General features: G+C 37.8%; 4 protein-coding genes and 2 pseudogenes across 13 annotated transcripts; 5 read left to right on the top strand and 1 right to left on the bottom strand.

The window, feature by feature from the left end:
• Positions 1–45,547: 45,547 nt before the first annotated feature.
• Positions 45,548–47,902, top strand: FOXD3 (forkhead box D3). Its single transcript, XM_019449040.2, has one exon. It carries the CDS (start codon positions 46,338–46,340, stop codon positions 47,781–47,783), a length of 1,446 nt encoding a protein of 481 aa, XP_019304585.1. The 5' UTR covers positions 45,548–46,337; the 3' UTR covers positions 47,784–47,902.
• Positions 47,903–56,848: 8,946 nt separating this feature from the next.
• On the top strand, positions 56,849–57,670 carry LOC109266631 (60S ribosomal protein L17-like; annotated as a pseudogene).
• Positions 57,671–86,175: 28,505 nt separating this feature from the next.
• Positions 86,176–151,771, top strand: ALG6 (ALG6 alpha-1,3-glucosyltransferase). Of its 6 annotated transcripts, none has more exons than XM_019449034.2 (16): positions 86,176–86,294; positions 87,167–87,306; positions 90,970–91,239; positions 105,744–105,828; positions 117,866–117,955; positions 119,293–119,381; positions 121,420–121,502; positions 122,335–122,399; positions 125,851–126,036; positions 126,615–126,750; positions 129,479–129,564; positions 131,664–131,748; positions 135,423–135,493; positions 143,282–143,350; positions 143,480–143,678; positions 150,577–151,771. In XM_019449034.2, exons 3-16 carry the CDS (start codon positions 91,158–91,160, stop codon positions 150,772–150,774), a joined length of 1,524 nt encoding a protein of 507 aa, XP_019304579.2. In that variant the 5' UTR covers positions 86,176–86,294; positions 87,167–87,306; positions 90,970–91,157; the 3' UTR covers positions 150,775–151,771. The 6 variants fall into 6 exon arrangements, with proteins under 6 accessions (XP_019304579.2, XP_019304582.2, XP_019304580.2 ...); XM_019449035.2 differs by having other exon boundaries at positions 86,182–86,294; positions 87,208–87,306; XM_019449037.2 differs by lacking the exon at positions 87,167–87,306 and having other exon boundaries at positions 91,143–91,239.
• Positions 151,772–151,778: 7 nt separating this feature from the next.
• ITGB3BP (integrin subunit beta 3 binding protein) lies at positions 151,779–224,137 on the bottom strand. Of its 4 annotated transcripts, XR_008419365.1 has the most exons (11): positions 223,846–224,137; positions 202,356–202,398; positions 191,667–191,802; positions 181,842–181,911; positions 167,953–168,031; positions 167,414–167,510; positions 166,903–166,962; positions 160,576–160,626; positions 159,874–159,893; positions 154,727–154,854; positions 151,779–152,237 (listed from the first exon to the last, which is right to left on the bottom strand). XR_008419365.1 is itself a non-coding variant. In XM_053894489.1 (10 exons), the coding sequence occupies exons 1-8, from the start codon at positions 223,848–223,850 to the stop codon at positions 160,577–160,579; spliced, it is 540 nt and encodes a 179-aa protein (XP_053750464.1). In that variant the 5' UTR covers positions 223,851–224,137; the 3' UTR covers positions 153,446–154,854; positions 159,874–159,893; position 160,576. The 4 variants fall into 4 exon arrangements, 3 of the variants coding, with proteins under 3 accessions (XP_053750464.1, XP_053750468.1, XP_053750470.1); XM_053894489.1 differs by lacking the exon at positions 151,779–152,237 and having other exon boundaries at positions 153,446–154,854; XM_053894493.1 differs by lacking the exons at positions 151,779–152,237; positions 159,874–159,893 and having other exon boundaries at positions 153,446–154,854.
• A 107-nt stretch (positions 224,138–224,244) lies between these two features.
• Positions 224,245–271,679, top strand: EFCAB7 (EF-hand calcium binding domain 7). 2 transcript variants are annotated; one of them, XM_019449031.2, is made up of 14 exons: positions 224,245–224,364; positions 226,379–226,566; positions 230,904–231,115; positions 231,759–231,845; positions 232,409–232,604; positions 233,055–233,176; positions 249,204–249,345; positions 253,988–254,097; positions 256,405–256,562; positions 257,212–257,345; positions 261,785–261,933; positions 267,866–268,075; positions 270,319–270,426; positions 271,400–271,679. In XM_019449031.2, exons 2-14 carry the CDS (start codon positions 226,380–226,382, stop codon positions 271,472–271,474), a joined length of 1,890 nt encoding a protein of 629 aa, XP_019304576.2. In that variant the 5' UTR covers positions 224,245–224,364; position 226,379; the 3' UTR covers positions 271,475–271,679. The 2 variants fall into 2 exon arrangements, with proteins under 2 accessions (XP_019304576.2, XP_019304577.2); XM_019449032.2 differs by lacking the exons at positions 249,204–249,345; positions 253,988–254,097.
• Positions 271,680–271,986: 307 nt separating this feature from the next.
• On the top strand, positions 271,987–274,786 carry LOC109266746 (glycerophosphodiester phosphodiesterase 1-like; annotated as a pseudogene).
• The last annotated feature ends 13,572 nt before the right edge of the window (positions 274,787–288,358 follow it).

The raw sequence follows: 288,358 nt of genomic DNA, 5'->3' as shown, positions 1-288,358 counted from the left end.
CTCTGCTCCTACCCCACCCCCCTGCTCTCTGTCAAAAATAAATAAACATTAGAAAAAATAACCTAGCAAAAACCATTTTCTTCTATCACCAAATCTGCATTTCTGGGACACAATGTACCTTAAATCTTCTGTCAAAGAACCCTCTTGATTCAATGGGGAGATGTTTACTGATAAGTATAACTCTTTGAAGCTAGAGCAACTGACAAAAGGATCAAAAAACAAAAAGCAGTAGTAGCATCATTACATTTATGTAGCCTAAATAGTTTTTAAAGTATGATCAAGTACATTACATAATTTTATCTTTCCAATAAATTTGTAAGGCAGTTATGTTATTAGTATTAAGTCACTTATCTTGTGTGAACTTCAGAGTCCTCATCTTTAAATGGGGATATATTTCACAGGGTTGCTGTGAAGCTAAAACAAAATAACATATGTAACGTACTTGGTACAAAGTACTCAATAAATGGTAGCCTGGATTTTTTTTTAAATTATTATTATCCCTACAAATAGAGGAAACATTGCTTAGAGAAAGTAACCAGCCCAAGGGCATTCAATGGAATTGACTTCATTGAGTACCTGCATAGGGCTGTGAATATAAAAAAATTCATGAAATCCCATCTCTATCTCTACCTACAAACTCATACTCTCAGTAAGAAAGCAAACAAGTTCTAAACCAAATGTTCTTTTCATTCCGTTCTGGGCACCTGAGTGGCTCAGTCGGTTAAACTTCTGATTTCAGCTCAGGTCATGATCTCATGGTTCGTGAGTTTGAGCCCCACATCTGCTGTCCGTGTACAGCTCACTTTGGATCCTTTATCTCCCTCTCTCTCTCTGCACCTCCCCTGTGCTCTTGCTCTCTCTCAAAAATAAGCGTGTTTTTTTTTTAATTTTTTTTTTAACGTTTATTTATTTTTGAGACAGAGAGAGACACAGCATGGACGGGGGAGGGGCAGAGAGAGAGGGAGACACAGAATTGGAAGCAAGCTCCAGGCTCTGAGCCATCAGCCCAGAGCCCGACGCGGGGCTCGAACTCGCGGACCGCGAGATCGTGACCTGAGCTGAAGTCGGACGCTTAACCGACTGAGCCACCCAGGCGCCCAAAAAATAAGCGTGTTTTAAATTAAAAAAAAAAAAAAACAAACAAAAAAAACCCCAACAACACAACTTTCTCCTTATGCAGGTTTTTTTGACTGTGGTGAAGAGTAGTCTAACCCAATGTGCCCTCCCTAACGTGACTCCCCTCCATAATCAGGAAATCCTGAATAGTGGGAATTTCCTCCTTTGAATAGAAAACTTTTGCTTTTGTGTAACACTGTACAGTTGACTAAAAACACTTTCACCTATACTAAGTAATTTAATCTAACTAAATAACTTAATTTCCCCCAAGCCCTGTGAAGTATGAATTAGTAAAATCATTTTAGAGTAGAAGAAATTGAGACACAGCTATAGGTGTCAAAATCCAGACTAGAACTAGATCAATAGCCTCATGCTAGTTTAATTACTAGTTTAGAGCTTCCCCACTAAACTCCACTAAATCTATGTTAAAATATTTTTGCACTCTCACCTAGATTTCCTTCTATTTTCTCTGAACCTCTCTCTGTGACACACTCTAATTCTCCTAGGGGTCCAATACCGAAACTTGTATTTGAGGACTTCCCCCAGGCAATATGTTTATTCAATAATCCATGCAACATAATATAATATCACCTTTTCAAGTAAGGCTATGACTTTTACATAGGCTACATCCATAAAGAGAGATGGAGAATGATACTTTGCATTTGTTTAGCAGTCTTTCAAAGTGCTTTCATATATATTATTCAGAGAGGGAGAATGAAATTTGAATTTAAGAGTAGAAAGGATGTTAGAGATTCTCAAATCCAGTGTTTCTTAACCTTCTTTGGGTCACTTGCCAATTTGAGAATCTGACAAAAGCTACAGACCTCATGCTCAGAAAGATGTACAAATGAACATATACATGGGGAAATCTGCAAAATTTCTGCAAAATTTCATGGGGATTCTTGGACTGCCCCGATTAAGAATTGCTCTAATTTACAACTCTCAATTTACAAAGGAGGAAGCTACTATTTTAATCGTGACAGCATTCTTATGAGGAGACAGAGTAAGGATTATCATTAACATTTTCCAGATCTGGAAACTAAGGTCCAGTAAGGTTTCAAGACTTGCCCAAAGTCTTACAGCTAGTTCACAGAAAGCAGTAGCAGAACCCAGGACTCTGCAGAGTCTAGTTCTTATTCTTCTAGATCACATCACCCTCCCACTGGAACTTCACCAGAAGAAAGCCTCTTTCTATAGCCAACAGTTTATCTGACACTTCATAACACACATAATTCTTGGCCTCCGGTGATAAAGTTCCAAATAAAAAAATTGTTCTCTTCTCAATAGTAACTCATTTCTTAGAGATTTCCAAAAAGTTTTAGTCACTGCTAACACATTAAATATTAGAATCTACAAATTAGAATTGTAAACAACTCTGTGATTTCTACATTGGTGGTTAAATACGAATCTGGTCAACCTCTCCGTTTAGCAGCAAACATACCTGAATGCAGGCAAAGAAGGCGAATATGTTAGCACTCCTTTTGGAAGGGTGCGGGAAAGTAGTATTAGCATGTTAGAATTCTATCTAGCACACAGAATGCTTACTAAATATTTGTTGAATGAATAAATTAATTTACGCATAAATATCATTGAGTTTTTCAATATTTTGTTTCCACTTTCAAAAATTATATATAAACTAAGAATACACTCAAATACAGTACTTTGTGGTTAAGGTCTAAGTTAAACCTTCGACAGTATATTTAATACTAAACTATACATAAAAACAAATATACTTTTTTAAATGTTTACTCGGGTTTGATCAAAACAGTCTCTTTATTAAGATAGTGTTCTGATTAATTTTATTATAATTTGTTCATTCATTCTTTCATAACAAAAAACATATGTAAAATATTTATTGGGAAGAAAATATCTCAGATACATATAAAATATTTAGATATGCCAAAGATACTATAACATTTATGATGAATGTTAAATTTTTGCAAGAATATAGTTATTGTTAACATTTAATTTAACTTCACTTAATAGCAGGCTATCTTGCTACTCTCAAGATTTCCATATGTGAAGAGTAGTCTTTATTTGTAAAGCCAAAAGCTTCCAGAATATGTGCTAGGGTGCTGAGCATTTTGGTATTTAAGAAGAATGAAAGAAGCTGTGTTTTAGCTTTGCTTACTTGTGCTAGCTTTAGTAGACTTTGAGTCCGAATTTTAATGTTTCATCAGCATAGTTTTTGTGATAACTGGATAGGTTAAAATTTTTCTACAAAACAAATGCTTAATAACGCAATAAACCTGTTGAAAGAATAAATTAGCAGGCAGGTTATGCTTTTAGGATATCTATACTACAGAAAAGGTATTGTACCCACTCTACCTAGTGATTAGGTTTATATTGCAATGTGACTCATAAGACTCACTGCACTGAATAAAAATTTAGGCAATTAGTGATCTTATTTCTTAGGAAGAACTGCTTGCTATCGTATATTAACACAGATCTCGCTCAATTAAAATTGCTCACAGTCAGCAAAAATAATTTCTGCACTGTAATGAAATAATGAAATAATTATATGCAAGGGAGGACTTGTGATCTTTTTAATTATTCTATTCTTCATTTTTAAAAGGGCTATTTGAAAACGTACTCTTATAATTGATTGCTATAAATCAGTCAAACGCATTCTAAGGATCATAAATATTCTAACTTTTAAAAGACAAAGAAATGCTAAATATTCAATGGAATACTTCAATATTCAGAAAATTTAATCTGGGGGGAAAGGATAGACTGCTCTTTGGAAAATAAAAAAGTAAATTTGTTGTCCCGTGAAAAATGAAATATCTTGAATGTCAGTAACAGAAATGGAATTAACAAGAGATCTTTTTATTGTTTTTTAAGGTCATTAGGCTGTGAATTCTATAATTATGGAAATTGTCAGTCCAGTTCTGTAAGAATGTTTGCTCCCATCCATAAGGTAGTGGAATGTTCAATCAGTCTCTCTCGTGGGAAAGTTAGGTCATAACTGTAAGTGTACCAGCAAAATTGAATTAAGCAAAGAGATTTCATTAGTATTTATAGCCAGAAGGCATCTGTAAAAGTACAGGGCAAAGAAGTTATGTGGAAGTCAAAGGAGAAAAAAAAATGGGTTTCCAGTGACAAAGGCGAATCTGAAAGAGATATAAGTGTATAATGAATAAGAGCTATTGAACGCTACTGCAAAGAGGGAGTTGCAAAGATGTCAAATATTGATTTTCTTGTGTATGCCTTTGGACTACATATGTAATTGTTTGGATTTGCTGTCTTCATGGTACAACAATATTTGTTGTCGAAGGTTAAAAAGCATGATGTGAAATAAACTAAAAACTAAGAAACATGTTGGAGAATTATAATAATCCTCCACCCAGTATCTCATTGAAAGGTTTCTATATTTTCTTGCAAAAGCACATTTTTAATGAAGAAAAATGTTCTATAGTTTTCAAACAGAACACAAGATCCTTATTATTAATTATGTTAATTGATAATTATTTGATTGACTTTCAGCATCATTTTAAATTGAACCAGGTTATCTGCTTCCTTATTTTATTGAATGGATATTCTTAAAACATCTATCTAATTTTGAAAGTAGTTAAACCATACTTTATTTATGCAGTATATTACAATTAATCCAGTTAAAGCTAAATTGATAATAAAAATCTCATGTCACCACTTTAAAAGAAATACTTTCTGTAGTGTTTTCCTTTTCATTACGGAAACTCCAGAAAGAGAACTTTTGCATTTTAAAGTCTACATAAGCATATATATTTTAATAACAAATTGCAAACTCAAATGAAGAATCGAGTTCATACAGTCACTAGATAAACAAATACTACTTTCTATCATTTTCAGGGGTTATTTTCTGTCTAATTATTCATGTCTGAACAAAGAATTTTAACAATCATAATGCTCTTTTTAAATACAGACAAACTTGTTTCTTTTATCTTATTTTATTATTGTTAGGACCTTGAGTAATATTTACCAATATTACCTTGTTGTCTTTCCTACCTCAGGAAGTTAAAACAGCAAAACTCTCCAGGTGGATTTTATTGCACTTAAAACCACAATGACCACAAACTGAAAAGAAAAAGAAAAAAAAAAGTATGAGATGTTTTAAGCATTAGAGGCGACAGGGTACAAATAAAGGCACAGTATAATATATGGCAGAAGCCTATCATTTTACCAGTGTAGAAAATATTAGAAAGGAAAAAACCTGCAGAGAAGACAATTTCTGCAGCACAAACAAGTTTCACATTTTATTTTCAATGTCTCACTTTTAACGTTACTAAATATTTAATAGCCAAGTAAAACAGAGTGAGAGCATTTAGTCTAGGTGAAATCCAAAATATTTTTTTCCCAGAGCTTTGGAAGCATGTAGGACGCGAAGGAGGTAATCTGGCAGTAATGGCAGCTTCTCTCCGAGGTAAATACTTGTCAGGAACAAAACATAATTCAGTTTCACTCTTCTTTTCTGTAAAGGTTGCTTGTGGAATATCCATCATAAAGTCATTTCTATTTCTTAAGAGCTATTAGTGCCTGGCCCCTTGGCTTCATTAAGACACTCTTTTTCAATATATTCTTTTATTTTAGACTTCATCCCAGTTTTCAGCTACACAGTGCACATTGCAATTTCCCGGCCACCAAGGGAGCTGTCAGCCACGCCCCCCAATGACTGACATGCAAGGACAAGGTAGCAACGGAGAGGAAGGCGGATTTGTTGGCACTAAGTCCGAAACATTTCTTAAACCCTAGAGGTTAAAAGGGAGTTTGGCCAAGCCTCTGAGCCAGAGTGCTATATCATTTAGCTGACACTAACATTACCATACTTCCCATTAGGAGGGCATCAGTCTCCCGGCCCGTTAATCTCACCCAATGTTCTGGTGGAGCTAAAGAAGCTAGAAGTTTTGAGAGTCCCTGCCACCAGACCTCAATGTTGCCTAAGCAAGCATTAAGAGATTATGGTAATAATAGGTGTGCTTACACCAAATAAAAGGTTTCATTAATCAAGCCATATTGAGATAAACCTGTCACTGGACGAAGGAGACCAGAAATCAAATACTGTGAAAGTTCTGACAGATTGTTAAATAGAAACCCTTTAAAATAGAATTTAATTTACTGTGATATTATAGATATTTATGCATCAATAGGCAAGTGCAGATTGAGTTCAGAGGTCGGCTCTGGTATTTGAAAAATAAAAGCACAGGATGAAACAAAAGGTGACAGTTACCTTTGTCTGAAATTAGGGTTCATTAGACTAAATGGGAAGATTCTAACTGATTCATGTAGGGAACTGAAGCACAGCATGCGATGTGGTGTGCAATATTGGATAACAGGCAAATCCAATTAAGGGATCTCCATTCTGTTAAAGACTTGTCTACAAACTTAAAAAAAAAAAAAAATCCCAAAGCCAGCCATGGAGCAGTCCAGGTGACCCTCTCTCACACCACAGTAGATGAATATTATTTCCTTCCCAGCATTATGGTTAGGAGTGCTAGATTTGGGAGTCAGACAGACCCGAGTTGAAATCACAGCTATGCTACTTACTACTTACTTACTGGTATGACTCTTGCAAATGACCTTCTTTTGGCCTTAATATCCTAATCAGTGAAACAGGTACGTACTACCAGTAACTACCTGATAGGGCTGTTGTGAGGACTGAGATCAGTTCTGCAAAGTACTTAGTACAGTGGCTAGCAGTGCACAACAAACCATAGTTATTAATTCTTCTTTTTCCTTCTCCTTTCTTTCTCTCCCTCTTCACTTCTTCTACTCTCCTTCATTTTATCTTTTGCCCCCCTCATCCCTTCTTCTTTTACCCCATCTATCCCACAGCACCAGCAGCAAGCGCCTCCAGGCACTGTGCAGCCTCTCTGGATCGAAGAGCCCGCTGACTTGTGGTTTGCAGGCAGAGTTCAAAATGAAGATATGAAAGGCCTGTTCATTCATACTGCCTCATTCATGAAACAATGTTGGAAGTTCCTTTGGCTCTCTAATGTCTGAAATTTGCTTGCTCATACTGACAGAAGTTCCAGATTCCACCAAATTGATCCACAGGTGCAATCTTTCCTTTAAAGCCAAATCAGGACTTTGACACAAATTTCTTACTGACTGGTGGCTAAAAATATGTATGACAAATAGCTAAGAAGATTTGTTTAACAAAATTTTTTAAAGAATCCTACACCCTGTATGTTTTCTAAGAATACAGGTTGACATTGTATGTTTCAATCTAATTCATATTTACAACACTTCTCTTTACTGGGTTTTGTTTTGCATTTTAAGGTTTCTTTTTCTTAATGTCTCTATCCTGTTCCATTTAGTCTGGTTGAAAGAAAAAGGAAGTCCTTTAAAAAAAAAAGTTTGGATAATATATCAATGAATAATGGTCTCCGTAGAAAAACAGAGAGCACCTTACCCATATGTGAAAGTTAATGGGCAGGCAGCATACAATCTTGTTACTATACCGCCCAGGTGTCTAGAAAACAGCCAAGACAGATTCAAAATGCTACAAAAAATAGCTGTTCCCCTTTGAGAAAGTCTTTGTCTTCCCTGAACTCCCAGGCTGGGTTAAGTGCACTCCTCCAAATCTACCTGTTCCCTGTGAATCCTGTATCAGAACTCTTCCGCACTATTGCATTATATTCCCCACCACTAACCTATAAGCTATTCATAAGCACAGATATCTTATTTATTTTTGTATCTCCTGACCAGCAGTGGTGTTCTTGACAAATGTTTGCTGAATTGATAATATGTGTGTGTGTATATATATATATATATATATATATATATATATAAGAACCATATATATATATATTTTTTTTTTTAATATATATATATTTAAAATGTATATATATTTAAAAGAACCATAGTTCAGGGTGCCTAGGTGGCTCAGTCAGTTAAGTATCTGACTTGATTTCAGCTCACATCATGCATGATCTCACAGTTCATGAGATTGAGCCCAGAATCATGTTCTGCCCTAACAAGGCTGAGCCTGCTAGGGATTCCCTCTCTCTCTCTCTCTGCCCCTCCTCCACCCATACTAGCTCACTGTCTTTCTCAAAATCAATAAATAAACTTAAAAAAAATTAGAAAAAAATAGAACCATAGTTCAAAGAGAAGTAGAAAAAAATTTTTTAAAGTATGTTTCAATTTTTAGCTACCACCACTCCCTCCAATATAAATCATTTGACTTTTCTATTCCTGTTACCAGTTTAATAAAATGAAAATACTGATACAGGCCAAGTATAGATACTGCATTTATTTCTAAGGGTCAAACATCTGTATTTATTGTTATTATAATTGCTTTTAAATTGAGAATGTTCAACTTTTGTCTTGTGAATTGTATTAGCTATCTACTGCTGTGTAACATATGATCCCTAAAATAAAACAACTTAAAATAGCAAGCATTTATTATTTACACAGTTTGGGGGGTCAGGAATCTGAGTATGACTAAGCTAAGCGGCTCTGGTGCAGGATCTCTCATGCACTCCAACAATCAGCTAGTACTGAAGTTATCTGAAACTTTGACCAGAGTTAGAGGATCCACTCCCAAGATGGCTCACTCACATGGCTATTAGCAGAAAGCTGGTTTTCCTCACCAGCTGTTGAGTAGAAGGTCTCAGTTCCTTGCCATGTGGACCTTTCACAAAGCTATATGAGTGTCCTCATGAGCTGGCACCTGTCTCCCCCAGAGTGAAGGAATGAAGACAGTACAAGGCAGAAGGAAGCCACAATGTCTTCCATGAGGTAACCTCAGAAGTGACATATCATTATTTCTATCATATTCTATTGGTCACACAGACCAATGCTGATACAATGTTGGGAGGGGACTATACAAGGCCGTGATTACCAGTAGGCAAGAGATCATTGGGGGCCATCTTGGAGCCTGGCTACCACACCAATAAAAATTAATATCCACATCAATGGAGCAGAGAAGAAATGATTCTTAGTTGATTAGGGGGTGGAAGGCCACAGTCAAAATGACTTCCAGAACTGAGATTCAAGTGTACTAAGCCACCTCAAATAACAATTAATTAAGTAGATGAACTTGGAGTTCTGACTCCTTGTTCCTATGGTTTTTATATCCAGAACTCTTCTTTGTATCACTTATTCCCTGAAATGACCAAAAGCAAATTTATCTTCTCCAACTTTACCTATAACTGCAACACTTGGGGTTAGGGAAAAATCATATTTCTCCTAAGCAATAAACAACATCAATAGCCAAGACATAAAATACACCCACATCTATGGATACAGGAGCTAAAAGACACAGACTGAATATTCATAGGGGGCATTTTATTATACTAGTTCTTTTCAGCATCTCAGGTGGTTGTACAGGATCATATGCAACTAGATTCTCTGATTCTCAGCTGAACAGTATGAAAGTCTGAATCCCAGTGGGTTTGACAAATACTTTTCCATTAAATGATAACTCACCACCAAAAGGTAATTTTCCCTATATCCTACTTCCTATATCCTGCCAGGTGAGAAGAAAAATGGGAATTGAGGGGCACCTGACTGGCTCAGTTGGTAGAGCATGCGACTCTTGATCTTGGTGTTGTATGTCCGAGCTCCATGTTGGGTGTGGAGATTACTTAAAATTAAAATCATTAGAGGCACCTGGGTGGCTGAGTTGGTTAAGCACCCGACTTCTGTTCAGGTCGTGATTTCATGATTCATAAGTTTGAGTACCACATCGGGCTTTCTCCTGTCAGTGCAGAACCTGCCTCGGATCCTCTGTCTCCCTCTCTCTCTCTGCCCCATCAACCCCTCTCTCTCAAAAATAAACATTTAAAATAAAATAAAATAAAATAAAATAAAATAAAATAAAATAAATCTTTAAGGGGCACCTGGGTGGCTCAGTCAGTTAAGCATCCGACTCTTGATTTCAGCCCAAGTCATGATCTAACATGATCCATGCACAGCATGGAGCCTACTTAAGATTCTCTCTCTCCCTCTCCCTCTGCCTCTCTCTCTCTCTCTCTCAAAAAATCAAATTAAATCTAATCTAATCTAAAAAAAAAAAAAAAGAAAAATGGGAATTGAGATATGAGTTCTAGCCCCAGCTCTCATTAATTGACTGTATGATTTCTAACATATCACATTTCTGCTCTTCAACTTAAAATTTTTTTTTAATTTTTTAAACATTTATTTATTTATTGAGAGAGAGAGTGACAGAGTGTGAGCAGAGGAGGGGCAGAGAGAGAGAGAGAGACAGAATCCAAAGCAGGCTCCGGGCTCTGAGCTGTCAGCACAAAGCCTGACGCAGGGCTCGAACTCAAGAACTGTGAGATCATGACCTGAGCCGATACCAAGAGTTGAAGTCTTAACCAACTGAGCCACCCAGGTGCCCCTCTACTTTTCAACTTTAAAGAGCCAAAAGGATCAAAAGAACTCCTCTAAGACAATTTTAATCCCATAATTCTAATTCATCTGTGCTTTCAGATAAACCCAGCTTGCTTATCCTTATCTACTGTCATTTGTGACCCTGATTACATTGATTTCTTACTACATTGTGTCAGAAAGCAATAGGACAATGGCCATATCTGAATTTATATTAGGCTTTTGTCTATCACCACCCCTCTTTCCCAAAAATACTGCTGGAAAATACCCTGTAATCATCACTGAGGAAAGTTCAGCAGAAATGAAAATACTCAGCCAGCAAGGTAAAACTATTCTGCGACCAATGGAACCAAATTGGAGATAAATTTAGGTACATAAATATAAAAACCAATTTTTTAAAAATGGTTTTAACAAAAAATGATTGCTTGTAGACAGAGACAGGAAGATGTCTTTCCCCAAAGGATTCACTCTTCACAAAGTTTGGCAGCATGATGAAAGGCAGAGGAGTATGATTCCATGGCAGTAGAGGAAATGATACTCTCATCAGCTGGCAACCAATTTTCCTCAGAGGAGATACAGACACAGCTAAGTCAGGCCAAAAGTTATGAATGTCCCTGAATTCCCACGGGAAAAGACTATAGTGCAAAGAAAGGAGTTTCATCTATTGAGCCTAGACAAGCTTGAACAAAAACGGAAAGCCCTTTAGCAATTTCCTGATAAAGAAAGAAAGAAAAGCAAGAAAATGAGGGAAAGAAATAAAGGTAAGGAAGAGAAAGAGTACAGAAAGAAAACAGTAGGAAAATACAAGAATGAAAGAAAAGAGAAGGAAAAAGTTGTCCAGAACTAGAAACTCATCAAGGAAGCCCGTATTGTCTTGTTCAATAAGGTACCCCTACCACCTACCACAGTGCCTGGTATAAAACAAGTGTTTGGTGTATTAATTTAAAAATGGAGATAAAGAAATAACGAAAAAGTTTTGAAAAAGGCAGGAAATTCATTTACTTCCAGCTGAGTAATTTCAACTGCAGACAAAAATCTCACAACTGAACTATAGATGTGACTGAAGGAGAGGAAGTAGATGGATCATTACAAATCTATTACCCCTCTAGAAAAAAAGGAACAAAAATACATGTCCTACTGCTACATATCTTATCACTTTTTCAAATTTTCTGCTATATATTAATAATCTGTATCAGTTACACACCTCATAAATATTTTAGGATCATTTTTTTAAAAAGAAAGCCAATAACATTTTTTACATACCAGTTCAAAAAATTGTTGATGTTTCTAAAAAAAGGAAAATAGCCCTTTATTTGAACATAGAAACCACATAGTCATCTATGTCATTTCTTAGAGTTCTACCAATATTTCAGTATTAAAATAAAATTGTCAAGAAAAAGCAGTTATGTAAAAAAACAGCATTTAAAGGATTTCTAGGATTTTAATCCTTCTGAAGAATAAGTTATTTGTTTATAAATTTGGTTGTTCAGGTTAAACAGTGACACAAGATCAAACTGTATTACAGTTCACTCAGCTCGTACAGCTCAGTTCATTCCCCTTCTACAGATTATTTTAGATCTTGGTCTAACACAACTATCCCTTTAGGACCAGTCAGATTGCCATAGTAATTGCTCAGTGACCACAGTTGTTGCAACTTTGACACAGGAATGACCATGGTTCTAGGTCAGCTTTCATTTCACGGAGAAATGAAGACACATTAACAAAAGTGGGACTACACACACACACACACACACACACACACACACACACACAGACTGAATCACAAACACAATGTCTGTTACAAAGAGGAAGCAAAAAGAATGGCAGCACCTTCAATTTCACATAAAAACTCAGATCAAAAATACTATTTTTTACCTCCATCATGCCACTTTTTTGAGAACATAAAAGAGATCACTTCTACACAGCATTTTAATCAGATATGCCTTTGTTTAAATGAATTATATTCCTAAGTGGAAATAATAGAACCAGATAGCCTGCTAATAATCCATGCAATGTTTTTCAAAGTTCATGTCTGCTGGTAAATAAATATTTTAGAACAAGACTGAGAGATTGATTTTTTCTTAATAAAATGAATTTCAAGTTATCTAATTTTATGTACATTATAAAGAATTGAATTGAAATTTATCTGTAAAATGAAAAAAAGGCACATTCCAATTGAATTGGGCATCAAATATCTGTAAATACTGTTCCATGCCCACCCACATTCTAAGCAGAGTAGGATCAAAGTAACATAAGACACTCAAAGATGTAAAATACAAGATAGTAGATACTCAAATGGTAAATTTTGTATATCTTCACATTTTATCAAAAAAGGAGCTAAGTTTTAGATGGGCCAATATTACATTCTAAAAGGAGGCCAAAATATTAATTTTTAAATTCATTTTAGTAATTTTCTTTATGCAGATTTGGATTCTTATCTAGAGCTTGTCAATCAGAATTAATTACTAATTGTTACTGGAGTGGCTGGCTGGCTCAGTCAGTACAGCATGCAAATCTTGATCTGGGGGTAGTGAGTTCAAGCCCCAACACTGAACATAGAGCTTACTTAAAAAAAATATTATTATAACTAACATTTATTGAGCACTTACGTATCAGGTACTATGCTAAGTACTTTTATTACATTTTCTCAATTAATCCTAAAAATTGTATGAGGTAAATAAATTACTTTCCTCTATTACTGGCAAGGAAACTGGGACTTTTGACAATACAATGGTCTAAGATAACAAAAACAAACTGCCCACTACAGACCTAGAAATGCTGGAAGAAATAAAATAAACATTATTTTAAACATATGACAGGGGCACCTGGGTGGCTCAGTCGGTTAAGCGTCTGACTTCGGCTCAGGGCATGATCTCACCGTTAGTGAGTTTGAGCCCCGCGTCAGGCTCTGTGTGACAGCTCAGAGCCTGCAGCCTGCTTCGGATTCTGTGTCTCCCTCTCTTTCTGCCCCTCCCATGCTCATGCTCTGTTTCTCTCTGCCTCTCAACAGTAAATAAATGTTAAAAAAAAAAAAAATTTTAACATATGACAAAGAAAAATAAACAAATAAAAGTATAAGTGAGGAAGAACACGCAACTCTTGATCTCAGGGTTGTGAGTTTGAGCCCCACGCTGGGTGTAGAGATTACGTAAAATAAATAAATAAATAAATCTTTAAAAAACATAAAAATAAATAAAAGTATGACTAAGAAAAAAAGCAGGAAGAAAGGAAATCAGTCAATCCTAAGTGCCAAAAATGAAAAGATCACTGAACCATAAGGTAGAATGGATCCTCAATTGGCTTGAGGAAGAATTGGTCCCAGTAACCTAAAGACTTAAGTTTTAATATTCACATAAAAAACCATAAGGCTTTGGGTGTGTATGAGGAACTAAGAATCCTTGGATAAAGCCAAGACTCCCAAATGTCTACTCTTTCTGAGAAGAGATAAACTAAAAAAGAAACATGTTTACCAGGACAAGATGACAAAGAAACTTATCTGTCTCTTTTGGGATTTAAGTTGGAGGGGGGAAAAAACTTCCCCCAAATTCACAACCTCAAGCCTGTGCCACCCATAAATTTGGGGCTAAAGTGAATATAATACGCATGGTTTAGGAGGCCTCAAATTGAGAAGTTAACACAACAAGCTATGGTTGGTGAACTCTCTGAAACAACTGGTGGAAGCAAAAGCTAAAAAGCCTCAATAAAGATAATTTCACAACAAAACATATGAGGAAACAATCCACAATGATCAAGAGTCTGTGTGTAAGAGCTTTAAATAAAAGAACACTCTGCAAAGCAATACTGAGAAAGGAATGAAGCCATAAAAAAGGGGGTACTATGATAAAAATAAATTGATTATGGAGAAAAAGATAATATAAAATTTTTAAAAATTCAGCACTTTCAGCAGTAAAATATTAAACTCTTGAGGGGCACCTGAGTGGCTTAGTCAGTTAAGCATCTGACTCTTGATTTCAGCTCAGGTCATGAGCTCACAGTCGTGAGATCAAGCCCTTCATCAGGCTCTGTGCAGGGTATGGAGCCTGCTTAAGACTTTCTCTCTTTCTCCCTCTCTCTCTACCTTCCTCTTCCCTCTACCCTGTCCCCAGATCACAAGCTCAAGCATGTACTGTCTCTCTCTCTCTCTCTGTGTCTCTCTGTGTCTCTGTCTCTGTCTCTCTCTCTCTCTGTCTTCCCAAAAAGAAAAAAGAAAAAAAGTTAAACTCTTGAAATTTAAAACTCTGGGTGCCTGGCTGGCTCAGTTGGTAGAGCATATAACTCTTTTCTTTTTTTTAATTTTCTTTTTTAATTTACATCTAAATTAGTTAGCATATAGTGCAACAATGATTTCAGGAGTAGATTCCTTAATGCCCCTTACCTATTTAGCCCATCCCCCTCCCACAACCCCTCCAGTAACCCTCTGTTTGTTCTCCATATTTGAGAGTCTCTTATGTTTTGTTCCCGTCCCTGTGTTTATATTATTTTTGCTTCGCTTCCCTTATGTTCATCTGTTTTGTCTCTTAAAGTCCTCATATGAGTGAACTCGTATGATATTTGTCTTTCTCTGACTGACTAATTTCACTTAGCATAATACACTCCAGTTCCATCCACATAGTTGCAAATGGCAAGACTTCATTCTTTTTGATTGCTGAGTAATACTCCACTGCATATATACACCTTCTTTATCCATTCATCCATCGATTGACATTTGGGCTCTTTCCATATTTTGGCTATTGTTGATAGTGCTGCCATAAACATTGGGGTGCATGTGTCCCTTCAAAACAGCACACCTGTATCCCTTGGATAAATACCTAGTAGTGCAATTGCTGAGTCATAGGGTAGTTCTACTTTTAATATTTTTTTTTTAATGTTTATTTATTTTTGAGACAGAGAGAGACAGAGCATGAACGGGGGAGGGTCAGAGAGAGGGAGACACAGACTCTGAAACAGGCTCCAGGCTCTGAGCTGTCAACACAGAGCCCGATGCGGGGCTCGAACTCACAGACCGCGAGATCATGACCTGAGCCGAAGTCGGCCGCTTAACCGACTGAGCCACCCAGGCGCCCCTCTACTTTTAATTTTTTGAGGAACCTCCATACTGTTTCCCAGAGTGGTGAATATATAACTCTTGACCTTCAGGTCATGAATTCCAGCCCCATGTTGGGTGTAGAAATTATAAAAAAAAAAAAAATTAAGGGGCACCTGGGTGGCTCAGTCAGTTGAGAATCCAACTCTTGATTTCAGCTCAGGTCATGATTCCAGGGTCATGGAATTGAGCCCTGTGTCAGGCTCCACTCTCAGTTTAAGATTCTCTCTCTCTCGACCCATAAATACAGAGAACAAACTGAGGGTTGATGGGTGGGTGGGGGAAAGGGGAAAGTGGGTGATGGGCATTGAGTAGGGCACTTGTTGGGATAAGCACTGGGTGTTGTATGAAAGCCAATTTGACAATAAATTATATTTATTTTTTTTTAATGTTTACTTATTGAGAGACAGACACAGAGTGTGAGCAGGGGAGGGGTAGAGAGAGGGGGAGACACAGAATCCGAAGCAGGCTGCAGGCTCTGAGCTGTCAGCACAGAGCCCAGCGTGGTGCTCGAACTCACCAACCATGAGATCATGACCTGAGCCAAAGTCAGTTGCTTAACCAACTGAGCCACCCTGGCGCCCCAATAAATTATATTTTTTTTTTAATTTTTTTTCAACGTTTTTTATTTATTTTTGGGACAGAGAGAGACAGAGCATGAACGGGGGAGGAGCAGAGAGAGAGGGAGACACAGAATCGGAAACAGGCTCCAGGCTCCGAGCCATCAGCCCAGAGCCTGACGCGGGGCTCGAACTCACGGACCGCGAGATCGTGACCTGGCTGAAGTCGGACGCTTAACCGACTGCGCCACCCAGGCGCCCCCCAATAAATTATATTTAAAAAAAAAGATTCTCTCTCTCCCTCTGCCCCTCTCCTCCACTCACACTCTCTCTCTCTCTAAAATTAAAAAAAAAAAAGTTAAAACTCAAGGAATGGGTTGAATAGAAGATTAAGCACAGCTGGAAAAAAATTAATGAACTGAAACATAGATCTGAGGAATGACACACCAAGAGCCAAAAAAAATGGGAAATTTTAAAGAGAAGTAAAGAGACATGGAGGATAGAATCAAAAACTCCACCTTATCTCTGATAAGAAAAGAATGGGTAGATTAGGGGAAATGCAATATTGAAGAAATAATAGCTACAGAAATTGTATAGCCACTTTGGGAAACAGTTTGGCAGTTCTTCAGAATGTTGAACATAGTTACCGTATGACTCAGTGATATATTCTAAGTATATGTATAAGAGAATTGAAAATACATTTCCACACAAAATATTATACATGGATATTAATAGCAGCATTAGTCATTATAGTCAAAAAGCAGAAAACAACTGAAATGCCTATCAACTGAGAAATGAACAAAATATGGTATATCCATACATAGGAATATTATTTGTCCACAAAAAAGTGAAGTTCTGATACATGTTACAACATGGGTGAACTCTGAGAACATTAAAGTAAAAGAAGTCAAACACAAAATGCTACTTATTTATGTTTAAGGGTATGCCAGAATGAGGAGAAAATCAATCAACCAAAACCAACCTAGAACTAACATAGATGTTAGGATTATTAGATAAGAACATTAAAAGAATTATTACAGGGGTGCCTGGGTGGCTCACTTGGTTAAGCAGCCATCTCTTGATTTCAGCTTAGGTCATGATGTCATAGTTCATGGGATCAAGCCCCATGTTCATTCATATTGAAAGTCTAGAACATGGAAATCTATAGAGACAGAAAGTAATGTAATGCTTTCTTAGGGTTTGCGGATAAGAGAGACGGGGACAGGGAGTGATAGCTAAGTAATATGAGGTTTCTTCCTTGAGTGATGAAAATATTCTAAAATTAACTATGGTAATAGTTGCACATAACTGTGAACATACTAAAAACTGTTGAATTGTACACCTTAACTAAGTGAATTGTATTGATGTGAATTATAACTTAATAAAGCTGTTTTTTAAAAATGAAGATGAAATAAAGACTTTTTCAAACATACAAAAGCTGAAAGAATTCATCATCAGAAAACTTGTACTACTAGACCTATTTTTTTATTAATGTTTATTTTTGAGAGAGAGAAAGACAGAGTGCAAGCAGAGAAGGGCCAGAGAGAGAGGAAGAGGGACAGAATCTGAAGCAGACTCCAGGCACTGAGCTGTCAGCACAGAGCTGAATGCAAGGCTCAAACCCATGAACCGTGAGATCAGGACCTGAGCCAAAGTCGGATGCTTAACTGACTGAGCCACCCAGATACCCTTCTATTTTCCTTTATAGAATTTATTTTTTTAAGTAATCTCCCCACCCAACATGGGGCTCAAACCCACAACCCCAAGATCAAGAGCCACATACTCCACTGACAGAGCCAGCCAGGTGCCTAGTGCTCTACAAAAAGTATTAAGGAATGTCTTTTTGGGAGAAGGAAAATGACACCGGATAAAAATATGGGCCTATTCAAAAAAGTAAAGTGCACTAGAAATGGTAACTATGTGAGTAAACACATGAATTTTTGTCTAAATATCATTAAAATGTAAACAAAAATAACAACAGTGTGGTATGGGATGTATATTTTGTAAAAGTAAAATGTATGACAATAACACAAAGGCTGAGAAGAGAGAAATAGAAATATACTACTATAAGGTGCTTATACTGTATATGTAATACAATATCACTTGAATATGAACTGTGATAAAGATGAATACTATAAATTCTACATCAAACACTAAAATAATAATAAGAGTTATAACTAAAAGGCAAATAAAGCAGATATGATAAAATCATAAAAATATTCAATCCAAAAGAAGGCAGAAAAGGGGAAAAGGGAGAACAAAGAAAGATTACACAAATGACAAATAGCAAATTTAAACCTAATGATTATCAATAATCACATTAAATGTAAATGGAGTAATAACGCCCCAATTAAAAGGCAGAGGTTATCAAATTGGGTAAAGAAGCAAGACCCAACTATATGCTACTTATAAGAAACCCACTATGAATACAAAGGTACACATAGATTAAAAATAGAAGGATGGGAAAAGTTATACTATGCTAATAATATACTATGCTAATAATCAAAAGAAAGCTGGAGGGGTTATATAAATACCAAAGCAAATTTCAGAACAAAGACCATTACCAGGGATAAAGATGGTCATTTCTTAAAAATAAAGGAGTCAATTCATTAGGAGAGCATAACAATCCTAAACACTAATAAACCTAATAACTATAGGTTTAAAACACATAAAGAAAAATCTGACTGAACTGCAAGAAGTAAATACATCCACAATTAGATTCAGCGATTTCAATATTCCTGTATTAAAATTGATAGAATAACTAGACAGAAAGTCAGCAAATATACATAAGAATTTAAAAACACTGTCCATTGGGGAGCCTGGCTGTCTCAGTTGGAAGAGCATGCAACTCGATGTTGAGGTCATGAGTGGTCATGTTGGGTGTAGAGATTACTTAAATAAATAAATAAATACTTAAAAAAAGAAAGCACAATCAGTCTGACCTAATTGATATCTATAAAACACTCTAACCAACAATAGCAGAAAACACATTGTTTTCAAGTGTACACAGAACATTTACTATGATAAACCATATTCTGAGCAGTAAAATAAGTCTCAGTATATTGAAAAGTATTCAAGTCACACCAAGTGACAATGGAATTAAATTAGAAATCAGTAACAAAAGGGCATATAGAAAATCCCCAAGTATTAGGGAACTGAACTTCTAAATAACCCATGGGTCAAAGGAGAAATCAAAAGAAAAATTAGGTGGGGCATGTGGGTGGTTCAGTCGGTTAAGCTATCTGACTCTTGGTTTCAGCTCAGATGGTGATCTCATGGTTCATGAGTTCCAGCCCCATATGGGGCTCTGCACTGGTGGTGGGGAGCCTGCTTGGGATTCTCTCTCTCTCCATCTCTCTCTGCCCCTCCTCTGCTCATGCTCACCTCTCTCTCTCTCTCTCAAAGTAAATTTAAAAACTTAACAAAAGAGAAATTAGGAGGTATTTTTAACCTATATAAAAATGATAATACAACATATCAAAATTTGTGTGATGCTGCTAAACCCATATTCAGAGGGAAATTTATAGCAGCAAAAACATCTATACTAGAAAAGAAAAAAGATTTCAAAGCAATGACCTCAGCTGTCCAAAGGTAGTGAGTTATCTCAATTGACTGTTCATAGTCAGATGCACATCAAATTCGTTCCACCCTTCCCTCTTCTTACCACTGCACTGACTGGTCTTAAAAAAAAAGAAGAAAAGCATATTAAACCCCAAATAAGTAAAAATGAAGTAATAAAGACCAGAGCAAAAATGAACTACGTGGAAAATATGACAGAAAATTAATGAAACCAAAAGATGGTTTTTGAGAAGATCAGGAAAATTGATAAAAATTCTAGCCAAATTGATCAAGAAATTTTAGGAGTATAAAATGAATGAATTAAAAGTGTATATATCAACAGACAAATCTTAGAAATAAATCTCATAATAGAGGGAAGAAAAAGCAAGTTGCAAAAGAATACAGACTATATGATTCTACTAAAGTTCAAAAACATGTAAAATGTGTGTGTGTATGTATGTAATATTCATAATAAAAGTATAAAGAAGAGCAAGGGAAATATGAGTTTTAAAATTCAGGGTTATAATTATCTCTGGTAAGAATGGTAAGAAATGGTTCACTGAAGGCTTCAATCGAGTTGGTGACATTATTTTTAAGTTGTGGGTTGGTTAGACAAGTGTTCACTCTATTATTTTTTATACTTATGTGTACATTATACATGTTATTTTGTCCAGATAAAATATTTCATTAATTTTTATTTTTTTAATGTTTACTTATTTTTGAGAGAGAGACAGACAGAGCACAAGTAGGGGAGGGACAGAGAGTGAGGGAGACACAGAATCCTAAGCAGGCTCCAGGCTCTGAGCTGTCAGCACAGAGCCCAACGTGGGGTTCGAGCCCACCAACCATGAGATCATGACCTGAGCTGAAGTCAGACGCTCATCCAACTGAGCCACCCAGGTGCCCCCCATATAAAATATTTCATAATAAAAATTTCAATAAAATATATAGGTAACCACTAAAAGGACAGAATCAAATGTATAATTTCCAAAGCAATAGTAAAGGAAAGAAGAAAGGAATACAGAAAACTTAATGAATAGAATACAGGAAAAGATTAAGGCAAGGAGAAGGAACAAAGAAAAGCTTAAGTAACTAGAAAGCGTGAAATGAGGTGACAATAAATAACAACTAAAATTAATATAAATCAACTAAATTTGCCAATTAAAAAATATTCATAGTGAATTAATAAAGCAAAAGTTTGTATGGTATACTATTTACAAGAAAGAAAAACACCTAAAACATAAGAACATGTCATTAAAAAGTTGAAAGTAAATGAATGGAAAAGGTTATTCCATTCAAAGTCTTATCAAAAGAAAGTTGATGTAGACTATTAATATCAATTAAGATAAGCCTTAAGGCAGATATGCATAGGTACAAAGAGAATCTCTACATAATGACAAAAAGAAAAATTCACCAGGAAGCTCTAACAATTCTAAATTTGTATACACCTAGAACTAAGGCTTCAAAATACAGAAAGCAAAAACACACAGAATGAGTAACTGTCAAATCAACCATTATGATGTGAGATTCTAACTCACTTCTCTCAGCAATGATAGATCAGTATAAGAGATAGATGTATATGAATACAAATGTTTTGAACAACAAAATTTAGATGTCATTTTAGCTAATAACAGAACTCTGAATTCAACTGTTAGAAAATACACTTTTTTCAAGCACACAGGAACATTTAACTAAAACAACAACAGGTATTAGATTACAAAGCAAATTCTAATAAATGTAATCAGTACCTAGCCCAAGTAGCTATTTAATAAATGTTAGTTTTCCTTTCTTCCATATAGCTATTCAAACTAGTACATAGTATGGGCCCAGCATTTTTATATTATCTTCAATAACTATAAATAAACCCCAATTTAAAGAATATATAGCATGCAAATATCTCAGGAGGACTGTATACAAAGTATATACTTCCTTCAAGTATTCTCAGATGTCACCTTTCAGTCCTACCTTGACAACACTATTTAAAATTGCATCAACTGTCCCATTCCCAGCACTCCTGATTGCTTTACCCTGTTTCTCCTTTTTCTTTCTTTTTTTTTTCTTTTTTTTTACCTTGAACATTTACTGCCTTCTAAGGTAATGTATAAAGTTGTTACATCTTTTGTTGCCTTGATAGAAAGTAAGTTCCACTGGGGCACCTGGGTGGCTCAGTGGGTTAAGTGTCCAGCTTCGGCTCAGGTCATGATCTTGCAGTTCATGGGTTCGAGTCCATTGTCAGGCTCCATGCTGACAGCTTGGAGCCTGGAGCCTGCTTTGGATTCTGTGTCTCCCTTCCTCTCTGTCCCTTCCTTGCTGCTACTGTTTCTCTCTCTGTCTCTCAAAAATGAATAAATGTTAAAAAAAAATTTTTTTAAAAGAAAGTAAGCTCCACTAAAATAAGAATCTTTATCTGTTTCGCTGATTTACCCCCAACACCTAGAACAGTGCCTGACTTATGACAAGTGCCCTACAAAGATTTGTTCAATTATTTATCTCAAAGCATACTACACACTTAAGATCAAGTTTATCATTAACAAGGGTAGATATAAATTCATTTTTCAAAAACTTTTTCTTGATAATTTAAAGTTTTTTGGCCAGGGGCACCTGGGTGGCGCAGTTGGTTAAGCAACAGACTTGATTTCAGCTCAGGTCATGATCTCACAGTTTGTGAGTTCAAGTCCCACGTCCTGCTCCACACTTACAGTGCAGAGCCTGCTTTGGATTCTCTCTCTCCCTCTCTCTCTCTCTCTCCTCCTCCCATCTCTCTCTCTCTCTCTCTCTCTCTGTCAAAATGAATAAATAAACTTTAAAAAAATAAAGTTTTTTGGCCAATTTCTTGTCAGCTCTAATTAGATCATTGTTGCAGTTTTTATTTTGTGATGTGCTAGAGAAAAGTTCTAATTAGATCATCATTATTTTTATCTTCTAATGTGACTAAGGAAGACATCTACTAGTAGGAGAGAAATGTGGGCTCTACCATTTTATCATTAGTAAATCTTCAAACTGAAGTTTTCTTTTCAGGAACTTTTTCAAGCTTTTGTTATATGTACAAGTTGTAAGGTTATTTTAATTTACTATATAATATAATCTACAAATTCACTTAACCCAGTAAATCCTAATTGCAATAACCTCACAGAAAGTTGGAAGCAAACAAACAAACAAAAAAACAACAACAAAGGTCCCCATTAACCCTCCGTATTGTACAATTCCTATTCTCTCAGAAAGCTTCATCCACCTTAGTGATACCCTTCTTCCACTTAGGAGACTACAATTTTAAGTAACCAAAGCAAAACAAAGAACAAATTATAATTTTTCTCCTTAATTTGGGGAAAAAAGCAAATCTGTGTACCTTCCCCACACCATATCACAGACTATTATTAGGTTTTTATGCCAGAGTAAAGGTTAATTACATGAATATCCTGTTTAGTACTGGTAAGGGGGGCGGGTTGCATTCCTGAAATAGGTGTGCAAACTAAATCAGTCTATACGTAGTTGTTTTAGCATAGCCCCTGTGGAGTTGCTTTGTCAGTCAACAATTGTTCTCTTCAAATCCCCTGAAGTCACCACATCCCTTAGGTAACAGCAGTTATCTTCTGCTACCTTTCCTACAACTATCTGTCAATCCTGAAAGATTTTAGTGATGTTTATAAGGCTCTTCATAATGTCAAAAACTCCACCAATCCCCAAAGTCCTCCTGGCTGTTCCTCTTTTTTCTCCACCCTTCACTTGAAGACACCTCAAACTGCCTTAAAATGCATTTTTAACAGCCAGTATGACACTCTTCCTTTGTTACTTCATAACCCAGTACTGTTCATGTGCATGTTTTATCAGCCATTATGTATTTGCTGGAACACAGGATAAACGGCAGAGACAGACCACTACAGAATACACCCATTGCAAAATGCAACCAACTCAGGACAGTAGGATAAAGAGCTCCCATAATGAGAGCAGATGGCCAGAGTTCAGATATTCTAAGAAGCCAAAAGTGTACAACAGTTCATAGAATGCAAGGATAAAGGGAGAGCAGGATATATACTTAAATTTTGGTAACATGTATTATATTTATCTGGAAAATATTTCAGAGACAGAAATCTAGAAAAGCAGTGTTCTTAAAGATATTCTCTTTCCAGATGAATGTTGTTTTTCTTTTTTTTTAATTAAAAAAAAGTTTCTGTTGTTTTGTTTAATGTTTATTTATTTATTTTGAGAGAGAATACCAAGCAGGCTCTGTGCTGTTAGCACAGAGCCCCACTTGGGGCTTGAATTCACGAATTATGAGATCATGACCTGAGCCAAAATCAAGAGTTGGACACTTAACCAACTGAGCCACCCAGGCACACCTTTTTAAAATTTTTTAAATGTTTATTTATTTTTGAGATAGAGACAGTGCATGAGTGCGCAAGCAGGGCAGAGGCACAGAGAAAGGGAGACAGAGAATCTGAAGCAGGCCCTGTACTCTCAGCACAAAGTCCAACGTGGGGCTTGAACCCATGAACCATGAGATTATGACCTGAGCTGAAGTCTGACACTCAACCAGCTGAGCCACCCAGGCACCCCTGAATGTTGTTTTTCTGAAAGATCATTTTGGAAGATTATATATTTATTTTCAAATGCTCAAAACATTTTTAGAACCCTGTTTGGAAAGGCCTTTGCAGAGTAAAGCACATTCTTTTGGTCATCCCTAAGGATGAGAAATGTCAGCATTTGAAGCTGGCTTTTTTTTTTAGATAATAACCTCCAAAAGTGGGTTATAGAAAAGGGAATAATCAAGCCAGTACTTATTAGGAGTCAAAAGTTAGATGTGAGTGTAAAGTAATTGGACTGGTTGTCTATAACATATCTCATTAATTGTATATTAATACTGCATAATCATTTTGGAGTATTTCATAGAAGAGAACTTGGAAATGATACATAAAACCATGAATAAAGGGTAGAGGAAAAAGAAAAAAAAAAGGACTTAAATGACAATATTCATCATTTACAATGATCAAAAAACCATTACCAATAGCTCTTTATTATCAGCTATTATTGTACCCGTTTTAAGGATCTATTTGTTTGACCCAAAATAAGTAAAATTTAATATATGTATATGTACATACTCATTCATACACATATATAGAATAATGAAAGCTTTGTTATTCCTTACAGAAATATATGTAAGTTTTGAAAACATTTATATAATTGATAACGTTAATGTTCTATCTTATAGCTGGCCTACTTAAGTATTTAAGTATAATTCTTCTACTTTCAAATTTATTTTTTAATGTTTATTTATTTTTGAGAGAGAGACAGAGTACGAGTGTGGGAAGGGCAAAGAGAGGGGGGAGGGGGACACAGAATCCAAAGCAGGCTCCAGGCTCCACGCTGTCAGCACAGAGCTGGATGTGGGGCTTGAACCCACAAACTGTGAGATCATTACCTGAGCTTGGACGCTTAACTGACTGAGCCACCCAGGTGTCCCTTAAGTATAATTCTGTTATGTAAAGTCTAGCCCTCTTTTTGGTATGCCATTTCTAAAAAAGTTTATTTTCCCACTCCCATAACACCAGTCCACATTCAACCTGGTTTGATATTGATCAATGTTAAAACTTTGGTATAAAAGACAAAAGAGAAGTATTTTCAATATATCTTTGTTTAAACCTCTCTAAATATTTTACATACTAGAACATAACCCTTAGAAATCCTAGTTTGGGAATAGGGTTTACTTATCAATTGTTATGTAAAAGTCAAGATTCCATTCAAAATACTTTCTTTGAAAAAGATGTCTTAAGTCAGTTAGTAATATATAAAACTAATATATATTTGATGGTATAGCTGTGAATTTATAAGGTTAAAATGATTAAGAGGGGTTTTTTTTAGTTCTCTAGGCAATAGCTTTATTAATTAACTAAAAGTACTAGTTTTTTGTCTTCCCAGTGTTTAAAACCAGAATCTTCAAATTAAGATCAGAAAGAATAATCTTCAGATAGCAATCAGATTATTTTAAATATATTAAGCTTCAGAGAACTGGGACATTGGTGGATGTGGCAAATGCTTCACCACAACGTACTTTACCATGCTTCAAATTAAGATTTTTTTTTCAAGCTATATCATACAGTAAAGGTACTCAGAATAAAATACACCAATATTGCACCTTAGCTTTCTAAGAAACCCTCTTTTCTAAGAAATCTGTCTTTACAACATCCTGAACCTCTTTCCAAATATTTTTTTTATGTTTTAACTATAAATTACATAAGTGCATCCTGAAGTTACTGTGAATGCTACTTTTTAAATTGGGTAGATTTTAGCTTTTCACTTCCAGATTTTAACAAAGGACACCATCACCACCCACCCACCCCGGTCCTCCCCATCCAGTTAATAAGGACAGGCAGTCTTATAAACTGCCTGCTTACACTGCCTTCTGAATTGACCACATTCAACCACAAATTTAAATACCTGTAATCATCTTTTAACTTCCAAATCTTGTTTAAAAAAATAAAGGGAAGGAATTTCCAGTACCTCATGGTTCTATACAAAGCTTTCTGCCTAAAAGAGTTTCAACAACATCATTTTGCATAATAGTGTTTTCTTAATTGTTGTTTTTATTGTTTTATTTATGCAGTGTCTTTCTTTTGAGCTTTTTCAACACAGCTCATAGTCATCTATGCCTGAATAGGTAGGGGATAGGGGATAGAAATATTATTTTCCCCTTTACAAACAAATAGTTTTAGAAACAAGATCACTCATTAAGATAACAAGAGAACAAGACTAGATTCTCTGTCCCCATGCAATGCTCTTTTAAAACTACCTCTCTAATTCTTTAGTTCTCCATATTATTTGTTAATAAATTTAAGCAGCTGAGAAAGTCAAGACAAATAGCCCTGGGTAGAAGTACACATAATTTCTGTACAGAGTACAATGAACTTCAATCCTACGGCATAATACATTCAAACAATTTTAGTCCTGGATGTTTCCCAAGGGTCTGGTGACAATCATATCAAAGTGAGGATCCGCAATGCAGTAAGGACCATGCTAAACACACATGCACGCATTTATACTTGGAATTAATCAGATTTTTTGCCCTTTTCTCTACTTTCTAATGTTTAAATCCTACTTATCCTTTCAAAACCGTGAGCAAATGCTACCTCCTTCAGGAAGTCTCTTAATCCTCCTCCTCTCCTTCCCCTTAATCCCCCAGGGCTGAAAGGAATCTCTTTCTCTTCTGAATTCCCAGGAATATTTTATTGATATCTTTTATCCCATTTAACACATTTTACTTTATAATGTAATATTTTATGTATCTTAACTCTGCTATTAGTCTGCTAGTTCATCAGGATAAGATCCATAGTAGTTAGTAAGACTTCAATACATGCTTTCTAAAAGCCAATTGATATATACAGGAGTAGACAATATAGGAATAAAAGTAAAATGTTGGGCATTTCCAAATGGGAAATTACCAAAGAAAATATATGCACTCTTGAAAAGGTACTGGAGGGCTAGATAATAGTAAAGGGATACACAGTAGTTACTGTAATACATGCTAATTAATTAGATATTGAAATTTCATTTGATGCAATGAGTTTATCAAGCATTCTAATTAAAAACCTCTCATTGGCAGTGTTATCCAAAGGACTGATCTGAGAATGGCTATTCCTGTGCATATGTAGCAAAATCCAAACTCCTTTCCAAGGCTGACAAGACCTTGTATGATGTGGCCCCAGCCCAACCTCTCCAACCACATTTCTTGTTCCTCTGGTGCACAAAGCTCCTGTCCACCTACCCAAGCTCTTTTTTGCCTCAGAGGTTTTCCCTTGAGCCATTCTGCTACCTGGAACACAGTGTTGTCACCCTCTGTACCACTTAACAACTACCTCCTGCTCTTAGAAAGACTGATTCCCCATCCTCCAAATCTTAGCTTAAAAGATCCATTAGGCAATTCTATCTTAAAAAAATTTTTTTAACGTTTTTATTTATTTTGGGGACAGAGAGAGACAGAGCATGAACAGGGGAGGGGCAGAGAGAGAGGGAGACACAGAATCGGAAGCAGGCTTCAGGCTCTGAACCATCAGCCCAGAGCCCGACGCAGGGCTCGAACTCACGAACTGTGAGATCATGACCTGAGCTAAAGTTGGACGCTTAACCAACTGAGCCACTCAGGTGCCCCATAGGCAATTCTATCTTAAAAAAAGACACCCTAGACTTCCCAGCTATTATTCTGTATTGTAACACTCTACTTCTTCCTTTATCACATTTTGTTGATAAACACTTCTTGTTTGTTTATTTCTTATCTATTACCTGTCTGCTCCATCAGATCCTATGTCTTGAGAGCAGAGACTACACCTACGCAGTTAACACTGTTGACCTAATACCTAGTTTATAGTAGGGTCTCAACTCATTTGTTTAAATGAATGGAGGCTTGGTAGGTTAAGCATCGACTTTGGCTCTGGTCATGATCTCCTGGTTTGTGGGTTCAAGCCCTGCTTCGGGCTCTGTGCTGACAGCTCAGAGCCTGGAGCCTGCTTCAGATTCTGTGTCTCCCTCTCTCTCTGCCCCTCCCCCACTGGTGTTCCGTCTCTCTCTCTCTCCCTCAAAAATAAACTTTTAAAATTTAATAAGTAAATGAATAATGAAAAAATGACAAATATGAATTTAAAACTGAAGTGTATAAGTTGACTTTAGTGTCTTAATAAGCTTTAACCTCATCTACTATAAACTTAAAACAGTAGACCTGGGTTCAAATTCCAGTTTAACTGCTTATTACCTATGCAGGTTTGAGTAATTTACTTAAGCCCCATAAATCTAAATTTCTTAAAAAAAAAAAAAAGGACTAAAAGTAGTATCTACTTGTCAGAAATGTGAGAACTGAATAACAGAGAATTGAATATTTCTCCCTTCCTACCTAGCTATTAAGCATTCATAAATGCTTGATATTATCATGCATATTAGAATTTCTTTTGTCTCCCTTTGGTTATTTGTTCTTTCCTGGCATCATTGGCCTCTCTTAAAGCAACAATTTTACATTAATGAGGTTATTTTTTGTTTTGTTTAGTTTTGTAAACAGCTTTAATAAGGTATAAATGATGTGCATAAACTGCATTGAGGTTATTTTTTGTCTTTCTTTTTTTTTTCTTTTAAAGGAGGCTCCATGCCCAATGTGGGGCTTAAACTTATGACTCTAAGATTAAGAGTCCCTTGCTGTACTGACTGAGCCAGCCAGGTGCCCCGATGTTACTTTTTAGTGTGATCTTGGCCCAAAGGGTCTTCTAGAAAATGTGATAAGGAATGATGACCGGCAAGATTGTGTACAACTGTCCATGCTATGTGAATACAGGTGTGCTCCAATTGGGGAATTCTTTAGGAAATAACTATGTTTAGATTGGGCACCAACTTGTATCAGGCAGTGTTCTAGGGATTAGGGATATATTAGTGAAAAAATGGACAAAAATCTTTGCTTTCCTAGAGTTGATATTCTAGTATTTGCTGTAGAACAGAAGGATTTATGAATTTTAGGAAATTTGTGAATTTTTTCAAAAAGAGATTCATTTAAACAGCCATACACAGTGCTTTAAAAGCAAGGCTATAGACTCATCTTTCACAAGAAGTGAGTACATCTCTAATAAAGGCCTCCTCTACAATAGGTTTAAAGTGTGCCCAGCAGGATCTGATAGTCATACCCTAGTTACAGCTGTTTCATTCCTTTGCAGGTTATTCTGTGAGACACTTCTTAGCTGCAACTTCTCTACTTCTGAAGCTAGTGGTGACAAAAATCAGCTTTCCACCTTCCAAATCTGTTAAGTCCCAGGTCTGAATATAACGTGAGGAAACAAATGCATAGGGAAAAACATGAAAGATGGTATAAAGGAAGGAGGAGAGGTTTCACCTGGCTTCAGAATTTCAGCAAGTCAAAAAGAACGTGCTTGTTCAATTCTGTTATTTCTCTAGAGTCTGGATAGTGTTTTATCAAACTGTTGGTTGCAACTCATTAGTGGGCCATGAAATCAATTTTATGGGTCGTGACTAGCATTTTTTTTCCCTCCAGAATAGGAAAAAAAAAATCATAGTACAACACACAGTGTGAATCTTGTTCTATGAAATATGTTCCATATATGTATGTGTTTAGTTACATGTATTTATATACTGAATCATGAATTTCTAATCATGAGTCTAAGATATAAATACTATAGAACCTTCCTATGTCCAGGAGGAGTCAGGGGGTGGGTCACTCATAGGTGCAAAAGAGAAAATAAGCTGAGTTTTACAAATCAAATAAAGTTCAACATTAAAACTTCTCCAAAATTGGAATTGGCTTATAGATTTTTATTTTAATCATTTGAGGAGAGTGTAAGGAGGATTATGACCAGATACCTCACTTTTAATTCACAAAATTGATGATCATTTAAAACAAACCTTTTTTTTTTTTTTAATCTCTCTGTAAGACATAAAATGTTGTATTCAGAAATAAAACTAAGGATATGCTGAATTTATCTTTAGGTTCAACTCCTATCTTTAATGTGCTGTAAAGATAAGATTGTAAGATTTAGCAATCCAAGATCCTCTGTCCCCTCCCTGAGAGTGTTGATCCTTTCTTCCTTTGTGAAACAACATGTGAATACCTAGGGCAAGGATTAGCCTTATGGTAGAACAAAAACCACAAAACAAAAAAAAAATGTTCCTACTAACAGTTGGTAAATTCTGGTTTCCCAACTGCAGGTTTTAATTCTTGGCTGAAAATTATTTGTAGTGCCATATAAATATTATTTGAAATAGGAGCCCTTATATCAGGAAAGTCATTTCTTAGGATATTAATTCACATCCTTTGAATGTTATTTATTTACATGGCTTTAAAAGCAATTAAGACATTTAGGGAACACATTAAACCACAGATTAATGTGCATTTTTCTCTTGGACTATCTATCATTCAAAGGCTTACCCCTACCCTTTTCCACCCAGGGAGATAAATGTTTCAGAACCAGAGAGGCATATTTCCTTTCTGTCTGTTTCCTTAGAATTCATTTAAACATGCTTATTGAAATTTCCTGTCATGCAATATTTTAGAAAGATTCTCCAAATATATACAGCTTGCAGACTGTAAATACTAAATGACAAGATTGCTACCAAGTTTTCTTCCTTAGGCAAACAGTATCACTGTCAGAATCCCCTATATAAACAATTCCAGTCGGTATGTAAATTAGATTAACATAATAAAAGAGTAAGTATAGCTGTTTTCCTCTAAGTCTTTTAAATAAATAGGAGTGAATATTCAAAAACTGTGAATGCCCTGGAGGCATCAGGGCTATTTGTCAGTTATCAATACTGATCTATAAGGGGACAAGAGGACTGTCATTCTCCAAACTAAATATCACTTTCTCTAAACAACACCCAAATCAGAGCACAAAGAAAAGATTTTCCTCTCTAAGGCACAGTATTCAAAAAAAAATTGAATTCCTAAGTAGTCCCAACTAGTTACAGACTGATAAGACTACCAGAGACAGAAGATTTCATCATTTTTTGATACCAATTTCCTATTCCTAAAAAGGAAAGATACATGGTCAAAACTAAATATGACTCTCTAAACAACTGCAAAATTGGACCACTAAAAGTAAAGTTTTCTAAATTAATACACAAAGATTCATTTCCTTAGGTTTCAGAGAACTCTCTCTAGGTCATGATTTGTTATAAAATATCCTAGAAAAAAAGATAAATATCAGATGTGGTTGGCACCCTTTTAGCATCCTCATATACGGGGGGGTGGGTGAGAGGGTCTGGGACTGAAATTTTCCTCTTTTTAGCTACCTAAGTTGTGGCAATCAAGTCTTCAGGGAACCAGCTAACTTAATAGGGTAAAACTAGTTAGAAAAATTACAATCTTGGTCTTGTTTTAAACTTTCAAGGTTTTATCTTGTTTTAAAGAATAATAAACACTTAAATATTAATTATTTTAAAGTTACAGTATTGGCTCCCATAAGAACTAGAGGCCTTAATCACAGTTTTCTGTTCATATATCTATATAAGATATATCTACTAGAACTCCACTAGTTTAACAGTGAGAGCTAGCAAATTTTCTTTTACAAGAGTTCCTTTCACTCCTGCATAGTGGTTAAAGCACAGACTCTGGAATCATATAGACTTGAGCTGAATGCTTGTTTGGCTACTTTTTAGCTGTATGACCATGAACAAGTTGTTTAGTCTAATCTATCAACTAAAAAATGGGAATATTAATCAGTATATACTAGACAGGGCTGTTATGGGTATTGAATAAAACAATGCATAAAAATAAATGGTAGCTCAAAGAAGACAGAGAAGTTACCTATACAGGAGGAAGAAAGGGGAAGGAAAAATAGGATGAGGAAAAATGAATGGGCAAGAACAGAAAAAAGAGATAAGGGCACAGGAAAGGGGGGAGGGGAGAGGAAAGTAGAAAGAGGGAGATTCATACTTGTAATAAATTTCTTTGTAAAGTATACCTACTGTACTTGGTAAACACATAAGCACATAACCCTCCTTGTATCACATTATCCACTATTTTTCTCCAGCCTTCACCTGAGCAATCAGCCCAAACAAACAAACAAATAAATAAACAAAACAAACAGGCAGTCATGCTGACTGGGTGTCACTTTAAATTCATGACTACAGAGCACCTGGCTGGCTCAGTAGGAAGAACAAGCAATTCTTGATCTTGGGGTTGTGAGCGTGCACCCCATGTTAGGTGTAGAGATTAATTAAATAAATAAGTATTTAAAAACTTAAAGAAAATTTGCTTTTCTGGCATTGATTAATTCAGTTGCTCAATTACATAATGAAGAATCTAAGTGCTTTCCAGCCTTTTCTTCTGCTAGCCTCAAAGCCAAAAGATGACAACTGCAAGTATGATATGCAGACCTAACAATGTCTATAGCAGAAGAGGAACTCTATCTTCCCTAGAGATATTTGTCACCAAAGAAAACCTTTCCTAGAAACCCTTGAACAACCTTCCCCTTTCTTTCTCACTGGACAAAATGGTATCACATCACCATGTCTTAATCAATCTCTGGCAAGGTGAATGAAATCATCATAGCTAGATTAAATCAATCAAGTTTCACACCCTCTGGAGCTGGAATGGGGTTCATTTTCATCAATATATATGACTGTAAGGATGACAGGAGACACCTGTAGAAGTATATTGGCAGAAGAGAATTCCATTGGCAGAAACATCTCCAGACTGGACAAAAAGGGACATACACACAGAAAAATTAAAAGAGGTGTTTGGACCTTCCAAACTTCCACAAGCAAGAAACAGGCCAAAAAAAAAAAAAAAAAAAATTAATCAGCCGCAAACGTGTGCTATCTTTCATGAAAAAGCAAGGGTGATTTGGAGAATGGAAATAACCCAGAAGGTGGAGAGACAAGATCGTGGGGAATTATTCTCAGGCACAGAGACCTAATCAAGGAAATATCACCCTGTGCCTAACTGGATTTCAGAATTGCTATGAACCAGTTACTCTTGTGTGACTCCCCTATTCCCCCTTTTTGAATAAGAGTGTCTTTATAGCAATTATTCTATGCTTATCTTACCATTGTATGTTGGGTGTGTGTGAAGGAAGGTAATTTGTCTCTTTAGTTAGGTCTTCAGATCAAGAAGAACTGTACTCAAGGAGCTGTCTATACCTGAACTTGATTTATATGATGAGATTCTGAACTTTGAGATAATGAAATGAGACTTTTAGGAACCTTGAGAATAAGTGAATACATTTTGTATGCAGGAGCAACATGAGTCATAGGGGATCAAAGAGTAGATTGTGGTAGCCAGCCCCCCAAGATGGCCACTGATGATCACTTTCTGGTATTCGTATCCTTATTTGGTGCACTCCTACACCGTATTGGGTTGTTCTGTGTGACCAATAGACTCAGCAGAAGTGATAGCATGTGATGAGGCTAAGTTATAAAAGATATTGTGGCTTCTCTCTTGCTCTCTCTCTTGCTCTGAGGAGCTACCTGTTATGTCATAAGGATATTTAAGTACTCCTATGGAGACGCCTACATGGCAATGAACTGAGCCCTCCTGTAAGCAGCCATGTGACGGAGTCCTAATCAAATCTTCAGACGAATGTAGCCCCCGTCAACAGCTTGTCTGCAGGTTCATGGGAGATACTGAGCAAGAACCACCAAGGTGGCTTAGTCGATTAAGCATGGGGCACCTGAGTGCCTGATGTCTACATCTGGTTCTGTGCTGACAGTATGAAGCCTGCTTGAGATTCTCTCTCTCCCTCTCTCTCTGCCCCTCCCCTGCTTGCACTCTCTCTCTCTCAAAAATAAATTAAAAAAAATTAATAAAAACATAAATAAATCTTTTCCTCTAAAAAAAAGTGTTATGGATCCTTTTAAAAGAAAATAACACAAAATGGTTGACACAAATCTTCTCTTCCCATAAAAGAGCAAAATATCAAAGTAATGACTAGACAATAAAGGTCTCTGTTCTTGGTTCATCTTCCATCATTCAAATAATTAATATTAAAAGTGTAGAAGCATTTAATCAATATGTCATACTGAAATATTTAACTCAGTTGTGAGTGCCAGTGAGAAAGTTGTTGGGGATGAGGAAGGAATGGAAGGGGCAGGTGAAGAGAAAGATGATATTACAGAACAGTATAATGTAGTGGTTAAGAGCATGGGCTCTGAAACCACACTGCACAGGTTCAAACACTGGCTAACTAACCTTACTCATTTGTAAAATGGGAATAATTATAGCCCCTCCCTCATGAGATTGTAGTAAAAATTAAATACATGTAAATTGCATATGAAAGCATGTAGCACAAAGCAAGTGCTTAATAAATCACTTTCATTATCCTGGGAATGTGGATAGGATGAGAATGTACAGATGTACTCACAAAGATTCAGTCACAGTCTTACTTGGCAGGTTATGCTGCTTCAACTCCCTTCAGAACACTTGAGGAGAGTCCAAAGAGAAGCCCTGATCTAACTGGGAGGCAATTAAAACTATAGTAATTGGCACCTATGTGTGTTTCAAGCACTTTCCTTTCTTTCTTTCCTTCCTTCCTTCCTTCCTTCCTTCCTTCCTTCCTTCCTTCCTTCCTTCCTTTCTTTCTACTTTTCTATCCGTTAGTAGAAAACCTGAAGGGCAGTTTGACTATGTTCCAGGTGTCGAAAATTATGTTTACCATGTATGGGGTGACCAAATAATTTATTATCCAAACTGGGACGACTCTGAGAACAAAACAGGCCCTAGATATACTTATACTTGAAAAGTAGACTTAAACAGTTCCGGACAAGTAGCAATAGTTTGGTCACTGTGACTGGCACAAGTTCATAGAAAGAGGCAATACACATGCTTTAATTAAATCAAACAATGACATTTTGTGACTATGCACAAAATGAAGAAATGATATCTTGATAACTGTCTTGCCAGAATTTGAATAACTAACCTACTTATAGTTAAATAATTCCTATCAGAGATGGCAAAACCCTTATAATAATATCTATATAACAATTACACATAAGAATATATCTCAAAAACACTTGATCTTATTGACTACACTTATCTTCTCAAAAGTCCCTCTTGCTTCCTTTACATGATGGTATTCCTCCCAATTTATGCTCTATTTTCTCACTCTCCTTTATGGGCCCTTTCTCTTTCACTTATCTCTGATATTCCCATGGCCTTTTCCTCATCCCACACATTCCCATTTGCTGAGCTTATGGCTTTCAGATTCTTCTTTTTTTTTAAGAGGGAGAATGCAAGAGTGGGGAGAGGGGCAGAGGGGGAGAGAAAGAGAGGTAAGGAGAGGGAGGGAGGGAGGGAGGGAGGGAGGGAGGGAGAGAGAGAGAGAGAGAGAGAGAGAGAATCTTAATTATGCTGAGCATGGAGCCTGATTCAGGGCTCCATCCCACAACCCTGGGATTATGACCTGATCTGAAATCAAGAGTTGAATGCTCAAGGAACTGAGCCACCCAGGCACCCCAGAGCTTACTCATTGCTTGAACTATTACACTTGAATGCTGATGACTCTCAAATCTTTATTTGTAGTCCTGGCTTCTCTCTTAAGTTCTAGACCTGAGATGTTCAATACTATAGACATTAGCCACATGTGGCTGTGGAGCACTTGCAATGTGGCCACTTCAAACTAGGATGGCTATAAGGATAAAATACACACCATATTTCAAAGACTTAGAAAAAATGAATGGGAAATATCTCAAAAATTTTCATACACATGTTGAAATGACAACACTTTTAGGAATAAAAGTGTTTAGGCAAATAAAATGTATCATTAAAATCAATTGACCTATTTCTGTTTACTTTTTAAAATGTAGTTATTAAACATTTAAAAGGACATGCACGGCTCACATTTGTAGTTCACATTATACATCCATTAGACAGCACTACTCTAAACTCTTATTTCCTACTAAGTATTTCTACTTAGAAATTTTACCAGTGCCTCCAACTCAGTATGTGGAAAACTAAACTCATCTCTTTTCAGTCCGTTCTCCACACTGATGAGAGTGATATTGCTAAAACACATATCCAGTAATATCACTCCCCTGCTCAAAATTCTACAATAGTCACTTTCAGGATAAAGATAATAATAATCTAAGATTGAGAAATCTCTATCTTCAAGGGCTTACAATGTCTGCCTCTCTTACTCTTACAACTAAACTGAAAATTCCTAGAAAGCTGAGACTATGCCTCTCAATCAAAAAGCAAAGCAAAACAAAACAAAACAAAACAAAACAAAACAGGAAAAGGCATTTCAAAGATATAACTCATTAAAGAAATTTTAAGTATGTGTCAAACCCTGCTCTAAGCGTGTTGGGTTATTTAATCCCTACAATAACCACATAAGGAAGGTATCATTATCCTCATTTTACACATGAGGAAATATGGTACAGAAAGTCTATGAATGTGCTCAAAGTCACACCGCCTGGTATATAAAGGAGTTCATGGTGTGTCCTGAGAATAGCATATATCCCATGGAGCTAGTGCATTGGGTACAAGTGACACTAGAAGTTAAGCTGGAGCCAGATCATGGCACACCTAAATTACTTTCTTAAAGAGTTGGATTTTCTTCTATAAATAATGAGGTTTTTGATCAGAAAGTGACTGTCATGCTCTAATATTTAAGGAGATAACATGGGTAGTCATGGGGATGACTGAGGAGAAAGGGACTAGAGAATGTTCCTCCATCTGTATTTTCCCAACATTGCCTCCAGACACCCAAATTTCTTATCTGGGAGTTACCATGAACTCCTTCTCTTTTATTAATTAGACACTTACTCCTACCAATTTTACCTCCTACATCCTTCTCCAATTCATCCTCTCTCTCCAGTCCCATTGCCAATAATTTGAGCCACAATTCCATCACTTTTGAGGTAACTGAAGTTGCCTGTTTACTATTTCCAGTTTTACTCCATCTAATTCATTCTTCACGTGCCCTTAAAAGACTGTTCCAACATTTTACTCTGATCATGCCAATCATAAAGTTGAAATCCATCCGTGACTCTTTACCATTTTCAGGCCCTTGAGCACATATTCAGGAATCTTCATGATTTCACCCTTGTCTAGCTCTCTGCTATCAACTCCAGCCACTCCCTGCCTCCTATTTTTGTCATATTAGACTATACACTTCTCCTCACATCTCCTATACCTCTGTGTCTTTGCTCATGCTGTGTTCTCTGCCTAGAACTCTGTTCCTCTCTTCATCCATCTAACAGCAGTTATCATTATTCAAGACAGTTCAAGCATTATTTCCTTTGGGAAACCTTCCTATGTAGTCCTTGTCTTTTCCCGGAAGACTTACGTATGTCTACTCTGCACTCCTATAATATTCTAAGTATTTACAATTCATCACACTACATTTTAGCTATAGATTTCTTGAATAAGTCACCCATCAGAGTGGGGCTGTGTCTTACTGATGCCTTCATTTAATCAGTATTTATTGAGCATGACTCCCCTTCCCCATGTTTAGTGCCACCACCCCCCCCCCAACTTTCACCTACTCCCCACCCAGGCAATGTTTAGCTGGAGGCCAGGGATACAATAGTGAACAAAGCAGATGAAAATACGTAACCTTGTGGAGTTAATATTATAAAAGTGGAGTCTACCTTATTAACTCCTGTAGTTCCAGTGCCTGGCCCTCGATGAACTAATATGATAAGGTTAGAAAAGGAGATGGGCCTACTAGCCAGTCTTTTCAGTAGTCTCTCCCTGTCAGGCTCTTCCATAAAATCTTTTCCTTTCATCTATGTTCCCGTTTAAATCTCTCCCATGTGTTAGTCAAAGCACTTGCATGTCATCTAAAATGGGTCATACTGGACCTAGACCAAATTTCTAAGCAAAGTTCTATTTTTATACTATACCTTCTCCCTTCTTCCTATTCTCATCTGTTTCCTTGTCACACTCTATTCCCCATTTCCCTTGAGACCAAGTACCCAGTGGCCTATCTAGAAGGACACTCAGTCATCTTAGTACTTTGTTTTCCCAAAGTACCCCAGGTTCTAATTTACTTCTCCCTGATTTTTTCCCAATGCCCCCTGAGTTAGAGCTAGCTGGTCAGTATTATCTTCTGTATTGGAAAGCTTCACATTTTCTCATTTCCCACCCACTGAGCCCTCCCAAATGCGCTGTTTACCTCTACCACAGTACTTATCACCCTGGAATCCTGAATTTAATTCTTTTCCTCCCTAGCCTTTTCCAGAGTTTAGAATTGTTCAAAGTATTAATAAATGAGTAAATGAATATATATGCATTTATTTATACAGTTAACCCTTGAACAATGCTGAGGTTAGGGGCACCGACAATGCAGTCAAAAATTTGGGTATAACTTTTAACTCCCCCAAAACTTAACTACTAATAGTCTAGTGTTGACAGGAAGCCTTGCCAATAACATAAACAGTCAACACATATTTTGTATATTATATGTATTATATACTATACTCTTACAGTAAAGTAAGCTAGAAAAAAAGAAAATGTTATTAAGAAAATCATAAGGAAGAGAAAATGCATTTATAGTACTGTACTGTATGGAAAAAAAAAACCCTTCTTGGGAGCCTGGCTGGTTCAATTAATAGAGGGAGTGACTCCTGGTCTTGGGGTTGTGAGTTCGAGCCCCCCACACTGGGTGTAGAGATTGCTTAAAAATAAAAGTCTTAAAAAACAACACAAAACAAATAAAACCCTGCCTATAAATGGACCTGTGCATTTCAAACCACATTGTTCAAGGGTCAACTGTATATCCCCTCCCACTGAATTCAGCTGTATGACTTCCATCCTTCTCCTATACATTGCAGGGAGATCTACAAAAAGAGGCAGCCAGAAATATACGCTTTGGACCAAAGATTAAGAAAGTTCTTTCTTTAAAAGTATTAGAAGGAAGGGCACTTGGGTGCCTCAGTCCAATGAGCATGATGAGCATGGCACTCTTGATTTCCACTGGGGTCATGATCCCAGAGTCCTGGGATCCCGATATGGCTGGGCTCTGAGTGTACAGCCTGCTTAAGATTCTCTCTCTCTCTCTCTCTCTCTAATAATAATAATAATAAATAAATACATACATAAAAGTGTCAGAAGGAGAATTTAAGTTTTAAGAGTGTGTTTCCATGTCCCAGCTCTGTATGTGTACCTTTAGAATGTGGCTTTTGCATTGTTAGTAAACTCACTTTGAGCTGAGTGAATTAAGTATGTTAGAATGGCGTTTCTACATGTGATCTAAGTGGGTCCTTTCCCCAGGATGTGACTGAGTCCATGGCATGGTCTTCTTGAGATTCTGTCAAGGGAAGACTGGGCTGGAACCGGAAAGCCAACATGCCAGTCAAATTTAAGTACCCTGTTGAGTTTGTGTTTGGGAGTGGGGAGAAGGGGGGACTTCCGAAGGAATAGAAAATCATAAACCTTCTGAAGGTCAGAGTTGTAAGAGGTCTTCCAGTTCACCTGGATGGATACTCTGGGCCATGCATAAGAAGGAAGTGGACCCGACACCCCCCCCCCCCCCCCCGCAGAGCACCCTCCCTGGGGACTGACTCCTTGGCCTACTCCCCTTCCCCCCACCCAAGACTGCACCTCCACGCAGAGTGCATGCAGGCGCGCTAGCGACAGCTCCTAGAACCAGCCCTCCCAAGCTCTCTTCTCCCAGCCAAACTCCAGAGATGTCAAAGATTCTTAAGCAGGGGTTTTCCAATCTGCCCCTGAGGGACCGCCCCTGAGGCGAGGCGGGCCGGCCTAGGCTGCGATGTAGAGAATTCGATGTCCGAGCGACCTCCTCGGAGGAGTGGATCGAGTTAAATATAACCGCGCGAATGGAATGGCGCTAAAAATAAGGCAACAGCTGGCCGGTCCACAGCTCTGTCCCGGGAAGGGCGGGGGCCTGAGTGGTCCTGCTCCCGAAGACCGCTCCCGATCCAGGGACCCGGAGGCAGTGGCGTCCGCGGGCCTGGGCCGGAAGGCCAGCGACGTGGGCGCGAGCTGCTCGTGGGCCCGAGAGGCCTCAACCTGCGAGCGTCCGGGGACTGGACTCAGGGCCGCTCGGTGTCCTGAAGGAAAACTTTGCTAAGGAATCAGAGACCCGGGCGAACTTGCCTGGACGTGACAAGGTGCAAAGGCTGGCGCTGAGCTCCTGCCCGCCCCGCCGCCAGAGGGAGCTGAGTACGAGAGGAGGAAGCCGGACGGACCCTCGAGGACGCCGGGGCATCGCCCGAGATGGAGGCGCAGGAGCACCTGTGGTGGGCGGCCCCGCGCGCGCACACACACGAGACTCCCGCGGCAAGTGGCGTTCGGCCTTTGCGCTCCGCACTTTCCCACAAGCCCTTTCCGGCGCGCGCCCCTCGGCCCTGCGCGCCAGCCCGCGTCGCCCAACCATCAAGGCAACAATTGAAACGTTTCCAAAACGGGCTATTTATTTGCTCCCAATAAATCGATCGGCAGTGATTAAAAAATCGATGTGGCCTGGGTGGGCGAGTCGTTCGCCAGGAGGGAAAGGTGCTACCGGCCTGCGCCTGAGGGGAGGCCGCAGGCGGGCGCGGGCCTGGGAGAGGCGTGTCCCGCCCGGGCCACACCCGAGGGCTGGTCACCTGGGCGCGCGGGCCCCGGCCGGCCGCGTTCCCTTGGGCGGCGAGGGGCGCGCGCCCGCCGCCTGTTTCCTCGGGCCCTGTTGCCTTTCTGTCTGGGGCTCAGGGCAGGCGGTGGCCGCCAGCGGCCGCAGCGCCGCTCCGAGGCTTTTGTTGCTCCTCGGCGGGCTGAATGGGGTTTTGTAAAGCGGGACAGATAAAAATGAGCAGCATCATATTGTTTGACAGAATGAACCCGTATGATGAAGTGTCGGCTCCGAAGGGGGTGAAAATGGTGAATTCCTAAAAACCCAGCCCTCGGCTCCTCCGCGAGCTGCCGGTAGCCTGGAGGGACCCAGCGGACAGCCGGGCCCGGCCGCATCGCTCCAAACCGTGTCGGAAAGACACGAGCTTTCAATGCCAAGTCATTTTTAAGCTGCGATATTGCCCAGGACCTTTCTCCTCGTGGATGAAAAGAACAATTTTCGAGAGAAAGGCTCGTTTTGATTAAATCTGACATGCTGCTGATAACTCCATGCTAATGTGAAATAATTAACATAATAGCCATAATTAAAAGCACGCTAACAATGCCATAAATTTATCACACAATTTTACTAGCTTTCTGCCCCTAACTGCTCTCTCATCGTTAATTAAACGTGTTGCCTTTTACAGAATGGATGTTTATACATTTCCAATATAAATAAATTCGAAACCATCCTCTCTCTCCCTCTCTCTCTTTCTCCTCCTTTCCTTTTGGTCTTTCGCCATTTATAGGTACTTCTTGGCATGGGCCCTGAGTGGCGGACACCTTGAAAATAAATGAAGTTTTGAGATGGAAATCCAAACAAGAACGTTAAATTAGCTTTTTTTTTTTCCCCCACCCCAAAGAGATCTGGAGACACACACAAGGTTGGTGGGAAATGAGTTGAAAATCCCACCCACTTGGAAATAGAAATAATCTGGGTGGGTTGGGGACCTGAGTGTCATCTCAGCCCGTCCCACCTTGCCCGGTGGTGGCCATCCAAACAGAGGCTGATAATAGTTTAACATATCTATGAAGATTGTCAAGAAGAAGCCGACTTTGTTTCTTGGGACGAGGGTGGGGGGCGGGAGTGGAGGGAAAGGAGGGGTATTTTCCAAATGGGCTCCACCCACGTTTCCTTCCCTCTGCTATAGAGGGCGGCTGCTCTCGGTGGGGGAGGCACCCCTTACTGCCCAGAAACTGGTCACATCTCCCCGGATTATAAGAAAAAGTGCACCAGCGCACGGGCGTGATGATTCTATCTCACTTCGGACCAACGATTTATTCAAGCCGTTGGCATAGACCCTGACTTAAAGGAGGAGGAAGAGGGCACTTGGGTTCGCTTGGGCCTGGCGAGGGGTAGGTGGGCCATTCCTGCCTCCCGCACACTCTTACCGTGCCTCTCCTCCAGTGTTGACCACTTAGGAACCCAAATTAAGTTGTAATTAACTTCCTCTTCTCCGTCATAAATTGTTCCATCTATTCCTCCCCCACCCCCATTTCACCCCCCAGAACACACTAAATCTCCCCTCCCCGGAGACGTCTCAATTTCCTTCTTATCGATCCAGACTCCACTTTTCTTGTTTCCTGTTGCTAGAACCTCGGTCCCCTCCACCACCGCCACGACCTCGCCCTCGAAGGATCCCGTTCAGGTGGCTTCCCTAGCTGGGTACCACGGACTCTACGGGCCCCAGGAGAAACGCAGGGAGCCTCATTCCCTTCTCCTTTGGCTGAAACGTTTCAAACATTTGAACAGGTGAGACAGCTGGGTGCCATCTTCTTTAAATTCCTCTTGGGAAGTTTGTTTGTTGCGACCCAAGTAGATACTCTCACTCATAATAATTGTGTGTGTGTACTCGTTCTCCTTCTATCTTCCCCAGTAGCCCTCTGCGACCCAGACAATATTAATCCACATTTCTCCTCCCCCACCCCCAAATATTTCTGGTCCCTCTATCATATTTTTCTTTCCGCGACTAATGTGTCACTTTCTCTCTGTAGCTGTCTCGCTTCTTCAGTCTCTCTCTGTCCTGAAGTCTGGCAGTAACTGACGATTTGTGGGCTCTTAGCTGCAAACTGCAATTACTAGGCAAACAGGATTTACTTAGCCCAGAATCTAGTCGGCGAAAGGCAGGTCCCTGCACAGCTATGGGCTCCAGCCCTTCCGCCCCGGCTGCATCCCGCAGCGAGGACTGCGGGAACCTTCCGGCCTCCCACCTGGGCCGCTGCTTTGCCTCCTTCCGGCCCCGGGAGGTTGCGCTGGTGCTACAGTCAGCCCGGAAGGGGGAAACCCGTGGCGGGTTCCCCAGTCCAGGGTGGTCGCGGGAAAATCCGCTGCCTTGGCTGGAAATCGATATTAAGCGGTTGGGCCGGCACAGGCGACGGACGTCGGGGCCGCAGCCAGTAGGTCCTGCATGTCTCATCATTTAGCTAATCGAGTCGAAAAGTTTCTGTAAGGGCCAGACCCGGCATCAGATGGTAACACTGATTGAACAAGAGATTAGCACAATAGATCTCTAACCGAGGGGAAGCGTTGCTTTTCACGCTACGCGCCGTAATTAATGGTATGAATCAATTAATTTGACTTTTATTGTGTCGAATGAAAAAAGCGCAACAAATGGAACTGGCGGCTGGGAGTTGTTCACCCCCCACCCCTTCCTCCAGGGAGGTTCCAATGAGACACCAGGGAATGGACGGATCAGGCCAGGTCTTGGCCGAGGGAGGGTGAGGCAGCGACCAACCGCGCCGAGGAGTCCTGAGAGCCAGCCCTGGCGGACAGCAGAATCGAAATTAGGCTCATTTGGAGGCTACTTTAAGAAGGCTGCCGAGGGCAGCCCCCGGAGCCGCTACACTCCCACTCCCATGCTCACGCGCTCTCTCTCTCTCAAACACACACACACACACACACACACACACACACACACACACACACACACACACGGCACGCGTCCAGGAAGAGCCCAGCTTCTTGGGCTGTAATGGGGCTTGGGGCCGACGCCTGGCATTGGAGCTGGACAACTGAAGCTATGTAAAAGTAATTTCTGAATTTCAGATTTCGGATTTCTTTCTTTTTTCTTTTTTGTCCTTCCGACCTTCCTTTTGTAATTATTGCGTTGCTCGGACAGTTGCAGCCGGGTGCAGGGGGCAGCCAGCTCGCGCCACTCCCGTCGGTTTCACGGAAGGCTGTCTAGATGGCATTGTAAACGGTTCGCACCTGCGGGGCCACAAAGAGGTGCAGCTGCGGAAATCAACTCAGAGATACATTTTAGGGTCAGGTACAAAGGGGAATCGGGAGGATCATTTAAACACACAAAAAAAAACTTTGGAGTTCCGCGGCTGTCTCTGGATGGAGTAACTGCCCCCCCCCCCCAATCCCCAGTACAAACCAGGAACGTCCTGCGAAATGGAGATCCAATGGACTAGTGTTATAGCCAGGAAATTATCTAATGGAGATGAAAGGCAATCTATGTGTCTCACTGCCTATAATGAAGTAAGTTTACGGATTTTTTTTCTAGGCCAAGGATTGAGAGCGTCGTAGGTGAGAGACACAGACTGAGGGAATCAGAAGCACCACTGTCCACCAGGAATTAAATCGGTTTCCCAGCGTCTTCTGTAAATATTTCACCAACTATTTCCTCTCGGACCGCTCGCTCCCCTTGTGCTCCTTCCTCTGGTGAGGCCAAAATTCTCCTCCCAGGACTTAGCGGACAGACAGGACTTGGGTTTCAAGGAGCCCGCCACAGCCGGCCCGCTCTTGCAGCTCGCTGTGTGGCGGCCTAAAACTTCGGAAGGAGAGGTGGCGCATCGCGGACTCAGCAGGTCAGGAGCACTATCCCGAGGTGCGAGGTCCAAGCGCACGCGCTGGCAATGCCACGCACCGGTGGTGGTTTTGCGAGCCTCCACCCTCAACCCCAGTTAAATCCCCACAGCCTTTCCTACCATCGATTTTCCTTGCCAAGGAAACTCGGCGTGTACCAGCCGCATCCTCGCCTCCTCCACCCGCTCTGCTACCGGTTTCCGCGGGAAGTCAAACCTTGGAGGATTTACCTAAGCCTTAAGAGGAAAGAATCCACGTGAGTTAGCAGCAACTGAGAGCCTAGCCCACCCGCATGCTCGAGGCCGCCCCCCATTCCCAAGAGGCTGGGCCCCGCCGCCCGGTAAAGTCACACCGCCAGCTCCCGGCGTCCTAGTCCGAGCACGGCGCCCAAACTGGAGGCCCGGAATCCTCTACTTCGCTCCACTCGACTTACCCAGGCCGCTGCCAGTCCCGGCTCCTTCCCCAGCGCCTCATTTCCGACTTTTTCACTTGCTAAGTCGTTTAACAACTCCCAGCTGCTAGTTACAGCCTCTTTATTTATAGGTTCCCTGTTATTTTACGTCGTTTTTATTTCTCTCGGCAACTATTCTAATAGATTAATCAATAACTATTTTCTGACCTTCGGGAACCCCAGCTGATGCTGTTGTGGCTGCGCGGGGAAAAAATTTATATATATATATATATATATATATATATATATATATATATATATATAAAAGCACGCTCACATCTAGCGGGGAAAGCAAAGGCAGGACCCAGGTGGTTTGGCTTTGAGGGGAAAGGGAACGCGTCACCTCAGTAATTGTCTCCGCCGAAAGAGCACCGAGACAGGAGGGGATCTGAAGTCTAATTAGCAACACGGAGCCGGATGCGCAGCCCTTACTCAAGAGCTAAAAAGAATCAAACCCCAAAAACAAAACGGAGGCTACTAAGTTTTTCCTTTAAAAAAAAGGGGGGGGGGGATGAGAATCTCGTTCGGTGTTGCCCAGTCCCAGCCTAAGGAGTGTTGGCAAAGTGGGGAAGGGGGAAGGGAGAGGGGGCAGGGAGGGCAGGGCAGCGAGAGCCGCAGGGTCCCGCGGACGCTCCCAGGCCCACGCCCTCACGCGCTCACAACCACCCTCCAGCACTCACACCCACAGGCTCCCTCGACCCCTGAGCAAGGCTCCAGCCTAGGCTGGGGTCCAGAGTGGGCCAGGACACCCTCGGAGCCCTCGGGATGCTGGCGCACCGTGCGGCGCTGAGTTGCGCGTCCCTCGTCCCTTTGTTGACAATTCCCTGAACCAACTTGAGTTTGGCCGGCTCCACCGCGGCCCTGACGTCACGCGCGGTCACGTGGCCCCGCCTCCCGCTGGATCTTTAAGTAGAAAGTAATCTATCAGGCCAGTCCTTAAAACGGGACTTTCGACTACGGGGGCTCGGCGTCCCTGACACCCCCCTCCCCCTGTTGCCCCTGTCCGCGCCCTCCCGAGCTGTTGGGCGCCCGGCGTCCCGCGCCCGCCTGCGCCGCTCTTGCTCTCCACGCCCGGGCCAGAGGCCGAGGAAGGCGGGCGAAGTGAGGGGGCGCGGCGTGGAGAAGCCGCCGTGGCCCGGAGCGGCATCGAGCACCTAGTACCGAGAGCCAGGGACAGCAGGAGTTTGAAGAGCACGGCCGCGGGGGGCGGACGGCAGCGCCCGCGCCGCGCGATGCCGGGCTGCTAAGTGTGAGCCAAGCCGGGAGGGCCCCGAACCACCTACGTCCCCCTCCCCTCTCCCATCTTTCCGGAGCACCCAAGCCCCCTTCCCCTGAGCTCGGCGGCAGCCCCTGACGACTCCCATCGCCCGCCGCTCCTTCCCCGCCGCCGCCACCAACCCCGAGGAGGGATGACCCTCTCCGGCGGCGGCAGCGCCAGCGACATGTCCGGCCAGACGGTGCTGACGGCCGAGGACGTGGACATCGATGTGGTGGGCGAGGGCGACGACGGGCTCGAGGAGAAGGACAGCGACGCGGGCTGCGATAGCCCCGTGGGGCCGCCGGAGCTGCGCCTGGACGAGGCGGACGAGGTGACGCCAGCGGTACCCCACCACGGGCAGCCTCAGCCTCCGCACCAGCAGCCCCTGGCATTGCCAAAAGAGGCGACTGGAACCGGGGCTGGGCCAGGGGGCGAGGCGGGCGCTTCCGAAGCTGACGGCTGCAAGGGCGGCGTTGGCAGCGAGGAGGGCGGCGGGAGCGGCGGCGGGCCCGGCTCGGGCAGCGGTGCGGCGGGAGGCCTGGCCCCCAGCAAGCCCAAGAACAGCCTGGTGAAGCCGCCCTACTCGTACATCGCGCTCATCACTATGGCTATCCTGCAGAGTCCGCAGAAGAAGCTGACCCTGAGCGGCATCTGCGAGTTCATTAGCAACCGCTTCCCTTACTACCGGGAGAAGTTCCCCGCTTGGCAGAACAGTATCCGCCACAACCTCTCGCTCAACGACTGCTTTGTCAAGATCCCCCGCGAGCCGGGCAACCCGGGCAAGGGCAACTACTGGACCCTGGACCCGCAGTCCGAGGACATGTTCGACAACGGCAGCTTCCTGCGGCGCCGGAAACGCTTCAAGCGCCACCAGCAGGAGCACCTGCGCGAGCAGACGGCGCTCATGATGCAGAGCTTCGGCGCTTATAGCCTGGCGGCGGCAGCAGGAGCCGCGGGGCCCTACGGCCGCCCCTACGGCCTGCACCCCGCGGCCGCGGCTGGCGCCTACTCTCACCCGGCTGCTGCGGCGGCAGCGGCAGCGGCCGCGGCGCTCCAGTACCCATACGCGTTGCCGCCAGTGGCACCCGTGCTGCCGCCTGCCGTGCCGCTGCTGCCCTCGGGCGAGCTGGGCCGCAAAGCGGCTGCCTTCGGCTCGCAGCTCGGCCCGGGCCTGCAGCTGCAGCTCAACAGCCTGGGCGCTGCGGCGGCAGCCGCGGGCACGGCGGGCGCTGCGGGCACCACGGCGTCACTGATCAAGTCCGAGCCGAGCGCGCGGCCGTCGTTCAGCATCGAAAACATCATTGGCGGGGGCCCGGCGGCGCCCGGGGGCTCGGCGGCGGGCGCTGGGGGCGCCGGGGTAACTGGGGGCACTGGGGGCGGTGGGGGCGGCAGCGCAGCACAGTCCTTCCTGAGGCCGCCCGGGACCGTGCAGTCCGCGGCGCTCATGGCCACGCACCAGCCGCTGTCGCTGAGCCGGACGACGGCCACCATCGCACCCATCCTGAGCGTGCCGCTCTCTGGACAGTTCCTGCAGCCAGCAGCCTCGGCCGCGGCTGCTGCCGCAGCTGCAGCGCAAGCCAAATGGCCCGCTCAATAGGGACGTGCCGGTGGCTGGGACCGAGGGCCGGGCGGCTGCCCGGGGCGGTGGCTGCACTTCTAGTCTGCGCGCCCCGCCCCGGGCCCGGCCCCCCTGCCCAATCCCGGACTCTGCCTCTCTTCCATTTCCTCCCCCCGACCCCTCAACACCGACCTTCGGCGGCCTCCACCCCCTTGCGCACACCTAGGCTGGCGGAGCAAACTCACACCGCACGCCCGCCGGGAATAGCTTTCTGTACAGGTAAAACCGAAAAACCGAATTTTCCGAAAATGTACCCCGACGGCTCCTGCTCTCAGTACCGTGGGGGTGGGAGGGAAATTCTTTGTACATATTTGTATAAAAATTATTGACTTTCCTTTTGGGGTTCTTATTTTTTTAAGAAAAAAAATTCAGTAGATTTAGAGCTCTGAACTTTCATTTTTTTTGAAGGTTCACTCTCCGCAGTTTTATGTGAGAAGAAAATGTATAGAGACGTTGGGAGATTTTAAATATAAAAAAAATTTTCAAAAGGCGAAAAGTGTCATTCTATTATAAAAGTCTGTTTATATATGAATGAATATATATGGTATTCTAAATGTTATTCCATCGTGTTGTACACAACTTTGTAAATAAATTTTTAAAATGCTTACCCTAGTGTTTTATTTAGAGGTCTGAGGTAAACGACAATATTTTAAAATTGTATTTACATTTTATCTTTCCCAAAAATTTGAGGAGTTTCAAGTAATGACCCTTTCAAACTTAGCTATGCGTAATTTGAGTGTAGGAAAAATTTAATTGGAGAAGGGAAAGAATATGCCTAATTTAAATCGTATTAATATTTTTCTTTTAGTTTTTACATGGAATGTGGGTGAGGATCTTGTTCATAGTAACCCATTAAGTATGAATGACCAGATATTTCTATAGACAAAAATAAGCTGCCGTTAAAAAAAAAAAATAACCTAAGTCTAAACAACAGCACAATCTTTTTTTTTTTTTAATACCAGACTTCTGTCTTCCATAATGAGAGTCCTTGGTTATTTCAATTATTCTTTCAAAAAACATAAATTACAAACATCCCCCCATTTTAGCGTTTAAGTCTTAAATTTTTGAAAGTATTTATTTTCATTCCCCTAGTGGAAGTGGTAAATAAACTCCAGTTTTTTGTTTAAATGTATGTTATGGCAGTTTAGTTTTTGCAGTGGAATTGTATTATCTATATTAACCTGATCGATAATACATAGTTGTCCTATTCTTTCATAATATTTTTAAATAATATACCTCTTTTGTATGGCAGTAATAAATCCAGAACATAATTTTGATTTCTGAAGGATTTCTGTGCATGCCTCCTCTCCCTCCAACCCGCAGTGTTCCAAAGGCCAAGGAATAGTGGCCTTAACACCCTTTTAAAAATAGGTGCACATCATTCCTTCCTCCTCCCCCCTTTTTTAAAAGTCTGGTTTTTTTTAAATAAACTTAGGCTAGGTTAGTGTGAAATGAGAGATCATAGGGCAGGAATGGGGAGATGTCCTCCTATATTATTTTTAATGTGCATTTCAGCTGTCGTAACCTTAAAAGTACTAAGGTAGAAAGAAAACATCTAGAGCGGGAAGCCGTTTCCCATCACCACCAACATATCCTCAAACGGCATCAATTCTAATTATTTTGTAATTAATTTAGCTGTTACAATTACTTATGCGAAATCGCTTTTTAAAACTGGAACGGGTAGCAGTGCTGTCAGCTCGGCCCCATGCGCGTCCTGCTTGCAAAACACAGCCAGTCCCTGTCGGTGGCGTCCACCTCGCCTCTTCGTGGTGGAGATGTCTCCCGGCTTCAGATCCGAGCCTTATTTCTCTACTATAGGCGTGGGCTACGGAGTCGCTTTGAAAGACGTGTCCTGGAAAATACCGAATCTGTTTTCCTGGTAAACAGTAAACATTATTGTGTCCTGAGTAAACATTCCTCCTGGATCAGGGTCCTAAAATAAAACAAGCTGCCGGGGGTGAGATAGTTTAACCTGATAAACAAGAACCTGATAATCAACTGCGGCCGAAAGAAGCAACAGTAACCTTCACGGAGAAGAGATTATGGACCACACAGTCTCCGGGCGGGTCCCCTCTAATCTCCTTTTACAAGGAAAACTAAACGGATCTAAATTTGTTTGTGTGTTGCAGCTATAAAAGTAACAAGTTGTTTCACAGTTGTGTCTGGCTAATCGGTTTTTACACAAACAGCAAATGGTACATGATTTGTGCAAACACATAGAGGTTATTTCTAATTTTAGCTGACACCCCTGGGAAAAGGGAAAGGCAGGGCTTCTTGAATTCACTTTTAGCCTCAAGAAGCTGCTGATCCAAGGCTTCTAAATGACATTGGATAACAGAGGCCTCATTCCATCCCTGATCCTTTGTTACTTATAAAATTACTCGCTCATATTTCCACGCATAGCAGCAATACCGGCCGAGCCTGAGCCCGCAGCTTGACACTCCGCCACAAGCCGACGCTTGAGATCCGCAGGGCTTTTTCCAGCGATGCATTAGGCGGCAGGGAGAAGAGGAGCAAAGATCCGCCGGAAACTTTCCTTCTAGCTACTTCTCAACCTTGAACTAGAGCCTGGAGATGGACCCCTTCCTTTATTTCTTGGAGAATAGGAAACTCTCAGATCCAGACCCCAAGCTGGCCCAGCGGCTGTTTAAAGTGCTGGCAGATGTCTGGGAGATAGACCTGGCTGTACCCCTTTGGAAAGCTCTTTTTGGTTTAAGCTTGTTAAACCACGAAGGTTTAGAGCAGAAGGGAAAATGCAAATATATATAATGAACGTAAGCATTTGGTGGGGGGAGGGTTGAAACTCACATTTGGTTTGAACGCTGGCACCAGCGACGAAAGGCACTGAAATCCCCCTTTACATTGAGATTTAAAGGCAACACGACTGATATCCACTTTTTATTCCACTTAGGCAGGTTTATTTGTAATAAAAAAGGAAAAAGGAAGGGGGTTGATTTTTTTATGGGAGAGAATTTTAGCTTTCGGCTAAACGAATTTAAACTGGTTTCCATTCCTCCAGCACTCATTTCCAGAATGTCAATCCAGTTTCGAGGCCTGTAGTCCTTAGAACTTATCCAGAGCAGAGTCCCTGAGTGGAGCCCTCGCACGCAGTCCCTCCGGGAATGGAGGGTGAATCCGGAGGTCCAGGGAAATACGAACCTAGCTAGAGCAAAATACTTGCACGGGCTAGGATGGGCTCGCGCTGCGATGGCGGATGCAGCCTGTAGGGGGCGACGAGCAGATGGAAAACTTACCCGTTTTGTCTCCCAGAGTCCAGCCCCAGCCCTCGGAGGCTTCTCCTTGCCTCGCAGCCTCGGAGCACCCTGACACCCTTGTTCATCTTCCGGGTCTGGGACATCCAGGTAGAATCTCGGAGAAGCTGCTTCTCTCAGCCTGTCTCCTGAAAGGGACAGAGTCCCGAGGGAAGTTTATCTTAAAGATTGGGAAGCAATAAAGTTTAGTGATGAGGAAACATCGACTTGGAAGCAATTAAGAGTTATATTTGAGGTTATTTATTTTACATGGTTTATAGGAAGAGCCTTGGCAGTGAGGAAAACATGAATGGCCAATGGCTGAAGGGAGGGGGGTGTTTAATGTGGGTTCCTTGAAGAACGGTCCAGAAGAAAATGTGATCTGAAAGCCCGTTCCAAAGCCATGTGCCCATTGGACTCCACCTGTGTCTGTGATGGTGGCAAACTGCATCCTGAATTAGTTAATATTCTCCTTTCTGGGGTGGGGAGGGGTTGTAAGAACATTCTCTGGGTGCCCAGGCCCTAATCATGGGGGGGGGGGGGGATAACAGGAAGGAATGGAAATGAGAGAGGCCTTGCAGAGGGGGGTTTCAAGCAGGGATTAGGCATTTTGTGACTGTGACCTTGAACAAGCTGCTTGGTTTCTTTGAGTCTCTCCATTTCCTTACCTCTACCGTGAGAATGAGGAGTCTACCTGATGCTTTGGCTTACAGGATTAGGTGAACTGTTGCCAGTGAAAAATATTTTATAAACTGTAAGGAGCTAGGGAGATGTAAGAAGTTTGCTTGGTATTTTTTAATGGCTTCTGGACAAAGAAACAACTCTGTTCCAAACACCAGCAGTATTTGGCTTGGTTTTGAAAAGCTCGGTTTTTGGTGTGAAAAGTGGGTTTTTCTAAGAAGGGTGGTAGAACCTATTCCAGCTCCTGTCTACCTGGAAGGAAAAGTGGCTGGTGAGAAGGGGCTTTTAAAAGGTGGAGTCTCCTCCTGGTCTTAAGTCCTACCATGCCTTGAGCCTGAGGAGAAGCCCTCATTGCCAGCTCTAGAGGCCTGGCTATTTCTTTCTGGCTGAGCAGTCCACTTTGCTGTTTGCCCCTTTGTTTCCACTCTCTGCAGCAAGTGGAGAAACAGGAGCCCTCCGCTGACAGACGCCCATTAGCGGACGACATGGGCTCCGGGGGGAATTAAAGGTAACCAGATCTTAAACATGTGTGAAAGACCACCATCCCTTTGCTTTGCCCCAACAGTTGGCAGAGTTATACCTAGCGCCAACTTCTCTCTTATCACCACCCCCTCCCCTTGCCTTCTTAGAAATGTACAGGTCATTCTTTGCTTGCCAGGAGCAAGATCAGCCAAGGAGGGCAGTTGCACAGAATAAAATTTGAAAATAAATCCTGCAAAATCAGCCATAAAGTCCTAAGAAAGCATTGTCATCTTATTTTTATTTCCCGAGGGGGTGTCTTACATCAGAATTTCTCAAAATAAGAATTAATCCCCTCCCCCATTTTAATATAAAGCTCGTACTCAAAGACCTTCTTTTCCAGATGACATTGTGCTGATGGGCACAGCTTTGTCCTGTCAGTGGCAAGGTGGGGAGGAGGAGGAAACGCCTTCGTTCCCTGGTCTGAGTCCTCCCGGGCTGAATTTCGGAAGTATCTTCTGAAAAAACAGTCCTACAGAACATCCTCCCCTCTTTTTACATAGGCCCAGAAGGTGCTGTGACTTCTCCAAGGTCACTCAGCAGCCCAAGTGTAAGCTATAGAAACAGAGGAGGAAAAAGTCTTCTCTACCTAGGAAGGATGTTCGACTTGAGGAAAGGAAAAAACTGAACCCTGGGGCAAAGAAGGTTGGGAAGCGCAGAGAAAAGGAAACAAACAAACAAACAAACACCAAACAACAAACACGGAGAAGCGCTGGGCCGAGCGGGATTCGGCTCCAGGAAGACCGAAGTCCTAGACCCTGGGGTGGTTCCGAGGCCTGGCAGGCTGCTCCGCCCCAACTAGCTGGTGCGCCCCTAGCCCAGCACTGGGCGGTTCTGCCTGGACCGAGGGTTAGAGTTCTTTCTTGCCTCGTAATTTGGGAGGGGAAGAAAGAAGGCGGGAACTCCAGGCCCGCACCTCCCTTCACCCCACAGGTCAGCGGCCCATCCACAGCGCTCTGGGGTCGGCAGTCGCCCCCGCCCTTCCACCTTTGCGCAAGCCAGGAGGGCTCGGCCTGTGGGACTCCAGCTCCCCCTGTCTGAAGGGAGGGAAGAAGAGAATTTGAATTAATTAGGGAGAAAACCCATCGGTAGAAGGTGCCTGCTGCAGGGGTGGGGGCAGCGGAGGGCGCGGTGGGGACTCTCCTCCCCACCCTCCCCCGCGGCGCCCCACTTGCAAGCGCTTAAGAGAGCTCGCGACGCGAAACAAGTCCCGGCCGGGCGGCCTGGAAGCCCCAGCCTGGGATCTCTGGGAAACCAAGAGCAAGTTTACTGCGTTCTAGTTAGGCCACAGCCCTGGCGAGTCTTAAAAGGACGGTCGTGAGGACTCTGGAGACCTGGCTGGGTGGCGGACAGACCCAAGTGTCACCAACCCGGTCCTGTTTGCCTGGCCGTCAATGCGCGGCAAGTTCTCTCGGCCATCCCGGCCCTGGCCTCTCCCTCTTCCGCGGATTCGGGCATTTGGAATGCTCCTTCCTGGGATGGATCTGGCAACAGGGGCTGCAGTGCACGCCTTATTGAAGAGGGGAGCTTTGCTTCTTTTCCTCACTCCATCCTTTCCACTCTCTCCTCTCGACAAATGGTAAGCGCGACTCAGTTTTCTCCAGAGGTCGACAACACATTTTGCCCGTTACCCTGTTCTGTAGGGGGCGTGTATGCCTGGTATCGCAGGGAGCTTTGCTGTCAGTGCCGGAGCAACCCCCAAAGCTTGATGTTGTCTTTGCTCTCAAACTCCAACTGGGAGGCAGCGCCTCCTCCGGGAAGCCCTAGGGAACTTCCTAGCTCAGGTTTGTTGAGCCTCGTTGGAGCCCACTGTGCCAACGAATGAAGCGTTGTCACTGATGCCCTGTGAGTTTCTTACTGTCTAACATTGCTGAGCACAAAAGAAACAACTAAAATTATTTGTCTAGCGAATGACAAGAGTGGACCATGGGGATGACGATGAGGAAGGCTGTTAATTGATCAAATCAAGTCTTTCTCAAGAGTTTGGGGACCGTTTTTCTTCCCATTCCTTTTCTTCAGTCCCCTTCTTTATGATAATGCTTTTATAAGCACCATGTTAACATTTTAAATGAAGGAATTTTAAAAACATTTATTAGAGATCTAAGAGGTATAAGACATGTCACGTTCATAGTGTGATTAGATTTTCTGGAATGTTTTCTCTGCCTTCTCCTACCTGGAATACATACCATCAGAAGTCCCACCTTCCTAATGAGGAAACCCCCTCTACGGTACTTCAGTTTTTAGCCAGCTTCTGCTTCAATTATTCCAGTAGAGGAGGAATCAAACCTTGCCAAACGTTAGGGGCATCTTTATTTGTTACACTGTCTTTCTTTTATAGAACCCTTTTGTTTCTTATAGAGGATTGAAGAGTCATTTGCTTAGATTTTAATATTAAAGATGACCTTATAAGATGATCATATTATCATGTGTTGGGTTTCTTTATCTAGAAACAACAAAGAATTCACTGTGGTTTGGCTTTTACATTAAAACTATTGTTTGTGGGAGGAAGTGAGCAAAAGCTAAAGCTTTGAGACAGCATCAGGGTTCTATCTTCAGTATACATGTTTCAGGGCTGTCCAGGGGCCTTGTTCTCAGACCCACTTGGAGAGCCCTAGCTACCACCTCCCCTAGGATTGAATTCAAGCAATACTGGCAGTAAAAGTCTTGTGGGATGGTTGGTTGTTAGAATTTCATGTTCTTTATTTTAACCATAAAAAAGTATTTTTTAATGTTTATTTATTTTTGAGAAAAGGAGAGAGAGTATGGGGGAAAGGGCAGAGATAGAGGGAGAGAGAGAATCCCAAGCAGGATCCAAGCTGTCAGCACACAGATGGACTTGGGCCTCAATCTCACCAAACATGAGATCATGACCTGAGCTGAAGTCCAGTGCTTAACTGAGCCACCCAGGTGCCCCCCTCAAAAGCATTTTTAAAAAGCTAAATCGGGGGCGCCTGGGTGGCTTAGTCGATTAAGCGGCCGACTTTGGCTCAGGTCATGATCTCGCGGTCCGTGGGTTCGAGCCCCGCATCGGGCTCTGTGCTGACAGCTCAGAGCCTGGAGCCTGTTTCAGATTCTGTGTCTCCCTCTCTCTGACCCTCCCCCGTTCATGCTCTGTCTCTCTCTGTCTCAAAAATAAATAAACGTTAAAAAAAATTTTTTTAAAAATTTAAAAAGCTAAATCGTTTAATTTATTTTTCATTACTGTAACCATTGGCATAATAGTCACCTCTTACCTGCAGTCATCCCAACCATATGAAACTAGATGTCTTCTCTGAAAAAATATTCATGTGGATTCTACTGTTTAATATAAACAAAAAAGAAATCACAGATTATTTGGCTATTGCCCTCCAACTAGGATCAAGATAACATGCTTTTTAGCCTTATACACTTAATACAACTTTTTTTTTTTTTTTTACAAATTTATATCTAGTTTATGTGGTCTCTGTTGATTTAGTCTTTATAGAGCCCAGTTAGCCTCTTCCTCTGCCATTGTTACAGATTATACCAGTAAGCCATCTCTCAAATTCTACCATCTTGCAAATGTAAATGTTGGTTACAAGAGCAAGGTGGTACCAAGATCAGCACAAATTAATCACAACCACTATGAAACATCTTCTTTATTGATGGTACTTCAACAGTATCACCTTTCCACATACATCAGGAATTATGACTTTATGATAAAGTTGCTCTTGTTGCTGGAGGGAATCGAGTGCAAGTATTAATAGATTGGATTTAAAGACAAGACTAATTCTTAGTCCTAGTCTTGACATTGAACTTGGAAGTATTTGGTGGACTCTGTATTTGCCCACGTAAAGATTACTATTGAAAATTTAGCTGAGAGAGAAGAATTATAGTATTATAACTATCATTTCAGATTTTTAGCCAACAGATCTTTTTGAGTAACTGTTTAAAAATTTAGAGATATTTTTAAAACTTAATTTCACTTTTGTCTTAAGATATCTACTTTTCCAAGACATCTGTCATTCAAACCTCCAGCAGTTTGATGACTCCTTTACTCTGATATTGATAGTGTATATTGTAGTTTAGGGTAGGGGACTGAATCACCCCCTCTCTACCACCATCATCCATGAGGCCCCATGAATAAATTGAAGCTCCCCCCTACAGGATACTGTGAGTGAATCCACCCTCCACTTTGGGAACCATCATTTCATTCTAGTACAGTATATTCAATATACATACTTAATGGGTTACGTGTTTTGCTTTTAAATATTCTTACATAATTGAGATGAAGTGTGAGGAAAAACTTCATTAAATTTTGAGAGCTAAAAACTTACTGTGTAAGAGATAGCTATACTGTATTTTCAAAATTGATTCCCTTGCTAAGGAGGGTTTATTATTTGAGGTGCAGAATGATATTCTGGAAGGAGTATGGGCTTTGGATGTGATAGTTGATTCTGGCTCTGCCAATTCCTAAATATAATTTTCATAAGTTATTTAGTCTCTCTGAATCTCAGTTTTCTGATCTATAAAATGGGGATCATACTGTGAAGATTTACTATGACAATGTATTTGGAGTGCTCAAAAATGGTGGTTATTGCTCTTCCCCTAAGTGGCCTGAGATGATCTCTGAAAATGGTTCGCTTTTCACTTGACCCAGAAAACCCTATGAAATCATGCAAATCAAGAGGCTCAAGGGGCGCCTGGGTGGATCAGTCAGTTAAGCATCCGACTTTGGCTCAGGTCATGATCTCACAGTTCGTGGGTTTGAGCCCCGCGTCGGGCTCTGTGCTGACAGCTCAGAGCCTGGAGCCTGCTTTGGATTCTATGTCTCCGGCTCCCTTTCTACCCCTCCCCCACCTCTCTCTTTCTCACTCTCAAAAATAAATAAACATTAAAAAAATAATAATAAAAAAAAGAGGTTCAAGTCTTCACATTCACTTTTAGGAACACATGTGAAACTGTCCATGCCATCAAGAGTATGCATATCCAAAAAGCCACCAAGAATCTGGAAGATGTCACTTTTCAGAAGCAATGTATGCCATTCTGTGGCTATAATGGTAGAGTTGGGAGGTGTGCCCAGGCCAAACAGTGGGGCTGGACACAGGCTCAGTGGCCCAAAAAGAGTGCTGAATTTTTACTGCACATGCTTAAAAATGCAGAGAGTAATGATGAACTTCAGGGTTTAGATGTAGATTCTCTCGTCATTGAGCACATCCAGGTGAACAAAGCCCTCAAGATGTGGCATAGAACTTCTAGGGCTCATGGTAGGATTAACCCACATGGGAGCTCTCCCTGCCACATTGAGATGATCCTTACTGAAAAAGAGCAGATTGTTCCTAAACCAGAAGAGGAGGTTGCACAGAAGAAAAAGATATCCCAGAAGAAACTGAAGAAACAAAAACTTACGGCCCAAGAGTAAATTCTGTATAAAATAAATGCAAATAAAAGTAAAAAAAAATGATGGTTATTATTACTTTACAGTTTTGCTGATTTTATGGCGGTCATATTTTCATGAGGCTACCTTTATTTTTTTCTTTGATATCATACACCAATAGTTGTCACATCTCATATTTAAAAATGAAGTTGCTGATACCACCGTCCCTTCCATCTGTTTGAGCGAGGTATCATTTTTGTGTTCTCACAACTTAACAAATGTGAAACAATTTACTCTGTAGTGCCACTTGGTAAATCACTTTTTCACTTTCAGGGTATTTTTCAGTCTTGTGGATGAGAGGTCTTGACAATAGTCATTAAAGATGTGATAGCACTTTCACAAGAACAAGGACATGTGCCTTATGTCTTTGCTGAGCTCTGGTCTAGGTAGACTAATTTTAACATTTTTCTACATCTGCACTAAGATTTCACTGGGAGAAGTCACTGCCTAGATGGGATCTGATCAGGCAAATGCCTAATTTTGAGCTTGTAAAGATCTCCTCAGTTGTACTATCTGGCTAATGGGAGGATGTGATATCGTATAGTTAAAGGAAGATGTGACAGAAATCAGATTGATTAGGGTTTGCTGCCTCATGATTTTGACTAAATCACTTGAAACCTCAAGTCATGATGATTTAGTTGAGACATATGTCTATTTAGCTTATTCAGATTAAAGCAAACATTACTTAAAAAGTATGAGAAAGGATGAGTGGAAAACCATTTAAATGTGAAGCTGCCATTAATTCTATTCAATGGGCATGGGACACAGGGATATATGTAAGGGTGCCATGAAGTTGCTGTTTCCACAGTTAGTTTCAGTTCCCTTATGTATCTTATAATGTGAGCATCTTGTACAGAAAATGGGATGAGATCTCAGTGTTTAAATATACTGCTCTTATCTTTTTGTACAACATGGCCCCTAAATGCAAGCTAGTTATTATATGTAGAATTAAACCAAAGACACATCAGACAATGGAGGAGAAAACTATTAGATTAATGGAGAGACTATATGCTTGTCTATTATAAGGGCAACTTTTAAGGGATTTTGTGACTAATTTTTTATTATATTTGATTTTTTACCTTACATGTTACTTTGTAATCTAACTCCTGCACAAAATGCAATTTCCATTATAATATCTGCCTTACCAGGGTTGTTCTGGGAATCAAATGAGATAATATATGTTAAAGTGCTCTGCAAAATTCACGGTGCTATAAAATATAAAATGTGTCTGTACTCTGGACAAGACTTGGTCAGCCATTTAAGTGTTTTACTCTGTGTTTTCACACAAAAAGTGAATTGTAGCTGTGTACAGAACAACAACACAATAATAATAATAATAATAATAATAATAATAATAATAAAGATAGAAGCTAAGAAGATTGATTTAATCGCCTACTTAGAACAAACCAGGAAATGTGTTTAGTGCTTTAAGTGGATTATCTCAACTAGATACTGCTTTGGGAAAAGTTCTTCTACTTAGTTTTCTATACTCCAGGCTCTTCTAAGGGTACCTCAGTTTCCAATATTATATGCACTTTCTGGGAAGCCTCCACATTACTTGTGTGGGTGTGTAGCCAGTATGTTTTCTTCTAATACAGATGAATTTAATAACTAAGAAGTGCTGGGTGAGAAGATACTTATTTCCTACTATTTCCATGGGGAGGAATTTTCATCGGAGGACACATGAACCTGTACCTCTTATTCATTCCTCTCTGAGGGAGGAAGGAGGACTTACCTGATTAATCGGTATTTTTTAATGCAAATTTTATTTATTTATTTATTTATTTATTTATTTATTTATTTATATATTTATATTTAGGGAGAGCACAAGTAGGGAAGGAGCAGAGAGAGAGAATCCCAGGCAGGCTCTGAACCACCAGTGTAGAGCAGTGTAGAGCCCGATTCACAGCTCAAACTCATGAGCCACGAAATCATGACCTGAGCTGAAGTTGGATGCTTAACTGACGGAGCCACCCAGGCGCCCCTGTTTTTTTTATTTTTGAGAAGGGGGAGGGGCAAAAAGAGGGAGAGAGAGCAAAGGAGACCAAGACCCCAAAGCAGGCTCTGTGCTGTCAGCACAGAGCCCTATGCGGGGCTCAAACTCACGAACTGTGAGATCATGACCTGAGCCAAAATCAAGAGTCTGATGCTTAACTGAGTGAGTCACCTAGGTGCCCCTGATTAGTCAGTTTAGAAGAAGGAAATGAGCATTTGTGGATCAGCAACTCCTGCACAGTTTGGATTTGCCTGTTCTCAGAAAGGATGCATTATGGTTTTCAGCCTCTGTCATGCCATGACCTTAGCAAAACGTGATCTTACTTGTGGTTGAGATCTACAGCTGTTTTGTGCTCCCAATGACTAGATAGGTAAATCTAACTAATTCAGCCACTATTAGCCAGTTCACTTGGTTGCACATCACTTAATGTAGATTTCGTTAGAAGTAAAAATAACATTTGTTATCTGTGACTCCTGTGTCTACTTCTCAACTGGTTCTAAAAGTAGGTGGGAAAGAGAAAAATTATGAAGCAGTTCTGCTTAAAATCCTAACAAAAGACAGTGTAAGGGAGTGGTTAAGAGCACAGGGATGGAGGGGCGCCTGGGTGGCTCAGTTGGTTAAGCATCCAACTTCGGCTCAGGTCATGATCTCATAGTTTGTGAGTTCGAGCCCCGCGTCGGGCTCTGTGCTGACAGCTCAGAGCCTGGAGCCTGCTTCAGATTCTGTGTCTCCCTTTCTCTGGGCCCCTCCCCTGCTCATGCTCTGTCTCTCTGTCTTAAAAATAAATAAAACATTAAAAAAAATTTAAAAAAAAGAGCACAGGGATGGAAATAAATTTGCCTAATTTCAAATTTGGGCTCCATCACTTTTCAGCTGTGTTATTTTATGCAAGTTATTTAAACTCTCTGTGCCTTAGTTATCTTATCTGTAAAATAGGAATAATAATAGAACCTACTCTCATAGTGAGAGGATTAAATGAATTAATACATGTAAAATGCTTAGAATAGTCCTGAGTGTATCAGCATTCAATAGATGTTAGCTTTTCTTACTATTAAATTAACATTGATAGCCCAAGGATACAATCTAAATATTTGCACATAATTTGCATTCAGCTTCTAACTTCCCTCCTTAAAAAATGTTGATTCATGGGGCATCTGGGTTAAGCACTGGACTCTGGATTTCTGCTTAGGTCATGATCTCATGGTTTGTGAGTTTGAGCCCCATGTCTGACTCTGCACTGATAGCGAGGATCCTGCTTGGGGTTCTCTCTCTCTGGCCCTTACCTGCTCATGCTCACATTCTCCCACTCTTTCAAAATAAATAAATAAACTTAAAAAAAAAATGTTGATTCCTTGATTATCAGCACTGGGGCCTTCTACTGATTCATTCTCCGTGTTCAGTATGGTATATTTAGTCCTTTTCTTCTCCTTTTCTTTACTTGCCACAATCCATAGAAATGGGACTCACAGTGACATACCTTTTAAATTTCTGTGAGGTCTTCAGACTAATCCACTGTGCTTGCTCTTATTTCAGAGCCCCATAGCACTTTGCCTATCCTATACAATTTAGCTATTAAATGTGTGTTATCATATGGGATGCAAAATAGGACAGTTTTTTTTTTCTTTTAAAGAAAACTACCTCAGTGTCTCTTCTTAAGGTGCAAATATGTTGCAGTAATATTTGGGGAAGTATGTTCAACATTTTATTATGGAGAATTTCAAACATACAGAAAAGTTGAAAGAATTTTTTTTAAGATTTTCTAAATTTTTTTAGTAATCTCTATATCCAACGTGGGGCTTGAACACACAACCCTGAGGTCACATGCTCCACCAGTTGAGCCAGCCAAGTGCCCTACAAAGTTAAAAGAATTTTGCAACAAGCACCACTATTCTACTATTCTACCATTAACATTTTAATACACTTGTTCTATCACAGAGTTTCCAGCATTCATCCTTTGATCTATTCATCATCCCATTTTAGTTTTTTGGTGCCTTTCAAAGTAGAATGTTGCAGCACTATTTTAAAATGCTAACCTTTGGGAGGGAGGGGAGAGTGGGTGATGGGCATTTGAGGAGGGCACCTGTTGGGATGAGCACTGGGTGTTGTATGGAAACCAATTTGACAGTAAATTTCATATTAAAAAAATAAAATAAAAAGTAAAATGCTAAACTTTACCACCTACAACTCCTCTATTTCCTATCCGAGGCAGAAGCAGTGTGGCAGAGTGAAGGCTTTGGAGCCTGGCAGCCTGGGCTTGTAATCTAGCTTTGCCACTTACTAGCTATGTGACCCATATAACATTACTGTTACTTAGTGTCTTTGCCTGCAAAAGAGGATAATAGTAGTACCTACCTCATGAGGTTGTGAAAGTGCATGTAAAATGCTTATTAATAGTGCTTGACCAGCAAAACACTTGTAGAGTACTAACTTATGTTGGGCAATTTATACATATTAACATATTTAATTCTCACCAAAACTCTGTGAGATAGTACCATTATTATAAAATATAATGTGTATTAGCTATTATTATTTTTTATAGCAGAAATACATAGAGAAAAAGTCTCTCCTTAGGTTTGTTGTTGTTGTTGTTGTTGTTGTTGTTGTTGTTGTTTTTTAAGATTTTATTTTTAAGGGCACCTGGGTGGCTCAGTTGGTTAAACATCTGACTTCAGCTCAGGTCATGATCTCAGGGTTCCTGAATTCGAATCCCACACCAGGTGAGCTTGAGCCCCACCTCAGGTGAGTTTATGGCCCACTATGGGTAAACATGAGCCCTGCCTTGGGTGAGCCCCGCTTCTCTCTGTCTCTCTCCCCCTCTCTCTCTGCCCTTTCTTCACTTGCACCCTCTCTCTCTCTAAAGAAAAAAAAAAGATTTTATTGTTAAATAGTCTCTACACCCAAGGTGAGGCTCGAAATCACAACCTCAAGATCAAGAGTCAGACATTCTACCCACTTTGCCAGTCAGGTGCCCCTCTGTTTAGTTCTTGCGTTTTAAATATATATATATTATTTATATAAATATTTATATATATAAATATATACACTTAAATAATATATATATTATTTATATAAATATATATATATATAAATATATATAAATAATATATAAATATGTATATTTATATATTATTTAAATATATGTACTTATTGAGAAAGACAGCATGAGTTGGGGGTAGGGGGAAGAGGGAGAGAGAGAGAATATTAAGCAGGCTCCACATTCATCACAGAGCCTGAAGCGGGGCTCGATCATGTGACCCTGGGATTGGGACCTGAGCCAAAATCAAAAGTAGGACACTCAACCAATTGAGCCACCCAGGCACCCCAAGTCCTTAAGTTTTAAAACAGACATTTTGGAGTTCATGGCAAAAATAATGCCATGGGTTCTTCATTGGCCCAGAGCAGGAGTGTAACATCCTCAGCCCTGCATCCCTATGTCTTGCGTGTTTCTGAATTTATATTCTTTTTTAAATTTTTTTATTATTTTTTTTTACATTTATTTTTGAGACAGAGAGAGACAGAGCATGAATGGGGGAGGGTCAGAGAGAGAGGGAGACACAGAATCTGAAACAGGCTCCAGGCTCTGAGCAGTCAGCACAGAGCCTGACGCGGGGCTCGAACTCACATACCGCAAGATCGTGACCTGAGCCGAAGTCAGACGCTTAACCGACTGAGCCACCCAGGCGCCCCTGAACTTACATTCTTAACCAGTGGGGCTAGAAGGGGACTCTGCCATCTTCTGGTGGATGTGTGTGAGATCCCTCTGTCCATACCTCCTGGAGGAAGGGCTGTTGCTATCTGGCTGTGTGTGAGTCACATTCGGGTGGGTCCACACCAGGCATAGGTGGGAGCTTGGAACTTTCTGTTGTTTATTCAGTGCCATGGATTTCAAATGGACTTCTTCTTGCCATGAGCATCCAGAGTCCCATGAAGGGTCTGTGAGCAAGAAATACTGGAAGCGTCACCCCAGAATTATGGTGAGCCTTATTCCCTGTCACCTCCAAGTGGAAGTTAAGTTTCAGAACAAGCAAAGAGCTCTATTTTTAGAAGAAATGTGTTAAACTCAGAAATGATGAAATCAAAACTTTTATTATTTTTCTTTATTTTTTTAATGTTTTTATTTATTTTTGAAGGAGAGAGAGACAGAGCATGAGCAAGGGAAGCGCAGAGAGAGAGAGGCAGACACAGAATTCGAAGCAGGCTCCAGGCTCTGAGCTGTCAGCACAGAGCCCAACGCAGGACTCGAACTCACAGATCATGACCCGAGCAGAAGTCAGATGCTCAACCAGCTGAGCCACCCAGGCGCCCCAAAACAAAACTTATATTAAAAGGCAAAGATGCTAAGAAAAAAAAAATAATGCCATGATAAGGAAGCTTTGTGAAAGAGACTGGGCTCTTTTCCTGTCGAAAGCCTATGTACTCAGGGAAAAAGTTTAGTCATTGACAATTCATTTTGGAACAGATAAAAGAGTCTCACCTGACCAAACTATGTAACATTTCCTAGCCTTGGGGAGAAGAGAGAAGAAACAACTAGGGTGAAGCTTATTAGGATATTTGGAGACCTGTACCAAGCCAGGCTAATTTCTAGAGTTGGGAAAATTATAGCCCTCTGGATATGGATTTGTGGATTTGACAGCAGGGAAGAATTGTGTTTCCTACGAATAAGTTTTGGACTCTTGTGATGCAAGTTTTTACTTATTCATTGATTTTATTATTTTATTTTTTATTTTACTTTGTTTGGTGAGAACATTTAAGATTTACTCTTTCAGCAAGTTTGTAGTATACAATACAGTATTAACTATAATCACCATACTGCAGGTTAGATCCCCAGCATGTATTCATCTTATAACTGGAAGTTTGTACCTTTACCAACATTTCTCCATTTCCTCCCACTCTCCTCCAGTCTTGGCAATCATTTTACTCTCTGCTTCTATTATTATTTTGAGTTTTTTAGATTCCACATATATACAGAATCATACAATACTTCTCTTTCTATCTCTGGTTCATTTCACTTAGCATAATGTCCTTTAGTATGATACCATGATTTATAATAAGAAATATATGTTTTGGCCTTTTCTTTTTTTATCCCGTCCCTCTCACCATTCCCAACTAGAACATCATCTACTGCCTCAGGAAAAGGAAACCATAAGAAACAAAGTAAGTTGAATTTTTGGCTTTTGAACACTAAAAACCAAAGACATGGCAAAAATAAATAAGTAAGTAAGTAAGTAAGTAAGTAAATAAATAAATAACATGCTTGGATGAGTACAGTTATTTCTGGTTCCAGAGAAGATACAAATTTTATGGACTGGAAGAGAGGGATAGTCCCAGACAAACTGGGACAGTTGGTAACCCTAGTTTAGCAGAGAGGTTGTTTTGTTTCCAAGTATACTTGGTACTTACAAAATAAATTGTATTGTTAGGATATATTAAGGACCTCTAATTCATTATTCTAATAAAGGCAAGTGGCAATATTTCAGTGTTCCCATTATACAGAATATAAGTAGGTAGCTGGAATTCTCCAAAGGTTTAGGAAGGATGCTTTCCTCATGCATTACTGACTTGAGTTGGCAATAATGCTCAATTGCTTCCATTTTTTTAAAGTTTATTTATTTATTTTGAGAGAGAGGGAGGGGTGTGGGGGGAGAATCCCAAGTGGGTTCCATGACATCAGCGCAGAGCCTGACACGGGCCTCAAACCCATGAACTGGGAGATCATGACCTGAGCTGGAATCAAAAGTCAGATGCTTAACCAACTGAGCCACCCAGGTGCCCCATGCTTCCATCCTTTTAAAGTTTTAATTTATTTATTCATTTGAGTAATCTCTACACCCAATGTGGGGCTTGAACTCATGACCCTGAGATTAAGAGCTGTATGCTCTTCCAACTGAGGCAGCCGGTGCCCCAAATTGCTTCTATTTTTGTATTAAAAATTTTTTTAAGTTTATTTATTTTGAGAGAGACAGAGATAGTGTGAGCAGGGGAGGGGCAGAGAGAGAGGGAGAGAGAATCCTAAGCAACCTCCAAGCTATCAGTGCAGAGCCAGATGTGGGGCTTGATCTCACGAAACTGTGAGATCATGACCTGAGCTGAAGCCAAGAGTCAGATGCTCAAGCAACTGAGCCACCCAGGCACCCCTATTTTTTTTCATTTTAATTTAAAATAATTATTGTAAGCAGTTTACATGAATAAGCTATATAAATATATATATTATTTTCCAATTTTATTTGTTTTATATAACCCTGTTTATTTGCCACAGGAAATTGGAAATAACTATAATAAGTATAAGCAATATGGAGGTGAGGTTAAGAGCACGGTCTCTAGAGCCAGACCATCTGGGTTCAAATCATAGCCTTGTCTCTTACTAGTTGTGTGATATTGGACAGGTTCCATTTCTTTATTTACAAAATGGGAATTAAAATAGTATCTATCTATTAAGGTGGTGTGAGGATGAAATGAGTTAATACACATAAGGTGCTTATAATGGTGCATAGTAGGCACTCAAGAATTATTAGGTGATTTGCAAGTTCCTTTGCTGTACTAATGAAAACTTGAGTTTATCCATAGTTCATTATTTTCATAATTGAATATTCAAAAAGAGTTGGGGGGGGTAGGTTAAAATGTTTTCTCAGGGCACCTGGGTGGCTCAGTTGGTTAAGCGTCCTACTTATGCTCAGGCCATGATTTCGTGGTTTGTAAGTTCAAGCCCCACATCAGGCTCTGTGCTGACAGCTCAGAGCCTGGAGCCTGCTTCGGATTCTCCGTCTCCCCCTCTCTCTGCCCCTCTCATGCTCATGCTCTGTCTTTCTCTGTCTCTCAATAATAAATAAACGTTAAAAAAATTTTTTTTATGTTTTCTGAAATGACACAATGTTTTCCTCTCCCTGCCCCTCCATTCATATGTTGAAGTCCTAACCCACAATGTGACTGTATTTGGACATAGAGCCTTTATTTATTTGTTTGTTTATTTATTTATTAATACGAAATTTATTGTCAAATTGGTTTCCATACAACACCCAGTGCTTATCCCAACAGGTGCCCTCCTCAATGCCCATCACCCACTTTCCCCTCCCTACCACCCCCCATCAAGCCTCAGTTTATTCTCAGTTTTTAAGAGTCTCTTATGGTTTGCCTCCCTCCCTCTCTTTTTTTTTCTTTTCTTTTCCCACCCCCATGGTCTTCTGTTGAGTTTCTCAGGGTCCACATAAGAGTGAAAACATATGGTAGCTGTCTTTCTCTGTATGACTTATTTCACTTAGCATAACACTCTCCAGTTCCATCCACGTTGCTACAAAAGGCCATATTTCATCCTTTCTCATAGCCAAGTAATATTCTATCGTATATATAAACCACAACTTCTTTATCTATTCATCAGTTGGTGGACATTTAGGCTCTTTCCATAATTGGGCTATTGTTGAAAGTGCTGCCAGAAACATTGGGGTACAAGTGCCCCTATGCATCAGCACTCCTGTATCCCTTGGGTAAATTCCTAGCAGTGCTATTGCTGGGTCATAGGGTAGATCTATTTTTAATTTTTTGAGGAAACTCCACACTGTTTTCCACAGTGGCTGCATCAGTTTGCATTTCCACCAATATTGCAAGAGGGTTCCTGTTTCTCCACATCCTCTCCAGCATCTATATTCTCCTGATTTGTTCATTTTAGCCACTCTGACTGGCATGAGGTGATATCTGAGTGTGGTTTTGATTTGTATTTCCCTGATGAGGAGTGACGTTGAGCATCTTTTCATGTGCCTGTTGGCCATCTGGATGTCTTTGGACATAGAGTCTTTAGGAGATAAAGTTAAATGAGGAGATAAGGGTTGGGCACTAATCAAATAGGACTGGTGACCTTGTAAGAAGAGCAGAGATTCACTCTGTGTCTCCTACACACACACACACACACACACACACACACACACACACACACACAGACACCTGATAGCAGAGATTCACTCTGTGTCTCCTACAAGCGCGTACACACACACACACACACACACACACACACACACACACACACACACCTGAGGAGAGGTTATTTGAGGAGACAGAAGGTAGCCATCTATAAGCCAGGAAGAAAGTTCTCACCAGGAATCTCCCCTGCCAGACCTTGATCTGGGACTTCTAGCCTCCAGTGTTGTGAGAAAACAAATTTATGTCGTTTAAGCTGCCCAGCCCATGATATTTTGTTATAGCAACTCAAGCACGCTAAGACAGATTGTTAATTAATGAGCACTGAAGACTGAGGAAAACCCTTAGAGTTGCATTTATTTGCAAAGACTGGGCAACATCAGTTGCTCAGACTGCTCAGTTTTCTTACCCCAGCCTGCCCTACACAAAGGTGCCTGATGACTGAGCAGAATGATGAAGTAGAAGGAAGACCACTTCATTGGCACAACCCTGCCCCTCATCAACTGAGTGATTTAACCAAGTCTTTTAACCTCTTCATGACTCAGTTTTTTCCTCAGCATAAAACAAAGTGTCAGATATACACATATATAGATAAATATATATTTATATTTTCATATAATTAGGTTGAACTACATGTTTGAATCAATGACACGTTTGAAGCAATGAGATGAAGGGGGAGCAAGAATACGGAGTAGAGACTAAGAACATAGAAGACCAACTTGTTAGAGCCAGAAGCAACTGCCATGAGAATAAGTCCTTAGGTCTTTCCAGAGATGTTGGGAAAGGCACTGGAGGTGAAGCAGAAGTTTGAGTCAATTTTTCTAGGTCTTAATAGGCAAGGAGAACTTGGCTGCCATCTGGGTTATGAAGAGGTTTTAACTAGATGCTCTCTAAATCATCTTCTGGGGTGCCTGGGTGGCTCAGTCAGTTAAGCATCTGACTTTGGCTCAGGTCATGACCTCATGGTTTGTGAGTTCAAGCCCCATATTGGGCTCTCTGCGGTCAGCAAAAGAGCCCCTTTGGATCTTCTGTCCCCCCCCCCCAACGCCTCCCCCACTTGTTCTCTCTCTCTCTCTCTCTCTCTCAATAAATACATAAATAAATAAACTTTATTTAGTTTTTAAATTTTTTTTAATGTTTATTTATTTTTGAGAGAGACGGAGTGTGAGCAGGGGTGGGAGGGGGGTGGGCAGAGAGAGATGGAGACACAGAATCTAAAGCAGGTTCCAGGCTCTGAGCTGTCAGCACAGAGTCCGATGCGGGGCTTGAACCTACGAACTCTGAGTTGAAGTCAGATGCTCAACCGACTGAGCCACCCAGGCACTCCAAAATTAATAAACTTAAAATCAATCAATCAATCAATCAGTCATCTTACAGCTCTTGTGTTCTATAACTTAATGATTGTAGGGGCTGAGGAAAGGAGCAAAGAGGGAAGATGAGGACTCATTTAATGCTAAAAATGAAATAAAATATTAATTGGTTCCCCAATTCCCCTTCATTTCTGCAAATTATAGGAGTCTGTCTTCCTTCTTTTGCATGTATTTCACTACCTGTCCTTAATATTCATTTTAACTTGATTAGAGTGTCTTGTCCTCAGCATTCCCTGGGATAGCCCTGGCCCTGTAGGCCACTAAGGGCAATGCTGTCGCCTCTTACTTCATCTCTCATCCATACTTGCAGGGTGTGTATTAGATTAGGGCTAGACCTCTCAGATCAACCTTAAATTCCAGCTCTGCCACTCACTACCATGAAGCTTTGAACAAGTTACTTAAGCACTCTATGCTACATGTCATTTTATGTTTTAATCTGTTAGGTAGGGATAAATAAAACACACACATCACATAGTTGTTGAAAGGATTAAATGAGATAATACTGGCAAACTCCCTTCAAATTTTAAATACTGTGGGAACAGGGACAATATCTTTCTCCTTATCATGCCTAGCATTTAGTAGGTGCTCAGTAAATATTTTTTGAATGAATAAAAATAACTCAGCCTGGTGTCTGGAACATAGTAGGTGCTCAAGAAAAGAACATTATACATATCACCTTCCCTAGTTGTCTTCAGTTGGTTTTGCCTGTCCAGCATCTATTTGCTCATTTTCTAGTAGCAAAGCCTCAGTTTCCCTTTGTGAAAGTTCCCCTCCCTCATTCTCAGTTTTTGTGGTTCTGGTGGGGCTGACCCCATATCTCTGCTCCCCAAGTTGGTATGTGGCCCAGCCCTGGCCCAATTTAGGACAATGAGAGTCAGGCCAGGTCTTTTTCTGGACCTAACGTGAGAGGGGCTCTCTTTCCATCTAGGTTGCCAAGTTGGTAAAAGGTAAGGCTAAAGCAACTGGAGGCCATCTTGTTCCATTTGGGAAGAATCTGCTGAGGAATAAAGCCACGAAGAGCAGACCTGAGGGGTAAAGGGAAACTGATACCTCATGATATTCTTTAGCATCTAGATCCAGCCACAAGTAAGATAGGCACAGGTCTCTGTCTTTGAGGAGCCTGTAATAGGAAGGAAAACAGTATGATTGGAGAGGGTCAGGCTGCCTAGGGTCAGGATACCTAGCGAGAACTTCAGTGAGCAGAAGTAGGTTGGGGGAAGACTTCTGGGTAGGCAGGGACATCTAAGGAGAGATCAGAATGATGAGTATGAGTTAGCCAGGTGAACAGGGTGATATAGGGTTGGTACACATCACAGAGGATAGAAAGGAAAAAGAGTATAAGAAGGGACAACAAACAGTATGGTGCTTTCAGGGAATTCAGTATGACCAAAGCATACAAAACACTTTCTCAAACACAATCTCATTTAATCCAACATGTTAAATCTTTCACAGTGAAAGGAATATACCATTTAGAATGTGCTCAGTTGCAAGGAAACGAACACATGACTAATGGTGATGTAAACAATGAAGACATTGCTGGTACTGCAATTCAATAATGTCATCAAGCATCTGGGCTCTTCCCATCTTTCTGTTTCACCATCCTGAGCTTTGGGTCATCATGCCTATTACTTTTGGTAGAAAGAATAAAGCCCCCTTGAAGATGTCCATATGTGAGTACTTAGAACCTATGAATATATTAAGTTCTATTGCAAAAGGGACTTTGTTGATTATAATCAGTTAGGAATCTTGAGATGGGGAGGGTACCCTGGTTTACCCAGGTGGGACTAATGTAATCACAGATCCTTATAAGAGGGAGGGAGGCAGGAGAGTTAGAGTTAGAGAAAGAAATGTGTTGATGGAAGCAGAGGTCTGAGGAACAGATTTGAAGATACTGTGCTAATCGTCTTGAAGATGGAGGAAGAACTCATGAATCAAGAATGAAGGCTGGCTTTAAGAGCTGGAGAAGTTTTGACCTCCAGAACTGTAATATAATGAATATGGTTTTTAAAAAATGTTCATTTATTTATTTTTGAGAGAGAGAGAGAGTGTGTGTGTGCACGCACGCACACACACACACGCAAGTGGGGAGAGGGCAGAGAGAGAGGGAGACAGAAAATCCCAAGCAGGCTCTGAGCTGTCAGTACAGAGCCTGATCCTGGGCTCAAACTCAGAAACTGTGAGATCATGACCTGAGCTGAAATGAAGAGTTGATGCTTAACTGACTGAGCCACCCAGGTGCCTCATGAATTTGTTTTTAAGCCATTAAGTTTGTGGTAATTAGGCAATAGAAAAATGAATACATCACTCATGGTTGTAAGATGGCTGTCAGAGCTCTAGGTATTACTTTCATATTTAATGCAGGAAGAAAGGGTAGGAGATAAAAGGGCAGAGTATGCTGCATCTATCCCTTTTGTCAGGAAAGGAAAAACTTTCACAAGCACCCTACCTGCTGACTTCCTCTGTACACATCATTGATCAGAACTTGGACACAATGGCCAATTCTAGCTGCAAGGGAGGGTAAGAAGGTATCTCACTTCCAGTCTCATTTGTTTTGTATATGGTTTCAGCATTTACCTGTTTGGTAACTCTCTTGTCAGGAGGGAGGCTTCTCTCAGTGAGAGGCCATGATGAGATTGGTGATCATAGTTAGAGAGCTTGGGTAGACTCCTTGGCATAGCATAGATATCCGGGCAAAGGATATGACAATTATAGCTTTTGGTAAAAGTTCCTAAGCCCGCTTTAGTGTACCAAGAGGAACACACAGCACTGAGAACAACAAAGAGTGACTTTGGCAGGGAGACAAAAGCTAAACACAAACTAAGCTGCCTTCAGTAGGGATCACCCTATTAGCATTGACTGGACCATAGGATTCCCTTGCTAGTTCTGGCTGTTGGGTAGAAGTTTGTTGGAGTGGACTCTCCACATATGTGAATGGGGGAACACCATTCTTGATCCCTGTGCCCACCTCCTATAGATACATTCACATGCATCTGTAGATGTATATATACAAAGATGATCATTGTATCAATCTTTATAAGTAAAAAAGCAGAAACAGTCTAAATGACCATTTGAAGAAACCTGCTTAAAAAATTTATGCTATATCCATATAATGGAATGCTCTACAGGCATTTACATGGCTGATGTAGAGTAAATTATATATTCTATTAAAGGAATCAATCAAGACTCAGAGCAGTGGATAGACTATGCCCCTAGTGTGATGCCTGTTGTCTCTGCAGATGGGGACTGAGGCTTTGAGGGGATGGAAGACATATTTTTGCTTGTTCTGAAAAATAATTTTTTTTTTTTTTTACCAGATGTATTATGCCAGTTATCTACTGCTGTATAACAAATCACCTCAAAACATAGTGGCTAAACAGCTATTTTATTTGGTTATAATTCTCAGGGTCAGCAATTAGGGCTGGACTCAGCTGGGCAGTTCTCCTGGTGTTCTCTTGGTCATGTGGTTGCAGCCCTCTGGTGCCTGGACGAGAGCTGGATGATTTAAGATAAACTCACTTACGTGTCTGGCAACTAATTCTGGCTGTCTTCAGAAACATCTGTCTCCATCAGGTTAGCCTCCGCTTCTTGACACAATGCCTCAAAGAGAGCAGGAGCTGAAGCTGCAAGGCTTCTAGAGGCCCAGACTCCCAGAGGAACTCACACAACACTTGCGCTGCATTTCGTTAGTCAAAGGAAGTCACATGGCCAGCCCCGGTTGGTGGACTGAAGAAGCAGACTCCATCTCTTACTGGTAGGAGCTGCAAAGAATTTGTGGCTATTTTTAGTTCACCACATTCCCACATTCCGTTTTCGAATAAAAGTTTACTTAAATAATGCTATTTGTAATAAATTCAGAGGATTTTAAGAATTGGGTGACACCTTGGAGATTATGTAATATAAAACCCTCTCATTTTATAGGAGGGAAACAGGTCAGAAAGGTAAAGTGTTTTGGATAAAGTAACTCAGTGATAACATCAAGATTGGAACCAGGTCTTCTGGGTGTGCTCTTAATTCCACAGTAAGATTTCCTTTTGCCAACAAAGCTTATTAGTGATCTTTGATCAAGAGAACTTGACACCTTTGAGGGTGCCTGGGTGGCTCAGTGGGTGGAGTGTCCAACTCTTGGTTTAGGCTCAGGTCATAATCCCAGGGTCATAGGATTGGCCCCCACATTGGGCTCCATGCTGAGTGTGGTGCCTGGTTGAGATTCTCACTCTCTCTCTCTCTCTCTCTCTCTCTCTCTTTCTCCCTCTGCCTCTCTCCCCTACTTGTGTATTCTCTTTCTCTCTAAAATAAAAAAAATAAAAAATAAAAAAAACAGGAGCTTGACAACTTTAGGGGCACCTGTCTGGCTCAGTCGGTGGAGCCTGACTCTTGATCTCAGGGTTGTGAGTTCAAGCTCCACGTTGGGTATGGAGATCACTTAATAGAATTACTTAATAGAATCTTAAACAAAGAAAACAAGAAGAGACAACTTGACAACTTTGTAGCCCTATTGCTCTTATAGTTAAGAATGTTAAAGGTTTTGTCTTATCCAAGTGAAGGAAAAGACTAAAGAAACAATCCAAGCAATTCTGAGAAAAGTAAAATGGGAATTTGAATTATCTAAGTTGTCTAGTCTTAGTGCTTCTTTTTCTTAGTTTTTATTTCTTTTAAGAAACTTAGCCTTGGAGTATCTGTGGAATAAATAGTTTACCAAGTCATAAATACCTTGGTCAAAATTGCTTTATAAAATATTCAAATGGGGCACCTGGGTGGCGCAGTCGGTTAAGCGTCCGACTTCAGCCAGGTCACGATCTCGCGGTCCGTGAGTTCGAGCCCCGCATCAGGCTCTGGGCTGATGGCTCGGAGCCTGGAGCCTGTTTCCGATTCTGTGTCTCCCTCTCTCTCTGCCCCTCCCCCGTTCATGCTCTGTCTCTCTCTGTCCCAAAAATAAATAAAAAACGTTGAAAAAAAAATAAAAAATAAAATATTCAAATGGATCTAGATGATTTTATTTTGGGCTATTTTTTAAATGAAATATACTATTAAGTATATTCCTATTATTTTGTTGGTCCTACTAGGAATTTTGGAGTGCTTAGTCTGCTTAGTCTTTAACAGTTCTGCTTAGTCTTTAATTAATATAATATTTATTATTAATTGGTTGGTTAATTAATATTTAAGTTAAGCCAGCAAATGTTTACTGTGACCTCACAAGTCCAAAGTATTGTGCTGAAAATTGTAAAGAGTATAGAAAACAATAAGGCATTCCACTTTCCTAAGAAGCTTAACAGCTAGTTGCAGGCAAAACCTATATATAACAGTACAAGGAGAAATGAATTAAATGCTATGAGGGAGGTACTAGCAAAGTGGAATGAAAGTATAGAAGAACGATTACAGCCATGCCAGCTGGGCAGTCTATCATTATTTGTGGCAGAAAGGAAGAAGAATCAGAAGAGACTTCTTCTATATTAGAAGTATTTAGCAGGATTTCTTCACAGAAAGTTAAAGTTGGGGAATTTAAATGGCTTAAATGCTTAGGATATGTGTCTGGGTTATTGGGAACCCTCAGGACAGATAGTCTTTTTCCTGTAAAGGGGGTCTTTTTGGTACATAAAGTTTTAAATTGAAGAATCCCTTTAATTACCACTATGCATGGATATATGGATTAGTTGGACTCTACCAAACAATTAAAATCAAAGTTCTGTTCTTGCCAAGTAAGCAAAAACACATAAGTAGCCATTCTAACACAATTACCTTTTACACTTACTTCTTTTTGGGTTTGCTAACACAGTACAATAGATTATAAACTCTGATGAAGAGAGAGAGATACAGGGAGATAATTTCTTAATTTATATACCTTTAATTTTTAAATTAAAGATTTTATTTCATGTTCATTCATTGACATTTTCTTTTATGTTCAAAAATCACCTAAATAGGGGTGCCTCAGTGGCTCAGTCAGTTAAGTGTCTGACTCTTGATTTCGGCTCAGGTCATGATCTCCTGGTTTAGTGAGTTCGAGCCCCATGTCCACCTCTGCTCTGACAGCATAGATTCTCTCTCTTTCCCTCCCTCCCTGCCCCTCCCCTGCTCATGCTCTCTCTCTCTCTCTCTCAAAAATAAATGAACATTTAAAAAAATCATCTAAATAAACAGGTGAGCAGTGAGTCAGAGGTTGCCTAAACAACAACAAAATGCTGAAGTTGGTCCATATTGTGAGAATGAATGGTAAAATATCTATTCTGTTCATTAGAATATAAGCCCATAAACCACTCCTTTCAGAGCCTGGAAACCCTGAGAACAAGTTGAGTTGATGTGAGGATGGAGTTTTAACCAGCTATTGTTGCTTTTTTTGGTTTAAACAAGACTTTTAATCCCATTTTATGGGCACCTATGTTATTTTTCAACATCTGGTCACCTTATGATAAGCAGGTGCTAATGAAGCACAGGATATATCATTGGATAAATATGAGCATTGTATTTTTCTTGAGGGACAACACATATTCTTGGGACTTTTATCAAGTTACATTTTACTAGTCCTAAAATATTTAGAGTTATGTACTTAAAAGATACAGAGCATAGGTATTACATCCACAGAAAGTATTTTAGTCAGTGAATGTTCAATGTAGCAGGTAGAGATGAACTTAACACATCTTGTAGACTGAACTGGGAACAGACTCTTCAGCCATAAAATGCACTTAACAGTCTATTTAATAGTGGCGAGGTCCTTGAAAATGCAATATCCATGCTAATCTCGCCTTTTTCTAAATCACAGATGAAAAATAGGTCAGTTAGGTAGAGCCTTCTCTTTCTATTTAAAGTGTGACATTTAATCTATTTAAACAACTACCAAAACTTTATTAATTCAATGTAAGATAAGCGTGCTGAGAAAGTAGAAAACATTATTAAGGACACAAGGTTTTCCAAAATTTGATCTGATGTCTTAGATCTCAGGACCCAATATAGTCTCAACTTGGGGATTTCAATCAAATCAGTAACACCAAGGAAGGACCAGAAAAAAAAGCAACCCAGAATGTAATGAAATTTCACATTTAAAGGAAATGGCTTAAAGAAACTGAGTATTTTACAAAAGAGGCAAAAATTAGAAAAGGAACCTCTAGAAAAACGTTTTTCACTTCCTTGATGCCTTTAGGGAAAATTCATTTGGAAAGAGGAGTATACACAGACAGAAAGCTTCCAGCAGATAACAAACTAAAGAGTCGAATTAGGGCTTAATGTGACTAGGTACCGGCTTTGGTGCATTTCTTTTAAACTACGATGTTCTGCAGAATTCTTCGGAGAGGAAGATGCAGGGTATGTGATAAATTGTAATTGCATTTCACTGGGGTCTATTTTGGAGAATGTTCACACTTTTCTCCTCTAGCCCCTCTCCTTTATTTGAATAGGATTTAGTATTCTCTGGCCCCACCCTCCCAATCAACCCAAATGTATACCTAGGATAATGCAATAGTTCCAATCGTTCCCAAGAACAATTATAAAGAATAAAAGCTCCTGTATTTGGAGTGTAAACACAATGATACTCGACTACAGTTTCGGGTTGGGGCTTTAGAAAAAACCTTTTTTGTTGTTTTAAATTTTTTCTTGGGTATTGCATTCTCGGGTATTGCAAATTTGGGTGCCATAATTTAAGGGAGAAGATGTTTTCCTCCTCCTAGCTCCCTTCTCCAGATCTTGAAAGAAACCCTGGAGGAGAAAGGGCACCTAGAGGTTATTTCTCCTGCTTAATGGACTACTGTGGATTCAACAACAGTTTAGTTCTGTTCAGTTCAGCTCTTATTCCAGAAAACTAACTCCATCAATTATAGAAAATAACTTTTTATAGAGTTTTTTCCAAACCTGTCTTCACTGCATATCCAGGAAGGATTAGTTTCCTTCACACCATCAAAGCACCTAGGTTCTTTCCTTTATTTTATGAGAATCATTCAGGTGATATGTAGTAGCTACTATTATTGGGCACATGTGGTATCTCATTTAGATTTTTAAATCCATGTTCTCAGGGGCAGAGTGCTGCTATTGACAATATCCGCTATCTCCCTCCTCATTAAAACCAACCCCCAAACCCACTGTAAAACAAAACGGTGATAAAAAAATCACACCTTACATATTTTGTGTCCTGCCCCTCTCCTCAGTGCTCTTTTTTAGTTTGGCAATCTTTTTAAAAAATTGGTGAGTCAAAGCAAAAAAAAATCGAGTAGGAAGAAAAGACTTTATTTGTGACTTACTCTGTGTCTCTGGTATGACTTTACTATAAATAAAAATTTATTTAAAAATCTGACTTTAAATCTTGATGTATTTATTGTGAAATTTACAAGTTGGAACCTCCTACCATCTTGATTTATTTGATTTTAAAATGGAGTTCTTACCATTTCCCTCGGGGAGACTTTTTGGTTTGAATAGTTCTTACTGGCAGGTTGCCTTCTTTATATTTAGCCCAAATTTTCATTTTCAAAGACCGTTTAGATAAGTACCATGATAGCTCTAGCCAATGGATCTGTGTGTCACATAATAGAGTGTGACAATCCACTCAGTTGTGAAAGACACTGGAGATAAAATAATAAAGTAGCATTTGTGTTATCACATTGGCTTTACAAATCTAGTTAAACACTGACCCAACAGTGTTACTCATTATTGGAAATTATAGATGTTTATAATTCTCCAAAATATGTTGAGTTAAGTTATAGTGTATATCATATATTTAAATTTAAATTCAAAATCCTGGGCTGAGAGAGATGTAGATTTGTGACACTCCTTGGAGATTTGGGGACCATGAACCAACGAATACATTACATTGCCACATTAAAGAACTCTTTTTATCTGTAAAGATGTAAGCACCATTCTCCATTTTAATAACTTTTAAAAACAGGGTTTTAAAATCTTATGATTTTAATGAACTTAGACTTCTGCACCAAACTATATCTGTGGACCTTTAGATTTATATTTCTTCTGTTTTATTTATATCTCAATATAAATATATAAAAATATGAACTCCCTAGAATTGTTCCTAGATTCTGTTACAATAACAATGTTTGAACTATGTGGTTGGAACATGCATTATTTCTTTTATGGTCCATATCAACAAAATTATTTTTATATGTGTGATTATGTATACACACTTGAAAAATCTGTATTTGTAAGAGAATAATTCCAAGTGGCTTCTGAAATTGACAGTAAAAATAACAATGACTTATATCTCCTGCACTATTTATATAATACTGGTCTACAAACTTCTTAAGTTTGTAGGGCAAACTATTTATTATTATTTATTATTATATATATATGTTATTTATTATTATTAAGGGCAGGCTATTTATTCAGTAAATATTGGTTGAGGGGTGTCTGGCTGGTTCAGTCTGAGCATGTGACTCTTGATCTTGGGGTCATGAGTTCAAGCCCCATGTTGGGGGGGGGTAGTTTATACTTAAAATAAAAAGAAACTTAAAAAAATATATTTGTTGAGTAAATGAGTACATCCATAAGTAATTATAAATTAACTTCATTAGCTTCATTTAAGCAATAAAGACATTTAAATGACTCCATTCACAGATAAGGATGCAGTTTAGGTTGATTCCACTTTGGTTCCATTCAAATATAAGGTAAGTTTCTTGGGTTTTTTTAAGTTTTTTTTTTTTTTAAATGTTTATTTATTTTTGAGAGAGAGACAGAGACAGAGTGCAAGCAGGGGAGGAGCAGAGAGAGAGGGAGACACAGAATCCAAAGCAGGCTCCAGGCTCCAAGCTGTGAGCTCGGAGCCTGATGTGGAGCATGATGTGGAGATCATTACCTGAGCCGAGGTCGGACGCTTAACTGAGCCACCCAGGTGCCCCAGGTAGGTTTCTGAAGTCCCAAAAGCTATTAGTCTCATCTATAAGGCTGTTTGGTAGTTTGAAACCAAGGTGATTCGTGTGTGTGGTGTGTGTGTGTGTAAAAACTATTTGGCTATCCAGTGGAATAATTTGTAGAACAAAGGCAGAATAACTGATTCTTTTTTTTAAATTTTCTTAATGTTTTATTTATTCTTGACAGAGAGAGAGAGAAACAGTGAGTGGGGGAGGGGTAGAGAGAGAGCAACACACAGAATCTGAAAGCAGGCTCCAGGCTCAGAGCTGTCAGCACAGAGCCTGATGTGGGGCTCAAATTCACCAACCCTGACACCATGACCTGAGCCCAAGTTGGATGCTTGGGCTGAGCCACCCAGGTGACCCTGATTCTTTTTTTTCATTTACCAGCTTTCAAAATTATAAATGGTTTACTAGCTTCCTTCATTGATGAATTTTTATTTATAGCATTATGAGCTCATGGAGAATGGGACAATTCCACAGATAATTCAAATTTGATGTGTTTCAATTCATTGTACTTACTATGCTTCGTGATGATCAATGTGTCCCATATATGGCTAGCCAGAGTCTCTTCAGTTTGGCTCCTGAGACTTTCTGACATTGACCCTAGTAGTTTTATTTTTGATTTTTTTAAATGTTTATTTTTGACAGAGAGAGAGAGAGAGAAAGAGAGAGAGAGAGAGAGAGAGAGAGAGAGAGAGCATGGGGGAGGGGCAAGGAGAGAGGGAGACAGAGGAACACAATCAGGCTCTGCACTGACAGCAGACAGCCCGATGTGGGTCTCGAACTCATGGACCATGAAATCATGACCTGAGCCAAATTGGTTGCTTAACAGACTAAGCCATCCAGGTGCCCCAACCCTAGTAGTTTTTAATAGTTTCCTTGATATCTACTATAACAAAATGTTCCAGATCTATTTTTGTATATTTCTTTTCCAGGCTATTTTTCCAAGAATCCCTCGTTCCTTTTAATAGGGCCATAAGTATTTTAAGACAGTCTTTGTGCTAAGGATGCTCATTATTACTGAGTTGGTTTTTATGTCCTTTCAGCAAAAAAAGCTAGGTGATATGTTTTCTTTTTATTCCCTCCCTCTCTCCCTCTTTTCCTGTCTTCATCCTTTACCCCCTTCCATCTTACACCTTTAACTCATTTTTCACATTAAGAATCCTGATATCAAAACACCAGCATGATAAAATTTGAATATCACATAACTCTTCATTTTCTGTATCCCACACATACAGTAGAGGACAACACTAATCTAAACACCAACAACATAATTACTAATAACCATTATTTTATTTTATTTTTATTTATTTTTAAAAAAAATTATTTATTTTTGAGAGAGAGAGAAAGAGAGAGTGAGAGAGCATAGTAGGGGCAGAGAGAGAGGGAGAGAGAGAGAGAATCCCAAGCAGGTTCTGCACAGTCAGTGCAGAGCCTGATGCGAGGCTCGAACTCATGAACTATGAGATCATGACCTGGGTTGAAGTCGGATGCTTAACCAACTGAGCCACCCAGGTGCCCTTATTTTATTTTTTTAAACAGATCTTTTTCCTTAGGGTATACTGCAGTCAGGGGTTTACTATCAAATTACCAAGTTTTAAATTCACTTGGAAGAGTTATTTTCTGTGTAGTTCAGCTACCAACTGGGTACACATTTCAATTTTTTTGTTTCATTTTAATTCTGGTTTTTAGGGATTTCTTTTTTCCATTTAGTTTTGTTCTGTAATTAACTTTCAAAGTTCACAGTCTTAATAAGGATAGTCTTCATGTCAATATTTTGGCATTTTTTTTGTGTGCAATCTCTGTACTCCTGAGCTTCTTTTATATAGAACTGAAAAGGAATCAAAATAACTAAGACCCATGTTTATTTTATTATACTTTTTTTAATGTTTATTTATTTATTTATTTATTTTTAACGTTTATTTATTTTTGAGACAGAGAGAGACAGAGCGTGAACAGGGGAGGGGCAGAGAGAGACGGAGACACAGAATCTGAAACAGGCTCCAGGCTCTGAGCTGTCAGCACAGAGCCTGACGCGGGGCTCGAACTCACAGACCGTGAGATCATGACCTGAGCCGAAGTCGGCCGCTTAACCCACTGAGCCACCCAGGCACCCCTAATGTTTATTTATTTTTAAGAGAGAGTGCGAGCAGGGCAGGAGCAGAGAGAGACACACACACAATCTGGAGCAGGTTCCAGGTTCTGAGCTGTCAGCAAAGAGCCTGATGCAGGGCTTAAACTCATGAACCGTGAAGATCATGACCTGAGCCGAAGTCTGACGTGTAACCAACTGAGCCACCCAGGCGCCCCCATGTTTATTTTTTAAAAACATTTATATATTTATTTTTGAGATCGAGAGAGAGAGAGAGAGAGAGAGAGAGAGAGAGAGAGGACAAGCTCGAGCAAGGGAGGGGCAGAGAGAGAGGGAGACAAAGAATCCCAAGCAGGCTTCACACCATCATTGCAGAGCCTGACGTGGGGCTCGAACTCACAAACCAGGAGATTATGACCTGAGCTGAAACTAAGAGTCAGATGCTCAACCGACTGAGCTCCCCAGATACCTCTTATGGTTCAGTCATGGTTCTGACATTTATTTGCTGTATCTCTTATAGAAATTATACAATGTCTCAAACCAGCATTTCCAACTGTGTTTCATGGACCACCCTGTAAGATGGGAAGTGGGAGGTGGGGTGGGGTGTGGGGATAGGATTCCATGGTCAAATAAGTCTGAAAATTCCATATTCTCTTGGAGAATCATGATGTACTTAACACATAAAAGACTCTGAAAAGACCTGAAGTAAGGAATCCTTTTTAGATTAGTATAACCCACTGTTTTCAAACTTATTTATCTCAGCATCAAGAGACAGTCTTCATACCTTTTTTTTTTTTTTTTTGACAACACTTATTTCACTGAATGAGAGTTCTATGAAACATACTTTGGGAAATGTTGCTCTCAAGTTTTCTTGTATGTCAGAAAGGGATAATAATACCTGTTCTACCATTCTCTCAGAGTTACTGTATGGATCAAGTGAATTGGATATAAAAGATTTTTAGTATATAAAAGAGGCTACTATTTTGGAGATGGCAGAATAATGGAAAATGACATACAAGGGTCAAATTAGGAAGATGTACAGGCAGGAAAGAGGAACCTATTTCAAAGAGCAGCTATGATCAGGTGAATGATTTTCAGTGGGACTCAGGAAAGCCCTAGACTCAAGACAGAAAAGTGCTTGTTTTCTTCGTGGGTGGAAGTAATCTAGAAAAGGAACTACCAACTACCACAAAAGAATGATTTATGTGAAGAAGTTTGCCTAGTGCATTGAGTATCGACAGTATAAGGTATGTATCCGTTTATTAGGGCTGCCATACAGAATACCACAGACTGGATGGTTTAAAAGACAAAAATTATTTTCTCACCCTTCTGGAGGCCAGAAGTCCAAGATAAAGGTGTCAGGAGGGTTGGTTTTTTTGAGACCTCTTTCTTTGGATGTAGATGGCCATCTTCTCCCTGTGTCTTCACATGGTCTCTCCTGTGTATGGGCACATGTGTGACCAAATTTCCTTTTCTTACAAGGATACCAGTCAGATTGCATTAGGGGTTACCCTGATGACCTCATTCAAAATGCATTTACTGAGCATCTGTTATGTACAGGTACTGGGCTTTCAGAGATGATAGTATCTACTAGAGGCAAAGAGCAGGAGTAGGATGTAGATGCAGTGGGGAGGAAGTTCAGCCATGAAATAGAGGCTTAGATGTCCCTTCTACTGTTTATTCAATGAACATTTTAAGTACCAGCTGTGTGCTTGTTTTTAACTTTACTTATTTTTTTTATTTAAAAAAATTTTTTTATGTTTATTTCGGAGACAGAGAGACAGAGTATGAGTGGGGGAGGGGCAGAGACAGAGGGAGACACAGAATCAGAAGCAGGCTCCAGGCTCTGAGCTGTCAGCACAGAGCCTGACACAAGGGCTCGAACTCATAAACCGTGAGATCATGACCTGAGCAATGTCAGTCGCTCAACTGACTGAGCTACCTAGGTGCCCCTACTTTTTTTTTTTTTTTGAATTTTTAACATTTCTTTATTTATATTTTGAGAGACAGACCGAGCATGCGTGGGGGAGGGGCAGAGAGACAGGGAGTCACAGAATCCAAAGCAGGTTCCAGGGTCTGAACTGTCAGCACAGAGCCTGACATGGGGCTCAAACCCATAGGCTGTTAGGTCATGACTGAGCTGGAATTGGATGCTTAACCGGCTGAGCCACCCACTCATCCCTATTTTACTTACTTTGAGAGGGAGTGGGAGACAGTGCACAGGAGGGGCAGAGGAAGAGAGAGAGAGAGAGAGAGAGAGAGAGAGAGAGAGAGAGATTAAGAAAGAATCCCAAGCAGGTTCTGCATTGTCAGTGTGGAGCCCAGTGTGGGTCTAGAACTCACTAACCGTGATCATGACCTTAGCCAAAATCAAGAGTCAGACACTTGGGGCTCAGGTCATGATCTCTGGGTTCATGAGTTAGAGCCCCGACATGGGGTTCATGAGTTAGAGCCCAGACATAGAGCACATGTCTGTGCTGACAGCTCAGAGCCTGGAGCCTGCTTCAGATTCTGTGTCTCCCTCGCTCTCTCCCCCTCCCCCACTCATGCTCTGTCTCTGTCTCTCAAAAATAAATAAACATTAAAAAAAAAAAAAAAAGAGTCAAACGCTTAAACCAACTGAGCCATCCAGGTGCCCGCTGGCTGTGTTTGCTATTAATGCTGTGCCAGAAGCTAGGCAGTAAGGAGAGGCTTATACCAATTTCATCATTTGGAGATGTATATTTCTCACATATTAATATTTCTGCAATCGTGTTTTATAGTCATAACTAGTTTAAATGGTAACCTTATTTCTTAGTTGAACATAAAATAATGGTGCTTCTGGGGCACCTGGGTGACTTAGTCGGTTGAGTGTCAGGCTTTGGCTCAGGTTATGATCTTGTTTGTGAGTTAGACCTCTGCATAGGGCTCGCTGCTGTCAGCTCAGAACTTGCTTCACATCTTCTGTCCCCCTCTCTCTCTGCCCCTCCCCCACTATGCTCTCTTTCTCTCAAAAATAAACAAATTTAAAAAAATGGTGCTTCTTATAATTGATGGAGCCAATTAGATTCAATAAAACATGATTTTTAGTTTGTCAAACATGGTTCTTATCCACAAGATGCTTACTACTTATGATCTTGCAAGGTACTGGATTTCCCCCTATGCTTGTAATGATGTAATATCTTTCATCAGTTTGTCTTTTTCTTCTTGGCCTTAAATATATGTTTACTGAAGTATGGTTGTCTATTTTCCCACTGTACTGTCTTGTCTCTCTCATTCTTCAAATGAGAGACTTTCATATCTCTACCTTCAACCCCAATTGTTTGTCTAGGCTCTGATTCATAACTGGTACCTGAAGATTACTACTTTGTCTGGTTGTCACCTCAAACTCAAAATGCAACACCTTTTCCTCCAAGTCAGCTTCTCCCTAGACTTCCCCAGATCTTTCAGATTTTCTAGTAATTCAGACTTGAAACCTTGGGGAGCCATCCTTGATTTTACCCTCTTTGTTTCGCTTCTTCTACATGTCTACTGTGTTATGAGGATCTGTACATTCTTCCTCTTGCATTGATCTCTTTTCCAAGTCCACTATTACCATCTCAGTCCAGGCCCTTGTCTAATCGTGCATAGGCTACTATAATGATTTCTACCTCTTCCTCTGATTCATCTTATCCATTATCACTTTAAATTTTCACTAACACTGTAGTGTACACTTGACTCCCTGCTAAAGGTCATTTAATGGCCCCTTACTGATCATTGAATAAATTCCAAACACCACAGCCTGGTATTCAAGGCTCTCCACAGTTATCCCTTTCCAGCTTCATCACCCACCACCTAAACTAGAGGAAATGTTCTGCACTTTTCAGCTGCTACAACTTTGGCTTGAGCCATTTCCTTTGCCTGGAGTCCTACTCCTATCCTCCAGGCTTGCCTTCAAAGCTCAGCTGACTGTCCAGGGAAAGCATTTCCTGACAGTTTGTAATTTACAGTGAATCCTCTTCTCTGAACTCCTATAGTACTTAATGCATATATTAATAATCTGACATTTTTTAATTTTTTTATTTATTTTTGAGACAGAGAGAGCATGAACGGGGGAGGGGCAGAGAGAGAGGGAGACACAGAATCGGAAGCAGGCTCCAGGCTCTGAGCCGTCAGCCCAGAGCCCGAAGCGGGGCTCGAACCCACGGACCACGAGATCGTGACCTGAGCCGAAGTCGGCCGCTTAACCGACTGAGCCACCCAGGCGCCCCAATAATCTGACATTTAGCGTGTGCTCCCTTCTATTGCTTTCTGTCCTTTTATGCATAAAAATGTCTTGCCAATGAGAAGTCTCTTGAGGGCAGGGACTTGGCCACATTTCTCCATGTTTCTAGTATTGACAGTCTTTTAATTTTTTTTTTTTTTTAACATTTTATTTATTTTTGAGACAGAGAGAGACAGAGCATGAACGGGGGAGGGTCAGAGAGAGAGGGAGACACAGAATCGGAAGCAGGCTCCAGGCTCTGAGCCATCAGCCCAGAGCCCGACGCGGGGCTTGAACTCACGGACCGCGAGATCGTGACCTGAGCCTAAGTCGGACGCTTAACCGACTGAGCCACCCAGGCGCCCCGACAGTCTTTTAAATATTGAATAAAGTTTTAGAGTTGGAAGTTTACCTGGACCCTCTGACTCATTTCACAGGTGAAGAAAGTAGATCCAGAGAGCTGTGCAGACCGACTGAATAGAAAGCCATAGTTAAATATTTGCTGTTACTTATGGCTTATATAGGATGGCAGGATTCAGCAGTGAGGAATGAGTGCATTCTCTAAACAGAGGAGGGAATGTAGTTATTTTGGGCAAGTTTGGGGATAAGTGATCCAAGCTACCTGATGGGGAAGGTGTAGTGGCTACCTGAGGGCAGCGCTGTTTCTTTGTATAGCCCACAGGCTCTCGAAAATAGGTAGACGTTTAATGTTTCTTACACGGAGTAACCTACCAGCTTAATACATTCTTCATCAGGGGCATGTAGCTTGAAAGTGAAGCAGGTTGGCTTTCTGACTCCTTGAGGGCACAGGCACAGAGAAAGACCCACTGCCCGGTGGTGAGGACTAGCCAAGGGCTCTTCACTCCGTGGAGGGAGCCAAGACGCGCCCCTGACAGGAATCTGTGGACTAAGCAGCCGCTCGGGCCTTGGCCACCAGCCCGGGAAAGAAGAGCAAGGGGCTTTCCACCTGCCCTAAGCCTAACCCGGGCCGGGAGGCCTCTCAGGTTCCGCCATCCGGTGCCCCGCCTCCTAAGCCGGCCACCTCCTCTCCGCGCCTTTTCCCCGCCCCTCCCCTCACGCTCGACGGGCTCGCCCCCGCGCCCGGCGCGCGCGTTCCCGGAGGCGGAAGACCGGAGAGGCGCTCTGCCGTGGGTGCGAGCGCGCAGGCACCTCCTTGGGATAGCTGCGGGCGCGAATCCTAATGCTCTACGGGCTGCGGGGTAAGAGGCCGGGACCCTAGGGTGTCTGGGCTGCTGGGTCAATGTGGGGAGGGGCGGGGGACTCGCGAAGCGCTGCGATCCGGTCGGCTGCTAGCAGCCCGGATCCCCAGCCTGGCTCCCGGTCCAGCCCCACTCAGAGGGGAGGCTGGCGAGGCCTCCCTACCTCAACCTGCAGTCTTGCTTGGAAGTCGGGTGACTGGACGTGGGGATGGTGGTGGGACCCCTTGATTGCAGCGGCCTCGGCGCCCTTGTTCCTGCGGTCTTGAGGGTCTGGACCGCTGGAGAAAGGGAGGAGAAATGTTAGGACGGTCCCTTTCGCCAGACGTGCTCCTCTGGGATAGGCTCACACTCTAGGTGTTGTGTCCACGTTGGGGGAAGGACCTTTCAGAAAAAAGGAACAAATTCGGCCCTGGGGTGTGAACGACTGAGGTTTTTGCTTGTTTTTGTTTTTGGTCGAAATGTACTCTGAGGAAAGTAGGACGGACACTTCTCTGCCACCTGCGTGAAAACTTCTTGACGTGTGGATGGGTTAAACAGTTAACTGTACTTTGCTTTGCAGAGCCCTTTTTACTGTAAAGGAGAAGAGATCCGTTAAAAGTGTCATAATGTTTTTAGGCACAAGGGACTCAGTAAAAGTGGTACCTCCCCTCTTCATACACAGGAAGATCTCCATTCAGCAAATGTTTTATGAGTACTTGCTTTTTGCCAACATTGTTCTAAGTGCAGGGAACAGAGCCAACAGCTAAGAAAAGAGGATCTTTGCTTGCAGGGAGCTTATGTTCTGGTTGTCAAATAAATGTAATTTCCTTTTATGTTTTTTTTTTACTGGAATGTAACATATGTACTATAAAATACTCTACACCAATCCTAAGTTGTAACTTGCTGATTATGGTAAAGAAAATGCATCTTTTAGCCACCACTCGGATCAAGAAGCAGAACAGTCACAGCTGCTTCTGAGAAGACCTCCCTGGAAGACCTCTCCCAATCACCATCCTCTCTTTTCTCCGTAAAGGTAACCTCTTTAATGATTTCTAATACCACAGATTAGTTTTGTTATGAGCCTTTCATAAATGGAACCATATTATATGTACTCTTTAGTATGGAGCTTTTTTTTTTAAGATTTTATTTTTAAGTAATCTGTACACCAAGTGTGGGCTTGAACTCACAATTCCGAGATCAAGAGTCACAAACTCCACCAGCTGAGCCAGCCTGGTGTCCCTAATATCTAGCATTTTTTACCCATTATGTTTGTGAGATTATTCTATGTTGTGTTAAGAATACAATTTCTGATAGTGAAAAGAATTAGGAAGAAAATTAAAGAAGGTAATTGTACAAACAGTAAGAGGTGGAAACTTTAGTAAGGTGGTCAAGGATGAGCTTTCCCAGGGGATGACTTGAGACACAATATGAATGACAAAAGGTTAGCCAGTGAGCTGGGTAAAAGCATTCCACGCAGAGGAGAGGAACAGAGGGTAATAAATGAAACTGACAGGTTTTAGGAAGAGAGGGAAGACCTTGTAGGAAAGTGGGAGGAGATGAAATCTGAGAGGCAGGCAGGGGTCAGATGATAGAGGGTCTTATGTCTGGAGTATTTGCATTTTGTTCTAAGTGTAAAAAGATGTGCGGAAAAGATGTTTTTGATGCCCTTTAGTTTTAGCATGAGCCATTTGTGAAGGATCGGAAGTCCTGTACATTTTATTCATCAGAGAAACCCCACAAAACTGGGTAACTGTTGGGAATTAGGGGAAACATTAACATGTTTGTTGGGAGACCAAATCTTTTGTATTGTCAGGATTTATATTAATTCAGACACATAATATGTTTCCAAAATCGGATTTAGTATACACTTTAGAAATTAGTCATCTATTCTACACTCTAAAAATATTCTTTCAAGTAGTTGTTCAGCTTCTGTTAGAACCTGTTAAAGAGGAACTCCCTTTTTAAGAAGCAAATCATTTCATTTTTGAACAGCTTTAATCTTTAGAAAAGCTTTCCTAATACACACACACACACACACACACTTTATTTATTTTTACTTAAACTACTTATGGGCTGCCTGGCTGCCTGGCTCAGTTGGAAGAGCATGTGACTCTTGATTTCAGGGTTGTGAATTCGAGCCTCACATCGGGTGTAGAGATTACTAAAAACAATAAGTAAATTTAAACTAGTTAAATTTTTTACTTTCATTTTTTATTTTTATTTGTTTTTGAATTTTTTACTTTGAAATCAAGATTTCACTGATTCTGGGTCCCTACAAAACTGACAGTTATCACCTGTTACTTGTTGTCTCCCTTTTAGTACTCAAGCAGTTGATTTTTGTACATTTGTTTTTTCACCTTTAAGTTCAGGGCTTTGAATTTATTTGAATTTATTCCTGTCATGATCTTTGGAGTTAGAGTTAGTCCATCATAGATGTTCACATTTTCTTGGATGTGATTCTTTCATCCATCAGTTCTCCCTTCCACCACTCTGCTCTTGGCAGACTTGATGAGCATCATATTAGTTAAGCATTATATTCTTTTTAAGTTCATTAAGATTATTTAGTGTTATTGGCAGTCTTATTTTTTGTTACTTAAGGTTCCTGGGGCAGTTCTTACATAGGATTTTCTGGAATTGTGGATAATTGACTTAACTTGGTCATACTAGTGATTTAAATTTCCTAGATGCAGTATTAGTTAAGCTATATTTTTATTTATTTTTATTTATTTTTTATTTTTTAAAAATGTTTATGTATTTTTTTGAGAGAGAGAGAGACAGAGGGTGAGCGGGAGAGGAGCAGAGAGAGAGGAAGACACAGAATCCTAAGCAGGCTCCAGACTCTGAGCCTGCAGCACAGAGCCTGATGCGGGGCTTGAACTCACAAACTGAGATCATGACCTGAGCCGAAGTCAGACGCTTAACCGACTGAGCCACCCAGGCGCCCCAATTTTTAAGTTTACTTATTTATTTTTGAGAGAGAGCAAGCCAGAGAGATAGAATACGAGTGAAGGAGTGGGCGCAGTGCAAAGAGAGGGAGAGAGAGAATTCCAAGCAGGCTCGTGCTGTCTGCATGGAGCCTGATATGGGATTCGGAACTCACAAACCATGAGATCATGACCTGAGCCAAAATCAAGAGTGGGATGCTTACCCAACTGAGCCACCCAGGCACCCCAGTAAAGCTGTAGTTTTAAATTGAGGAATTAACATTTGTAAAATCAATTTTAAACATGATATCTTGGTAAAGTAAATTGTTGTATTGCAGTTCTGGAATGTATAGTGCAGCGTATTGATAAAAAGGGCTTTTTGTGTTGGTCTAAAAAAGAATTTTGGGGCATCTGAGTGGCTCAGTCAATTAACCATCCGTTTCTTGGTTTTGGCTTGGGTCATGATCTCATGGTTCATGGATTCAAGCCCCACGGTGCGCTCTCAGCTGACAGTGCAGTGCCTGCTTAGGATTCTCTCTTTCCCTCTCTGCCTCTCTCCTACCTCTCAAAATAAATAAATAAACTTAAAATTTTTTTGAATAGTTTATAATGGCCTGTAACTTGTGTGAAATGCAGAGTCAACACTGGAAAGTGATTGAATTTTAATTTTTCTGCTTGCTTTGCTTCTGTGATAGAAGTTCTAGTGAACAGTAAAACAATTAAAAATGAATGCAGTAGGAGGGAGGAAAGAGAAAGGAAATTTATATAATCCAAATTTGAATAATATATTTCCATAGCCTTATTTACCGCTTTGAGTCATTCTTCCTGATTGAGCTAGACTTCATTAGTTCTAGGGTTGACTTTGCTATATTTAAATAAGAGAATAACTTTTGTCACTATATTGTATATCTGAAACTGATATAACACTGTATATTAAGTCCACTGGAATTAAAATAAAAAACTTAATAAAAAAATAAATAAGACTAATGTTTTATTACATTCTTAATTCCCCCCCCCCCGTGGGTGGAATGTGCCAATTTTCCCCTAGTTTTTTCAGTTGACTTATTGTATTTTTCTGGTTATATTTAAAGTATATCCTGTGGTTAAAATGGCCCATGATTTTTCAAAGCTTTTTTTACTTTTAAACCATTCAACCCAAGGAGAAAACTGAAGGGGAAAAAAAAAAAAACCATGGAAATGGTTAATTGCATTTTACTGCTTTTGTATTTTCTTTTAAGAGTTGGGGTTATTATTTATTCTTGTAAAGGTTCATTCTTTAAGGTAGAAAAATGGTGTGGTTAGTGAATGTATAGTTTGGAAGAAAAGAAGTAAAAATCAAACTACATGAATTACTTTAGTGGAACATTTTCTCAAACTAAGTAGAAAGATAAAATTTCTCTCTCTCTCTGTACCAAAAATAAAACATCCCTAAATTTACTTTTGTAGTCTTATTTTTACCTGTAGATAAACATGCTTTAGATGGAATTAACTCTTCCACTCTCTTGTTTTTCTTCACTCAGAAATATTCCCTCATAAGGACAGATCTTTACCATATCTTTAGATTTATTAAGTCCCATTTAACAGGGAGAGCTATCTTTTGAGGTGTATTTCCCAACTAGAAGACTAGGAAATAAGGAACTTTAAAACTACCCACTTTCCTCCTTGCCCCCACCTCCAATTCTGTGTGTTTCTACTTGGTTTAATGGATTTTTTGTTAGACTATGCTCAGCTAAATCTTGGTCTCTATCTCTCTCTCTCTTTTTCTCTTCTAGGCTACTTCATAGACATAAAGATCAATATTTAACTGGAAAGGAAGCATCACTTAAAATTCTCTCAAACTCCTAATTCCAGGGAATTGATAACATTTCTCTGATGAAGAAAAGAAGTGCTACTGACTGCGTGTTAAAAGTATTCTGGCACTGGTCCTGTTTTTTCCCCTCCCTAGATTTGAAGAAAAATTATGGAGAAATGGCACTTGATGACAATTGTGGTCTTAATAGGACTAACAGTACGGTGGACAGTTTCTCTTAATTCTTATTCAGGTAACACATTTTTACTGTTTAAAAGATGGGTAAATATTCCTTGACTAGTTTCTTCTTCATCTTCATCTTTGTCTTTGTTTGGTAATAGTTTATAGTTACCTGATTGGGACAGAGAAGAATTTGAGGCTTTATTGGTATGGTCAAGAAAATACATTTAAACATTAAATTCTAATATAAAGAATATGTATAAGAGCTTAATAGAAGCATAGGCTTTGTGACATGAGAAAACAAAAATGTATTCTAATGAGGAAGATGACAAGTTGAGAAATGATTACATATTAGGCATCGAAGAGAGAACTGAACTAAGTACATCAGGGTGGGAGTGGAATCAAAGGAAGCTTTTTTTGTTTAGGGTAGAGAAGCCATGTTGCTAGACTGAAGGGAAGAGATCAGTGGAGAATAAGATTGGGAATGATGTGAGAGAAAGAGAGGGAGGAGAATTGCTGGTGTGTGGTCCTGGATAGGGAATAAGCTTTGACTTAACCCTGTGAGTATTTATTTAGCACTGCTCATGTTCCAGGCACTGTGCTAGATGCTAGAAATACAAGGTGAATATCCAGTACTGAAGGGGGTCCGTATTTTAGTAGGTAAGCAGTCATGGTACCATGTGTTAATTATGACTAGAAGTATTTGTGAGGTACAGAGGTTAACAGAGAAGTGCATGATGACGGTGCATTAGTGAAGACTTTTCAGAGAAGACGTTTGAGTTGAAGGTTTGAAAGATGACTTGGAATTTGCTAGGCAAATGAAATGGGGAACATGTGCAAAAACATGGTAGAAAGTAGTCAGTATTGGAGTAGCATCAGAAGAAGGAACAAAAAGGATGGGGAGGGAGTGGCTCGAGATTAAGCTATGCAATTAGGTTGGCAAATTACTTGTATTTTAAAGAAATAGCTTTCATTGTAAGGAAAAAGGATTGTAGGAAGCAGGTTGGAGGTAAAGAGACAAATGACACAATCATAATAATAGAAGAATACTATTTTTTAAGTATTTACCATATGCTAGACACTGAGCATTTTGTTGTGCTTACCACAACCACTGAAGATAAGTAGTAGTACCTGTGATCTACAAATGGAAAATGTGACAACTGATAAATGACAATGAGGATTCAAATATAGTTGTATTTTATTCCAAAATCAATATATGACACTGCTCTGTGGCTTCTGAGAAAGAAGTCCTGAAGTAAGCCAGTTAAAAAGATGCATAAATGAATTTGAGGAATATTGAAGTAAAATCACTTGGATGCAGCAGTAGACTTGGGTTCAAATCTTAGATCTTCCACCCTCACCTGTTAGTGCCTGATCTTGGGGAAGTTACTTAATCTCCACGAACCTCTTACAAAGGTACCTCTACTATAAAGTGGGAATATTAATATGTATTTTAACAAGATTGTGGGGATTACTTGAGATACTATGCATGAAATGTATTTTCTTTTTTAATAGTGTAGGAATATAATCAGCATATTGATGGTTCACAACTATTATCTTGTTTGATCCTTACATTAGATCATTTAACCCCAGAATGTTTATTGTCTGCTGTGCAGCAAAAATATGTCTTACTGGTGATCAAGTCTTTAGGTCTGACTTTTAGGGTGACAAGAATAATAAATGGTATCTTCCTATGATACTGTGATTTATAAAAAAAAAATATATGTTTGGTCTTTGTCCTCCTTCTGGCACAGAGCCCCTAAAAATCCCTTGGAATTTTCTAAGTGAAAGTGAAAAATTGTCTTTTGTTATGGTAATGTTGACTTTTGGACCCACCTAAGGATGGAGGCTGGTTTCCAGGAAAACCAAATCTTGTGATTAGAGGGTTGGAACTTTCAGTCCCACCCTCTGATTTCCAGGGAGGGGAGAGGGGCTTGAATCAGTCACCAATAATAAAGCTTTCATAACCCAAAAGGAGGATGGCGTTTGGAGAGCTTCCAGGTTGATGAGCACATGGAGATTCAGGGGGAACGGAAGCTCAGCACCTTTGCCCACACCTTGCTCTATGCATCTCTTCCATCTGCTGTTTTGAGTTATATCCATTTATAATAAACTGGTAATCTAGTAACTAAATGTTTCTCTGAGTTCTGAGAGATGCTCTAGCAAATTAATTGGACCAAAGGAGAAGGTTGTGGGAGCATCTGATATATAGCCAGTCTGTCAGAAGCTCAAGTAATAGCCTAGACTTGTGATTGGCATCCAGAGTTGGAGGGGCTCGTTGGAACCTCCAGTCTATAGCTAGTGTGTCAGAATCTGGGCTGGTGACTGGCATCAGACGTGGAGGGAGGGGGCAGGCTTACAGTACTGAACCCATAACCTGTGGAATCTGATGCTATCTCTGTAGATAGTGTCAGAATTGAGTTGAATTGTAGGACATGGAGTTGGTGTCTGAGAATTGTTTGTTGGATGTGTGGGGGAACCCCCCCCGTAACCCACATTGTAATTGGGTCCCTGAATCACCCTATCACTTCCCTAGAGAAGTTCGCAGTCAAGTGGGCAGGGTGGACTTGAAAATACGTTCTACGTTAAAATAAACGAGGTAGACTGGGAACACAGGAGACTTGTAATTCAGACAAGAAAGGCTTAGAGTATAACATTAAGGATAACAAACATTAAGTTTGTTCTGAAAGCGAGGGAAGGATTTACTAGGCAGAAAAGGAATCCTTTTTTCTTGGTTAGAACCAAAATAGGCAGGTCCTATTTCGTTCAGTTTCTCTGTAAGCTTAACACTCAACCTGAGATTTTGCAAATAAAGTGTAAGAGATGAACCAGAAAACATTTGTGCCAGTTCCTAGAGCAAATTTTATCTTGGTCATGCTTTCTAAGCTTTTTTAGTATTGAGGCAGTTCCCTAGTGGGAGGGTCCCTATTACCCTATATACTTCACAAGTTTTGAATTTTTGTCAGTCCAGAGTGTGTTAAATGATATTTTGTTGTGGTTTTAATTTGAATTTCCTTCATTACTAAAAGATTGAGCATATTTTCATGTTTACTGGCCATTTATATTTCCTTTTCTGGGATACTTGCTGTGCCATTTGTACATTTCTATTAGATTCTTTTTTCTAACATAGTCTGTATTTTTTTGTTTGTTTTGTTTTTTCTCATGAATTCTATATTCTGGAAGCTAACTTTTGTATAACTTGTAAATATCTTTTCCAAGTTTATGGATTATCTTTTCACATCTTAAGGTGTCTTGATGAACAGGATAAAATAATGGAATTAATCTTTTTCCTTTATGATTTGTGCTTTTTGTATCTTTAAGAAACCCTTCCCTACTCCAGTGACAAAGGTATTTTCCTAAAATTTTCTTCTAAAAGTTTTAAGATTTGTCTTTTCTATTTAAGTCCTTATCTCCTGAAAATTGAATTTTGTGTATAACATGTCATCTAGGGATTTATTTTTAATTTTTTTCACATTGATAATTAGTTGTTTTAACCCATTTATTGAGAAGTGTATTCTTCCCCACTAATCTGCATTACCAGCTCTATCTCAGGTTTTTATATATGCATGGGTCTGTTTCTGACTCTTCATTCTGATAAATTGGTCCAGTACCGCAGTGTCTTATTACTATAATTTTACAGTACATCTTGATATGAGTCAAATTCTCCCACCTGATAGTTCCACTTCAGGAGGGTCTTAGCTATTGTGGGCTTTGCTCTTTCATATTGCAGTAGGCAGAATTTCGAAAACGGCCTCCCAAAGATGTCCTGCCCCATTCCCCAGAACTATGAAAATGAGATCCCACTTTTTTTGCTCAGTATATCTTTTTCTTTCCTTTTTTTTTCCAGTATATCTTTTTCTGCCCTTTTACCCTTCACCTCTAAATCCCTGTGATTTAGACTTGACTAACCAGTTCCCCTCCTTAATTCCACTTTCTCTTGCTAGTTTGCAAGTTGTACTTTTATTTTGTTCTTTCAAGGTGTGGTGTGGAGATTTTCACATATATATTTAACTAAAGAAAGTCTAAAATTAAATTTTTTTTAATGTTTATTTATTTATTTTGAGAGAGATCTAGAGAGTGAGCAGGGGAGGGTCAGAGAGAGAGGGGGACAGAATCTCAAGCAGGCTCCACACCATCAGCATGAAGCTTGATTGGGGGCTTGAACCCATGGATCATGAGATCATAACCTAAGCTGAAATCAAGAGTTGGGCGCTTAACTGACTGAGCCATCCAGGTACCCCAACAAAGTTTAAAATTAATATATTTCTGTCTTCTTTCTGAGCAAGGTAAGGACCACAAAATGCTTTTTTTAAATGCTTTTATTTATTTTTGAGAGAGAGAGAGAGATCCCGTGCGGGCACCTGCTAGTGTGGGGGAGGGACAGAGAGAGGGAGAAAGAATCTGAAGCAGGCTCCAAGGCTCCAAGCTGTAAGCACAGAGCCCGACGCAGGCTCAAACTCATGAACCATGAGATCATGTCCTGAACCACGGTTGGACACTTAACCAAGTGAGCCACTGAGGCACCCCAAGAACCATAAAATGCTTCAACTCTAGTTACAAGTCCACCCCCACCATTAAAATGTTATTATTGCCTAGAATTTTAGACATTAATTACTGTTAGCTTCTGTAACAATTCATATTTATTTATGTTTATCCTCTATGTTTATCATTTTCTGTGCTCACCCTTTTTACAATTGCATCTTCTTTTGAGATAATTTTCTTTCTTTTTGAAGTACATCTTTGGGAGATTTTAAAAATTAAATTTTTTTTTAATGTTTATTTTTTGAGAGGAAGAGAGAGAGAGAGAGAGAGAGAGCGCAAGTGCATGCATGAGCTGGGGAGGGGCAGAGAGAGAAAGAGACAGAGGATTCGGAACAGGCTCTGCGCTGACAGCAGAGAGCTTGATGCGGGGCCCAAACCCACAAACCATGAGATCATGACCTGAGCTGAACTCAGATGCTTAACCAACTAAGCCACTCAGGTGCCCCAGAGATTTTAGTTTTTAAGCAGTCTCTACACTCAGTGTGGGGCTTGAACTCACAACCCTGAAGTCGAGAGTCAGTGCTCCATCAACTGAGCCAGACAGTCATCCCCTAAGAAAATTTCTTTTAACTAGGCTCAGTGCCCAGTGTAGGGCTTGAACTCACAACCCTAAGATCGAGTCATATGCTCTACCCATTGAGCTAACCAACCAGGCCCCCTGGGAGGTATTTTTCTTTTCTTTTTTTTAAGTAAGAGCCTGTTGGCTTTTTATCTGAAAATGCCTTTATTTTGCACCCTAACATTTTATTCTGGGTATGGAATTCTGCATTGGCAATTATTTTCTCATAATATTTTGAAAATCTCATTCGGGGCGTCTGGGTGGCCCAGTCGGTTAAGCATCCGACTTCGGCTCAGGTCATGATCTCGTGGTCTGTGAGTTCGAGCCCCGTGTCAGGCTCTGTGCTGACAGCTCAGAGCCTGGAGCCTGTTTCAGATTCTGTGTCTCCCTCTCTCTCTGACCCTCCCCAGTTCATGCTGTCTCTCCCTGTCTCAAAAAAATAAATAAACAAACATTAAAAAAAAAATTAAACAAAAATCTCATTCATTGTCTTTTAGTTTCTATTGCTATGTTCAGATATCAGCTGTCATTTCAGTTGTTATCTTTGTAGGTGATTTGTCTTTTCTGTCACTGAAATTTCACTATGATGTATCTAAGTGTGAATATTAAAAACTTTATCCTCAGGATTTTCTGGGATTTCTGACTCTAATAAATGGTAACCTTCTGTTTCTTCTCATTCCATTTTCTCCTTGTAAAACTCTAGTTAGATATATTAGATCTTTGGTTATTTATTTATTTAAATGTTTATTTATTTGAGAGAGAGAATGAGAATGAGCAGGGGAGGGGCAGAGAGAGAGGGGGAGACAATCTGAAGCAGGCTCCAGCCTCTGAGCTGTCAGCACAGAACCTGACGCGGGGGTTGAACTCAGACCTTGAGATCATGACCTGGATCAAAGTTGTATGCTTAACCAACTGAGCCACCCAGCCACCCCTGATCTTTGGTCTTTTATTAATTCAGCACATATGTGTAGGGCACTTGTGCCAAAGCAGGTAAGATAGCAGAAAATAAAAGACAACAATCTCTGTCTCATCGAGTTTATATTTTCAGTTCTCTCTTCAAATATTGCATCTCCCTCATTTCTGTTTTCCCTGTGCAACTCTTTTTTCTTAATGTTTATTTTTTAAATGTTTATTGATTTATTTTGACAGAGAACACGAGCAGGGGAGGGGCAGAGAGAGAGGGAGAGAGAATCCCAAGCAGGCTCTGTGCTGACAGCCCCCGACGCAGGACTTGATCCCATGAACTGTGAGATCATGACCTGAGCCAAAATCAAGAGTTTGGATGCTTAACTGAGTGACCCAGGCGCCCCACTTGTGCAGCTCTTATTAGATATGTTGGATTCCTTCATCCTATCCTCTATGTCTCATAATCTCCTATATTTTTCATATCATGGTTTCACCCTATTGCTTTTTTAATAATCATCAGATCTGTCTTCCTGTTCATTACTTTCCTTTTTAATTGTGTTTAATCTATTTTAACTATCCACTGAGTTTTATAATTTTATTTTATTTTTTATTTTTTTTAACATTTTTTATTTATTTTTGGGACAGAGAGAGACAGAGCATGAACGGGGGAGGGGCAGAGAGAGAGGGAGACACAGAATTGGAAGCAGGCTCCAGGCTCTGAGCCATCAACCCAGAGCCCGACGCGGGGCTCGAACTCACAGACCGCGAGATCGTGACCTGGCTGAAGTTGGACGCTTAACCGACTGCGCCACCCAGGCGCCCCGAGTTTTATAATTTTAATTATTGTTTTATTTCCTAAAGTTCTACTTGTTTCCTTTTCTTTTTAATTAATTAATTAATTTTTTACATTTATTTATTTTTGAGAGACAGGCAGAACACAAGTAGGGGAGGGGCAGAGAGAGAATGAGACACAGAATCCGAAGCAGGTTCCTGGCTCTGAGCTGTCAGCACAGAGCCTGAACCAGGGCTGAAACTCACAAACCATGAGATCATGACCTGAGTCAGACCCTTAACTGACTGAGCCACCCAGGTGGCCCTGTTTGTTTCCTTTTCAAATCATCTTCGTCATTTCTGATTATCTCTTGTTCCTTCAGCATATTCTAGTGTCTTCTTTTATATCTTTAAACATAGTAGCCATACTTATTTTATATTCCCTATCAGAAAATTCTAGTATCTGCAGTCTTATTTCCTGGTTTGTTGTTTTTGTAGATTCTAGCTCATGGTATTTTGTTTCTTTGTGAGTTTAGTGATTTTTTAAAAAAACTGTGAGCTCATGTTACCTCGAACTTTTATCTGTGAGAATTCTTTGAGGCCCGGGTTCACTATGTATTTTTCCACAGAGGATTTATGTTGCCTCTTGCTAGGCACTTTGGGCACTATTAACAAAAGTTAAACCAAATTCTCCATCTTAAGGTTTCTTTGGCTCTATACTTGGTGTGAATTCAGGCCTCACACTGGGTGAATGCAGGATAATGTTATTTTCAGGAGACTTTTTTCTTGTACTATAGGAGCCAAGGCAGAGGTAAATACTATCTTCACCATCTCCCACAAAGCATTTTTTTTAATATCCTTGTAGATGGTTCTCTGACATTGAAGTTTTTACCTGTTCAAGTACTAGGCTTTGCCTCCTTAATTCATTGCTTAGAGCTTCTCAGTAGCCAGTCTATAGGCCATAAAAGATGATTGGATATCCTCAGGACAAATGTTTACTTGTCTGGATCTTATACTTTTTTTGTTGTTTCCGGCCCCTGAGGAATTCTCTTGTTTTGATGTTAATTCAGCCATACCCCACCCTGTATTGGAAGTGTTTTCCTTATCTTCTAAGTCTGCCTGGTTGCTGGAAACTGGTCTCATCTGCATTTTTAAAAGCTCCACAAGCTGCTCTGATCTTTATAAAATGTTGATACAGATGATGGTTAAAGCCACAGGGTTGGGAGTATTTATACTGCAAGAAAAAAACACATTTAACCACTAATCTCCTTCACAGAGAAGGGGAATGATTAAAGGAGGTTGAGAAGAAACCATGAGGGAGGATTAGAGTCTGGAAGCCAGGAAATCAGAGAATTATAAGAAGTAAAGACTGGCCTTCAGTGTCAAGTTCTAGACATGTCAAGTAGGGTGAAAATTAAAAACAGACAAAAGATCTCTAGGAGGCCAATGTGAGCCTTCTTATTGTCAGACTATAATAAATTGAGGGCTAAATGGTAGTTACCAAGTGTACATAATGGATTTTAGGAAGTTTGTGAATGCAAGGAGGAAGCTAGAATGGGGTAAGGAGGTCAGAGGAAAAGCCCAGTTAAAAGTTGTTATGTAAAATATATAGTTTATGTTACCTTTGCTTTCAGCCCATAACTGGCACATTGGACGGTCATCTCCTTTTCTTCCTTCAGCACTATTTTATTCCTGATCATTATTTAGTTTGTAATCCTAATTATAATTTACCTTTAGTCTTCTGATTTTGACAGATATATTATTTTCTTTGAACTTTTCTTGTTGAGGTAAAGTTGAAAAAACTAAGGGTATAGAGTAGAATAATTTAAGAAATCACACTATTTCAGTATTACTGGCATATATAATCAGATGCTTAATGGGAATTGAATAGAGGACATCAAGCATATATAATACTTTTCTATCTTTGTGACTTACATACATTATTTATTCTAACATTTCTCTCCTAAACTCTGACCTTACTCAGTTACTCCCCTTATCTGAAAAACAGGACTCTTGGGGCACCGGGGTGGCTCAGTCGGTTAAGCATCTGACTCTGCTTCAGCTCAGGTCATGATCTCATGGTTTTGTGAGTTCAAGCCCTGCCTCAGGCTCTGTGCTGGCAATGAGGAGCCTGCTTGGGATTTTCTCTCTCTCTCTCTCTCTCTCTCTCTCTCTCTCTCTCTCTCTCACTCTCACTCAATCCCCCGCCCCGCTCTCCCTCTCTCTCTCTCTGCCCCTCCTCTACTTATGCTGTCTCTGTCTCTCTCAAAAATAAATAAATAAACTTAAAAAAAAAAACACCAGGACTCCTGCTTATTTTAAACTTTGCTTTAATTAATTAATTAAATTTTTAAGTAGGCTCCACTCTCAGAGTGGAGCCCAGTGTGGTGTTCGAACTCACAACCCTGAGATCAAGACCTGAGCTGAGATCAAGAGTTGGACACTTAACTGAATGAGCCACCCAGGTGCCCCTAAACTTCACTCTTAAGTTGTCCCGTAAGAAAGTCAGCATAATAAAATTACTTTTGGATTACTGTATAGGAAAAGTATTGTTATTGTACAGTAGTAGAATATTTGTAGGCTCTTTCTTAGGTGGTTGTATGTTTCTGTCATTTTTTAGATGAGAAGAATAAAATGCTAAGCACTAAGAAAAATTGTGATTTTGAGTTATTAACCCCATCATAAAGAATATAACATTTTTAGCACTCATGTGTGAAGAACTGTTATGTCATAGGAGGCTGGGAGAATTAAAGAATTAAGTATGACATCTGTGATTCTGCTAGGATTTTTTTCTCTCAATTAGAATACTTTTTTATCATAATTTCTTTTTAACATGCTTATTCTCATTTGCATTTCATTTATCTTTTAAGATTGTAATTAGGAAGCACTCAAGTAAGGAAGCTCAGGTTAGCTTGCTTAGTATTAGTCCATTGTTTCTCCTTTGAAAATGCATATATTGTATAGCCAAACTACTTATGTGTATTGTAATTTAAATTTTTCTAGAATGTGTACTTACATATTTACATTATACTCCTTACTTGAGTGCTGCTTATGTAGTTAGTTTTTACAGACCTAGAAATAATGAGTAAAGATTTTTTAAAAAAGATTTTATTTTTATGTAATCTCTATACCCAATGTGGGGCTTGAATTTACCTTGAAATCAAGAGTTGCATGCTCTACTGACTGAGCCAGCCAGGCACCCCAAAATATTGAATAAATCTTGCCTTGTTACTTTTTTTTTTTTTTTTAACGTTTATTTATTTTTGAGACAGAGACACAGCATGAACGGGGGAGGGTCAGAGAGAGGGAGACACAGAATCGGAAGCAGGCTCCAGGCTCTGAGCTGTCAGCACAGAGCCCGACGCGGGGCTCGAACTCACGGACTGCGAGATCATGACCTGGGCCGAAGTTGGACGCTCAACCGACTGAGCCACCCAGGCGCCCTGCCTTGTTACTTTTAAACAAGCTTTGGGGAGGAAACAAATTCTTTTTATTTATTTATTTATTTTTGTTTAAAGTTTATGTTTTAGTACTCTGCACCCATTGTGGGACTAGAACTTATGACCCTGAGATCAAGTGTTAGCATGCGTCACTGACTGAACCAGCCAGGAGCCTGGGGAGGAAACAAATTCTGATTTTAGTGTGTTTCTTATTTCTTGTAGAGATTCACAGTTCTCTGTACTTGGTCCAAACTGTTACTGATGTTTTTTGAGCAAATAGCAACACTTGAATGAAGGAAAGTTATTTTATTCTAATACCCCTTTTCCCCTAAGTTGTATTGGTTATTTAGGAGGAATAGGCCATTGAGAATCTTTTTTTTTTTCTTTTTTTTCCCCCAACATATCAATCATTGTTAAAGTATGATTGTGCTCTATTTAATTGGTTAGCTTCTCTCAACTTCCCCATTGCTATATATAATGTTTCTTGTTACTCACCAAGAACGTATCAAAAGAGGATTTTGTTCTGGAAAATTTTAGCCAAATTCTTTTCTCTTAGAATGTTTAAAATGTAAATGTAAAGGCAGTTAGAATGTATTGTTATCAAAGAAACTACTTTTAAAATTATAACATAATTCTGAATAGTTCAATAATTTATAAAATGAACTTTTAAGTGGTGTTTAAGCCCATTTCCCTGAGAACAAGACAAAACTGAAACTCTGTAGGTACATATTAGTGTGTTTTCTTTATGTAATTCTGATTCTCCTGTAAATGAATTTGTAGAATTAATCACTGTGGAAGGAATCCTTTTTGTCCTTCCCAGGTGAAGCTCCCATAGGTACAGTTGGGTTGTCCTTCTGGGTTGCTTTAAGGGCACTTTAGCAGTTTTAAAAACTTAAGTACTAATTTCATAGCCAGTGTCAGCTGGATTTATTGAAGTAGGTCAGACTCTGGATAGAAACTTGTTTCTCAACCCTAAAGAGAGTCATTATCCATTCTTCTATTTGTTAGAGAATGGTAATAAATTCTTCCACATTGACCACAAGTCTAGAGCAATTTCAGAAAATCTAGATAGTTGGATTTTTTCAGGTATAGAAAATTACCTAAGATCCTCTCTGACTTTTATTATCCCCATGGAGCTAAACAAAAAATAAAGGCAAATAAACAAAAAATAGAAATCAGTTCCAACCCCCCCTCCCCCCCAAAAGAAGCCATAGACCATGGTTGTATTCTTTAAAATAGAAACAAATAGGGGCGCTTGGGTGGCTCAGTCGGTTAAGCATCTGACTTCAGCTCAGGTCATGAACTTACGGTTTGTGGGTTCTAGCCCTGCATCGGGCTCTGTGCTGACGGCTTGGAGCCTGGAGCCTGCTTTGGATTCTGTGTCTTCCTTGATCTCTGTCCCTCCCCTCCTTATTCTCTTTCTCTCTCTCTCTCTCTCTCTCTCTCTCTCTCTCTCTCCCTCCCTCCTAAAAATGAATAAATATTAAAAAAGAAATGAAACACATGCATTTCTATCCTGTAAAATAGACATACAAAAGTTGCAGTTAATTCATTGGGGATATATTTTTCCTTTTTAAAAAAAAATTACAGGTCAATTTAATTAAGCTTTTTTTAAAGTTTATTTAGGTTGAAAGAGCGAGTGCAAGTGGGTGAGGGGCAGAGAGAGAATCCCAAGCAGGCTGCATTCCCTCAGCGTGGGGCCCAACCCAGGGCTTGAACTCATGAACCATGAGATGATGACCTGAACCAAAATCTAAAGTCTGACACTTAGCACCCAGGTGTCCCGATTAAATACATTTTTAATGAAAGTATGCACTATATGCTTAGCAATATGTTTCCTTTGAACTCTGGAAAATCACATTCTCTTGTGTTCATAGAAACGAAAATTCTTACTTGGGTAGCAGTTAGGAAATTGTATAGTCATGTGACAAAATATGTGATACTGAAAATACATTATAAGAAGTCAATAATCAGTGAACAATGTGTGTGTGTGTGTGTGTGTGTGTGTGTGTGTGTGTGTTTAATTTATTTAGAGAGAGAGAGTGAGTACAGGAGGGGCAGAGAGAGGGAGAGAGACAATCCCAAGCAGGCTCTGTGCTGTCCTCCACGTGGGGCTTGAATTTACAAACCGTGAGATCATGACTTGAGTCGAAACCAAGAGTCAGACGCTTAATATGCTGAGCCACCCAGGTGCTTCAGTGAACAATGTGTTTTTAATTTATAAGGGAAGGTTTCATGGAGGATTCGGAATTTGAGATGGTTCTTGGAAGTTGGATATGAGTTGTTGTAAGGGGTATATAAATAGGGAGTAAGTAGCATGAACAGAGGCTTGGAATTTCAAAGTGTCAGACAATAACTTAAAAATGTTTTGGGCAAGAACCAATAGATGGGCACTGTGTTAAAATAGTTGGCATAATTACTTGGTTTGCCATCACAGATGGCACAGTTGCACATCTGGTTAAGTGGAAAATTGGACTCAAAATTTCAAATCTCTTCAACTTGAAGTCCTTGCTATATCACACAGGTTGTCTCAACATCTATGCTTCAACATCATTTACTGAGAATCTAGTAGGTGCCATTGCATCTGAGAATACAAAAATGAACAAGATATGGTACTTTTTTTTGAGAGAGAGACAGGAGTGTGTGTGTGTACATATGTCTGTGTACTGTGGGTAATTCCTTGTGACAGTCACTCTTTATATATGCTTTGGAGATGTTAATCTGCTTTTCCCATGATTATCTCAACAGTGGGGTTATCTCCTCGGGTGGAGATGCTAGCCATTTAAGAATATTGGTATAGTATAGCCATTAAATGCACAAAACCCTATTTAACATAGTTTCCAAAGCTGGAGAAAATATGCTTTGGATTTGAGTGAACTTTAGTACATCATTCTCCAGTGTGAAATTAATTATTCCCGGTGGAGTAATGAGTATATTTGATTGTATGTGATTTTCAATTGCAGATTTAAAAACCTATGACTCTAGGTGTCTGGGTTTCTGACAATTTTTTAGTCACCTGCTAGTTAAATAGTGGATGTTCACAATTTTCGAATGGAATTACCTTTATGTCATTTAACATGACTTAAGGTTAATAACCCACTCACACACGTTGCCAACAATATAAAACTGGATTATGGAGCCAGTTTGCCTGGGTTGAAATCCAGACCCTGCTACTTAATACCTGGGTGACCATTGCCTCTCTTTTCACCTGTAAAGTAGGGATACTAATAATACTTCATTGTTGTATCTGGCACATATTAAGTGCTATCAATTGCTAAAGATCTATTATTCCGTATTTGCTATTTTGAAATAAAAAAAGCTGAAACTGATAGTTTTTATGTCACTTATTTGACAGCAAAGCCTGACCTAACTAATGTCTTTTTCTTTTTTTAAAATTTGTTTTAATGTTTATTCATTTCTGAGAGACAGAGAAAGAGTGTGAGCGGGGGAGGGGCAGAAAGAGGGAGACACAGAATCTGAAGCAGCTCCAGGCTCTGAGCTGTCAGCACAGACCCCGGATGAGGGACTGGAACTCATGAATGATGAGATCATGACCTGAGCCGAAGTCAGACGCTTAACCCTCTGAGCCACCCAGGTGCCTCTACTAATGTCTTTATAACATATAGTATGTTTTGGTTCTGTACTGAACCTTGTTATTTGTATTTAGTTTGCAAAAGACCTTTGTAAAGTATAGATACTCATTTTTATTGTTTTATGATACTTAGTGGACAGTCTTTCTCGTGAAGTAAAAATAAACTTGGATATTTTAAAATTAGTATTATTAACTAATTAGTGTTAATAATATCTTGTATTTATTGAATGTTTACTGTGTGCCACATCCTTTACTGGGTATTTTATATCATTATCTTACATATTCCAGTAGTTCTGCAGGTAGTTCTTGTTTTTAATGGGTTGAGGTTTAGGGAGGTTAAGTAATTTGTCCAAGATCACTCAGTCACTCTGTGTGCTAACAGTGATAGGATTCAGACCTCATCTCTGCTGTTTTTGGTAATGTCTGTGATTCTTTTCTTTAACCTATACTGCCTCTATAATTTAGAAAATTTTCGGTGCGACTGGGTGGCTCAGTCAGGTGTCCGACTCTTGATCTCAGCTCAGGTCATGATCTCACGGTTCGTGAGTCTAAGCCCCGCATCGGGCTCTGTGCTGACAGCATGGAGCCTGCTTAGGATACCCACTCTCTCTTTATTTCTCTGTTCCTCCTCAACTTATGCTCTCACTCTCTCTCTCAAAATAAATAAATAAGTTAAAAAAATTTTTTTTTTAATTTTTCATGAGGAATTAAAATCATTGGTATATTAAAGTATATTGTTGTCTGGCTGTTTTTACCTTTCATATTAGGTGCTGGAAAACCCCCTATGTTTGGTGATTATGAAGCTCAGAGACACTGGCAAGAAATTACTTTTAATTTACCCATCAAACAATGGTATGGATAATTTTAACTTGATTTTATTGTTTGTCATAGTTAATACAGGTTATTTGAAGATACGTAGGAAAATGTATATAAAAGGAATATATATTCAAGGAAAATATGCTATTCCTCTTCAGCATACTCATTTTCCTGTATACTGATACCACTTATTACCTTGTATATTATAGGCTCATATTTAAAGTTTCATACTCCTGAAAGTTACCCATGTACTCAGCAGCTAAAATATGATGAGAACTTTGAGGAAAGAACACTGTATGCTTTAGAAGCTTCTCTGGACATAAACTAAAGAACCATCCTGGGCTAACAATATTTTTTCTGGTGGTTTCACAAACTGTCTTTGTTAGGAATGAATGAGATATGAAAGAGCAGTAGCTTAGCGGTGAGGAGTGTAGGTGCTCAAATTAGACTGCCTGAGTTCAGATCCTTGTCTACTGTCTACTAGCTGTAGCTGTGTGACCTTTGGCAAAATTACTTAACATTTCTGCCACGGTTTTTTCACTTGTAGAGTGGAAATGATAGAATACATATTTCACTGGGTTATTGTGAGTATTGAATAAAACGATACATGTAAAACACTTAGACTAGTGTTTGCAACAAGATGAGCTCTCAGGAAATGTTAGCTGTGGTTATATCTTTACTGAAATTTGTGCCTGTGTCATCTTTATCAAATATATTCCAATAACAATTGATAACATTGCTTATTGATTTATTGGATGCCTAATAGATTATTTTATTAGACTGGCTGTACAAACTGTTTACATTGTTCTGTTGATTGCTTTGATCACTGCTTTTTTTTTTTTTTTTTCCTTATATACTGATACATTTATTCGAGTCTTTAGAATCCAAATGAACCATTTCATGTGATTTTATGTGAGGAAAGTATATGATACCTTTTTTTCCAGAGCTAAAATACATTTATTATTATTTTTAAATTAAAGTGTAATTGACATACAAAACCTGTTCCAGGTGTACATCATAGTGATTTGATATTTTTATACCTTACTCAGTGATCCCCATGATAAGTCTAATCACTTTCACCATACAAATTTATTACAATATTATTGACTATGTTCCCTGTGTTGTACATTACATCCCCATGACTTATTTTATAACTAGTTTGTACCTTTTAATCCCCTTCACCTATTTTGTCCACCTTCCAACCCCTTCCCACTCTGATAACCAACAGTTTCCTGTCCATATGACTCTGTTTCTGTTTTATTTGCTCATTTGTTTTCTAGATTGCATACATAAGTGAAATCATACAGTATTTGTCTTTCTCTGACTTTTTTCACTTAACAATACTTTCTAGGTCCATCCATGTTGTTGCAAATGGCAAGATTTTGTTCTTTTTTGTGGCTGAGTAATATTCCACTGCATATATTCAGTTGATCCTTGAACAACACAGATTTGAACAAACTACAGAGGTCTACTTATATGTGGATTAAAAAAAAATTTTTTTTTAATGTTTATTTTTGAGAGAGAGAGCAAGAGAGAGAGAGCATGAGCAGGGAGGGACAGAGAGAGAGGGAGACACAGAATCTGAAGCAGGCTCCAGGCTCTGAGCTGTCAGCCCAGAGCCTGATGCAGGGCTCGAACTCATGGACCGTGAGATCGTGACATGAGCTGAAGTCGGATGCTAAACTGACTAAGCCACCCAGGTGCCCCAAGGATTTTTAAAATAAGTATAGTACAGTGCTATAAATATATTTTCTCTTCCTTATGATTTTAATAGCATTTCCTTCTTGCTAGCTTACTTATTGTAAGAATACAGTATGTAATACGTATAATATACAAGATAAATGTTAATCAACTGTTATGTTATTGGTAAGGCTTTCAGTCAGCAGGCTATTGGTAGTTGAGTTTGGGAAATCAGGAGTTATACATGGATTTTCACTATGTTGGGGGTTTGGGGCAACTAACTTCTGCATTATTCAAGATTTATTTGTATATAACATTTTCTTTATCCATTGATCTAGCAATGGATACTTAGGTTATCTTGGCTATTGTAAATAATGCTATAATGAACATAGGGGTACATGTATCTTTTCAAATTGGTGTTTTCATTTTCTTTGGATAAATACCCAGAAGTGGAATTGCTAGATCATATGCTAGTACTATTTCTGATTTTTGAGGAACGTTTGTACTGTTTTCCATAGTGGTTGGACCAAGTTACATTCCCAGCATTTCACGAGTTCCCTTTTCTCTACATCCTCTCCAACACTTGTTTCTTGTCTTTGTGATCTTAGCCAACCAATCTGACTGGTGTGAGGAGATGATACCTTATTGTGGTTTGGATTTGTATTTTTCTGATTATTAGTGATGTTGATTATCTTTTCATGTGACTGTTGGCTGTCTTTATGTCTTTGGAAAAATGGCTATTCAAGAATGTGCTCTGTCCATTTTTTAATTGGGTTGTTTGTTTTTTTATTAAGTTTTGTAAGTTCTTTATGTATTTTGGACATTAACTACTTAGTGGATGTGTGATTTGCAAATACAGTAGGTTGCCTTTTTTTTTTAAATTTTATTTTTAAGTAATCTTGCTATACCCAACATGGGGCTCAAACTCCCAACCCCAAGATAAAGAGTTGCACACCCTACCAATTGAGCCAGCCAGGTGCCTGCCTTTTTGTTTTGTTATTTTCCTTCACTGGAAAAGAACTGCTTTTTAGTTTGATGTAATCCCATTTTTTTTTTTTTTTTAATTTTTTTTTTTTTAGCTTTTGTTGTCCTTGCCTTAAGATACTGTTCCAAAAATATAGTGCTCAGACTGATGTCAAAGAACTTATGCTTATGTTTTCTTCTAGTAGTTTTATAGTTTTAGTTCTTTTTTTTTTTTTAACGTTTATTTATTTTTGAGACAGAGAGAGACACAGCATGAACGGGGGAGGGTCAGAGAGAGGGAGACACAGAATCTGAAACAGTCTCCAGGCCCTGAGCTGTCAGCACAGAGCCCGACGCGAGGCTCGAATTCACCGACCGCGAGATCATGACCTGAGCTGAAGTCGGCTGCTTAACCGACTGAGCCACCCAGGCGCCCCAATATAGTTTTAGTTCTTATATTCAAATCTTTAATCCATTCTAAAGTTATCTTTGTGTATGGTATAAGATAGTGGTCCAGTTTCATTCTTTTGCATGTAGCTGTCCAGTTTTCCCAACACCATTTATTGAAGAGACTGTTATTTCCCCATTGTATATTCTTGCCTCTTTTGTCATAGATTAATTGACCATATATTCATAGGTTTATTTTTGGGTTCTCTTCTGTTCCATTGATCTCTGTGTCTGTTTCATGCCAGTACCATACTGTTTTTTTTTTTTTTTTTTATAAGAATAACATTTTATTGGAAATATATTTTTATTTAAATAGATTTTTATGGGGCGCCTGGGTGGCTCAGTCGGTTAAGCGTCTGACTTCAGCTCAGGTCACGATCTCACCGTCTGTGGGTTCGAGCCCCGCATCGGGCTCTGGGCTGATGGCTCAGAGCCTGGAGCCTGCTTCCGATTCTGTGTCTCCCTCTCTCTCTGCCCCTCTCCCGTTCATGCTCTGTCTCTCTCTGTCTCAAAAATAAAAAAAAACGTTAAAAAAAAAATTAAATAGATTTTTATTTTACTTCATATACCCTTATATGAATTTGCTTAGCAATTGAATTCAGCACTAATTCTTTTTTTTTTTTTTTAATGTTTATTTTTGAGAGAGAGAGAGAGAGACAGAGACAGAGAGACAGAGTATGAGCGTGGGAGGGGCAGAGTATGAGCGTGGGAGGAGACAGACATAGAATTCGAGGCAGGCTCCAGGCTCTGAGCTGTCAGCACAGAGCCTGATTCTTTTTTTTTTTTTCTTAAAGTTTATTTATTTTGAGAGAGAACGACTGGAGGAGGGGCGGGCGGGGGGGAGAGACAGAATCCCAAGCAGGCTCTGCAATATCAGTGCAGAGCCAATGTGGGGCTCTAACTCACGAACTGTGAGATCATGACCTGAGCTGAGATCAAGAGTTGGATGCTTGACCGACTGAACCAGCCAGGGGCCCTCATACTGTTTTGATTACTATAGCTTTGATAGTTTGAAATCAGGGAGTGTGATACTTCCAGCCTTGTTCTTTCTCAAGATTGTTTTGGCTTTTGGGGTCTTTGGTGGTTGCATAAATATTTTTGTATTCTTTGTTTTTGGTCACTGCTTATATATAATTCATTTAAGAGAGAGTTTCATACATGAACGTCATATTGAACTTCCTATTAATAGGTTGGCTCTACCCTAGTCAAAGAGCATTTAAAATTGAGATGAGCTAAATGTTTGACATTATGCATTGTACTATTTTGAGCATCTTCCATACCTTTATACAGTGATTTTTTTAAAAAGTTTATTTAGTTTGAGAGAGAAAGAGAGAGAGAGAGAAAGCAGGGGAGGGGCAGAGAGAGAGAGAGAGAGAGAGAGAGAAAGAGAATCCCAAGCAGTCTCTGCACTGTCAGCGTGGAGCCCGACGTGGAGCTCCAACTACCGAACTAGTGGGACCATGACTTGAGCCAAAACCAAGAGCCAGCTGCTAAACCAACTGAGCCATCCAGGCGCCCCTCCTCATATAGTGACTTAACCAATGAGTATCACTCTTCCAATTATTAATACATTTTTAATGTGTTTTTCTCTTGCTTGATTGATAGAATAAGGTAATGTTTGTTGAGGGAAACCAGCCCATTGCTTTTGAGTTTTGTAATTCTTTTTTATTCCTTTGTAAAAATTACACAGATAAGACAATTATTGTATTTTTGGCTGTTCTCTTGTTAAGTACTTCTTAACAGATTTTGATATAAAAGTAATTGTGATATTTTGTATTGAAAGATTAAGGTGATAAATTGCAGCTTTTGGCTTTAATGGTAGGTGGTGAAAACATTGATTCCAGGAGTGAGAATATCATCTTTTTTTTTTTTTGAGAATATAATCTTAATTCAGTATGGAGAGTGGATTATTCTGATCTATCTCAGTTTTGAGTTTTCTGCACCAATTGTCTCCTACTTTAACCCAGATAATCAGGAGTTGACTGTATGTATACATTTTCATTCTGTTTTCTTTGTTAAAAACCAGACTGTATACCTCAGATATAATTATATGATCCAGTTTTAACCATGATCTGTGAGCCTGAAATATTATGAAATGGCTAATCTCGGTAGTAAATTTTAATAGTTTTGAAATCTTTATTAAGGAGTGGGTACCATGAGAATCCTGAATGGTAGACTTAGAAACAGAGACATATGGTATAAAGAAACATGATTTATCATTAGTTGATTATGCAATACTTCATGATGTTCATAAGAAATTTAAGAAATATGATTTAGTATAATAAATGTCAGAAATTTTCTCTTTATGAGTGGATAGACTAGAAAACCAAAAATGTGCACCTGGAAATTCTAAGAGAAACTGATCTGTTTCAGATTCATGTTTAAATGGTGTGATTTCTTATTTTTTTTACTTCAGTTTTCCAATAGTGAAGTCTTTCTCTTTTTAGAGAGTTAGCTCTAGAGAGTTAGCTATAGGTAACTATAGCTAACTTGTCAAAACTCTTTGCAAGTGAAATAGTCATTTAAAATATATCAGGAGGGGTGCCTGAGTGGTTCAGTGAGTTGTGTCCAACTTTTGATCTTAGCTTAGGTCTTGATCTTAGGGTTGTGAGTTCAAGCTCTGCATTGGGCTCCACTGTGGGTGTGGAGCCTACTTAAAAAAAGAAAAAGATATCAGGATTGGTCATGTTAACTTTAGAAGTGTTAGTTTTAATAATTAAATAATATTAAATTAAAAGAAAACTTTTTATTATTTATTCATTGTGTATTACTGTAATAAAATAGAACTAAATTTGTAATAAACTTTATAATGCACATTCCTTATATGTGGGATCAGGAACACTTTTGGCATCAAGTAATAGAAAACCTGAGTAATAGTAGCTTAAGCAGTAATCTTTTTATAATTTTTTTTCTGATATTTATTTTTGAGATAGAGTGAGAGACAGAGTACAAGTGGGGGAGGCACAGAGAGAGAGGGAGACACAGAGTAAGAAGCAGGCTCCAGGCTCTGAGCTGTCAGAACAGAGCCCGACACAGTGCTCGAATTCACAAACCGTTAGATCCTGACCTGAGCTGAAGTCGGACACTTAACCGACTAAGCCACTCAGGTGCCTCAATAAAATAATTATATTATCTCAAGAAGTAGGTCATTGTAATGCTAGTAAAGTGGCTCAGCAATAGCAATCAGGGACTCAGGCTTTACCCATTCTTCCTCTCTGCTGTTCTTTCTTCTTGGAATGTTAGCTTTTCATCCTGAGTCTGTCCACTCCATAGTCTGTAGATGACTGCTCAGGCTACAAGTGTTGTAACTTTATACAACCATGCTCAAGGCAGGAATAATAGGAATGCCTTCTTATTACCTCTCTTTTTGTCATGGAGCAAAATCTTTCCCAACTTTAAAGCAATCGTTAATAAAAGAAATGCTTGACTCAGTGCAGGTATGGTTTATACCTGGGGCTAACGGAAGAGTCCACTTACCCTGAGCTTGTTTTCTAAACAAAACCACAGTTTTATAAATCAAGAGGATTGGTGGGCATGGCTGTTTATTTCAGCATTGTTTATTTCAGCATTGTTTATAGTAATGAGAAATCTGACACACTCTAAATTTTCTCTTATAGGGGGATGATTAAATAAACTATATTTTCTCTGTTCACATGGTTTTTTCTGGATAGATTGTTAGAAGTGGAATCTCTGAAGTAGACAGTTTTAATGGATACCAACACAAGAATATCTTCTTTCTACACACATTTATCAACACTTAATAACCCCAGACTTTTAAAATTTCCATTTCCTTGAGTACTTGTGACATTTAACATTTTTTAATATATTTGCTGATCAATGTATTTCTTCTAAAAATTGCATATTTATATCTTTTTTCCATGTTTTTGGTGGATTGCAGGTCTTTTTTGTAATAATTTGTATGAATTTATTTATATTATTTTTAATTATTTATATTTTAAATTTATTTATTTATTTTGAGAGTGAGAGACCCTGTGAGCAGGGGAAGGGCAGAGAGAGGGGGAGAGAGAGAATCCTAAGCAGCCTCCATGCTGACAGTGCAGAGAGCCCAATATGGGGCTCGATCTTACCAATTGTGAGATCGTGATCTGAGCCGACCAAGAGTTGAGCCACCCAGGCCCCTCTGTTTATTTACCTTTAAATGTTTATTTATTTATTTTGACAGAGAGAGGGAGTGCAAGTGGGGGAGGGTACAGAGAAGGAGAGAGAGAGTCCCAAACAGGCTGCATGCTGTCAACACAGAGCCCAATGTTGGGCTCAATCTCACAAACTGTGAGATCATGTCCTGAGCGGATGCTTAACCAATTGAGCCACCCAGGTGCTCTTAATTTGTATGGTTTTAAAATAAAGTTACAGGGGCGCCTGGGTGGCTTAGTTGGTTAAGCATCCAACTTCAGCTCAGGTCATGATTTCATGGTTCATGAGTTCGAGCTCCACATCAGGTTCTGTGCTGACAGCTCAGAGCCTGGAGCCTGCTTCGGATTCTGTGTCTCCCTCTCTCTCTGCTCCTCCCCTGGTTGCTCTCTCTCTCTTTTTCTCAAGAATAAGTGTTAAAAATAAATTAAAAATAAAATAAAGTTACAGTAGTCCGTTACTATCCATGGGGCATAAGTTCCAATACACCCAGTGTATGCCTGAAACTATGGATAGCACCAAACCCTATAGGCTATGTTTTTTCCTATACATGCATACCAACAATAAAGTTTAATTCATAAATTAGTACAGTAAGAGATTAATAATGATAACTAATAATAAAATATAACAACTATAACCATGTACTGTAATAAAAGTTATGGGAATTTGTTTCTCTCAAAATATCTTATTGGACTGTACTCACCTTTCTTCTTGTGATGATGTAAGATAATAAAATGCCTATATCCTGAGATGAAGTGCAGTGAATGACATAGGCATTGTGATGTAGCATTAAGCTACTGTTGACCTTCTGAGGATACGTCAGGAGGACAGCCTGCTTCCAGACTGCAGTTAACCACTGGTCACTGCAATCGCAGAAAGTGAAACTGTGGGTAAGGGAGGACTACTGTATATTAATTTTCTATTCTATGTTAACAAATGACCACAAATGGTAATTACTTAAAGACACATTTTTTTTTTCAATTTTTTAAAATCTTTATTTCTTTTTGAGAGAGAGAGAGACAGAGTGAGAGCAGGGGAGGAACAGAGAGAGAGGGAGACTCAGAATCTGAAGCAGGGCACTGTTTGTTTTCCTTTTTTTTGTTTTTTGTTTTGTTTTTTAATTTTTTTTAATGTTTACTTATTTTTGAGGGAATGAGAGACAGAGCATGAGCAGAGGAGGGGCAGAGAGAGAGGGAGACACAGAATCTGAAACAGGCTCCAGGCTCTGAGCTGTCAGCACAAAGCCCGACGCGGGGCTCGAACCCACGAACCATGAGATCATGACCTGAGCTGAAGTCGGTCGCTTAACCGACTGAGCCACCCAGGTGCCCCTTAAAGACACATTTTTTATCACACAGCTTTTTTTTTTTTTAGGTCAGAAGTCTGGGCATGGCTTATCTTGATATTCTGCTCAGGGCCTCTAGGAGGCTGCATGCAATCCAGTTGTCATCTGGGGCTCTAGTCTTACCGGAGTTTGAACTGGGGGAGGAACCATTTCCAAGGTACCTCAGGTTGTTGGCAGAATTAATTTCCTTGCGTCTGCAAGACTGAGGACTTCAGTTTCTTGTTGGATGCTACCCTCAGCTCCTAGAGTCTACTTGCAGTTTCTTGCCATGTGGCTTCTCCAGTATGGTCACTTATTAAAACACGACAGCTTCCCTCTTCAAAGTCCGTGAAAGGGAGTCTTTCTGGCACACTTACTAGCAAGACAGAATCTTACATATATACAAAACATAAGCACAAGAGTGACATCTATGACCTTTGTCATGTTCTCTTGGTTACAAGCAAGTCACAGGTCTTGCACACTTAAGGGGATTGTACACATTCAGGGGCATGAACAATAAGAGATGGGATTTATGGGGATGATCTTAAAGTCTGTCTGCTATAACAGTATTCTACGTTTTAATCATTTTTCTTAATGTGTATGTGTGTATAAAATAAACATCTTCCTGTTTTTCTTGTCTTTAGACTTTTCTTAAGGTGTCTTGTCATATAAAAATTTTACATTTTGATGTGCAGAAATTCTTTGAACTATTGTTGAAACTCTTCTGTGAATTTGAAACTATTTCACTTCAAAATATGTTTTTTGGGGGCACCTGGGTGGCTTAGTGGTTAAATGTCCAACTCGTGATTTTGGCTCAGGTCACGATCTCACGGTTTGTGAGATCAAGGCCCACGTCAGTGCAGAGCCTGCTTGATATTCTCTCTCCCTCTCTCTCTCTCTCCCTCCCCAGTTCGAGTGGCCCATATGCCCACTCTCTCTCAAAAATAAATAAACTTAAAAAATATATATGTATTTTTTTAAAAAGTAAAAATACCCATGACTCTGGGTTGTGTATTAGAAAAAAACTGTATCATGGGATGCCTGGGTGGCTCAGTCAGTTAAGCGTCGGACCTTGGCTCAGGTCATGATCTCATGGCTCCTGAGGTTGAGCCCCACGTTGGGCTCTGTGCTGACAGCTCAGAGCCTGAAGCCTGCTTCAGATCTGTCTTGGTCTCTCTCTGCCCCTCCCCTGCTCATGTTCTCTCTCTCTCTCTCTCTCTCCCTCTCCCCCTCCCTCTCCCTCTCTCTCTCTCAAAAGTAAAAAAAAAAAAAAAATAATAAAAAAATCTAAAAAAAAAAAAAGAAAAATTGTATCTTGAAGTTAATGATAACACTCTTGAATGTAATTTCATAATTCGCATGGTAGCCAGATTTTTTCTGACAAAACATTTAACCGAGATTATTTGGGAATTCATTGGCAAAGTACATTTCAACATATAAATAGCATGTGCACAACTTTTCAGATATATCTAAAATATATAAGGCAGAGAATTAACTAGTTGCTTTGTTTCTACTAGTAGATTTTGAAGCTTTACTGGAAACATTTGAAAGCTACTTTTTCCGTAAATTCCGCTCTTATTTGTCCACTTCCATAAGAATAGGGAACAAGGTGGTTAGCCCTGTCATTCCTTTTTCTCAAGTCCAACCAGTGACTTTACTGTTAGTATCTATCTTTGCATGCTTACACTTTACTGTCATTGCCTCTTTTACTTATCTCCAGAGGATCCCAAGGTTGGAGTAAACAAAAAATAGCTTTTGTTTCATAAGAAGCAGAAAACTAAATGAAATTGTATTGGTCAAAATGGTTTTCCATTGCTAGATACATCCCGTTAGTTTTGTGGCTAATAACACAGTTAGAACTACTATTGTGTATTTGCTGTGTGTCAGGCAGTGATTTAACAGCTTTACATATTTAACCCAATCATTCAACAACTCTGTGAGGGAAGTACAATAAAATTTTATGCCAATGTGCCTGGAAGTGAGGTGAATTTGGAAATAACACAATTGGTGCCTGTCTTCAGAGGGCACCAGAGAAGTGAGTCCTCTGGTCTCCACTATTGGCCTGGCTGAGTTTCTCAGATTTAAGCTGTCAAAAGGAGTTCTAGCTAAGCTGGAAATTCTTGGGTTCACTGCCTCTTGGCTTCAAGTTTCAGCTAGATATAGGACCTAGGATGGTTCACATGGATGTTGCTGCTGGAGCAGACAACTGCCTCCAGCTGGTACATGCTGTAGTACCCTATGCCTAGATCTCTCGGCTGTCTAGTGTGCCTTGATCATTTTATTAGTTCCCATCTCTTCCATATCAACCAACATTTCATGTGGCTAACACTAAGTAAAACAGACCTTCTGAAGATGAACAATAGACTATTTAATGGGATTGAATGTTAATTTAAAAGAAAATTGTAATCCCAAAGTAGGAGATTGTAACACTTAAGGAATTTGACCCATTTAAAGTATATAATTAAGAAGTCTGTTTATGTAAACTTAGTTTTCACTTCTTTAGCCATAGTAGTTCTATATAGTGCCTTTCCATTCTGGCAAACTGCAGGAGCCTATTAATTTATGAGTGTTAGACCTAGTTTTCTTCCCCAGTGCACAGAATCTTGCATATAATAGGCTTTCATTGTAAGTTGGTTGAATTGTTTTCAAAGTCTTACTAAAAGTATACCTGTTCCATAAGGTATTTCTCTTTCCATAAACCAAATCTTTGTGTATTCTTTGATACTGATTTTTTTGCCTTTCTTTTTTTTTTAATTTTATTTTTTAATTTTAAATATATATTTATTTTGGGAGAGCACAAGTGGGGAAAGAGCAGAGAGAGGGGGACAGAGGATCTGAAGCGGGCTCTGTGCTGACAGGCTGACATCAGCAAGCCCTATGTGGAGCTCCAACTCAAAAACCATGAGATCATGACCTGAGCCAAAGTCGGATGCTCAACCGACTGAACCACCCAAATGCCCTGAGTTTTTAACTTTTGAAAGTAATCTGTACACCCAACATAAAGCTCAAACTCAGAACCCCAAGATCAAGAGGTACATGCTCCACGGAATGAGGCAGCCAGGTGCTCCTGACTTTTTTACTTTTTTTAAATTGTTATTTTGTATTGTTTCTTTGTTTAGGTTATCAGAAGTAAATTGTCTTTTTTGCATGTTATTTTGTTGTATACATGTTAATCATTGACTTAGACGATTAACAGAGTGACAATAAGTTCTGGTTTGCCTGGGACAATCTTGGTTTGCATTTCTTGTTAGGTCTTAATTATTAATAATTTCCTCTTTTACTCAAGAGTAAGCCAAGAGTGTCTTGGTTTAGATAATAAATAACTACTCAAAAACTTTTAATTGTGATTTCACAAAATTTAACTGAAAGGGAAAAGACAAAGTTTAGATGAATTTTTTTTACCTTGTATAACATTTTTTCATTTTAATTAAATGAGATGTTAAATTATAAGTCTGTTTCTTGAATATTGATTAATGGAATGTTGCTTTCTTTTTTTTTTTTTTCTAGGTATTTTAACAGTAGTGATAACAATTTACAATATTGGGGATTGGATTATCCACCTCTTACAGCCTATCATAGTCTTTTATGTGCATATGTGTAAGTTTTTTGTCTTTAATGTAACTCTAAATGTTTGTGCGCTTAACAGGTTTAGTAAGAAACTGTGTGATCTGGCTTTGTTGAGTAGAGGACAGATTGTTTGTACCTACTTTTGTATTGTGGTTTGTAAAGCATTATACCTTTGCAGTCAGGTTGTAAGTTAACTATCAAAGTTTGAACATTTCCATAATTTCTTTGGAGGATAGGCTAGAAAGTAATGTAAAAATCTACCTTTGTTTTGAAGCACAGATACTAGTAATTACTCATGGACTACTGACAAATACATCTAATATGGCTAGTTGTGTATGCTTTTTTTTATGGAATGGTCCACAGTGAATGAAAAAGACAGAGGTCCAAATGGTATTCTGACTAACATGTCAAGTTAGAAACTCTAATTACTATAGTGTCTCACTTAGGATTTAAGATCAAGGTTGGAATTCCTTCTCTTTTAAAGAAGTAGAATGGTTTATAGAAGATTATGAAACTTCTGTTTGGTGGAGACTCAGTTTTGCTCTTTTTAAAAAAAATGTTTGTTTATTTTGAGAGATAGCATGAGTGGGGGAGGGGCAGAGAGAAAGGGACAGAAAGAATCTCAAGTAGGCTCTGTGCTGTGTGGGGCTCGGTCTTATGAACCGTGAGATCATGACCTGAGCCGAAATCAAGAGTAAGATATTTGACTGAGCCACCCAGGCACCCCCAGTTTTGCTCTTTAATAGTATCCCATTTCAGACTTGAAGTGTGCTAGCAAAAATTTGAGGAACTTATTCATATTACTTTCCAAGCTCAAATCTTATTTGGTTTTTATTTTTCCTTTATTCATAGTTTGTGAAAATTAGCTTCCTGGATTAAAAATAAGTCCCTAGAGTTTATGATAATCAGATATACTTTGTAGTGCTCAGAGTAACATAATATGGTTGAAAATTTAATTTATCTTTAAAAATTATGTTTACTTTTATGCAATGATTTATAATTAGTAGCTATTGCTGATTGTTATGATAACTGAGAAGATTATAAACTATAAAACATAATCCTTTGGTCAATACTAGCATATTGTCCTTTACAAAGTATGTGTTTAATAAATGAAACATGACACATCAGATTGTTTTTATACTGAAAGAATTGTGAAGGTAGGGATTTTTGTGACATGTTACATGGTTTTGTTGGAAGGTGAGTGAGGTAGACCCTGTGTTACAGCTTAAGTCAGTTTCACAAGATTAAATAAGAGTGAAGCGTAAGAGCAATGGCCACTTCTTGAAATAGATTCATATGTCTTCAGATGTTCTTTGGCTAAAAGAGATGAGTAATACTGTATGTGTATATATGCTTTGATTTTTCAGGGCAAAGTTTATAAATCCAGACTGGATTGCTCTCCATACATCACGTGGATATGAAAGTCAGGCACATAAGCTCTTTATGCGTACCACAGGTAAGAGAGCAAAGGAGTTGATTCTCAAAACAAATTTTGATTTTTAAAAAAATTGTGAACAAACTGATAGAAAATTCTATTACTCTTATTGACTTTTAATATTGTGTAACTCTATGTATACATATGTATAATACATGATCAAATGTATATGTAAGGTGAAAAACAAGAGAATAGGAATAATTCCGGGTGCTTTACATTTATTATTATCTCAATTCTTTCAATACCCAAATGAGCTAAATACTGTTACTATCTTTACTTTAATCTAAGGGGGTGGAAGCACAGTTGAGTGATGCTAATAGCTTACCTGAGGTCAGATAGGCATAAATTGAAGTTTTAGTTGTTTACTGCTGCATTAATATCTTTATTCCAAATTCCTTTCACCTTTTTTTTTTTTAATGTTTATTTTTGAGAGAGAGAGAGGAAGAAATAGAGTGAGAAGGGGCAGAGAGAGAGAGAGAGAGAGAGAGAGAAAGAGTCCCAAGCAGGCTCTGTGCTGTCAGCGCAGAGCCTGACACGGGGCTCAAACTCACAAGTCAGGAGATCATGACTTGAGCTGAAATCAAGAGTTGGACTGACGCTTAACCGACTGAGCCACCCAGATGCCCCTCACCTTTTTCTTAAAGTAAACCTTGTGGTTATATCTTATACATTGTATTGCTGTGCATTTTTGCTAAATTAAATAATCCATTCAACAGGTATATATTGAGCATGTATTATGTGCTGTTCTAAGAGATTGAAAGTAAGATTAGATTTCTTTAAAATGTGATTTAGACGTGATTTAGACTTTAATGCTCTGTCTTGGCCTTTTCCTTCATTAGTCTGAATTTAGTTGGAGTTTGTTCTCTTCATCATTCATCCAGTCATGAAATCTGAGGCCCAAGAGATAATCTGTCTTGCCTGTCTTTCCCTCTGCCATACCATTTTCCTTTCCCCACAGAGCTTTAATCCTCTCTGAACTGCATACTCACTGGAGGATTATTTAGCTTCTGAACTAATACCTGTATCTGGGAACTCACAACCTTTAGAAACAGTCTGTTGTATTTTCAGAGGGCCCCAGTCACTCAACATTTCCTTTTTATGTTGAACCTCCACTTGTCACTTTAGCTTCTGTTTCCTTAGGCTACATAGAACAAGTCTGATCCTTTGTATACCTAATACCCTACAGACATTTGAGGTCACCTCTTCTCCAGGTTAAATATTTTTAGATACGTTAGCTATTTCTTAGATGGCCAGCTTGTTGAATGTGATTATGGTTTGAGGCCTCTGGTTGTGCTCCTTTGAATATGTTCCATTTTGTCAGTGTCATCTTAAATGTGGCATCTGGAGGTGAAAATAGATTGCATGCTTCTAAAACTGACAGTTTACTGTCATTTACCTTATTCTGGACACTGTAGTTAGCCTGGAACAACAACAAAAAAAAAATAGTCTCATTGGGTAGCTATGTTGTACTGTTGAAGAACTTAATGTATTTGTATTTCTTTGTTCTAAAAGAACTGAACATTCCAAATTATGAATTGGTTTTTTTTTTTAACTGTTTTTTTTCAGTTTCCTCCTTACCTGGGTCTGTCAAGCTCTTTATATGCATTAATTAGCAAAAGTTTATGTAGTTTTATAAATATTAACATTTAAAAAGGATTCTTACATGAATTGCATCATTTGAGGTATACTTCATACCAGAAAATTTGGAATATACAGATGCTGGCAAAAAGTGTTGTTTTCCTTTGCTTTGAGTATCCTTAAGTCTAAGTCAGAACAAAGAGGGAATCAATTTTGGATACATCTAATTGATTTAATGTGTGAATTTGTTAGAGAAAATTACGAGACTCTTAATTAGAGTTATAGCACCATAACAATTGAAATTAGGCACAGGTGAAGGGAACGGACAGGGTGAACTGTATAAAGGCTTTGTCCAGAGTGGGTGAGAGCCTCCTGTTAACAGAATTTTCACTCAGGATTAGAGTGGGGGGAGGATGGCTTTTCATATGTTATTGAAAATCCCAGCAGACCCATGTTTAAAATGATTTGGTTGCTTTTTCAGTGTTAATTGCTGACTTGCTGATTTATATACCAGCAGTAGTTTTATACTGTTGTTGTTTAAAAGAAATCTCAACTAAGAAAAAGGTAAGTTTTAAAGTTAACCTGACATTTCATCTCTGAAATGTTTTATTAAAGCCTATTAAAGTATAGAGCTTACAGAAGCCATGCTTTGGGGAATAGGCTATTGTAGAACAGTGATTCTTTTGTCAATTAAACTTACCTTAGACTAATAATTGCAGTGTTCAACTGTAGTAATAAGATGCCTGGGATTTAGATGTTATGTACTGCTGGATTACATAGCATACCGAATTTATGACTTTACTGATAAATCTGAATGGTTTGTGGGAAGGAAGGCATTTTGAAGAGTCGGTGTATATTGTCTTATTCCCACTTAACATATTCCTTCGGGTCATTTTATACAGGTTAATCATTAGATTGACTTCTTTGATTTGTATATCTACACGTGCTTTCTCTGACAAATACCTGTTAGTGATTTTTTTTCCTTATTACTGAGGTATCTTATGTCACCTCCATGAAAACTTCAGTGTTTGGAGAAATATTTTATAAAAATATTTTGTAAAAATTTTGATAAATTACAAGGTGAGAGGGAACATTTGCTGTGTTGAATCAAACAGTAGTCTTACTCTGATTTGAGTAACATGACTTTGTAAAAAATTTTTTTTAATCTTTATTTATTTTGAGAGAAAGAGAGAAAGTGGAGGAGGGGCAGAGAGGAAAGAGAGAATCCCAAGTAGGCCTGGCACTGTCAGCATAGAGCCTGACGTGGGGCTTGAACCCACGAAACTGTGAGATCGTGACCTGAGCTGAGATCAAGAGTTGGATGCTTAACTGACTGAGCCACCCAGATGCCCCTGAGTAACGTGACTTTCTTATTTCACAATGTTTTTCTTTACAGGTTGCTAATGCATTATGCATATTGCTGTATCCAGGCCTTATTCTTATCGACTATGGACATTTTCAGTATCCTTTACTAATTTAAAAATGAAGTCAGATGCATATTTTGAGATCTAGGCTCAGGGTGTATAATGTTGTCATCCGGTAATGTCTTATTTGCTAGGGTACTTGCTTATTTAAACTGTTTTTCACAATAATATGATAGAATGTTTTCACCAAGCTTTTACTTTAAGAGTAAAGTACGGATTTATTGAAAGTAGAATTGCTTTTCTTATACCCTTTTGGCTTGGGAACAAAATGTTGGTCACTGAAGCTCTTCTGGAGACCTGGAAAAAGAGTGCCAAGTATGCTTATTCTCTTCTAACTCTAAAGAGGTGTAACAGATCTTCTATCTTTTGTAAATGTCATCTGACATTGACAGAAAGGAAATAGTCATCGAGTTTTTCAAGTTTTAAACCAAGATGTTTCTCTAACAGATAGTGGTAACTGGAAGCTTCAGAGAACTAAAACTGAATAATTAAAAGCTATGTGGATTTTATGTCTGTAATTTTTTGATATGTAAAGTAAGGAACATTCAAACAAATCTTAGAGGAAAGTTGATGAAATTTGGACATGACCGTCCATTTTATCTTCTGATGTATTAACTATTACTGTCTGTCCCCATCTGTCCCACAGCAACATGATCGATTGATAGCTTTTCCTTTTGATGCCAGTCTGTTTTAGTTATAACAAAATTAATATGTGTATTTGTCAAAGGATTTACAAAAGATTAAATCAGAGTTTTTATTCTGTCCACTTTCCTAGTTGCCTTTTTTATTTTTTTGCATTCTGGGATCATGGCCATCTGATACTCTGATAATATCAGGAACGCTGAAATAAAGAAAAAAAAGAACAACAACAAAAAAAGTTGTTTACAAGATTTTAAGAACTGTATTTACTTTGAAATGTAACACTCTTACAGAAAAGTGCACAAAATGTAAATGTGTGTCTCAGTGCATTGACAAACGATTACCGATTACCGGGAGTCAAAAAATAGAATGTTGCCAGGATCCAAAATCTGCACTTGTACAGCTCCTAAGTACTTCTCTCTCCTCCTTTCCCAAAGATAGCCACATACCAACTGATAACACTATAGTTTAGTTTTCCCTCTTTTCTGGACTTAATATAAAAGACAACACAACAGGTATTCCTTTGTGTTTGGTGTTTTTGGTTCCACATTTTGTTTGTGAGTTTTTTTGTAGTTGTGTGTAGCTGTGGTTTGTTCACTTACGTTGCTCTATGTTCTATTGAAAGAATACACATAATTTTGTTACTCATAGACATTTGGATTGTTTCCAGGTTTTGGCTATGATGATATGTTGCTAAGTCTCTTTGTACACATATAAATATATTTCTTATGAGAGAAATTGCAGAGTTATAGGGTATGTACATGTTTAATTTTAGATATTCCTGAGTGGTTTTTAAGCATGGTCTACCACTTAACATTCTTGTTAGAAATGATGTTAGTGTTCCATATACTCATCTTCATCAGTAGTTGGCCATTTTCGTTTTAAACATTCTGATGAATTTGTATCTCTTCTGTGATTAAAATCAAACTCTTGAAGCTTTTGGGATTATGTAATTTGGTGGGGACACATTTTTTAACTACTATGTATTTTATTTTCCTCATTTATTAAATGGGGATAATAATTACCCTTACTTTGTATGCTTTTTTTTTTTTAAGTTTGTTTGTTTGTTTAAATAATGCCTACACCCAACATGGAGCTGGAACTCATGACCCTGATCTCATCAGGAGTTGCATGCTCTTCTAACTGAGCCAGACAGGCACTACATTTTGTGTGCTTGTTTTGAGAATTAAATGGATTTTATTATTTATAGCATTTAAAACAGTACCTGGGAGATACTAAGCTCTATATGAGTATTTATTGCTATTATTATCTGTTGTTCTTGCTGCTGCTGCGGCTGCTCTTAACTATTTTTTACTTTTTTGGGCTCTGAAATGATTTGTTCAGGCATAGGTATTTGTGACAATTATTTTGAATACTCTATGTGTCATTTATTTTGAAGACTCATGTTCTTGAGTTCTGGGAAATTCTCGGGTTTGATGATTTTCTCACTTTACTCTTTCTTGAGCTTATTAGACAGATGTTAGAGCTTTCATCTCTGTGTTGAGCATCTCTTTGTCTTTTGTTTTATGGTTTACAAGATTATCTTGACTTTATCTCTAATGCTTCTGTTAAGTTTCATTTGTTTTGTTAATCCTATCTTAAATATGAATTTATTCTTTTTTCTATGATTCCCTGAATTATGTCCATTCTTCTAGGGTGACTTTTTCTCCCCCTTTTCCTTTTGGTTCTTTCTCTTGTCATAGGTTTTTCTTAAATGTGTGTGTCATCCTAGTGTATCTGTGCTTATTTAAGAGTAAGACAAAAGAAAGCTGCATGTGAGTTCTCTGTATTTGGCCCACTATTAGGTAAGTGGGCAAGGGGCTGGCCAGTACACTTGGGGGTCCTTAAGTGTCAGAATGTGGAGGTTTGGCACTGTAATGTTAACTTCTACACTGGCTGCCCTAGTGTATTTAGTGTATATAGTTTATTACACTTCTTTGGAGAAATATTCCTTCTGTTCCCTGGGGGTAGGGGATGGGGTAGTGTGGTAAATATTTGGTTGCCAGATAATCTCTACACGAGTAAGATGGGATTTGACTTCTCCATCTAGGCATCTTCACTTAATCCTCCTGTTTTCTTTTCAACATGTAACTCAAGCACCCTAACCTTCATGGTGTTTCCTTAGTGTTCTAAGGGCTTGCAGAGTAGATTGGCTTCGTCGTTGCTTGGGCCTCCTGTATGCATTTTCTAAGCTCTGGTTTCTTCCATCCTATTTTATTTGTTACTGCTTCTGTGTCCTTTCTGTCTTCTAGAAGTGTGTTGAAATCTTTATCTGTTGTAACCCATCTTCCTATTCTTTTTTACAGCTGTGAATATTTACTTTTAAAAATTCCCTATCATTTTAATGGGGTCTTGGGAAGGAGAGGAGGGCAAACATGAGTACGTAGCTACCATTTGAGCTGAAAAATCTAATTGTAATGTTTTGCTATAATAAGGTTATTAGTTTCTGATCAACTTATAGCTTACTATATTGATTCATATTATAGAGGAGGTATAGTGATATCAGTATGTGTGTGTTTTACTTTGGAGCATTGTTTTCTTGTCTAGATTTTGGTATGTTATTATAGTAATAGTGTGAAATAGTCTAGCAGAAACAACGCTACGTGTTAACTACTTAGTGGTCTTTAAACCTGGAACAAATCTGTTGCTCTATTTAGCAGTCTGATTTAATATATTTGAGGCCATTATATACAATTTCAAATTAGTTTATGACTTCAATACTTTAAATTTCTGTTTAGAAATAGCTTTCATTGTATATATTGTTTTAAAATCACATAAGAAATATGTTCTATAAAATGCAAGATCTATTTCTTTTAATTATTGAGATAATTTCCTTGACACAGGAACATATATAATTCTGTGAGTCTTGGCTTTGCTTTGTGGGGTGTTCTTGGAGTATCTTGTGACTGGGACCTGCTAGGCTCGTTGGCATTTTGCTTAGCTATAAATTATAAACAGATGGAACTTTACCACTCTTTGCCATTTTTTTGCTTTTTACTCGGCAAGTGTTTTAAAAAAGGCCTGAAAGGAAAGGGGTGAGTGGCTTTTACACTACAGAATTTTAAAAATTACTTCAGAGAATTTATTTGGCATACTTACCAGGGAGAAGGTGGTCTTTCATTTTGCCTTTAGGTGACTTCTTATTAATGTGTTGGCTCTGAGGTGAGTTGGAAGAGAGATTGTCATGTTCTGTATTATTTTAAATCTTCCAAACTAGAGAAATATTTTGATCTATGTAAATTTACTGGAGGTAATGTGGATTGGCTCTTGTTAAGAGTATTGCTATAAGATTTCATCCATTTAGAGCATATTATATTTTATACTTATTAGAAATACATCCCAGTTTGATAGTTTTTTTCATGGCTGATTGGAAAGGCATCTAAGTTAAATGTTAATTAAGATGGTGATAGTCTTTTTGTTAGAGAGGTGTACATCTTAATGATTGTGAATTGCTTAACTCTGATTTGACCACACTGCCATATTAAACCTTTTTTAGTAGCATAGATTTATTATTGCTGTATATTTGTATTTATCATCTTTAGTGAGACTGAGACTCATTTCTTAGAATTATTAACCTTTCCTTGTCTACTGGTCACCTTTGTTTTTGTTCTAGGTTTGTATTGTTAATTAAGCTAGCTTGTACAGTTGTAGCTTCCTTCATTCTCTGCTGGCTGCCATTCTGTACAGAAAGGGAGCAAACACTGCAAGTTCTAAGAAGACTCTTCCCAGTTGATCGTGGATTGTTTGAGGTATGTTTGAAAACTTTCTTCTTAGGGCACCTGGGTGGCTTAGCCGGTTGAGCTCAGTTGGTTGAACCCAACTCTTTACTTCGGCTCAGGTCATGATCTCAAGGTTCATGAGTTCGAACCCTATGTTGGGCTTGATGCTATGCAGAGCCTGCTTGGGATTCTCTCTGCCCCTCCTCCTCTCTCTCTCTCAAAGTAAATAAACATTTAAACAAACAAAACAACTTCTTTCTCATTGGGGCACCTGGGTGGCTCAGTCAGTTGAGTGTCTGACTTCGGCTCAGGTCATGATCTTGTGGTTCGTAAGTTTGAACTCTGCATCAGTCTCTCTGCTGTCAGTGCAGAACCCACTTTGGATCTTCTGTCTCCCTCTCTGCCCCTCTATCACTCCCCCCAATAAATAAATATTAAAAAAGAAACCCCTTAATTTTCTTCTCACTCTTTTCTTGTTATACTACCTGTGCTGTGAGTCCTGGGATTTCATGTAGAAGACACACAAGGAATGTAACTTCAGCTACACTCCTTCCAGTCATTCCTTGCCAGTTATTTAATCCAGTATATAATCTAGCTCAGCTGTCATTTTCTAGTGCATTAAATGAATAGATAATATTTATGCCATCATGAAAGCCATAATTCAATTATACATTTTTATAATGAAATAGGATCCATAGTGAAAGACAGCATGAGAAGTTGTAGCTACAAAGTTAACAGCTTTGTAATTTTTTGGTTTATATTCTCTTTTTAGTCTTAGGAAATTATTTATTAAACTAATAATCATGTTTGCTTCAGGAAGATCTCATAATTCCTTATATAACCTTCATCCATAGTAATTTTTAATGAGAATCTTTCATTTCATTTCATTTAATGCTAGCTTAATCACTCTTGTTAAACTTTTATTACATGGATAATTTGATGATTTAGATTTAGTAATTAAATTAAACAAACCATTTTTCTGAAACAAAAAGGCCTTTTAATAAAGTTAGAGACAACATATTTAGAGATAATTTGCTTTTGATAAACATTTCTTTTAAAAAGAATTAGAAAAGTATATCTTTCTAATTTTTGAATATATAAATTGCTCTAGATTATCTTTTGGTGGATCTATAGGAGGATGGAACCAGCATTTTGAAAGAGATAAGAAAAGAGTTTGGTGCTGTGATGGAAGAGGAATGTGTGACTTGTATGTTGATGGGGATACTGCTGCTACTGATATTGATAATCACAAATAATCACTATTATTGTCACCACTCTTACTTACTAGGTGCCACATACTTCACATGTGGTTTTATTTGATTTTTACGATAGCTCTGACTGAGGTATCTATTGTATCCAGTTTATAGATTAGAAAACTGAGGTCACATGGGGCGCCTGGGTGGCTCAGTTGGCTAAGCATCTGACTTTGGCTCAGGTCATGATCTCGTGGCCCGTAAGTTTCAAGCCCCACGTCAGGCTCTATGCTGACAGCTTGGAGCCTGGAGCCTGTTTCAGATTCTGTGTCTCCCTCTCTCTGTGACCCTCCCCTGCTCATGGTCTGTCTCTGTCTCTCTGTCTCTCTGTCTCTGTCTCTCTCTCTCAAAAATAAAGATTAGAAAAAATTTTAGAAAACTCAGGTCAGAGATTCATGTAGCTTGTACATGGCAGAGCTGTGGTTTGAATTTTGAAAATTGTGTTCCTAACTTCTTTATATTTCCTCTAACCTTAAAGCCTATTTAAAGAAAAGTTTAATTCTCCATCTAAACTGCTTGGTTATTTGCCTCGTTTCTATTTCAGAAATAGTATTTATCATGATAATTATAAAAATGAGTATCATAATGTTTGATGGGGTTGCTGGTCACCTCCATTCACTTGTCCTCAAAATCTGAAGAGTATTTTCTTTGATCTGACAGAGGGAAGGAGGGTGGTACAGTTGTCAGTGATGGTTACTTTCTTGATGTTATGCTTACACAGCTGTGAGTTAAGCAGCTGTGTAGAGGATGGGTTTCACGAGCAGAGAGCTGTAGTTACAAATTTAATTTTGAAAGTGATCCTACCACAACTGCTAATGTCTTTAAATGCCTTGATTTATTAGCAATTAACTCTTGTCATTGTTAGTTGCTAGTAAGTTATACTTGAGATAATTTTAGGTATGTGATAAAATGGGTCAAAAATGTATGTTCTGTAAATTAGGAAAAAAATAAGATTTCCTAGAAAAATTTCCAAAGATGAATAAACTTCAGTATCTAGGGATCGTGTACTGCTGTTTGAAATGAACATTTCTTGGGAATGTCTGGATTATGGTTGGCTAGTGATATAGGTCAGTTTGCATTGCAAAAAATGAAGAATTTTTGTGTGTATGTGTGCGTGTGTGTGTGTGTGTGTTCCATGGAGAGTTTAATCAACTTAGTTATAAAATTGTGAACAAGAGCTTCATGTCTCAAAAGTTTAGAGATTATGGGCTGTACCTCGTAGAGTTTAATATTTCTTTCAGTAATATCAGAATGTAAAAATTTTTTTTTTAAATATTTATTTATTTTTGAGACAGGGAGAGACAGCATGAACGGGGGAGGGTCAGAGAGAGAGGGAGACACAGAATCTGAAACCGTCTCCAGGCTCTGAGCTGTCAGCACAGAGCCTGACACGGGGCTCGAACTCACAGACCGTGAGATCATGACCTGAGCCGAAGTCGGATGCTTAACCAACTGAGCTACCCAGGCACCCCTCAGAATGTAGAATTTAACAAATCTCTTTTCAGGATAAAGTAGCCAATATTTGGTGCAGCTTCAGTATCTTTCTGAAGATCAAGGAAATTTTGCCACACCACTTCCAGATAATAATCAGGTAAGAGATACAAAGTTTGTATATAATGTTATATAAGCTTCTCTCTAAAAGTGTTATGAAAATAACTCATTTATCTGACATCATTAGGGAATGAGATGTTTTTCATTAGTGAATTTTCCACATAACATAAACCTATCACTCTACACAACAAAACTTTTATTTGCAATATTTTATGTGATAATCTTTCTGGATTGTTACCTACTTCCCTCCCCCTTAAACAAAGTCTACTAAATAGGATTAAACACTGTCTTGAAGAGTCATGATTTTCATTGGTGTATATCAATCTGGGTTCAACCAGAGAAGAATCAGTAGGAGGTGTGTGGGTGCATGTGAATTTATTACAAGGCTTTGGTTTATACAGTTGCGGGGTCTGACTGAAGAGCGTGGAAGTCCACAAGGCAGGCATTCGGGAAGGAGTATCTAAAAGGGAAGGAAAAGCAATTCACATCCAGTTGCTCTTTGGAATCTGAGTTTAGGGAAGCCCCAAGCCCTCTTTTCTTTTTAATTTTTTAAAATTAGCATTAATTTAATCAACATTTTAAATTAACAGTAATTAACATTAATTAACATTAATAAAAAATGTTAATTTATTTATTTTTGAAAGAGAGCGCACAAGCAGGGGAGGGGCAGAGAGACAGAGGGAGGCTCCAGGCTCTGAGCTGTCAGTACAGAGCCTAGTGTGGGGCTTGAACCCACGAACCGTGAGATCATGGCCTGAGCTGAAGTCTGTTGTTTAACTGAACCACCAAGTGTCCCCAGGCGTAAGCCCTCTTTTAAAAGTCTTCTAGCGGCACCTGGGTGGCTCAGTTGGTTAAGCATCTGACTCTTGATTTTGGCTCAGTTTGTGATCTCACAGTTGTGAGATCAAGCCCCATGTGTGGAGTCTGCTTGGGATTCTCTCTCTCTCCTTCTCAAAATAAATAAACATTAAAAACACAAGTAAAAGTCTTCCAACTGATTAAGTCAGGCTGCTCAAGAATCTTAATTTTGATTAAGTTAAAAATCAGCTGAATAGGGACTTTGATTACATCTGCAAAATCTCTTCCCAGCAACACCAGGATTAGTGTTTGAATAACTGGGAGAATGTGTATGTGTGCATGCTACAGAATGGGTGCTGCCTCCTTCTGTCCTCTAGTTCTTTTGAGAATATCCTGTGTAGCCCACTGTAGGAGGAAGCATACTAGAGAGAGAATTCAGGGAACTGTGGTTCAGCTAATCCGGGTTAACAATGCCACAAAGCCACCAATGGTGGGAAAATCAATTATTGTATTGTGTTGTAATACTCGTCTTCAGGGCTTGCAAAAGCCGTTTGCCATGGTACTTAATGGCTCCAGATGGCTCTACCTTTTGAGTTCCTTTTCCTCCTTGCTCATCAGCCATTAGTAGGAGAGGCTCTAGCAGTGGCCCACTCCCTTTCTAACTTGTTCTTTCTGATTTATCATGGGCTTGAAAATCAGGTAATTAACTTTTGTGAGAAGAGGGCCAGAGAGATTCTCTTGCGAGTAAATGTTATGATTGTTTGTATTATATATTGTCCCTTTTATACCTGGTTGTGTTTTCTTAATTTTGAGTGATAATTGACTTTTAGGTATCTGTTTTTTGATTCTTTTCTATAAATAAGTATTGTAATGTTGTTCTCTGTATTATGTAATCATGTATATATTAAAGTGGGTAAATATTTCAGTGCATGGATTTTATTTAAATGTTATTTGGTTTTAAATTTAAATTTTAATAAATAAAAATAGGAGTGCCTGGGTGGCTTAGTCGGTTGTGTCCAACTTCAGCTCAGGTCATGATCTCGTGGTTGATGAGCTCGAGCCCCGCATCGGGCTCTGTGCTGACAGCTCAGAGCCTGGAGCCTGCTTCTGATTCTGTGTCTCTCTCCCTCTCTGCCCTGCGCCCAGTCATGCTCAGTCTCTCTCTGTCTAAAAATAAAATACACATTAAAAATTTTTTTAATTTTAATAAATAAAATATAACTTTAATTTTAAATCAACCTAAGTTGGTAAGTAATGTGATCCTTATACTAAAAAAATATTTCCTTGTTTTAGATACTGCTACCAAGAAAACAAATGTTTTATTTTTATTCGTTTTTTTAGCTTTTGTTTTACATTTTTGAGCCTGCTTCCTGCATGTGTAAAATTAACACTTCAGCCCTCTTCCAAAGGATTCAGATTTACTCTGGTAAGTTTCTTATTACTTTAAATACTTAATTCTTGCTGCAACTGGTAATTATATTCTTGCTCTGAATGGGACTTACTGGACTGAGAAATAATACATTCATTTATTTGGTGAGCATGTATTGAGTGTCTAACATACTTAGGTGCTAGGCTGAATAATCAGAATCTTTCAGTTTAACTCAACAATTATTTAACTTCTGCTTTGTATTAGTCAGTGAGAGAATACAAAGAAGAAAAGAGTGGTGACAGACATGTTTAAATAATTATACTATAAAGCAGATGGTATTAAGGTCTATTACACATTTAGTGTTGTAATAGTGTGGGAAAGGGAGATACTACTTTGGGGTCAGATTAAGAAAATTTTTTTTTAAGTTTATTTATTTATTTTGAGTGAGAAAGAGAGAGAGAGAGAATATCCCAAGCAGGCTCTGTGCTGTCAGCTCAGAGCCCAATACGGGGCTTGCTCTCACAAACTGAGATCACGACCTGAGTCGAAACCAAGAGTTGGATGCTTAACTGACTGAGCCATTCACATGCCCCTGGGGGCAGATTTTAGACAGCTTCTTAGAATAAGTGGGATTGGAGCCAAATTTTGAAAGCTGGGCAAGATTTGAAATAGGAGGGGGTTATATAGCAGAAGAGAATGCAAGGCAGGAGGAAGAGCTTGCAGATACAGAGGCGGGAAAGGATAGGGGATGTTAATAATGGTTATTAAACAATGAAAGGTGTGTGTGTGTGTTGAGGTTAGGAGAGGGTATAGTGAGAGATAAGAGTCAAAAAGGATCAAACTGGGTAAGACTTTGAATGTTGGATTCAAAAAGTTGGAGTTTGATTTGTGTGCCAGAGGAGCCAAAAGACATCTTTGAGGAGAGTGGACAGATATCTGTTTTAGGAAGGTGACTTGTGTTAGTTTGAGGATGAATTGGTTATATTTCCTACAACTTAGGATGTCTCTGAATAGGTTCACAATATCCTCCTTGGCTGTGTTTCTGTAGTGTTTAAAATTTTGTTCCTTTGTGCCTTGATCAATAAAATGACATTTTATTTATTTACTATTTTTTAAAGTTTATTTATTGATTTTGAGAGAGAGAGAGAGAGAGAGAGAGAGAGAGAGAGAGAGAGGGAGAGAGACAGCATGAGCAGGGGCGGGGCAGAGAGAGAGGGAGAGAGAAAGTCCCAAGCAGGTTCTGCACTGTCAGTGCAGAGCCTGTCACTGGACTCAGTCTCACCAACTGAGATCATGACCTGAGCCAAAGTCAGACACTTAACTGACTGAGCTACCCAGGCACCCCTATAAAATGACATTTTAAAAATATCTTTTTAAAATACCAAGAAAATTTAGTTTATGAAAACAAAAGTCTTAGTGGACTTAAAAGGAGACAACAATTTAGAAATTATGGTTTCAGTTTGGGGACTGCCACTTATTTACATTGCATTTTGAAAACAAGCCAGAACATAACGGTAAATTCTGCAAAAGTATGTATGAGTACCACAGTGTGAAAAGGATGGTTTCATTTCCTCTTTGCTTTTTTATTACCGTTTCATTGACAGCTTCTCTTGTTTCATTCTGAGAGTGAACTCAGCATTGTAAGTCATCGACAGTTAATATTCTATAGGATTTTTAGAACAGAAGGAATCTGGTTAGTAATGCTCTGATGTCTTCAGTAGGCTTAACTTGAAATATTTGCAGGCTTACATGAGATTATGCTATTTTTCTAAGAAATAACATACTAATAAAGGTAGATTTCACAGATAAGCAAATGAAATTTCAGAACTTAAGTAACCATAGCAGTGTTAGAGGTAATTACTTCTAGGATTATAAGCCAGGAAAAACATTTTTTCCTGTATTTTCCTAATTTTTTCTTATTTTCCTAATTCCTATTTCCTAATTTTTCTTATTTTCCTATTTCTGTTTGCTATTTTTTTAAGTTTATTTATTTATTTTGAGAGAGAGAGAGAGGGAGGGAGGGAGAAAACATGATTGGGGGAGGGGGAGAGAGACAATCCACTTGGGATTCTGACAGGCTCTGCACTGTCAGCTCAGAGCCTGATGCGGGGCTCAAGCTCACGAACCGTGAGATCATGACCTGAACCTAAATCGGGAGTCGAATGCTTAACCGACTGATCTACCCAGGTGCCGCTGTTTGCTATGTTTTAATACAAGCCACTATGTTTAAAAAACTAAAAAAGATTTATATTAATGACTTCTGTAATTTTATTTGTGTTGATGTTTTGAATTTTTACTGATTACTTCTGAGAACTTTGAAATCATTTCCCATTATAATTATTTTCAAGTGTATTCCTTTCAGTAAAGATTGAATTATTTCTCAACATAAGTCTGTAATTGAGGTAATTGATAGTGTGAACACTAATATATCTATAGCAGCAAAGTGATTGTCTTTAATTTATTCAAGTAGTATTTTTCGAATGCCCTCTAATGTGCGAGGAGGTCCTTTTCTAGGTACTGGTGTGTAAGTGAATGACAGGTAACCTCCCTGTTCTCTTAATTGGGGTTTTTCATGCTAGTGGCAGGAAAGGATAAGCAACAAAATCGATCTGTTAACCAGGAAATATCTGGGAGTGATTAGGGTTATTAAGAAAATAGCATTAGGCGAAAAGAGTGCTGATGGATTTGGTTAGATTGAGGTAAGTGACATTTGAGCCTAGAACTGAATGGCCAGAAGGAGCCATTCACAAGATCTGTGCTCTGATTTGATAAAATGTTTTTCTTTAAAGCATGAACACATTGGCATATTTGGCACATAGACAGGTATGAAATGGCTGGTATGAAGTGAGTGAGGGAGGCAGTAAGAAATAGGCTGGAACAGGAAGGCAGGACCCATATAGGAGTTTGGATTTCATTCTTAGTGTTCATGGGAAGCTACCTGAGGACCTTAAATAGGGAAATTTACATGATCTGGTGTGGTGGCTGAGTGCACAGTGGACTGTAGGAGGCAAGAGTGTAGTTACCAATTAGGAGGCTGTGGCAGGAGTCCAAGAGAAAGATGAGTGTGGCTTAGACCACTCCTGTGCCACCATCAGCAGAGGGCAGTGGAAAGAAGTAGGTAGATAATGTATTTAGAAGGTGGTGTAGATAGGATTTGCCCTGGGTTGGATTTGTGTAGATAGATGTCCAATATGCAGATCATAACCTTCTGAAAATAGATCTAAATAATTCTGATTTAAAACCCCAAATAACAAATGATTACTTTATAAAATATTCAATATATTTTATTGAAATGTACATTTTAAAAACACTAAAATAGATTTGTCTTGCTAGTTTTAGATTTTGAACTTCTTGTCCTTCCTTCAATGCTTTTTAATTAATTTAATTTAATTTAATTTAATTTAATTTAATTGTTAGAGATTCCAAGGGAGGATGAAGGTATGATTGTTGTGTCTGAAGTATATAGTAGTTTTGTTTATTCATAACTGAGTCTGAATGAACTTGTTTTTGATGGTTAAGTATAGCTATATAATCATTGTTTTTTTAATAAATGTTTTACTAAATTTGAATAAAATTATGCATATTAGTGTTGTGTGGGTATTTTCTTTCTAGATAGAAGCTACATTAAGCTTTAAAATTTTACTTAAAATGACTTTATTTAGATTCATATTTAAACTGCTGTTATGATTGACAAGCTGTTATATCTCATTCTTCCCCCTTTTTCCTTAAAGGTTAGCTGTGCACTATCATTCTTTTTATTTTCTTTCCAAGTACATGAAAAGTCCATTCTCTTGGTATCATTGTAAGTAAAAATGTTTCAAGTATGTGTTTTATTTATTTATTATTATATGTTTATAATATATACATAAACTTGTTACCTAATATAATCACCTAAGTGACAAATGTTATGTAGTTGGATAAAATTATTCATAACATTGTATTTTTCCAGAATGATTTCTTACAATTTTACTTCTTTATAAAATATAATATTTTAAATTGAAAAGGCTTCATAGAATTATTACTGACACACTTATTTCTGTCTGTTTCTTCATATATATTTTTTATATGCTAATAAAAATATGTCTTCTAAAGAGCTTTTCCTCAGATTGGAGGCTGTTTATCATCTTTGCCTTTTTCATTTCATTCATTTCCACATCTATTCAGTAGCTTTGTTCTCTGTTCTTTCAACTCTTGAGGGGCTTTCATATGGTGGCTCCGTTCTGTTTCTTTTGTCAAAATCTTTGTTTAGACACAATTGGCCATTCTTAATCAGACTGCTTTGTTTTAAGAGCATTAAAATTTTTTCCTGGTCATCATAGTTCATCATAGATATTGGGTGACAGTGGAGGTATATTATCCCAACATTAAAATAGTGTTTACCCAGAACACATTGGAACACTTGAATCCTGCCCTAGATCAATCCTAGCCTGTGACTCTTCCATGCCTTATCCTGTGTTCGCTAGGTTCCTGTGGAAGAGCCATGGACAGAATAACCAATGACAAATGGAAAAAGTATTGCTTTTGTTAGGTGGAGCTTTGGACTAAGATCTCAGTGCAGAGCTTGCTCTGAGCTGGGCTGGCCTATGTGGAAGGCTTCTTTGCTTGAAACAAAACTGTCTCACATCATTGCAGACTAGGAGGACAGTTTAGTTTCATCCTCCAAAGTCTAAACCTGAGTTAGTTCCTACCACTATTAAGTGAGGCTTGGCTGACCCTCCACAAATTCCTGGTGCCAGGTGATGGAACTATGGAAAGGTTTGCTTTCAAATTCCCCAGAATTTCTACCCCATACAAAGGCAGCCCATTCAGTGATCTGTAATCTGACCATACATAGTAGCTCTTGGGCCCTGAATTTCTTTTTTTTTTTAACATTTATTTTTGAGAGAGAGGGAGAGAGAGAGAGAGAGAGAGAGAGCGAGCATGAGTGGGGGAGGGGCAGAGAGAGAGGGAGACACAGAGTCCGAAGCAGTCTCAGGCTCTGAGCTGTCAGCACAGAGCCTGATGCAGGGCTCGAACTCACAGACTGTGAGATCATGACCTGAGCTGAAGTCGGACGCTCAACCGACTAAGCCACCCAGGTGCCCCGGGCCCTGAATTGCTTGGAGTTCCTGCTCTACAACTGTACTTATGTCATTTATAACAGTGCATGGCTTTAATATAATTTTGATAAAATATTTTAAAGTTAGCATTGAAAGTTTTTCTTGACCTGGTCCTAGCTAATCTATCGCTAAACAGATATATCATTCAATAAATGTTCAGTGAGTGCCTACTGGTTGTCAGGTACTGTTCTGCACACTTGGTATGTATCCATGAACAAAACAGACAAAAATTCCTACGTTCTTAGCTTTTATTCTCAAGGACAGACACTAATAAATAAAAATAAGAAATTAAACAGTGTGTGAGAAGGTAATAAAGGCCATGAGGGAGAAATAAAACAGGATAAGGGAAGTTGGGAGTATTGGAGGTGGGGTTACAGGAGAAGTACAGGTTGTAATCTCAATACAGATAGGTAGGCCTCATTGAGGAGATATTTGAGAGGACTGGAGATGATGAGGAAATTAGCTGTGTGGATATTTGGGATAATAACATTCTAGATGAAGAGAACAGCCTGTGTGAAGGTCCTAAGATGGGAGTATGCCTGGTATGTTTAGTGAACAACAGAATGGCCAATGTGGCCAGAATGGGGTGGTCAAGGTAGGGGGTAATAGAAGGTGAAGTTAAAGAGGTAACAGAGGTATAAATTCTACAGGACCTTGTAGGCCACATTAGGAACTTTGGCTTTTATTCTAAAGAAAGTGGGGAGCCTTGGAAGGGTGTTGGGGAATAAGCATGATCTGACTTGATGTTTTATTTATTTTTATTTTTAAAATATTTTTTAATGTTTATTTATTTTTGAAAGAGAGACAGAATGAGAGCAGGGGAGGGGCAGAGAGAGAGAGGGAGACACAGAGTCTGAAGCAGGCTCCAGGCTCTGAGCTGTCAGCACAGAGCCTGATGTGGGGCTCGAACTCACACATCGCGAGATCTTGACCTGAGCCAAAATCGGATGCTTAACTGACTGAGCCATCCAGGCACCCCTGACTTGATGTTTTAAAAGGATCCACTCTGCTTGTCAAATTATACACATTAAATAAATATGTGCGATTCTTTGTGTATCAATTATACCTCAATGAAGTTTAAAAAAAAAAAATAAAAGCATTCTGGCTACAGGTCGAGAATAGATTATATGGAGCAAGAAAACACAGAAACCACTTAGAAGGCTGTTACCATAATCCAGGTGAGAAGTGGTGGTGATTGGGATCAAGGTAGTAATAGTGGAAGAAGTGAGAAGTGGCCATTGTGAATATATAAATAGAGCCAGAAGGGTTTCTGATGATTTGTATGTAGCATGTGAGAGAAAAAGAAAAGTCAAAGGTGTGTCAATGGGTTTTGGCTTGGAACTAGGATAGAATAGTGATTGACTGAAGTCGGGAAGAATGCCATTGAAACAGGATCAGGCTAGGTGTACACCTGGTGAGACCAAGTTCAGTGTTGGACAGATCTTTGGATATCGAAACAGAGATATTGGGTTAGCATTTAGATTTAAGTCTAGGTTGGATATATGAGAGGGGTTTGAGCTAAAGATAGAAATTTAGTAGTTTGTCAGTAGAGAGGACAAAGTCATGAGACTGGATGACATAATCAAAGGAGCGAGTATATATAGGGACAGGAACCAGGGACTGAGTCCTGGGCCACACAATGTTAAGAGGTCTTAGGAGAAGAGGCAAATAGGAATGGTTAGTGATGTAGGATGAAAAACCACAAGGTTGATATCCTGGAAGCTGACTAAAGAAGATATTTAAGGTCATGGGTCACCTATCTTACACCATTCGCAAAAATTAACTTGAAATGGAGTAGAGACTTAAATGTGGGGTGCCTGGATGGCTCAGTCGGTTGAGCATCTGACTCCTGATTTAGGCTCAGGTCATGATTCCAGGATCATGGGATAGAGCCCTGTGTTGGTCTCCATGCTGAGTGTGGTGTCTGCTTGAGATTTTCTCTCCCTCTGCCCCCTGCCCCCAATAATAAAAAAAGACTTAAATGCAAGACCTGAAACCATAAAACTCCTAAAAGAAAAAGCTCCTTGACATTGGTCTTGGCATGATCTTTTGGATATGACACCAAAAACACAAAGAACAAAAGCAAAAATAAATAAGCGGGATGACATCAAACTAAGAAGCTTCTGTATAACAAAGGAAATGAGTAACAAAATGAAAAGGCAGTCTGTGGAATGGGAGAAAATATTTGCAAACCATATACCTGATCAGGAATTAACACCCAAAATATATAAGGAATTCATACAACTCATTAGTAAAAAAAAAAACAATTTTTTTGAAAATGGTCAAAGGACCTTAATAGATACTTTCCCAAAGAAGATATACAACAGGTACATGAAAAGGTGTTCAACATCATTAATCATCTGGAAAATGCAAATCAAAACCATAATGAGATATCACTTCACACATGTCAGAATGGTTCTTATCAAACAGACAAGAGAGAACAAGTGCTGGTAAGGATGTGGAGGAAAGGGAACTCTACATTCTTGTTGGGAATGTAAATTGGTATAGCCACCATGGAAAACACTGTAGAAGTTCCTCAAAAAATTAAAATATTACTATATATTTTGTATATTTCATATAATTTGAATCATACAATATGTGGCTTTTTGTGCCTGATTTCTTTTATGTAATATTTTCAAGGTTAATCCATGTTGTAGCAGGTATCAATACTCATTTTTATGCCTGAATAATACTGCATCGTATGGATTTACTACATTTTGTTCATCCATGCATCAATTGGTGAACGTTTGAGTTTTCACCTTTTGGTTATTGTGAGTAGTGCCACTATGAACATTCTTGCATATTCGTTTGAACATTTGTTTTTAGTACTCTTTTTTTTTTTCAAGTTTATTTATTTTGGCAGAGAGAGAGAGAGAGAGAGCATGTGCGCACAGGAGGGGTGGGGCAGAGAGAGAGGGAGAGAGAATCCCAAGTAAGCTCTTTGTTGTCAGCACAGAGAGCCTGATGCAGGGCTCAGTCCCAGGAACCATGAGATCATGACCTGAGTGGAAATCAAGAGTTGGATGCTTAACTGACTGACCCACCCAGGTGCCCCAGTACTCTTGAGTCTATACCCAGGAGTGAGATTTCTGGGTCATATAGTAATTCTATATTCAACTGACTGAGGAACCATGAAACTTTTCCACAACAGCTATACCATTTTGCATTCCTACCAGTAATGTAATGTATGAGGTTTCCGGTTTCTCTACATCCTTTCCAGCTCTTGTTATTTTCCTTTTTTTCCCCATCCTAATTGTATGAAGTGGTATTTCATTGTGGTTCTGATTTGCATTTCCCTAATAACTGGTGCTTTTGAGCATTTTTTTTAAAGTTTTAAAATCTTTTAAAAGTTTTCTATTTTGATGAAGTTCAATTTATCTATTACTTCTTTTGTTGCTTAGGCTTTGGTGTCAGATCTAACAAACTATTGCCAAATCCAACATAATAAAGAGTTAGTCTCATGTTATTGCTAAGAATTTTATGAATTTAGATCTTATATTTAGATTTTTGATCCATTTTGAATTAATTTTTGTATATGGTATGAGATGGGTTCTTTAGGTGAGTTTTGCTGAAAAGGGGAGAAAAAATAAGAGCAACAGTTGTTAGAGAAAGTAGAGTCAAGTGAGGTTTTTTTTTTTTTAATGTTTATTTTTGTGAGAGAGACAGAGTGAGTGGGGGAGGGGCAGAGAGAGGGAGGGAGAGAGAGAATCCCAAGCAGGCGCTGCACTGTCAGCACAAAGCCCAATTCAGGGCTCGAACCCACAAACTGTGAGATCATGACCTGATCTCAAAAGAGTCAGATGCTCAACTGACTGAGCCACTCATGTACCCGTTTGTTTTAAGATAGGAGAAATCATGGTGTGGGAATGGTCAGTAGAGAGGGAACATTGATGATAGAGGAGGGAGGTAGGAGTTGTTGGAGCAAATTCCTTGGAAAGGGAGGTAGGATAGGACCTAGAGCACAAATGGAACTGGCATTGGACAGATGCATGAGTTTTCATTTTAATAAATAGAGGGAATAGGGTAGATAGGTACAGATGCTGGGGAGAGAGTAGATGTGATGGTGGCATCTGTGAAAGTTCTTTTAATTGCTTCAGTTTTCTCAGTGAAGTGGAAGGCAAGGCCATTGGGCAAGAATGTGTCGGAGCTTTGGGGATTATGAGGAGAGAGAAGGTGTGAATTATTCTAAGGAGACACAGAATGTGAACAGACTAGAGAAATAAATAGTAGGTGTTGGACACACTCGAATATCATGATCATATATTTAAAGTGAAAATAGTGTGGGTAAATGGTTTTCTCAAGAGCAGTTCCTCACTATGGTTGGAATAAGTACAAGTGGAGAGTTGGGTCTTTCCAGGTTTATGGTTTTGTCTAGTGAGGATAATGGGCTTGCTCGGGGCTTACAAGTGAATGCAGGGTGGTATTATAATGATTGACCTTAGAATTTAAACTGCTTGGTTAAGAAGGGGGAAAGACTTCAAAGGAGTGAGGCAAAGTGAAAAGGTGGTAGGAATAATGGATTGAAAGTCTTGATGGGATAAAAGATTGTTTGGAGTTTGGAGTGCTGAAAATGTAGGAGATAGTGGTCAGGATGCAGTTGATGGGTTGTGATTATGGAGGGTTTGCAGTCCTGAGTATGACCCTAAGGTGTAGGGATGAAGATGTGATCACCAGAAGAGAGGAGCTCCAGCAAATGAGAAGTCAGGATGTTGGAAGATCACTTATGTCTATGTAAAAATTGCCAGGAATTAAGATGAGTAGGGTTGTAGAGAGTGACAGTAAGGAGTTGAAATGATTGAGTAATGAGGGAAGTGACCTTGTGGTTGGTGGATGGTAACAAAGATGAGGACTAATAGGGATGAAGCCCGATGACATGAGATTCAAAGGTGGAGATTGGTCGGGCGGAGAGAGGGAGAACTGGTGTGGAAGAAGTGATAAAGACCAAGGATGCTATCTCCCTCTGGGTCCATTTGTTTGAAGGCTGTGGAAACAACAAAACAGGCACAGTTGAGAGGGCAGAGGGACAGCATTTTCCTCAGCGGGAGGGAGCCAAGGTTTGTTTTGAACAAGGTGATAAAGGGAAAGATTCAAAGAGGTTGAGGATGCAGAGGATTTTGGTACTTGATTATAAATATTAAGTACCTTGAGGTCAAGGGCTGAGTTATGTTCCTCTTTGTATTCCTTTCAGAGTAGTGCTTATACGTAATAAGTTTTCCACAAATGCTTATATTCAGTAAATGAATATTGAATGAATAAATGGGAGTTTTGACCCAGAAAGAGAAATAATGTTTATTGAGCACCTACTATGTGTATATTTTTAACATAAATACATTCTGATTTAAAAAGCATCAAGCAGTGAAACTGAAAGTTCTAGTATTTTCTTTTAGTGCAGCAGTTTTCAATTGGTTTGTAACCCCACACTTTACATCTCATATGCTAGTTGATATGGGGGAAAGTCATCCTTCTAAAAAGGAGAATGCTCAAAGCTTCTAAAATAAGGAGACCCAAAACAACTATAACAACAAGTATTGTACATAAGTAACGTACCACAATCAGTAGTAAACGTTAGAAACACAGAAATAATCATGTTAAAAAATTAGGTAATACTAGTAAAAGAGTTCTTTCAACTACTTAACAATACAAGTATTATTATTTCCATTTATACATAAGAAAAAAAGGCAAAATTAATCATTTGTTCAAAGTCATACAGTAATAAGTGGCAGAGATGGGACTAAGACTCAGGTCCTCTTCTACTTGAACATTGCCACAGTAGAATCCAGAAGGTAATGAGACCAGGGTGGGTGGTAAGGTCACAGAGTTGGGACCCATAATCCTAAACTCTATAATAAAGTTCCTTTTATTGGCATTATGCTTCCTCTTCCTATACTATTGTTCTTTTCCTGTAGCTGCTTCTTACTTTTTTTCCCCTCTTTTCTTTTATTCTACCAATATCAGCTTGTTTCCTCTTGTAAGTTTTATCTCTGTTGTTCTTGCTTCAGTGGCAGAAGATGATCTTGTCTGTTACAACTTTAATTTTTAACTTATATTAGTAATATGTATCATGGAGGATCATACAAAAGAAGTTTGAATACCACTATACTGGAAATTGACTTATTTTTCCCAAGTAGGATGAAACACGAAAAAACTCTATCTCTGAATGTTTGGATCTGTTTATCAGATCCTTTCTTTAAGCTGCTGTTTGTAGGCTAGAAAAAAAATGTTCCATTAATGGAATATTGAAAGAAGCAGTTTTTCAGTTATTATGAGGAGTAGATACCTTCTCTATGTTTAGACTCACTTAGTTTGGATTGATAGGTATTAAAAAAAATGAATCAGTGATCTATATGGAGACCTTACTGGCTGTTTTTTATTTGTTTGTTTGTTTGTTTGTTTAGCTACCCCGAAGATCAGACAGATAAAATGTATTTATATTTTTCACAAGAATTGAAATTCTGTCAGATTAAAATATTTTTTTTTCTTTATCATTTTAGACCAGTCTGCTTAGTTTTAAGTGAAATTCCTTTTATGTCTACCTGGTTTTTACTTGTGTCAACATTTAGGTGAGTCAAACCAATATTCATATAGTATTTTCAGTATACTTCTTATAAACTCATTTAAAACTTTTTTCAGAGTGATGTGGTTTGAACTGGCAATTCTCTTTTGATGTTTTTTCTGTTTTTCCCTTACAGTATGCTACCTCTTCTACTGAAGGATGAACTCCTAATGCCCTTAGTTGTGACAACGATCGCATTTTTTATAGCTTGTGCAACTTCCTTTTCAATATTTGAAAAGACTTCTGAAGAAGAACTTCAGTTGAAATCCTTTTCCCTTTCTGTTAGGAAATATCTTCCATGTTTTACATTTCTTTCCAGAATTATACAATATTTGGTAAGTTGTTCAGATTTTAAGGAATGGTACTTAGCATGGCACTATTTAAAAAAAAAATGTAATACCTTTTTTCTTTTATAGCTTTTTTGAGATATAACTCACATAAATTCACCCATAAAGTCCACCCATTTAAAGTATGCAATTCACTGGTTTTAAGTATGTACGTAGAGTTGTACAACCATGACCATAACCTAATTTTACACTATATCTCTATCACCCCAAAAAGGAACCCTGTTCCCATTAGCAGCCATTTTCCATTCCACTCTAATCTCCAGCCTTGGACAGCCAGTAATCTACTTTCTCTACCTATATATTTGCCTTTCTGGACATTTCATATAAGTGGAATGTATTATTCTGCTAGGGCTGCCATAGCAAAATACCACAGACCAGATGGCTGACGCAACAGAAGTTTATTTTCTTACAGTTCTAGAGGTTAGAAGTCCAAAATCAAGGTGCCTCATCAAGGTTTCTGGTGAGGTCTCTCTTTCTGGGTTATAGGCAACCTTGCTGTGTCCTCATGGGGCTGCTTCTTTGTGTGGGTGTGTAGAGACTTTGGTGTTTCTTCCTCTTCTTTTTATTTATTATTTTTTAAAAATTTATTTAAAAAAATGTTTTTTCTCTTCCTCTTCTTATAAGGACACTGGTCCTATCAAATTAGGGTCCCACCCTTATGACCTCATTTAAGCTTCCTAAAGTTTGTGATTCCAAATGTAGTCACATTGGGGTTGGGGCTGCAACATGAATTTTGCCGGGACATAGTTCAGTCCATAACATGGAATCATAGGAAATATAGTCTTTTGTGACTGGCTACTTTCACTTAGCATAACGTTTTTGAGGTTCATCTGTGTTGTAGCATGTATCAGTACTTCATTATTTTTTATTTCCATACTATATTTCATTTTAATAGATACAGCACATTTTGTTTATTCATCAGTTGATGGGCATTAGGTTGATCCCACTTTTTGGCTGTTGTGAATAATGCTGCTCTGAAGGTTTGTGTATAAATTTATCAGCATATTGTTTTCATTTCCCTTGAATGTACCCTTAGGAGTGGTAGTTCTGTGTTTAACATTTTGAGAAACTGTTGGCCAAAGTGCTACATGATTTTACATTCCCACCAGCAATATATGCCGGTTCTAATTTCTCCATATTCATGATGGTACTTGTTACTGTCTTTTTTATTATAGCTGTCCTGGTGGGAGTGAAGTCTCAGTGAGGTTTTGATTTGTATTTTCCTAGTTACTAATTATGTTGAGCATCTTTTTATTTGCTTATTGGCCATTTGTATATCTTCTTTGAAGAAATGCTTATTCAAATACTTTGCCCATTTTTAATTGGGTTGCCTTTTTATTTTTGAGTTGTAAGAGTTCTTTATACATTCTTGATACAGGTCCCTTACTAGATAGGACTTGCAAATATTTTTTTCATAATCTGTAGGTTCCTCCTTCACTTGTTAATGGTATTGTTTCCAGCATGAAAGTTTTTTTTTTTATTTTTATGAAGTCCAATATGTCTATTTCTTTGTCTTTTGTTGTTGTTATATATATATATATATATATTTTTTTTTAAAGTAAGCTCTGTTTCCCTCCTGGGGTTTGAACTCAACGACCCTGGGTTCAAGCGTTGCATGCTCTACTGACTGAGTCAGCCAGATGCCCTGTGCTTTTGATGTCTTATCTAAGAAACCATTGTGTAAAGGTCATGATTTACCCTTATGTTTTCTTTTGAGAGTTTTATTTTCATCTTGAGGGGGCACCTGGCTAGCTCAGTTGGAGGAGTGTGTAACTATTTTCATTTTTATTATTATTTTTTTTTACAAACACAACTTCAGTTTATTCTTTAGTTCAAAACAAAACAAAACAAAACAAATCACTTGACAGGCTTAGCTCTCTAGGAGATCTTTATATGGCAAAGTACAAGTTTAAAAAAAATCCACAAAAGCGTGAAATTTTATCCTATGGCTATTGCAACTGGGTGTATTTAGAGGACCTTTATTTTGTTTAATAGCAATTATATTGAAGTTCAACACAAAATTCACCTTTTTATGGTGTATAATTCAGTGTCTTTTAGTATTATGCACAGAGTTGTGTAATCATTATCACTATCTAGTATTAGGACATTTCATCACTCCAAAAATAAACCCTGTACCCATTAGCAGTTGCTTTCTGCCCCTTCTCCCCAACCCTTGACATACTACTTTTGTGTGTATGGATTTGCCTATTCTGGATATTTCATATAAATGGAATCATATGAAATGTGGTCTTTTGTGACTGGTTCCTTTCACTGGGCATGTTTTCAGGGTTCAACTATGTTGTAGCATGTATCAGTACTTCATTACTTTTTATGGCTAAAAACTATTCAGTTATATGGATACACCACAATTTCTTTATCCATTCATCAGTTGATGGATATGTGGGCTCTTTCTACCTTTTGGTTACTATGAATAATAGCTGTGAACATCCATGTATAGGTTTTTGTGTAGTGATATGTCTTCAGATACCTTGAGGATATTCCTAGAAGTAGAATTGCTAATTATTCTATGTTCAACATTTTGAGAAGCTGTCAGGCTGTCTTCCAAGGTTTGCGTACCATTTTACAATCCCATCAGCAGTGTTATAAGGGTTCCAGTATCTCCACATCCTCACTGACACTCGTTACTGTCTTTTTAATCACCCTAATGCATTTTGATTTGCATTTTTCTTTTCTTTTTTTTACATTTACATCCAAATTATTTAGCATATAGTGCAACAGTGATTTCAGGAGTAGATTCCTTAATGCCCCTTACCCATTTAGCCCATCCCCCGTCCCACAACCCCTCCAGTAACCCTCTGTTTGTTCTCCATATTTAAGAGTCTCTTACGCTTTTGTCCCCCTCCCTGTTTTTATATTATTTTTGTTTCCCTTCCCTTATGTTCATCTGTTTTGTCTCTTAAAGTCCTCATATGAGTGAAGTCATATGATATTTGTCTTTCTGTGACTAATTTCGCTTAGCATAATACCCTCCAGTTCCATCCACGTAGTTGCAAATGGCAAGATTTCATTCTTTTTGATTGCCGAGTAATACTCCATTTATATATATATACCACATCTTCTTTATCCATTCACCCATCGATGGACATTTGGGCTCTTTCCATACTTTGGCTATTGTTGATAGTGCTGCTATAAACATTGGGGTGTATGTGTCCCTTCGAAACAGCACACCTGTATCCTTTGGATAATTACCTAGTAGTGCAATTGCTGGGTCATAGGGTAGTTCTATTTTTCATTTTTTGAGGAACCTCCATACTGTTTTCCAGAGTGACTACACCAGCTTGCATTCCCAGAGGAGTAACTCTTGATCTCAGGGTCATGAGTTTGAGCTCCACATTGGGTGTAGAGATTACTTAACAAAAAAATCTTAAAAGAAATGTTTTAATTTTAGGTCACTGATTCTCTTTGAGTTAATTTTCATATATGCTGTGAGGTAGGAGTCCAACTTTATTCAGTTGTTCCAGCACCAATGAATTGTGTTGGTACCTTTGTTGAAAATCAACTGATCCATGGGGCGCCTGGGTGGCTCAGTCAGTTAAGTGGCTGACTTCAGCTTAGGTCATGATCTCGCAGTCTGTGAGTTCAAGCCCCACGTCGGGCTCTGTGCTGACAGCTCAGAGCCTGGAGCCTGCTTCCGATTCTGGGTCTCCCTCTCTCTCTGCCCCTTGCCTGCTTGCTCTCTGTCTCTTTCTCTCAAAAATAATAAACATTTAAAAAGTTTAAAAAAAAAAAAAAGAAAATCAACTGATCCTAAATATAAGGATCCTAAAAATCAATTGATCCTAAATCAGTCCTATTCCACAGATACATATGTGTATCATTATGCCAGTACTACACTGTCTTCATTACTATAGCTCTGTAGTTAGTTTTAAAATTCAGAACATGAGCCCTCCAACTTTGTTTTTTCTCATGATTGTTTTAGTTATTTTATGTTCCATATCACTTTTTGCATCAGCTTGTCAATTTCTCCAAAAGCCCAGCTGAGATTTTGATAAGGATTACTTTGATTCTGTATATCAATTTGTGGAATATTGCCATCTTAATAAGATTTAGTCTTCCAAATCCATGAACATAGTATACATTCCCATTAATTTAGAAAATCTGTAATTTTCTTCAACAGTGTACGGGTCTTATGTACTTATGTTAAATTTATTTCTAAGTATTCTTTATGATGTTTTTCTAAATGGAATTGTTTTCTTAATTTTGTTTTTATAATGTTCATTACTACTGTATACAGATACACTTGACTTTTAAAAAAAATTTTTTTTAACGTTTATTTATTTTTGAAAGAGAAAGAGTGCAAGCAGGGGGTGGAGGGGGGGCCGGGGGTGAGGGGCAGAGAGAGAGGGAGACACAGAATCCAAAGTAGGCGCCAGGCCCTGAGCTGTCAGTATGGAGCCTGACACGGGACTCGAACCCACAAACTGCAAGATCATGACCTGAGCCAAAATCAAGAGTTGTACACTTTAACCAACTGAGCCACCCAGGCACCCCTGGTGTTCTGTTTTCTATTTCATTGATTTGGTTCTAATTTTCTTCTTTCTCATGCTGCCTTTGGTTTGGTTTACTCTTTATCTAGTTTCTTAAATTTCAAATTCAGGTGATTGATTTAAAAATTTTCTTCCATTTTTATAGAGGCATTCAAACCTGTAAATTTTACTATGTCATATTAAGCCAGCTTTCCATAAATTTTGACATTTGCTTTTCTGTTGAGTTAAAAATACAGTCCATTTCCATTGTGATTTCTTCTTTGGTTCATGAATTACTTAGAAACTTGTTCAGTTTCCAAATATTTGGGGATTTCCCAGATTTCTTCCTGTTTTTGTATTCTCATTTAATTCCAATGTGTTTATGGAGTGCCTGGGTGGCTCGGTCGGTCAAATGACTTTGGCTCAGGTCATGATCTCATGGTTCGTGAGTTCAAGCCCCGCATTGGGCTCCATGCTGACAGGTCAGAGCCTAGAGCCTGCTTCAGATTCTGTGTCATCCTATTTCTTTGCCCCTCCCCTGCTCTTACTCTGTCTCTCAAAAATAAGCAAACATTAAAAAATTTTTAAAAATTCCAATGTATTTAGAGAACATACTTGTATTATCTGAGTGTTTTCAAATGTATCAACTATGCTTTATGTTGGTTTTTCCTGTTTTTGAGGGGTATTTTTGCTAGAAATGGAATTGTCTTTTTCTTTCAGCAATTTGAATGTCATCCATCTTACTGCCTTGTGGCCTCAATGTTTTCTGATGAGAAGTCAGCTGTTAATCTTACTAAGGATAGCTTGTGTGCATATTTTTAGATGCTTATTATATGTCCATTTGAATATGAGTCTGGAGTTTAGGGGAGAGAGGTCCAGGCTGGATGAGCTCACAAAAGGTGTGAGTATAGAAGACGACTAAGTACTGAGTCTTGGGATACTACAGTACATAGAGGTAGGGGACATAAGGAGCCATCAGAGTTGTCTGAGAAGGATTAACTGGTGGAGGATTAACAGTAGGAGAGTATGGTGTTATGGAAGCCAAGTGAAGGAAGTGTGTCAGGGAGATGGGAGTAATGTGCTATTTCAGATGCTGTTGAGAGATCAAATAAGGTGATAAGAAATAACCAGTGGAAGTCATTATGGATCTTTGATCAGGGCAGTTTCATTGGAGCAACTGAGGTGAAAGTCTAATTGGTGTGGATTTACTAATGAAATGGGAGGAGAATTGGATGCATTAAGTTATAGGCAACTCCTTTGGGAAACTTTGCTGTAAATAGGAGCAAATGGGGTAATAGCTAGAGTTTGTTTAAAATGGAAGGAATTTTAGTATGTCCCTTAACACTGATTCAGCATCATAGTATCATGATATTTCAACCAGCCCTGTATTTCTTAAGTTTGAAACTTTAAATTTGATTATTTCAATTCAGAAGTTAGAAATTTTCACTTTACACTAAGATTGACTCAGGGGATTTTCCCTTTGGAGGGTATTTGTAGCCGTTTATACCTGTCTGAGTCTTTTTTGGTTACTATCCCTAAGCTTGCATCTGGAATGAGCACTGCATACTCTATTCAGGTCGTTAAATCCTGCCATTAAAGCATCTTTTAGGGTTCCATTTTTGTCCCACCTTCTTCATGAAAGTCACCAGCAATGGTTTCTCACTGCTTGCTTAGAAAACAAAGTAAATGTGGAAATATAGAACATTTACTTAAGCAGCTTCTGTGTCAAGAAAACTGACTGCTACACAATTACAATAAATGCAGTATTTTTACTACTCATTTTGGCCTTTAATAAAATGTGACCTTGTGATTTTAACTAGTTCATGCATTTCCCTAATTAAATTGAAAACTCTTTGAGGCCAGAAGATTACATTTTCTTTCATATGCCCCACCATGATTTACTACAGCATTAGCTCATTGAATGTTGCATGAACATGAAATATTACTATTTGCCATGGAAGAGTTTTTTATAGATGGGTTCTTAGATTAGCTTAGAACTTTATATTTTATAAGGACTCAGGGCCCTGGAGTGTAGCCTGAATTTAACCCTGACTAGCAGTATTGTCTGTTCCAGGTAACTTTTAAGTACTTGGGCGGTATTAAGTATGACAGGAATTCTCAGGCTTTGGCTACACATGGGAATCACTTGGAAGCCTTTAAATCCTGAGGCCTACCCTAGAAACTGATTTAATTGGTCTGAAGTATGGCCTGGTCATAGAGATTTTTAACCCTCCACTGATGATTCTAACATGCAGCCTAGGAGGAAGAAATCCACCATTAGAAGAGATTGGAGTCCCACCCTTCACCTTCAGTTCTGCTCACTTACAGCTATAAGTAAATGTTACCAGTACATTTAATCTTTTATATTATTCAGTAATTTGTTTTTTCCCTCCTTGTAGTTTCTTATCTCAGTCATCACTATGGTACTTCTGACACTGATAACTGTCACACTGGATCCTCCTCAGAAATTACCGGACTTATTTTCTGTATTGGTTTGTTTTGTATCCTGCTTACATTTCCTGTTCTTCTTAGTCTACTTTAACATTATAATCATGTGGGATTCCAAAAGTGGAAGAAACCAGAAGAAAATCAACTAGGTACATCTGCAAACACGTGAAAATATTAACAGTGCTTAAACGGTTTTTGAACTTTTTGCTGTGTATAAATAAAATTATCATTTTGAGGATCATGGAACTACAGGAAAAAGATGGTGAAAAGTCATTGTTGTCTATACAAAATAAATCTATATGGGATCCAAGCCCAGTGGAGGCTTTTATTTTCTAACTATTGAGTGGCCAAGACATACTGTAGTTTTATAATATTCAGTTATCCAAGTGGGAAAATAAGAGAAAATGCCCTTAATCCCAGTATTTACTCAGGAAATATACAAGTTGTTGTCTTAAAGAAAATCTGCAAATCCAGTGAACTTACTGGGAGAATTTAACCCTTCTTTTTAAAGGAAATTACTAATTTTGGTATTTAAATTTCATTTTCCTTCCTTGGAATACAAGTAATGTGTATTCATTCTTTAGATATCTATCTCAGGGTTTAAATTTGTGACAATCTTTTAAATGACTGTAGGAAGGCAATTTAAACTGCTTGAAGTTTGAACATGCCTCATTACATGGTACAAATTTGAATTTCTTTTTAACAGGCAGAGAGGTTAAACCATGTTATTTTTTCCAAAATGCCGATTTACTTAAATGCAATTTAACAGTGAATTTTCTTGAATTTAAATCTAAGTGGTTTGAGTGATGTCTTTTTAATTACTCATGATCACTAGTTCTAAACTTCCAGCATCATTCTGTTTAAGTTAAATGGTCTTATGCAGGATTTCATCCTTCTGATCTTTTTATTGTTGTTGTTGTGATGTGGTTCAGGATAACCACTTCCATAGCATTGATTCATATCATGTTTCATATTGACTTGGCTCTGTTAATAATGTATCATTCTATATTAGGAGAAGCTCATCTTTACTATCATATTCAATTGGTAAAAATGTATCATGTCGATGTTATAGTTTCTTATGTAAAGATGTGTTGTCTAGATGTGTTGTCTTTACTCTCCGTGATAAGAATAAAACAATTATTTTCACATCAACGTGTTTTTAATGAATATATTTCTTTCATAAGATAGCCATTAAAGTATATTGACTGGTGATACATTTTAAAACAATGAACACATATACACAAAGAAAATTTGGTTCTAGACATGGACAGCCACAGGCTGATACAAGAAGGTATGTACTTCTAAGTCTGATAAAGGAAGTATATAGATTTAGACAAAGCAAAAATCAGGAAGTATTTCTTTTTCGAAGCAAATGTGCATAAAGACTCAAAGGGCAGGTCAGCACAGAAAAGCAGCCTTGAATCACTGCCGAATCAGCAGGAACACTGCTGTCCATGGTCACCATCTGTAATCACTGTGCCCAAATGTCAGCATCTTGGCTGGCTGGTGTAGTCCTATTTTTTTTATTTTTTATTTTTTGGAATAGCATACATAGGTTTAACACAGGATGTTGATTTAAATCAATGATGAGGAAGTTCTAACTTCTAAATAACTGGAACAGAGAAACATTATTTGAAAAAGTATTATGTAAATATTAATAAAATAGAATATGTACATATTCAAAGGATGTTATGGGCAAATTCTTTAAATATACATTTTCTAGATGATTTAACCTAATCATATTGGGTTAACATTGTAGCTGTTATGGAGACTTGTAGCAATTATAAGTCAAGTATGTCTTAACTATCTGTTAGAAACCAATTTAAGAAGAGTCCACTCTGAACTTGGATTAGGTTCCAAAATACCAAAAATGGCACCTGGATGGCTCAGTTGGTTAAGCGTCTGACTTCTCATGGTTCGTGGGTTCAAGCCCTGTGTTGGGCTCTGTGCTGACAGCTCAGAGCCTGGAGCCTGCTTCAGATTCTGTGTCTTCCTCTCTCTGTGCCCCTCCCCTGCTTTGTTTTCTGTCTCAAAAATAAACATTAAAAAATTTAAGAAACAAATGTCCAAATACCAAAAATGTCCAGTGATGAATTAACACAGAAATAGACAATTCTAAAGTATTTCAGTGACAGGATTACTGGGATATCTAAATATAAAGATATTTAGGTAATACAAAAATATTAAAGATTTCTCACTTCACTAATCTGTCAAAAAAATGAACCCTTCTAAGTTATTTTCAAGTTCATTTTAGAGGGAAGGGCCCTTTCTGAGAAATGCAGTTTTCTCTGTTGCCAATAAACTCAGGTTTGCTTCTTAAAATGAAGAGAACAGGGTGTATGTTCATGTATCAAATATGAAGCATACAGAAGCCATTTTCCTTTGAGGCCTTAAGGAGGGGAGAAAAATCCCAGATGTAGCATTCTGTCCAAATGATAAACCACAACTAAGTGAGTGAAACATTTACAAAAGTCAGGGCAGCCAAAGGAGCCTCTCTGTTCAATAGAAAGAGTAAAAGATGGATAGGATGTAACTAAATAATGGTTGGAGTAACACAGGGGTTTCAAGTCTCAATTGGTCTCTCTTCTGTTATGTTCATTGGAAGATCAGGGCCAAGTGTATCCCCCGCCTTCCTCCATGCCGCACCCCCTCCCCCCCATATAAACATTAGTTTTGTGTGTGGATCTTTCTGCTTTGTCCTTCATGTGGCCTCCAAGGGTGATAAAGCGAGAGTCATCTGATCTACAATGAAGAGGACTGGGAAATGATTCTTAGCAGACCCAGCTGTTCTGAAAGGCAAAAGCTTAGTATATCAAGAGGTCAAACATACAGTAACTGATTTAATAGCATTAACCACATACCTACATAACTTGCATTACATATGAAACCAAACTACTTCTTAACCCTTTAATTCCTGACTAATGTAAGTTTCTTTATATGCTTTGGCTTTACATCCTAAGCTTAGTTTTCAGTGTTAGAACACAAAAAGAATTATTCTTTTTGGTATATTTTCGGTAATATCCTATTACAAGGACTGTATCACAAACTGTTCTTAATATTTAGCAGATTATCTTAAAAGTCTTATTTAAATAGTACCAATAAAGTCATTAGTGAAGGCAATTAGGTTTAATAGTTAATTGGGTTACTATTTAGTATCTATGTCATTTAATAGTTCTTAAAACCCATTTTCATTTTAAGAAGTAAATCTGAAATTTCTCTAAATGGAAAATCAGTTATTTTCAAACAAGTTAAATTTTGTTTCAGATTTTCATACAGTATTTTTATTTCATGATACAGTAGTATCTTCCACAAATTTTATCAAGACTTAGGGCAAGTACCAAGGGAACAGTATTTTTTCCCCTGCAGAAGTGGTCAAAGAAAAATACAGAAGTTTTAAAAAACCGTGTTGTCAAGTTATAACACATCCTGTGATACCCTCTTCCCCTTGTTTCGTGAGAGTACAGATGATTATAATACAAAATAACACCACAGAAAAATAGAAATTTAAAATGATGTTTCAAAATCACTTGGAAGGAATCAAAATGATTCCTGACCCCTAAGAAAGGTCCTTTCAATTCAGTACAGTGTGTAGTTCAGTTTAAGAACAACTTCATATTTTAAAATGTACTGAAAAATGCATTCCACTATTCTATATAAGGAGGTATAAAAATGTTTAAACATTGAAATAGTTTTTCTGCACAAACATAGGAATAACTAGAATATAATAAAGACTCGTCCCCGAGACAGTGGCTATACAATAAACTTCTTGAAAAATTCTATGAGTGTAAAAAATCTAATTAATACACATCTGGGGCTTTAAATGGGAAAGTGGTACCTAATTCCACTCACCATTAGATTTAATCTGAGCTTTAAAACATACAGTTTTACCAAAGGTGCCATTTTCATAAATGTTCTAAGTCTATCCACAAATGCTAAAAGTATACAGAAGTGTATGTGATACAGAATTGAAGTCAAGATCTTGTTCTACATGTTGGCTTACATTAAAGGGTCAAGAAGAAATGTATTATTTACATTGAGATTATCTACTGCTGTGTGTAGAAAGTTTAAATTAGCTGCAAGAAATTTTATCTAGACACACACCTGCCTAGTGCTATGATCTGGTATTTACTGGGCAGATTAATTACAAACATTTCTTCTGTTCCTTTAAATATGATCAGGCAGATGCAGAAGAAGTTGGTGTCCATAGTAAGTGCATTTCTTCTAAATGTCTGCAGGATATAAAAGATGATTGTTAAATCAAGAATTAGTTTCCAAATTAACATGCATCTCACACTACTTAAGACACGATTTAAACACCCATTTACCATGTAATTTGGTACCTAGTTTAGATATTGGCAATCTCTCATTTGCTTATTTTTGAATCTTCTAAGCAACATTCACCTTCACAAATAATTGTCAGTATGATTACTCAGACATCACACTCTTCACTTTATGTGAAGATTTATCTGAGGTACTTCTGAGAGATTTCTGAAACTCCTACATGATCTACTTGCTGAAAACACCAAAATCTACATGCCTTTTGTCTGTAAGCCTTAAGGGCCTTTCAGCAGGTGTTTCCTCCAACAGCTGCCCCCCAAAAAAAGAGACTGTATTTACTGACATTCCTATTCAGCGAGTGTCCCTCTGGGGACTCCTAGTGGTGGCAGAAGTTCTTGTCATTTGGCTTAGGACCTTTGTGTGAGAGGACGTCTTTGACAAGAGCAGCTATTGGCAAGTGATGACACATTTCCCATAGGGCATGTGGACCTTTGATTCCTGAAATACCCCATTCATGCTTACACCGGCAGCCATGAAGAAGTAATGCATGGTAGTCCCCTATATTTTCCTATTCATGGGAGTCCACATATATTCTTGTCCTAGAAGAAGGTAGGTTGCCAACTTAACAACCAACTCTTGCCAACTTGCGTCTGGTCTGAATTCCTATAGAAGATTTTAAGCACTCTAGTATTGACTTAATATCCCTGTAGGTTATTGATACATAGTTATCAGAACTAATGACAATACCATTCAGGAAAGGAAGACTATCATTAAATAGTTACTATGGGGGAGGTGCTAGTTAAGCTTATTCTGTACAATCTCACAAGGTAAATCTTATCAGTCCCATTTTATAATTAAGATTTAGGGAAACCAAGTGCCTTACTTAAGGCCACAGAGCTAAGTAGGTAGCAGAGCTGGTGCGGGACGTGTAATCCAAATCCTGTCCTCTGTTATAATGCCAGACCATGCAGAGAAGTTTCATCGATTGATCATGACGGCTAGAAGGGAGCACAGCATGTGTATTATCTCTACACTGCCACACTGGCTCTGGAGATGAATATCTCAGAACACAAATGAAATACAAGTGAGACATAGTGATGCAGTTCATGAGCAGTATTTTGACAGAATTCATCCTTCGTATAACAACTATATTCTCTCTAAAATATATTTTGGATTGTTACTTCCCTAAACAATAATCTTCACTGGTCCACTTCTGCCTAATGAAGAAAGTCTGAACTTATTAAGCCTAGTGATCATAACTGTCGATGAAGTGGTTGAACCTACTGTTCAATCGTTCTGCTTTTCTGCCTTTTTGTTCATGTTGTTCTCTCTGCCTCGTATGTTTATACAGCCCATCAAAATTACCCGTTTTTCAAATTCAAGCTTCTTAGTAAAGTACAAAGTTTCCATTACTAGGGTCTGGAAGGTCCTCTGTCAGACATAATGTAGAGTGAAATAACTAGAATTGATTTTCAAAGAATGAACTCTTAAATAACGACCTAATCACTCCATCCTGAGGTGATGTATGTCTGTTGTATATTCCTATACTATTGCTTATTCTTCATTTGGTTCTTAGGAGGTCTGAAGAGGAAGGAACTGTCAATTATTCTGCTCTCTATACTCCATGGAGGAGTGACAAACTTGACTGGCCAAAGTCCAGAACATTGGTCCACATTTTGCCAGTAATATTATATGTCACTCTTTTTACACAACACTCTTTCCCATTACTTAGTTTCCCTTTCACTGTCTACTCTCAAGTCCAATGCATCTTTGTGCTTCCTAATTTCATGTTGTAAAGAGACCAGCCCATTTTATCTATCTCGTCTGCAATCAAGCATAGGCAGGTCTATTTCAAAGTTCCGGCTTTCTCCTCAGGTTCAAGGTTTAGATTCACAGGATTCAAGATTTAGACTCAGTGTGGGAGACAGGAGGTTCCATTTCTGCCTTAGGCACAATCTATATTAGTTACCCCAAGTTTCTGCCAGAGGATCTGCCATGTTGGAGGTTATCAATTCCTCCAACTAATTAAGTTGATACTTGGATCCTCATTGGACTCCTAGTCCCTTTTTGTACTTGCTATTGGTCAGAATCCTGGAAAGAAGAGGGGAGAGAGGTCTGAATTTGTACTGCTTATTATAGTTTGCCTTATATTATTATCATTTTATGTGTATAATATTAATCTTGTATCTTTAGCTTGACTACTAGGTTTTAAAAGGTTGGCATTATGCAAGTGCTTTGTTTATACTAAGCCATATACTTTTGTTAACCAAATGATTTATCCAATTGTTTCTAGATGAAGTATCCCAATATCTCCTGCAGTATCACCTATTACTATTTAACCCACACCATGCTTCCACCATCCCTTTGCTGGTCTTTGTATGTCTGTGACCCATAGGTTGCTGCCTCTCTTACTCACAGTATCTCTTATTCTAACATGATTTTATAAAGGCTTTGTTCGTTAAAGGCTCTGGGAGTGAATCTGTATGGGTTATTTCCCCCAGTAAATAATAGAGGTCAGGAGGAATAATCACTGAAGTGTGAAAGGGCAGGAGCTGATGTGCAGACAGGGAAGCTGGCCACAACGGTATCAGGAGTACTGTGACTGTCAGAGGTTTCTAGGGCACAGGCCAAAATGAGAGAACATGGAAGAGAGACCTGAGGAAGCCTAATGTAAGGCGAGTTATAAGAAGGTTTTGAAATACGGGTAAGTTTTTGACAATGACGGGAAAAACGTATGTCAAGCAAAGGAGACAAGAACAAAGATAAGGGAATGAGAAAGATTCTCTCTGAGGAATGTGCCTGAAGAATGGTGCATAATCTGGACTGAGGCACAAGGACAAGGAAAGCTGTGGTCACATGAGGGAGAGTTCTGAATGTCAGTATAAATTTGATTTTACTGTGAACGTGGTAGAGTGATACCTTCTTAAGCATAATTTGTCCAGTAGCAGAACAGGCTGTAGGGGAAAGGGAGCAAGGGGCAGAGAGGCAGGTTACCATAGGGAGGATAATATGGGTGAGAGGTAATGAAGGAATAAACTAGTGCAGGGGTCATGGAAAGGAGAGGTAAACATTTTCGGAAGTGATCTAACCTGGCAGCAGTTGGGTACGAGGCCACAAAAAGGGACAGAAATTTGAGGTTTTGAGTCTTATCACTGGATGAGTGTAATCCCTAGAAAAAACAGAATGAGGAAGAATTTGGGGGGGGGGGAATAATAAAAATCAGCGCACCTGGGGGACAATATATGGCAGCTGAGCTTGTGGGTTTACAGCTCAGGAGGTCACAAATTGATTTGGAAACCATATACAGTACTACACTAAGGTGAGAACTAAAGCCAAGGAATGGGTGAGATCACGAAGAAACTGCCCAAAACACAATCAAAAGAACCCAGGGAAATGCCTCAAAGGTGAAGTCCAGTTTCATTTCTTTGTCTTTTCCCTCCACTGCTTCCCACTGAAAAGGAAGTTGAGTGGTAGGTCAACTTTCATTCTTTCAAGTCTTTTGAAAGTACTACTCAAGTTAAAGACTCAGAAGAACATGCCTAATGTGTGATGATCTTGGGGCACCTGGGTGGCTCAGCCAGTTAAGTGTCTGACTCTTGATTTTGGCTCAGGTCGTGATTTCATGGTTGGTGGGATTGAGCCCCATGTTGGGCTCTATACTGATAGCATGGAGCCTGCTTGGGATTCTCTCTCTCTCTCTCTCTCTCTCTCTCTCTCTCCCTCCCTCCCTCCCTCCCTCCCTCCCTCTCCCTTTCCCTCTTCGTCTCTCTCTCTCTCCCCCTCTCTCTCCTTCTCTCTCCCTCTCTCGCTGCCCTTCCCCTGCTCCCAGTCTCTCAAAACAAACATTAAAAAAAGAAAAACATGTGATGATCTTTACTAGAATCCAGCAACACAAAGCTATTCCCAGCACGCCTTAGTTACCTGAAGTTCATGGATGAGACTGTCATGTACTAAATGCATATGTTCTCTGCCAGATGTATGACTGTCTTCTAATAGTTTCTGTTGGATTTCCATGAACCAGAAATTGTATAAAATGTTTAGTCCTATGTGTGTATATGTATATATATTATATCCTTCCTGTTTAATGGGATCTAAAACCTTTGACCAATAGAGAAACCTGAAAATCACAGATCACTATTGTGAGTGAGCAAAGCACCGTCTCTAGCACCAGACTACTCAGGTTAGTATCCTGGCTTTGCCTCTTAGGTAATTCTGGGACAAGGTATTTACATTTTTTTAAATGTTGATTTATTTCTGAGAGAGAGAGATAGAGCGTGAGCGGGGGAGGGGCAGAGAGAGAGGGAGACACAATCCGAAGCAGGCTCCAGGCTCTGTGCTGTCAGCACAGAACCCGACATGGGGCTTGAACTCACAAACTGCGAGATCATGACCTGACCTGAAGTCGGACACTTAACCAAATGAGCCACCCAGGTGCCCCAGGACAACCTCTTTGTGCCTCTGTTTCCTCACCTATAAAATAAAGATATAACTATATATCATGTAAGTTGTTGAAAAGGTTAAATGGAATATATATAAAGTCTGGCACATTGACAGTACTCAATTAGTGTTAGCTATTATTATAAACTATTATTTGTAGTGTACAACAGAATAAACATTCTAATGAATGAAATTGACACAATTTTGTGTATAAGATGCTTTGCAAATATTTTTAAAACAGCTAGTTTGTTAGGAAGCTAATACTAATAATTTTAAATACCATTTCCAAAGAAATGGATTGTCAGTATAGAATTCATTTTGCATTAACTTTTTTCCTAAGAGATAGCAGGCAACATCTGGTTAGCTTCTAAGAATCTTAATTAATATTGATGCCACTAAGTCTGAGATAGGCTAGCTCTTCATGCGAGCCTTCAGTTATAGGTACATTAGACACTAATATCACATTATGACTCATACTGCTTCTAGCTAATATGTTATAATAAGCTAGTTATAAATCTATCATTTTTACTTATATTGCTGAATCCATAGGGAACTGTTGTGAAGGAAAGATACAACTAATTAATATATAATTATTTACTTAATTTAGCACATTTCCAAATTCAAAGACTTGTTATATCTTGTTCAGTCACATGTGTCCTACAGAAACTATAACCCACCTGTCAGTATCTAATTAGTTATTTATACTAAAGGTGCTAAATTAAGAGCCCCCTTTACACTCACCTAAAAATATGTGCTAGCTGATCAGCCTAGCTGATGGTGTTCTTTTCAATCAGCCTCTAACTCATACATCTTGTCAGACTGTCCTCTTATTTATAAAATTAGATTATAATTTCAACAACAGCTCCAAAGTTCATGTTCCTATTTTCTTTATAGACAGTACCAAATTTGGTAATGTAAATAAAATGTTTCCACATGAACAAATCAATGAAATTTAACAAGGCTAACCTTAATTAGAAAGGTGAAACCCTGGGGTGCCTGGGTGGCTCTGTTGGTTAGGCATCTGACTTCAGCTCAGGTCATGATCTCACAGTTTGTGAGTTTGAGTCCCCTGTCAGGCTCTCTGCCGTCAGTGCAGAGCCGGCTTCAGATCCTCTGTTTCCCACTTTCTGTGCCCCTCCCCTGCTCATGCTCGCTCTCTCTCTCTCTCTCTCTCTCTCTCAAAATTGAATAAACATTTAAAAAAAAAAAAAAAGAAAAGAAAGGTGAGACCCTACCTCAGTTTAAAATGCCTTTAAGGAATTCATAGCTGTCAAGATGATAAAATTCTGTAAGAAAGAAAAGTGTTTTTTTCAAAAAACAGCTTAAAGTAAGTTGTCACAGTATATGATGCAGAATAAATGCTGAATAGAATGAAATTAAAGAGCCTAAACATGAAGTTTTATTTTACATTATAAATAGCTTTGGCGCTATAAATTCTCATTTCAACATCTTACTGATTTGCCTAATTCTGAAACATATATTTAAGAATTTAGGATAGAAAGTGCTGAGTGGGAGAGAGCCAAAGCATAAGAGACTCTTAAAAACTGAGAACAAACTGAGGGCTGATGGGGGGTGGGAGGAAGGGGAGGGTGGGTGATGGGTATTGAGGAGGGCACCTTTTGGGATGAGCACCGGGTGTTGTATGGAAACCAACTGGACAATAAATTTCATATATTGAAAAAAAAAAAAGAAAGTGCCAAAAAACTTATTATTATTATAATACATGCTTATCCTTTATTATAATTACTTATCTTCTGTGACAGATTCTATAATCCTGAGGGCAGGACCAGGTCTGTCTGGTTCCTTAGTATATCACCAATGCTAGAACAGTGCCTGGCTCACAAGAGGCATTCAAAAAGTATGAAATGGATGAGGCACGTAAGGAGATAGCAATTTCTAAGTATTTGAAAATATTTACTTTCCTTTAAGAAATTCTTAGAATGGCATTTGTTTTTATTCATTCATTGAACATGCACTGTGGATCTTCTATCCAGGTTCTATACGAGGCTCTGAGGCTACAATATAGAGATACGACTTTTGTTTGTTTGCCAAGGAGGAGCCCGGAAGGAGCCCTGTAACCAGACAATTACAATATACTGCGACACTACAACGCTATACATTTATAAACATTCAGACAAGTGTTGTAGAAGCCTAGAAGAGGAAGCAATTTCGTTTTACCTAGGTGAGCTGGGGAGAGTCACAGAGGATGTGACATCTGAGGCTGACCTTAAAGAATGAGCAGGAGTTCGCTAGACAGAGAAGGAAGAAAGAGCAATCTAGGTAGAGAAAGGAGCAGGAAAGGCCTGGAGTTCTGAGAGATTCCAGAGGGCTGAAGCATAAGGTGTGAACAGTATGAATTAAAATGACTTCTTTCCTCCTATATGAGGTCTGAGCTAGAGGAAAAATCACCTAATACTTACTTTTCACAGAAATCTTGCTTTAACTACTTAATTAGTTATATAACACTATAAATATCTGCTTTATTATTCTCCATATGTGTTTAAAATACATAAACCACTTAGAGAATTTATCTAACTCTTTTTTGAGGAGCTTTCCTGACTACTCTAAGAGTTAAAATGGGGGAAAAAATGTTCACCTGTCAGGTGACATAAAACCAATTTCTACTAAATGTGCCAGAATAATTTTTCTCCACCTCAAAAACGGTTAGTCTTCAGTCTGTTCATTACTGTCTTTTTATAGTATTTTTATTTAATAAAACCTATTAAGACTACCATACAAATCTCTTTACTTATGCTTTTATCTTTTAACTGATCAATTTTTATATTGCTGACATCCCTTCTTCACCATTTGCTCATTTAAAAATTCATAGTATGTGAGATATGTCTCTGGAGAAAATGTCTATAAAATTTGTTACAGCTGGCAAATGTGTATGAGTCAGTGATAGCACATGACTAAATGCTTCACAGAAAATAAAATTTGTTTCTGTAGTAAGCAGAACTGTTTAAATGTTATTTATTTTTATGTTTCAAAGAAAATATATTGTGAAGTGCTGCATTGATTTAATACGCAACAATGTCTGTGTACATGCTGTAGAAGGAAAATTTATGAAACCTTTGCACAACTCCTTTAATTGAATTTTCCAAATCTCTCACCACACACAAATAATCAATATCTTCTGCAGAGAAAACCAGTCAGAATTATTACTGTCTTTCGTTTCAATTTTGTTGTCATCAGCACATACGGAGCACCTGGATATTCGTAACGTCTGATACAAGTTATTTACACCTCTTAAGCACATAATTGCTATTAAGTGAGTTCAAATCTATGGTTTAATTTTTTTTTACGGATTATTTAAAATATAAAAGTGATCATACTTCTAGAGAAGTATACAAAAATTTAAATCATGGAAAAAATTATTTAAAAGGCTTTGAAAAGTAATAAATCAGTTTGTTTTTCCTTAAATCCTAGACAAATCTCAAGTAAGCAGTCAAAATGTATCCCCAAAACAGTGATGAACAGTGTAAAATAAGAGCATTAACATTATTAATAGGAAAACTATGAACCATGTACAACATACATGAAAATTGAATCCTGATACAGAGCTGAGGACCACAGTTGTACATTAATGTATATCTGTGTCACCAAAACTAATACCTCCATTTTTTATCTCCAGATAAACCAAGAACGTTAAGACATAGGAAGGAATTTTTGTTGTTTCTTCTAAAGCTCATCATGTCTAAACTTCAGACTCCAGTGCTTTTAAAACTGAAGTATTTGTCTGAAAAAAGATATTGTTTAATGTTAAGGTATGAAAAACTAAAAGGGTAGTAGTCTTCTAGGGAGTGAAATCACTTGGCCGACATGATAAATGCTTTTTCAAGACTGAGTGGAGGAAAGAACAACATAATTTTAAGTTAAAAAATACTTCAGTGGATGGTTGGAATGAAAAGGCAGTATCAAACTACTTTATAGTCTTAGAACAGAAAGAGTTTAAAATTTGTCCTCTAGTCCAAGAATCTGAAAACTTTAAAATCCTATAACCCAGATGAATTTTACAATGTAAGACAGTAAGTTAGCTAAAGAAAACAGAAACATAGTTTGTGCTTTTCTTTTGAAGGCCACAGCTAGAAATTCTGAAATATTTTGTATTACAAACAGCTGAGACAATCAACTTTTTTGAACAATGTAAAGTTCAGATGGTTACATTTCATTTCAAATATGCATACTGCAACCTACACAATTATTCTCAAAACAGATAAAATATGTTTTGGACTAAAGCTAAGTGTCTAGATTTCATATCTTGGCAATGGCTCTACAATTTGCTTACATTCTTTTCAAAAACATTTTGTTTACTGGAAGTACTGGTCATAGACAAACAATGATGGTATTTTCTAATATCTGCAGAAAAAATGAAAATACTAAGTACTATATAATGCCATCTATTGACTTGGGAATATCTGTATTAAGTTGTTTTAAGTAGAGGTTGATTATATAAAGTAAATAAATTTCATGCCTTACCATGTGATGATAATGTGACATTCCATCTGTATCAACTCACTGAATGGTCATGTTTTAAATCTTCAGCATAACAAATTAAGAATAATTATGAAAATTCACATCCAAATCTAACAGAAAAAGGACCTTTCATATCATTATTTTTCTAAGAGTCATAAAGCCAATATTATTTAGGAAAGTGAGGTTAGGCTTACTTCCTAAGTAACTGAAAAAAGAAAGAAAGCTTTCCTTTATTTAAGAAAATGGTACTTAGCAAGAGAGATCCTCTTTTATTCATATACTCTATCAAAGCATTCCCTGATTTGCAACGTCCAGTTCTTTTCAAAACTATGAAAATCTCAGTGTACCTTTTAATGTTATTGTGTATGTTTTAATTTTCCCTGAATGTTACATAAAGCCTTAAGAATGTGTGTCAGATGTCTATTTATTTAAATCACTAAGCATGTTATTTTTACAATTATACTGCTCTGCCTGTCATAAAGACTGCAACGGATGCCAAACAAGCTATTTTTCCTGACATGGAAAAATAAATAGAACTAAAGGACCAAGCTGAAGGGGCAACAATAGCATAAGTGCTGGAATTTTCCTCATATTGTCTATTTTAACTATCCTAGGAAAATTTTATGAGAATCTGAAGGACATTCTTTTGATAGTAAAACAAGTAATTTTTTTCTTAAAAAAAATTTTTTTTCAATGTTTATTTATTTTTGAGAAACAGAGAGAGACAGAGAGTAAGTGGGGGAGGGGCAGAGAGAGAGAGGAAGACAGAATCCGAAGCAGGTTCCAGGCTCTGAGCTGTCAGTACAGAGCCTGATGCAGGGCTCGAACCCATGAAATGTGAGATCATGACCTGAGCCAAAGTCAGACGCTTAACCAACTGAGCCACCCAGACGCCCCTGTTCTTATTTTCATTCAGTACCTAATAAAACAAATCCCATACATATTATGGGAGTTGTTTTTATATTATATAATTTCTAATATTATGAATATTCCCAAAACATTTTAAAATTTAAACAATTCTAGATAATAGCATAGTAAAAGAAAGGAGTACATTAGAAATTTCTATAAAAAGCTGAAGGCTTGATCCCTAAATAAGGAATGTATATACAAAGCAAATTAGTTTCACATGCCAAAGCACTAGCAAAGTCCTCGTAAAATGAATGTGTAAATAAAAGGGGTTAAAAATTAACTCAGCAAAAAAGTTATACACAAATATACATATATACATATATACATATATGTATATATACATATATGTATATATGTATATATATATATATATATGTATGTGTTGGTGTGTTATCATCTTTAATCAAAAACAAAATAAAACCACCAAAATAAAAAATATATATATTACGAACCAGAGAGAGAAAGAAAAACACTCAGTAAAAATACTCAAACTCATATTATAAAAAAAGTAACCTTCAAAAGATTTTTCAGACAACAATACTTTTAAAAAATTAGTTAAAAGGCTAACGAAGATTTGAATAAACTCAGGAAATATAAGAGCTAAAGCAGCTCTTGCCAAGAAACAGAAACAGAAGATGACATATATTGTGATATATATAGATATAAAATATATATCTATATACATAGCTACTACATATTTTATGTATCTAAATTCAGTTTTCATTTACACCACAACAAATATTCAATTCTTATTAGAAATTTTAAAACATGATTTAGTCACAGGATCTCCTTTATACATGAACAAACACTTGGCCCTTAGGGAAGGCCTGGTAAAGGGCAAGTCAGTTTTAATGCCTAAAATACTAGAAAATAGTTTTAAGGCTGGTCATGTATATACACAAAGAATTGGTATATACTAGATAACTGAAAGGAGACAACTTTTTACCACATGTCTTAATAAATGTTCAGGGAGGGAAAAAATACTTTTGGAAATTTTTTTTCCCATTATTAAAATGATTCACTTATTTATTCTACAACTTTCCCTTCCTCATTTCTCAAAACTTGGTGAAAGCCAACTATGTAAAGCCTAATTGTAGTCAATTCTAGAAAATTACAGATTAAAAAAAAATATTCATACCACTGGCACAGAATATAAAGAAGAGAGATTTCCTCTAGATGGGAAATAATAATCATTACAATTTCCCATTATGATCCTCTAAAATTTCTCATGTTAAAGGAGACTAAAACCACTGAAATCCAGTTACACATTATAATCAAGTTTCACAGTATAGGAGGGAAGAGACCTCAAGTCTTTTCTAAGAGCTGCTTTCATGTTCTTAAATTCTTGCGATCACGGCGGAAGTTAGCTGCTCAACTGAAAGGCTCAGGAAGCCTGCTCAGCTCTCTTCCCACATGAGTTCTGGAGGAGTACTGCCAGGGCGCTTGCCCTGTATTAATTACCCAGGTGGCCTCGGAAGTAAGCAGCAGGGAATCCCAACACTTCCCGCGGCAGTCTCACCACAGACTTGTTAAAGATCCTAAATAATCCTAAATATAGTCTCATATACTAGATTGGCTGAAGTGGTTTCAGTTATGCCTCATATGTTTGCAGGGATTGCAAAATGGCATTGATGTCAGTAATATTAAAATGATCCTTCTTAAGTTGGTCTAAAGGTTTTAATATTTTATAGTCCACGATCATTTTGCTTACTGAGGTATGGATATGCATGTGTTATGGGAAAACCTGCTAATTTCGTTTCCCATACTGTGAAATGCTCAGAGGCATATGGGTTCACAGTAGATCAAACATCATTAATGCTCTGAAAGTTTTCAGAACACTGGTTACCGAGTAACTTTTTATGCAATGTATAATCCTAATTCAACACCAAAAATTGTTATATATTAATGCATTGTTGCCCCTATTTGTCTGTATTCTCAAGAACTTTTAATAAAAAGACCAAATTTAAATCTTAAACTGAAAATTGTATTTCAAAAGATATTTTAAAAGTTTAATCATCAGGGAAGTTATCATAGTCTGCCAAATCCAGTATAAGGTTTTTCAAACGGGATTCATGATTTTTTAGATCACACTAAAAAAGGGCTCATGATGATTGGTTTTAAATGGTGAAATGAGATGAAAGGATCTTTTTTTTATAAATTAAAACACAACTCTTTACCTTTGTTGGGAGGTCCTGAACTCTTCTTTTCAAAGAGTTTTTGTTTTGTTACTTTTGTCACTAAAAAAAAAAAAAAAAAAAAATCCCATGTTAAGAACTAATGTGGAATGCAAATAATTTCTCATCTTAGAATAACTTAATGAAAAAAAATAATTGTAAGTAATACACATAGATTTCAAGTACAAAATGCAATACCTTATTTTATCTTCCTTAAATAATGAGCACCAAATTTTTAAAAAGCCTGATATTCATTTGCAAAGGCATATTCTTTCCCTTCATATTCAGCAAGAATCCCTGAAATAACATATCGTGGTAAAAGATATATGGCTTCTGATTTTCTAAATAATATTTTCAATACATGTCCAGTAGTGCCATAGATAAAAAAGTCTATCAGATTTAAATATGGGAAAAACTATTAGGCTTATCTCTAAAATTGAGAATATTAGAATACATATATAAGTTTGCAAATAAGGAATGGAGATGCCATTGAAAACTCATGAATTTTTCTTACTTAGTTCTTTCGTTTTCTGCATTTCTTTTTGTAAGAAGAAACATGACATACGGGAGATACCAATGAGCTTTCCAAGCTCTCTACTGCCCTCCAAAGCCTAAAAGAAAGACATCTTAAATGAGTTAAGTTCTCTAGAAATACAACATTGCTGACAAGTCTAGTAAAAATACAGTTTACTGTTTCTTTCATCTGAAAAACTTGAATTCTGTGGTAGGAAGTTTAACTTTTTTTCTGGTAGGTCAACTACTGCAAGCTTTAAAATGCCTGAATAAAAATAATTTATTAAAAACACTAAACAAGATCCACAAATTTACTTTTAAATGTGAAAAAGCCAGATCTTACTAAAATATTATGGTTAATTAATGTTCATATAAGAAAAGAAATTCCTACATAAAAAGTAACTAGACATATTCCCTGTAAGTTCTTTCCTGGATTGGATTCTCCAATTTAGGGCTTCTTTCCTATCTTCTTTTTTCAAATGGGGTAGGAGATATATGAAAAATTATACATCTCAAAGGAAAAAAAAAAAAAAAGCAAACCTGTATACTACTTAAATTTTGCATTATTTCCAGGATTTCTTCTGATGATTTTTCAACTTGAGACAGCAACACCATGAATCTATAAATGAAAAAATATACATATTTAGCAAGATCAGCATTTAAACACAGCACGTCATTTTCACAGCTTTAATTCTTTTTAAGAGATCTTAGGTTCATTTTTCTAATTCTTTTCTTTAAAAAGCGGTAGAAGATGTAAATGTTCCTCCATCATTCTTTCATCCCTTTACAAACACAGTGTATGTGACCAATCACCCTATCTTTGGGATTTTCGCTGAGCAGTGGGAGAGGATGTGAAGATGTGGTTAGTTGGCTTGCTCCCTTCTCAAAGTGAACACTAATACACCATCGAAATCTGTGAGTCAGTGTTACCCAGTAATTTTTGTAATAGAAAAAGAAGTTTTATGGGTTTCATATATTTCAGTGTGAAAAAGATTACAAAGGCACTCTATTAAATTTGGAAACAAAGAAAACTTCACTTGTAATCTTATCTACAGAACCTATCTCTAGTTAGCATGTTACCATACTGGAAAAATTCTCTTAGGTTTTTGTTTTATTTTAAATTTCTATAACTTTATATCATACTTTCTGCCCTTAATATAATATTACATATTTGTTTTTGGCCACATCACCCATATGTTTATAATTTAAAGGCTGCACAATATTGTACCTAGTAAACATACCAAAGATGATTTAACCATTCCCTTGTTCTTGCAGTTTTAGTGTCTTTTCCAATTTTATATAGTCTCATAGCTGCATATGATAATCCATATCAGTGCAGTCTAATAGAAATAAAATGTAAGCCACATATGTAATTTAAAGTTTTCTAGTAGCCACAATAAAAGAAGTAAAAAGAAATAAGTGAACTTAATTTTAATAATATATTTTATTTAACCAATATATCCAAAGTATTATCATTTCAACATGTAATCAATAAAAATTATTCATGAGATATTTTATGCTTTTTTTTTTTCAATATATGAAGTTTACTGTCAAATTGGTTTCCATACAACACCCAGTGCTCATCCCAAAAGGTGCCCTCCTCAATACCCATCACCCACCCTCCCCTACTTCCCACCCCCCATCAACCCTCAGTTTGTTCTCAGGTTTTAACAGTCTCTTATGCTTTGGCTCTCTCCCACTCTAACCTCTTTTTTTTTTTTTTTTTTCCTTCCCCTCCCCCATGGGTTTCTGTTACGTTTCTCAGGATCCACATAAGAGTGAAACCATATGGTATCTGTCTTTTTCTGTATGGCTTATTTCACTTAGCATCACACTCTCCAGTTCCATCCACATTGCTACAAAAGGCCATATTTCATTTTTTCTCATTGCCACGTAGTATTCCATTGTGTATATAAACCACAATTTCTTTATCCATTCATCAGTTGATGGACATTTAGGCTCTTTCCATAATTTGGCTATTGTTGAGAGTGCTGCTATAAACATTGGGGTACAAGTGCCCCTATGCATCAGCACTCCCGTATTCCTTGGGTAAATTCCTAGCAGTGCTATTGCTGGGTCATAGGGTAGGTCTATTTTTAATTTTTTGAGGAACCTCCACACTGTTTTCCAGAGTGGCTGCACCAATTTGCATTCCCACCAACAGTGCAAGAGGGTTCCCGTTTCTCCACATCCTCTCCATTATGCTTTTTTTCAAAATCCGGTATGTACTTTATATTCATAGCACATCTCATTTCAGACTAGTCACATTTTAAATGCTCATTAGCCATGTGTGGCTGGCTAGTGACTACTGTTTCAGAGACCACAAATCTATACTATTGATTTTATGAGAGAAACTAGAAATTCTATTTAAATGCTTTTCAAAATCACATCAGTGTTATCTATTAACATTTCTGTGCTATTACAAATAAGACAAATATGTTAAATTTTCATACATGATGAATAGGTACAGTATGTTTCAACCAAGTAAAATAGATTAATTAAGTATGCAAACAAGGAATGGAGAGACAGTTATTTATGCAAAAGCTAAAACTTAGGTAAGGAAAATGAGAGAGCATGTGTACGTCAGTAGGGGAGGGGCAGAGAGAGAGGGAGAGAGAATCCAGGCAGAGCCCGACTTGGGGCTCAAACCCATGAACTGTGTGAGATCATGACCTGAGCTGAGATTAAGAGTCAGATGCTCAACTTTAACTGAGCCACCAAGGTGACCCTATTATTATGTACTTTCAATTAAAAGTCACTTGTCTAAGGCCTTGCTTGCTTACCACCTGAACTTCAGTTGGAGAGAGAGTGTCATAAAGGAATTCCAGCCCCTTCCACTGAGCTCTGAGAGTCTGAAGGAGCAAGAGGTTTTAAATGACTCCCATTCAGGGCTGGGAACCTCCAGACTCCCCTACATTATACCAATGATCACCAACTACCTCAGGGGGCTATAGCTGAGGCAAATGCGTTACTTCACTATGAGAAGCAATCCTAAGGGTTCTTTACCTTGCATTCTTTTCCTGGGAGGACTGAAGTGATGGAGCCTCTCTACACTGTCTTACCATACTTTAAGGAACTGATGATATTCCCTGTTGACCCTCATGGAATTGTGTGGGGGTGGGTCCTGCAGCGTTGCCATCTTGAATGACTCCAAGAAGCTTTGTTCAGATAGAGTAAGATGTGAATGGTGTCCCCAGGAGTTGTGCAATGTAGCATCCCAAAAAGACCTGTTAGCAATTCTCTCTCAAGTTAAGATATTATTGAGGGGCTCAGCTAAGCAAACTGTTATTGACAGCCTTGGAGAGCTGTAGGAACTGAGTATCAAATATCTGGGGAAACTGTTTTTTAAGATATCCTTCACATGCGTAAGCTGCTTTTGGAGGGAAACTTGTCTTCACTGCAAGACCAAGTAAACTGGTGGACACTATTATTTTATTTTTTTATTCCCATTATTTTATTTTTTTTAATTTAAATTTAATTTAATTTTTAGGCAATGTGGCTAAACTCATATGTGGCTCAAACTCATGACCCTGAGATCGAGAATCACATGCTTCACTGACTGAGCCAGTTAGGTGACTCCCCTCTTTATTTTAATCTCTTTTCCTCTCCTCCTCCTCCTTTTACTTCTTCCTAAATGAAATCAGCTCCTCCCATCTTGATGGCAACCAGTTTCTTAGAATAGGTACGCACATACGCGCACACACACACACACACACACACACACACACACACACACTTCAAATCATCATGTTATACACTTTAAATACATACAATTTTATTTGTTAATTATACTTCAATAAGGCTGGGGATAATTACAAATAGAAAAAAGAAGGTTAATTACTCAGCCCGTTAACCTTCTGCCACACACATGTCCTTCTAATGTGCAATCCTGGATTTCCTACCTATTTTCTTTACTTTCTGGACTAAGCTATGAACGCTACGAAAATTTTACAGCAGTATTGATGGTCAATATTATAAGTACATATATGATTTGCTGGGTCCTTGATGCTGTTTAACTCTCCTTTTACTTAATTTAACAAATACTCTTTTTTTTCACAAATCAAAAAAATGCTCAAAATAATGGTCTGATACAGTCTCTACTCTTCAATACCGAAATTAAACTCTTATATTCAGATTTCTGCCTTACTACTCTACCGACACTCTCAAAGGCTACAAATGAACTTTTAATTAATTCCATTACTAAAAACTTATATCAAAGTCACTACCTGTAAGAGACCGTTTTTGTATAAAATCTCAAGAAACCTGCAAGTTATGTGAACGTTAAAGGGACAAAATCCCAAGCACCTGGGTGGCTTAATCGGTTAAGCATCTGACTTTGGCTCAGGTTGTGATCTCATGGCTGTGAGTTTGAGCCCTATGTCAGGCTCTGTGCTGACAGCTCAGAGCCTAGAGCCTGCTTTGGATTCCGTGTCTTCCTCTCTTTCTGCCCTTCCTCTGGTTGCGCTCTCTAAAAGGAAAGGAAAAAAAAAGGGACAAAATCCTCAGGTTTTTCTTTACCCTCCTAATACTTTCTATGTCTTATACAGAAAAAGGTAAATAGGTCACGGAACCTCTATTTATCTAATTAATTCTATTTATCTAAACTGATTATTTTGGATGACCGCTGGACTGTAATAATGAAATATATTGCTAAATTTTTTTTGAGCTCTTTCTAAAGTCAAAACACTATACTTGTTACTTTATAAGCTACAAGCTATATTCTAACCTTTAAAATAACTCTCTGTGGTAAATATTATCTCCATTTTACAGATATGGAAACCAAAACACAAATTATTTAATTATTCAGGGTTAAACAATAAGGAACATAGTCAATGTGCATTCTTTGGGATTTTCTTTTTTTTTTTTTACATATATTTTTTACACTTGATCTTAGCCAAAAGGCCGAGAAGCGATTTTTACATATATTTTTTAAATCTAAATTTTAGTTAACATGCAGTGTAGTACTGGTTTCAGGAGAATTCAGTGATTCATCACTTATATACAACACACAGTGCTCATCACAAGTGCCCTCTTTAGTACCCATCACCCAGTTAGCCCATCCCCCATCTACCTTTCCTCCAGCAACCCTCAGTTTGTTGTATGTATTTAGAAGTCTCTTATGGTTTGCCTCCCTGTTCTTGTCTTATTTTTCCTTCCCTTCCGCTATGTTCATCTGTTTTCTTTCTTAAATTTCACATGAGTGAAATTACACCGTATGTCTTTTTTGACTGACCTATTTTGCTTAGCATAATATATTCTAGCTCCATCCACATCATTGCAAATGGCAAGATTACAGTGTTTTTGATGGCCAAGTGATATTCCATTACACACTCGCACGCGCGTGTACACACACACACACACATCTTCTTTATCTATTCTTCAGTCAATGGATATTTGGGCTCTCCCCATAGTTTGGCTATTGTTGATAATGCTGCTGTAAACACTGGGGTGCGTGTTCCTCTTCAAATCTGTATTTTTGTATCCTTTGGGTGGATACCTAATAGTGCAATTGCTGGATTGTAGGGTAGTTCTAGCTTTAGTTTCTTGAGGCACCTCCATATTGCTCTCAAGAGTGGCTGCACCAGTTTGCATTCCCACCAACAGCACAAGAGGGTTCCCCTTTTCTCTCCATCCTCACCAACACTTACTCTTTCCTATGTTGTTAATTTTAGCCATTCTGACAGGTGTGAGGTGGTAATCTCATTATGGTTCTGATTTGTATTTTCCTGATGATAAGTGATGTTGGGCATCTTTTCATGTGTCTGCTAGCCATCTGGATGTCTTCTTTGGAAAAGTGTCTATTCATGTCTTCTGCCCATTTTTTTTTCTTTTAAGTTTATTTATTTATTTTGAAAGAGAGCATGTGCACGAGTGGGGGAGAGGCAGAGAGAGGGAGAGGGAAAGAATCCCAAGCAGGCTTTGATTCAGGGCTTGAACCCACAAACTGTGTGATCATGACCTGAACCGAAATCAAGAATTAGATGCTTAAGCGCCCCTTCTGCCCATTTCTCAACTGGGTTATTTGTATTTTGGGTGTTAAGTTTGGTAAGTTCTTTATAGATTTTTGATACTAACCCCCTATCTGTTATGTCATTCCCAAATATCTTTTCCTATTCCATAGGCTGCCTTTTAGTTTTGTTGATTGTTTCCTTGCTGTGCAGAGTCTTTTTATCTTGATGAAGTCCCAACAGTTTGCTTTTATTTCCCTTGCCTTTGGGGATGTGTCTGGTAAGAAGTTGCTGTGGCCAACGTCAAAGAGGTTGCTGCCTGTGTCCTCCTCTAGGATTTTGATGGTTTCCTGTCTCACATTTAGGTCTTTCATCCATTTTGAATTTATTTGCATGTATGGTGTAAGAAAGTGGTCTAGTTTCATTCTTCTGCATGTCGCCGTCCAGTTTTCTCAACACCATTTGTTGAAGAGACTGTCTTTTTCCATTGGATATTCTTCCCTGCTTTGTCCAAGATTAGTTGACCATATAGCTGTGGGTCCATTCCTGTATTTTCTATTTTGTTCCATTTATCTACATGTCTATTTTTGTGCCAGGACTGTACTCTCTCGATGACTACAGCTTTGTAATATAGCTTGAAATCTGGAATCGATGCCTCCAGTTTTGTTTTTTCAGGATTGCTTTGGCTATTCAGGGTCTTTTGTGGTTCCATACATTTTGTGGTTGCATAAATTTTAGGACTTTTGTTCTAGCTCTCTGAAAAATGCTGGTGGTATTTTTTTTTAAGTTTATTTATTTATTTTGAAAGAGAGAGAGACAGACAGAGAGGGAGGGAGGGGAAGGGGCAGAGAGAGAGAGAGAGAGAGAGAGAGAGAGGGAGAATTCCAAGTAGCTCTGCACGGAGCCTGATGTGGGTCTTGAACCCATGAACCATGAGATCACGACCTGAACCAAAATCAAGAGTCAGACTCTTAACTGACTGAGCCATCCAGGAGCCCCACTGTTGGTATTTTGGTAGGGATTGCATTAAATGTATAATGTGTAGATTGCTTTGGGTAGTACAGACATCTTAACAATGTCTGTTCTTCCCATCTATGAGCACGGAATGTTTTTCCATTTCTTTGTGTCCTCTTCAATTTCTTTCATAAGTGTTGTATAGTTTTCAGAGTATAGATCTTTTACCACTTTACTTAGGTTTATTCCTAGGTACCTTATTGTTGTCTGTAAATAGAGATAGTTTTATTTCTTCCTTTCCAAATGGATGCCTTTGTTTTCTTCCTTTCTTTCTTCATTCCCTCCCTCCTTTTCTTCCTTCCCTCTAATTGCTCTGATTAGAATTGCCAGTAAAATGTTGAACACCAGTGGTGAAAATGGGCATGGCTATCTTGTTACTGATCTTTGGGGAAAATTTTTCATTCTTCCATGTCAAAAATTTTGAACAGCTGAAAAATAAGTCTCTTAATAAATATACAGAATATAGGCATAACTTTATTTTCATTTTTAAGTTTTTGATAAGCATTTTCTTTTTTTTTTTTAAGTTTATTTTATTGAGAGAGAGGGAAAGAGAATCCCTTAGAGCAGGCTCTAAACTGTCAGCCCAGAGCCCGACACAGGGCTTGAACCCACAAACCATGAAATCATGACCTGAGCCTAAATCAAGAGTCAGATGCTTAACCAACTGAACCATCCAGGCATCCCTCCTTGATAAGCATTTTCAACTAACTCACCCCTAGAGATCCTGATTTAAGGAGAAAGTGATTCATAACTCAGATTCCTGTTGCATGACTGAATACTTAAAACACAGTAAAGAGAAACTCAGACATAGAATTCTGAACAGTGGCTACCTATCACAGTTAATTGTATACATAACATACAAATAGAAAACCCAGTTCTGGCATAATTCATTACAATGATAAAGGTTTTATTTGAATTAGTATGGAATTTTTTAAAATGTTTATTTATTTTGAGAGAGAGAGAGACAGCATAAGCAGAGAGGGGCAGAGAGAGAGAGAGAGAGAGAGAGAGAGAGAGAGAGAGAGAGGACAGAGAGAATCCCAAGCAGGCTCCACGCTCAGTGCAGAGCACAATGTGGGGCTCGAGCCCACAAACCATGAGATCATGACCTGAGCCGAAATCAAGTATTGGACGCTTAACTGACTGAGCCACCTAGGTGCCCTGAATTTTTTTTTTAAATCTAAAAAATTACCTTTATGTCTACAAGAGAATAAACCAGTGGTTAAAAATAAGCTTTATACAATAGGAGGGATTTTTGTGGTGATGGGAATGTCCCGTATCTTGACTGTGGTGGCAGATACTTGAAACTAGATGTGATAAAGTTACATAGAACTAAACACACACACACACACACACACACACACACACACACACACACACACAGAGTACATGTGAAACTTGAGAAATCTGAATAAAAATCAGTGGATTGTGGCAATGTCAATTTCCTGGTTGTAATACTGTCCTACAGTTTTGCAAGTTGTTATCATGTCAGGAAAGGGGGAAAAGGGTACACATGATCTCTATGTTTCACTTCTCACAGTAGCATGTCAATCTACAGGCTGAAAATAAGAAGTTTAATGGAAATAAACCCTACAAAAGGACGGTCACCATTATTGCATTTTCAGAGCAATGACAGTAGGCAGCAGCAAACTGCCAAGAGGAAGAAAAGCCAATGGCAGTGAATTATATAATATATTTTCCTTTCAGCATATAAAGGATATGGAAGTTCACATAAAATAGTAATGTGTAGGTGTTTGTTTATAAATGAGCTTTATTGACATGTCTCTAATGGCTTGTTTTCTGTGGAAAAACATTTAAACCTAGAACATGGAACCATATTTTCCTATTGGAAGAGTTCTTATGTTTTAAACTTGCTAAGTTGATTAACATGGTGTCATTTGAGGACAAATACATAACTGAAAAACAAAAAGCATACACAAGTATACATGGTATGCCATCTTTGTATGAAATGAGAAATCAGAAAAAAGAAATGAAAGGACTTAATTTTATAAAAATAAACATAGCAAAGGTAAACCAGAAACTAATGAATTTGGTTACCTACAGGGAGTAGGTAGAAAGAATGGGGCAGGGAATGACACTTCTCTGAACATACTTTTTTGTAAAATTTTGGCTTTTGGAACATATTAATGTTTTACAGAGTTAAAGAGTGAAATTAAATAAAAAAAGATGAGAATATTTAAATTGAGTACAAACAGAAACAGGAGAACCTAACCACTTGAAATGAATAACTAACTCTTCAAACAAACAACTAATCCAAGTAATGTGGAGAAAAAGGAACCTTTGTGTGCTCCTGGTGGGGATGCACACTGGTGCAGCCACTGTAGAAAAGAGTGTTTTTGGAAGTTCTTCAAAAAGTTAAAAATAGAACTATCCTAGTATCTGGTAATCGCACCACTGGGTATTTACCCACCCCCACCGCCCCCCCCCCCCCCCCGCATAAAAAAACACTAATTCAAAGGGATACATGCACTTTTATGTTTGTTTGTTACAGCACTATTTACAATAGTCAAATTATGGAAGCAGCCCAAGTGTCCAGTGACTGATGAATGGATAAAGATGTACATACACATATACATACAGTGGAATATTACTCAGCCATAAAAAAGAATGAAATCTTGCCATTTGTAGCAACATGGATGGGGCTAGAGAGTATAATGCTAAGTAAAATAAGTTAGTCTGAGAAAGACAGATACTGTATGATTTCACTCATACGTGGAATTTAAGAAACAAAACAAATGAGCAAAGGAAAAAAAGAGAAACCAAAAAACAGACTCTTATCTATAGAGAACAAATTGATGGTTATCAGAGGGGAGGTGGGTGGGGGGATGGGTGAAATAGGTGATAGGGATTAAAGAGTACACTTATCATGATGAGCACTGAGTATTGTATAGAATTCTTGAATTGCTATATTGTACGCCTGAAACTAATAAAACACTGTATGTTAACTATACTGGAATTAAAATTAAAAAAAACTTAAAGAACTAATCCAAGTAGTTTTGGAACAGTAATTTGACTATATACTGTCAACAGTATTATTAGTTGTCTTATTAAAGACAACAAAAGATTGCAAACAAATCTCGAGTGCTTTGCAGTTTTGTTTTTAGTAGTCCTATGAGTGCATGAATTCTGAAACTATTTTGTGTATGTGATAAGAATGAGCAAATGTGAAAATATATTGCTGCTGTTAGGAACCAAAGATCTAATGTTTGAGAAGAGGTGAGAATATGGAAAGAGGGAAGGCAAGGAAAAAACCTTTATCACTATGAACTCATGAATTTTAAAAAGGCCGACTAATGGAAGGATGGAGTTAGAAAATCACCACAGTATAATCACCTTAGTAAAAACTAAGTAAGGTAGACTATCTTCCCAGTGTGGGTGGGCATCATTCAATCTGTTAAGGAGCTAAATAGAACAAAAGTGGAGGAAGGGGGGATTGGTGCCCTGCTTGCCTGCCTGAATTGGGACACTGCTCTTTTCCTGCTCTTGAACTAGGATTTATACCATCAGCTCTCCTGATTATCAGGCCTTTGGACTTGAACTAGAATCACACTGCTGGCTTTCTTGGGTCTCAGGCTTGCAGATGGTAGATGGTGAGACTTAGCCTCTATAATTTTATGAGTCAATTCTTCCTAATCAATTTATCTCTATATATGCAAGTATTTATGTATATATATATATATATATATATATATATATATATATATATCTCATTATCAATACATTTTAATTAAGAATTATATCTATACCATTTTATTATCTTTAAATATTATATTTTATTAATAATGTATTATTATTATATTCTTACATATATATGTATCTGCTATTGGTTCTGTTTCTCTGGACAACCCTAACCTACACAATTGCCAAAACAAAATATAAAATGCTATGATCATTTAAAATTGATGTACAAAAGTGAAATGTTCAATTTAATTTAAGATTAAAAAAAACCCAAGTCTTTAGAATGGCTTTACAGGATAATAAAAGAAATTTAAACAAGTGGAATAAATGAAGAACCCATTACTAAAGCTGGTAAATGGCTTTACTGACTAGGATTGAATAATTTTATGAGTGGAAAAAACAATCAGCAAGCCATAATTTTTATCTAATGAAAAATATCTTGGCTTGTCCTTAAGTTCACTAATTTTAGTATCTAGTCATGGAGTACTATACATAAATAACAGCGATCTTTAGAAATTAAAAATATAGGCAAATTCCTAAGTGAACCATAACAAGGGTTCTTATTCCTCCCTTGCTACTTGAAAGCCCACCGCTATGAGAGCTGTTGTTAAAAATCTGGATATAAGCAAATTGATGGGTTCAGAAAAATAAGGAAGGGAAGAAAGTATAAAAAGTTAGAGTAGCTTAAGAGGAGCTGATTGGGAGGAAAGCAAAGGTAAGTTTGGCTTCTTATGTGGTATTGCTGTTGTTTCAAAACATTTCCTCCTTCACTGCCTACTTTTACTCCTAAGTTTGTTACACTTTATATAATTATATCAGAAATTCATCTGGTTTCACAGGTATCTGCTTTCAAAATAAGATTATACATGATTCAAAAACTGTTACTTGCCACTTGCTCTCACTGTATGTCCTTTTGGACAATTTGAGATTTTTACGTCTGTATATCTTGCCAATTTAAAAAGACACTAAATAAGTTAAACAGAAAGAGAATGCTTGTCTCTCAATATCTAGTTGAGATTGATTTCACTGAGGAAATGGGAACTTTGCTTAGGGAAAGGAAGGAGTAGTAATTTACAACAAAAATATTTGTGGGACAGGGTACATGAAAAGATTTGGAGCTGGGGGAACATGGCTAAGAAAAGCAGCTAGTAAAAACAGACTAAAGGGGTACAATAACGTACGAGATGCCAAACAAAGAAAATTTCTTTGAGAAACTCTTCCCTTTGTCCTTGCTGTACTCTAAATGGCATTCAATTTTTGTATATTTTAACCTAGACTAATACTATAGTTCAGCTACATTAGGAAAAAATAGACTTCTGGGGTTATAACCACAAATTACAACACCGTTTGTATGGAAAATGCATTCTGAATTCCACTCAAATGATTTAAAAAACATTTTGAAACATACCTTATGACGTTTTTCTAAGTTTGGAAAGGTACGCGAACTTACAGCATAAGACCATAAGCTCCCAAAGGGTAGAAACTTCATCTTCTTCATCTTTACCCATCCATCACATTGTGTGGCACACAGCCCATATAGCTGAAAGGGTAAATGAGCTGAACATATGAACTACTTTGAAAATTTAACCCCCTATTCTGCTTAATTTGATTTTTCCAGCCTCACTGGATAGATGTAAGTATTCTTCCCAGAACATATGTGGAAAGTAGATTTTTGTAGATAATATCTTCATTCAAGGCAACACTGGCTGGCCAATATGAAAACAGTTGGATGCTGGCATATAGGTCCCCTAGGTTCCTCCGGATCCCTTACTCTGCTGGCTTCATTCATTGTGTTCCTAGCTCTTGAGCCAGATCTTTGTTAGGCATTATGTTCCCAGACAATGTATTACTTTTCCACCTATGTAAAATCTGAAAAGGGCATTTTCCTCAGTTTTACCTTAAGCTAGTCTCTTATTCATGGGCTTGGAAACTGGGCTCAATGAGTATTAAAATTAAGATATCAGATACCATGATCACATGAACACTGTAAAATACACCACAAAGTATTTTCTTCTTTGAAAAGAATACTTAGGGATGCCTGGGTGGCTCATTCAGTTAAGTGTCAGGTCATAATCTCATGGTTTGTGAGTTCCAATCCCACACCAGGCTCTCTGCTGTCAGTGCAGAGCCTGCTTCAGATCCTCTGTCTCCCTCTCTCTCTGCCCCTACCATGCTCGGGCACGCACTTTTGTGCATGCTATCAAAAATAAATAAACATTAAAAAAAGAAAAGAAGAATACTTCAACTCAGATATAAACTTTTTTAATTTCTGCAAATAAGTTATTTCTCTTACATTATTACTTTTACAAATATGACCCTTTTCTTTCAAGACACATGTGTGTGTGGCACAAAAACAGACACTCAGATCAATGGAACAGAATAGAAAACCCAGAAATGGACCCACAAACGTATGGGCAACTAATATTTGACAAAGCAGGAAAGAATATCCAATGGAATAAAGACAGTCTCTTCAGCGAGTGGTGCTGGGAAAACTGGACAGCGACATGCAGAACAATGAACCTGGACCACTTTCTTACACCATACACAAAAGTAAACTCAAAATGAATGAAAGACCTAAATGTAAGACAAGGAAGCCATCAAAATCCTCGAGGAGAAAGCAGGCAAAAACCTCTTTGACCTTGGCTGCAGCAACTGCTTATGCAACATGTCTCCGGGGGCAAGAGAAACAAAAGCAAAATGAACTATTGCAACCTCATCAAAATAAAAAGCTTCTGCATAGCGAAGGAAACAATCAGCAAAACCAAAAGGCAACCGAAAGGGAGAAGATATTTGCAAACGACATATCAGAAAAAGGGTTAGTATCCAAAATCTATAAAGAACTTATCAAACTCAACACCCAAAAAACAAATCATCCAGTGAAGAAACGGGCAAAAGACATGAATAGACAAAGACTTCTTCTCCAAAGAAGACATCCAGATGGCCAATTGACACATGAAAAAATGCTCAATATCACTCATCATCAGGGAAATACAAATCAAAACCACAATGAGATACCACCTTACACCTGTCAGAATGGCTAACATGAACAACTCAGGGAACAACAGATGTTGGTGAGGATGCGGAGAAAGAGGATCTCTTTTGCATTGTTGGTGGGAATGCAAGCTGGTGCAGCCACTCTGGAAAACAGTATGGAGGTTCCTCAAAAAATGAAAAATAGAACTACCCTATGACCCAGCAATTGCACTACTAGGCATTTATCCAAGGGATACAGGTGTGCTGTTTCGAAGGGACACATGCACCCCCATGTTTATAGCAGCACTATCAACAATAGCTGAAGTATGGAAAGAGTCCGGATGTCCATTGATGGAAGAATGGATAAGAAGATGTGGTATATATATAAAATGGAATATTACTCGGCAATCAAAAAGAATAAAATCTTGCCATTTGCAACTATGTGGACAGAACTAGAGGGTATTATGCTAAGCCAAATTAGTCAGTGAAAGACAAATGTCATATGACTTCACTCATATGAGGAATTTAAGATACAAAACAGATGAACATGAGGGAAGGGAAGCAAAAATAATATAAAAACAGGGAGGGGGACAAAACATAAGAGACTTTTAAATATAGAGAACAGAGGGTTACTGGAGGGGTTGTGGGAGGGGGGATGGGCTAAATGGGTAAGGGGCATTAAGGAATCTACTCCTGAAATCATTGTTGCGCTATATATGATAACTAACTTGAGTGTAAATTAAAACAAATTAAAAAGACACATGTGTATAATTATTTTAAAAACAACAAACTTACTCATCATTGTCTTTTGTTGTAGATTCCTTCCTTTCATTTAAACTGAGGTGATTCATTTTTTTCCTCTTTCCTATATACATACAGTAAAAAGAAGAACATAAAGTTAAGGGAAAATTGTCAAGTTTTAAATAGAATTAGTTCCCCAAAGTTTAAATAGAAGCTAAAGGGGTAGACAAAAGGGAGTAGGAAAAGAAAAAGTATCCTGCAATTTGTTATGGGAAAAAAATCATTATTATGTAACTTTTCAATAGCTATTTTGTTTTTTTATTTTCAAATCTCCACCTCCCCCCACTTTTAAATTTTAGAAAGAGTGCATGGGGGTGGGAGAGGTGGGGTGAAGGAGGGGCAGAGGGAGAGAGAGAGAGAGAGAGAGAAAGAATCTTAAGCAGGCTCTACACTCAGCACAGAGCCCCATGCGGGGCTCAATCTTATGACCCTTGAATCATGAACTGAGCTGAAATCAAGAGTTGGATGCTCAACCATCTTAAGCACTCAGGTGCCCCCCCCCCAATCTCTCAATTTTTTATTCATGAGGACATTATACAGGAAAAAGAATCTTTACTAGATGAAGGATACTTTCATCAGATAGTTTAATAAAAAACATTATTTTAAAGTTTCTAGTTTATATTATTTCACCCCTATTTTTTGCCTCAAAGTTAACAAGGGGTTGGCACTATGCTTCTAGCTAGAAAATAGTGAGTTCCTAGCGATATCACAGTAAAATAAATTTGATATTAGGAATCAACGTACCTGATTTTAACTGCATATTGAAAAAATGCATATTGATTTAGTAAATTCTTAGAAAGATCTGTGTGCTGGGTTGAAATGTAAATTTGATTTTACAGTTCTGGTAGAATATGATGTTTGCACTTATTAGTGGTCAATTACTATTATCATAGATAATATTAGTCATAGATAATTGTTTTATAGGCTCCCCATTTAGTTATTTTTTCCTACTGTACTGCATAGTACAGTAATCCATATACTTTAAACGTATTTGATGTATAATAATACAATAATTTAATTTAAATACAACAATAATACAAACAATATTTGAGAACATATTAGCAAAAAGATTCTTAACGTCTTACATATACTGGCCTTTAATAAATGTTTGTTGAATGAATAAGGAAGCAAATAAATGAATAACCCAAACTTTTCACTGAGAAACAGTCCAGAGAAATCACTTTTTAAAACGTATAACTGGTAAAAAATAAATAAATAAAATAAAATGTAGAACTGGTGACAACCTCTACGTATTTTTATGCAGTTCCATTTGTTCAACAACTGGCACAAGAACTCTTACTCAACATTCTCATTATTTTTCTAAAAAAATTGTTTGATACAATCTACCATGAAAACCTAGCTCACATTCTCCAACAGAAATATAATGTGAGCCACTTATGTAATTCAAACTCTTCTACTAGTGAAATTCTTTAGAGGAAAAAAATAGTGAAATAAACTTCAATATTTCATTTAACCCAATATACACAACATACTATAATTTTAACACATAATAATATAAGATTATTAATGAGATCATTCATATTCTCTTTTTCACACCGTCTGATATCTGGTGTGTATTTTACACTTACAGCACATCTCGATTCTGATCTACCTTCTAAATGCTCTATACCTAAACATATTGGACAGTACAGCTCTATGTGATACTTCAGGAGGATCCAATACTTCCAGATGAAACCGAGTACACAGAAAACACAAAGGCAATTTCTTTACATTTTCAAATGTAATTTATTAACATATCAGAGTAGTCTGGAACGGACTTTCCAATGCTGGTTTACTCTTTTTTCTTCACTTAATTCTTATTCCATTACTCTTACTTGCTCCTATTACTAGAGGAAAAGCTCATTTTTACTTATACCAAATATACTTATACCAAAGTATATTTTCTATTCTCTGGTATTTATAATTTCACTAAGTTTGTTCAGAAACTGATGAACAATAATTCCCTCATTATTACTTTGGATCTGCGGCTTCTTTCAAAAAAATCATGTAACTAAATTATCTCAAAATAGTCTTTAAAATCCCAAAAAGAAAATCTTGTGATTCAGAAGTTGTGCTAAAGTACTAGTTATCTCTCTTGTTTATTAACTTTTTATTATTTGACTTGTCTATATCCCTAAATTCCAAATAGTAAGAGTTTATTTAACAAAGAATTAAAGGGAAAAACAGTAACAATATTTTATTTATGATTTTAGAGAACTTTGAGGAAAAAGCCTATTAAAATCCATCTCTTTTAAAAAAAAATCAAGCTAAAAATGTATCTGTTTTGTAGAAAACTACAAATGAAATTCCAGGATACACATTGAACCTTTATTTCAGAGAATCTTTGCCTAAAGGTTAATACTAGTTTCCTGAATTTTGTACTATGCTGTCTGCATTCAATAAAGCTCCAAAATTAAGTTACTTTGTTCCTTTAACTTGTAATTAATTTTCACATTTTAGCACCGTCAGTCAATAAAGTTAGGTGAGAAATAGTAAAAGAATGCTTTACTTGAATTTTCAACGGGTGGTCAATGCCTGTTGAAACATTTTTATTATTGTAAGGGGATTAGTTAGATATCTTATCCTATAAAATGCAATCAATAGCATTAATCTCCATCTTCTCATGGAAGGACTTACGCTTCTGATATACTTTCCAACTGTTAAATAGGAGGAGTTTTAATATCTCTAAGAATAACACTTGGACCAGTTATCAGAGACTGTTTAGACTCTAATATATCATTAAAAGTATTTCAGGGGTGCCTGGGTGGCTCAGTTGGTTGAGCGTTTGACTTTGGCTCAGGTCATGATCTCATGGTTCATGAGTTCGAGTCCTGCTTTGGGCTCTGTGCTGACAGCTCAGAGCCTGGAGCCTGCTTCAGATTCTGTGTCTCCCTCTCTCTCTGCCCCTCCCCCACTAATGCTCTGTCTGTCTCTCTCTCAAAAATAAACACTAGGGGCGCCTGGGTGGCTCAGTCGGTTGGGCGTCTGACTTCAGCTCGGGTCATGATCTCACAGTCTGTGGGTTCGAGCCCCATATCGGGCTCTGTGCTGATGGCTCAGAGCCTGGAGCCTGCTTCTGATTCTGTGTCTCCCTCTCTCTCTGCCCCTTCCCTGCTCATGCTCTGTCTCTCTCTCTCTCAAAAATAAATAAAAACATTAAGAAAAAAAAATTTTTTTTTAAAAATAAACACTAAAAAAATTAAAAAAAAGAGAGTATTCCAGTTACTTAATAATTACTTCCTTGATTTCGTTTCATTCTATTAACAATGAACATATGTTAAAGAGCCACAGATTATAAATGGTCTTTTTCTTGCTAGGTTATACATAACAAACAGTTGTGTATGTGGCTCCCTTTAAAGGAGTTTCACAATACACTGATGAAAAATGTACCATCACTGAATCTGGACTATATTCAAAATTGTATTTAGACTTTCTGGTAAGGCTCAAGGAGCCCTTTCTCTAACCAGCAAAGATAACTTTCAACAGACCACAATGTTTAGAAATACAATCAATGACCTTAATGATAATGGCTAACACTTACACAGTATTTTTAGGACCAGGAACTGATTTAAATGTTACGTATATAAACTAATCTGCAAAACTGAATTGGTCATTCTTATTCCCATTTTACAGATGAGGAAACAGAGGCACAGAATGACTACATAACTTATCCAAGGCCCTAAAGCTAGTAAGTGGCAGAGTTAGGATCTAAACCCAGTCATCTGGCTACAAAGATTGTTCTCTTAACCAGGATGCTACACTTATTTAATCAGGTTTAGGTTGGTATTATGCTGTTTCCAGATATGTACACTTTATAGTTGACATACATCTTAGGCATCATTTGGTCCCAAACCAAAAGTTATGAGTTGAGGAAAACCTTGACCCAGACAGGTTCAAGTGATTTGTCTAAGGTATTACACACTAGTTAGTAATTTTTTTCTAAAAGAGTTATTGCCAGGTCAAGTTAGAGCCTGTAGGCTAAGAGGAAAATGAAATCATGTTATTCTTTTAGTTAACCGCATTATTATTATTAAACAAGAGTGGAGAGTGAGGAACCTCTTTAGAGGATCAATTTATGAAAAATAACAATGCTAATGGTTCCTTTTTTAAAATTCAAAATACTTTTATTGAGTCACATGTATGGAAATATATTGTTAAAATATTTCCTATATTATTGAAAAGAAAGGTATCAATGAGAAAATCAATTGCTTTTTAGCTATTAAAACATTAATATTTGAGAAGCAGAATGGTAAGTTTTTAAAGCTTTCACCCAAATTAGACTCACATTAAGAAGCATTTGGCTCACATATCTCAAACTGCTCATCAGATATTTAAACTGATAATTTATCAGCTCCTTTGAAATACATATTGTCTGTCCCTTCTCCCACTTAAAAAGAAATCAGTCTTGCCAGAGATCTACCATTTGATTAGTCTTTTCAAAGAACCTGCTTTTGATTTTGTTGCTTTTCTTTATTATTATCTTATTTTCTATTTAATAGTTTCTATCTTTTACTATTTCCTTTCTTATATTTTGGGAGGTTCTATTTTTTTCCATCTTTTGGAGTTGAATGCTTGCCTCGTGGGTTTTCAATCATTCTTCCTTCTTTTTTTTTTTAAATTTTAAAAAAATGTTTATTTATTTTTGAGAGTCAGATAGAGACAGAGAATGAGCAGGGAAGAGGCAGAGAGAGAGGGAGACACAGAATCTGAAGCAGGCTCCAGGCTTTGAGCTGTCAGCACAGAGCCTGATGCGGGGCTTGAACTCACAAACCGTGAGATCATGACCTGAGCCGAAGTCAGTTGTTTAACTGACTAAGCCACCCAGGCGCCCCAATCATTCTTCCTTTCTAAATATATGCATTTATAAGTATAAAATTTCCACTAAGAACTGTTTTAGTATAATGCAGTATTCAGGTGTAAATTTTTCCTGTAAGTTTTCTGTTTTCATTATCATTCCATTTTAAATATTTTATACCTTCCTTTATGATTTTTCTGAACAATGAATTATTTAGAAGTTTCCAGGTTTCCAAACATGTGGGCTAAAAATTTTTAGAGGGCTGCCTTTTTATTATTGATTCCTAATTGCATGAAATTTTGGTCAGAAAATTTGATAGCAATTTTTAGTATGTTGAGACTTATTTGTGACTCCAAACTGCTATATATTTTTTTTGGGGGGGAGGGGGAGGTAGGGGCAGAGAGAGAGAATCATATGCAGGCTCTGTGCTCAGTGTGGGGCTCAACTTGGGGCTCGATTTCACGACCCTGAGATCATGACCCAAGCCAAAATCAAAAGTTGGACACCCAACTGAATAAGCCACCTAGGTGCTCTCAAACTGGCTATATTTTTGTTAAAGTTCTGTCATGCTTTATCATGTGTGAGGTATTATACTTGTTTGACCACAGTTTGTTAGATCATGCTTGCTAGCTGTGTTCAAATTGTTTACATCTGTCCTAAGTTTTTTTTTTTTTTTTTAATTTTTTTTTCAACGTTTTTTAATTTATTTTTGGGACAGAGAGAGACAGAGCATGAACGGGGGAGGGGCAGAGAGAGAGAGGGAGACACAGAATCAGAAACAGGCTCCAGGCTCCGAGCCATCAGCCCAGAGCCTGACGCGGGGCTCGAACTCACGGACCGCGAGATCGTGACCTGGCTGAAGTAGGACGCTTAACCGACTGCGCCACCCAGGCGCCCCTGTCCTAAGTTTTTTATCTATTTCATCAGTTTCTTAAACTATTTTTTAAGTTTATTTATTTATTTTGGGGGAGAGAGAGAGAGAGAGAGGGAATGAATGGGGGGGGGGGCAGAGAGAGAGGGAGAGACAGAATCCCAAGCAGGCTCCACACTCTCAGTGTGGAGCCCATGTGGGGCTCGAATCCAGGAATCATGAGATCATGACCTGAGCTGACAACAAGAGCCAGACACTTAATTAACTGAGCCACCCAGGTGCCCCTGAAAGAGGTAGTTTAAAATCTACTATGATTTGGGATTTGTGGGTCTCTCCTTATAATCCTGTCCCATTTTGTTATGTTTTGTTTGAGTTTTTGTTTTAGATGTACATAGTTTCAGGATTCTTTTTCTGATAGTGACTCTTCCCTTCTCCCACTATGTAAAGAGTTCTATTATGTTCAATAAAGCTTTTTTGCCTTAAAATCTATTTTGGTCTATATTAATATTCTTATGCCAACTATAACTTTTTTTCAAGCCAATATTTGCTTTGTTTTCTTAAACATCCTATATCTTTTCTTAAAACATAAATAAAGATATTAATAAAAACAGTTAAAATACGTGTTGAAAACTTAAATACATGTCAGGCACTGTTCTAAGTGTTTTTTGTATATGAATTTATTTAATTCTCACAACAATCCTAGGGTAGATATTATTACTTTCCCCATTTTACATGCAAGTAAACAAAAACTCAATTATAAAGTCAATTAACAGATATTCTATCTGCTCCCTAAAAATTACAAGAATCTTAAAGCACTTTAGCTTCTTCCTGCTCCCTCATCAATATTCCATGCTATCACAGTCTATTATTTGTTTTTAACTCCATCTCTCAAATTGTCTTTTGCTTTATGGTCAGTGGAGTTTGTAGTCACATTTTTATAATTAGATTTATAATTAGATTTACCACCAGGTTTGCTAATTTATTTTTTCACCATTGCTCTTTGCAGTCCATTCCTTTACTGGAGGCTCAGTTTGCTTATGTAAGTACACGTTTTAGTAGTCCTTTCAGGGAGTATGTGTGAATGGTAAATTCTTTCTGACTTTGTCTGAAAAAAATCTTTATTTCATCCTCAGTTCCTGAATAAAAAAAATCAGCTGTGATTTTTAGTTGGTATCATTCTACTTCCTGTTAGAATCTATTGCTATAGATGAAAAGTCTACTATCAGTCTGTCATTCCCTTGTAGGTTAGATGTCTTTTCTTTGGTGGCCTTTAAAAGTTTCTCTTTGTCTTTGATGTTCTGTAGTTTTACCATGATATGAGTAGGTAAGGGTTTGTTTTAATTCATCCTGCTCAAACTAAGCATGCTATTCTAACCTGGAAATTCTCATCTTTCCTTAATTGTGAAATTGAAATTATAAAAAAAACCCTGATGGTCCTTTTATCTTAGAATACTGCCTCAGCCCCATTCTCCCTATTTCCTCCTTGTGGAACTCCTATTTGACATATGTTGGAGCTTCTTATTTTATTCATCATTTCTTTTTATCGTTTTATCATATTCTCCATCTCTTTATCTCTCTGTGCTATTACACTGCTACAGTCTGGCTGATTTCTACAGATCTACTGTCTAATTCACAAGGACTCTCTTTGACCATGCAAATTTGTTGTTTATCCTTCCACTCAATTATTAAATACTAAGTCTGATGCATCCTTCCTCTTCACCGAAAACATAATAGTTTGGAGAAATTTGCTAAGGAGTAGGGGAGGGCAGCAATATAATGATACAGACACATAAACATATACAGCAGTGAGAAACATATACAATGATAAGTAAATAAATATACATATCTCAAAAGTATAAACTGGAATCACTCACCCTATTTTTGGCCCACATGTAGAATCTATGCAGAGGGAAGACTTAGAAACAGATCTTTCTTTCTTTTAGAAGTACAAATAGATTTAAATTTAGTATTAAGTCATCTGTTCACATAGTACATAGTTCAAATGTATATAGAAAGTACTTAGAAATACCCAGAGGAAGGGGTGCTTGGGTGGCTCAGCTGGTTAGGCATCTGACTTGATCTTGGCTCAGACCATGCATGATCTCACAGTTTGTGAGTTTGAGCCCCACATTGGGCTCTACGCTGACAGCACAGAGCCTGCTCGGGATTCTGTGTCTCTTTGTTTCTGCCCCTTTCCTGCTTGCACTCTCTCTCTTTCTCTCAAAGTAAATAAACTTAAAAACAAAAAAAGAAAAGAAAAGAAATACGTAAAAGAAGAGTATTTTAGGAGGAAGAGTATTTCAGGTTGAGAGACATGCAAGTGCAATGACCTTGTGGCAGGAAGCAGTTTGACATGATTGATTAATAGCAAGATAGTAAGAGTGGTTAAGGTAGTGTAAACATGGGAAGGGTAGTAGAAAATGAGATAGACGAGGTGGTCAGGTATTAGATGATATATGGCCTTAAAAGTCATGATAAGGTTTTGAATTATATCCTAAGTGTGATGGGAAGTGAATTGCACCTAAAACGCCCTTGAAAATGCTATTTAAATAAAAGAGCTTATTTAAGTTGCACCTTATGTTTTGTATAATATTTAAAAACTGAGAATTGTTAATAGAAGTTATGGGATCATTTGGAACTTAAATTACTTCATAAGAGTCAGACTTTCTTATTTCTAAAATGTGTATAAGATGACATATCAGGATGAGCAATGTAATGATTACAAATGACATAATGTGATATAAGATCCTAGAGAATTCTATTTTGAGACTTTTGTATGTGAGATATATATATCAAAGAATATATAAGACATATATGTACAGTTTAATGAACCAGTATAACCACCATGTAAGTTAAGAAATAGAATATTACCAGCACCCCAGGAACCCTTGCTGTATGACTTTTTAAAAAAGAGCTTACTTAGTACTATAATCTGTGATAATTATCCACTTAAATGTCAACTGGGATCACGTGACCAGTCTTTTTATAGGCAAAAGGAATGTTCCCTTAAGTCCATATTTAATTTCAATATGGAAATCGAGCAGGTATCCACTTAAAATCTATTCACATTTCAGTATGGTGATGTGCCATCTTTAAGGCACTAATTTTTAATTTTAAACAAAAGATATATCAAGTGTATTAAAAACAGATAGAGCTTGAAGAAAATGTATACATCTTCATACATTTTTGTGAAAGCAAACCTAATAGTAATAGCTTTAAGATAAAAAGCATTTGATTAAAGTAAAATAAAAGTCATTCAAAAGTTTAAGATCTTATTATAGGTTTCATTACAACAAATTGGGTAAAATGAGATTTCTTTGTTTCTGTGTGGCTTCTAGTATATTCTTAGCACTCAATAAATGTTAAACAATAAAATATGAATTAGGCTAATCACAGCACATCTAAAATATATTTTATTAAATTTGAGCCTACTTAGAATTTTATATTACAGAAACTTGACATGTTACTAATTCATGACTTTTTGTAATATTAAAAATTAAACCTATGAAATCTAGATTCATATATCTTTAAAAAATATTTTAGCAATAAACTACCAGAGAACAAGAAATATGCATGGCCAAAATTAACAATATTTCAAAATAAACAATTTCATAGTAAAATTAGGCTATCCTCTAGTGGAAAACTACAATTTTTTTGCAAATCCATTTAAAATAGTAAAGGAAAAGAAGGGAATGAAATATAATAAATAAAAGCAAGCTATATAAAGATAAACGAAATGTGAATAAAACTAAACAGACAACATGAATAAAAATAACATTTAGAGGTTTCTCTCTTAAACTGTAGTGCAGCAGTACCTGAATTATATGCCCTTTAATTTATGCACATGATGGATAGCTTGTTAAGGGGTGTATCTGTAACCACTGTAATTGATAGTAGCTGAAGGCAGTCAGACCATAATTTCTGTTTAATGGATGGGACAGTAAGGGAACAAAGTCTGCAGTAGCATTTTAAAATAAGTGCCTAGAAAGTTTACATTTATGTCCAAAGTAGTACCTATATTCTAGCCTTCTTTATGTTGAATTCTTTAAGAAAAATCAGCTGCAGCAAGATCCATATATTATTAAATGAAAATTCTGATTTAGCCAATAAGTAGAAAAATATTACAATAAATGGAAAAGAATGTTCAACTAACCATTTGATGGTTCACTTTTGTGGTCTCGTTCTTTAGAGCTTGCAGGAGAAGCAAATGGGCTCATTTGACAAGTTCCAGTTGTTGGAGAGTAAGTTGTAATACTGTTCTTCCTTGTGATTTTTGAAGAATCAAATGACTAAAAATAAATATTAATTTGAGACAAAAATACATTTAGTTGAGAATGTCTTTTAAACTTGCAAAATTCAAACCAGTATGATTTTCCTTGATCTTTCTTTTCAGATTTTAAATATACTCCATTACTACCTCCAAAGTGAACACTATTTTTTCAAGTTTTGTAGCTATTTCAGGTCTCCACACTAATTAGGGCATCTCAACTTGTTATTTATGAAATTTTAATATTAAAAATTTACTACCATCTGAGATGGTATTTCCAAACAGTTTAGAGATGACTGACTCTCCCAATTATATCCTGACTTTTGCCGTCTGCTGGACCTGAAGTATAATTATGGGGCTAGGCCAGGGAAACTGTCATAAGTTTCTCTTAGGAAAATCCACAAGGAAGTCCTAGGAAGGATAAGTGCTGTCTTAAACCTTCACAAATTTGCTCTGACACAGTGACTTGTCTTAAGGATAACCAAAATAATGTTCAAACAAATGAGTATGGCATTTAAGGGCCTTGAGAATTTGGTCTATCCTATGCAAATCCTCTCTGCAGCTTTCTCCTCTGTGTTCCCATACACCTTGCACATAGCTCTTACTGGCAATAGTAAATTTTATTTATTTTATTTTTGAGAGAGAGAGCACCCATGTGAGTAGGGGGAATGCAGAGAAGGGACAGAGAAGAGGGGGAGAGAAGCTTAAGTACGCTGGGACTGGAGCCTGAGGCAGGGCTCAATCTCATGATCAAGAGTTGAGTGCTTGGGGGTGCCTGGGTGGCTCAGTTGGTTAAGCATCCAACTCTTGATTTTGGCTCAGCTCATGATTTCATGGTTCCTGAGGTCAAGTCCCGCATTGGGCTTTGTGCTGACAGCAGAGCCTGCTTGGTATTCTCTCTCTCCCTCTCTCTCTGTCCCTCACGTTCTCCAAATAAACTTAAAAAAAAAAAAAAAATAGCCAGCCTAAAATAATCCTTATATTAAAAACAAAGGGGTTGGGTGTTTAACTTGTTGAGGCCAGTCATACACAGAGTGTTGGGATACTGAGGCTTTTCTTTCCAGGAAGCAGATTTATTTGTGCCAACACAGGCTCAGCAGGCTAAGACCCCCAAAAGGCTGAGCCCTGAGTGCAGCGGTGTGTGTGTGTGTGTGTGTGTGTGTGTGTGTGTGTGTGTGTGTTGCCTTTTGTACAATTTTTGCTCCTTTGTCTTCCATATATGATAACACACAGGCCGATTGGGCGGTCCATGTTAGAGTCAAGAGGAATGCTGCGTGTGAGCACAGAGCCAGGCTGTCTTCCCTTGTCTTGAGGTTTTTACCACATTCCTTAGGGAGGGGCTCAACCACAAACTGACTAAGCCACTCAGGTACCCCTGGAGACAGTAAATTTTAATAATTGTTTACATTTCTGTCTGCCCCATTAGAATTTGAGTTCCTGAAAATAAATGTCATTTCTTCATCTTTGTACCCTAGAACTCAAAAATGTGTGGATGAATGAATGATGTAAAAGGAACAGTCCAGTAACGTTGGCTAAGCCACTCTACCTTGAATACATTCATTTGTTCATTTGTTCTCATCTAATGTGAAATGACCCCTGTAGTCTCAGTCACTTAGACTATGCACATTTGGGCCTCAGCTCATTCTGTGATCTAGCTGGAATGCCCTCTTTCTTATCTTCCCCAAGATCTAGTCTTTCTTTTGTTTAGGTCCTCATTTATGATCCACTTCCTCCCGACACCCATTATCACACTATTAACTGCTTGTTCTTCTGAATTCCCTTTAAACTGTTTTCTGTAATGCTTACTCATCACCCAGCACTTACTAACTAATGTGTACAAAGAAAGAGAACAAATTGTTCTCTGAACAAACAGCAGAGAAGAGGTCTTAGCAGTAGCAAAGGTGTTACCAAAAACTGAGAGGAAAGGAAAAATCAAGGTGGGCTGCAGTAATCTTACAGGATTCTTGTAAGGAGGAAAGGTGAAGTTTAGATAAGTGAAAACAAAGGTACGAAAAACCTGAAATCTGGAGGTGATACAGATGGCATAGGCTGGATTGGGGGCATAACAAAGTCTGAAAGCTTATGATGTTGCCAACATTGTAGAATTAAACTTTTGTTTGGTAGCTGACCTGAAATAGTTACATAATTCTTCATTGTCAACTGTTCTTTATTTCTAAGACACTATGGCAGAAATAGTGGCTGTATCACCTTTTTCAATAATCTTGGTATTAGTTCCAGTGTCTATAGCATCAGTTTTTGTTTTTGTTTTTTTACACTTAAGGTTTTATATGATAAATACTTTTTTTGTATTGGGGGAACAAAAGGCATTCCATTCTTTATTTTATGTATCCATAGTAGTCACAAATATAACTAATACCTTTTTTAAAAATCAAACTATAATATCAAGTTATGACTCTAAGCAATCTTTTTTGTAAGGTGAAAAGGTTTTAAGTCTCTTTATCAGGTGGTTATTATTACCACTCCACCTTGAGTTTTCACCTGTTTATATGTATTCAGTCATAAACTATGACATTTATCCAATTCTACCCTACCTTTCCAAGAATTTATTGCCCAGAACTATTTCACTGTGTATGTACAAGAAATGAAAGTCACTACCCTAATGTACATTTATGTCTATCTGTTTTCCTATTTTACCAAAAATTATTTTTTCCAATTGCCAAATATCTAAACATTACAACTATAGATCATACATTTCTCCTTGAAAACCATTTTCTAGCTTTCATAAAATAAGTCTTTGTGTGCATACGTGTGTGTGTGTGTGTGTGTGTGTGTGTGTGTGTGTATTTTTTCCCCTCACCTTAAAACACTGAGGCTTCTCTTCTGCTTTCTTTTTTTTTTTGGCCATCTATGTTGGTTTAAAGGAAAAATGTCTGTCTACAATTACTATACAAAGAGGGAAAAATGAAAATCTACTGTCCCCTACTATCCCACTAAATATTCTTCAATAAATAACACATTTTTATATAACTGACTATGGATACACATAAGGGCATAATCTTACCTCTCTAAGATTTTTTTTCCTCTTAAAGTTTTACCAAGGTCCTCTAACTTTAAAACCCTGAAGATGCTTAAAAGTGATCCTAGAGCCCACCTAACCCACACCAAGAACAGTTAAGAAGGTTGGGATTTCAGGGAAGACTGAGCTTCTAAACGAGAAGTTCAGCATTCTTTCCACTCAGCAATAAGGAGGGCTAGCTACCAGATCCTGTAGAAAACAAAGAAAGAAAAAGTGAGAAGCCTAGATTTAGCTAGAGAAGGGAAAGAATTCAGGATGTGAATAAAATTAAGGAAAGAGAAATCAATAAGTCACAATTCTATAATAATTTATAACTGCTTGTAATATTTAGTGAGTCCTTAGAGATATTTCACACCACTATTAAGAAAAAAATTCTATGATCAGCCCAAATACCACTGTACTCTTTGTAAAGAGGTCAAACCTTGTATGTTAGCAAAACTAAAATTTGGGCATTGATTTTTCTGTCCAAAAAAAAAAAAAAATGAATGTTCACTTCATAATTTCAAATATATGACATTCTCCTTCAATATCTTTCACAAATTGTAACTTGCTTTGTCACTTTGTTTAAAGCATAGTCTACCAAAAAGGTGCCTGTATTTCATTGATTTTTACCTATTATAAACCATCTGGAAAGTACTAACTAAGGGTTCTTTTAGGATGAAATATGATGGAAAGGATCTGCTATTATTATTATGAACTACTAGCCTATGCTATCGGTGAAATATTTAAAACCCAGGTACTGTAGGTATGTGGGCAACCAGAAACAAAAGAAAAATTAGGGCAACTACAGGGAGGTAATTCTTTATAACCTTACACTGGTTAATTAGGTCATAGGAATGTCACACCTAAGACATTATTATGCATTACTAGTACTATTATGGAATTTATATTAAAACACTCTAAATACTAGCTCTCTCAGGGACTTTTCACAATTTGGGCCTAGGGTTCCTAGAACAGTCACAGAGATCAACTAACTTCTTATCAGCTGCCACAATTATCATCCTTAATGGTTCTAATAATGTTGGGGTTTTGTTGTTATTTGTAATAGTAGTTATGAAAACCAAAGCATTTGGCACTAACCTCCATGATCTTCCAGGGACAGCAGGGAAAGAATATAACCAATATATTAGATCTGTGGTGATGGAAACATTCTATTTCTTGATTGGATGTCTGACACACAGGGGTATACATTTGTCAAAACTCACTGGATTGTCCACTCAACATCTGTGGATTTCATAATAGTTAAATTTTATTTTGATAAAAAAAAATTTAATAGGAGGGGCACCTGGGTAGCTCAGTCGGTTAAGCATCTGACTCTCGGTTTTGGCTCAGGTTTGGCTTCGTGGTTGGCTTTGTAGGTTCGAGCCCCATATTGGACTCTGTGCTGGCAGTGCAGAGACTGCTTGGGATTCTCTCTTTCTGCCCCTCCCCCACTCACACTGTCTCTCTCAAAATAAACTCAAAAATATTTTAATAGGAAAAATAAAACATTGGCTAAAAAAGGTGATACACTGGAGTTTCTATTTGTGTTCATTATTGTTCCACAATTTAAAAATGTTAAAATATTAATTAAAAAAAATTTTTTTAACGTTTATTTATTATTGAAAGAGAGAGTCAGAGTGTGAGCAGGGGAGGGGCAGAGGGAGAGGGAGACACAGAATCCAAAGCAGGGTCCAGGCTCCGAGCTGTCAGCACAGAGCCCGATGCGGGGCTCAAACTCACACACTGCGAGATCATGACCTGAGTTGAAGTTGGACGCTTAACCAACTGAGCCACCCAGGTGCCCCTAAAATATTAATTTTAATATTAAAGATAACACTGTTCTGTTATTCTCTTGCACTATAATCCTCAAGAAGATTTTAATGAAATGTTTTCAAGGCTGTTTCCCATCATTCCTTCATAAATCCTCATATTCTTCAGAATATAAAGTGAATTTCACCTCAAATATATTTTTGTCTGTTTATTGAAGTATGATTTACATACATTAAAATGCACAGAGTTTAAGTTTTCAGCTTAATGAGTTCTGATAATTGTATACTCCGATGCAAGTATCATCCAAGATAGACAACATTTCACCATCTCAGATTTCCTTGTACACCTGTCCACTCAATTTCCACTCCCTAGCCCAGAACCACTTTCTCATTCCTATCATCCAGATACTTCTACCTATTCTTGAACTTCATATAAATTAAGTATGTAACTTTTGTCTTTGGTTTCTTTTGTTCAACATGTTTTTAAGATCATATACATTGTTGTATGGGGTTATAGTGTGTTCCTTTTGATTGCTGAATAGTACTCCTTTGTATACCTATCTGTTCTTTCCTTGATATCTTCCTCTCATTACTGAACAGCAGAAGACTGTGCTCCCGTGGGCTTTGGTGACCCCATTACCAGGGTGTGTTTATTCGATGGTTGATTTTGCTGTACTGGGTACTTCCTTTCCTTTCCACTATACTTTTGCTATATGCTGATCCTTTACCATTCCTCTTTCCCCCAAACAAACACAATGAACAAATAAAGACTTATTGGTGCTCAAAAAAAAAAAACAATACTAAAGAACACACAACAATTATTGCCCCCCCCCCCCACACACTTGTCTAACAAGAGAGTTCCAAATATAAGAAGCAACAACCGGCAGAATTGAAAGGAAAAATAGAAAATCCAACTATAGTACCACTTTCAATAACAGATAGACCCACTAGACAGAAAATCAGCAAGAAAACAGAAGCCCTGAACACGACTATATACAAACTCGACCTAGCAGACATCTATAGAACTCTCCATCCAACAACAGTGGAATATACACCCTTCTCAAGTGCACATGTAACATCTGCAAAGACAGAAGATACGTTAGACCATTAAACAAATCTTAGTAAATTTAAAAAGACTGAAATCATGTAAAGAATGTTCTCTGATCACAATGGAATTAAATTAGAAATTCATAACAAGAATATTTGGAAAATACAAAAATATGTGGAAATTAAACAACACACTCCTAAATAACCAATCCAAAGGGAAATTAGAAAACACATTGAGAAGAACAAAAATGAAATACAGTGTATATAAAAACTTACGGGATGCAGGGGCGCCTGAGTGGATCAGTTAAGCGTCCAACTTCAGTTCAAGTCATGATCTCATGATTTGTGCTTGAGGCCTACATCAGGCTCTGCACTGACAGTGCAGAGCCTGCTTGGGATTCATTCTCTCTGTCTCTCTCTCCCCCCACACCCGCCCCTGCTCCCCTCTCTCAAAATAAATAACTATGTGTCGTTGTTGTTGTTGTTTTAAACCTATGTGAACTTATGGGATGCAGAGAAAACAGTATTCAGAGTCAGAGGGAAATTTAAACAGGTACACTACAAAAGAAAGAAGCTGGGGTAGTTGGCTGGCTCAGTTGGTAGAGCATGCAACTCTTGAGGTCGTGTGATCTTAAGGTTGTGTGTTTGAGGCCCATGTTAGGCATAGAGATTACTTAAAAAACAGGAAGGAAGGAAGGAAGGAAGGAAGGAAGGAAGGAAGGAAGGAAGGAAGGAAGGAAAGAAGGAAAGAAGGAAAGAAGGAAGGAGGAAAGAGAAACTCTCAAATCAATAACCCAAACTTCTACCTTCAGGAACTAGAAAAAGAGCAAACTAAACCCAAAGGAAGCAGAAGAAAAGAAGTAATAAATATTAATATTAAAAAGAAAACAAGTGAAATAGACAATAAGAAGATAGTGAAGGTCAACGAATCCAAAAGTTGGTTCTTTGAAGAGACAACAAAACTAGCTAGACTGACCAAGAAAGAAAAAAAAAGAAAAAAAGAAGATTAGAATTACTAAAATCAGGAATGAAGGGGAGATATTAAAATCAATCTTGGAGAAATAAAAGGAGTTAAGGGAGTACTATAAACAACTTTATGTCCACAAACTAGAATAGCCTAGATGAAATGGACAAATTCCCAGAAATACACAACTTAGCAAGACTAAATCATAAAGAAATGGAAAATCAGAATACATCAACAGCAAGTTGATAGATCAATTTATTGGAACAATATTCAAAAAGCTTCTAACAAAGAAAAGTCCAGGACCAGAGAGCTTCACTGCTAAATTCTACCAATATTTAAAGAAGAATTGATATCAATTCTTCTCAAACTCTCTCCAAAAATAGGGAACAGTTTATAACTCATCCTATGAGGCCAGAATTACTCTGATATCAGAACCAGGCAAATATATCACAAGAAAAGAAAACTATAGACTAATATCCCTTGTGAATATAGATGCCAAAATCCTCAACATACTGGCAAACTGAAACAAGACGTGAATAAAAAGAATTATACATTATGACCAAGTTGGATTTTGCCTGTGAAAACAAAATTGATTTAAACCAATCGATGTAATACATCATATTAATGGAATAAAGGGGAAAAAACCCACATGATCATCTCAACAACAACAACAAAAAACATTAGAAGACAGATTAATGGCGAATTTTATTATGGGTAGATCAGGCTGATAACCCCTGAACCCAATAATCAGATCATTTTGTGCTCCTGAGGGGATGCAAATAGGAAGTACATAGATTATTGATGAACTATTCTTATAAAAAATTTGAACCAGAATCTAATCAAGCCTCCAACTTTAACTGCAAGTTTTACAGGATATATGAAGAATAGAGAAATCATTTGAAGGACACTACAAGAAAAGAATCAACTAACTCCAGAATGTGGAATATGCTTATAAAACACATACGTCAGTTTTTTCAAAATAAATTACTGTACAAAAAAAAAAAAAAAAGAAGGTGAAGTTTAACAAGATTTAAAAATACTTAAGATCTATAAGAAACATTACAATGTATAAAACTTGTTTGGATCCTGATTTTTTTTTTTAAGTTCTATTTATTTTAAGAGAGAGAGTGTGTGAGCACACTAGTACGTGTGCAAGCAGGGGAGGGGCAGAGGGAGAGGGAGAGAGAGAATTTCCACGCTCAGCTTGGAGAGGGAGGGAGGGAGAGAAGAAAGTAGATTTGAACCAGATCAGTAAGACTGCAGACTGTGAGCTATAAAATCTCCTACTGCCCTGAAATTCAAAGTTCTTTCTAATTTCAGGAGTCAGCAGAAACCTTGTCTCAGAGAGATAAGACAAGTTTAGGTGCTAGGAATAATGAGACTTAGAAGTGTTCTACCAATCAATAGTAACAGAGTAATCTAGCCTGGGCACCCATGTCTAAATTAACAAACCTCCCCCCAAACTTGCACTGTTATTCCTTCTAGCAGCAAGCCTACTGAGTTGGCCTTGGTAGGAAGTATGTTCCTTCTCTTCCCATCTCTACAATCTATTTATTCCACTCCTTCTCTGAGGTGGCCTGAATGAGACTAGGTATATGACCAGGCGGCCAGTTGTCCCTACAAATTCATCTGAACTGCGATTAGCAGCAGCTTGTAATAAATAATTCATCTTTATTTCTAAAAATCCGTCTAGAAACAGTGCTAGGAGGGCAATATGAGCAGCTCAAATACTGTAGGTAATGATAAACTGGAACCTTCTTTACTCCTCACTAACCCTCAATAATTTGAAAGGTCCAGCAAATAATGGTACTTGCAGTATACATTCTAGATTTTAAAGGAAGGTCACAGGGTATGATTCACACCTCTGTTTTCCCCATTAGGAGACTCATAAGGAAAATGACTTTTGCAGATTTGTCCTAACATCATGGAGCATTAATCTCCATGAAGGGCTGTAGCTGCTTTAGGAACAATGGGATTTGGGAGTTCCAAACATCTCTGAGAGAGGAAACAGCAGTAGATTAGAATGAGTAGGCTCCAGTTTAAGCAACTGGTATATAAGAGTCATCTCCTTTCTGTGGATACCAGTCTTCTTCCTTCAGTATCATACTGGTAAGGCAAAATGACCATAAAGTTACTACTAGTTCCTCTGTAGTTTTATAGCAATTAGGTACTCTTAGAATTACAGGTGTAAGTCTTAAATGTCTGATTTTCCTTTGCATGGGCAAAGGCAGCCTCAGTAGGATCACTGACTTGTGGGTAGATTTGTGGAGCCAGGCTGCTCTAGGGCAAAGTGGAGTGGATGGAAGCATAAATGTAGCTAAAGACAGAATCCTAGCTAGACTTAGCACCAGAGCAAAAGCTGTCCATTCTAACATGCAAACAGAGCTGCAAATGATGAGGCAAGAGTACGAATGCAGAAATTACCAGAAATAGGTCAGAAAATAGAAATGTTGAAGAAAGGCCCAAATTAGATGCCAGGAACCTGCATTTAGCAAGTGGTGGCCATGTGATACCAAGCTAAGTCAAGCTAGCTAAGTCCCTTTGGTTTAAAGGTATAGAATTGGGCCAAACATAACAATGTATTTTTCTAATACAGGATATTAGCTGTGGTGCTGTCTACCTTGACACATCCTAATCTGGAGTAAAAATGGATAGAAAGCCTGCCATGATGACAACTGTACTTCATAAAAAGGATGAATTCCTAAATAGCTATTCTTTGCTATTCAAATAACGTTACCATATCCCAAAGAATGGTTTGGGGACAGGAAAGAACAGTATTTCATTTCAAGCTGGACTACTCGTCTACCAAAATACCATTCTGACCAAAGAAACAGATGCAGAATTACAGTCACAGCTGCATTCTGTACAGAACAAGTTGGATAATGGTACTCTAAATTGCTAATTACACTGCTAATGATTTTTTTAGTGGCATTGCATTATATTGCCACTTTTGTTTAAATTTTTAAAAAAAAGCATCTAGGAAGTTTTTAAAATGGTAAATTGTTAAATATCAGTGAGTATTCCAAAGAGAAATTCCATATAACATCCATTTCTTAAAGTGGCACTCTCATATGGGATTTTGTAGGGGTGCCATTTATTGACTAGCTATTTGTTTCAATTTACTTTCTCATCAATTTACTTGCATTTAAGATTACTGAGGCCATAAGTATCTCAGTATTAGTATTTGTATCTAGCTCCATAGTTGGTATGAAAAGATAATAAACCAACATATGTCATGATATGCTGGCACTGGGAAATGTACTATGACTAGATTTACAAAAAGTAATAGCAACAGTACAATTTTATTTTTATTGTGACAACCATGGTGAAATTTATTACAGTGTTAGTATTTTATTGTTTAATTATGCTAGCATAGCTGAGGGAGGTAATTACATTTTTGATATAAAAATGCTGTTAATGTTTTTATTTCAATTTAGCAGATTATAGAATGCAGATTAAAGCACTGCCATTGTTCCATATTGTTTCTTGAGCATTTAAAAGGCAGAATATCTTTTTCCACAAACAGTAAATTAATTTCTACTGAATTATCTCATCAAGGTTTCTAAATAATTTGCCTCTTAAATGAAAACCCTATTCTGGCCAGGAACTTCAATACACTGGATTTACCAAAAATATTTTATATAGAAAATGGTGTACCAATCCCAATTATGTCACGTTTTTTTGAAAAATTTTCTATTTATTAAGGTAAATTTGCTGTCAAAAAATTAAAAATACATTCTTGTTATGCAATTACAAACTCACAAGTAAATACTTACTTTTGCTTCTAAGAGGTGATCCAATTTCAGTGATCTCTTAACACTGCAAACAGAATATTTAAAGAAATCTTAGATTTACATGCTTTAAGTAGCCAAATATTTAAGAGTAATAAATATAAACAAAGATTCTGAGTTACTTTGCCAACTAAAGCAGAATACCATATGATGAAAGCAAAGCAATTTTCATGGCTATGAAACTGGGTTTTTTAATAGCGTATTTCAATATGGAATTGTAATGAAATATTTAAATGGATTTTTATATATGGTTCTACACACATGTACTATTGTACAATTCAAGCATTAAAGTCATATTATGAAATAATCTTTGTAAAAATTAATCTGTTTGTTTTAAAATACCACTACTGAGAAATTATACATAAGGAGAAAATAATTTATACACCCTTAATGGAGATGTTGAAAGTATATTATTTGCAGAAATAATGTACTAGGTATTAAAATAAAGGTATGAACAAGGTGAAAAAAGTTTTGCCCATTATTCTAGCTTTAAACATGATTCAGTGCTACCAGACTATGACTTAACTGAGGAACAGATGCTCTATGTCTTTATAAGTCCCCAATCCATAAGAAACTATTTTTTGTCTCTCTCACTAAACTGATTCAGGAACATGCCAGGCTCTCTCTGTGCAAAATCTGTTCTGCTAAACTGGATGCCCAGCTGTTGGTGACAATGCTTAGAAAGGAAAGCTGAATATTTATAATACTTTATTTCGTACAGCTGTCTTCTAAAGAGCAGTCATCAACATTTTATTGAATGCAGACTAAATGCTCAAAGGAGAAAAAGGTCAATATAAATTAAAACCAGTTTTCCCAGTGACAAATGCAGCGTTAAAAGTACTTTGAACCCTGAGAAACAGAAATTATGTTATCTAAAATATTAGAGAATTTGAGCATAAAGCAAAAAAAAAAGGATTGTATGATAAAATTTGAATTATAAAAAACAAAAATCTTACATCTTAGAAAATGACTATTCTTTTTTTTTTTAATTTTTTTTTTTTTTAACATTGATTTATTTTTGCGACAGAGAGAGACAGAGCATGAACGGGGCAGGGGCAGAGAGAGAGGGAGACACAGAATCGGAAGCAGGCTCCAGGCTCTGAGCCATCAGCCCAGAGCCCGACGCAGGGCTCGAACTCATGGACCGCGAGATCGTGACCTGAGCTGAAGTCGTACGCTTAACCGACTGAGCCGCCCAGGTGCCCCGAAAATGACTATTCTTAAATAAGTGACTATTGAGGTGTTTTTTTTTTATTGACTTTCAAACAAGTGACAAGAACAAGAAAAAAATAGAAGAGATGGACAATTTACAAACACTATGGAGTAGCAAATATTAAATACAAAAATTTAATCTATCACTTAATTTTGCTATTATACCTACATTAGCTTAGCACATAACATTATTTGAAATTGATTAAATCACTTTTAAAATTTACTTGTATCTTTTAGAATCCACCTGAAATCAATTTAATGTGAATTTTCAATGAAGCAGGAAGAGACTAGAGCTATGAACAAATAAAAATGGCAGATGATCCAAAAAAGTGTGTGTGTGTGTGTGTGTGTGTGCGTGTGTGTGTGTAGTTTTGGAATATGTAGTACCCTATTCAGGTGTGTGAGATGTTTTAGTATTTTATAAAATTTCAGAAGTAGAGTTCAAAACTTAAAATACACAGCACAGCATTTTTTATCCTTTGTTTTTTTTTAAATTTTTAATTTAAATTTTAGCTAACTATCCTTTGTTTTTAAATACTAAGGTGTAATACTGCTCATTAGAAGGAAACAAACCCGACCCTGATATTAACTTTCAAAATATTATTGCTTTAACGCTGATGATTAATTCTTACAGAAAGTAACTAATGTTTGGATTTAAAAGGTTTCCAGTTTAGTTGCTAGTGTTGATCTAAGAGGCCCAAGGAAATACATAAAAGCAAACAAGAAAAGTTAGACTGTTATTTTCTATAATAACTCTAAAAACATAATTTATTGTGGATGATATGGCTTTCAGATAATTCAGGGATCCAAACCAACACCTGGTAATATTTGCATGAATCATGAAAAGAAGGCTAAGAAATCACTCAGTTCATCCAATAAGGAAGAGGTGGTGTGACATGCCCGCTATCACACAGCTTGAAGGGAAGAAACGCAGATCTCAGGTCCTGTGCATAATAAATCTTTGTTGAATTGAAGGGGAGGAGTTAAAGAGGTAAAGAACAGCAAACCTACCAGAGGATTTTATGACAATCTACCTTTACTATTCTATTAGAATTGGGCCCACTGACAAAATATATTATTAAATTAAGCATGCTTTTACCCTTTTTTTTAACCGCTCTTTTATCCACAACTGTAGCGTAAGCATGAAATTATGTTAGGTGTAAGAGGATGATGTTAATAGCGACATAGAGGAAGAGATGGTTGAAGCATATTATAAAGGAAGAACATACAAAACTTGATTAGATATATGGAAGCAATATTTTCCTAAAGTATTTACTCACTTGCCACCAGTGTTCGTTGGCAATTAAAAATGATATATCTCTGGGACTTCTATCAAGTTATAAGCAGCTTTTGTGGTTACTACATTGGTTTAAAAAAATGGACACCCCCCCAAAAGGCAAATGATCAAACAGACATTTCTCCAAGGAAGATATACAACTGGCCAATAAACATGAAAAAATGTTTAACATTCCCAATATTAGGAAAATGCAAATCAGAGCCACAGTGAGATACCATTTCACAACCATTAGGATGTCTACTATCAAAAACCCAGAAAACCCCCCAGAAATTGTTGGCTACGGTATGGAGAACTGGAATGTTTGTGCACTGCTGGCAGGACTGTAAAATGCTGCTGTGGAAAACAGTCTAGCAGTCCCTCAAAAAATTAAATGTAGAATTGCCATATGATTCAGCAATTCCACTTCTGGGTATATAGCCACTGGAATTGAAAGCAGAGACACAAACAGGTATTTGTACACGCATGTTCATAGCAGCATTATTTCCAATAGTCAAAATGTGAAAGCAATGCAAGTGTCCATTAACAGATGAATGAGTAAACAAAATGTACCACAGATATACAATGGAATATTAGGCAGCCTTAAAAAGGAAGAAATTCTGACATATGCTACAATATAGATGAACCTTAAAGACCTTATACTAAGTGAAATAAGTCAATCACAAAAGGACAAATACTATATGATTCCACTCAAATGAGGTGCTTAAAGTAGTCAAATTCATAAACACAGAAAATAGAGCATGGTTGCCAGGGGTTGGGAGGAAGGGTGAATAGGGAGTTACTGTTTTATGGGTATAAAGTTTCAGTTTTGCAAGATGGAAAACGTTTTAGGGATACATGACAGTGATAGTTGCACATGTGAATATACTGAATGCCACCGACCTGTACACTTAATAATTTAAAATAGTAAACTTTACAAAAACAGTAAAAAAATAGTAAATTTTGTTATGTATATTTTACCACAGTTTAAAAATACTTTTTAAAATGGGTACCTATCTACTGTATCCTAGTTTCTTCCCCTGCTTATAACCTCTGCAGGTTACTTTCTACTTTCTTTTTTTTTTTTTAATTTTTTTTAACGTTTTTTAAATTTATTTTTGAGACAGAGAGAGACAGAGCATGAACAGGGGAGGGGGTCAGCGAGAGGGAGACACAGAATCTGAAACAGGCTCCAGGCTCTGAGCTGTCAGCACAGAGCCCGATGCGGGGCTCGAACTCACGGACCGCGAGATCACGACCTGAGCCGAAGTCGGCCGCTTAACCGACTGAGCAACCCAGGCGCCCCTCTACTTTCAATCTAACCCAAATTTATACCTATGCCCATAATTTAACTACTATGCTCCATTTTTAGGTATACTAAGTTTAGATTCATTGGGATCAAAATCCTGGTTGCTACCAGCATTTTGCTCTTCAGCATTTAAGAAAGATAAATACATTTGACAGGCAATTTCATATGAAGAGAAATAGAAAGTAACTATGTTTGTAGGATCAGTCATATTACTAAGACTATCCTCCCCTATTTTATTTAATTTATCACATGATAGTATCCTGAATAGGATTATCTGATTCTGTCAGAAAAGAACAAGCAGAGAGTTTCATTATACATTACTAACACTGGTGACAATATTAAAGAAATTACTCTAGAAAATATGAACTTTCATTTGATTTCTAATTAAGAACCAGGAATGACACCTCATAAACACAAAATTACATGCTCTGAGCTTCTCTTTAAAACACTAAATATCATTTTGAGTAGCAGAACTGAGAGATTGTATGTGTGGGGAGAGAGATAAACTTAGTAAAGCAGATAAGACTCAGAGAGCCTTGATGGTATGCCAAATTCCTCCCCTAAGTTTGGGCAAATCACATAATCTCACTAAGCTTCATAAAGTTGATAATAATACTGGCCTGTAAACTAGTAGGAAATTTCTGAATGGAAGATAAAAATATCACTTACTATGCCAGTGCTTCCATTTACTTCTCACTATAATGTGATGAGAATATTGCAAGAGCATTTAAAGGATTATTGAGTATGCTTATGAGATGCTTAGAAATCTTTTGATGAAAGGCATTGGCCAAATTCACATCCCATGTGACTCCTTTGGTGTAAATTGATATATGTGAAATGATTTATTTTCTATTCTATATATGAGAATGAGAAAAGAAGGGAGAAGAATCTCCTATATCCTTTTTATATTATTCCTTTCATTCAGGCCTGTGTTCTTTTGTGTTCAACATTCATGGTGGTGATACAATAATTCACTATCACATATGGGTGAGCAGAGGGAAATATTACTCTATTACATGTAGAAATATGGTCACCATGTGAGAGCACCTAAATAAATGATTAATTCTGTATCCTTCATGAATAACGGGTCAAAACCATAACCAGTTATTGGGCAACATATTTGTGTGTGTGTGTGTCAACATCTTCCTTATTAAAAGATTAATAGCGAATTAGCTAAAGAATTCTTACAGAAGTAAAAGGATATATACGGGAATATTGATCCCAGAAGATAAATAGAGATGAGATCGTTATTGAGCTAAATAAAGTGAGAAACGCCATAACTTCATTCTTAAATGAGTATTCTCAGAAATGAACATTAATAAAATATTCATTACTATTTCTGCTTGTGAGAAACTTATATATACATATGTGTGTATTACCACACATACGTACATATAAAGGACATAAGTTTAATCCTTTTAAAATCTATTGAAAGGGGCCAAATAGGTTTACCAGAATTAAATATGGAAAGTGGGTAATCTTTTAATATTTTTGTATGTATTATATGTTACAGCATAAAACTTAATGACACATTGATGTCTACCCTTCCCCTGAGATTCTAGCACAATCATCTCTAAGTTTTCCCTGACACTGTCCACTTTGCATTAAGGACCTTTCTACTCTACAGCACTATAGCAGTTCCTCTCACTAAGCTTATCATGTTGAAATAGTCCATTTCTATGTTTGTCTTTTCTCCCTGTACTAGCACCTCTCTGGTAACTGGTAGGTTAAACATTCTTGTTAAACTATCTTTCTCAAAAATTAAAATTCCTAGCAAACACAATATCTGTTCATATTTGAATCCCCAAAGCCTGACGCAGTGATGGGCACAAAAGAGTTATATAATGATTTAATTCACTGTATTTATTTTGAACTTAAAGCTTCAATCTCAAATATTTAAGTCCTTTAATTGTTTATGATTCTTCAATCCTGTTTAAGGTAGTTAAATACAGGTTCCTAAAAGATGTCATTATTGACAGTCTTATCTCTAAGGTAGTCTCTTGTATGGATCTATGTCTTAAGAGTTCTGGAAAAATCTAAACCATAATCTCTTCAAATATTGACTTTCCTTCACTCTCCTTTATAGACTTCATCTAGAAGTAATTTTAGACTTTCTAGTTCCATTTCCCATATCTCTAAACTCTTATTTCTTAGATTTCTTGCCTGTATAGTGAATTTGGGCAATTTCTTCAGATCTTTCTTTCAGTTGTCTAATTCTTTCTTCAATTGTGTCTAATTTACTGTTTAATCCACCCATTGGTGTGCGTGTGTGTGTTTAAAAACAATTTGATGAGGTTTTTGCGGGTAACTTTTAATTTTTACCTAATTTTAAACAAAAAAAAGTCTAGGAAGAAGAGTTCTTGTTATCCTTTACCCAGACTTGTCACTTATTTACATTTTGTCCTATTTGTTTTAATCATTCTCTCTCTATACATATATATAAACCTTTCTTGACTTATAGTAGGTTATGCCCTGATAAACCCATCTAAGTTGAATGTATCTCAAGTTGAAAATGCAATTAATACACCTAACCTAACAAATATAATAGCTTAGTTCAGCCTAAGCTTACATTAACCTAGAGTTGCCCCCCACCCTCAGGCTTGCTCTCTCTCCAAATAAATAAACTAAAAAAAAAATTTTTTTTTTAATAAATAAAGGGGAAGGTTTTAATAGGTCCCAGAGAGTAGGGGGTGGGAAGGTTCAGAGGAAAAGGGAAGTTTGGCAAAAGGATTACCATGGGGGAACAATAGATGAGGTGGGGATGGTGAAAGAAAAATGGCACCAGAGGTGGAACCTGAGCACAGGACAGCTGCCACATGTTCAGGGTCAAAGAAGATGGGGAAGGCAGAAAAGAGGCTTTAGAAGCCTTTGTTTCTCTCTTTAATTGTTTGTTTGCCTCATTTAGAAACTGTATTTTGCAGAGAGGCAATTTTAGATTCCCAATAACTTTCAGAAGCTTCAAAATACTAATCAAAACAGGTATCCCATTCAGTTTTTATTTATTTTAATTTTAGATATAGAAAGAGCACAGACATGCAAGAGGCGGGGTGGGGGGGGCGGTCAGGGAAGAGAGAGAACCTTAAACAGGTTCCACACTCAGGTGGATCCCAATGAGGGGCTCAATCCCACAATCCTGGGATCATGACCTGAGCTGAAATCAAGAGTTGGACACTCAACAGACTGAGCCACCCATGCGCCACCCCCCCCATTCAGTTTTGACAATTTTATTTATTCTTTAAGTGTTTATTTATTTGTTTTTGAAAGAGAAAGAGAGCATGAGCAGCGGGGGGGGGCAGGAAAAGGGGGGGGAGGAAGGGAGGGAGGGAGGGAGGGAGGGAGAGAGAGAGAGAGAGAGAGAGAGAGAGAGAGAGAGAGAGAGAGAATCCTAAGCAGGCTCCATGCTGTCAGCATAGAGCTGACACGGGTCTCAATCCTATGTACTCTGAGATCATGACCTGAGCTGAAATCAACAGTCAGATGGTTAACTGACTGAGCTACCCAGGCACCCCCAGTTTTGACAATTTTAGAGTGATGGCTGTCCAATTCAGTTATGAGAAAAGTAATTTTGGAGAGATAGAAAGTTTCCCATAATGGCCATTGAAGTTCTTAATTACTGTTGTTAAGTCATTCCATTTAGTTAGAAAGGTACTTAAGGAAAGACCACAGTTTGTTGTTTTTTTTTAATTTTTTTTTTAACGTTTATTTATTTTTGAGACAGAGAGAGAGACAGAGCATGAATGGGGGAAGGTCAGAGAGAGAGGGAGACACAGAATCAGAAGCAGGCTCCAGGCTCCAAGCCATCAGCCCAGAGCCCAAAGGACCACAGTTTTTAAACATAAAACCAGCTGGGGGTTGGGGTCAGGGCGAAGGGTACTAGAAGTCAGGGCGAAGGGTACTCTCAAATCATTTTGATCACCAGGATCCCATTTCTTAAAAGATTTTTTTTCCCTAGGGCAAAAAAGAAAAATTCCTGAACAGAACAGTTTTCAACTGGAATAGTGTAATTCCAAAATAGTAGCTTTAAATCTAAGTGCAGTAAAGACTACAGTGAAAAGGTAGAGAATATCAGAATAGATTTAAAGTGTACATACACACACACACAATCTTAAGTGTATACACACACACACACACACACACACACACACATACACGTATTCCAACTCATTCAATCCTCACAACATTGATACTACCTAACCTGATACCAAAATATGGTAAAAGAATTGTTAAAAAATTACTGACCAATATATTTCATATTTAGGTCCTTAATCCATTTTCATGAACATGGAATCAAAAATCCTTAGCAAAAGATTAACAAATCCAATTCAGCAACATATGAAAGCAACAAAACATATGTCCAAGAGGGGCTTATACCAAGAATGTAAATTGTTTTGATATTTTAAAATCAATTAATGTTTTCAAAAAGAGAATAAAGGAGGTCATATTAGTAGTTGCACAAAGAATACACCCATTCATGATAAAACAAAAACTCAGCACACTTGGAGTAGAAAGGGAAATATTCCTATGAAAAACCTACATATATTGTACTCAGTACTGAACACTTATTCTAAGATTAGGACTATAAGATAAGATGTGCCCTCCCACCACTTCTATTTAACAAAGCTCTAAAAAAGAAAGGAAATGTGTAAGTGTTGGAAAGGAAAAAGTAAAATTGATAATCTGCCAGTGATGTGTCACGAACATGGAAAATCCTAAGGAATTTATAAAACAGCAATTAGAACTATTTAGCAAAGGTGCAGATCATAAGGTGAATATAAAAAATAAATTACATTTCTATGTTATAGCTAGAAACACCTGGAAGCTGAAGCTTAAATTTTTCCATATACAATCACATTTAAAAACTACATAAAATAAGGGGCGCCTGGGTGGTTCAGTCGGTTAAGTATTCAACTTCGGCTCAGGTCATGATCTCGCGGTTCATGACTTCGAGTCCCATGTCAGCTCTGTGCTGACAGCTTAGGGCCTGGAGCCTGGTTCAGATTCTGTGTCTCCCTCTCTCTCTGCCCCTCTCCCACGCACACTCTGTGTCTATCTCTCTCTCAAAAATAAATAAACATTAAAAAATGATAATTTTTAAAAATAATATAAAAACAGGGAGGGGGACAAAAACATAAGAGGCTCTTAAATATGGAGAACAAACAGGGTTACTGGAGGAGTTGTGGGAGGGGGGATGGGCTAAATGGGTAAGGGGCATCAAGGAATCTGCTTCTGAAATCATTGTTGCACTACATGCTAACTTAGATATAAATTTAAAAAATAAATAAAAATTCTTAAAAAAACTACGTAAAATAAGTTTAACAGAAGACACTCAAGATTTCTACAGTGAAGACTACAAAATGTTGCTTAGAGAAAAGAAAGATCTAACTAGGAGCAAGTTTATGGATTTGAAGTCTTGATAACTTTAAAAATGTTAGTTCTCCCGAGTTGATCTTTACATACATTGCATTTCCTGTCAATCCCAGCAAACATTTATTTTCCTATTGGAAAACCAAATTCAAAATCTTTACACAAAGGCAAAGGACTTATAACAGCCAAAATATTCTTGAAAAAGAATAAAGTTGGAGTACATACACTAACTAGACTTACTATAAAGTGGTTCTGAATTCAGTGTGGTTTGGGCATAAGAACAGATAAAATGAAGAGAATAGAAAGTCCAGAAATGGAACCATAAAGGTGCCAAAGCAATTGAATGACGAAAGAGAAATCTTTCCAAATTGTTCTGGAATACCATATGGAAAAATAAACCAAACAACCTTGACTTCTACCTTATACTATATACAAAAATTGATTTGAGATATAACATAGAGATATGTGGAAAAGGCAAAGTTTCTAAAGGAAGCATATGAGAATATTGTTACAACTGGGGTAGATAAAATTTCAGGTAAGAAACAAAAACAATACCCATAAAAGAGAAAAAAATGACAAATTAGACTTTATCTAAATTTTAATCTTCTGCTTATTGAAGGACACCATTAAGAAAATGGATTGTCAAAAGCTGCAGGTATCACAGTTCCAGATTTCAAGTTATATTGCAAAGCTGTAATAATCAAAACAGTGTGGCACTGACACAAAAAAATAGACACACAGATCAATGGAATAGGATAGAAAGCCCAGAAACAAGTCCATGATTTTATGGTCAATTAATCTTTGACAAAAGAGGCAAGAATATGCAATGGGAAAAAGACAGTGTCTTCAATAAGTGGTGCTGGAGAGCTACATGCAAAAAAAATGAAGCTGGAACACTTTCTTACACCATACATACTGGAAAAAAGACTGTTACAAACTGAAGGGCTCCAGGTGCCTTCACGCCTTTAGCCAGACTTTCCAATGTCCTCCTAATTCTCGGCGGGGCTCCAAGGCTCAATGGGGCTTTTTCCAATCCTCCCTCTTAATCAACTTGGAGAAACCACTCTCCAGATTAGGAATGGATCTCTCTACCCTTATTGATGTTGGAGCTATACTCTCAATGGTTAACTCCACTGCCATGAAAGAGCCCCTGCCTCCAGGTACTAAAGCAGTTCAAACAGTGGGGGTCTTTAATAAACCTCAACAGGTTCTTGTCTCTGAACCTATTTCCTTTTGTTTAGGTGCTTTAGAGCTACCGACCCTTTTCTTATTTCCTCTGCCCCTATTCATTTATTGGGCTGAGATTTCTTAGAAAAATATTACGCTGGAATTTCTTTCTCCCAAAAGGGGGAAATAATTCTAAAATTTGTTGGAGTAGTAACCAAAATAGCCAATCAAATTAAATGACCTTTTGACATCTTTAATTTGCTCCATTTCTGATGGCACTATAGCTGAGTCTGGGGACAATGATCACTCATCCCTAGTGGATCAGCTACCATCCTCTTTATGGGCAAAATCTTCAACTGGTGTTGGTAGAATCTACATTGCACCTCCCATCAAGATTCAAACAGATCTCTCAAAACCTTTCCCCAGAATTAATCAATACCCTACAGTCTTCCAAGGCATCAAGTCTGTAAGATTACAAGGTTCAGTGCCTTATTATCCCTTGCACTAGTTCCCTGCAATACTCTTAGTTTACCTGTGAGAAAACCCAATGTCCAAGCATACAGGTTTGTTCAGGACCTCTGAGCAATAAATAACACTGTTATTCCTCAGCACCCTGTTTTTCCTAACCCCCATATGCTGTTCACATCTATTCCCACTGAAAGCAAAGTTTTTACTGTTATTCAGCTTTGCAGTGCATTTTTTTAGTATTCTAGTTGATAAAGATATTTTTGCTTCCACTTGGGAAGAATGGTAATACACCTAGACAGTTATGCTCCAGGGTTACACAGACAGTCATTCTTACTTTTCACAAACCTTAGTTTGCTCAAACCCAGGTTTGATACTTAGGACACCTGATCCTGAAATTAAGGACTACATTTGGATCCAGGAGGTCTTCAGGGCACCCTGAACTTCCCCAAACCTAAAACAAAGCACCAATTATGAGACTTTCTTGGACAGGCTGGTTGCTGTTGAAATTGGACCCCAAACTCTTCTTATGACTCACTCTCTATATGCTTTACTAAAAAATGACAAATTTGATCCTCTTATTTGGAAAGATTGGGAAGACAAGTTTTGGGGACTTTAAAGAAAAATGTAATAAAGCCCCTGCCTTCAGACATCCTATTATCAACTTCCCTTTTTCCATTTTGTGTATGAGAGTGAAGGGAATACCCTTATTCACCCTAAAACATGGAGACCCTCACCAACTCAAAGGGTATTATAGCTAACAAGTAGACCCTGTAGCACAGGGCTATCTTCCTTGCCTCAGAGCCATTCCTGCCACTGCCTTTTGGTTAAAGCCACTGAAGGAATAGGGATTCCCCTTTAATCATCTTTGTGCCCCATGCACAAGAAGCCCTCCTTAATTTTCATTACACTCAACACTTTTTAGTCATCTCATCTCCTATGAAATCCTCCTGTGACTGCTCTGTATAGAATTTTCTCACTGTAGTAACTTTAATCTTGCTATTCTCCCCTCCTTCACTGACAAGACCCCTCACGATTGCTGAATGCTGACAGATCATCTTCTGACTCCGTGTGACAATTTATAGGAAACTCCCCTAACCAATACAGACTTTTCATGGTTTCCTGATGGTTCTTATTTAAAGGATGAAAATGGTAAGTATGCTGGGTATTGTTATTGCAACTCCCTCAAAGTCACTGAGTTAGCACCTTTACCTCTGGTTACTTTGGCCCGACAGGCTGTTATACACCCTTACTCGAGCTTGTACCTTAGCCAAGGGTAGAATTGCAAATATTTATACCAATAGCCCGTATGCCATCAGAGTAGCTAATGACTTTGGAAGGTTATGGAAACAAGGTTGCCTTACCTCCAATAGGGATAAAATTAAAAATGGTTCCTATGTCTGAAATTTATTAGATGCCATACTTTTGTTGGCTTCTCTATTAAGGTCCTGGGCATTCTAAACTTGACTCCCTGGAGGCCAAAGGAAGCCACCTTGCTGACATTTCTGCCAAAAATGCTGCTCTCAAGGAAACCAATAGTCAAACCTCTGTCATGGTCCAAAGGGACGTTCTCTTAAATGATAATTTTGAAAAACTGACCAAAGATATCCAACAGTGGGCCCCAGAAAAGGAAAACAATTGGAAATCTAATAATTCTTGGTTTGATAAAAAGAGAAAACTCTGGCCTGGACCAATTAGCAACCTGGCCTTACCAGAAATCCTAAAGTTTCCACTACTTACCACTGTGCACACATGAAATCATTGGTCTACTAATGAAATAGTGTTAATGAACCAATATTGGTGGGGATATACCAATTAGGTCACAAAAAGTGCCTACCCTCACTTGTCTCACCTGTCTAAAACACAATGCAGGGAAACCTGTTTGCATGGCTCTCGAACACTTTAAATTACTTCACAGGCCATTCAATTTTCACAAATGGATTTCATACAGCTTCCCCATCTCATGGCTATAAATATGCTTTAGTCATGGTTTGTATGTTTTCTCACTGGACTAAAATTTTCCTTTGTAGACTGGCCACTGACTCTTCTCTGGCCAAAATTCTGTTAGAAAAAAATTATCCCTACCTGGGGAACCCCTGTTGAACTTCAGAGCGATTAGGGAACCCATTTTATCATTTAGGTACTTCAACAAGTCTGTGTTGTGTGGTCAGTTTTACACCACTTTTATTGTGCATACCATCATCAATCCTCAAGCTTAGTGAGACACACTAATGGCACTATTAAGACTCAACTGGAAAAATTTGTAGAAATCCTTTAAATACCTTGGCCTAAACCACTGCCTTTGTTCCTTCTAAAGTTCAGACTCACTCCCTGGGGAACTCATAGACTTTCACCCTTTCAGATAGTCACAGAACATCCAATGCACTTGGCTCATGATTCTTTTGATCCACAGTTGACAAAAGGAGATATACTTCAATATCGTAAAGTCTGTTTCTATTAAAACTAACCATGCTTTGGTACAGCAATCTTTTCACAGTGCACTCACTCCCAGGAGATGAGAAACTTAAGCATCACACCTTGCAGCTTGGAGATTTCATCTACTGGAAAAAAACAGCTCCAGAAAGATTCTCTTCAACCTTGCTGGAAAGGACCCCTATCAGAGAGTATTAGCCAACCCTTGAGCTGCCAAACCTGAGGGAATGGACTCTTGGATTCATGTGATACATCTAAAGGAAGCATCAAACCCTGACTGGACTTGCATACCATATGATCAGAAAGATTTCCTGGAATTGAAGTAGACAACATCCGATGTGACAGTTTTCCCAAAATGTCTGGACCAGGCCTGTTAGAAGATTCAGGATTCACAAAAGAAACTCTTTTTCATCGGGACTATTAACTGACTCTGGATTCTTGTCCAAAATTCATGGCTTCTGAATTTTCAACTTGACTGTATTATTAATAACACATTTGGTTCCAACAGTTCTTCTGAGATAATACTTTTTAAAGGTCTTTAAAGTTTTGCTGTTTTGCCACCAGCTATTGTTTCACGTTTACACCTGCACTGTATCTCCCCAAATGCATTAGGTTAATTCTTTCATGTGCTCTTGCAGTAATCACCATTCTGCTTTCATAACCACTTTGAGTAGGGACTTTCAGGAGGTATATATGTCTCTGGGTTTGCCTCCGTATGGGGAACTCTTCTCCCCTATGTTGGAACAAGTGCCAATAAATATTTCTGGTTGCCTACTTTCAGATCGAGTATCCTGGTTTAGAACCATCACACAATTTGGCATTGTCATTTTGATTCTGTACTTACTGCCTATCAAATCTTTGTGAAAACAATGTACCCAATAAGATTATCTCCAGTGCTTACAATCTTGATAAGTATGGACTACAGACGGTAATTGCCTGAGAATGCTCCCTACTACCCCTCCCTGTCACTCAAATTTGACCTCAATAGGTTTCCAATCTATATAATTCCCCTCCAGAGTGTGACATCACCCAGGAAAGATCTTTCCTGGCACTAAGGGTCAAAAGGCCAGCGAATTAAGAAAACCTCTTTTTAATTTTTTTTAACGTTTATTCATTTTTTGATAGAGAGACAGAGCGTGAATGGGGGAGGGGTGGAGAGAGAGGGAGACACAGAATCCGAAGCAGGCTCCAGGCCCCGAGCTGTCAGCACAGAGCCCGATGCGGAGCTCAGACTCATGGACGGTGAGATCATGACCTGAGCTGAAGTCGGACGCCCAACCAACTGAGCCACCCAGGCGCCCCTTTTTAAAAATTTTTAAATGTTTATTTATTCTTTTTTTTTTTTTTTATTTTATTTTATTTTTTTTTATTTTTTAATATATGAAATTTACTGTCAAATTGGTTTCCATACAACACCCAGTGCTCATCCCAAAAGGTGCCCTCCTCAATACCCATCACCCACCCTGCCCTCCCTCCCCCCCCATCAACCCTCAGTTTGTTCTCAGTTTTTAACAGTCTCTAATGCTTTGGCTCTCTTCCACTCTAACCTCTTTTTTTTTTTTTTTAATGTTTATTTATTCTTGAGAGAGAGAGACAAAGTGTGAGCAGGGGAGGGGCAGAGAGAGGAGGAGACACAGAATCCAAAAGCAGGCTCAAAGCTCTGAGCTGTCAGCACAGAGCCCGACATGGACCTTGAACCCACGAACTGTGAGATCATGACCTGAGTTGAAGTCAGATGTTTAACCAACTGAGCCACCCAGGCACCCCAAAAAACCTGACTCTTGATCAGCGATGACTTTGGAGAAGGATCTTGACCAAAAGGAAGAAATGTGAAAATTAATAAAGGGAAAGCCCACTAGAGTTGAATACAGAGGACAGAAGGGGAGGCTACAAGGGGTACTCAAACCCTGAACATTGGTTATAGGAAGAACTGTCAACTACAGTGTTACAGCAAATAATCAGCACACAGAAAGAGACAAGTGACATACACTCGGGAGAATCAGAAAAGACTGTTTATTTCGCACTGATGCCAGCCCAATGTAGTCACCTTCAAGGGTTGAGCCCTGAGCCCTGGCACTGGCCTTCTTTTATGCCTGGCTAGCTTCTGGGTACTTGGAAAATTTCTATCAGCTGCACGGGTGGGCAGGAATGCAGGGGGCTCAAGGAAAAACAGGGGGTGGGGGAGGGGCACTATCGATTGTGCTATGTGGGCAGTTGGCTGATGCAAGAGGCAAGCAAGATTACAGAAACCAAAAGCATGCAAGGGGGGGTATCCGGCCACGGACATCTGGCTAGCCTTCTTTATGCGCTCTTGTCGGCTTTCCTTCTCACTCCCCCCTCTTGATTCTTAAGCTGCTGTAGCACTCTTAGAGAAATTCAGTTTGTGGGGGCTGGGGAACCCCTTGCTGCCATGGGAAGAGGGGCAAAGACCGTTCTGGTTCCTTTCTGCTGGACAGGGACATCAAAGGGATGAACGCGATAGCTAGGGTTCTTCGCCATCCAAAGGAATACCAGAAGAAATTTGTATACTCCACTGGGTCTTATTTCAGTATCTACCTCCAAATCTTCAAAGGGTGCCTGACCAGTGTTGGATTCCCATGGGCTCAGTAGGGCCTTATTTGGTGTTATTTTGAGTGCAGAGGAGGCACCTTGAGAGACTGAGGCACAGAGGGACGGGAGCCAAGCAATTACACAGTATCAGCTCAATAAGGTTTCAAGGGCAGTTTTTCCTACGTGGATGAGCTAGCTCATGCTGTTGGAGACCCACCTGGTGGGCTAGTTGCTCCAGTATATGGACCATTTGGTCTGGAAGTATGCACCATCCTTTTTTGGTCTGGCTTCCTTTTTCCTGTTGTACCCATTTTGTTTCTTGGATTGTGTACCTTGGGGAAGTTGGCAGTTCTAGGACCACCATGATTTTTGAGGGTGTTGTTTGTTCTCCCGCTGTTTGTTTAGCTGTGGCATCTGCCTGTTGGTTATCTTCCGACACTGAGTCTTTTTCTTGTTGGTGTCCTTTGCAGTGGATGACTGCTATCTCCCTTGTTCCCAGGCTGCCCTCAATAGTTTTAGGATTTCTTCCCAATTTTTTCTTTTTCTCCTGCAGTCAAAACTCCTCTTTCCTTGTATAGAGCCCCATGTATATGTAGAGTGGTGAAGGCATAGTGCAAGTCAGTATATACGTTGGCCTGTTTGTCTTTACTGAGTTCTAGTGCTCTCATTAGGGCCCACAGTTCTGCTCTTGGGGCTGACCAACCTTGTGGAAGGGGCTTTGCCTCTATGACCTCAAAATCAGAGATGAAGCTTCTGCTGTCCGTAAACAGGATGAGTTCAGGATTTGTAAGGGACTGTCTGATAGATTGGGTCAGCTAGAATAGACCTCATCAAGTACCTCTAGGCAATCATGCGCTTGGGGCCCTGCCACAGTGGGCAAGAAAGTGGTAGGATTTAGGGTTTTTATGTCTTCTAATTTTACTCATGGGTTTTCACATAGTAGTCCCTGATATTGTGTCATCCGAGCATGAGTTAACTAACCAGTGTTGCCCCCTGGCATCCATCAGGGTAATTAATAACTGAATGGGGAACTTTAACATTTAGATTTTGCCCCAACCTGAGTTTGTCTGCTTCCTTGATTAAAAGTGTGGTGGCTGCCGGGACCCTAAAACAAGGTGGCCATCCTGCCGCAACTGAGTCAATCTGTTTTGAAAGGTATGCCACTGGTTTCTGCCAAGGTCCAAATTCCTGGATTAGAACCTGCAAGGCCACCCCATTGTTTTTATGGTTGTGAATGCCTTTTCTTGATTAGGGCCCCAGACACTCTGGAAAACAGTGTGGAGGTTCCTCAAAAAATTAAAAATAGACCTACCCTATGACCCAGCAATAGCACTGCTAGGAATTTACCCAAGCGATACAGGAGTACTGATGCATAGGGGCACTTGTACCCCAATGTTTATAGCAGTACTCTCAACAATAGCCAAATTATGGAAAGAGCCTAAACTGATGAATGGATAACTGATGAATGGATAAAGAAATTGTGGTTTATATACACAATGGAGTACTACGTGGCAATGAGAAAGAATGAAATATAGCCCTTTGTAGCAACGTAGATGAAACTGGAGAGTGTGATGCTAAGTGAAATAAGCCATACAGAGAAAGACAGATACCATATGTTTTCACTCTTATGTGGATCCTGAGAAACTTAACAGAAACCCATGGGGGAGGGGAAGAAAAAAAAAAAAAAGAGGTTAGAGTGGGAGAGAGCCAAAGCATAAGAGACTCTTAAAAACTGAGAACAAACTGAGGGTTGATGGGGGATGGGAGGGCAGGGAGGGTGGGTGATGGGTATTGAGGAGGGCACCTTTTGGGATGAGCACTGGGTGTTGTATGGAAACCAATTTGACAATAAATTTCATATACTGAAAGAAAAAAAAAAAAGATTAGGGCCCCAGAAAAGGGATGACCTTTCTTACTCCTTTAAGTTTTTTTATTTACTTTTGAGAGAGACTGAGACAGAGTGTGAGTCGGGGAGGGGCAGAGAGAGAGGGAGACCCAGAAGCTGAAAAGGGCTCCAGGCTCCGAGCTGTCAGCACAGGCCCAGATGCAGGGCTCGAAACCATGGATCGTGAGATCATAACCTGAGTCGAAGTCAGATGCCCAATTGAGCCACCCAGGCGCCCCCCTTCCTTACACCTTTAATGTCTCGTATAGAGGTCTGGCCAACTCTGAGAAGCCTAGGATCCATATCTGACGGAATCCTTCTGCTCCCAGAAACTGGGAGCGGACCTGCCCGCAGGTAGTGGGAACCAGAATGGCACAGACTTCCTGTTTCCTTTCGGCTCCCAGCATTCGTTTGCCTTGGGTAATTTTGAAGCCCAAATATTTAATTTCTTGTTGGCAAATCTATACCTTTTTCTTTGACACCTGGTATCCTGCCTCTGCTAGTAGCCTGAGAAGGGCCCCAGTTCCCTCCCAGCATTGGGTCCGTGTGGGACTGGCTAGCAGGAGATCATTCACATATTGGAGGAGGACACATCCTGGGTCCTGTCTCAGAAACCTGGCTAAATCAGATGCCAGCGTCCCACTGAATATGGTTGGTGAATTTTTGAATCCTTGTGGCAATCTAGTCCAAGTGAATTGTTCTTTTGCCCCTGTGGTAGGGTTTTCCCATTCAAAAGCAAATAGGGATTGGCTGTTAGGTGCTAGCTGGAGACAGAAGGCGTCCTTTAAATCTAGATATGTGAACCATCCTGCCTTAGAGGGTATGAGTTTTAGTAGAGTGTATGGGTTAGGCAACCCTGAATGCAGGCTGATGACTGCTTCTTTAATGGCTCTTAGATCCTGTACAGGGCGGTAATCATTTGTCTCAGGCTTTTTCACCAGCAGCAAGGGAGTATTCCATGGGGACTGGCATCGTTTTAGAAGTCCCATTTGAGTAGCCTGTCCAAGTGTGTCTGGATCCCCAGACGTGTCTTCCGTGGGACCATTTATTGGCGTATTTTGACAGGTTGGGCCCCAGGGATTAGGTCAATTAATATCGGGGTGGTTTTTTGACCAGTACATTCTTCCCATGGTATCGTCAGGGACAAAGTCATGGGTTGGGCCTTTTCATTTAGGTGCAATTGCATCTGTCCATCCAAAATGAAGGCTATTTTTGCGCCCATCTTGGCTAGGAGGTCTCTACCTAACAATGAAACCAGGAAGTTGGGTAGATACAGGAACTCATGAACTATTTGGTGACCTTCCAGCTGGCATTGTTGGGGACCACAAAATAGCCTCCGGGTTTGCATCCCAGTGGCTCCTATAATGGTGACTTCTCGACCCAATAGAGGTGCCACCTTGTCACCACAGAGTGTTCAGCTCCAGTGTTGATGATGAAGTCTATTGTCTGGTCCCCTACCTTCATTTTGACCATGGGCTCATGGGGGCCCAGTTGGACAGAGCCTGGTCTTTGATAATCAGAGTCTGCTCCTGCCAGTCTGATCTGGTCAGCTGAGGCTGACCAAGCTGGGATGTCCATCTCAGATGTCTAGTTGTCCATCTGGTACCTGAGACTGGAGCTATTTTCTGGTTTCAGTGACAATTTTTCGGCTCTTCTATGTTGAAGAGGGTGAGCAGAAGTTGCTTACAGTTGACTCAGGCAGGGTGGTAAGTCTGGAATATAGATTCTAGGAGATCTATCATTGCCTGTGGCTTCTCAGAGTAGGGCAGCATGTGGTGTCCCCAGTTGAGGAGGTCAGTAGTACAGACCAGTTGGTAGCAGAAAACTGATCCCCCCCTCTTGTAGGGTCCCACTGCAGCCTATTCTCTGGGGACCCCTAGTCTCCTGCAATGGCATCTGCATTGCCGTTGGGGCCTTGGACCTGGAGCTGCAGACCTAAGGTGTCCCTACCAGTTCAGGTATCCCTGGTTGAAGCAGACTGGCTCCTGGCAGAAGCAAGACTGACAGGGGGTGACTGTCAGGCAGGTGAGGTTCTCCTCCCTTGATTGATGGGGCCCTGGGGGCATATGGTGGTAGAAATGGAAGGACTTCTGAATTTTCTTGGAGGATGGGGGGTGGGGTTTTTTTTTCCTGCAAAGTCTTCTTTCAGCCTGCGCCACTAAGACCTTACATTGTCCCTTACTATTAATGCAGAACCGGATCCAAAGAGGTTTGACCTGGGCTATTTCCAGCCATTGGTCAATGAATGGGAATTGATTCGGATGGCCAGGGTCCCCTGTAATTACCTTATAAACAGCTCAGATTGTGGGGACATCTAGGGTGCCCTCAGGGGGCCAGCTTACACTGAACATAGGCCATTCTGATTCACAGAGCGTGCGTAATTTCCCGGGGATGGGGTGGGGTGTCAATTTGACCCCATAGTCACCTGAAAATCCCTTTTTAAAATTCTTAATCATACAATCCAGAACAGTTGGTTTTGAGGAATTTTCCCCCATCCTGGTATCCTAAATGGGTCCCTCCCAACGTATGGTGTAGCAGGACAAATACGAGGGAAGAGGTTGTTTCCTTCACCTGGCTGCTCCCCTCACGGGTATTAGATGCCTCTTAACATTGGCAGGTCAGTATAAACACCTGACTTGGATCAGGCCCCTGTGGACCTGATTCTGCCTCCAGTCATTTATGAGGTCTTCACAGAATGGCACGGTAGGACACACTCAGGCTCCGTAGCCAAAACCGTGGATCACGGGCACTCACACATACATTCAAACAGATTGCACACTTCCACCCAGGGCTTCCCTGTTCTATGCGGGGTGATCAAGTTCCCCTTCTGCTTCAGGGGCTGGCCTGAACTCAGTCTGAAGTCCCTGGGGACACTTACCGATCCGACGTCCTGGAACAGGCCTTTTTGTTCCACCTGGAGTCCGTTTGAGCGCAGCGGTGGCTGACTATTGTCGGGCCCAGCGAGGGTCGGGGTCCAGTGAAACCACCTGCGGCTCCCCCTTCCTTTCCATCGCAGGGGCCCGATATGAGTGGCTTCTCTGCTGGCCTTCGACAACGGTGGCTCAAGAGGCCAGTGCGGCTGTCGGCTTCCAGGCCAACACTTGGCACAAGTGACAAGCGACACGCACTTGCACCGGTTCCAGCCTAGGGGAGGCACTTCCAAAAGCTGAGCGCGAGCTCTGGCGCTGGCCTTCTTTTATGACTGGCTAACTTCCGAGTACTTTGAAACTTTCTATCAGCTGCACAGGTGGGTGGGACTGCAGGGGCTCAAGGAAAAAGGTTGGGGCGGGGGGGGGGGGCACCACCAGCTGTGCTACGTGGGCAGTTGGCTGATGCAAGGGGCAAGCAAGATTACAGAAGCCAAAAGCATGCAAGGGGGGTTATCCGGCCTCGCACATCTGGCTTTCCTTCTCACAGACCCCAATAGAATAATTTCAACACGAAAAATCATTAATTACAGGTCTTAACAGAGAAAGATGTACACTGCGTCTCCTACATGATACAAACCACTCCTGCAACTAAGCCAACGAGAAACCGTCATCATCACCTTGAACCTGAATTGGCTGTTCACCAGTAGACTTTGGGTCAAAATAACCCCTCCCACCTTCCTCCTCCTCCATAAAAGAACTTCTCTCTTTTGTTGGACTTACCTATGGTTTTGCGTGCAGCGAATTGCAATGCTTTGTTGTTTTAGAATAAACCCATTTTTTGGTAGTAAAATAACAGACTTTTATTTTTAACAACATAATATCTACTCTTCTTACTCATAGAGGGGCCCAAGAAAACAACCATGGGTTGGCTCAGGGTAGATACCTACGGCATTTCGACATTCAGCAGAGCACCACTGCGGGATAAAAGGAACTGAACAACGTCTTCCTAAAGCAGTTTCTCCGGAGGGAAACGCTGGAATCTGAAAAGCGCGGGCCTGCGGGCGCCAGACGCTGTGTCACACACAAGGTGGCCCGCTGGAAACACCCTCCCTCTCTACGAGGGATCCGAGTGTTTGAGGAAAGCGGGGGGTGGGGGGAGTCTAGCTAAGGACCTAGGACCTCATCCAGTCCCTGTCAGTGCAGCAGAGTACCCTCTCTCTCCACTCTGGCCATTCCAGACCCCGACAGATGAGCGGCACAGCCGTTTCTGTCCTCTCCGGATTTACCGCCCTAGATTTCTACCCGGACTGTTTGGGGAGGTGCTCTGGTTCTTATTTCCGGTGGCGGAGAGGTGCCGTTGCCATGGCAATTAAAGTAAAGGCCGAGGTCTGTTGGGCTGCAGTGAGGGGATCGCGGAATCCGTGGAGAGAATTGCCTGCGCTTCCTCGTTTGTGAGCTGGAGTTAGGTAGCGAACAGCTCGCGGTCTCTGTCCCTGCGCCGCGCCCTGCCTCGGTGTCCGGCTTCCTTTTCTGTCACCTTTTATTTCTCTGTCCTACTAACTCTTGGTCCGTGTGTACCTCAAATGTACCCCGATACGCAGTTTTGTCGTCGTGAAATACAAAAACAGAGAGGTTGCCCGCGATCATCTGTGAAATGTATTTCACGGTGTAGGGCCGGCGACTGGGCGGCTCTGTTTTCACTTGGCCCTTTAGAAGCCTTAGGCGCTTGTTAACAGTTTATTTTTCTTGGTATTGTGTGGCGAGTTATTTATGGAGCCGTTTGCTACAGTGTGCTCTCTAGGCCCCTGTGTTGGTCTCGCGCTGGAGTTTTAAATGAGGGAGGTTTCTAAGCCTGAGGGGTGCAGTTATATATTTATCTAAGCTTCCGTTTCGTCTCTCGTCACAGAAAGGGAAAGAATAGAATTCTGGAACATTTGTACTGTGGGATTTCCACGTGAGGGAGTCACCTTATTTGGAAAGAGTATTCGAGGACGAGCCTAAAAAAATACTTAAATTTTAAAATTGCTTGCTGCAAAATGAACATTCATTCTTCCTTTCTTATTGGAACAGTTTTTCACCCCCCACATTTGTGAGGAGATGTGTGCACGCATATGTGTTTAAAACTGATGCTTAATTATAGTGATATCAATTTGCAGTAACCAGACTGTGACACCACATCCCTATGGGGTCCTTCTAAATCTGGTGTAATATGAAAGTGTCAGGCAGGCAGTCTGTGTATTATAAATAGGGTACTTCATCCATGATAAGCGATTATTATCTTTCTTTCCCAAGTGTAAAAGACCTATATAATTCAAGAAGGTGCAAGTGATTTAGGCCTCCTGAGTAAGAATCCAATGAGTCCTGAAGGGGACCCTACCTGTGTCGTCTTATTGTTGAACTTGAAATATTCAATTTATTAGGTTGGAATGTATTTTTAGAAGTCAAAGCTGGGTAAAATAATGTTGGAAGCTGTTAGACCACCAGCACGATTTAGCGCCTCACAGTAACTGTTGTACAAGAAGCCTTCATTCACGTTAATAAAGAAGAAACTGTTATCAGAATTTACTGCCTCTTGTTACTGCTAGCTGGGTGACATCTCTGTCCCTCAATTTCCTTATCTGTAAAAGGGGCAAAAAAATACTTGACCACTGTAATAAGGATAAATTAAGATGTATGATAGTTCTTTAAGCCTTATGAGCAGAGGTGCTATATAACGCCACAACGTTATTATTAGTGATGAATGCAGTAAAATCTCACAATAATGCTATAAATGGGATCTTAAAAATTGAGTTATTCAAAATGTGGGCCTACATTATTGAGATGTTGCTGGAATGACCTCGTTGATCCTGCTGAGGTGAGGGATGCCAACTGCCAATCACATGACATCCAAATTCTCCTTGTTGTGGAGTTCACTCTTTCTACAGTTTATTTAGCACTTATTATGTGGAAGGCACTGTTCTGTATGTTCCCCGTGTATTATTCAGTCCTCATGACAACCCTATGAAGACTTAACTTCAGCTATCTTATTTTGAGAGAATAGATGTGTGCTTTTCCTTTGCTGTATGATACTTATTTTGCATTTATATTACATCTTTGCTTTGGCTTTGTTCTTTTGGCTCCCTCATATACATACATATATTTTTCTTTATATATCATCGTCTTATATATAGTTGATTTCTAAATATACATGTATGTATAGCTCATATATATGTATGTATACATGTTTATTTACATGCGTATAGTTTATATATATGTGTGTGTGTATATACACACATATATATAAATTGCTGAAGGCTTGTTCTAGTTTAGCATGTGATAATACAAACATATGCATATTATAATATTGGACTTTTCCCTGCATATGAAACCTTTAATGCCTTGATTTCCTCTCCCCCACCCCCACCCAATTTGAGAGGCAAGGTTACATTTGCATTTTAGGGGATTAACACTGACTAAAATTTTAAAATTATTTTCTAATAGAATGGCCATCAGTCCAGGAAGAGATGCAGCTTTCTCCTGTCAGAAGTCAGCACTTTCAGAGAGTCTGCGAACAAAGAAATTTCCACTAACTGAAGAAGAAATATTTTATATGAATTGTAGAGCTGCCTACTTAACTGTTTTTAAAAGCAGCTTAGAAAACATTATTTCTAAAGAACAACTTTACTTGGGTAATTTTTTCTTTAAAATTTAAGTATTTTGCCTTATTTGTTGAAAGGTAATAGATCAGAAAGACAGGAATAAGAATTACATTGCTGAATCATTCCAGTTTCTTAGGGAAGCTTGAACAGTGAAACTACATTACGCTATTGTGTGATTTTATATATTTATGTATTCTGGTAGCTTCCAAATAAAGCATTCAATGTTTATACAGACTAGATTAGTATTTTTTTTAAGTTTTTAAATTTATTTTGAGAGGCAGGGAGAGAATTCCAAGCAGGTTCCAAGCTGTCAGAGCAGAGCCTGACATGGGGCTCAAACTCACGGACCATCAGATCATGACCTGAGTTGAAAACAGGAAACACGAGTTGGATGCTTAACCGACTGAGCCACCCAGGTCTCCCTATATTAGTATTTTTAAGGCTTCCATCAATTACTTGCATATATATATATATATATTTTTTTTTTTTTTTTTTTTTTTTTGAAAGAGTGCATGAGCAGGGGAGGAGCAGAGAGAAGGAAGGAGAATCTCAAGCAGGCTCCACACTATCAGCACAGAGCCCAGTGTGGGGCTTGATCCCATAAATCCTGAGATCATGACCTGAGCCGAAATCAAGAGCAGAGTACTTAACTGACTGAGCCACCCAGGCACCCCTTAAAAATATATTTTTAAAAATTCTTATTTGGTACTTTAAGATTTATAATAATAGAATTTAAAACATTTTGGCATCTGAATCACTAGCCTGAATTTGACCTCTACTGAGGAAAATGTAAAGAATATGTAAAAATGGGTTGAATGATTACAAAAAAGAAATATTAGGAAACAGGTAAAATTTTAAAAGAGAAGTATGCTGTTTTTATTTTTTGGGGAGGGAGGGAGAGTTGGTCTTTTTTTTGCTTCTTTCCATTATATGTAAAATTTCTCTGGTTGCAAATATCCATCAGACCAATGAATTTTGTCCTTGCCAGATATGTCAAATAATTTGGAATTCTTTACTCTTGAGTAGTAAACAATAGCCGATAACACTGAATACTCCTGTAAGTTTCATCAAGGCTAATAACTTTATGGATAGAGAAACAGAGTTATCTTGCCAACTTTAGAAGAGGTTTCCTTAAATAAAAATTCTGACGTTTTTGCAACAGTGTCTTGGGTTTGTATGCAATAAGATCTCTATTTGAGGAAATCCATATTGGGGAATATGAAAATTGAAAAGATTAAATTTATATATTATTATAAGCTATAATTTTAGGTTTTTTCCTTTATTCTTTTGGATGTCTCTTTGTAATGTTGTAATGATTGAGTTCAGATAATCTAGATTTTTGAAAAGTCGTGTGACCCAGTGATATCTCTTTCTTACTATGTCTTTCATCTATATCTTTCTGTCATTTACGCATATAACATGTGCTATGACATTCCATTTCAAGGTTGGACAGTGCAGTACCATTGCCAGAGCTATAGAGTTCCTTTTTTCCCCAACTTATGAATAATATAGGTATTATAGATTCATGTCACAGCTTAAAGTAAACTCTGGCAAAAGATCGGTATTTTGGTGTTAACCTTTAAACATTTACAGTTACGTGTTCTTATTGCTATCAGACATAGTAATGGGCTCCAACTAATTCTAAACTTAGAAAGTAAATTAGATTAGTAACTACTAAATTATACCTATTTCTTAGATATGAGAATATCTACTTACTGAGTGCATGTTTAGGCATAATTAATTTTATTCTGAGAAAGTTTTTTTTTTGTAATTAATAGTACATCAAAAAACCATTTTGTTATTGAAGATAGCAACAAGTGTGTGCTGACCTGCCCCTTGTGGCAAAGAGTTACACACCTGTTTTCCCAAAGCTGTACAGAAAATAGCATTTTCTCCCTTTCTTTCTTTCTTTTTCTTTCTTTCTTTCTTTCTTTCTTTCTTTCTTTCTTTCTTTCTTTCTTTCTTTCTTTCTTTCTTTCTTTCTTTCTTTCTTTCTTTCTCTCAAGTATTCTCTACTCCCACAGTGGGGCTCCAACTTCCTGAGATCAAGAGTTGCATGCTCTACCCACTGAGCCACTCAAGCACCCCAGCATTTTCTTTCACATGGACTTTTGACTTCAAATCACAACTTCATTTAGGTCCTGTTTATAGTCTTACCTTTTAAAGGGTGGACATTGGCTGGGGATGGAATCCTAAAACACATGTACCTTTTTCCTGACTCTTTATAGATGAGTTATAAAATGGTCTGTTTTTATGCTAGGCAAAATACTTGAGAAGTGTGCATGCAAGTAGGGAAGGGGCAGAGAGAGAGAAAGGGAGAGAATCCCAAGGAGGCCCCTCTCTTAGCATGGAGCCTGATGTAAATCTTAATCCTACGGCTGTGAGATTATGAGCTGAGCTGAAATCAAGAGTGGAATGTTCATCCCACTAAGCCAGATAGATGCCTACAGATGCAACTTCTGTTAACTCTACAAGTCACCCTGGATGATGATCTTGTTTCCATTTCTGTCTCAAAGTTTAAATTATCTAGGTATGATTCACTGTCATAATCTGGAGGATGGGAACATTTCTCTTAGTCTGTGGACTTCTAATATGTTATTAACTGTGAATCATAACCACAGGTAGCAATTTTACCCTTCAGGTGTGGACTTCCTAGTTATATTATAAAACTTAGGAACCAAGAAGTTTGAATCTCTGAAAAAAACAAAACCCTGTATTATGCTCATGCACAATGAATGTTCAAAATAAGGGACTCATAAATGTCTATATTTACTGCCCTGATCTGGTTTTTATTTCCTTGCAGATTTTTTTTAAATTATTTTATATGTATTAGTCCTTTTTCATTAAATTGTAGACCATCCAGATTATCATTTTTTTAATGTTTATTTTTAAGAGAGAGCGTGCAGGCAGGGGAGAGGCAGAGCAAGGGGAACAGAGGATCCAAAGTGGGCTCTGCGCTGACACCAGTGAGCCCGATGTGGGCTCAAATTCACAAACTGCGAGATCATGACCTGAGCTGAAGTTGGACACTCAATCGACTGAGCCACTTAGGGGCCCCCAGATTATCATTTTTTATAGTGCTAAGTGTAATGCAAGATCTTGTGAAATTTCACCTATGATTGTTATAAATATCCAATATAAGGTTTTATAATAGAAGTTGTAGCACGATTCAAGACAGTTATACGTTTTAAAATTCTATTAATTCCTTCTCTAGTGTTTAGGAAACTTACCATGGGTTCATTTTAGATAGTGTTAGGTCTTAATATGCAGAGATTTGTTTATGTGCAAATTACCCATTTGCTGCTTTTAAACTGTACAAAGTACAATTGTTTAAAGCCATTATGTTTTAATGTGCATGGCATATGCAAATACAAAAGCCTTTCTCACATTGTAATTTGTTGCCTTTCATAGATATAAGAGCATACCTTTTAAAACAAGAATGTCTCTAAAATAACCAGTTAAAGGACTGTTTGTAAAAATTCTGGTTAAAAATCAAGTGATTTGACCATTGCGTCTCTATAATGCATACTTCTCTCAAAGTATGTTGACATTCTTGGGGCGCCTGGGTGGCTCACTTGGTTGGGTGACTGACTTCAGCTCAGGTCATGATCTCACGCTTTGTGAGTTCGAGCCCCGTGTCGGGCTCTGTGCTGACAGCTCAGAGCCTGGAGCCTACTTCAGATCCTGTGTCTCCCCCTCTCTCTACCCCTCCCCTGCTCATGCTCTGTGTCTCTCTGTCTCTCAATAGTAAATAAATGTTTAAAAAATTTTTTTTAATGTATGTTGACATTCTTGATCTTTAGCAAGGCTATAACTGTAAATAGATACTTTTTGTGTATATATTTGACATTTGTGACTTGATTAATGATTAACAACTAATGTTCTTGAAGCCCTAATGTTTAGTAGTGATGAACATTTTAGATAGATACATGCCTTGTTGACAATAGTTTTCTCAGATTAATGATTTCCTCATTTCATTAAGGTATTTGTTGGGCCAGAAAAAGTAATAATTTATACTTTTTGTGGTTATTCTTATGTCCTCAAAATAAGTGGATGGTTGTCTTTAATCTTTTTTTTTTCCTCCAGGCACTTTTACAAAGTAAATCGATGTTTTCAGTTAGTTAAACTATATAGGTTGAGAACCAACTGTCAGAATAGGAAAAATGAGTTTAATTCTGGCATTAAATGAAAACATATGTATTTTTTTCATTTTTATAAGTCAGGCATACATTGATATCACTAGATTATCAACCCCAAAGGTGTATGTGTACTTGTGTATAATAGTGTAGTGTATAATGATTTTAAAAAATATATACTTAGGTACCAATTCCAAATGTTCCTATAATAACACTTGTTTAATTGGGCAGCTCTACAGCATGCAGGAAGAAATCCATCCCAAAAGACCATTAATAAGTATTGGACTCCTCAAACTGCCAAACTGAATTTTGATGATTTTTGTGTAATTTTAAGGAAGGAAAAACCTACTTCAAAAGCAGAACTGCTAAAATCATTTAAGCAATTAGATGTAAACGATGATGGCTGTATTTTGCACACTGATCTTTATAAACTTCTAACAAAGGTAAGATTTGTGAAATAGTTTTGTAATATGCATTGCTGGCCAAACTATTTGGAATCTAACTTTGGCTACCAAGGCCACATTAAAAATAGCTATTTCATTGGCAGATGAAGTGAATCACATATAGGTTGTTTATAAAGTACTTAAGGATCCTTCTGGATGAAAAGTGCTCTGTAAATAAAACATAAAGTATAAAATTGAACCCATGTTGCAGTCCCCTTGTGTGCCTTTGCAGTTATTTGCTGCTCAGAACTTTTTGTAATTTAGGAATAGGTTCATATGTGATAAATAAAAGAGAAACAAAGTATAAATGGGATTGGGAATCCATTTTGATTATTGGTATCACGGGAGAATTATCATTACTCTAAATTCAGTGGTAGTATTATTACTGGATCTATAATATATATTGTTGAAATTTAGTAAACTGAAATTGATACTTTTACAAAATTTGATAAAATTGTGAAATTTTAATTTAGATGAATTTCATTATTGCTTGACATAATACTCGTTCTGAGGTTTATAATGAAACCATATATTCATGACTTTTGACTTGTAGAAAAGATTAAAATAAATTTTCACTCTCCTCCTGTCCCTCGCATAACAAAGTGATAGTCATGTTGCTTTAAAATAAATCTTGTTTTCTCAGAGGGGTGAGAAGATGACTCGAGAAGAAGTAAGTGCTGTAACAAGTTTGGCAGATGTAAATGCTGATGGCAAATTTGATTACATCAAGGTACATAAGTTCATGCTAATGTAAATTTGTGTACTGTGTAGAAGAATTTTTAAAGGGCACATCTTTTTGATATTGGCAATGATGTATTTGATATGTTGTGTACAAAGTATACTTGACATTTAATCTGAAGAGTATTGTAACCTGATGACTACATTAGAAATAAGCAAGGTAAAATACATGCATGTGCTCACACATTACAGATATGCACTCAAACATAGAGACTCTTCTCAGAAATATGCCGTTTCTGGGGTGGAAGAATCATAAAAATTATTTAGAACAAACTCAAGTCTACACATGTCTTATAAAAAAATAATAAATCACTTCTCTTTGTGTAACATTTTATTTTCACTCAGAGTATGACCTCCTCATTGAATCATGGCTACATTTCACTAGGTCACTTGAGAGTGGTCAATCTGATTCAAGAAAATAAAATGAGTAACCTAGTTCAATAGGAAATATATTCCATCTATCAGTCTATCCCTTGCCTACTAATGTGCATTTGCCTTCTCCCAAATGTATGATTGAAGGTTTTACCCACTGGACTACTTTTTTGTTTCCCGTAGTTTTGTAAATTATATGTGACAACCAATGAGCAATGTCTCAAAACTACTGTAGAAAAACTGGAAGTTGACAGTAAACTGAGACGTCAACAGTTTGGAAACCACATTGAAGAACCTCCTGAAAGGGACCCATCATCAGTACCAAAACCATCGCCTAGAATCATAAGAAAAACTGAGCAGGAAACATTCTCAAAGAAAGGTATTTACTTTTGATACTAAAGATTTCTTGAATAAGAATGAAGGGTCATAATCAGATAAGTTTTTCTTTCTGTCTTAGCTTAACAATGATAAATGAGAATCCAGCTTTTTGTTAGCTACTGTTTCTAGACTCTCTCAGATGTAAAAATCTATTGAAGTAAAATTTTATTATGGAACTTGATTTGGCTATGCTCATTATATTTTATTAAAACTAAAATTTCAGAGTAAAGAGTGACTGACATATTGAAATAAAGAATCTTATTAATAGAACCTACATTAGGGACCACTAAAGCCTGATAAATATGAAACTTCTGACTTTATTTCAATAGGAAGGAAAAAAAGAAGGAAATTAATACATATGCCTTTTATGCTACACTATGTTTAGAAACAGACTTCCTATTGATGACTTTTGATAATGTGAGACCAAGTAATTAACTCTTACTTATTACAGGTGATACCAGGAGTTCTTCACTGGCAACAACTAGAAAGTTCAAAACATCTATTTCCTTCACAATTACCATGGGTGCTAATAGTAACAGAAACTCAAAGTTAACCGAGCCAAATTCAATAAAGGTATAGTATTTTAAATTAATAGGTAAGACTTTTTCTGCAAATATTTGACATTAAGTTTATTAATAACTATTTGGTGTCTACAGAGAACCAATAAAGTTTGTGAAGTAATTCTTTGAGATTTTTCTGTGGATTACAGTATTTCTACCGATAAGCCAGTTTTAATGATTTTAAAGTAAAAATGATGAATAAGAATATTATTAAAAGGTCTTCAATTTGAAAGTGATGTCTTTTCAATTTTTGAACTTGATGAATTGATTATCTGATTATGAACTTTGCATAGCAATTTTTTGGTTTTGTTTAACATGTTTTCCATAGGTATTTCCTATAAATACATCATTCATTCAATATCAATTCCTATGAGAGAAAGACAAGAAAGTCACCTTGCTAAGTCAATATTTGTGGAGTGTTAATATTGATCTTCTTCCTTTGTTTTCCCTTTTTAGACTCAACCTTTACTAGTTTTCTTTCAACAGAAAATAATAGCTACAGAAATATAAAACATTAACTGGAAACTGCTAGGATACATTAAAAATGTGCACCTAGAGACCTCTGTAAAAGGGGGAAAAATGGTTATGACCACATACTATAACTGCTGTTAGAAAACTGAACTGATTGTTCTCAAGGGCTACATTTTTGTTTCAAATAACAACTCTGTATTTGTTATTGAACTCTGAAGTCCCTTATATCTTTAAATTGCTAGAGAGTGACATTTGTTCTATATTAAAATTTTAAAACATTATCTCCAAGGAATTTTGTTCAGACTGTTTAGGAATCTCTACACCCTAAGCAATTTGGTGTGCATGTCCAACATGTTCACACACAATATTTAGTGTTCCAACAATATTATTTTCTACCAATGGTAGCTTTCTCTATTTTGCAACTAAATTAAAAGCTCATAAAATTAACTTAGTTAAATAATTGTGGTTTATCTAATTCAAAAGTGTAAATAATTTTAGCCAGTATATATAGAGAAAAATATTAATATGGATTATACTAAAACCATAATAAGACTTTTTCTCAGTGTCATGCTCCTGTTAATTGGGCCCTTACCAATACAATTTCTTTCTTTCTTTCTTTCTTTCTTTCTTTCTTTCTTTCTTTCTTTCTTTCTTTAATGTTTATTTATTTATTTTGGGAGAGAGAGAGAGACAACTAGTAGGAGAGGGGCAGAGAAAGAGGAAGAGAGAATCCCAAGTAGGCTCTGTGCTGATAGTGATAGATGCAAGGGCTCCAGCTCACAAACTGTGAGATTGTAACCTGAAATCAAGAGTCAGACACATCCGACTGAGCCACCCATGCGCACCACCAATACAATTTCTTTTTTTTTAATGTTTATTTTTGAGAGAGAGATAGAGAGCGATCAGGGGAGGGAGAGAGAGAGGGAGACACAGAATCTGAAGCAGGCTCCAGGCTCTGAGCTGTCAGCACAGAGCCCGATGCAGGGCTCGAATTCACCGAACTCTGAGATCATGACCAGAGCCAAGTCAGACGTTCAATGAACTGAGCCACCCAGGCACCCCAATACCATTTCTTAATGTAGTTCAACTCAACAAATATTTACTGAAACGGTAATATATACCAGCCATTTTGCTTAGTATAAAATACAGGTGTTGGGTGCCTGGGTGGCTCAGTTGGTTGAGCGCCGACCTCGGCTCAGGTCAGGATCTCGCAGTTGGTGGGTTCAAGACCCACGTCCAGTTCTGTGCTGACAGCTCAGAGCCTGGAGCCTGCTTCAGATTCTGTGTCTTCCTCTCTCTCTGCCCCTCCCCTCCTCATGCTCTGTGTCTCTCTGTCTCTCAAAAATAAATAAATGTTACAAAAAAAATTTTTTTTTAATACAGGTGTTGTATTAAAAAACCACAAAATTTACAGGACCGTTAGCAATATGTCAAGGTAATATAACATCGTATTTCATTTATTCATTCATTTATTCAGCAAGTATTTATTGAGTGGTATTTCTGTGCCAAGCACTGTTTTAGATGCTAATTAAGAGCTTTGGATAGAAACAAGCCTGTGCTTGAATCTTAGTTTTTGTCACATAATAACTGTGTGATCCTTGGTAAGTTAGTCAGCAGCCCTTTTGAGTCTCAGTTTCCTTATCTATAAATTGAGAATAATTATATTTAGTGTGTTCCTAGAAGATTTAAATCATCTCACAGGTATTAAGTGCATAGCATAGTACCAGGAATCTAGTAATCACTTTAATAAATGACAGCGTAATGAATACTATTACAGAACCAATAGATGACTGTAGGAAGTGATGAAAGTATAGTTTAAGAACTTATGCTACTATTGTATGTTGTGTATGAAGACTTCAATTTAGGGAGATTATCTGAAAGGCTGATAGAGATATCCTGATATAAAGTGATGACAGCTAAGCCTAGGGTAGTACCTGAACATAGTAAGAAAGGGACAGATCTAACAGACAATGCCACAATTAATCTATAGGCCACAGTGATTGTGTAACAAAAGACAACTTACATTTTGCACCTAAGACATCAAAAGCAGGGAATGGTGCTGATGACAAGTGGGAATTAGGTAAAAGATACTAGAAGAATTTAATGATTAAAAGAAGATGGCATACTTTCAATTTTAAAATTCTGTGACTTTCATATAAAACTTTATGTGTTTGGAAATACTTCAAGGCCTTCATATTACCTTCATATTATTTGCCTGACTTTTAATATCCTATTTCTGATCTTGATTTTGCCCACTATTGTTTAGTATCTGATATTTCTTAGATGAGCTGAAGTGATTTAAAGAAAAAAAATCTGTGAATTTAAAAAATTCTGTTAGTCAGCAGGATTCAGTTCTTTGTTTGCATTTTACTTTGACTTCTTGAAATAAATTTCATAAATTTAAGTTTACAACTCTGAGAAGTACTTGTTATAAATATGGTTATTGTATAATTTGTTTTGAGATTGATAGAATAAGTTACTAGAAGAACAAGTTACTTCAAATACTTTAAATCTATTTTAAACAAGTTTGGGTACCTCAGTTTCATGTGGAGTGGAGAATTATGGAATTGGGATGGAAAAAGATCTTTTCAAAAGTTAGAAAATTGTTGAAATGTATGCATAAGCCAGATTTTAAACTGTAAATTCACACAATTGGTAAAGGACATGAATTACAGGAGGAAAATAAGACCTTTTCTATAGACCACTTTTGGGTACATTATCACTTTTCTTTTTTTAATACTGAATTCTGCTTGCTTAGGTCTTGTAATATGCAAAGAATGTTAGGAATTTTTCTTTGAAAGAGGAATAGCTTCAATTGCTAGTCATGATTACAATTAGAGAAAGCCCAAACCATGAGTTGTAAACTCCAGAGATGTAATACTTCCTGTATCCAGACTCCCAATTAGAATGTGTTTTAAGTATATGTGTGGTATAAAACGCATGTGTTATATAAGATATGAATATGTTGTGTAACATATTTGTTTTGTATATGCCTATGTATATAACAATACAAACATCTTAAAGTAGAAGTTAATTGTCTAAATTTTTGTGAAGGCTCCAAATAGTAATTTTGTTACAAAAGTTTCTCATATTTTCAAAATGATGATCAATTCAACTTGTCAATTAGGTGGCAATCCATATAAATTTTTTCCTTTATAAATCATCTATTTAACTTTTTGTTTTTATATACATTTTATAATTCTTTAATAACAAAACGTTCATTAACTCTTTACCTGTTTGTCTTAATGAAAAGCAAATAGCTTTCTAATAAGTATGTGACATAGGGTATCTTTAAAGAACAACAGTGATGATGATGATGATATATAAGTTCCTCCTCTACATTTATGCTAGATCTTTTTTTTTTTTAATTTTTTTAATGTTTATTCATTTTTGAGAGAGAGAGACAGAACATGAGCAGTGGAGGGGCAGAGAGAAGGAGACACAGAATCCAAAGCAGGCTCCAGGCTCTAAGCTGTCAGCACAGAGCCCGACACGGGGCTCAAACCCACCAACCGTGAAATCACGACCTGAGCCGAAGTCAGATGCTTAACTGACTGAGCCACCCAGGTGCCCAAGTTTATGCTAGATCTGCTTAATAATTCTACCCCACCTAAAACTTTAATAATAATACAGAATTATATGTCAAAACAAATTATGTTCTCTACAGTGTCCCAAGAAAAATGTAACTTTACTGATACATTCAAGTTTTCTGATAGTAGAATTTTCAACTGAACTATTTTTAATTTGTACTTTTCATTATTTCCTTATACATTGCGAATGAAAATAAGTAAAATTTGTATATGACAAGTGAATTAACAGTTCTTTTTCTTTTTATATGAATTTACCTGAATTGGTAGAATATAGCACCACCTTATGCCCTGTATAAGAATTACAAGCTACTATTTTATTTCTGCTTTATATCGTGAGAAAACTATATCACACACGGAATTTCTTACTCTGTCATTCTGAAATTTTTTTAAAAACTCAACATCCTTCCATTTTTCTCATAATACTCAAACTGTCAACCTTAGTCTATAATCCTTTCAAACGGATTTATTTGAATGAGCCATTTACTTTATCAGTACTTTTTTCTTTTAATTCATAACATTTTAGTCTAGATTCTAGAGAAAAAGCTTTGTGTGATTGAAAGTCTATTTGTTTTAAAAAAAATTAGGTTGAATAAGCACTGTGTTGTTAACAACTCTGGCAGATCTTAAGAATTTGAGTGCTTTCTTTTAAGCAGGAGAGCTACAAATTCTCCTAATAATGTTATTTATTTAGTATTCAAAATAATCTGATTATTACCTTGAAATTTGGTTGATATAAATCATGTGACATTTATCTTCTATTTTGTAATAGCTGTTGTTCCACCATATTCTAGTCTTATTAACCATGTATTGTAGTATCTAGGTTGGCTGTCTTTCCAAGGAAACATAAAAATTCTCTTCCTATACTTTCTCTAAAACTGGAATTTAGGAAAGACTTATGATAATAATGTTAACTCACTCCCCAGCCAAAGGCATCTCCTGTCAACTGTGGCACTGCCTCCAAGAAATACAATAAGCATGTGGAAAAATTCTCTCATCTTTGAGTTTCCCAAATGTTACAAATTATGTTCATTACCAGTGTACCAGGCAAAATGCATTACAGGCATACCTCGTTGTATTGCATGTCACTTTATTGTGCTTCACAGATAATTGCATTTTTGTAAATTGAAGATTTGTGGCAATCCTGTGTCAGGCAAGCCTGTTGTTGCCATTTTTCAACAGCATTTGCTCACGTTGTGTCTCTGTGTCACATTTTGGTAATTCTTGCAGTGTTTTAAACTTTTCATTATTATTATATTTGTTATGGTGATCTGTGATCCATAATTATGACCTGCTAAAAGCTCAAATGATGTTTAGCATTTTTTAGCAATAAAGTATCTTTTAATTAAGGTATGTGCATTGTGTTTTTGAGACATAATAACTATTGCACACTTAGTAGACTACAGTGTAGTATAAACATAACTTTATATGTACTGGGAAACCAAAAAATTTGTTCAACTTGCTTTATTGTGATACTCACTTTATTTCAGTGGTCTGGAACCAAACCTGCAATATCTCTGAGGTATGCCTGTAGTTTTTTATTTGTTTAAACACCTTTTTAAAAATTTATTTATTTGTTGGTTGGTTTGTTTTTAAGAGAGAGAGATGAGAGAGTGTGTGCTTGTGTGAAGAAGGGGCAGAGGGAGAGGGAGAGAGAGAATCTTAAGCAGGCTTCATGCTCGGCACAGAGCCCAATGCGGGGTTTGACCTCACTCCTCCTGGGATCATGACCTGAGCCAAAGTCAAGAGTCAGATGCCCAAGGGGCGCCTGGGTGGTGCAGTTGGTTAAGCATCCGACTTCAGCCAGGTCACGATCTCGCGGTCTGTGAGTTCGAGCCCCGCGTCAGGCTCTGGGCTGATGGCTCGGAGCCTGGAGCCTGTTTCCGATTCTGTGTCTCCCTCTCTCTCTGCCCCTCCCCTGTTCATGCTCTGTCTCTCTCTGTCCCAAAAATAAATTAAAAAAAAAAAAAAAAAAACACGTTGAAAAGAGTCAGATGCCCAACTGACTGAGCCATCCAGGTGGCCCTAAACACTTTTATCAGAGGTGGGGGGGGGGGGCTGCTACACGCATGATTAAATACAAATTTAAGAAATTTCCCAGCTACTAAAATGTATATTTTTTTCAATAAGGAACCCAAATAATTATGTTTATCTTAACACTTCAATATATGGATAATTCCAAATGACAATGCTTTCTCATAGTCTATTGTAATGATTTCATAAGCCTGAACTTTTTTTTTTTTTTTAACGTTTATTTATTTTTGAGACAGAGAGAGACAGAGCATGAACGGGGGAGGGGCAGAGAGAGAGGGAGACACAGAACCGGAAGCAGGCTCCAGGCTCTGGGCCATCAGCCCAGAGCCCGACGCGGGGCTCGAACTCATGGACCGCGAGATCGTGACCTGAGCTGAAGTCGGATGCTTAACCGACTGAGCCACCCAGGCGCCCCAAGCCTGAACTTTCTTTAATTACTAGCTTTTGAAAAAATCATGGCAGATATTTAAATGTGCAAAAGAACAGAATTTTGAATATAGCTGGCAGTTAGGAGAGAAAGTTAGGAGACGTAGGTCCAGCTCTGGCTCTGCAGTCAGCGTAAGTTGTGACAAGCATATCCCTTTATTTTTCATCAATCAAAAGGGAAATCTGGACTGGATTGCTCTTCAGACTTCTTCTACCTTTAGTATTCTATAATTCTAAATGAGTATTTCATTCCATTCCAGATGGGTGACTATAAAAAACATTCATAAAATATTTCAGATGAAGTTCCATTTGATAGTACTATAGTCAAAGTTCATTGAAAGGAAAACATGTTTTCCATTTGATGTCAGAATCTTAGCTCAAACTATCTAAAAGTGTAGCTTGTCTAAATACCATGTGAGTATCTTTCCTTTCTTCTCTGTAGCAATTGTCACCATCCAAGGTCATGTTGATTATATTAAGGCCAGCTGGCTTTGAGGTAATGTCAGCATCTGTTGTTAGTCCTTAATATATTACCATCCAAGGGATTTACAAGGAGGCTAAATGACAATCTGTATATACTCTTACTCATCATTAATTGTTGAACTTGAGCTTTTGGCTCAAGCCCCAGTTTGAACTTCATTGAGTTATAAAAATTTTGAATTTAGTACCCAGAGTATATTTTGTTTTGGAAACATGATTTAATGGTAGAAGTGTTGATCCAAAAGTCTTAGACTCTAGACCTAATATTTCTACAAACTCCTTGAGAAATTCTGATTCTGTATAACCTCTGGGTACCTCAGTTTATCTGTTTATTAAAATGACTAATTTATATCTATCTATCCCTTATTGCCTCATAGAGATGTTGTTGAAATGTCATACATAATGACTCGTTTCTGTCATCAGCAATATCTTTACAAAGATGAATTCTAATAATTTAAGGTCACATTTTAATTTATCAGAATTAAAAATACACATATCTTTTATATCCCAAAGGTATGACAGTGCATGTGATTAGTGACTGAAAGCTTGAGTAATAGTTCAGCAATAATGGTAATTTCTTAAAATTCAGTTTAAGAATAAATCTCCAAAGAAAAGATGAATATAAAAATGGAAAACTAGGGGCGCCTGGGTGGCTCAGTCGGCTAAGTGTCCGACTTCAGCTCAGGTCATGATCTCGCGGTCCGTGAGTTCGAGCCCCACGTCGGGCTCTGTGCTGACCGCTCAGAGCCTGGAGCCTGTTTCAGATTCTGTGTCTCCCTCTCTCTCTGACCCTCCCCCATTCATGCTCTGTCTCTCTCTCTCAAAAATAAATAAACGTTAAAAAAAATTAAAAAAAAAAAAAGGAAAACTTACATAAATTGGAAACTAACCAAAATGAAAATAAAAGGAAACAGAAAATACATCAAAACTTACAAAGTGTAGTCAATGTCTAAAACAGTCAAAACAATTTATTAAAATATGTAACAAAAATACCAAGTTGATGATAGAGCTACAAAAATAGATGAATAGGCAGTTCCCACAAAAAGAGACAAAAATAATAAACACATGGGAAAAAGTTCAACCTTGCTAATGATCAGAAAAATTAAAATTGATGCAAAAGTTATTACTGTACCATTTAATTATTACATTGTTTTTATTGCCTTAATATAAATCACAAAAATCAATGCAATACTGTATATAGACCAAAATTGTGGAATACTATAATATTATGTACCCACACGTTGCTTAAGAAATCATTCCCTTGGGGCGCCTGTGTGGCTCAGTCAGCTGAGCTTCCGACTTTGGCTCAGGTCATGATCTCACGGTCTTTGAGTTCGAGCCCCGCGTCGGGCTCTGTGCTGACAGCTCAGAGCGTGGAGCCTGCTTCAGATTCTGTGTCTCCCTCTCTCTCTGACCCTCCCCCATTCATGCTCTGTCTCTCTCTGTTTAAAAAATAAATAAAATTAAAAAAAAAAAAGAAAAAGAAAAAGAAATCATTCCCCACCACCACACAGTTTTTCTAATGATAACACTGCTGACCAAGTTATGGTAGTGGAAAAATTATTACATGGTACATTGTTGGTGGTATTGTAAAATTGGTATCACTGTTTTACAAAGCAGCATGGAAACACATGCTGCCTTAAAAATATGCTTACTTTTTTGTATGGAACCAGAAAAGACCCTGAATAGCCAAAGCAATCTTGAAAAAGAAAACCAAAGCAGGAGGCATCACAATCCTGGACTTCAAGCCACACTACAAAGTGGTAATCATAAGACAGTATGGTATTGGCACAAGAACAGACACTCAGATCAATGGAACAGAATAGAAAACCCAGAAATGGACCCACAAACATATGGCCAACTAATCTTTGACAAAGCAGGAAAGAATATCCAATGGAATAAAGACAGTCTCTTCAGCAAGTGGTGCTGGGAAAACTGGACAGCTGCATGCAGAAAAATGAACCTGGACCCTTTCTTACGCAATACACAAAAATAAACTCAAAATGGATGAAAGACCTAAATGTAAGACAGGAAGCCATCAAAATCCTCGAGGAGAAAGCAAGCAATCTTGGCTGCAGCAACTTCTTACTCAACACATCTCTGGAGGCAAGGGAAACAAAAGCAAAAATGAACTACTGGAACCTCAATCAAAATAAAAAGCTGCACAGCGAAGGAAACAATAGCAAAACCAAAAGGCAGCTGATGGAATGGGAAAAGATATTTGCAAACAACATATCAGATAAAGGATTAGTATCCAAAATCTATAGAGAACTTATCAAACTCAACACCCAAAAAACAAACCATCCAGTGAAGAAATGGGCAAAAGACACGAATAGACCTTCTCCAAAGAAGACATCCAGATGGCCAACCGACACATGAAAAAATGCTCAACATCACTCATCATCAGGGAATTACAAATCAAAACCACAATGAGATACCACCTTACACCTGTCAGAATGGCTAACATTAACAACTCAGGTAACAACAGATGTTGGTGAGGAGAAAGAGGATCTCTTTTGCATTGTTGGTGGGAATGCAAGCTGGTGCAGCCACTCTGGAAAACAGTATGGAGGTCCCTCAAAAAACTAAAAAATAAAACTACCCTACGACCCAGCAATTGCACTACTAGGTATTTATCCACGGGATACAGGTATGCTGTTTTGAAGGGACATATGCACCCCAATGTTTATAGCAGCACTATCAACCATAGCCAAAGTATGGAAAGAGCCCAAATGCCCATTGATGGATGAATGGATAAAGAAGATGTGGTATATATGTAAATGGAGTATTACTCAGCAATCAAAAAGAATGAAATCTTGCCATTTGCAACTACGTGGATGGAAGTGGAGGGTATTATGCTAAGCAAAATTAGTCAGTCAGAGAAAGACAAAAATCATATGACTTCACTCATGCGAGGACTTTAAGAGACAAAATAGATGAACATAAGGGAAGAGAAACAAAATATAAAAACAGGGAGGGGGACAAAAGCATAAGAAACTCTTAAATATGGAGAACAAACAGAGGGTTACTGGAGGGGTTGTGGGAGGGGGGATGGGCTAAATGGGTAAGGGGCATTAAGGAATCTACTCCTGAAATCATTGTTGCACTATATGCTAACTAATTTGGATGTAAACTAAAAAAAATAAAGTTAATTTAAAAAATATACTTACTTTTGGCCTAGAAGATCTTTTGAAGGATATTATTCATGAAGAGAAAAATATTTAGACAAAGTAGTCTTCATTTTAGTATTATTTATGCTGATGAGAAATTAGAAATGACATAAATATCTAACATTTTAGAAACAAGTAAGTAATGGTATACATACTCAATGGGTAATTATAGAACCAGTTAAATTGAAAAAACTTGAATATTGCTTAGCAAAATGGCTTTTTTTCTTGTGGTAAAATATACATAATATAAATTTTACCATTTTAGCCATTCTTAAGTATATAGTTCTGTTCATTAGATTCATTCATATGGTTTTGCAACCATCACCACTCCATATCCAGAACTTTTTCATCATCCTCAACTAAATCTTTTTTTTTTTTTTAAACTTACTTAAATCCATGTTAGTTAACATACAGTGTAGTATTGGTTTCAGGAGTAGAATTTAGTGATCCATCACTTTACATATTAGACCCAGTGCTCATCCCAACAAGTGCCCTCCTTAATGCCCATCACCATTTAGCACATCTCCTACCCACCTCCCCTCCAGCAACCCTCAGTTTGTTTTCTGTATTTAAGAGTCTGTGTGGTTTGCTTCCCTCTCTGTTTTTATCTTATTTTTCCTTCCTTTCCTCTATGTTCATCTGTTTTGTTTCTTAAATTACACATATGAGTAAAATAATATGATATTTGTCTTTCTTTTGACTGACTTATTTTACTTAGCATAATACACTCTAGTTCCGTCCATGTTGTTGCAAATGGCAAGATTTCATTCTTTTTGATTGCTGAGTAATATTCCATTGTATATGTATAGCACATCTTCTTTATCCATTCATCCTTTGATGGACTTTGGGCTCTTTCCATAATTTGGCTATTATCAATAGTGCTGCTATAAACATTGGGGTGCATGTACTCCTTCGAATCAGCATTCTTGTATCCTTTTTATAAATACCTGGTAGTGCAATTGCTGGATTGTAGGATAGTTCTATTTTTAATATTTTGAGGAAACTCCACACTATTTTCCATAGTAACTGCACCAGTGTTCATTCCCACCAACAGTGGAAAAGTGCTCCCTTTTCTCTGCATCCTCGTCAACATCTGTTGTTTGCTTGGTTAATTTTAGCCATTCTGATAGGTGTGAGGTGGTATCTCATTGTGGTTTTGATTTGTATTTCCCTGATGGTGAGTGATACTGAGCATGTTTTCATGTATCTTTTAGCCATCTGGATGTCTTCTTTGGAAAAGTGTCTGTTTATGTCTTTATCCCATTTCTTTACTGGATTATTTGTTTTTTGGGCATGGAGTTTGATAAGTTCTTTATAGATTTTGGATACTAACCCTTTATCTGATATGTCGTTTGCAAATATCTTCTCCCATTTCGTTGGTTGCCTTTTAGTTTTGTTGATTGTTTCCTTTGCAGTGCAGAAGCTTTTAATCTTGATGAGGTCCCAATAGTTCATTTTTGCTTTTAGTTTCCTTGCCTTTGTAGATGTGTTGAGCAAAAAATTGCTGCAGCTGAGGTCAAAGAGGTTGTTGCCTGTTTTCTCCTCTAGGATTTTGATGATTTCCTATCTTACTTTTAGGTCTTTCATCCATTTTGAGTTTATTTTTGTGTATGGTATAAGAAAATGGTCCAGGTTCATTCTTGTGTATGTTGCCATCCAGTTTTCCTAACACTGTTTGCTGAAGAGACTGTCTTTTTTTCATTGGATATTCTTTCCTGTTTTGTCGAAGATTAGTTGGCCATACATTTGTGGGTCCCTTTCCAGGTTCTCTATTCTCTTCCACTGATCCATGTGTCTGTTTTTATGCCAGTACCATAGTGTTTTGATGATTACAGCTTTGTAATACAGCTTGAAATCTGGAATTGTGATGCCTCCTGCTTTGGTTTTCTTTTTCAACATTACTTTGGCTATTCGGGGTCTTTTGTGGTTTCATACAAATTATAGAATTGTTTGTTCTAGCTCTGTGAAGAATGCTGGTGTTATTTTGATAGGGATTGCATTGAATATGTAGATTTCTTTAGGTAGTATAGACATTTTAACAATATTTGTTCTTCCATTCCATGAGCATGGAATGTTTTTCCACTTCTTTGTGTCTTCAGTTTCTTTCATAAGCTTTCTATAGTTTTCAGCATGTGGATCTTTTACCTTCTTGGTTAGGTTATTTTTAGGTATCTTATGGTTTTTGGTGCAATTGTAAATGGGATCGATTCCTTGATTTGCGTTTCTGCTGCTTCATTACTGGTGTATAGAAATGCAACTGATTTCTGTACATTGAGTTTATATCCTGCAACTTGCTGAATTCATGTATCAGTTCTAGCAGTTTTTTCATGGAGTCTTTTGGGTTTTCCACATAGAGTATCATGTCATCTGCAAAGAGTGAAAGTTTGACTTCTTCCTTGCCAAATGTGTGTCTTTTATTTATTTTTCTTTTTTAAAAAATTTATTGTTTATTTATTTTGAGAGAGAGACAGAATGTGAGCAGGGGAGGGGCAGAGACAGAGGGAGACACAGAATCTGAAGCAGACTCCAGGCTCTGAGCTATCAGCACAGAGCCCGATGCGGGGCTTGGACTCACAAGCCATGAGATCATGACCTGAGCCAAAGTTGGATGCTTAACTGACTGAGCCACCCAGCCACCCCCATGCCTTTTATTTTTTGTTGTTGTTGTTGTCTGATTGCTGAGGCTAGGATTTCCAGTACTATGTTGAACAACAGTGGTGAAAGTGGACATCCCTGCTGTGTTCCTGACTTTAGGGGGAAAGCTTTCAGTTTTTCCCCATTGAGGATGGTATTAACTGTGGGTCTTTCATATTTAGCTTTTGTGATGCCCAACTAAATCTCTTTACCCATTAAGCAATGACTCCTCATTTCCTCCTCTTTCCACTCATGGCAAACTCTGTTCTACTTTCTTTCTCTGAATTTAATCTAGGTACTTCATTTAAGTGAAATCATGCAATATTTGTCCTTTTGTGTCTGGCTTATTTCACTTAGCATAATGTCTTCAAGGTTTATATCTGCAGCATCTGTTAGAATATTAGTCCCTTTTAAGCCTGAATAATATTCCATTGTATGCATATTCCACATTTTGTTTACCCATTCATCCACCAATGGACACTTGGATTCTTTCCACCATTTGGCTATTGTGAATAATGCTGCCATGAAGATGGGTGTACAAATATCTGTTTGAGTCTCTGCTCTCACTATATGCCCAGAAATGGAATTGCTGGATCATACAGTAATTCTGTGTTTAATTTTTGGTGGAACTAACAAACTTTTCCATAGTGGCATCACATTTTATATTCCTACCAGCAATGCACAAGGGTTTCAATTTCTCCACATCGTTGTCAGCACTTGTTATTTTATGTGTTTTTGGGGTTTTGTTTTTGTTTTTATTTAATAGCCATCCTAGTGGGTATGAAGTAGTATCTCACTATGGTTCTGATTTGCATTTCCCTAATGATGTGATGTTAAGCATCTTTTCATGTGCTTATTAGCCACTTGTGTATCTTCTTTGGAGAAATGTCTATTCAAGTCTTGGGACCATTTTTTAAAAAAATATTTATTTATTTTGAGATGGGCGAGGGGAGAATCCCAAGCAGGCTCCTCGTGGCAGTGCAGAGCCCAATGATTCAGGGCTCGATTTCATGACCCATGTGAGATCCTGACCTGAGCTGAAATCAAGAGTCAGGCATTTAACTGACTAAGCCACTGAGGTACCCCCTTATGGCCATTTTTAATTTGGGGGGGGGGGGGAGGGTTTGTTGTTGAGTTGTAAGAGTTTTTAATATATTCTAGATATTAGTTCATTTTCAAATGTATGATTTGCAAATATTTTCTCCCATTCTGTGAGCCTTTTTCACTATGTTGATAGTGTCTTTGATGCACAAAGATTTTTAATTTTCATGAAGTCCAGTTTGTCTATATTTTATTTTGTGACCTGTGTTTTTGATGTCATATCCAAGAAATCATTGCCAAATCCATTGTCATGAAGCTTTTCCACTATGTTTCTTTCTTAGAGTTTTGTAGTTTTAGTACTTACATTTAGGTCTTTGATCCATTTTGTGTTAATTTGTGTATGGTATAAGAGAAGAGTTCAAATTAATTATTTTGCACTTGGATATCCAGGTTTCTTAGCTTCATTTGTTGAAAAGATTGTCCTTTTTCCCATTGAATGGTCTTAGCATCCTTATTGAAAATTACTTGACCATATATATGTGAGAGTTTATTTTTGAGCTGTCTGTTCTATTCCATTCATCTATCTATTTGTCTTTTTGCCAATATCACACCATTTTGATTACGGTAGCTTTCTATTGAGTTTTAAGGTCAGGACATGTAATTCCTCCAGTTTTGTTCTTATTTTTTGGTAGCAAAATATTTTGGATGTAACATTACATGGAGAAGACACAACATGGAATAATGTTAATTAGAATGTAAAACATAGGTTTTTATGTAAGGGTGGTATTAGGAATGATTATATAGAAATCAAACTAGGGTGGTAGAATTATGGGGATTTTTTCCGTGTTCTTAAATTTCTAATTTTAAATGTATTTTGGTGCTATAAAATAATATAAAATATGAAAATAATTATCATTTATGTAATAGAAAAATGATGTGTAAATACATGTTAGGATAATGTAACCTTTAAAAAAAGTGAATGAGAAATCAACCTCAATAGAAATTATGTTTGTTCTCACCTTTTTAGTACCATATTAGACTTTTCTATAATGAATTTATAGTATTTTTTATGTTATTGTTAACAGCTAACGTATACCTTTTTAGTGGTTATCTTAATATTATTAAGGCCTTGAGTTTATTATCTAAGCATTCTTACAGATAATTTTTCAAAATCATCTTTTATAAAGTCATTTCAAAAACTCATACATATGTTTGTAAGTCCTAACTAGGGGTAGAGCAGAAATATGTTTTACATTATAGGTAGGCAAGCCCACTAATGATCAAGTGAAGAAGATTTTTGTACACATTTGTGGCAATGGCACAATTTCTCATATGTTCAATAGAGAATTTTCTACTTTTTCCGTAAGGTGTCATCTTCGAGTTGTATTTAATTCTAGTTAAGAGATCCCACTTAGACCTATTAGTTTGGACCAGAAGGAATTTGGCTAACCAGGAGATAGCAGAAACAATTGTACAGAAAAGTTTTTCGCAAAACTGATGTTTATCAGCATTGTGCTATGGGTGTAAAATTTATTCAGTGTTCTTTTAGTTGCCTGGACTTGAAACTGTTATTTTGGTTGTCACATTCTTTACCTTTTAAATACAAAGTCATCACTTTTCCTTTCAGCATCAGTTTTAGGAGTCCTTACTTAGTCATTTTTACTATGTTGCAAGCACTAATCCTGCCCTAGTTATTGTAGCAGCATATTTATTTGTTACTTTGTTTCACTGCTTCTCCCATTCTCACAAACTTTATTTTTTCTTATTTCTTCTTTCCATTATGTCTTTTCCTAACTTTTCATTATCTAAATTACACTCATCTTTCAAGATACAGTTTATATTGATGTCTACCTCCCCTCATCGGTCAGATATTAATAGAGTACCAACAATGTGCCAGTTACTATTAGGAACTAGGGTTATTATTTTGCACATATAATTATTTTTTGTTGTAAAAATTTACTACTGTCAATTATAATTGAATTGTGTCCTGACTGGTTTGTTTGTTGGTTGGTTGGTTGGTTGGGTTTTGTTTGTTTGTTTGTTTTTGTTGTTGTTGTTGTTTTTATGTCGCAAATTCCTGGAGGTAAGCGGCTTTATTTGAGATTTCCTTTATATCTTCCTTAGGTTTCTCTTTATTACTCTACATGCTGGAAACATTTAATAAATGTTTGAAAAAAATTTTTTTCCTTCATTTCAGGAGTGGCAATGTGTACAGTCAAAAGGTTGCTTTTTTTTAGAAGAAGATGGTGAAATCATTAGTCATCAATATAGGATGCAGATAGCTCAGAGATCCATGGTTTATCTTACAATTAAACCACTAAACCTGAGTCAAGTTGAAGGCAAGTTTAATTTTTTTGTGTATTTTTTAAAATATCAAATTATGCCCTCTTTGAAAATAACTTACATATTTGGTACCCTTAGTGAAGAAAATAATCTACCTAACAAACATGGTTACATACAGTTAAAGAAAGAAAGCATTAGTTTATACTTTGTGTTATCATATTTTACAAAGCAAGTATGTTGGTTTTTGTGTATGTTTAAAGCAAGTTTTATTTTAATTCTTTTAAAAACAAGAACAAAGTGTATCCTGGTTTCTTCTTGATATAGAATTAACATTTTGTTTACTAATTAATTTTTAGCTTTTCCATTTGTCCATTTTTAAAATTAATAAGTTTAAGAGAAGTTCTGTAGGAACATAATTTGGGGCAATGTGAACTGCAAATAATTTTGAATATCTCCAAAGTCCTATGTCCTATGACTTAAACAATCGTTATTAATAATCTTTACATTCCTGGTAATATTCCTTTTCTGTATATAAATGCTAGATACAAATTAATTTCTTAGTGTCTAAAATGGTTATTATTGGGGCGCCTGAGTGGCTTAGTCTGTTGAGTGTCCAACTCTTGATCTCGGCTCAGGTGATGATCTCACATAGTTTGTGAGTTCGAGCCCTGCTTTGGGCTCTGCACTGTCAGAATTGTCTCTCCCTCTCTCTCTGCCCCTACCCCACTTGTGCTCTCTCTTTCTCAAAATAAGTAAATAAACTTAAAAAATATTTTAATAAAAAAATAAAATGGTTATTATTTAATTTTTAATTAGTGAAAATGTCTTTAAGGGTGCTTTCCCTAGAAATCTTTTTGTTTGTTTTAATGTTTATTTTATTTATTTTTGAGACAGAGACAGAGAGTGAGCAGGGGAGGGGCAGAGACAGAGGGAGACACAGAATCTGAAGCAGGCTCCAGGCTCTGAGCTGTCAGCACAGAGCCCGACGTGGGGCTTGAACCCACAAACCACAAGATCATGACCTGAGCCGAAGTCTGACACTCAACCGACCAAGCCGCCTAGGCGCCCCATCCCTAGAAATCTTTTTAATGTTGGTTGTTCTAAGTATCAATTTTTAAAATTATTTTTACATAATAAGAAAATGTTTATTTTATTACTAGAGGATTCTTCCCTGCTCCATTCTTCTTGCCTCCTAAAGTAGAGATTCTAAAAGTTTTAACTGTATATCTTGTGAAATTCTTACAACATTTGGTAGTTGATACTTTTTATTTATTCTGAGAGAGGAGTGTGAGACCGAGGAGGGGAGGGAAGGAGGGAGGGAAGGAGGAAGGGAGAGAGAGAGAGAGAGAGAGAGAGAGAGAGAGAGAGAGAGAGAGAGAATCCCAAGCAGGCTTTGCACTGTCAGTGTGGAGCCCGACCTGGGGCTCAAACCCATGAACTGCAAGATCATGACCTGAGCTGAAATCAAGAGTTGGATGCTTAACCAGCTGAGCCACCCAGGTGCTCCAATGGTGGTTGGTACTTTTAAATGACAATTACAGTGATCATTTTTTCAGATACAGGTATCAAGATTGGCCTGCATATTCAATGCAGATGTTAATTCTCCATATTCTTAAGAAGATCCTTTATTCACATATTTATCAAATATTCATTGAGGGCCTTATATATCAAGTATCATTTTCGGTGCTTAGGATACATCAGAGTACAAAAAAGGCAAAAATCCTTACCCTTATGAACTTACATTCTAGTGAGGGAAACAATAATAAACATAATAAATAGTAAATTTATTTTGTGGTATGTTAGTATGTGATAAGTGCTATGGGAAAAATACAGAGGGATAGGGCATTGTGAATGCTGAGGGAATATGAGTTGCCATTGAAATGGAGTGGTTAGTGTATACTTCATTAAGAAGTTGACATTTGAGCAAAGACTTTGAAAGAGGTATATCAGTTATCAACTGCTACATAACAAATTACCCCAAAACCCACAGTGGCTGGAAACAATTAAACAACTGTTCACTCATAAGCAGGTTTACTGGATAGTTATTTTTGTTTGAGCTGGGCTTTGCTTTTCTCTGTAGGATTTACTTATGCATCTGTGATCAACTGTTGGTTAGCTCATAGCTGGCTTTACTGGTCTTGGCTGGGCTCTGTCCTCTATATGAGGTCTCAGCTGGGACGACTTGAGTCTGCCTCATATAGTCTCTTACGTTCTAGTGAGTTAGCCTGGGCTTGTTCTCTTGGTGTAATAGGGATCTGAAGGAAGGAGCAGAAGCACCTACGGTTTCCTAAGGCTTGGAATCAGAACTGGCACATTACTTCTGTTACATTCTGTTGTTCACAGCAAGTAATAAGGCAAGTCTAGATTTATAAGATAGAGAAATAGACTTGATCTCATGATGGAGGAGCAGATTCACATTGCAATGGGCTGTGGGTACAGAGCAGCCATTTCTGCTGTCTTCCACAGAAGGCAGAGGAGTAAGCTTTGTGGATATAGGGCTGGTGGAGGGGATGAGTGGAGAGTGGTGAAGAGTGCAGGTGGCAGAGCATTCCACATAGAGGGACTTCTCTGTCAGAGGCTCCGAGGTAAGAGTGTGCCTGATGTTAGAAGAATAGCAAGGTGACTAGAATGGCTAGAACAAAGTAGGAGATGGAGGACAGGGAGGAACCAGGACAAAATCAGGTAGAGTTGCTTTTATTTGTTTGTTTTGGCCATAATGAAGACTTGGGCTTTTACTCTGAGAAAAATGCAGAATCTTAGGAGGATTTTTCCCATGGCTGCCCTCACAATTTTCTCCATATCTTTAATTTACAATGATTTTAGTATTGTCTAGGTGATTTTGTTTTTCTTGTTGATGCTGTTATTGTGGGGTTGGTTGGTTTGTAATTATCCTGCTTGGATTTTTGGCTTATTGTCTTTCATTGTTTTTTAGGAAAATTTCCATCTTTATTCTTCAAATATTTCTTCTGCTCTCTCTCTTCTTCCACTTACTTGTATGGTACCTGACATTTTGTCGTCTGTGCTATACCACAGATAAGCCAATGATTGCATCTCATCTCTCCTTAGAAGAGTTTGCCTTTCCTTGGATTTCAGGCTACTTGGTTGCCCTGGGACCTTAGCGCTGATGGGTTCAAGAAAAAATTAGAATTCTCTAGTTCACGTACTTTTTATTGTTAGGGTGGGAGCAATACTATTCCAACTCTCAACTCCATGAGAGAATTTTGAGTAGAAACAGGACATAATCTGACCTATTTTAACAAGAGCAGTCAGGTTGCTATATTGAAAACAGATTGAAGGGTACCCAAGAGAAAGAAGAGTTCTAGGAGGGAACTGATGATACTTTGAACCAGGAATGTAGACACAACACAATGGAGTACTACATGGCAATGAGAAAGAATGAAATGTGGCCCTTTGTAGCAACATGGATGGAACTGGAGAGTGTTATGCTAAGTGAAATAAGCCATACAGAGAAAGACAGATACCGTATGTTTTCACTCTTATGTGGATCCTGAGAAACTTAACAGGAACCTATGAGGGAGGGGAAGGAAAAAAAAAAAGAGAGAGGGGTTAGAGTGGGAGAGAGCCAAAGCATAAGAGACTCTTAAAAACTGAGAACAAACTGAGGGCTGATGGGGGGTGGGAGGGAGGGGAGGGTGGGTGATGGGTATTGAGGAGGGCACCTTTTGGGATGAGCACTGGGTGTTGTATGGAAACCAATTTGACAATAAATTTCATATATTAAATAATAATAATAATAATAATAATAATAATAATAATAATAATAAAGAAAGTAAAGATCCTGGATATATTTTGAAGGTTAAACCATACAATTTCCTGAAGATTGGTTATGATATGTGAGAGAAGAAAAAAGTTAAAGGTGACTTCAAGCTTTTTGGCATGGCAACTGCAAGGATGAATTACTATAAACTGAGACTGAGATAGAGAAGAATATAGATGGACAGGTTTTTTTAAGGAATTGGGGAAGGTCAGTTTTAGATATAGAAATTCAAATGGAGATGTCCAATAGGTAGTTGATTATAGTTTAACATTCAGAGAAAAGTTTCTAGTTGGAGATACAAATTATGGAGTTGTCGGGGAGCCTGGGTGGCTCAGTCGGTTGAGCATCCGACTTCAGCTCAGGTCATAATCTCGCAGTTTGTGGGTTCGAGCCCTGCCTCGGACTCTGTGCTGACAGCTCAGAGCCTGGAGCCTGCTTCAGATTCTGTGTCTCCGTCTCTGTCCCTCCCCTGTTCATGCTGTCTCACTCTGTCTCAAAAATAAATATAAACATTAAAAAAAATTTCAAATTATGGAGTTGTCAGCACATACATAGATGATGTCTAACATCTTTTCCTCCAGTGCCTCTCCACAGGTAAGCTAGTGCTCAAATCTCATCACTCCTTGAAAGGGTTTGTTTTTCCTTGGATATCAGGTTACTTGGTTGCCTTGCAACCTCAGCTTTCTGGTCAATTCAAAAAAAGTTATGAGTTTTAGAAAGTGTGAATAGAGAATATTTCTAGCAAGGATACTATATATAGTTACAAATGCTATGGTATTTCTATATAAAAATGGGATGTGCATTTCTAAAAAAAAAATCCATAGGGGAAAGAAACCACTAACTTATTTTTTAAATAGGAAAGAGTGAGTAGTAATTGCTTATTTTAAGATGTTTGGGGTTTTTTGTTTGTTTGTTTTTAGGAAAACCATCCCCTTGGTTATCAATTGATACTGCCTTGTATATTCTTAAGGAAAATGAGAGCCAAGCAAATCTACAACTCATGTGTTTTACTGAACTACGAAATAGAGAAGTATGCATATTTATTTCCTAGTGTTTAATTTGAAAATATGACATGAGCTCAAGTTTAAGGAATATAATAGATTTTCTATATTTGTTTTTAACTTTTGTATCTTTCCCTCCAATTAGGGTGTATACAGTACTTAAGCACTATGAATATTACATGTGTCTTTTTAATTGTGATGTATTTTCTCTTGATTGCTAAGAGCTGAGGATTAGCTTTGTAACTTATATGTTATGTGACATTATACTTCACTTTCTTCTCTAAATGCCCAGATGCCTCACATGTGAACATTTTTTTTTTTTGTAATATGCAATTAAAATGATTGATGCCAGTGGATTTTTTTCCCTAAATACAGGCAATTCAAGACTTTGGAAAAGTTGCTTTAGATGTTTGTCTTACTTTATATTGCTACTGCAAAAAAGAAAAACTTCAAGATTGCTATCCTCAGGCTTGACTCATATTATAGGGTTCAAAAATAGATTGATCTGAAGGAATGCTTTTAAATGATTTTATATGTTGCCCATGGGGTTGTTCTGATCTTTTCTAATTATATATTTACTCAGAGGCCAAATATGTGAGGCAGATACATAAATGTGGCTATTTATTTTATGAGGACTACAAAATACATCTGCTACACAACAACAGGAATAATACTATTCAAGGGCTTACTGCAATATCATATTTAATCTTTATACAGGTCCAATGACAGACAAACATTTCCCTGATGGAATGTTATATAAAAGTCTTTATTGTAGGCTTCTGAACAGACAAGAATAGTTATAGGCAAGAAACAAATAAAATGACACAGGTTAATGTTTTGACGAAACTCTTCTTCAGAACTGACTACAAAGTTAGGTTCAAGATAAAGTATTGTCTAAAGCAATAGTTTTTCCCATTTTATATTGGATAAAATTACTTTCTTATGATACTGCATGTATAAAAATGTTAGTACATAGCAAGCCTGTAGTAAAGTTTGAATGAGTTTCTATTTACCTTTTTACTATATTGGCTTCTGTTTTTTTGTAATATGTCATATTTGCAAAGGATTTTTAGTTTTAGTTTCACAATTATTTTCTTTAAGAAGAGTTTTGTCTGCATGAAAGACTTTCCATTTGCCATCCACAGTGGAAATTCAAGGTTATATGTGGAGATAAGGGAAGTTCATGGGATAACATGTATTAGGAAGCAGCAAGAACTGCTTTTCACTTCTGGGTACCAGACTACATCTGGCCATTTTACAAGATTATGGTTTCCCAAGGAGGGATTTGTCAATCTTTAGTCTTCAATGACCCTAGTTTTATTGGGTTGCTTCTTGTAGCAAAATAGAACATGGTATGGTCACTTTAGGATGATTATGGTTCCTCTGACTTGTGAGGGCAGAAATAGGACTGAACCCAGAATTCAGAAAAACAACTTTATTTTGTGTATGAGTCCCCGGGATGACCTAAAATACATCTGTGTTTTGAAAGTTTTTGGACACAATTCCTGACAGAATTCCCTAGGGCTATTCTGTGCTGAAGGGCCAATAGCTGTTTGCTTAGCTGTTATACATGACAAGAAAATGCTTAGACTTAATATATTTGACAGAGATAACCCCTAGGTTTTATAGATGGCTGTTTGTTTCCATAAAACACCTAGAACATTCATAGAGAGATGTCATTATGCTTTCTTTCATGAAACTACAGAATAAAATGTTTCCTATACAAATGTCCTGTCACTCATTATAAATATACTGTGATGGAAAGGAATTTTGTATAAGGTAGGTTTATCTGGGATTCTGCCATCTTGTTTTATAATCCATATTAATTACATAAATAATAGTAGTATTGCAGTGCTTCTGTCTACATAATTGGATTCTTACAAATACGGCTTACAAATATTCTTACAAATAATGAATTCTTGAAATATATTTTTTACTTTGTGTTCTTGAAATCTGATTTACAAATCATGTATTTATATTTGAATCAAATTATGGAATTGTAAAATTATTTTAAGATCTCTCTCTTTGCTTCCTGTTAAAGATATTTACGTCACAAACATTTTTGAAGATTATTGGGAAAGCTTTAGAAGTTATATAACTTTTTACCTGTTACAGTTTTAGGCATTTATTTTTAAAATATACTAAGAACTACATCTAATGGTCTTGTGCCAGGACTTCCATTAATAACCAGATTTTGAAGCCTGTAAAAGATTGATAGACGCATAATAGAGTTGGTGAAAATGGATAAATTGCTTCTAAAACTTCCCTTTCAGAAGAAAGATGAAAAGTCATTAAAACTCATGTTGGTTGTTGTTTTTTAATTCTTTTGAGAAAAGGTGTTTGGGTGGACTGGTGAACTAGGACCTGGAATTTACTGGTTAATTCCTTCCACAACTGGCTGTAGGCTGAGGAAAGAAATAAAACCAGTAACTGAAGAAGCCCAACTTGTATATAGAGATGAAACAGGGGAATTATTTCTTACAAAGGAATTTAGGTAAGTTTTGTTTATTAAGGTTAGAACTGTAAAATCTAGAACTGTAAAATCTAGTTTATTAAGGTTAGAACTGTAAAATTATAGATCAATAGCCTGTCTTCCATCCTTTCCTTTGGCCAGCTGCCAGACCCACTTGCAGATCCTAATCCAATAATTCAACTCATTCCCTAGGCATCTGAAAGTGATTTTCCGTTCATGAGTCTGGGATTGCCACTCATTTCTGAGTTCCACACATTTGGCAAGTCAACTTGAGTCACACATTTACAGATTTCTACCTGATTAGACACTTCCTTAGAAATAGATACTGCCAGTTGCACCATTAACTTAGATAACCGTCAAATATGAAATCTAAATACTCAGGTAGTTCCCTTATACCCTAGATATATACAATAATACCTGGTAGAATAGGAAGAAGAAAGTAGATTGGAGAAAGGAAAAAAGAATGATGGAATTACCATTCATTGAGTGTTGAGATACTGTGGTTGTTTTAGAAGCTTGTTTGTCTCAGACTGACTAAAAAATATATTTGGATATATTAAGTTCAAAAATTGTTTAATGTCTTGATATTACTTCCTCTTGAAAGTTGTCCTCATAGAAACATTCAGTCCAGTTGCCATGCAGACAAATAATTTTCTATTTATAATTTTAGGTCAACTTTATCAGATATATTTGAAGTAATTGATTTGGATGGAAATGGTCTTCTTAGCCTTGAAGAATATAATTTTTTTGAATTGAGAACAAGCGGTGAGAAATGTGATGAAGATGCTTGGGCTGTCTGCCGAGGTAAGCACTTTTCTTCTCCTTAATGCATATATAAAAAAAATAGCACCTTTTCATTTTTAAGAAGTAAAATGTCAGACTTCTCTATGGAATATTATTATAGCAGTTAGGACAGTGAAAAAGTAGTAGCATTGTTGATAGATCATAAAAATGTAAATATTTATTTTCCTTAAGTTTATAGTTGGTATAGCATTCAAGTTAAAAGAAAATATGAATTACTTAAATGTCACTTCATTTTTAGCCTATGTTCTTTGGATCTTAGAATGGAAAAAACTTTGTCTCAGCTCTTGATACTAATGAAATGGAAATAGTCAAGAGCCCCAAACTGTGCCCAGGAGAGGGCAGCAAAGAGCTAATAGGCTAACGTTTGACTAAAAATTAAGCAGTCTCCAGCAAGTTCTTTATATATGTTAAGAATTCTTTAGTTGTTGTTTTTTGTTTTGTTTTGTTTTGTATTTGAGTTGAATTATGAAAGCACATCCATGGTGGTATGGAAACCAAAAACATCATGATTGGCAAAGAAAACTATTGAGAAGGAGACAATTTCTGTTGTCTCTTAGGAGGAGTTTGGGAAGATGGTAGGGCTTATGTATTTAAGCCAAGGACTAAAAGATCAAAGGGGAAAACCAAAAGACATAGCCAACTATAGATCACAGAATAAGGCCAAAATGCAGTCAGGAGACAAATTAACTCACATATTGCTGTCACTGGGGTAGAAATGTGTCCTACTCCTTTGATTCTTAAAATGGTCTAAGCTTGGCGAAGTCAGTGAGCCAGGTGGGAGTTTGATAAATCTGTTTATCTAAACAGCAAGTAAGGTAGAAATATTATTAATACAAAGGTTTTCAAAAATATATCTATTTTTAAATGAAAGAGATGCACTATATAAACTTTATATATGGTATACTCAGCAACAAGAAATGAATATTGATTTATACTATTAAACTTCAAATAAGAAGGTTTGTAATATACAGAATATTATTCTTAGGAAGATATAATCATCTTATAACGTTAAGGATACAATCTTTTGATCCTTTATTGTGGCACTAAAACACACTCAATAAGAATGAATCATAATAAGACTTTTTTATGGCAAAGTTTTTGATAAATAAAATTTTAGTTTGATAATTTAATTGGTAGAATTGATAGTTAACATTTTTTGAGAATTTACCACATGTCAGTTGGAAGCAGTCTATACAGCAACTCCCTGAGGTATGTACTATTGTTATTCTCAATTTACAAATAAGGAAACGGAATCAAAGAGGGTAAGTCACTTGATCAATGTTATATACCAAGAAAATTTCACAGCTGAGTTTTATACCCAAGCAGTTAGACTCCAGAACCTTGAATAATACCCTGCTACAAAAAAAATCCCCAAGAATGGTTGACTTAAAAAATGATTTGAAGGGAGAATGTCCCCTTCACCAACATCAGTAATACTGCAAAGAATCAGGCCTTTTAGGTGCTGAAGTTTTTATTTTTATAGTCATACGTAATATTAATTTTATGCAACTTTCTCTTTGATAATAAGAAAATATTTTATCTACCTGTAAGATCATTTTAATAAACTTTTTTATACTTAAAGATGCCTTAATTTTTATCATTTTTTATTAATAGATTTTATTTTTAGAGCAGTTTTAGGTTTACAGTAAAGTATGAATAGATTTTCTCCTCCCCTCTACCAATTTCTCCTATTTTCTGACATCTTGCATTAGTATGATACATTTGTTAAAATTGGTGAACCAATGCTGATGCATTTTTATTAACTAAAATCCATAGCTTATATTAGGGTTATATTGTGCTGTACAGTTCTCTGGATTTTGACAAATACATAATGCCATATACCTGCCCTTACAGTATTATACAGAATAATTTCATTGCCCTCAAAATCCCTTGTGCTCTACCTATTCATCTATCTATTCGTCCCTTCAAACCCCTGGCAACCACTGATCTTTTTACTGTCTCTATAGTTTTGCCTCTTCCAGAGTGTTATATTGTTGGATATCTTGCAGTAGATAGCCGTTTCAGACTGGCTTCTTTCACTTAGCAGTGTGGATTTAGATTTCCTCTTTTTGTTGGCTTGATAACTCATTTCTTTTTAGCACTGAATAATAATTCCATTGTATGAAGGTATCAGTTTATTTATTCATTCACCTGTTAAAGGACATTTTGGTTGTTTCCAATTTTTGGTACTTGTGAGCATAGCTACTATAAATACTCATGGGCATATTTTTGTGTGTATGTAGTTTTCAGCTTGTTTCAGTTCATTTAAATTCAATGATCACTGCCGCAGTAAACCTATGTTTAACTTTGAAAGAACTGCCACATTGTCTTCCTAAGTGACTATACCCATTTTGTATTCCCACAGGAATAAATGAGGATTCTTAGTGCTCCACATCCTTGTCTGCATTTGGTATTATTAGTCTTCTTAGATTTTAGCCATTCTAATAGGTGTATATCTTGTTTTAATTTGCAATTCCTTCATAACATATGATCTTCTCATATGCTTGTTACCATCTGTATATCTTCTTTGGTGAGGTGTCTGTTCAGCTCGTTTGCCCGCTTTTTGATTGAGGTATTTATTTTCTTACTGTTAAGAGTTCTTTGTATATATTGGATACAAGTCTTATCAGTTGTGTTTTGCAAGTATTTTCTCTCAGTCTGTGGTTTGTCTTTTCATTCTCTTAGTAGTGTCTTTCACAAAGGAAAAATTTTTAATTTTAATGAAGCCCCACTTAACCATTTTTTTCCTTTCATGTGTCATGCTTTTGGTTTGTGTGCTTTTGGTGTTGTATCTAAAAACACATAGCCAAACACAGAATCACCCAGATTTTCTCCTGTTATCTTCCAGAAGTTTTATAGATTTGTGTTTGGGATCTGCAACCCATTTTAGTTAATTTTTGTGAAAGACATAACATCCTAGTGTACATTTATTTTTTTTTGTCTGTGGATGTCCAGTTATTCTAGCACCGTTTATTGATACAATTATCCTTTCTCCTTTCAGTTGACTTTGCTCCTTTGTCAAATATCAGTTCAGTATATTTGTATGGGTCCATTTCTGGGTTCTCTGTTCTACTCATTATTTGTCTCATCTTTTGCCACCACCACACCGTCTTGATTACTATAGCTTTAAAGAAAGTCTTAAAGTTGGGTATTCATGAATTTATAAAAAATTAATGGAGGATTGAGAATTTTAAGTTTTAAAAGTCTGATAGTTTGATAGTCTCTATAGTATAGTATTAGGTATATTTTCCTTGATAGTAATAAAATTTGTATTAATATCAAATATTTTTTTCATCTTTCTTTATTACATGCAAGCTCCATCCTCCAGTTTAGTGGCTACTATTTCTATGATCTAATTTAAATTTTTTTTTTTTAACGTTTATTTATTTTTGAGACAGAGAGAGACACAGCATGAATGGGGGAGGGGCAGAGAGAGAGGGAGACACAGAATCGGAAGCAGGCTCCAGGCTCTGAGCAGTCAGCACAGAGCCCAACGCGGGGCTCGAACCCACGGACCATGAGATCGTGACCTGAGCCGAAGTCGGACGCTCAACCGACTGAGCCACCCAGGCGCCCCTCTATGATCTAATTTAATCTACATTTACTTTTTTCCTTGCAAAATTCTGTGTCACTTCCTAAACTCTGTAAACTTTTTAAACTATTAATCAGTCAGTTTTAAATGGCTGTGTCTCTGCTGCTTTTTTCATAATGATGTATACAGAAGAGATATATAAAGAGTACCCATTTCCTTTGGATATATTACAGTTGGAAGCAAGAAAATAAAATCTTTCTTGTTGGGCAGTTAACAGAATATAATCCATAATGAATAGCTATTTATTATCTATAATAGACAAATTCAGGAATTACACATGTATAGATACTTTGAGGTGAGTTTAGTTTTGCTTACAATGTTAAAATGGATTTATTAAATAATAATATTAAAATAGATTTATTTGTCTAGGACATTCATAGAATCCAAAGTGTTCCCCATTATCTAACAGATTTTTAAGGACCAGGGACAATTTGGTTAAAATTAGAGTAATTAGGCATATAGCAGTCCCCTTAAATCTGGCACCATCCACATCTCCCCTTTGAAACACCATTAATTTGGGGGGTATTACATCAAATTCATCCAGGTTCTGCTGGCTTTAAGGGGTAAACATATATGAAGCATTTTAATTTTTAAAAATATATAAATCAGTATATACTCTAAATAAGCAAGCAGGTTGGGACTTACCCATAAAAATTACAATTTCCTCTAATTTCAGAATATATTTGCAATTTATAACTTCCGATTTTTTTGAAAGTTCCAAAAATAAGGCTTCCATTAAATAAGGCTTCCATTAAAATATTTATGAAAAATAATATATAATAGATCTTTTATTAAATGTATGAGTTTTAAAATTATGTAAGAAAGAAACTTTTGGTTACTTTAACAGACAATTTTGATACAAAGAAGAATGAACTAACAAGACAGGGCTTTATGGATCTCAATCTAATGGAAGCCAATGATCAAGAAGGAGATCCTCGTGACCTTTGGGTAACTCTACACTCAATGGGCTACAATAAAGCTCTGGAACTGACAGAGGTAAAGCAATCTGAAAGTTTTGCAGTGGTCCTAATACACATAGTATTTTACTCCACAAACACTTTCCTACCACCTGACTTTTGAATTGGACACTCAAATCCTTGAACTTTAGTATACGAATGAATTGTGGTTGCACCGGGCGTGTTTCTGCTAGTTTGTGCAAGTTCCCATTGTTACCTGAAATTTAGTTACTATCAGTATTTAAATAATTCAGGAACAAAGGAGTTTGAGCATATAATATGGGGGGAAAGTTTGGTGGTTAAAAAAATTCTATTTTTTAATTGGTGATGGCTATTTTAGTTGCTGAAGTCTCATTTCTATAGGGAAACTCTTTGTCCTAATAGAATAAGCCTATCTTAGAATAAGGGGGATGTGTCTGTATGAGAATTGGAATTCTGATCTTTTGATAAAAGATACTCCTTGGGTTATTATTTGTAAAATACTTGGGATAGTTCTTGGCTAATGTATAGCACTGTGTATGTGTTAGCTATCATTATTAAGACTTTCAGTAAACTGGAGAAATAGTAAAAATGAGGCCTTACTTCTTAAAGTCTATATTTTGTGTCAGGTTTAAAATAAAGAATTCAAGAGTTTCAGGCAATGCATCACATAACAGTACATTTGTTGTTTATATTCTTAAAAATAATATCTGTCCTTTCTCTAAACAAATCAACTTAAGAGGGTAACACTAGCTTCAACACACTTTAAATTTTGGGTGTATTGAGACTTTGGTTTAATTCCTAGCTTTGACATCATTGAAAATCCCTCATAAACCTCTTTTCTGAGAAGTTCTGAGAATAATTTTTTTTTGCCATTTTTATTAATAAGAGGTTAAGAGTTACAATAACTTTTTATATCTTACTTTATTTTTTAATGTTTATTTATTTTTGAGAGAGAGAGTGAGCACGAGCAGGGGAGGTGCACAGAGAGAATCCCAAGCAGGCTCCACACCATCAGTGCAGAGCCTTGTATGGGGCTTGATCTCATAAATCATGAGATCATGACCTGAGTCAAAATCAAGAGTCAGATGCTTAATCGACTGAGCTACCCAGGCACCCCTATGCTTTCACTCAATAAGAGAAATTAGTTAAGAGCAATTTAAGACATTTTTTTTGCATTTACTTATGTCATTGACCTTTGAAACCATAGGCAAGAAGTATTTCTTAGATAAAACTTTTTAAGTTTGTTTATTTTGAGAGAGAGAGAGAACAAGAGAGCATGCTCATGAGTGGGAGAGGAGCAGAGAGAGAGAGAGAGAGGGAGAGAGAGAGAATCCCAAGCAGGTTCCACGCTGTCAATGCAGAGCCTGACATGGGGCTCCATCTCACAAACCTTGAGGTCATGACCTGAACCGAAATCAAGAGTCAGACGTTTAACTGACTAAGCCACCCAGGCATCCCCGAGATGACGCTTTTTAAATTTAAAGTTTATTCTTCATTTATTGAATAAGTAATACAGAAACACCATTGAAAATGTAAAAGGTAAACATATATAGTGAAAATGTCAAAGGAATAAGAGATCACTTCTCAATAACAAATAAAAAGACAAAAATGAATTGATTATTTACTACAAAGGAGTATGCTCGTCAGTTATAGTCTGCATGACTATAACTGGAGCAGTTATAATCTCCACGACTATAAGTGGAGCAGAATGTTCCTCTTATTAGGGGAGGGTTTTGAGGAAGCATGGTTACTCAGGTGAGACTGTTGATTGGTTGGCACTCAGCAGTGTTATTTATTCCCACAAGTCCTTGATTGTTTAACTTTCAAAAGTGAGGAGCTGATACTGGTGGGCTTACAAAAATGTGTTTATTGAGATGAGGTTTTCTAGATCTTTTGAACAGGTTTAAAACCAGTTCTGATGACTACTCATTATCATGACAACAGAGGAGTCAGTTGTTTCCTAAGTTTGTGAGAACTTTTTAATTCCCAGCCTTCCCTTTTGATTTTCATTCAGTTAAAGTTGTAGAAGAAACTTTCAAAGATTCACTCAACCACTATTGTTGGTTCTTTTCAAAGAGGTTTCATCTGTGGGGATCTGATTTTCAGTTTTGCATTTATCATGGTTTCATCCTGTTTTTGTCTTTAAGTCATTTGTTGGGACAGTGACTTCTACAGAAGCATTTGAAGACTCTAGACAACATTTAAACTCTGAGGCAAACAAGTATACTAGAAGTATTATAAGAAGGGAGTAGAGAGCACTCCAGAATCATAACCCCAGGTTTTCCAGGCTTGACCAAGAAAAGTCCCAAGGACTCTTTAAATCTACTTTGTATATGACCTTTTGTATTAACTCTTTTAATTCATTGTAGGTGATTTCACTTGCAGTGTTAATCTGGTTACAAGAAGTATTAGCACCAGTGCAGATTCCTCCCTGGCTGGTCAAAAGAAAATCAAGGCTTTTTTATTATTCATAACTGCTTGAGTTAAATAATTTAAACTGATTTGTCATGCCCCCAACAGTTAGGCTATATTAATTACTATGTAAGCCAACAAGAAGGAACAATTTTTTTGACGACCATCTGGAATGATGTAACTGCTATGAATAGGATCCGTGTCTTCAGCAATCTTTTTCCAGGAAGGGTTTTAATTTTTTGTGGGCATATGTAAGGAAATATAACCTGTTGAGGGTGTTTGGGAATCTTGTCCTTGGAATGGCCTAACAGTTGTACAGAATAATTAACTTTGATTCTGAGTTAACATTAAATAGTCTGATTTCCACATAGTAGCTGCATAAGTAATCGTCCTTAGTGAAACTGTGGGTGTGTTGTTTCTTGGTGTTGTGACAAATAGTATGTGTTGCATTTTGTATTTCTCATACTTCAAGCACATTTCTTTCCTTTAAAGCCTAGACTTAGGCAAATTAGTGCTGCTAATAAGGAAAACATGATAGGCCAAGTCAAACATATACAGCCTTAAATCCATAAAGAGTAAAGCTATGAATAAATAAGAGTGTGCAAAGAAGAATGGAACCCATAGAAGAATCTTGTTCCAGTGTCATGAGAGGAAGCTGCTCCTGTAATGTGGTCATATGTTGTACAAAGGTTCGTGGGTTAGCAGTTAATTCTGTGCACTGTCTGCTTCTGGAGATTCTCTGGAGAGTTGCACTTCAGGATCTTTAAAGGATGTACCTTTCCAATTCTGTTAAGGCCCTTTGCACTTTCCCAGAGGTTTGGGAATTATAAAGACAAAAATGTTTTTGAATAAGAAGCAAGCCTTAAAAAAAGAAGAAGAAGAAGAAGAAGAAGAAGAAGAAGAAGAAGAAGAAGAAGAAGAAGAAGAAGAAGAAGAAGAAGAAGCAAGCCTTTACTTAATCTAAATCCATGAATAATTGTTCCAGTTAAATGTGTCCCTTGTCATGGGACCAATAATTTGGAAGGCCCTAGGCGGTCATGATGGTTGTGGCTTTTTAAAAAATGATGTTTTCTTTGTTTGTTGTTTGTTTTGTTTTGTTTTTTAAAGATTTTTATTTTTAGGTAATCTCTACACCCGATATGGAGTTCAAGCTCACAACCCTGATTTCAAGAGATACATCCTCTACAAGCTGAGCCAGCCAGGTGCTCTGGTTGTGGCTTTTCAACAGTGAAATATTTTGACCCATCCTGAAAATAAGTGTACTATATTATTAGTACATATCCATAAACCAGAGAGAGTCAACTGTATAAAATCAATTTGGAAATGCTTAAAGAGTCTTTTGGTGTGTAGTCTCAGTTCATGTACCATAATTTTTCCAGGTTAATTTAGTTACAGATAAAACATTGAATAACCACATCCTTCATTTTCTTAGGAAAGTTTTTCCTCAGTGATTGATAGTATAGCCAGTTTATCACTATTGGAATGCATTGTTTCATGGAAGATTTTATCTAGTGTCCAGGTGGCCATTCTAGTTTTGCCATATCTTATCCTCGTGGTTCTTAGGACACAGTGTTTCTTTCAGAATTTGGCAGGCCAGGTTTTGCATATCTACAATGGAATCCCTAAACTTCTCAATGGATTTGTTTTATTTTGTTATTATTGTATATAAGGACTTTTAGTCAGAAGAGTCTGTTTGGTATACAGATCTGTTAAAAGTATTTCTATAGTATTTCTAAAGTGTTTCTATAGTACTTCTAAAGTGCTTGTATAGTATCTATGATATAGTATATTGGCTTCCATAAAACTTTTATTTGAGTCTCTTCCTTTGTGGCCATTATTTTAGGTATCAAATAATGTATTTATTGTTCCTTTTTTGTTTGTTTTTTAAGTGAGCTCTGCACCAGGGTGGGATTTGAACTCATGACTCCAGGATCAAGAGTTGCATGCTCTACTAAGACAAGTGCCCCTTGTTGCTCATTTTTAAAGGGTACTTGATCAGAGAGGGAAAATCCCTCTTTTTTATATAGCATTTTTAAAAAGTCAATTTTTCTAAAAGTGTACTAGCTATTAGTTTATACATTTTACTCTCTTATGTCTTAGAGCCACAGTTTAATCATTTGAACATATTTCCTGGTAAGGAGACAGATTTTACAAAAGATACTAGGCAACTTACTGTATTTCAAGTTATTGTTACTGTTATTGTTTTTCATTTCTTTCATTAATATAAGACTCCTCAACAAACAATATTGAGTCAGAATTTGGTACTGGAGCATCCAAAAATTCTCTTCTTGGCATGGATACTTTTGATTTACAGAATCACAGTGAAGACATTCTCCTCGTTCAGTAAGGGTTACAGCATTTTTGGATTGAAAATGTTACACAAGCAAACGGTAATACAAGAAGGAGAAAATAACAATTCAGAATTAATTGGTATAAAAATGTTGGATGGTTCCCATTAGTGATAGGGATTTTTATATATGGTAATATTTGATTGAAAGGATTCATGTGAGGGGAGGTGGGGAGAGGTGCATGAAATAGGTGGTGGGGATTAAGGAGGACACTTGTGTGATGAGTACTAGATGATATATGGAATTGTTGAATCATGATATTTTACACCTGAAACTAAAATGACACTGTATGTTAGCTATACTGAAAATAAAATAAAATAAAATAAAATAAAATAAAATAACATAAAATAACATAAAATAAAATAACATAACATAAAAACATAAAGGATTCATGTATGACCTGAAGTTGTTTTGACTGATTTAGTTAATACTTGTAATTGTTCTGAGACAAGGTGGCTATTTAGTTAAGGTATTAGCTTTAATATGCAGTGATTCTTTGGTGTGTGCTATTTTACTGAGTTAATACACCAAGAGGATGATCTAACATTTTCATATTTGAAAAAAATAAAAGTTTATGATGACCTGGGAAGAATCAGTCTGTAGTGTTATGAATGTTCTGGTTGGTTTGAATATATATGGAGAGTATTTTGCTGATAGGTATCTGGAAACCTTTGGTACTTTCTTGAATCATGTATAATGAAATTTGATGTCTAGATGAACTATAATTTGATCCCCCCTGTTAAATTAGTAGGTATGGTGTCACAAAGAATCACCAAAGTATCAGTTACAGGTTAGGATTTGGGAAAGGATTTAGGATTGTTGGAAATCTCATTATTTGAATGGTTTTAGTAAACCAAGAAAAATTGATGAGTTCTTTCTGTAGCCTTAAAGTTAGAAAAGGAAATTAAATAACTAAAATGACATATATTAGCTTTAAACCAAATGGAGGAGTGGTACTGTGGCTTAAAGGAGGTATTACAGATTTGCTTGAGATTATAGTTTTCTTTCCTTTTCTGTGAATATTATCAGTTAATATCCTAGTGAAAAAAAAATCACAGTTTCTTGCTTTTTAATTATTCAGTTCATAGTACTAAAATCTTCTAAAAGTATATGAGGACAAGCTAGAGGGTACATCTTCTTAAATCATATGATAGACATATTAATAACAAATAATTTATTTTTAAATCTATCAAAAGGCTAAGACAACGTTTACTTTTTCTTTCATATCAGGCATGCCCATTTGTCATTGATATCTATGCAGACAAATGCAAGCCAAGAATTAAAGCTGTCCATATGGAGGCATGCAGTGGGCAACTCGAGAAGGCCATTTGTAAATCTGTCCTTAACAAAGGCGATGCAAGAGTAATGGATGGTTATGAAAATATAATTGTACATACTTATAAGCGTGACACCTGGATAACATCAGTTATTGAAAACAAGGTATTATTTATGAGGTGGTTCTCCTTAGAACTGCAATGTTTACTAGTATGTTCCATCTTCTTTCTTATTCTATTCTTGCACAGTAATTAATACCACATTATATTAACAAAATTTATAATGGGCAATTATTCGTTTTCAGGTTTTTAATTCAAACTAAGCATGATAATTTTTATGCATTTTTAAAAGTTTGAGATAATTGTTTTTCTCTTAAAATATTATGATAGTTAAATATCTGGAGATCTCTGAAGAAAGAGTATAATCTGGGTATAAAGTATTTTATTTAGTTTGTTACTAAAAATCTTCACACCTACAATTTAAAATTTTTTTTTAATGTTTATTTATTTTTGAGACAGAGAGAGACAGAGCATGAACAGGGGAGGGGCAGAGAGAGAGGGAGACACAGAATCTGAAACAGGCTCCAGGCTCTGAGCAGTCAGCACAGAGCCCAACGCGGGGCTCGAACTCACGGACTGCGAGATCATGACCTGAGCTGAAGTCAGACGCTTAACCAACCGAGCCACGCAGGCACCCCTACACCTAAAATTTTAAATAACAGACATTGAGTTTTAAAGAAATATAAACAAAATAAAGAAAAAAATTAGCCCAACTTTGTTTTACATACCTTACAATTCAGAAATTTTATGGGCTATCATCATTTTATCTCATATATTCCATTGTCTGGGACCTATTTTTATCAAGCCAATTATTGCTAGCTTTGGCTACCATCCCTCCTACTACTGATATTGCAGGTTAAGGGAATACATGCATAAATGCTTAGAGATACCCAGTTTTCTAGAAACGTAAGTTTTCATAAAACCTTACTTAAGATGGCTGGATTCTTAGGACTGTTGGCTTATTTCTTTTTAGTTCCTGGGTGAGACTTATGTTATTTTTCTGCCAGCCATAAATTCCTTAAAGTGTTTAAGGTTTGGCTGAGTATTGAGTCAGTCTGAGTCTATATTATGTAACTAACTCTTCTAGTCACAATAGAAGCCTCTAGAAGTGTAATATGGTCTCTGGTTTCAAAGAGTTTATGGGCCAGTTGGGAAGACAAACTCAATACTCTTGAAAGAGATGCGTGAAAATTAAATGTTAAATTACACTGTTTATATGTGTAATAGTTTTACTGTATCTGCATCTCTTGTAGTTGATGTTAGTTTGGACTATCGAAGTTGGGGAAGGACCTGTAATGAGGGGGAAGGGGACTGTGGTGTGGGATTTGGAGACAAACTAGGATTAGAGATGCAGAGACACACACAGCTGTTAGTAGCAGAGAGACAGTGTAAGGAGTAACACGTGAGAGGGTTAATGTGAGATATAGAGGGAAGAGTGAGAATATTCGCTATGCGGAAACAGAGAACATTATTTAGTGGAGTAATATGAAGGTAAATAGCATAAATAGGATGGGTCCAGATCATATATATTATCTTGAAAATGAGGTAGAGGAGTTGGACCAAAATAGCCAGGGTCCCCAGCTGGAGATTCCTGTCTTCAAGTGGATCATAAAGCTTTGGAGGGTGATTCCTAAAAGAAAGGAGTGTGCCTTCCTTTCTGCCCTCTATGTTTTACTAGAATTAAAAGGGTGGACGGGAGTCACTGCCTTATCACAGTTTCTCTGTTCTGCAGCTACCTATCATTTCTTAGCCCTGCATTTCCTTCCTTTCCCTAAAGGAAAATTAAACTTCCCTTCACCAAAATGATGTAATAATATTTTAGAGCTTCCTATTTGCCAGGCACTTTACATTTATTAATGTGTTTACTTTTCACAACAACCCAATGAGTTAAGTACTATCTGCATTTTACACACAAGGAAACTGAAGCATGGGGGCATTCAATAACTTGGAGAAGGTCACATGCTGAGTAATAGGGCTGAGAAATGAATCTGGTAGGCTAATGTTATATTGCCCCTTTGTGGTCATTAGGGAGTGCTCGTAGCTTCTTTAGCAGGGGAACACTTTGGCTCCTACATTTCTTTTCATTCATCAGCTTCATACTGCTTTCTCTTGCTTCCTATCTATCCTAAAGGCTGTCTATTATCTGTGACCTATTATCTCAAGTATCACTTCTTCGGTAACGTATTCCTTTCTAGCCCAGACTGAGCTAATGTTTCTGTGTTTCTATAATATCTTCTATGTTTCTACAGAATCCTGCAAACACCTCTTTCACAAGTCTTACAAAGTGTTTTGTAATAATCATTTTGTTTGTATTATTAAAGACTAGCAACTTATGAAATTTTTTTATAGTCAGATAATAAAGTGATTATTCACATCAACAACGAACTAAGTAAAAACTGCGTAAACAACAGAGGACTCAACATATTTGCAGTAGAAGTGGCGCCAAAGTCTACAATGGTAATGCGTTGTTTTCTAGTTAAACCTTTTGTTTTATCAATTAAAAAAACCATTTTTGCTATTAATACTATGAATAGGTGGAAATATGAAATAAAGTCTAACATTATTTTAAATATGATATTATATTATTATCATCCTGTATTGCGAGTAAGGAGATTTTGGTTTTAGTCCAGTTCTCACTGTTTGCTTGAGTGATTATGGGAGATTCAGTTAACCTCTCTGTTCCTGCCCCTTTAAATGTAAAATTAACATAGTATTACCAGCTTTAGGTTCTTTAGGAGGTTAATGTAAAGATGAAAATAAAATGATGTACATGAAAGCACTTTGTAACATCATATAGAAATATAAAGTGGTGTTTATAGTAAATGGGAATTTTATAATATATTTTTATGTACATTATTAAGATTTTCTAACGTAACCTGAAAGAGAAAATGCCTCTGAGTTTTAGATAGCCATCTAAGTAAAGAGCCAGGAACAGTCATAGTTTCTGGTGTTAGCAGAACCATGGGTTTCTAATTTAGCCAGGGGGTCAAAGACATGGACCCTGAAACTGGTCTAGTAAAGGGAAGAAGGAAAAAGCCTTCTATTCCTTTCCTTTCTTCCTCCATTCTGTCCATGACATCCAAAAACACTTTAGAACCAAATAAAGAGAGATTCTACAGAATCCCAATGAAGGGTTTAGAAAATGCTCTATGCTTAGTGAAAAAGGGGTACTTACTCCTCTATCACTCCTCTTTACCCACATTTACACATACCAACTATCAACTATTATATTTTAGTAGAATTTAGACTGGTTCATCCTGTTAGACATCAGATCATAGATTGTAGGTCCCTGCTAAGGACAAATGTTACGGAAGTTTATCTTCACAGGGATATTTTTTACATAGGGTCTAGAAATCTTATCTTGTTTAAAAATTAGTTAAAAATAATAATATGTAAAAGGAAAGTAAAATTTTTCTATTTTTATATGCAGGTTTGTCAACATGTAATGCCTGTGAATGAACGACAAGAATGGATATATTATTGTGTGTATTCCCTTATATCTTAAATATTCCTTTCTATTAGAGACTGTCAGGCTAAGAATTATTTCAGGTTTAGTCTTTATTTGTTGATCAACTAAATGCTGATCAATTTAACTGATGTATATAAACAATAATCTATTTAATTTGTATGTATTTATATTTTATGCCCATGTTATATACTTTATTATTAAAATATAAATAAATATAAAATATAAATAATAATGTTTTTAATATGGGGCTTTCTTATCAATTTAATGGGAAATCTGGGCACATTTCACTTACCAATAGTAAATCAAAGTAAAATTATAGGTAAGCTTTTAAAAAGTAATACTCAGTGAATTCTACCAAATCCTGTATACTTTTGGTTTAATCTCACTCATCAAAACAAACAAACAAACAAACAAACAAAAACCCTCAAAGAAAATGTTAATGGGCCAACTGCAGCTAGTGCCCTTGACTCTCACCCTGGATTCTCACTGTTCTGTCCCAGAAGCCTGACAGGTCACAGACTCCTGTCCATGCCACTGTGATCACAGGCATGTGGCTGTGGGAGGACCAGGGGGTGGCCTTGGCCCCTTCTCTTTCCTCCTTCTGCTGCTGCTGCTAGTGACACACAGCCCCTTCAAAACCTGCCTCTCCACCAGCAGCCTCTACCTCCTGTTGCACCTTTCAGCTTTGAGCTGATACTGCCTCCTCCAAACCTCTGTGGGCCTGTAGGTATTCAGACCCCGGAAGCTGTTCCACCATCACCCATACTCGCGGTCATTCAGCAGGCAGGTAAGATCAGAGGAACAGGCCTGGGATTGGACGTTGAATTTACCTCTGAGGGGACTCTTGTCTTAATGCACTGTAGCACAGTAGGTATGACAACTGATGGTAGTGGCTGATGAGTGATTTTACATTTGAACAAATGAGAAAGCTTAATTCTGTAGCAAATCACAGATTCAGGAACGATTTCCCTGAAGACGGGATCTCTAACCTGAACCGTAAACTGATAATCCTCTTAGATGTCAAAGGTCGTGCACATATACTACTGGTGCCCTAAATAAAATGTACATGCAGTTTCTTCAGCTATACAATCTGTTTTTGTATCATCTTGCCAAAAGTTATTTGTAAGATGAGACAGATCAGAATGTAGTATTAATGGCATTAACTCAGAGAACTTGGAGCCTTAGCCATCTAGGAGATGGGGAACCACACTAAGATATTTGTGTTTCAGTCCATGTTTGTGGTAATAGACATTTTGCTGGATTAGGGCACGCATAATATCTTGTGATATCTGTATGGAATTTAAGCTTTCCTCATACAAAAGAATATTGTATTCCTGGACTCCTTAAAGAAGTGGTGGCTGAAGGCATTCAGGTTGTTGCTGAGGAAGATTTTTCCCTTCTGACGTTTGTTACCGAACAAAAGGGAAGAAAATTTTTCCCCTCTTCCTTTTGTTCCTAAACCCAAACTTATCCCCACACCCGATGCACAGTAAGCCAATGTCTGAGACACCAGTTTTTAAGTAAAGAAAGCTTTTTTATCAGAAGAGCAGCCCAACAAAAAGGCTGGGGATCATCCGCAAAGCTGCCTTGCTCTCTTGAGCATAGGGACAGCTTGTATATATTTGGGAAAGGAAGTGAATATATGAGAGGAGTGTGAGGAGTTTCTTGAAATCACGAAGTGAGGGGCCTCGAAACCGTCTGGAGGTGTGCATTCTTCCAGACAATGAGGTGTCGTTTGAGACCTGGTACAATCAGATACATCATATAATTTCAAGACAAATGTTACTGTCCAGTCCCCATTAGGTTTTTACAATCAGTGGGTAAACAGGGAGTAGGGCAGAAAAGGCAAAGTTAATGACTGATTGTGCATGAGGTTAAAGGATGCATAAAACATAAGTAGGGACCAAAACAGAATGTGGAGCTAAGTTAATAATACAACAAATACAACTATAGTCCTGCTTCTGCTTTCAAAACAGGTCCAGGAATCAAGTGTCAGCCTTGCTTTCTAGATTCATTGGCTGTTCTAATAATTAAATAGACATAAGGCAGATTAACAGGAGTAAAAGAAGTTTAATTGTGTGCATATGGGAGCCCCACAAAGACATGAGACTCAGACACTCAGCCAGTTGAGGCTTATATACCATCCTGAGCAAAGGAGAGAGGATAGGAGTCTGGGCTTCAAAGGGGAGGAAGACAATTCACAGGAAGATGAGAAGAGTGAATGTCTGGTAAAAAAAACATCTGCCACACTGTGCAGATAAGTCTTTCTGATTTAAAAAATTATCTCTAGTAATAACTTTCTTCCTGGTACAGGCCGACTCTCTAAATTCTTTTAGGCAGTTAAGGGAGAGGTAATAAGCTTTTCCCAAGTCAGTTGGCTCTTAATTTCTTTCAACTCAAAACAACCCACATGTTAAAGTGGCACGTTTTGGGGTGGCATATTCTGCTACCCCTCAATACCTTTGATAAAGATGTTGCTATGAGTCCCATCTTGGTTCCAGCTGTATGTCACTGATGCATGTTGGAAGACTACAAATCTCTAGTTCTAAACTTTTCCCCTGGGAAGGAACTGAGTGTATATAGAAACTGCCTGCTGGCCTTATGTGGGGATATGAAAATACTCTGTGCTAACCCAAAACTTGGGGCATCAGGTGGCTCGCACAAGCGATAGTCAATAATTGCATTTTTTATTTGACCCAAAGCAAAACCCAGTGTTGCCACCATGTTCCATGGAATACCTGAGTTTTACACTGTTGCTCTTGATAATCTGGGTCTACAAAAAGACACACATCTTCTGTCTCTGACCTCACTGAGGCATATATTCCCAGTGAAGATAAGCAAAGATTGAGTTGTGCAGTTGGTGGTTCAGATGCAAATGCACAAGAAATGCATGATCACTCAGAGTTGACATTTTAAAACTTGCCACAATTATGTAATTTACTTAACATTGTATTCAGTTATGTTATCAATGTACTGTAGGTGTCAAACTTGTGACCATACTAATGCAATCTTAAAAGGAAAAAAAAAAAGAAAATGCAAATGCAGAAATAGTCATTTAATTGTATATTTAGTTTTCCAATCAGAAAATATCGTTAAAGCAAGGGCACCTGGGTGGCTCAGTCGGTTGGGCGTCCGACTTCAGCCCAGGTCATGATCTCACCGTTTGTGAGTTCGAGCCCCGCTTCAGGCTCTGTGCTGACAGTTCAGAACTTAGAGCCTGCTTCAGATTCTGTCTCCCTTTCTCTCTGCCCCTCCCCTGCTTGCACTCTGTCTCTCAAAAATAAACATTAAAAAAAGAAAGAAAGAAAATATAGTCAAAGCAAAATTTGGAGAAATTCATTTTTTATATTAAAGCCAAAATCTAATCACAGTGGTAGGAGTACAGTTGATCCTTGAACAACATGGGTTTAAACTGTGTAAGTCCACTTAAATATGCAGATTTTTTTACACTACAGTATTGTAAATGTATTTTCCTTATGATTTTCTTGATAACATTTTCTTTTCTCTCACTAACATTGCTGGCACAAAAACAGACACATAGACCAATGGAATAGAATAGAAACCCCAGAACTAGACCCACAAACGTATGGCCAACTCATCTTTGACAAAGCAGGAAAGAACATCCAATGGAAAAAAGACAGTCTCTTTAACAAATGGTGCTGGGAGAACTGGACAGCAACATGCAGAAGGTTGAAACTAGACCACTTTCTCATACCATTCACAAAAATAATCTCACTAACATTGTAAGAAGAGAGTTATACGATACATATAACATACAAAGTATGTGTTGTTTATGTTATTAGTAAGGCTCTAGTCAGCAGTAGGCCATTAGTAGTTAAGTTTTGGGGAGTTAAAAGTTATACATGAATTTTCGACTGCAGGGGGTCATTACCCCTAACCCATGTTGTTCAAGGGTCTACTGTATTTTGTTCTGACAGCAAATAATTTTTTATGAGTTTACTTACAGATTGCTTTTAATTAAATGTGTTTAAAAATAATAGGACTTAAATCTAAATAGCATTTAATGAAGACTAGTACAGTGCATGAAAAAATGTATTAAGTAATTAAGAACTCTATAACCGTAACAGTAACAATACTTTGACAGCTAGTGTCAGCTTTTAAATAGGAATACCAGTATGGCAGTATATTAGTTTTGCACCCAGTACATGCTAGCCCATTGTTAAATGTCATTTGGATTTTTGGCCCTTGATTTAGACACTTGTAAAACAGGTTGTCATTATGTAGCAGTTTGCATTGTTCAGATGATGTGGCTAAAAAGAAATGCAATGTGAAAGCATTTTACTAAATCCAGTAAACTATATATTCCATTTCACAAAGTACTGAGTTGCAGGAAAGTTTTATCTTCCACCACTGTCTCCACTTAGACATATTAAGCATTTTTTTTTACCCCTTCCCATTACTCACTTGTTATAGTGGAAGAAAAAAAAACTTTTTAGGGTAGTTTTGCACAGATGACCGTATTATTTTTAGAGGTAACCTTGCATGTGATTCCATTTAAAAAGCACAAGGATCCTGCTTACCAAGAAGACCTCTAGATGCTTCAGATCTCTCCTGTGTTCTAAGTCCCATTCCTGCTTGTCTCCTTAGTATTGGCTCCCTTGAATTTTACCTACAAACACTCCCTCAATATTGACTTTTCCCCATTATTATTTAGACTCTTCATCTCATTCCCTATCCCTATCATTTCTGTCTTCCCCTTCTCAGCGAAAGGACTTGAAACAATTGCCCACATTTGCTATGCCCACTTTTTTTTTTAATGTTTTTTTATTTTTGAGAGAGAGAGACAAAGCATGAGCAGGGGAGGGGCAGAGAGAGGGAGACACAGAGTCTGATGCAGGCTCCAGGCTCTCGGCTGTCAGCACAGAGCCTGATGCGGGGCTTGAATTCAGGAACTGTGAGATCCTGACCTGAGCTGAAGTCGGACACTTAACTGACTGAGCCATCCAGGTGCCCCTGCTGTGCCCACTTCCTTGACTTTCATTCTTTCCAGTTAATTCAACTAGTGATTGTTCCCCCAAGGATATCAGTAACTTCCTGTTCACTAAATCTAGTAGATATTTTAAAGTCTTCTCTTTGGCATTCTTCAGATTTTCTCTCACCTCTGGATTTCTTTTTAGGCTTGTTTTTTTACGCATACTGTAGCCTTTCCCACTTTCCACATTCTCTCTCACCTCAGGCCTTTCTGCCTACAAATAATTGTTTCTCTACTCCCTCTTCTTCCTTCAGGTCTCAGTGAATATGTCACTTTTTCTAAGAATCTTTCACTGATTACTCCCTGACCAGGACTGCTTTGGTAGCCCTAAAACCTCATGCTCACTCTTTGTTGTAGTACTCATCATACTGTACAGGAATTACTGTTTATTTTACCCTCACTAGGCTGAAAGCAGGGAGTTAACAATTCCAGCATATACCATGGAACCATAATAGATATGTAATAAATATCTGCTGGACAGTTGAGTAAAGTGGGCAGAAAATTAAACTTAACCTGTGGTATGAATTTTTCCTAATTATTAGGGCTATTTGTAAATTAAAAATAGACACATAGGAAAATGTCTCCTTACTATTAAATTCTGTTTACCAAGATTTTGTTTTTCATGTCATTAACAGATGAAAACAACTACATTTAATATTTTGTTGATATTTCATTAGATATTCTAGTAAACCTGTTTTCTTGTGAAGCCAGCAGTTTTCTTTTAGATCTATTTTTGGTGTAGGTCAAATATGATGCAGAAATTTAATACACCACACTAATCATATTTTGGATACAATCCAGGAAAATGAAAATACATTTCTGATTTTAGCCACCAGAGGGTGAGCATATTATTTATTATTCATATTCTTCATTAGATAGAATGAGAGAGAGACAGACTGACTGATAATATTTCTCAGCACTGGGTTAAGTCCTTTATGACTTCTAAGATTGCTTTGGTGAAATATATGGTATACTAAGGATTTACCTATAAACAGGCATAATACACCTATCTTATTAGAGAATATATAAAAATTATTTCTAACTTGTAAAGTGGATACTAAGTCTTCTGCTCTTAAAAAGGTATTGACTCAAAAAAAAGGTATTGACTCACTTCCTCATGAAGTTACAAGTATAAGGACATATTAAGATGGTCTTGCTAGCTTTATCTAGTACAGTAAAGCCTATCTTTGATACTCAGCCTAGCTTGATTTGGTGGTGGGAAAAAAACTTCTTAGTGATTAGAGGAGAAACATGGCAAACATGGAGAAACATGGAAATGATTTAGGGAAAGTAGATAAAATTAATGTGAGAGACAGTTTAGAGGCCAGGACTGGTAACGGTTGCTAAAAGTCTAGGGGGTAAAGGATTTTGGCTGCTTAAAAGTGTCTGTACTTGTTAACTGTGGTTAGTTTTGTCTAAGGAAGATGAAGAACAGGCATTCTCAGTTATTATCAATAATTCACAAGCTGCCTTCATTTGTGATATTTGACCAAAGTCAATTTGTACTTTAAAAATAGGTTCTGGGGGCACCTGGTTGGCTCAGTTGGTAGAGCATGTGACTCTTGATCTCAGCGTTGTGTGTTCAAGCCCATGTTAGGCATGAAGCCAACTTAAAAAAAAAAAAAGTAAAAAGAGTTTCTCTATTTTTTAAAATAATGACAGTTCTAAAGATACATATTAATGTTAAAAAGAAGACCTACATATTAGAAAGGGGTTAGAGGTATGGTTCCATTCCCCCAAAATGAAGAAAAATATTTTTCAATTTCTTTGAGTCACAATTGACAAATATCCAACATTTCATACATATTCTTAACTTTATTCTTTCCTTTACAATTTAACACAAGATCAACCAACTTAAATTCAAAGCCACCTTAAGTTCAATCATCTGAATGAGGCTAATGTTAACATATAATAGTGCCATCACTATAGAATACCAGCATTGTAAGCTTTCTGGCAACTTTAATATGAATATACAGCATTACTAAAAATCAAATTTTTCTGTGCCTTTTTCTAAACCTCTGTTGCAAAAAATTGGATTTAGCTTTTGAAATAATTGGTTTTTTTTCTTTTTTTTAAATTTTTTTTAACACATTTATTTTTGAGGCAGAGAGAGACAGAGCATAAACAGGGGAGGGGCAGAGAGAGAGGGAGACACAGAATCCGAAGCAGGCTCCAGGCTCTGAGCTGTCAGGACAGAGCCCACTGCGGGGCTCGAACTCACGGACCGCGAGATCGTGACCTGAGCTGAAGTCAGACGCTTAACCGACGGAGCCACCCAGGCGCCCCTGAAATAATTGTTTTCTTAAAGGGAGTAAAAATTTAGGAGGTGACTAGACTGGAAAATGGTACACAGGGATATCCAATTGGCAAACTTCTATTCCATATTGCATTAGTTATAATAGAGAAGTAGTAGACATGATCTCTGACCTCAGAAAAAGAAAGAGCTGAGAAAATGTGTTACATGTTAGCCTATTAAGGAATAATATTAAGTCTTAAATTAGTAAGCACTGATCATTAAGCATAAACTAGTGAAGAGGGTATGGGAACAGAAAAGGAAAGGAAGGCTTGCCCAAATATTTTTAGGGGCATAAGACTCAGTAGATTGAAGGAATAAAAGACGCGTAGTTTGAAGCTAAGTAGTGCTTTCTTTTTAGTCATGCAGTGCAATGTTTTTAAATTTTTTAATATAAAAACACATTTTTAATAACTATTAAAGGAAATGAGGCATGGACTTTAAAATATAGAGAAGTATTACACTAAGGTATTAGACCAAGTTTGATAGAATAAGTTTGGACAAGTTGAAAAGACCAGTGTGGGTTGGAAGAATCAGGAATGTGCTAGAACTTTAAATGAACTTTGATGGCTTAAGAGAAGATTTCAAAAGGGGTAGGAAGAAATTTCAGGCATTTTCTCATGTTTTTCACTTTTCATAGAGTTTCCTAAATTGTGTCTCTAGTGTTAATATCATAGGCAATAGGTTAATCACATACTCCTTGAGTGCCAAATATGTGTAGAGCACTTCTTTATCAGAAAAAATAGATTATGACAAGCATTATACTCTGTACTTTTAACATACATTTTTAAATGCCTCGTCCTTCATGAAGCCTTTAATCCTTTCTCCAGTCCAGAAGAAACTATTCTACTTCTTGAACTTCTATTTTAAAACTAATACTTTTTTCCTGTGAGACTTTTTTGTTTTGTCTTGTTTTATTCAAGTAAAAATGGTGTAAATAAAGTAGTTCATTCAACTTTTTTTAAAAATTTGTTTATTGTGAGAGAGAAAGAGAGTGCACGTGCATGCAAGTGAGCGGGGGAGGGGCAGAGAGAGAGGGAGAGAGAGAGAATCCCAAGACTCAGGGCTTGAACTCATGAACCATGAGCTCATAATGGTTGAACCATAGTTCATTCAACTTTCAATTCAAATAAGGACTTTCCCCTGAAACACTCATTGTATTTAGGAATGTAGTAAAAGTGCTATTTGGGTTCATTCTCTTCATCAGGCAGTTTATTAATACAATATGTAGCCAAGGGTTGAGATTTAAAGTGAAACTGACATTTTTTTTTTTTAAGTTCCAAGTGTGGGCCAAAGAAGAATACAATCTTCACAGTGTAGCCTGGTGCCTCTATCCTGATTCATGCTAGGGTGTCTTACCCACCATTGCTTTTGTACCATCTGTAAAAAGGAAAAAAAAACCCATCTTGCATTAAAAAATAATTTCAACTTTGTGGACCCCCTAAACAGGTTTAGGCTACCAGGGTTTCATGAGCCACACTTTGAGAACTAGTGAGGTAGAGGCTCACTTTCTTTATCTATGGCTCTCCTTGTGAAAGCAAAGGCCTGGACATTTATTACAGGTGAGGTTCTCTGAGTCTTTGGGTGAATTGCCTTCACAGGCATCATTCTCTTAATAAGGAAAATAAAGATAAATTAGGGAATTTAAGAAACTTAAGTAGTATCTACTGCTTCCTAATACTGGCACAGCCTAGTTAAGATGGATTATAAGACTTGTTAGGGAAATAGCTGGTCAAGATGACACAGCCTTTTAGTGTTACAACTCAACTATTTTTTAATTGAGGTATAACTGATGCAAAACCTATCAGTTTCATTTGTACAGCATAATGATTCAGTATTTGCATTTATTGTAAAATGATCAGCACAATAAGTCTAGTTAACATTTAACACTTCATATTTAAAAAAAAAGCTATACAATAAATTTAACCTTTTTGGGGGGAGGAGAGCAAGGTTGTATGGTTCTGTTAATTTAAAAGATTTGTAGATTCATTTCACCACTACCACAATCAGGATACAAAACAGTTCCATCACCAAAAGATTCCATTATACTATTTCTTATCGTCACATCCTTCTCCCCTTCCCCTTCCAAACACACACACACACACACACACACACCTAGCCCCTGGCAACCACTGATCTTTCTGTTACTATAGTTTCCTCTTTTTGAGAATGTCATGTAAATGGGATCCTGCAGTTTGTAACCTTTTGAGACTGAATTCTTTCACTCAGCCTAATTCCTTTGAGAGTCATCCAAATTGTATGTATTAGTTTGTTCCTAGTATTTCTTTCTTTCTTTTTTTTTTTAAATAACCTCTACACTCAATGTGAGGTGCGAACTCAGGACCCCACGATCAAGAGTTGCATGTTCCACTGACTGAGCCAGCTGGGCACCCCTGAGTAGCATTTCTTTATATGGATGTACCACAATTTGCTTATTCATTTCCTAGGCCATTTCCAGTTTTGGGCAGTATTAATTGAGCTGCTATAAACATTCATACACGGGTTCTTTTGTGTGAACATAATTTTTCATTTCTCTAGGATAGATAGGAAGAGGTGAGATTGCTGGGTCATATGGTAACTGTATGTTTGGCTTTTTAAGAAACTGCCAATGTGTTTTACAGAGTGGCTGTACCATTATGCATTTCCATAAACAATGTATGAGAGTTTCAGTTGCTCTGCATCCTCCTCAGAACTTGATATGGTCAGTATTTTGTATTTTAGACATTCTAAAAAACATGCAGTAGTATCTCATAGTAGTTTTACTTTGCATTTCCTTAAGGGTTTATGATGCTGAGCAACTTTTCATATGCTTAGTTACCATCTGTATATATCCTCTTCAGTGAGGCATCTCTTCAAGGCTTTTGGCCATTTAAACGGGGTTTTCTTTTGAGATTTGAAGCTTTTTTTTTTTTTTTTTTTATAAATTCTGGATACATCTTTTGTTGGAGATGTGAATTGCAAAATTTTTCTCTGAGTCTGTAGCTTATCTTTTCATTCACTCTCTTTTGTTTTTAAGTTTATTTATTTTGAGAGACAGAGCCTGTGCATGCAAGCAGGGGAAAGATAGAGTGGGGAGAGAGAATCTCAGGCACTGACAGCGCAGAGCCTGACATGGGACTCAATCTCATGAACTGTGAGATCGTGATCTGAGCTGAAGTCAGACGCTTAACCAACTAAGCCTCCCAGGTGTCCCTCTTTTCATTCTCTTAACTGTATCATATGGAGAGCAAAGCTTTTAATTTTGATGAAGTCCAGCTTATCAGTTTTTTTCTTTATTGGATCATGTGTTTGGTGGCAAGTCTAAGAAGTTGTTGCCTAGCCCTATGTGAAAAAAGTTTCTATTTTATAAGTTATATAGTTTTACTTGGTGCATTTATATCTATGATCTAGTTGGAGTTAATTTTTGTATTAGTTATGAAGTTTAGGTTGAGGTTCATTTTTTGTTTTCATATGGAGGTCAGTGGTCCTAGTACCATTTGCTAAAAAAGATTGTTCTTTCTCCTTTTTAAAAACTTTTTTTAAGTTTATTTATTTACTTAGAGAGAGAGAGAGAGAGAGAGAGAGAGAGAGAGAGAGAGAGAGAGAGCGTGCGCGCACAAGTGGGGGAGGGGCAGAAAGAGAGGCCGGGAGAGAATCCTCAGCAGGCTCCATGCTGTCAGCAAACCATGAGATCATGACCTGAGCCAAAGTCAGATGCTTAAGAGACTAAGCTACCCAGGTGCCCCTCTTTCTCCTTTAAATTGCTCTTGTGCATTTGTTGAAAATCAACTGAAGATATAGACCCATATATTTGTGTGGGTATATTTCTGGACTCTATTTTGTCTTACTGATCTATGTGTCTTTCTCTTCACCAATACTACACTGTCTTCATTATGTAGCTTTACATATGGTAAATCTGTAGTCAGGTAATATGATTCCTCCAATCTTCTTGTTCTTTTTCAAAATGGTCTTAACTGTTCTAGTTTCTTTCCCTTTCCAAATGAATTTTTTTTTTAAGTTTATTTATCATGAGAGAGGGTAGGGCAGAGAGAGGGAGAAAGAATCCCAAGAAGCTCTATACCACCAGCACAAAGCTCGAGGCTTGAGCTGACAATCCATGAGATTACGACCTGAGCTGATGTTGTACCCTTAACCACTGAGCCACCCAGGTGCCTCCTAAATGAATTTTAGAAGCAGCTGTCTATATCTACAAAAATTCTTGCTGGGATTTTGATCTATATTGTGTTAAATATATTGGTCATTTTGGGGAATTGACATGTTTATTGTGTTGGTTGCAATCCATGAACATGGTATATTTCTCCATTTATTTAGGTTTTCTTTTATTTCGTTTTAAAGAAAATAGTTTTATAGTTTTCGGCTTACAAATCCTGTACATCCTCTATAAGATTTACATCTAAATATTTTATTTTATTTTATTAAAAAAATTTTTTTGATGTTCATTTTTGAGAGAGAAACATAGCATGAGCAGGGAAGGGGCAGAGAGAGAGGGAGATACAGTATCTGAAGCAGGCTCCAGGCTCTGTCAGCACAGAGCCCAACACAGGGCTTGAACTCACAAAACTGTGAAATCATGACCTGAGCTGAAGTCGGGTGCTTAACCGACTGAGCCACCAGGTATCCCTAAATATTTTATTTTTATGAACTATTGTAAATGGCATTATTATTTTTTTAACATTTATTCATTATTGAGAGACAAAGAGAGACAGAGTATGAGCATGGGAGGGGCAGAGAGAGGGGGAGACAGAGCATCCAAAGCAGGCTCCAGGCTCTGAGCTGTCAGCAAAGAGCCCGATGCGGGGCTCAAATGCACAAACTGTGAGATCATGACCTGAGCCGAAGTCGGACGCCTAAACAACTGAACCACCCAGGCGCTCCTAAATGGTATTATTTTTTAAATTTCAGGTTTTAGTTATAAACTACTAGTATATAAAACCATAACTGATTTTTGCATGTTAGTATTGTATCCTGAGACTCTTGCTAAACTCATTTGTTAGTCCTAGGAGTTTTTTCTTTGTAGATTCCTTGGGATTTCTACATAGAAAAACATGTCATCTGCAAATAGGCACAGTTTCATTTTCTTTCCAATCTATATGCCCCCTCCCCCTTTTTTTTTTCTTGTCTTATTTCACTGGCTAAGACTTCCATAATGATGTTGAGTAGAATGTTGAAGGTGGATATCCCTACCTTGCTCCCAATCTTAGGAAGGAAAGCATTCAGTTCTTCACCATTAATATGATGTTAGCTGAAGATGTTTTTGTAGGTGCCCTTTATTAGGTTAGAAAAATTCTCTTCTATCCCTAGATTACTGAAATTAAAAAAAATATATTTAGTTTTGAGTGAGAGAGTGTGGGCATGTGGGGAGGGGGAAGGACAAAGAGAGAGAGACAGAGAATCCCAAGTAGGCTCCACACTGTCAGTGCAGATCCCAAGTTGGATCTCAAACTCACCATCCATGAGATGGTGAGCCAAAATCAAGAGTCTGACACTTAACTGACTGAGCCACCCTGGAACCCTGAGATTTTTTTTTTTAATCAGGAATGGATGCTGAATTATGTCAAATATATTTTTTGTGTCATTATATTGTTTTTCTTCTTTAGACTATTAATGTGATGGATTACACTCATTGATTTTCACATATTGAACAGCTTTTCATTGCCAGAATAAACCCCTCTTGGTTGTGATATGCTGTTTTTACAGTATATACTGTGAATTCAATTGGCTAGTACATTGTTCGGCATTTTTGTGACCATGTATGTGAGGAATATTGGTCTCTAGTTTTCTTGATTTGTATTGTCTTTGTCTGGTTTTGGTATCAGGGCAATACTGACTTTATAAATGAGTCAGGATTGATTCTTCCTCTTATTTTCTGGAAGAGACTATGTGGAATTGGTGTTGTTTCTTCTTTTTTTTTTAATTTTATTTTTTATTTTTTAAAATTTACATCCAAATTAGTTAGCATATAGTGCAACAATGGTTTCAGGAGTAGATTCCTTAGTGCTCCTTACCCATTTAGCCCATCCCCCCTCCCACAACCCCTCCAGTAACCCTCTGTTTGTTCTCCATATTTAAGAGTCTCTTATGCTTTTGTCCCCCTCCCTGTTTTTATATTATTTTTGTTTCCCTTCCCTTGTGTTCATCTGTTTTGTCTCTTAAAGTCCTCATATGAGTGAAGTCATATGATATTTGTCTTTCTCTGACTCACTAATTTCACTTAGCATAATACCCTCTACTTCTATCCACGTAGTTGCAAATGGCAAGATTTCATTCTTTTTGATTGCCGAGTAATACTCTATTGTATATATATACCACATCTTCTTTATCCATTCATCCATTGGTGGACATTTGGGCTCTTTCCATACTTTGGCTATTGTTGATAGTGCTGCTATAAACGTGCTATAAACAGGGGTGCATGTGCTGCTTCGAAAAAGCACACCTGTATCCCGTGGATAAATGCCTAGTAGTGTAATTGCTGGGTTGTAGGAGAGTTCTATTTTTAGTTTTTTGAGGAACCTCCATACTGTTTTCCAGAGTGGCTGCACCAGCTTGCATTCCCACCAACAATGCAAAAGAGATCCTCTTTCTCCGCATCCTCACCAACATCTGTTGTTCCCTGAGTTGTTCATGTTAGCCATTCTGACAGGTGTAAGGTGGTATCTCATTGTGGTTTTGGTTTGTATTTCCCTCATGATGAGTGAAGTTGAGCATTTTTTCATGTGTCAATTGGCCATCTGGATGTCTTCTTTGGAGAAGTGTCTATTCATGTTTTTTGCCAATTTATTCACTGGATGATTTGTTTTTTGGGTGTTGAGTTTGATAAGTTCTTTATAGATTTTGGGTACTAACCCTTTTTCTGATATGTCATTTGCAAATATCTTTTCCCATTCTGTCGGTTGCCCTTTAGTTTTGCTGATTGTTTCCTTTGCTGTGCAGAAGCTTTTCATTTTGATGAGGTCCCAGTAGTTCATTTTTGCTTTTGTTTTGCTTGCCTCCAGAGACGTGTTGAGTAAGAAGTTGCTGCAGCCAAGATCAAAGAGATTTTTGTCTGCTTTTTCCTCAAGGATTTTTATGGCTTCCTGTCTTACATTGATGTCTTTCATCCATTTTGAGTTTATTTTTGTGTATGGTGTAAGAAAGTGTTCCAGGTTCATTCTTCTGCATGTCCAGTTTTCCCAGCACCACTTGCTGAAGAGACTGTCTTTATTCCATTGGATATTCTTTCCTGCTTTGTCAAAGATTAGTTGGCCATACATGTGTGGGTCCATTTCTGGGTTCTCTATTCTGTTCCATTGATCTGAGTGTCTGTTCTTGTGCCAGTACCATACTGTCTTGGTGATTACAGCTTTGTAGTATAGCTTGAAGTACGGGGGTGTTGTTTCTTCTTTAAATGTTTGTTTCAATTTGTCTTTGAGACCATCTGGGTGTGGAGATTTTTTGGAAGTTTTTTAAGTGCAGTTTTCATGGGGCCATTGAATTTACCTATTTCATCTGGTGGGGGAGGATTGGTCATGTGTGGGTTTTGAGGAATTTGTCCATTTAATCTAAGTTGTCAAATGTATGTGTAGAGAGTTTTATGAAACATTGTTTATGAAGGCTGTAGCGATAATTCCTTTGTCATTCCTGGTATTAGTAAAATGTATCTTCTCTTTTTTTGTCAGCCTTGCTAGAGGTTAATCAATTTTATTGATCTATTCCAATAACCAATTTTTAGTTTCATTGATTTTTCTCTATTTTTGTTTTCAATTTAATTGATTTCTGCTCTTTATTATTTTCTTCTGTTTGCCTTGGGTTTATTTGCTCTTTTTCTAGTTTGTTAAGGCAGAAGTTTGGATTATTGATATGAATTTTTTTTAATTCTAATACTAGCTTTAAAAATCAATACCTTGGGTTGCCTGGGTGTCTCAGTCAGTTAAGCAACCGACTCTTGGTTTGGGCTCAGGTCATGATCTCACAGTTTGTGAGACTGAGCCCTGCACTTGACTCTGCACTGACAGAATGAGCCTGTTTAGGATTCTCTCTCTGCCTCTCTCTCTCTGCGCCTCTCCTGCTCATGTTTTCTCCCTCTCTCAACATAAATAAATAAACATTAAAAAAACCAATATCTTTGGGGCACCTGGATGGCTCAGTCAGTTAAGTGCCCGACCCTTGATTTCTGCTCATGATTGTGAAATAGAGCCCCGAGTCAGTTCAGTGCTGGGCATGGAGCCTGCTTAAGATTCTTTCTCTCCCTCTCTCTCTGCCCCTCCCCTGCTTGTGCTCTCACTCTCTCTCAAAAAAAAAAAAAAAAAAAAAAATCAATTACCTTCTTGTGGTTCATACTTTGTTTCTTATATATTAAAAAAACTTTTTTAATGTTTATTTATTTTTGAGTGACAGAGAGAGAGACAGAGCACGAGCAGGGAAGGGCAGAGAAAGAGGGAGACAGAGAATGCAAAGTAGGCTCCAGGCTCTGAGCTGTCAGCACAGAGCCCTATGCAGGGCTTGAACCCATGGACCGTGAGATCTTGACCCAAGCCGAAGTTGGGTGCTTAACGGACTGAGCCACCCAGGTGTCCTTGTTTCTTACATTTTATACGTGTCTGGACTGCTCTGTTTTTAACTCCTTGAGTACAGGGTCTTAGGTGATTAATCTGAGCCTAAGTGTCTTGTACTATGTGTTCAGTGTTTTATAGATGATTTGAATGGTGGGATGTGTGGATAAAAGGAGAGTGAGGGTAATGAATATAAATTATTTCAAGATAGCTTCAGCATTAAGAAAAATATATAACAGGGGCTATAACAGTAAGGTAAAAGGAAGGAATAAAAATTCACTCATCAGGAAAAGTTGGTAACACCAGTCGAAGCTAGTTTTGATAGGGACTATTCAAAACTTCAGAACTATTCAAAACTACAGAATACTCACTATTGCATTCAATTTTACACAGTGAATGAAACAGAATTCTGTTTCCTAGCCAATTCAAGAAAGAAAAAACCTTTTAACTTATTCAGGTAATTTGAGCAAAATAATTTGGAAATAATTACCTCCATGATTTCTTGATTCCCTGTTTTACTTCTGCTATACCTGATATACTTTCCTCTGTTATTTATTCTTTAGTAGAGACTTAGGATATAGCCTACTTTCTCTTACTCCATCTCTTACTGAACACCTGAAGTCACACTGTAGGCCCCTAGGGAATCAGGCCATGAGTTTGAGCTTCCTGGCTTATCCTCCTCCATAAAATGAAAGCATCTGTATTAGTTTCCTATGGTTGCTGTAACAAATTACCACAAACTTGGTAGCTTGAAACATGAATTTTCCCACAGTTCTGCAGGCTGGAAGTCCAAAATCATGTCACTGAGTTAAAATCAAGGTGTCATCAAGGCTATGCTCTCTTTAGAGGTTCTAGTGCATAGTGCATTTCCTGCTTTTTTCCAGCTTTTGGTGACTGCTGGCATTCCATGGTTTGTGGCTGCATCACTCCAGTCTCTGCTGCTATGGTCCTATTGTCTTTTCTTCTGTAATGAAACCTCCCTGTTTCCCTCTTAAAAGAACACTTATGATTGTATTTAGAGCTCACTCAAATAATCCAGGCTAATCTCCTCATCTCAAGATCCTTAATTATGTCTACAAAGTCCTTTTCTTACCCTAATTCACATA

Source organism: Panthera pardus, unplaced genomic scaffold (assembly GCF_024362965.1).
Source record: "Panthera pardus isolate Hobbes unplaced genomic scaffold, ASM2436296v1 HiC_scaffold_11, whole genome shotgun sequence".
NCBI classification, from domain to species: domain Eukaryota; kingdom Metazoa; phylum Chordata; class Mammalia; order Carnivora; family Felidae; genus Panthera; species Panthera pardus.
The sequence above is the reverse complement of the archived record's forward strand: the minus strand, read 5'-3'. Positions and strand labels throughout refer to the sequence as shown.

Excerpts from the sequence above, each read along its gene's own strand:
- FOXD3 (XM_019449040.2), top strand. The coding sequence starts at position 46,338 with ATGACCCTCTCCGGCGGCGGCAGCGCCAGCGACATGTCCGGCCAGACG.
- ALG6 (XM_019449037.2), top strand. The coding sequence starts at position 91,158 with ATGGAGAAATGGCACTTGATGACAATTGTGGTCTTAATAGGACTAACA. Across the intron at positions 122,400-125,850 it reads ATCGACTATGGACATTTTCA|ATATAATTCTGTGAGTCTTG; the intron begins GTATCCTTTACT and ends ACACAGGAACAT. Across the intron at positions 126,751-129,478 it reads TTGATCGTGGATTGTTTGAG|GATAAAGTAGCCAATATTTG; the intron begins GTATGTTTGAAA and ends ATCTCTTTTCAG.
- ITGB3BP (XM_053894489.1), bottom strand. Across the intron at positions 168,032-181,841 it reads ACAACAAAAGACAATGATGA|ATTCATGGTGTTGCTGTCTC; the intron begins GTAAGTTTGTTG and ends TTTCATTTATAG. Across the intron at positions 160,627-166,902 it reads TTCAGGACCTCCCAACAAAG|AATTTTATCATCTTGACAGC; the intron begins GTAAAGAGTTGT and ends TCTTTCTTACAG.
- EFCAB7 (XM_019449031.2), top strand. The coding sequence starts at position 226,380 with ATGGCCATCAGTCCAGGAAGAGATGCAGCTTTCTCCTGTCAGAAGTCA. Across the intron at positions 232,605-233,054 it reads GGAAACATTCTCAAAGAAAG|GTGATACCAGGAGTTCTTCA; the intron begins GTATTTACTTTT and ends TACTTATTACAG. Across the intron at positions 261,934-267,865 it reads AAGCTCTGGAACTGACAGAG|GCATGCCCATTTGTCATTGA; the intron begins GTAAAGCAATCT and ends CTTTCATATCAG.